We start from the raw sequence: 288,358 nt of genomic DNA on the forward strand, positions 1-288,358 counted from the left end.
CCTACGTACTGAAGTTGTGAAGTATAAAATCAAGGTTAAAAGTTAAGGATGGATGTAAAAAAAAGCACTTCTGTGAATGAGAGTTTGTCATTTCTTTGTGATCTTAATGAAGTTTCATGAAAAATGGGAAGAAGAGAGAAGGGCATGGCAATGAGAATCAATGTTTCTCTTTCAGCAGTTGCAAGTTCAGAATTGTGCTTACCTGCAGTCACCTCTAAAACCTAAAACACGAAGAAAGAAACACTGTTGGATTAAAGAGAGGAGTCATGAGTGGTGGGAACGCGTTGTGAAATACAACTTCACAGAACAGGACTGGCTGGAAAATTTTAGGATGAGTTATGGAACATTTCAATATATATGTCAACATCTTCAACCATACCTTAAACCCAGAGAATTTTGTGTAAGGCAACCCATTTCTGTTGAAAAGAAAGTTGCCATTGCCTTATACAAACTAGCATCATGTGCAGAATATTGCGTGGTTGCAAATCAGTTTGGGACACATAAGTCAGTTGTACACAAATATGTGTATGATGTATGTGAAGCATTATTCTTAGAATTTAAAGACGACTACCTATCTTTACCAGCAGTAGAAGCCCAGGAAATAACTTTCGGTTTTGAAAGTATGTGTGGTATTCCAAATGTAATTGGTGCACATTCCAATTTTACCCCCAACAGAAAGTTATCGTGATTTTATTAATCGCAAGGGCTGGCCATTTTATAATATGATGGCAGTTGTTGATCATTTATACAGGTAAATATATTTACTGGCTTAGTATATTTTTATTAAGCAAACTGTAGGCCTTAAATGCCTTTATGTGCATGTTTCACTCCCAAAACAATCCTGCATTTTAATGTTTAAAAATGTTAAATAATTTCATATATTTTTATTTATGCACTGGCCTAACAGCACCTTCTCTTTAACTTTACAGGTTGAGGCATGCTACCTGCCAACATGCAGGAAGTACTCATGATGCATCTGTATTGAAAGATTCCAATTTATACAAGCATGCAGATACACTTTCATCTCAAAGTAGTATTACGATTGAGGGAACATACATACCCTGTATACTATTAGATGACCCAGCATATCCATTGTTGCCTTGGTTAATGAAAGGATACAGAAGCAATGCAACCCCAGAAGAAGAATCCTACAATGTATCTTTAAGTCATGGTAGAGTCGTCGTCGAAAATGCATTTGGCGGACTGAGAGCACGGTTCAGGTGCTTGTGGAAGTGAGTTGACGTGAATTATAAATTTGTTCCTAATGTTGTTATGGCATGCTTAATATTGTATAATACAGTATAATAGAAACTAGAAAAGACAGTTTTATTCATAAATGGCTTGAAACTGTAGAACAAGCAGAATTGGAGTTTCCTCAACCCCGTTGCATAGTTGCCAGGGACTATGACGATTTGAATGTATCATGAAGTAGAGATGCTCTCAAAAATTATATGTCAATGTATCCACAGAGAAGAAACAGATTATTGTAATTTTTTTGCATTAAACAACCTGTTTTATTTGTAATGTATAGTCAAATTATTATAATAAGGTTCATACAATCTTCGACACTGTACAGAAAAGCCTTTTAATTGTATTTTATCTATACCTGAAAATACATTTCAGTGTTATTTCTCTCCATTGTTAGACACCATGTCAATGATTGGCTCAAACAGCTGTCAATTATTAGTACCATTGTTTGAAATCATGACATGGAGCCTGAATTTAATTTCTCAGTCAGTCTAATGAGTGAGAGCATGCATGCCAGTAACAGCAGTAGCCAAACAATTCAATGTTTCATGAACAACACTTCTCTATACAACATCTGGTAAGAACCTAGAAGCATGCAGAATCAGACCAATCACCATTCTAACTGCTGAAGAAGTAGTAGTTATGGTGAATGGTTATTGTCAACTGCCAGATTACAGTATCTGGTCACTTCCAGGGCAGTATCGAACATCTGATTAAAGAACTGAAGAGACCTAACCCTTTTACTAATGGCAGGCCAGGCAGAAAGTGGTATTCTTCCTTTCTCAAAACACAGCCTGAACTAAGAGAACACAAAATCTCACTGCTTCAAAGGGAAATGTCACATGTAAAGCTTTATTCAACTGAGAATAATCTCCCTCACATCACAGATGATCAGACATGTATATTTAATTCCAATGAGAGTGCTTTTATATTTTTTTCTACAACCCAAAGGAGACAGAGTTATCACTGTATTAGTTCTCACATTTTGTTTCACTGTTCATCTACACGTTGGTCTGCTCCTCATGATTTGTTTAAAATTGCTACAGTTGCGCTATAACTAACATTTAATTATATCAGAACATCTGCTGATCTTATTTTCATGCTTTTTTGTTTATTTATTTGGTTGTAAATTAACCATTATTCTTATATATTTATCATTAATTTTACTAACATTCAGAATGACCAACGAGCCCCCGTGGCTCAGACGGCAGTGCATCAGCCCCTCACCACTGGATACCGTGGTTCAAATCCCGGTCACTCCATGTGAGATTTCTGCTGTACAAAGTGGGGGCGGGACAGGTTTTTCTCCGGGTATTCCGGTTTTCCCTGTCATCTTTCATTCCAGCAACACTCTCCATTATCATTTCATAGCATTTATCCCTCATTAATAAATCACCTTGGGAGTGGCGACTCCATTGTAATAACAGCCTATATATGTTTCATTCATTATATCCCTGACCTGGTCAATGACTGGAAAACAGGTTGTAGGTTTTCATTTTCCGAATGACTAACAGTTATGAACCATGTTATTCTTCTTATATTTAACATATATTATACTAGTGTCAATTAGTGGTGCAGCAGTAGCTAAATGGTTAGCGTGCTGGCCTTTGGTCACCCTGTCCAGTTATTATGACTTTGAATATATCCAACCAACATACTACAGATTCATTTCAGACAGACATTTGTAAATGTCTTCACTGTGATACCACAGATTGATGATGCCTTTAACTAAACAGATTTAATCTCTTCATGAGTTCTCAAATGCTCTCATTTGAACTGAGGCCCTATGATTTTCCAGACCAGTCCAGAAATTTTACTTTCTTGTCAGAGATGAATTTTGTTACTAACTTTACTTTGTTACATTATTAATTTGAATAGAGAGAATGGTTCTATTTTGACATCAAAGCAGTATCATAAACTCTACGTTGTCTCTTACTTGAAAAGTATATTTCAATTATTTGAATGTTGGTAACACTTTCATTACATGAGACGGTCTTGTTGCTTCAGTATTGGAATTTTGACAGTTTATCAACCCAGTGCAGTAATAATACAGAGGTCAAGTCATAAATCATGGGAACTATTTTAATTCTCGCGAACAGGAGACAACACGGAAAATCTAAGATATGAATTTGGAATGTACAGTATGCACTTGCGTATGATGCCACTAGATGGTGTATGTAAACAACAGTGTGGGTCGAAGCATGCCCCCAAGTTCAGTGTGTGAGTGAGAGCATCACAAATGGAAGTCAACAAGCAGGAGCAACGATCGTATATTAAAACATCAGTTCTCCGCGGCAGATATGCACGCCAATGCCATGCAGAGCTGCGGGAAGCATTAGGTGTGTGACTGTGATCTAATCCCCAAAGTCAAGAAGCCATTACGTGAACAACGGTTTGCTAACAAAGAGGACATCATTTCGGAGAGAGGTGTCGCACGTTAGTAATACACATGCAGTGAATGGTATTCAGAGCCTTCCCCACCGCTGGCAACTCACAGTGGAAGCCTTGGGTGATTATTTTGAAGGTCTATAACCAGTGGAGACCTGTCCTTTGTACGTAGTCTTGTGTACTTGCTGTCTATACCATAATAAAACAATGTTTACCAATGACCTGTGTTCTGTCACCTTCCTACGAGAATCTCCTGACGTCAGAGTTTGTCTTCAGACACTATGGATAAGTACATGCCCTATGTTTCCAAATGCATATCTTAGATTTTCCATGTTGTCTCCTGTTCACGAGAAAAAAAATAGTTGTCATGACTTATGACTCGACCTTCGTAGTTTGAGATTTTGATTCAATAGCATACAATAAAACTTTCACCTAAGGAACAATATTACATATGTATTTAAATTAAATATACGTATGGCGTGATTATACAATTAAAAATCATTTAGCATTTCACTACACGCTAAGAAACTAACAGACACTGAAGAGACTGCCAGACTGATGAATACGCGCAGCAAGTGGGTGAATCATACCTCAGTGTCCATGATCTTGGCAAAAATAATATACCCTGCTACCCTTCTTCACAGCACATGGTATACGCTGCTGCGCGAGTCTCCGCTACTTGCTGTAGTGCTATGCAGATCAGTTAGCTGCCACGAACTATATTTTGTGGATATTCTTGCTAATAATTTTGTTAATAACTAAAGAAATTAAACAAAAGAATTGTTGTTTTTAAAAATAATTCCTAGTTCCAGCTGGCTAAAATGGAATAAAAATGTAAGGTTTCTCCACAAATTGTGTGTGTGTGGGGGGGGGAGACTGTCCCCCCCCCCGGCCCTCCCTAATCACCGCTACTGCGTGTATGAGTGTATTCTAAATGATCATCGATGAGTCATTACTTCTATGAAAAATAGATTGGTCATATCATATTATTATTTTTCTTTTTTTTTTTTGCTAGTTGCTTCACGTCGCACCGACACAAATAGGTGGGACAGGAAAAGCCTAGGAATGGGAAGGAAGCGGCCGTGGCCTTCATTAAGGTACACCGAGCTTGATAGCTGCAGTCGCTTAAGTGCGGCCAGTGTCCAGTAATCGAGAGATAGTGGGTTCGAGCCATAGTTTTGCTCCTTAGAAATCGGAAGTTTCCCAGTGGCTCCTAAACGGAACCAGATTATGGCCTAATCCTAAGAAGTATGTGCGAAAATTGTTTAGATTTGGAAGTAATAAGAGGAGATAAAGCTGGACAGAGAGCTCTAATCCCTCGAATTGACTTAACAACATCCGATAAAACACTTCCATTTTCTTTCAGTTCGCTTGGCATTTTGTATCACGATCTATTAACCCCAAGGGACGTGAAGGTCTCTATTTACCTGAACCAGTACCAGCGGTCATACCAGTATTATTTGTCCGCTACTTGGATACAGCAACGGCTGACATATAGTACGTTTACATGCAGGATTCAGATCGATCTGAGTACAGTTCCCGTATTGAAAACGCCATGTAACCGGGGACTCAGTTCGGACAAGACCGACTCCAGTCCTCAGACCGTAATATAAAAAAACATGGCGGCCGAAGTAGCCGGGTTGCTGGTATTGGCTAACACGAAAATATCACGTGAATTTTATATAAACGGCGGTAATTTAACATGATAAATGTAACATCAGAGGGAAAACCACTTTTACACATATGAAAAAGCTTCGCCAACAAGTACGCATCACATGTAATCAACTAGAAGCACATAAATTCTACTAGAAAATATATGTGTCCCTGCGGCAGTGAATTACGATGACTTAACGTTACGTCGTATCGACCCACCGGTGACCCGATGCTGCCTTTAGTTATTATCGGTTCGGGTCACCGGTGACCTGACGAATTTGACTTTGTTTACTCCCTAGTATGAAATCCTAAACAATGCATGTACACTTGTGTGCGTTATTGCTGAGGAGACATTCCAGCGTATTTACCTGTGCGACAGTGTTCCGATTCAACAATTGCGTGAAACAGAAATGACCCCGGAAATAATTGTTAAATTCTCGTTCATTGATCTGTTTTTATGGGAATATGAGATGCCTATGTTAATTGTTTTCATATTATGCTTAGTAAAAAAGTAATATCACAAAAGAGAAAAGATATAAATTCAGAAAAATATTTACTAGACACGAAAACAATCCCAGCTATTTACAGTAAAAACGGAACAAAAATATAACACCATTTGCCAATACTTTTCAGAAAAGTCATCAAGTAAAATTAAGTACTGATTTCCAGACGAGATATAACACAAAGACTGTCACCGTTGCGTTTTACACGTTCATTGGCACTGTTTCACGTGAGTTTTGTTGAAGCACTCTATACACATTTTTGGTGCTCCTGGACAATCTGCACAGAATGTCACCACCTTCTTTGTTTTGTTGTCGGCTGTTTTCTTACCATGTTGAGCAAATATCTTCTTGTAGCACACTGTGCAATGTTGCCGCATTTTTCTGGCTGGTCCTTCCAGTTTACCCAGTGTGTGCGCCATGTTCCTTGTTAGAGGTGTACAAGATGTAGCAGTGCTGTACTGACATAGAGAGAAGGCAAGAGATTCCTTAAAATGACACAGGAGTTCAATGGCAACTTTCCTCCAATGGGGTGTAATATGACGACATTTGATCACCAGGATCAACACCCTTTTTGATCTTGTTGTAGTGCAACACAGATTTCGATTTCACAATTGGATCTCCTTTCCTGTTCCTTTTTCCGGTATCTTCCAGAATATCACCATGATCTGGTACAGTAGATATTATCAAAACTCTCCTCTTGTCCATCCAGTTAATTATCTTGACCCCCCTTTTTATTTTCTGCTCCACAAATTTCCCCTCTTTGAAGACGCTTATTAACCACATCTTTGGGGAGACCGTTCTTCTTAGATCGAATTGTCACACAGAGAAGTGTTGGCTTGTCCAATAGATTCTGTGCCAATTGAACACTTGTATAAAAATTGTCGGCGAACAAGATGCGACATTTTCCCAATAATGGCTCACACATGTTCATGACGACCGCTTCAGCGTGACCTGTCCCTTGCAGCTCATCGTCTTTCCCTTGATAAACTCTTATTTCAAAATGCAAATGTATACCCATCTTCCGTGCACACTTTGTATAGTTTAATTCTATACTTATGTGATTTGTTCGGAATATATTGCCTGAACAGCAATCTTCCCCTCCACGGCACCATAGACTCGTCTATTACAACATTTTTCCCAGGGGTTAGGGCATTCTGAAAATTTTCCTGAAGCTGGTCTACTAGAGGTTTCACTTTATACACTCTTTCATTTCTCTCCCTAGGGGCTTCATTATCACACAAATACCAACAGGAGAGCAAATCTAAGAAGCGATCACGAGTCATAGTGGCTTTTATTACCTTATTCTCATATAAAGAGATTTTCGACCAATAAAGTGCCACTTCAGGGACATAATTTAACCCCGTAACAAGTAATATCCCTAAAAACGTGGCCATTTCTTCCTCAGTGGTATCAATCCATTTGGATAAACGCCTCCCTATCTTTGGTGTACACGTTTCTTACTTTTGTGCAGCAAGTCTGTTTGTTTCAGTTACCATAGTCTGCATAATTTCCTGTGTTACAAACATGTTATAAATATCAGAAGGGCTATCAAAATTAGTAACAATGTTCACTTGTGTGTCATCACAGAAAACGGGTATGCCAATGTCATGTCCTCCTACTGGACCCCACCTTGGCACACGTCATAACTTACATCGCCATTACCAAAAATCTGACTTGGAGAGTTAGCACTTAGCGTTTCGTCCCCATAAATAGCTGACCCACATGCTTCAGTGTCACTGTCTGTGTCAGAAGACGAGTCACTATCTTGGAGGTTGTACGTAGGGTCATCATCAGATACAGGAGAGAAATCACTGTCATCACTTTGTTCCAAATAATGAACAATTCGTCCGGGATCCAGTGCTGTCCTAACCCTCTTTCTTTTCCGTGCCACAGGTGTGTCAAAATGTGAAGGCTCCATGCCTAAAAAAGGACGTGAAATTGCTTGTAAATATTATCTACGGAAGATAATAAATATGTCAATAACTACTCCAATAACTTCTATTTGCTTACCTAAGAATAATGTAGAAAGCAGATATCAGAAGGGTGGTACTCCTTAAACAACAATCTACCATCTGCGGGCAGCAACACTCTAGGCTTCATTCACCGTAACCGCGCTAAGCGATTCCCGCGTAAAAATATAGGTCAGACAACAATCGGGACTCAGGGTGACCCGAAGCTTACTTACTTCGCAATTTTGGGAAGTTCGCACCGACGGATAAGAGTAACATGCTTCGGGGCACATGGTGGCCTGAACCGCACGGAACGTGTTAATTAAGGCCACGGTCGCTTTTTTCCCACTTCTAGCCATTTCCTATCCCGTCGTCGCCGTAAGACATACCTGTGTTGGTGCGACGTAAAGAAGATAAAGAAGAAAAAGAAAGTACAAGGAATGTAGTATATAAGAAAATTCTTTAGTAACATTTACCCCATTGACCGTCATGTCTTGACGTATTTTAGCTAATTATTATTATTAGCGGTATTACATTAAAATGTAGAATATTACAGAATTACCAGCGGTCATACCAGTATTATTTATCCGCTGCTTGGATACAGCAACGGCTGACATATAGTACGTTTATATGCAGGATTCAGATCGATCTAAGTACAGTTCCCGTATTGAAAACGTCGTGTAAACGGGTACTCATTTCGGACAAGACCGACTCCAATCCTCAGACCGTAATATAAAAAACATGGCGGCCGAAGTAGCCGGATTGCTGGTATTGGCTAACATGAAAATATCACGTGCATATTATATAAACGGCCGTAATTTAACATGATAAATGTAACATCATAGGGAAAATCACTTTTACACGTATGAAAACGCTTCGCCAACAAGCACGCATCACATATAATCAACTAGAATCGCATATATTCTACTAGAAAAAAGCCCAACATGGTGAATATTTAGAAATTTCAATTCATCAAATAACTTTTTCTCTTAGATTTCACATCATTTTGATGTGATTTCACATCATTTTGAATGTTTCAAAATAAATTAAGGTGCGGAATTCCTCGATTTATTCGCTGTCATGAGAACTGTGAAACATAACTTGTTACCTTAGTTTTGAAGTAGTGGACAATTTCTTAAATTCAGCGCCCAATGAATGGGAAGTACACCAGAAATAATAATGTTATTGGCTTTACGTCCAACTAACTACATTTTTTACGGTTTTCGGAGACGTCGAAGTGCCGAAATTTAGTCCTGCAGTAGTTCTTTTACGTGCCGGTAAATCTACCAACACAAGGCTGACATATTTGACCACCTTCAAGTACCACCGGACTGAACCAGGATTGAATCTGCCAACTTGGGGGCAGAAGGCCAGCGCCTTAACCGCCTGAGTCACTCAGCCCAAGTACACCCGAAATGATTATGTTAACCCAATGAACGGCCCCGGTAATGCTAACATAATGTTGACATATGGCATAGCAGCACTTCACACAATGATAGTAACCTTAGCAATGAAACCTTCAGACACTGAAGATATGTTTTTACCCATTAAAGAACATGAATGCGAAAACTCTATTGCCTAAACATTGATATTTAACCACATGGACGAGCTTCAGTTCGGCTCTGTCTGCTTTTAAACAGATAACCACTGCATGAATCTGAAGGTGTTGGTAGTAAAAAACCCTACCTTACAAACCCAGCTAATCCCTCAAGTCACTATATCTTCTGTGTAACAGTATACATACATATTGCTCCATCTGTCACACTTATAAGTTTGAAGCACATAGACACTGACGAAATAACACTATATCAGGTATATTCTATCTAACTTAATATTTTTCGAGGAACACGAATAGTTTGGAAGTAAAGAAATGGCTTCCCTAACCTCAGACTTATTCTCAAAATGATGTATGCACGCTACAGTTTTCTCATGGACTTCAAAATAATCACGATGTATACTCCTAATCCATTTCTCTCTTAATGTTCTATTCCGTAGAAAACTTAAGAATAGCTGCATGAGAAGCATTGCCATAGTTAGACTAAAATCTGGTCCACCTAGTGCACTCATGTTCTTTAATGGGTAGAAACACGATCAAAACAAGCACATTCTCACATTACTGTGTATAATTACAGATCCTATGTGTCCACTGACTCACATAGATACACTCGCACACTTATAATCTACAAAGAAACTAACATTTATCGTCAACTTTAATAAAATTAAACCGACTACATACGATAAACAGGGTGGCCTTGGGAGCGGTGTTAAGGGAACAGGGAGCTGTAAATCAAGTAGGGATGACATAAAACTGTTAGTGCTCAACTGTAGAAGTATTGTAAAGAAAGGAATAGAGTTAAGTAATTTAATAGATATGTACTTACCAGATAGTGTAATAGGAGTTGAATCATGGCTGAGAAATGATATAATGGATGCAGAAATTTTCTCACGGAACTGGAGGGTGTATCGTAGAGATAGGATAGGAACGGTAGGAGGGGGAGTATTCATTCTCGTGGAAGAAGAATTTGTAAGCTACGAAAAAGTTAAAGATGACAAACACGAAATTCTAGGGGTAAGGCTCATCTCTAAATATAATAGGCAACTTGGTGTCTTTGGAGTGTACAGACCAGGAAAGGGTAGCACAGATGCTGATTCAGAATTATTTGATAAGATAATCAGCTACAGTATGTGGTAAACGATAAGGAAAGGAACGCGATTGTAGCGGGTGATCTCAATTTACCAAATGTCAATTGGGAAGGTAATGCGAATGACAGGAAGCATGACCAACAAATTGCAAATAAGTTAATATGGGAAGGGCACCTGATTCAGAAAGTGATGGAACCAACTAGAGGGAAGAATATTCTGGATGTGGTGCTGGTAAAACCAGATGAGTTCTATAGAGAAACCGAAGTAATAGATGGTATTAGTGATCACGAAGCTGTTTTTGTGGTAATTAAAAATAAATGTGAAAGAAAGGAAGATATTAAAATTAGGATTGTTAGGCAGTACCATATGGCTGATAAAACAGGCATGAGGGTGTTTTTAATAAGTAACTATGATCGGTGGAAAACGGTAAATAAAAATCTAAACAGACTCTGGGATGGGTTTAAAGCAATTGTTGAGGAGTGTGAAAATAGGTTTGTACCTGTAAAGGTGGTAACGAATGGTAAAGATCCACTGTATTATAACAGGGAAGTAAAGAGACTAAGAAGGAAGTGAAGGTTGGAATGAAATAGAGTGGAAGTAAAAATAAATTGAAGAAACTTACTAGGAAATTGAATCTAGCAAAGAAGGCAGCTAAGGATAACATGATGGCAAGCATAATTGGTGTCCATACAGTGGCGTATCCTGGAATCTCCACTGAGGCATGCAACTAGTAACCATGCAGTTAACACAATGTATTAAGTAAATTTCAATTCTACTCACCCTAATTACATGTAAGTGAACTCGAGCCAAACAGTTTTACTGTAAGTTCCTGGATTGAACGTGCGTACACAATTCTTGTTTTCTATTTTTAAATTTACGAGAGTCCGCCTCTGTGGTGTAGTGGTTAGTGTGATTAGCTGCCACCTCCGGAGGTCCGGGTTCGATTCCCGGCTCTGCCACGAAATTCGAAAAGTGGTACGAGGGCTGGAACGGGGTTCACTCAGCCTCGGGAGGTCAACTGAGTAGAGGTGGGTTCGATTCCCACCTCAGCCATTCTGGAAGTGGTTTTCCGTGGTTTCCCACTTCTCCAGGCAAATGCCGGGATGGTACCTAACTTCAGGCCACGGCCGCTTCCTTCCCTCTTCCTTGTCTATCCCTTCCAATATTCCCATCCCCCGCAAGGCCCCTGTTCAGCATAGCAGGTGAGGCCGCCTGGGCGAGGTACTGGTCACGCTCCCCAGTTTTGTCCCCGACGCAGAGTCTGAAGCTCCAGGACACTGCCCTTGAGGCGGTACAGGTGGGATCCCTCGCTGAGTCCGAACAGCCGAGGGAAAAGCCAACCCTGGAGGGTAAGCAGATTAAGAAGAAGGAGAAGAAGAAGGAGAAGAAGAATATGTTTTGCTACGGGCTTTACATCGCACCGACACAGATAGGTCTTATGGCGACTATGGGATAGGAAAGGCCTAGGAGTTGGAAGGAAGCGGCCGTGGCCTTAATTAAGGTATAGCCCCAGCATTTGCCTGGTGTGAAAATGGGAAACCACGGAAAACCATCTTCAGGGCTGCCGATAGTGGGATTCAAACCTACTATCTCCCGCATGCAAGCTAACAGCCGCGCGCCTCTACACGCACGGCCAACTCGCCCGGTAAAGAAGAAATATACGAGGGAAGGTAGAGGTCTCCCGGCTTGAACTATTTGAATCTTTTCATCAAACGAACGGCCAGTAAACTGATTTACAATTATATCCGTTTTAGACTCATCCATCGTTAATACCACAATAAGCGCAAAATATACAAAAAGACCGAAAACGACGAATAGCACAGGAACAGCACACACAGAATGAACTCACTAATCAGCAAAACACACAATGAATTAACTCACTAGTTAGCCACAACTGAAGCACTGGAGGAAAGTCACCTCAGTGGCATTGGTCAGTTTCTTCACGTTGGGTTCTCGCTGGGGGATAATCTGTGGGTCCCGTTCGCTGTAAACATGTCGACTTTCTCCAAGTTGCTAACAGATGGCAGAGGGTAGCACGGGTATGGGGTGACAAATTCTGACCAAGTTTCAATTGCAGCGACGTCGTTCGCAGGATTTCAGAACTACGTCTGCCACCGAATGCAATTTTAAGATTGAATGCCTTGCATCGTTAACTCCGCCATGCTGTCTCTTTCTTCCTAGAGAGGAGTAGACGGCGAGACTACACCAGCACCACACGTAGTCAAGCAACGGAACTAGTACAGTTGCGTGGACCTTTTGAACTTGTGAGAGATGAAATCGTTAAAAATCGTACATCAGACAGTTCTTTGTGTTATCATAACGCATGCAGTGAATGCCTTGCATTCAAGGAGAATACGCCCCTGTGCCCATACTAATTTTAGTGGAAAATGGAAGAGTTCGTATAGGCACTTTAAGACAGAAACAGGTTCCAAGAAGGCATTCCAGGAATCATTAATGAACAAGGGGAGTGTGTATGCGAGGATCTTCAAAAGGCAGAAGTATTCAGTCAGCAGTATGTAAAGATTGTTTGTTACGAGGATAATGTCCAGATAGAGGAGGTGACTAATACCAAAGAAGTATTAAAATTTACCTATGACAACAATGACATTTACAGTAAAATGTAAAAGTTGAAAACTAGAAAAGCAGATGGAATTGATAACGTTTTGCGGGATATACTAAAGACAATGGGTTGGGATATAGTACCATGTCAGGAGAACATATTTGATTATTGTTTGGTTGAAGGAGCTATACCAAATGAATGGAGAGTTGCTATAGTAGCCCCTGTGTATAATGGAAAGGGGGCTAGACATGAAGCTGAAAATAACAGACCAGTCAATGAGACATGCATTGCATGTAAGCTTTGGGAAAGCATTCTTTCTGATTATATTAGACATGTTTGCGAAACTAATAACTGGTTTAATAGAAGGTAATTTGGTTTTAGGAAAAGTTATTCCGCTGAAGCTCAACTTGTAGGATTCCAGCAGGATATAGCAGATATCCTGGATTCAGGATGTCAATTGGACTGTATCGCGATTGACCTATCTAAGGCTTTTGATAGGGTAGAGCATGACTTCATGACGGACTACTGGCAAAAATGAGTGCAATTGGACTAGACAAAAGAGTGACTGAATGGGTGGCTATGTTTCTAGAAAATAGAACTCAGAGAATTAGAGGAGGCGAAGCTTTATCTGTCCGTGTAATAATTAAGAGGGGAATTCCTCAAGGTAGTATTATTGGACCTTTATGTTTTCTTATATACATCAATGATGTGTGTAAAGAAGTGGAATTAGAGATAAGGCTTTTTGCAGTTGATGTTATTCTCTACAGAGTAATTAATACCGGTAAGTTACCGTACAAGATTGTGAACAACTGCAAAATGACCTCGATAATGTTGTGAGATGGACAGTACGCAATGATAATAAACGTGGTTAAAAGTTGGGTTGTGAGTTTCACAAATAGGGAAAGTCCTCTCAGTTTTAATTACTGCGTTAATGGGGTGAAACTTCCCTTTGGGGATCACTGTAAATACCTAGGTCTTAATATAGGGAAAGATCTTCATTGGGGTGATCACATATATATGATTGTGAATAAAGGGTACACATCTCTGCACATTGTTATGAGGGTGTTTAGGGGTTGTAGAAAGAATGTTAAGGACAGGGCATATAAGTCGCTGGTAAGACCCCAACTAGAGTAGTCTATGGTTCCAGTGTATGGGACCCTCGCCAGGATTACTTGATTCAAGGACTGGAAGAAATGCAAAGAAAAGCAGGTCGATTTGTTCTGGGTGATTTCCGACAAAAGAGTAGCGTTACAAAAATGTTGCAAAGTTTGGGCTGCGAAGACTTAAGAGAAAGGAGACGATCTTCTCGACTAAGTGGTATGTTCCAAGCTGTCAGTGGAGAGATGGCGTGGAATGACATCATTAGACGAATAAGTTTGAGCGGTGTCTTTAAAAGTAGGAAAGATCACAATATGAAGATAAAGTTGGAATTCAAGAGGACAAATTGGGGCAAATATTCGTTTATAGGAATTATAGTATCTATCAGAGCCCATAGACTGTAACGCAAATGTACAATCCTATGAAATTCAAGATATGCTTTCTCAGAATTAATTTTTAGTTATTGTTTTCTCTTTGAAAACAGATACGAAAGTTCGATTTTGGTGTTGTCCTCATGGATGTGTTTAAAATATTTTAAAAACATCAGATATTGTACAAGTTATAATTTGACTATATTCCCAGACGTCTGTCAGCTTCTGAACTGTGTATAAAATGGGGAGAAGAAGCAGGCATAGCAAACATAAAAACTTCGCTCAAAGGAGGAGAGAGAAGGAGGTTAGGTGATTATATTACTTTGCACCGGCTGCGTTAAATTATATCGTTTATATGGTATTATTTATAAAAAATGAGAATCATTGAATTTTTTCAAATAGATGTAATTTGAAGAGCGGGACTGTAATTATTACCGGTACTTTGGAAAGTTGGGAAGATATGCCTAGAGGTTAGGTTGTGTCATGGTACGATCTGTCAAATAAAGGGTGCATATTTACCTATTTTTACTATGAGTAAATGTTCAGTATATAGAATGAAGGTAGTCGGATGTCTGATATTGATGTTTAATAGTAGTCAACCATACTTATGGACTTGTATGTCACGAGGAAGTACATTAGGTTATTAGTATGCCTTGTTTATATTTCATACGTTGTAGGTAAGGTTCTTGTTTATTTGTGCGTGAGCTCCGGGATTATAAATGTGGCGACTAGAACAGAATGGAGGCTTCAGAGATTAAATTTGAATCCTCTCTCTTCCTTAAACGTCTCGGTTTCAAAACAGCTATGTTTGGGGTAGTAGGTTTCTTCAATGTTAAGACCCTTAATACAATAAGTTAATTATGAAACTGACATGTTTTGGTCTACTAGGTATGTAGTGATGTCATTCTCAAAATAATTTTTAAAAAACACTTTGAGAGAAACTAATTATTAGACACCTTGTATCAAGCCTTACATTGGATGGATCATGTCAGATTTGTGAAATTAAGAGTCCCAGTTCATCCTAGTATCCAGGATTTCAACCAGTTTTTCACATTACGCCGTGTTTGGAAGGAGGTTGGTACCCTCCAAGTTAACCCCGTTAAATTGAGACATTTATTTTCGTCAGTGGCCATTAGGGTTATACAAAAGTTTCTAGAAATAAATCACTCGTTATTACAGAATTGAATTAGTGAGTTTATTTTACATTTTGCACCACATTGTATGGTGCCCGTCACATTTCCTGTCACAGAGCTTACAAATGTACTGCATGTCTGGCTGATTCTTGTTCTGGCATACTTTATGATGAAAACAGTGCACCGAAAATTTAGTGTCTATGTGACATAGTTCGTACAATGGCCTAGTCCAATCGCATCTGTAGCGTAGAAATCATTCCGTATTTCTTCCCTCTTCTTTTCCAGATCAGGGATTAGCTGTTGGAAAGCAGGTGTAAACTGCAGAAGTTGCTTCAACCTCAATTCTTCCATAAAGTAGGGCTCTCTTGCTAGCAGATATATTAGACTGGACAGTGTGTATTTTGAGAGGTGTAAGACCCTCCTGAGGAAAGTAGATTTAGTTCTCTTCAGTTCAACAAAGTGCTGGACTTTGAGATGAGGTCACGTGCTTTCCAAACTGTAATGACTGGAACAATATTCAGATGAAAAAATTTTACGGTTGACTCTAAAGATAAACTGGATATTTTTCGTATATCGCACATGGCGTTCACTGTCTCTTATAGGCCCTATATAGTGAAGACGTTACCTGATATATTTGTAGAGTTATGCCCAGATAAGTTAGGCTACTTGAAGTTTGTCACTGATGTAAGAGGTCTATATCTGCAATGTATGATTCCATGTTCCTCTGCTCTTCTGAATGTCATTGTTACTATTTTCTCTTCATTTAGGCGTAACTCATTATCTGCCCAGTTACTAGTTTGTCAAATGCTAGCTGAAGATCTTCCTCTTTGGTTGAGGCCAAAACCATGTCGGCTGGATATATTATCAGTTTGTCGTCCGTAGCTATTGTCTTTACAGTGTCCACTGTTATGATATTAAATAGAACTGAGTGGATCACACTGAAGTACTCCATTGGTTTTGTCCATAGGACTGGACCTGGCGTTGTCACCGATTTCCTCATTGTTGGAGGCGAGAATGTTAATGACGAGTCTAACCAGGTGATTTTCTTTGCCTATAAAAGTTGCTCTATTTTCCTTACTAGCATGTGTTTTTTGACAGTATCGAATGCCTATATACAGTCTGTCCCACTCCCAGCGGAGCCGGGAGACAACATGCATGTTCCGAGCGGTATATTCATAACCTCCCGCGTATTCTGTTACAGATATTATTACATTTATTGGTTATTTGTGCATTCACTATCCTTTATCATGCATCCAGTAGCCTTTATCATGACTACTAACCTTTTTTATATGCGGTGTTGAAATTGGTGTCCTTAAACCTTGAGACATTCCTGGCATCTTCTAATGAAAATACTATTCATACACATGTGTTCGTGTTGCATAATTATCCTAATTACTGTTGTTATATTGTTTTTAAGTTCAACTATGGTGTGAGGATTATTTCTGTAAACTTCATTTTTTAGATCGTATGAATGATGTGTTAATGTCGTCTATTTTTCTTCCGATAGAACCCTTCGTTTCGGTTTAGGAATTACAGCATAATGTGATCCCATTGTTCTTAATTTATTCACGAGACATTTAACCGTTTCTTGACCTGGAACTGGAACCCCGGGAAATCTCTCCTGAAATTGCCTACACACTTCTCTACATGACTTGGTTGTTACATGTGTGTCATACACAAAAACTCTTTGTTCAAGCGTGAATTTCTTTGGCATTTCAACAGTGGAATAATGTAATTAATCTAATTAATTCTACTATATTTCAGCCACATGTGCTCTTGCAAGAAATGTATCACTTCACGGCATGACACACAAACTCGAGTAAATGACCGTCTCGTCGCTATGCAGTGAGTCAGCATGAGGTAATGAATACACCCCTCGGAGCATGCATGTGCATGTCGACTGCCGCCTCCCGCTGGGAGTGGGACACACTGTAGTATGCAATTTCCCATTAGGTGATCTCAGGGCTTCTATCTCACTTTGAAGATATTGAATGGCTTGTATTTTATATCTGCTTCTTCTGAATCCAGATTGCTCTTCTGGTAGTTCCTCTTCGATTGCGTTTATTAACTGTTTACAAACTAGTTGTCCAGCTCCAGGGCTAAATGGTTAGCGTGCTGGCCTTTGGTCACAGGGGTCCTGGGTTCGATTCCCGGCAGGATCGGGAATTTTAACCATCATTGGTTAATTTCCCTGGCAGGGGGACTGGGTGTATGTGTTGTCTTTTTATCATCATTTCATCCTCATCACGACGCGCAGGTCGCCTACGGGAGTCATATCAAAAGACCTGGGATCTCCCGGCACTAAAAGCCATACGCCATTTCATTTACAAACCAGTTTAATCAGGATTTTAGAAAGAGTTACATTTGAGTGCAACTCTTTTATACACGTTTGGATTATTAGAATCTTCTTTCCCTTTGTATAGAATTTTTACCTTTGTCCTTCTCCATTTCTCTGGGATGGTACATTGCCTGTGGCACTCATCGAGGAGTTGGACTATTCGTTCTTTTAGCATGGGAGTAGCCCGTTTAAGATGTTCATTATACATAAGGTCAGACCTACAAGCCTTGTCTTTGGAGTTACCTATGGCCATTAACACCTCTTTCTTCTGATCGAATTTTGTTGCTGCTCTGTCTAGGTCATCTGTGGATTGTATTTTCATTATTGCATGATTTTCGTTTTGTCCCACTGATGCTGCATTTATTTTCCTCGAAACTTAGATGTGTTTGGTGTCCTTAAAGCAATAATCATCAGCCATATTATGTTCTAGTTGGTATTGTGAAGCATCGAGCATTGTTTTTGTGTAGAAAAGACAACATTAAGTGAAACTATTGTTTGAAGCATTACATCAAGTTTCTTCGAGTTGGAGGGATCATATCAGGTTTATGAAATTAGCAGGATGTCACTTCTTTCTAGGATACAGGATTTTCAACGAGTTTTTCACATTAAACATAACTTAAAAGCTTTTCAGTCTGTCAAATATAATATAGAAGACTCTAATATACCTGAAAAAAATACATACTACTGTATTAAACATAGAATGACATTTTTCATCTTAAAACAACATCCTCAGATAGGTGCTACATTACAACAAATCTAATCAGTTAATTTGAGGGTAATTGCTTTCATACACTGGTCCAGAACTCAGAATTTAAATGTACCTATTGTTTCACTCGAAGCAGACTACACATGCAATGATATATGTCTGCATAACTGGTACAAGTTGATTTCGCTAGTATATTCCATTAATACACTTGTGGATAAATAATCTTTAGCATACAGTCATGATTGAATGAGAAGGGGCACTTATCTAGTGTCAAAAATTTCATTTTTAGGTTCCGTATTGAATCAAGATTTAACTTACATTCAAAATTGTTAGGTATGGGGGATCCATCTATTCAATACAAGAAATAATGATAATTACAAAGTCATCACATATTCATTTTCATTTGGGACCAGTTTCGGCATCATCAGCCTAGGAATTAAGACAAAGTCATTGGACATAGAGTACATTACATTTCTTGAAATTATTAACAATATTTTTTTTAAATGTACATGCTTAAACTGAATTACTTTACATATGTACAAGGGTTTTTATCATTAAAACTGAATATAGAAAGGTGTACACCAAAATGTTTGTACAGTTAAAATTACAAAAGTGGAATGAGCTTTCTTCACATTGTAAGTAGCTACGACTCATATTGTTCTTATGATGGCAAACCCTATTGCCGAAACCGGTCCCAAATAAAAATTAATGTGTGATGACTTTGTAATTATCACTATTTCTTGTATTGAATTAGGTGGTTCCCCATACCTAACAATTTTGAATGTAAAGGGGCACTTGCCACATCAGTGGGGTGGCAGCCTGAATATCCGATCATATCTTTGGAGTGACACCTGTCACTACCTGTTTATGCAGAAAAGTTTAATCTCAAACACAATTTACAGACTCGCTTTCACCTCATGGTAACTTGCAATATATTGTTTCGACTTGTGTTGTCCTTTGTAGTAATTTTTGTTCAGTGAGGGTTGTCAAACTCTCTTTGTACTGTATTGAACTAATCATTTAATAAAGGAATTACGTTTCTCAGTGTAAAGGTAGGTGATGAACCCTTGTCAAGTTGCAGTACTCTGAAAGCAGCAATGTTTGAACATTGTGCTGAGGAACAGAGTTCCAAACCTTCCGTGCATTGTGATCCATTCTGTGATAAAATAAAAATGTTTAAGGGTACTCAATAAAAATTTGTTGGATTTCCTTCTGCAGTAATTCTATATCTAACTTTTTATTTATTTTAACAAATAGTATCGTTGAAGTTTTGTAGTGGCCATGAATACTGACAGCACACTCTGACAACTCTATGTCAGCTAACAGCCAATAGGAAACAAGCGAACAGCTTATTGTATTTACTTCCACCAAAACTTTCTATATTGGACTATAGTGTATAAGAGTATGAGACAGGAGAAATGCCAACCATTTCGAAAAGATTGTTGTTATCCTTATACCTAAGAAAGCACGTGTTGACAGGTGTAAAAACTACTGCACCATTAGTTTATTCTCATGCATGAAAATTTTAACACAAGTTATTTAGCCTACAGAAGAATGGATAGACAAAGTAAAGGCAAGCTGGGTGAAGATTTTGAGTATCTCAGATGGTAGAATGCAGTTTGGTCTGGTGGTCTTTGAAGACACTTGAATATGTCAGCCTTGTGTCGGTAGATTTACTGGCATATACAAGAAGAACTGTGGGACAAAATTTCGGTACTTTGACATCTTAAAAAGACGTAAAAGTAGTTACTGAAATGTAAAACCAATAACACTATAAACGTAGAGATATGCAAAGCAATGTTGACTATAAACCTGATTGTAGGATCGAATTGAGAAGGGCAAGTCCCTCTATATGGCATTTGTATATTTGGAAAAGACCTGTGTTAACTGATAACATTGATTGGTTCAAGCTATTTGACATTCTGAAGGTGATGGGAATCATATTACCAAGAAAAAGATTATGTATAGTCTGTACAAAAATCAAACAGCAGTGATAAGAATCAAAGGAATGAACAAGAAGCAACCATCCAGAAAGGAGTGAGACAGGATTATAGGACCTCTTTATTGTTTGTCCTCTTTATTGTTTGTATACCTAATGGTATAGTTGCTGAGTTGCTGATAAGCATGCGCAAATCAGTCTCTTCAGACAAGTGTTTGTGTGTATGGCCATTAAGTCTGCCGACAACAAGTCGGCAGGTAAATCTCCAACTTTCTGGCGTTGCTTGAGTTCAGACGGAGATTTTGCGATGATAGCCCTCTCTGAAAACGGTGGCAGAAAATGAAGAGAGAGCATATGAATATGAAACTGCAAGCAGTCGTATTCAGGCATTTTGTAGACCGTTTGCTTGCATGCTGTCATTGGTCTAGGGATTGAATTTGATTGCTTATTTTCACCTATTCAGACCAAATTTTGGTTGTGGAAGTGACTTGTTCTATTGGTTTGAGGAATTATTCTCATGAATTTCTTCTGCAGTTCATTGCATGGTTCATGTTGTCCATGTACCTTTGGGAAATTAAACTAAAAACTGAAAGCTTGGTGACAGAGAATTTCAGATCCTCGTAATTTCAACCGGTAGTGAGAAACGTTACAGTGTAATAGGAAGATGATCCTGGGGTTTGTCATTACCATTTTCCTTCTTGATATTTGGTTTTATCCTCCAAAGGAGCTTGCCATATGTTTCCTTATGAGTCCTTAAAAGTCAAATGTAACAAATATACAATGTTTGTTACAAACATAAAAGGTGAGTGTGTATCCAGCTTCTCGGCAAATCATTTTGAGTGTGTGTGTGCTTGGGCAGCCAGGTTCTTCCGACTTGCCTTGTGGAGATAAATCCATACAGGCAAACCTCCCAGAAGTCTGCATGTGTATGGGATCCTTAACAGGCAGTGAAGAAAATCAAAGAGACATTTGAAAAAGGTGTCACTGTTCAAGGAGAGGAAATCAAAACTCCAGATTCACTAATATTATTTTATCTTGAGTGTACAGATGATCTGATGAAACTGCTATATGGTATGAACAAAATCCTGGGGGAGGAATATAATATGAAAATAAATATAAAACAAAAAGTTATGGGGACTGGGTGAGTTGGCCGTGTGGTTATAGGCGCGCGGCTGTGAGCTTGCATCCGAGAGATAGTGGGTTCGAATCGCACTGTCGGCAGCCCTGAAGATGGTTTTCCGTCGTTTCCCATTTTCACACCAAGCAAATGCTGGGGCTGTACCTTAATTAAGGCCATGGCCACTTCCTTCCGACTCCTAGGCCTTTCCTATCCCATCGTCGCCATAAGATCTATCTGTGTCAGTGCGACATAAAGCCACTAGCAAAAAAAGTTATGGGGATGAATTCGAAGTCAAGTGTTACAGGAAATATCAGGTTAGGGAATGAAGTGTTCAAGGAAGCAGATGAATGTCATTACTTCAACGGAAATAAAGAGGATATCAAAGGTTAACAAACCCAAACAAAGAAGGTGCTCCTTAAGAAAAAGGAAATTTTTCATTTCAAACATAGATACACGTATTAGAAAGATGTTTCTGAAGACTTTAGTGAGGAATGTGACATTTTATGGAAGTGAAACGTGGAAAGTAACTGCTACAGAAGGAAAGACAATAGAAGCTTTTGAAATGTCATCTTATAGAAATATAGTCTATCATTACTCATTAGTCATTGTGTTGTGGAGGTACGTTTTAACATGTTTCTATGTACTCATGCTTCTTTTGCATGAAATAGTGGTTGCTGGAATTGAAAGTACCAAGGAAAGTAGTTTTATGCATTCGGGGAGCAAAGTTTTTAATCCAATATGAACAATGTATTTGATTAGGTCCGTAGGCGATAGATGTTTATCCTCACTACTATAAACGAATAAAAGTTCTCCTGTCAGTTTTTCATGATTGAAGAATGGATACACTTGAAGACAATTTTTGAGAATACATATTGGGAAATTATTTGGCTTACTGTAATACAAAAATTTGTCCTTATTCAACCAGTTCCGTAAAATCTAGCTTCTGAAAGTCCCGGAATCTGGTTCCCATGTTTACTACTACAGTGTCAACTATTTTGAACACAAGCCTTGTTAATTTCTGTGTTCTGGCTTCATTTAGAGGAATTTTAGTTTCACCTGCAGAATTTAGGAGAGAGAGAGCTCTCTCTGAGAAGGCAAGAAATACTTCTTTAAGGCATCTTAATTTTTCAAGAGCCCTGCTACAGTTTTTAATTTTGAATGTGCAGCATCTTATATCTATGGTTTTGCTTTGCATGTCAAACAGTACACTCGTGTGCAAAGAATCAAAATGTAAAGCTGCAGCAGAAAAATAAATGCCAGGTCATTTAATATATTGCAGAGTCAGATTGCTTTATGTAAGGAATTATTATCCCACTCATCACTCTCTATAATATCATGAAAAGCAGCTTTTAATTCCACATAGTGAAGGATAATTGTTGCAACAGCGCATGAATGAAAGTTTCACCTTGTTTTACATGCGCTTGGCAATTCGGAACCCCCTGCTCTAAGAAGACCACTTCTTTTACTAGAACAGCTGAAGAAAATATGAAATTCTGCGAGGTTTGTTACAAAAATCTTAACGTGCCTAATTGTTTTACAAGCATAGAGCAGAACCAAATTTAATTGATGCGCATAATAATAGATGAAAGCAGACCCGGCCAACAGCTGGAAACTGCAGATGATGATGATGATGATGATGAACAATAGATGAAGAGGGTATGAGGATATTCTTGTTTTAAAATTCGGTGAACATCAGCATTTTTACCTGCCATTGCACTGCAGCTATCGTAAGCTTGTAATTTCTCTTTCGAGATCTTGCATGTTTTGAGGACGTCAAGCAAAATAGTGGCTATACCTTCAGCGCTTCGGTCTTTTGAAACATCATAAAATCCGACAAATCTCTCTTAATTTTCTCCCGATTCGTTATTGGTATAACGGAAAATAACGCTCATTTGAATTGTGGTTTGAGACATCTGTGGTTTCATCTACCTGTATGGAAATAAACGGACTGTTTTCAAGTTCACTAAAAATCTATTCTTCTGCAGTCGCTTAAGTGCGGCCAGTATCCAGTAATCGGGAGATAGTGGGTTCGAGCCCCACTGTCGGCGGCCCTGAAGATGGTTTTCCGTGGTTTCCCATTTTCACACCAGGCAAATGCCGGGGCTGTACCTTAATTAAGACCACGGCCGCTTCCTTCCAATTCCTAGGCCTTTCCTATCCCATCGTCGCCGTAAGACATATCTGTGTCGGTGCGACGTAAAGCAAATAGAAAAAAAAATCTATTCTTATACTACTTCTGTAATGCATTCGAGTAGTTTGTGTTGTGTGTCAGAAGAAGTGCCTTTATATACCCCATCAGCTAATAAATGATCTGTCTTACACAGTTCTCTGCCAAGAAATCCAATAATTTTAAATAACTGCCTTTGTGAGCTCGGAGAGCTAACTCTTGCTGCACCAGGGAACAAAGAGTTCAAATTGGAGTTCAGATCGGCCTTTTGATTATATTCTTATTTTGCTTGACTTTTCCATTGTGTTTCAAAGCTGCCAAGCGCATCACCTCAGAAAGAGCATAGTTAATTCTAGCTGTACCTAGTTGATTATATTTAACTGCTGCTGTGATGTGCACAATAGAATATTAATGTTATTTTGCCTTTGAAAAAAATTTATGACTTTCTTCACCAGCCCCTCTTCTGCTTCATTCTAAATTGTCTTTATCAAAGAGCACATAATAAAAACAAATTAGTCTATTTTGGGTGGCACTGCAACTCAACCATGGTTTCGATTCGTACCATTGTCTCTGAAAAGCCTTACAAATTTCCCATTAGTTTTCTGAATGGATAAGCTTGTCATGGGCTTTCGTTCTTTTACTTGGAGTTTTTCCTCCAAAGAAAGTTGAGAAATTTGTTTTGGAGAACTTGCTGCTTGCCTTAAACAACACTGCTGTAACACCCCCCCCCCCACACACACACACACACAGAGTAAGACCCAAATGAAAACACACTTCACTGCACTTATAATTTATAATTCCACCCTGACAGTACACACTTTCATAACTTTCATACTGTAGTCAATCCTATTATAAGCAACACATATGCTAAAATTTGCCAGCATGTCAAAAGAGCACAAGTAAAAAATTCTCATTCTACAAATGAAATTATGTATTTCAGAGCAACATACCATGAGACATCTTCAATAAATTCATTTTTTGCAGGTGTCCGAGTCGTGTTCAGATTTTTGTCACATGTTCCATAATTTTACATGTCATAAAACAATGCTATCTTGTATTAAACATCGTTTAGTATAGTATAATGGTTCATTATACTATACTGTTTTAGTTCTTCCAAACACTCCTAGATTATAGCACTTACTAAAAACCGGCTCAGTGGACAATCAGCGTTACGGGTTTCTCCCACTACGATGACCAGCAGCTTCTTGGGCAAGCCTAAACGCGCATGTTGATGAGATACAACCCCTCTTCACCCTGCCTGTCAAGTAGTTGCTACTGCTTGTGCACGAAGCGGGCTGAGTTCAAATATATAGTATTTGAAATATCAATAGAAGTACACTAGTAAGAGTGGAAGAAAACTAATTTGGGGATTTAAGGGTAGGCTCAACCTTAGAGCCTTAAGAGATGCCTCACCACTGGTTGACAGGGTCATTATACAGTAGTGAAATTGTGATACATCCAAGAACAGGATTTTCAACAAGAATGCTGCATTATTTTCCAGATTTTCTAACAGGCAATGACCGAAATTCATTCGAGATTTGAAATCTTGCCCATGGAGATCCTTGTTTAGTTGTAGATGGTAGGAGTAATATGCGCATGCAAAATTTGTAGTATGGATGCCTGGCTGATGTTCAGCTGTTGTGCAATCACCTGTGTATTTGTGTGTTATTGCAAATTGCATCCAGAACAGTCTTATTCTCACCAGATGTTAGTCTTTTCTCAGACAGGTGGTATTGCTTGAAGTATCCTTGTTGTTTGTAAACTTCTTTCAACACTGCAGAAAGTTTTTGCAGTTGGACGTCACCTACCTTTCCTGATACAAACGTAGTGCCTGCAGTGAATTCTCTCAAGCTTCGCAATAGGTAAGGAGCATGTCAACGTACTCATCTGTGGAAGACATGTAATAAATTTCATCGTGGTTCCGTACTGACATTTCACAATATAATAAAATAGAAGTCAATACAATTTTATTTTATTTATAATTTGATCAGGAATGTTTTGCCCTCTGGCTATGTTTAGCTGCAGTAGGAAGACCTATAAAATCACTGAATTTCCTAGATTTAACTGTCATTAGGACTAACGAGAAACTTACCTATAACATCTACAGAAAACCCACATGCACAAGTATTCCCGTAAGACAGGATTCTTTTCACCCTGAAGCACAAACAGAAGAAACAAAACGTCCCTTTTTAAAATAATATTTAATTTTTTTTAGAGTATTGTAAAGGTGGATTTACCCAATTAATTATGAAATTTATTTCTTGTGGTACACAGTGAGTGTAATTAGCCTGTGATGAGTACCTCTATGCGGGTAACACCATGAGTATAAGTGGGCCGTAATTAGTACCACTATACGAGGAACACCATGGGTCTACGTTGCTTGCGAGTAGTACCCTTATGTGAGGAACTTCATGGGTCTGTGTTGCTTGTGAGTAGTACCCTTATGTGAGGAATACCATGGGTCTGTGTTGCCTATGAATAGTGCTGTTACGTGCAACATACCAGGGTGACATTACCTGTGATTAGTAGCATCATGCAAGGAACACTATGATTCTTTGTTACCTGTGGTTAGTACTACTATAGGAAAAACACATGGTTCATATTTAGCAGTAATTAGTACTATTATGAAGGGCCAGTGACCTGGATTTTGGACCCCTTTGGACAACAAGCATCATTCCAGAAAATAAGGCATTGTGAATCGGATCCACTGATTGTTTTGGATCCCTGGTCATTTTTCATCAACATTTGTCATTGGATATATTTTGAAGTTTTAATTATACTGTAGTTTTGTTTTGTTGCAGCTTGTATCATCAGGGGCCCATGACCTAGCTGTTTGTCCCCTTTAAACAGTAAACATCATCATCATCGTTATATGTTAGTTGGTGATGTGGAGATAAACCTGGGACCTGCTGCAGATAGTGGGTTCTCAGTTTACCATCAGAATATCTGCTTTCTTAGAAACAAAATTGAGTGTGAGCTCTACCTACAAGAACTATCATCCTTCGATATTGTCACCTTTTCTGAAAGTTGGTTAACTGACTTTGTTTCATACATGGAAATCCCTCTTTCCAAAGAGTTTTCCATTTTCATAACGGACCGTGGATCTCGGGGGGCTAGTGGGGGTTCTCCTGCCGTTAATTTCAAATGGCATGCAACCTTTACGCGCTGATTTAAGTAGTGACTGTGAAGCCGTTTGGGTAGAAGTGAAATTTCACCATATCAAGTACCTATTTGCTTGTTTTTACAGACTACCACAATCAACCCTCAATTATTCTGAAAAGTTTCTCTTTTGTGTAATGGAAGCCATTAATCTGAATCCTAATGTCATATCGGGTGACTTTAACCTCTCTATAGCTTGGAATTCCCCTGTGCAAGTTGTCGCTTCTAATGGCCTCAACGAGTGGTATCTCGATCATTGTATTAAGGGTCTAGACCTCCAACAGTACATCCTTGAGAACACCTGGGGATAGTCTTCTTGACTACCTGCTCTGCTCTGTTGAGCCGTCAGCTATTTCTGTGGGGCAAAGTATTTTTAAATTGAACCACAACTCTGTAGAGGCAACTTTTTCTATTGTCCCTCCCCGTCCCCCAGAATGTCATCATCCCTTTAGCAGGAACTATGTACCCATGTGGCGAAAGGTTGGTTGGTCAGCTTTTAATCACACCCTCTCTCTTCTTCCCTGGCACTTGGTTCAAGTGGGTGAAGTCCAAGAAGCATTGGACCTATTTTACGACTGGACTCTTGCTGTGATCCGTGACCTTGTTCTCACTTGTAAAACATCTGCCAGATGACCCCCATGGAAGAAAAAGTGACACCAATATTGCAGAAATGAATAAAAGGAAAGACTGGAAAAGGTCACCTTCTGAAGTCGGCTATGAAACCTTTTCTGATCTTCGGAAACACCACAAACCACTTCTAAAACGGGATTTACAGGACTGCATATACTTTGCCTGCCTGGAAGTCACAAGTAATAGCAAGAGATTCTGGTCTCTGATAAACAGGAAAAATACAAAGCATGTGCCAGATACAGTGACTTGGGGTGATCATTTAGTCAGTAATTTTTTTTAATTTCGTGTGGCTATTTCTAGCCGAGTGCAGCCCTTGTAAGGCAAACCCTCCGATGAGGGTGGGTGGCATCTGCCATGTGTAGGTAACTGCGTGTCATTGTGGTGGAGGATAGTGTTATGTGTGGTGTGTGAGTTGCAGGGATGTTGGGGACAGCACAAACACCCAGCCCCTGGGCCACTGGAATTAACCAATGAAGGTTAAAATCCCCGACCCGGCCGGGAATCGAACCCGGGACCCTCTGAACCGAAGGCCAGTACGCTGACCATTCAGCCAACGAGTCGGACATTTAGTCAGTGGTAGTATTAGACTGCAAATTGTATGGTTCATGGTGTTTGTTACTGTAGTCACGTCCCAGTTCATGCACCATGGGCAACGGCTGAGTGACCTAGAAAGTGGTTCTGAGAGTCAGGATACCAGTTGCTACAGAATGGGAGGCATCTTGGACATATTCTGAGTCATGGCCCTCCTTGTTTTCAGCAGGCGGTTCGGACTATACAATCCACCGTGTCCCTAACCCTTAAGAGGAGAGATCCTCACTTGGACTATGTGTAAGTAGGGTAGCATCCTGCTTCACCAATAGCATCCTGCTTCACGAATTTACTGAGCTCAGAACATTTTAAGCAAGCCTCAGACCTATGGGAGTAACAGAGTCCCACTCCCATTTTACAGGTGAGGGACTCCTTGGAAACAACTTGGAAAACAAAATGGAATTCGATGGCAAGCTTTCAGTATTAATGGGGCTTATGGAAGAAAGAAAGAAGAACTGGCTGAATCAGCAAAGAGGGTGCATCTGGATGTGCTAGGAGTAAGTGACATTCGGGTAAGGGAGATAAGGAGGAAGAGATAGATTATAAAGTGTACTTGACGGGTGTTGAAAAGGGAAGAGCAGAGTGTGGGATAGGGCTTTTCATCAGGAATATTATTGCACGCAACATAGTTTCTGTTAGGCACGTGAATGAGCATTGATGTGGGTAGATTTGGCAGTTGGAGGAATTAGGACAAGAATTGTCTCAGTGTATTCACCTTGTGAGGGTGCAGATGAGGATGAAGATGACAAGTTTTATCAAGCATTGAGTGACATCGTAGTCAAGGTCAACAGCAAGGATAGGATAGTGCTAATGGGCGATTTCTATGTGAGAGTGGGAATAAAACTGAAGGATACGAAAGGGTGATTGGTAAATGTGGGGAAGATATGGAAGCTAATAGGAATGGGAAATGTTTGCTGGACTTCTGTACTAGTTTGGGTTTAGCAATTACGAATACCTTCTTCAAGCTTAAGGCTATTCACTGCTACACATGGGAGGCTAGGGAAACCAGATCTATAATAGACTATATCTTAACCAACTTCGAATTCAGGAAATCTGTTAGGAATGTATGGGTTTTTCAGGTATTTTTCGATGATACAGACTGTCTAATCTGTAGTGAACTAAGTAACTCTAGGTCTAGGATCAAGAAAGTGAAATCAGTCTTCAAACGAATAAGGGTAGAAAATCTCCAGGACGAGGAAATTAGAAGTATATGGATATGATTAATGAGAGTTCCGAACAGTGGACAGTAAGCGGGTTTAGAAAGAGAATGGGCGACATATAGGGATGCTCCATTCAGCTGTCGGCTATTTCTGTGGGGCGAAGTACTTTTAAATCAAACTAAAAATCTGTAGAGGAAACTTTCTGTATCGTCCCTCCCTCCCCCCCCCCCCCCCCCAGAATGTCATCAATCCTTCGGCAGGAACTGTGTACCGGTACCCATGTGGCGAAAGTTTGGTTGGCCAACTTTTAATCACACCCTCTCTCTTCTTCCCTGGTACTTGATGCAAGTGGGTGAAGTCCAAGAAGCAATGGACCTGTTTTATGACTGGATTTGTGCTGTGATACGTGACCTTGTTCCCAATCATAAAACATCTGCCAGATGCCCTCCATGGAAGAAAAGCGACACCAAAATTGCAGAAATGAATAAAACGGAAGGCTGGAAAAGGCCGCCTTCTGAAGTCTTCTATAACGCCTTTTCTGACCTTCAAAAACACCACAGAAAGCGTCTAAAACATCTGCCAGATACCCTCCATGGAAGAAAAGTGACTCCAAAATTGCAAAAATGAATAAAACAAAAGACTTTAAAAGGTCGCCTTCTGGCTGAACATAATGTAGTAGAAATAGCAAGGGAATACCTAGGAACAGCTGTGTAAAGATGGGAAAAAGCGAACTTCGTGGTGGAATGATGAAGTGAAAGCAGCTTGTAAACATAAAGAAGGCATATCAGAAATGGCTCCAAACAAGGTCTGATGCAGATAGAGAATTGTATGTAGATGAAATAAACAGAGTAAAGCAGATAGTTTTTGAATCCAAAAAGAAGTTGTGGGAAGATTTTGGTAATATCCTGGAAAAGCTAGGTCAAGCAGCAGGGAATCCTTTCTGGACATTAATGAAGAATCTTAGGAAGGGAGGGAAAAAGGAAATGAACAGTGTTTTGGGTAATTCTGGTGAACTCATAATAGATCCCAGGGAATCACTGGACAGATGGAGGAAATATTTTGAAAATATTCTCAACGTAGAAGGAAATCTTCCTGGTGGTGTCGTGAACAACCAAGCTCATGGGGAAGAGGGAAATGATGTTGGTGAAATTACGCTTCAGGAAGTTGAAAAGGTGGTAAATAAACTCCACTGTCATAAAGCAGCAGGAATAGATGAAATTAGATATGGTCCGCTGGTACAAAGAGTTCCGGAGGGCAAATTTTGGGGTTGAAGACGATCCTCGTTCTGGACGACCGTCTGAATCAGTGACTGAGGACAACATTGAAGCTGTAAGGAAAATGTTGCAGCAAGAGAGACGGTTGACATATCAGCAGGTAGAAGATACCCTCAACATCCCTGTACCAGCTATTCATTCAATTCTACATGACCATCTCCATGTTAGAAAGGTTTGTTCCCTTTGGGTGTCCCATTCACTTTCAGAGGAACAAAGGGCACATTGAGTAAAATGGTGCCGAAAAATGCTAAAACTGTTTGAAAATGGGACTTCGCGTAACATCAATAGCGTCGTTACAGGTGACGAAACTTGGCTTTATTATTACGATGTCCCAACAAAATCCCAGGACAAGGTGTGGCTGTTTGAAGATGAGGGTACTCCTGTGACTGTGCGAACGTCAAGTTCAGTGAAGAAAAGGATGATTGCAGTACTCTTCACTATGATATACACGTTGATTCCCATAGAGAATCAGAAATTTTTGTTCCGAATGAGTAAATTTATATTGGTACTCTTCACTAAACAGGACATCCTGACTCAGATTGTGCTAGAAACACAAAGGACAGTTACTGCGAAGTGGTACAGTGAGACTTGTCTGCCTCAGGTCATCCAGGTTCACAAGCAGCTCCGTCCTAGGTCACGGCTCTACACTTGGCTCTTGCATCAAAACAACGCTCCAGCACAGCGTGCTAATGTAACAATGGATTTTCTTGCCAGATCAAGGTTGACTGTGCTTGATCACCCTCATACAGTCCTGATCTTTCCTCATGTGACTTCACACTCTTCCCAGAAGTGAAGATGAAGCTGAAAGGGCAGTGTTTTGCATCCAACGAGGAGCTTCTGGCACCATGGGATCAAGAGAGTGAAAATATAACCGAAGAAAAGTGGCAGAGTTGGTTCAGTGACTAGTTTTGACATATGGAGAAGTTTATTGAGTGTGGTGGAAATTATTTTGAAAAAGTCTAAAGCGTTCACTCACATTGCAAAACTTTCCTAGTGCCCTTTGTATTTATCCCATTGGGATCCTTTTCTCCTTTTGTGGTTGTCCTGTATTCCTGTTCTTTTACTACCTGTTCTTTATCTATGTTTCTTCCCTTTTCTTGTACTTAATCTGGCTTTCTTCTTACCCTACACTTATCCCACATCAAGGCTGAGGATTTGACAAGATGGCCGCTCAATGAGTGTTGATGTCTGTCCTCCCGATGAAGCTGGGAAGCAGAAATGAGCTCGTCGGTTGCTGAGAAGAGATGGATGTAGAAGAACTGTGTCGATGAGGTCAGAGCCGATCTATTTGAAGACGTTAGTGTATGAAGATGTAGAGATTGTCCTTGCCCTTTGTTGTTTCCATGTTTGTCCTCGTCTCCTATTTCTGTTGCTCCCTCTTCCCGCGCTGACCTGCCATTGTGTGTGTCCTATCATGTGTTCCTTTCTTGTTCCCCTCCTCTCTCTCTGACTTAATGAGTAATTGAATTATATAGCTGCTGTAGTGGGGAAATGGTTCTGTGCTCAGCCAGCATATGTAATAAGAGGGCGTGGCATGTAACAGCGAGGAAGTTGGCCTCGTACAGGCTGTATGAGTAACAGTTGACCATAGGTTGTGTAAGACACGAGACCTCGGTCATATGACTGCGGCCAGATTGTCAGCACCATACGTATGGACCACTCCATCTCTGAAGTCATGCAAGCTTTACAAAGACCACTGTATCAAGAGAGAACCATGAGTATGTGGATTCAGGCAAAACCACCGCCACCAGGGTCAGATGTGGTGTGTTATGCGTTGATGACAGGGGTCGCTGTCGGTTAGCTCAGATCGTAACAGCAGGTAGACAGGCCACAGTCCAGCATATCACTCATAAGTACCTGTAATTCCTGGGTAGAACTCTAGGCTGGGCACCCATTGCTGTAGAATAATCATGTGTGAGCAACCATGCCATCCAGAACCATCTCCTTGTCATGGGCTACAGAAGCAAGTGTCCCACGAGGGTATCACTACTCAATACCAGTCACAAGGCACGATGGCTAACGTGGGCAAAGGAACACCATCTTTGGACGCCCGAAGCATGATAAAAAGTCGCTTGGGCCACCACCAGCTGCCTCGAGGTAGCAGTTGGTACATTTTTTTTTTTTTTGCTAGGGGCTTTACGTCGCACCGACACAGATAGGTCTTATGGCGATGATGGGATAGGAAAGGCCTAGGAGTTGGAAGGAAGCGGCCGTGGCCTTAATTAAGGTACAGCCCCAGCACTTGCCTGGTGTGAAAATGGGAAACCACGGAAAACCATTTTCAGGGCTGCCGATAGTGGGATTCGAACCTACTATCTCCCGGATGCAAGCTCACAGCCGCGCGCCTCTACGCGCACGGCCAACTCGCCCGGTTTGGTACATGTTAATGGCCAGGTTTAAGTGCATCGTCAACCACATGAGGCAGTGAATCCCTCTTGCTGACAGTTCAGGCTGGTGATGGTGGTATCCTCATATGGGTACTGTTCACATGGGACGAAATGGACTTTTGGTACTTATGACAATGTCCTTCACTGGCAAACATTACAGGAACTTGCTGGCAGATTATGTTCACCTCTTTGTTCACCTTCAGCACCTTGCAGGGAACTTGTACCTGCAGCAAGTCCATTGTACCTGACTGGTTCGATGAGCACTCTATGGATGTGAAGATTCTTGCCTGGCCTCTGAGGATCCCCAGTCTAAATCCCATTGAGCACTTCTGGGATGCTCACAGAGGGATGTGCATGTCCTGGACCCTGCTCCGACCAACTTACGTGGATTATGGGAGGCTTTGCAGTGATCATGGATCAGTGTGGCTCCCCAATGCTCCCAGTGTTTTGTGGAGTCCGTGCTTTACAACATTGCCACCGTCATCAAGCTGAAAGGGGTTGCTACATGCTACTAGCCGGGTATCTCTAATTCAATTGTATTTTATGGCAGTTAATGTGTGGAAGAAAGAGTAATGCCAAAATTAGCTGTCAGAAGGTTTGCAGTTGTGGTAACTATATTCTAACACTGGTGTTGGTTTTGGGTAGTTTGTTTCACTGAATTTTATGTACTTATTATCTTTATTTTCTCTCCAGAACAAATGGGATACACCTGGAACGAGAAGAGCTTACAGTGACATTGTTCGGGAAAATGCTGACTTTGAAACTTATTATAAGGTAAGATACTGTGGTATATTTTGAGACCTAAAATTGGAGTGTTGTTTGATTATTTTTCTTTTCTAACTGTAGTTTTGTACAAAAGTGGTAGCCCTGATACTCTACATCTTACTGTGTTATTATTGGAGTTCCGTTTAAAGTGCTATGGCATGTACAGAGGAGTATGACGACTCGCTGTTTACTATCCTCCTCATTTGCACGTTCTTCTTACATAAATTTAAAAGAGGTTTTGGAAAAAAATTGCTTCTCACTGGTAGATTCTGTTTTCTATGAATACAATCTTCCAAATTCAGTTAATTAGTTTAGTGGAAGCTTTTTATTGGCTAGGACACAAGGGATGTTATGTAGATATAATTTTATTTCATTGGTATTACACTAGTGTGATGTCATTCATATAGATTATTTACATAACTGTATGAAAGAAGTCAGGGCAAATAATGAATGAATACCTGTAGTCCACTGATAAATCTTTTCAAGCATTTGATGCATCGTGATTTATATTCAACTAGCTGATGTACCCGTGCTTCGCTACGGGATTCTCAGAAAGACTTTCTTTGTGGTTTTCCTAACTGAAGTCAACTTAGGCCATTACAAAAATGTCAGTAGGAATGTAGCAATCAAAAGCAGTGTGATCATAAAGTACTCGATCAAATGAAAAACCGCACATTTTCTCACTTGTAACAAACAGTATTACGGTGCCGATGTAACAGTCCAAAGTTCCAGTGCTGGAATGCCCAGGCCGCAGACAGCCGTGATCACTCCTGTGCCATTATTCCGTTAAATATGCACGCTGATCATTCTAATCAATGCCTCAAAGTAGGGATTGAATAGCTCGAATGCTGTGATGAACCAGTTTGTTACGCACCATTAGTATCAGAAAATTTATGAACCAGAGGAATGGCATGCTAAAGAGGAAAGTTATCTAGCTCCCCAGCTACTTCCTGCCTATATTCAGGCAGGCTGTTAAACTCGGTTACGACAGGGCGAGTTGGTCATGCGGTAAGGGGGGCGCAGCTGTGAGCTTGCATCCGGGGGGTAGTGGGTTCGAACCCCACTGTCGAAAGCCGTGAAGATGGTTTTCCATGGTTTCCCATTTTCACACCAGGCAAATGTTGGGGCTGTACTGTAATTAAGGCCAAGGCCACTTTCTTCCCACTCCTAGCCCTTTCCTATCCCATCGTCGCCATAAGACCTATCTGTGTCGGTGCGACGTAAAGCAAATTCAATAAAAACCTCGGTATACAGCAGTAATCCCCATCTCTCCCACCTGGGTGACTGCCTAAATGCAGATCAGTATTGATTGATTGAAAGAGTGGCAACAGAAGGCACAATGCACATCACAACAAACAATGGTCAATGTAATGTTATTGTTGATCAATGTTATGAGTTTTCTATATTGTAGGCTTTCACATGTAGTTTTCTTTCGACTCTTGTGATATAAGGGCGTCTTACAAAATTATTTATAGCGTAGACTCTAGTTCCTTATTTCCCGACTTTACATTCCGATTTTCATTAAATCCTGTTTACCAATTTTCTCATGACTCAGCGCTGATATGGACTTAGCAACACAAATCCAAATTCACATATGTCTGTTATCATAACCGGTACGGTAAAAATGTATAAGACATAAATGATTGGAAATTCAATGCTGTATAACTTTAGTTATGTAGTATTTGTCGATAGAACCACTAATATTACATATTTGAGAATTAAATTTTAGGCCTTCCCCTAAATTACTATTTCACTCGGCGTAAATAAGATTTTTTACGGTCTAGATTGTAGCGACTTATTCCCCGACTTTGCATACCGATTTTCATTAAGATAGCACCACTAATAACATAAATATTTGAGAATAAAATTGTAGGTCTTCCCCTAAACTACAATTTCTCTCAGCGTGAATAAGATTATTTATGGCCTAGATTGTAGCGACTTATTGCCCGACTTTGCATACCGATTTTCATTAAGATAGGACCACTAATAACATAAATATTTGAGAAATAAATTTTAGGCCTTCTCCTAAACTACCATATCTCTCAGCATGAATAAGATTATTTATGGTCTAGATTGTAGCAACTTATTCCCGGACTTTACATATCTATTTCCATTAAATTTTCTTCAGCCATTTTCTCGTGCGTGTACATATAGACAGACAGACAGTAATTACGGAAAATTAAAAAGTGCATTTTCTTATTACTATGGACACGACCGATAAAGAAATACCATCCTTTTTTAAATTCTGGGCAATGTACAGACAAAACTGTTATTTTATATATATAGATATAAAGCAAACAAAGTTAGAAGTTGTCAAGATACAGGGTAACCACAATAATGATAGCTACTTATTATGGGAAAGAGTTGTGTTGAGGTGCATTACATACATTTTAAAACAGATAAGAGGTAGAGAACAAATATGAAGTAAAAATACATCCAGGAAGAAGGAATTCATGAAATTAGCAAAAGACTGAGGGTGGTGTTGGATCTTTTGTGTTCTTCTAATTTATTTGAAATTAGTTTAAAATAGTCTACCATATAAATAGCACAATTCAAAACAAAGTAATGTTCAAATATATTGCATCTACCAAAAGTACTGTACGTATTTTCTTCTTCTTCTTCTTCGTTTTGCTTCATGACTGAGGCGTCGTGACTATCATAATATTCAGCCATCTAGCCGATGAACCATACTCCGCCATTCTTCCCTATCTAAAGCTTTCAATGTGGTTACTCTGAGAAAACTCTGTAGGGGGCTGTTCACCATGTCAATCCATTGTGTTGGTACTCGTCCTCGTCTAGTTCCCTGGACTTTGCCCTCAAGAATCAACCTTTGAAGACTATCATCTCGGTGCATTATATGTCCAAAGTAGCGTACGATCCGCTGGGAGACCTTACATGATAGACAAACTTTTATATGAAGTTGGGTCAGGATTGATGTGTTCGTGCGATGAGCTGTCCAAAGAATCCTCAACATTTTCCTCCAGCACCACATTTCAAAGCTTTCTATCTGTTCACGATCACGTTTGAGGATGGTCCAAGTCTCTGCGCCATACATGAAGAATGAGAAGACTAGAGATTCAACGAGCTTCTTTTTTGTATTGATGGTGATGTTATTATCTTTCCAGATCTTCCGCAGACGGATCATTGCTACCTTTGCTGTTTCAATTCTTCGCTTTATTTCATCTTTGGAACCACCAGCATTGGATAGTAAGGAACCTAGATATACACACTGATGTACAACTTCACAACCTCCAATCTGTTGGATATGTGGACTATTGTTGTTCTTACGATCAATGATTATGACTTTGGTTTTCTGTCGATTTAGGCGTAATCCAATTTCTAGGCCTGCTTCCTCCACTCTCTTGATCAGCTCTGTCAACTCCTCTTCAGATGATGCTATCAAGGTGGTGTCATCAGCAAATCTCAAGTTGTTAATCTTGTATCCCCCAATGGAAAATCCTTTGTCCCAGTCATCTAATGCAGTTCTCATTGCATATTCACCATAGAGATTGAGAAGTAACGGTGACAGGATACATCCCTGACAGACTCCAGCCCTTGTACAAAACTGCTGTGACTGTTTTGAGTCTTCACAGTGTCTGTATTTTCCTTATACAAAGACTTGAGGAGATCAATCAAATAGAGTGGCAAACGCGTCATCCAAGATTTTCCAAACATGGTTCCATTTGACGGTATTGGTGGCCTTTTGGTAGTCAATAAAGCACAGGTATACTGGAACATTGAATTCTCTAGCCTTTACTATGATTTGTCTTAGGCTTAAGATCTGTTCACGAGTGCCTTTTCCTTTCTTGAATCCAGTCTGGACTTCAGGAATTTGACACTCTAGGAATGCCCGGAGTCTCTTATGCAGGATATGAAGCATAACTTTACTGGCATGTGAAATCAAAGCAATTAAGCGTTAATTTCCATATTTTTTCTCGATCCTTTCTTGTGGATTGGGACAAAGATTGACTGTACCCATTCCTCGGGCCAGCTCCTAGAATTCCAGATTGCTTGGCAGATTTTCAACAGCATTTCAATTCCAGCATCGGCTGTAGCCTTCAAGACTTATGCACTTATTTCATCAGGTCCACACGCTTTTCCAGTTTTCAGCATTTTCGAAGCCATTTCTACTTCATCTCAGAGGATGTTAGGTTCAGGATCTGACTGTTTGTCTATCTTCACTTGGTCTTGTGCATTGTATTATTCATTGTACAGATCCTGGCAGTACAATCTCCATGTTTCTAGAACATTCTCTATATCCACATCATCATCCTGTGGGTTCTGTATAATCCAGGAATATGACTTGAAATCTCGAGTGATTATTCTAATTTTGTCAAAAAGCTCCTTGCTGTGGTTTTGATTTGCATGATCTTCAGTCTCAGAACAAATGTTACTATTCTTATCTCTTCTGCAAGATCAAGATTAAACATTTGCTCTCTTTTTTTTTCTTTAGTGTTAGTGCCAGATTTTTTAAGGCACCCTTCTTCCTTCTATAACCTGAAGGGTCAAGTCAAGTTGCCTTCTAGTATTTGGTACTCTAGATTTTCAAAGAGGACTCTATCCAGTTTTTAGTCACATTCCACAGCCCTTCTGCAGTTGTTACTGGATCCTGTAATATGGAGGCTCTTCGTGCCAATGATTCCTTAATGACAACATATTAACTACTTGTATCCTGTGTGATCTTTTAACTGGTGTTTAAAGTTTAATTCTTATTTCTGTTCTAAGAAGCTGATGATCATTGCCACATACTGCATCAGGACAGGTTTTGGTGTCCATTACAGAAGACCTCCATCTTGAACTGATCAGGATGTAATCAATCTGATTTTTATATTGACCATCAGGCGAAGTCCATGTGTACATATGCCAGATGTGATGCTTAAAGAATGTGTTAGTTATTGTGAACCTGTTTTGAATTGCAAACTCAAGAAGCCTGTTTCCCCGTTCATTTCTTTCATCAATTCCATATCTTCCTACCGATGTTCTGACATGCTCATCATGTTGTGTTGAACCAATTTTGGCTCCCCTCATACCAGCTCCCATCACGCACGGCCTTCATAGTTCGCCTCCAGTTAGCCACAAACATCCATACCACGCCGAGCTAGTCATTCTTGGGTAGGCGAGAACGTAAGTAATCAGATGTGCCGCATTTTATTTTCATTCATTCTTCTTTTGTATTACAAGATACTTTAAAAACTTGCCTACTTTTAACGTTAATAATAGCCATCATTCTCGTTCTAGGGCCCTCCACTGCACATTCTACATACGATATTACGATCAGATATTCCGCCTAATTTTTTAACAAGAATTGTCAATATCATCACGCCAATAAGACGATCTCAATATCTTTTTACTGGAACCCTCACTCATGTTTATCACATGTTTATCGATCGTCTTTCTTCTACTGAAACATTGTGCTTCTTATCAAGTTTTTACCGACACATCGGAATACTGTATGTCAACACAGCACCATCAAGTCAAGAAGAACTTTAATGCCAATTTTATGGAATCATCTCATGTGTACAATTTTTTAATTTCACTTTTAACAGTATTCAAGTGTTATGCTCAGAACATTCCAGCACATTCTTCACTATTTTAACTGATGCATTCGGCAGTCCGAATTATTTTAATGTGTTGTTTTTTGTCCTTGTCCTTTATGCTTGATCTTAAAACTTTTCGGCTGATGTCTACAAGATAGATGAAACATATTCCGTTATATTTTTTAAAATGTTATTTAAATAATTAAATAATAAAATTTTTAGTATTGTAAAGGTGGAGCATTTGACCATACCTTTAAAGTATACGTACGACAATACAGGCTTTATAATGAAATTCATTTTATGCAACTATATGGCTTACCCAAGATTCACAAGGACATTGTACCTCTATGGCCCATCATGAGTATTATTGGATTATTGACCTGCAATATTGCTAGTCATCTGGCCACCTCAGTACAACCTTACATCGGTGGTACACAATCGTTTGTCAGAGACTCAAGCCACTTCATAAAAAAAAAAAAAAAAAAACTGAAGAACATCCAGTTAGAAGCCGAAGATCTACTTGTCAGCTTTGATGTGGTCTTACTCTTTACTAAAGTACCTGTAAAGGAGGCCAACTTGTTCAACTATTGCCTCACCACAAGCTATTTCCTGTGGAATGACAATTTCTACGAACAAATCGGCGGTATCGCCATGGACAGTCCTCTGAGCCCGGTGATCGCAAATTTCTTTATGGAAAAGTTTCGAACAAACAGTACTCGAGACCACACCACTTAAACCTAGGGTGTGGCTTCGCTACATAGATGACACTTTTGTAGTCTACAATACAATAACTTCCTCTCCAGTGTCGTCCACTACATTCTGGAGCTCTTCGTAGAGCCTATCTTTCTTTTCTTTCCTTACATTGTCATTCACTCTGTACACCACAATAAAGGAAGTCAACTCTGCCCCAGAATCTAAACACATGCTGACAGCGAGGATCCTACCTGTGTGAAATTTCCATTCCTGAATCTGTTCCTGAAATTCTTATGGGCCATCAATGCTACTCCTGATTTGGCACTTAGTCTGTTGCAAACTCCACTGTAAATGAATACATTATAATTCACCATTCTTTTTTTGTCTTTGTCAGTGCCAGTACTACAAGTCTTGCTCTCTCAAATTCTACAACTAGTTCATTCTCCTTCCCAGCTATTCCTCGTACATTCCATGTTCCCAATCTCATTACCCTTTTTCCTCGCCAGGTTGTCATCGGGTATAGCAGGCCGGTGTATATCTCCCCAGCATGTCAAGGTACCAGACCCTGGAGGAGGTACGTAGATAACACCTTTGTTTCTGGATCCACGGACGGGAACAACTACAGCTGTTTTTACAGCATCTGAATAGTATTAACGCCAATATTCAGTTCACTGTGATGCCAGAAAACTAAGGAAAAGACCCTTTCCTCGATGTTCTGGTAATGAAGATGGCCGATTAAACTTGGGACACAGTGTATTGCAAGCCAACCCTACACAGACCGTTATCTTCAGACGATGTCCAACCACCCCCCACAATAAAAATACGGGGTGATTAATATGCCGGCTGACCGTGCAAGTAGAATTTGTCAATTGTCAACCTTAGCACTTAAACGAGGAGCTCAGCCACCTCAATATGGCCCTACTTACTAACAGGTACAGCCGTAAAGATATACAGTAAGCGCTCCATCCCAGATGTCCAACAACCAGGGAGAAAGAAGAGGAGCGGCTGGCACCTAAAACCTTTCTGCCTTATATTGGGAAGACAACTGACAGAATAGGGAGGCCACTGGACTTCCATGGGATAAAAACCATATATAGGCCATGAAGAAAATCCAGGAACTACTTAGGACTGCTAAAGACAAGCACCATCCTCTCTCCACAGCAGGTGTCTACAAGATCCCGTGCCGCTGGGGCCAGGTATACATAGGAACTACAAAATGCAGCATCGCAACATGACTGAAGGAGCACAACAGACATAGCCGGCTGGGACAAGCAGAAAGTACTGTCAACTACTGTATCTTATCGCATTCTGCTACAAAGGTAAGCCTTTGAATTCCTGGAGCTCACCAACAGCTTCAACTGTAAGGAAGAATCTGAATGGGTAAACAAAGCCTGGTTTCCAGTCGTAAAAGCCTTAAATATTGGAGGACACGATGGCTGTGGCAGACCAGAAAAAGCAACGGGTGATCAGTTCCCTGTCTCCACCAAGGCAGGTCGACGTACATTGCGCTCCTTAATGCTTCAATCATTGGCCAACAGCCAATCAACGACCGCCTCTTAAGCCTGATGGGCCAGTAGTAAGCCTGGCGGGCCAGTAGGGGAGCAGTGCACTTTACATGTTACAAATGGATTGATTGGACACAACTTTATAATCTACATGCGCCATACTACAGTTTCATTACGACTTTTCAACGAGAGAGGTTTTATGTTGTCTTGAGTGGCTATTGGATTCTATTAACCATTTACTCTACATTTAAAATCAGGTTGCTTCCAGCCGAATTTCACGAACCTTGATACGGCAACTTTAGCCATAGACTTTCTTATTATTTATTTAGTTAAGGCCTAGTTTGTTCAGTTTTATAAGATCATTTTAAGATTGCTGATGTAATTATCGTACCAACTCCCATTTCTTCGCAAACATTTTAAATGATATTTACCAACTCCCATTTCTTCGCAAACATTTTAAATGATATTTACCAACTCCCATTTCTTCGCAAACATTTTAAATGATATTTTAATTGTCAATTGTCATTTAAGAACTCATGATAGCACATATTGCATAATATTCATTCTAATTTTTATTCTCATTTTATATTTTTTTCTTATCGACAACAGGATCCTGATTTTTATCTTTAGCATGAATGTAAAAAGGCTGATAATGCCCTTTTAAAGGGCGAAACATGTCCCTTTAGACCTTAGTTTAATAGGATGTAAGTCCTAACTTTGCAAATATCATTTGTATTGAATAGGTTGACTAATCAAATTTTAATAATCTTAAATTGCAGTGCACTTTAGCCTGCACTGTATGATGAGGTGGAATTGCAATACCACTCCATTCGACTGTGAGTTTCGCAGGTATTGAAGTCAGATATAACCTCTGATAATGCCCATCGCAGTCTTCGGTGAAATGTCTGGACCATCATACGCTCCTGGACCATGGCCTATAAGGCCGGAAAATACTGACATGACTCAGATAGTCGCTTGTTAATAACAAACCAGTCCTGCCAACTTTATTTACACAAATTTCTTCGCACACATGATTCATGATTACTTCATTAAGTAGCAAAAATATGACCACTGATACAATGTGCAGCATTTAAGTGACTTTTGCTGCACTCTGTATATGCATGTAAATATGGTGTTGTTATACTCTACAAAGATTTGCTATTTTATTAGTTTCCACTTTAAGAAAAAAAGATTTAGTTTAAGTTACATGGTACAAGTTGTCATATTGGGATTTACTATATATATGTTATTGAAAACTTTCAGTTACAAAAAATTGTTCCGGAGGATGAATGGGATGTCTTTATGACATCACTGAGGGAACCCCTTCCCACTGTGTTCCGAATAACTGCTTCTAAATCAGAATCAAGAGCCTTACTTCGAATAATACAGAGTGAATTCTTTAAAGGCTTCCTTAAGCCAGTGGAGCATTCTAATGAGAGGGATACTGCAGAGGATGATGTTGAGAAAGAAACTAATGGAACAGTGGAACCTTTGTGCTTGTCATGGTAAGTAAAAAACCATTGTATTTTCTAGTTATGAATAATTTCTGGTGTTGGTTTGACTAGGATTTAAGTACTAGTCCATGCTTATTGATATCTTGGATTTATATCTCAGTGAAATTGGAGAAACTAAATGAGTTGGCTACACAGTATGTGTCATGTAGGTGTTAGCTTGCTCCACTCTTGGCAGTCGTGAAGATGGCTGTCTGTGATTTCCCACTTTCACTCCAGGCAAACGCCAGGGCTGAACCTTAATTGGCAACAATCACTCTTAGGCCTTTTGCATTCCACCATTACTGAAAACCTTTATGTATTAATGTTTTGTTACACTTTAATAATAAGTAATGTGTTCATACTAGCCTTTTTATTGGCTACAAGACAAATTTTGTATAAAATCCTGTTTTTAGTGCATCTGAATCTCCTTTAAATTTATTTTTGGTTGAAATATATTTTTTCTGTGAATACTACTTTATAAGAATACCAACTAAATAAAAAGTTATTACACTACTTCAAAATAAAGGCTGTTGATTTTTATGACTTTTGCTCATCTGTTTGCCAGCATCAAAATTTGTTCCCTATTGTTGGCTTTGGATGTGTAAACCTGTGCACAGTGTAGCAATTATATTCCATCGTATTCATGGTTATTCTGATGATTTCATCCTACTTGATGTACTAGAGCATTGTCCTGCTGCAGAAAAGCACACTTTCTGTTGGTTAAAACTGGATAAACCGAGCTCGATAGCTGCAGTCGCTTAAGTGCGGCCAGTATCCAGTATTCGGGAGATAGTAGGTTCGAACCCCACTATCGGCAGCCCTGAAAATGGTTTTCCGTGGTTTCCCATTTTCACACCAGGCAAATGCTGGGGCTGTACCTTAATTAAGGCCACGGCCGCTTCCTTCCCACTCCTAGCCCTTTCCTGTCTCATCGTCGCCGTAAGACCTATCTGTGTCGGTGCGACGTAAAGCAACTAGCAAAAAAAAATCTGGATAATGTCTTGTGATTTTATAAACCAGATCCGTGTGTTCACAATGGAACTCTCAAAGAAACTGTCTGAAATCAGGAAGCAAGTTTCCGTATAAGACCCTCCTCTTCTAATGTAGGATTTAAAAATATTCCTTTGTACAGAATTCTAGATATTGAGCACAAGGAGAGCCATGATAGCCAGGAGGAGTTATAATGGCCACTACACTTAGTGTAAGATAGTCAAATAATTAATTGTACAGTACTGTAGTTCCCCTTTTATTTCATCCATAACATCACTATGTAGGTCTACAGTTTGTTGATAGATTTCACATATTTGGGTCACTCATATTTGGGCTCAGAATTTGAATGATAAATCTCACTTCAAAAGTAGTGGGATTCTCTATTTCCTTGTTCACTTTAAACTCTCACTGTGATGTAGCCAGGCATTATATCTCTATAGTACTTGAACAGACATAAGTCAACACATGAGTGCAAATGATCAATGCAAGTCTGCTCATTTGTGCAAGTGTTATTTGTGAATGAGTACTACTTTCTACTTCTTGTAGAGTAGGGAACACTATGTTGGTACACCTTATTATGACAAGCGAATTGACCACCTCATTGGGCACAGGGTATGAATTCAGACATCAGCACAAGCATGAAAATTCTTCATTGCAGACCTAAAGGATACACTCCGAAAAAATATGAAATATACTTTCTCTCAAAGCACCAACACACTCAATGAATTCACAATTCAGTTCATATACACACTATAACCACTTCACATAGGACTGCATTCTAAGTAAACTTTCATAATGCCCATATGCCCTATTATGTTCCTTGCAACACCTTTCACTTTTATTGTTGGCTGTAATAAGAAACATTATATGCTTTTTGGAGTGGTGACCCCATCATAACAATAGCCTAAAAATGAGTGATGGTATACTATCAGCACCCCGACCTGGCAGGAGCTGGACAAGAGGAAATGAAAATGATGAATACGAAACAATATAACAGTGTTGGTAATTCTTTTCACCGGTTTGTTGTTCATTATGGACTTCTTCGCATAGCGCATATCTTGCTCAGGTGCAGGGTCCGCTTGTTGGCTTACCTTCCTGCATTTCACTCAATTCAAGGAATTATTGGGGCTGACACTCATCGCACACTTCTTCAAAGAGCCGGTCTAGCCACTGCCTTTTAGACTGATGGATTTCCTTCTTCATCCAGTTTTTAATGCTTTTTTTTAAAATTTTATTATTATTATTTTATTTTATTTTATAATTTTTTTTGTAGTTCAAGTTATTTTGTTCATTGGGGATGTCTTGGGCAGTTCATGCCATGTTATCTGCAAATACTAAGCAGTCTTTTTCTATGCCTTTTAGTTTTGGTCCTAGTCTATGTGTTGTTGAACCTGTCTTTCTCCATTCTCTTAAAAAAATTTCAAGTGCACAGTTGAAGAGCAAAGGGGATAGGCCATCCCCTTGATGTACTCCTGTGTTTATTTGAAATTCTGAGCTCAGTTCTCCTGTAAATTTTACCTTGGACTTGGTCCCTCTGAGTGATTCTTTGATGATGTTTGTTGTCTTCTATTCTAGTCCAAATTTTCCTAGTACTTCAAAAAGGGATTCTTGATCTATACTGTCATATGCCTTTTTGAAGTCTACAGATGTGAAAATAAAACTTTTGTTTGATATATTGCAAAAATATTTCATAGAGCTTTTCAGATTAATAATTTGTTCTACACACGATTAGCCTTTTTCCATTAAACAGGGTCAAATGCACATGTGGACACAGTTTGTACTTGCGACCCCACAGGTGTGGGAAGAAGAAGAAGAACAAGATGATTCAGTGATCCCTGTGAACTGATTATAACAACTTGGGTCTTTCTGGGATTGAAAAGGAAAGGGTTATCACTGACATACAGTTTTGATACCAACATGGAGTAAAGTTAGATATCATCTGCAGAAAGGTGTTATCTGGTGGTTGCAGAGGAGTTGATAGAGGACAAGCAAAAGAAGCCTGACAGAACCCTGTGGAGTTCCTGGTTTCCTGAGTTGCAACCGAGTAGTAGTATCCTGTGCTATAACATGTTGCATCCAATCTGTAATACAGTGAACAATTTTTTAGCCTTATTACCGAAAAAGGATTCAACTTTTTTTTACAATGTGTGGTTATATATTGTGTCAAAACACTGTTGAAGTCAAGGAGTGAATATTGTCTCTTGTCTTTCCTCCATTGCTTGTCCGTATGTCCTAAGTTACTTTGAGTAATGTTGTTGCTGTGCTATGGCACTTCTTGAAACCAGATTATTGAGGGGTCCCAAAGAGATTGAGCATGTAGGTATTTCAGTACTTGAGCATGTACCACCAATTTAATGCTTTGGTAAGAACAGGGAGAATGGAAATGGGATGGTAATCAGATGGAAGTTTCGAACCTGGGTTTTTAGGAAGGGGAATTACATTAGCATACTTCTAAATTGTTGGTAATGTGCCGATCTTGAGACAATAATTACAAATATGAGTGAGAATGGGGAGAATAGTGTGAATAATATCATGCATGAAGATTATAGGAATATCATCAACACCATTTACCATTAGCTTTGGATTTTATAGAATATAAGATGTTCTCAACTTCTTTACTGTTGATGGTATATAAGGCAAAGCAGGGGCAATGTTGTGAGATAAGTGATAGGTTATTATCTACTTAAGCAAATTAGACTAAACCCTCTCTTCTGTGAAATAAGCATATAAATTGTTGGGTAGAATGTCTGGTACCTAAAGTTGTTCCCTTGTTTTGGCTATGCCCATGGCTTGGAGATGCTTCCAGGCAGTAGCCCTGTTTTGAGTCACTTGCTGATTCATGAACATATTTAAGTTTAAGATCATGTGCAATTTGTTCTGTTTTATTTCTAATAATTCTACAATTTTCATAGGTACTTAGGTCGTGATTCAATTTATAGTATTGGAAAAGACTATCATGTTGGGAGATCATATTTTTAACTTCAGAGGTTAGCCATAGATTAGGTTTGCGGGATATTCTCATCTGTCCTTTTGGTGCACGTTGTATAGGCTATGTATTGACTTAAATTTATTTTTGCATCGATGTCTTTCAGATTTAAAATATAATTCCATGGAAGATTGTAGGCATTTTATCTTAATTCATCTATCATATTCCTGCACATTACATCAGGGTTTATATTTTGGAATGTGAAGTGAGTAAGCAAGAAACATAAAATCGTGGGTGGATACAGCTGGTACTGAAATTTATCCGTGAATTGCCATTTTCTGAGGGTTGTTAGTCACTTTGAGATCTATTAAGGTGTAGGAAATGTTGTTGGCAGGATGTACATGGTTAGTAGGGTAAGAGGGTAGTCAAGTCACATGAGATAAAAGTCTTCTAGTTTGTTAATGTTGTTTATCTTTGAAAGTAGATTTAGTGTTGAAGTTCCCTAATATAATAATATATTGATAGGCTGGAGCCTCCATGGCTCAGATGGCAGTGTGTCAGCCTCTCACCGCTGGATACCGTGGTTCAAATCCCGGTGACTCCATGTGAAATTTGTGCTGGACAAAGCGGACGCGGGACAGGTTTTTCTCCGGGTACTCCTGTTTTCCCTGTCATCTTTCATTCCAGCAACACTCTCCATTATCATTTCATAGCATTTATCACTCATTAATAAATCATCTTGGGAGTGGCGACCCCATTGTAATAACAGCCTATATATGTTTCATTCATTACATCCCTGACCTGGTCAATGACTGGAAAACAGGTTGTAGGTTTTCATTTTTTCATTGATAGGCTGATAGCAAGTTAAGAAGATATGTTTCAAACTCAATCAAATAAGATACTTTAGGTGGTCGGTAAACCACTTCATTAAGTATTGTGGGACCTATTACTCATGTACAGTGTGCGCCATCTTGGGTAGGTGTGGAAATTTTTTGTTGCATATTGTTTCGAAATACTCCCTCCAGTTTTGAAGAATGTTTTGCAATTCGCATAGAATTTGGTGGCTGGCATCTTTTATGTTTGTAACCCATTTCATATCCTGGGTAGAAGGGTATCGAGCATTTGTTAGCTTATAGATTTGATTGGCTCCCTCAGGTGTGTTGAGCATAGTGTTGGATCATTTTACCACTGTCGCTATCCTGATTGCTAGCAAATTCAGCCTGTGGTTTTATTGTGTGTCGAAAGCCGTTTGTGAAGCACACCACTTCTAAAATGCTGCTTTCTTCAACTTCGTGAACTCTTGAATTTTCTTACTCCACCACCATATGTACTTGTCAGTGAATGGGCATCCAGGTTTAGTCCCACCAGAGTCTTTTTTTGGCTACATCATGAATCGACATACCGTACTGTATTTACTCGCATAATTTCGTCCCTTTTTTTTTTTTTTTTCTGGTAAACTTTAGAGGGTAAAACTCAAAGGGGGGAAATATTACCGATGATTACGATGACTACAAAAAAGTCGAACGTAAAATTAAGATATACAACTTCAAAAACTTCATTTATTTGTCAAATTAATATTTAAAAGCAAATAACTAAAATAACACAAAATTTGAACACTTGTGAGACTTTTCTTCAAACACCGTGCCATGTTCAAGTTCAAAAGCAACAGTGATACAAGTGAACTTGATCTTGGGGTCAACCGTAGTAACACAAACATTACATAATAAATATCAGGCATAAAAAGTGTGCAAATCAAAATTAGCTTATTAAGTGTATAAATAAAACCAACATATCTGTCCTTTACTCTCTACAGCTTTCTTTGGAAGCCTTACTGATAGACATATAATCTCAGTGGAGTTGTTCCTATCTATTGTGTCGTCCCTCATGACGTCATCCTCCGAGCCATCCATTGCATTAAAAGCTCTTCATGGCAATATCTTCTGTGATCAGATTCCAAGCTCAAAGAATCCAAGAACACAGTTGTTTGATGCCAGATCTCCTAATGCTGCCTCTTTTTGTCAGTTCGAAGAAAGCAGATGCCATCCATTCCCCATAAAACTGGCGGAGGTGATCTTTGAATGGTTTATTCACAGAGACGTTTAGCGGCTGAAAAATTGATGTATTATGGTATTATGACAGCAACAGTGTTGAGATAGGACATCTAGGGTGTTGATCCCACACAACTTTCAGCCAGTCTTTCTTTCATTACATCAGCTGACATCCATCCTTGTTCCTGCCAGCTGGATGATTGCACTTTGGCAGAGTTTTTATTTTGAAAACGACAAAGGATGGTAACTTTGTACCATCTGCCATAACTGCCAGCGTGGTGGTACAGCATAATTTCTCTGTGATTGTTGTTTTAATTAATGTGCTGGACATGCCCTTCATATGCTCTGTCATACTTTGATCAAAATAAACAGGAGTTTGGTCCGGGTTTCCAATTTGAGAAACGAGAAAATCATTTTCTCGTCTAAGTTTGATGACGAACTTATGAAATTTGATTACTTTGTCTGTGTAATCACGTGGTAGACTCTGAGCAAGTGTGGTTCTTCTTCGCAGACCAAGTCCATGGTTCCAAGAAAATGAACAGCCCATCCCATGCTCGCCTTAAATTACGCACTTGTAATGCCACATTTTTTGCTACGTCCTTCGCTTTCATCTGCATCATTTCATATGATACATCAATGCTGTCGTTTCTCAGTTGCACAACATAGTCAAGCATTTCTTTCGTGATGTCAGGAAATTTTTTGCACATGGGCCATGAAATGATCGGCATGAGGATGTAGCTGTCTGTAATTCTTCTTTCTGAGCCTGCCAATAGTGAATTAATTTTGGTTCTACACCAAACTCTCTTCTGATTCCATTATTTTCTGCAAAATAAACAACTGCAAGTTTAAATTGTGCTGTATAACTACTATTCTTTTTTTTTTTTTTTTTTGCTTTACGTCGCACCGACACAGATAAGTCTTAATGGTGACGATGGGATAGGAATGGGAAGGAAGCGGCCGTGGCCTTAATTACGGTACAGCCCTAGCATTTGCCTGGTGTGAAAATGAGAAACCACGGAAAACCATCTTCAGGGCTGCCGACAGTGGGGTTTGAACCCACTATCTCACGGATGCAAGCTCACAGCTGCACGCTCCTCATCTGTAGACACCTGATTTTTGATAAATGTTAGTCTTGTTAATTAAGCTGGTATTATATAAGATGTCCATATATCTATTGTTAGTTCGATAAGCGATTTTGGTGTTGTGTTTCTTCGGAATATTTGTAACTACATAAATATCTTCGTTGAATGTGAAGGTTGAATAACAATCAGGTTTAATTTTCTCTCTAGTTAGAGTTGAATTTAGGCAAAATTTTAGTTTGTTGATAATGCGCTCTCTAAATGCATTGTCATAACCGTTATATTTGGCTATGAAGCGGATTGTATTCAATTCTTTATTTAGATTTACTATATTAATCAGGAAAGGAAGGCATCCGTGGGATGTTCTAGTAAGAAAGAAACCGGACGGCTCCTTAGGACATACCATCTATCGTAAGCCTACCCACACAAATCGCTAACTTCGTGCAGATTCTCACCACCATCCAGCACAAAAACAAGGCATTCTCATGACACTCGCCAAGAGGGCGAGACGAATTTGTGAGCCATCACATATCCAGATGGAGATGGATACGCTCAAAGTCGCGTTCAAGGGTAATGGTTACAGCGATTTGCAGATTCATAAAGCCCTACATCCCAGAGAAACGACCAAGCAAAGCTCACAGAAAGAAGAAGTGAAGGGAACTGCCTACTTGCCTTACATTCACACCACCACAGATCGAATTGCCAAGGTTCTCCGCAAACACAATATAAAAACCATGTTCAACACTGCCACTAAAATTGCTCACAGTCTGAGTAAAACCAAGGACAAATTGTCCTCACTTTTACATCCTGGGGTATACGAAATTCCCTGTAAGTGCTGTAAAGTATACATCGGCCAAACATGCCGGTCCATTGGTACCCAAATCAAAGAACATGAACGCAATATTCGTCTCAACCAACCTGACAAATCGGCAGTAGATGAGCACGCTCTATCGTCGGGTCATGATGTCATGTTCCCAGATGGTAGAGCTCTTTCCCACACTAGACACCAGAGGTCCAGGATTATACGGAAATCTGTGGAAATACGTAGAAATCCTAACAATTTCAACAGAGACACTGGCTATCAATTAAGTAATACCTGGTTGCCAGCCATTAAGAATTTACGTAGGTAGTTCCCTTTCCTGTCCCTTCACTATTGTTATTTCGTCTCGGTGTTTTCCAAATTCGTACGTTCCTCGTCGCCAGATGTTTCATTCCACACTTATGTCTATGTCTTACACCAGCCATATGTTATGCAAACACAATATGTGAACCGCTGAGTCTGATTGTGATGGTTCAGTCAGCTTCCGCTTTGAACGCTAGTGTTGTGCCACGTCCTGGGGGCCATCTGGTGGCAAATGAACGTACCATTTCCACTTCTATTATAACGTTCCGAAATTCAAAGTGTCATTGTTTAAGAAGCCTTTCTCGTGGACAGTCGAGATTTCTTCTGAGGACGCAGAGCACAGTTTTCTGCGAAACATTAAGAATTTCACCTTATTTTCTTGACACGGCATAAGCCCAAAAGCCTATACACTATCATAATGCATTATTGTTCCTGACATAATGATTTATTCACCAACAAAATTCTAAGGCTTGGTAATATGTAAAGCTCAAAGGGAAGCATTTATTCAGCTCTAAGGAGAGTAAAGGGATTATCTTTTTTTTTTCTTTTTTCTTTTTGCAATATCCGAGAGATAAATGGTTTACTCAAAAATCTGGTCGTTCAATCTATGTGGATTGAAAATGTAAAAGTGATGGTAGACATATCTTCAGTGCAAAGCTTGTTCAGCAGGAGTCAAGGGGATAACCACTGCAGGTGTGCTTGTGGTGAGATTGAAACATTGGCACTTGTCCTTGGCCACTGCCCGTTTGACTCATTACTCAGAAGTGTGCACCATCATACAATACAAGGCTATGCTGCCAACACTTTGCATTATGAAGGCCTAGCTTCTTGATGAAGTACAAAAAGAGCAAGTATTCTAGTTATTGCATTCATTTTTGATCAAACATTATGGCCAGAATGAAGTGAATTGAACTCCAAGAAAAAGTTGGCTTATTCACCTGTGTATTTATTACATTAAGGAAAAATAACAAGTGAAATCCATCACCATCTGTGGTAAATTGTTAGGTGTGAGAGGAACTTGACCAACATTGATTGATATCTGGAGAAAGTTTTAAAAAGTAAAACTGAAACAATTGCTGAGATGGTTGTAAGATGATCGGTCTTCCGCTTGAGAAACTATGTTGATGCAGAGTAATACATGGGAAGCCTGTTGCATAAAGAATTATAAATGTCATATTTTGTACCTATCTTTTCTTTCTTTCTTTTCTTCTTGGGTAATTTTAAAAAATTGAACCTGGCTCAATGTAAGTGTCAAGGTATAAGATTCAGAAACATTCACTTTTTATGAAAGCACCAAACTAATATTATTATAATGCAGGCTTCAGTACAGTTAGTTTTACCAATGGATAGTCAAAGATATCCCAACCCGTTGTGACACTGAGGTAAATCTCTAAACTTTAAATTTGTGTCGAATCAGTAAAATAACACAATATCATAAGATAACATTAAGAGTCTGCTGAATTAGTTTTTCCTCAGGGGATAGCAGGAAGAACAATTTTGGGAATTCATTTCTTATTTTATGCTCTGTGAACCCCTTTTTGTTTTCAATTTCAATATCAATAAGGTACCCTGATGGTCTTGCATGGCATCTGAAGTTGACTCGTAAGGACATCCGTCGTTCAGAAGCATATGTCCGACTTCACAATTTCCTCATTTCGGAGACTGGTTGTGGCAACATCAGCAGACAGGAAGCAGTTAGTATGATACCTCCATTGATATTGGATGTTAAACCACACCATAAGGTATGTTAATTTGTTTTATGTTTATAGCTACTATTAATCTTAACTATTGTATTTCCCTGAATACAAATGACCCCAGTTAGAAGAATGAATGAAATGGAAAAGCTTTGTAATACAGTAAAACCTGGTTAATTCAAAACAATATCCAATTTGAAGTACTTTTGAAGTTCCCAGGATGCAAAATATCTTTTTACCTGTAATTTGAATTGCTTAATTTAAAATATGGGTAAACATTCTTTAAATTTGAAATTTTTGATAAATTTAACTATTTTCTCACATAATTACCATCATAGTCATTAACCATCTCCAATTGCCCAGGTGTGATGTATCTATCTTTGTCTATCCATGAACCACTTTTCTCTCATAACCTTCTCCCAATCTCATTGAAATGTTTGATTGTCAGTGCCACAAGTGAGGATTTCTTTTATTTCAGTCAACACTGTACTGTAATTGGCTGCTTCAGTCCATATTGTGTTTTTGCTGACTGAAGACTGTTTCCAAAAAGCGAGTAAAAATAACATGCGAGTTAAGTTCGAGTATGCTTATTCTGTATGGCATGTTACAGAAATAATTAAGGTAGTGACAAGCAAGTGCACACTGATTTGTCATTCTGTTCAAACTTTGAAAGGATATAATCTTTGAGGGAAGATTCTGCAAAAGATTTAAGCACTGTGCCAGCTTATTTTTTTCTTTTTATTCTGTAACTTTGTATTAAAAATGGCCAAAGAACCGTATTCTTGTAAGACCCTCGGTGAAAAGCTAAAAATTACGGGACAAAAGAGCAAAACAGAAATCGTGAAAGACTTTGGCATTCCACTCTCCACACTTTTGATTTATTTAAAAATCGTGAGGGTATTGAAGCACAAGCTATACAAGGACAGAATACAGATGAACAAAATGAGGTATCAAGGTGCCAAGCATTCAGATTTGAAGGATGAACTGTTGAAGTGATTTAGACATGTCCAAAATAACATTCCACATAATGGCTAAGTTTTAAAAGCTAAAGCGAATTACAGTAGTTGGCATTGAGGAAAGTGTTAAATTTCCCGTGTTCAAATGGAGGGCTCTAGAGATTTAAAGTATGGCATAATATAATATGTCAAGCTATGTGTGGACGAATAGGATCTGTTAATATATAGCAGATGTTGAGCGATGGCGAGAAAATGAAGCACATATTGTAAACTAGTAAGCAGCAGAGAAGTTCTTCAACGTGGACAAAACTGCATTATTTTTCAATGCAGAACCTAGAAGGACTTTCGCTTTCAGAGGAGACAAGTGTACGGTGAGAATGCATATAAGGGTAGGGTTACTGTCTTGCAGTGCTGTAATTCCAATGGAAGTGAAAAATTAACTTCACTTGTGATCAGGCAGTTTGAAGATCCACGGTGTTTCAAAAACATAAAGCATTTTCCGTGCATTAACAGGGCATCTAAAAATGCCTGAAGGCAGATTATTTGAAGACTGGCTGATTTGTTTGGAAAGGGAAAATGGCCTGCCAAAACAGAAAGATTCTTCTATTATAGTGTGCTGCACATAAACACAATCTGACTGTAAACAATGTGTATGTTGTGTGTCTGTCTGCAAATGCGACCCAACTTTCTCCAGGCATCATTTCTGATTTTAAACGTGCGTACAGGAAACGTCTGGTGCGGTTCCTTCTGCAAACAATCTCGAAAAATATTCCATCAACGGAAATAAGAAAATTGATATATTATGGACGCTATTTTGCAGAATTGCTGTTGTATGGGATGCTATTTCTTCTTCAGTCATTAGGAACTGTTTTGTAAAATATGGACTTAGCCCTGGAAACGTACAAGATGTGTGTGTGTAACAAACGTCAATGTTGATGATGACAGTGATGAGCAAGTGAATGAAACATCGGAGGCTGAACTGGGCTTACAAAAATATATCAAAGTGGCCAAGTTCAAATCGACGTCTGAGCATAGAGATGATATAGATGTTGATTCCCATAGGGAACCTTATATATTTGTCCTGAATGAGTAAATTTATAATATAAATGATGGAAACCAGGAATGAGTTAGCTGGAAAATTTATAATGTTCAGTAACGGACCAACTATATTGGTGCAGTGTTCGTAGGATCCGACCAATCTGAAGATCATCTGATAACAGAAGTTACTGCTGCAGAAAATGAACATCAGGAAGACAGAATGAAAAACACCGGGCGAGTTGGCCGTGCGCGTAGAGGCGCGCGGCTGTGAGCTTGCATCCGGGAGATAGTAGGTTCGAATCCCACTATCGGCAGCCCTGAAAATGGTTTTCCGTGGTTTCCCATTTTCACACCAGGCAAATGCTGGGGCTGTACCTTAATTAAGGCCACGGCCGCTTCCTTCCAACTCCTAGGCCTTTCCTATCCCATCGTCGCCATAAGACCTATCTGTGTCGGTGCGACGTAAAGCCCCTAGCAAAAAAAAAAACAAGAATGAAAAACAGACCAACTTTGCCCCAAAAGAAAGAGGCTCTTTCCGCCTTATCTGTGCTGGACTCTGTTGTTAGAGCTAGTGACACAGATGATGTAGTAATTTAATTCACTAAATTATCTTTGCATGAATTTTAACCATCTAACACAACTGTTGTAAATGCGCTCAAGATGGGAACCACAGAAATCTTCACGATGTTCTGATTTTATTCTCCCGTACAAGTTTACAGATTTTGCCTCAGTTGTTGCCACTTTCGACCCTTTCATTACGCTGAGTCACATGTCGGTCACGTACAGTAATGTCAACTTAACAAAAGCTTTTTAATGCATTTATTTCTTACCAATCACATTGTGAAAACTTGTTTGTTTATACTGCGCCATGCAGCTCGTTTATTTCTTGTTTTTAATAGTGCCCTGTTGTTTGTTACAAGGTTAAAATAATTTTGTTACATTATTATGGGATTGGTGAGTGAATATTCGACTTTGGGATTAACAGTTCATTCAAAATCACAGGATTCAAAGTCCATTTTTTAGTCCCAAGTACTTTGAATTAACAAGGTTTTACTGTATTTCTTTGGAAATTGCTATTTTAAGAATCATATTTGGTAGCAGTGGAAACAATTTGCATCCATTAGCAAGCATATTACTATTATTCATGCCTTTCTCATCTCTTGTATTGGACTTTTTTTGTATGTATTTGAGATTTGCCCCTTTTTCACTAAGCTTTTTGTATTCTGTTGTCAGAATTGTGGTAAATAAATAATAGTAATACCAACTTGTTTTGACACCTTTCTTCTCAACTGTGTGCTGTTTACAGTCTTCTTGACAGAATTGCAAAAACTTTTCTTTGTCCACATTATGTTGTCTGAACTGACCAGACATCCAACTTCGATGAACAGTCATGCTTTTGCTGTCCCAGTAAAACTCTGATTGTTCAGTTGTTCTCCTTTGGGAATAGGAAAGCTTATACAACCTGTTCTAGAGAAATGTAACTTATCACTTCATTTTTAACTATTGTTAAGATATTTTATTTTAAAAGAATGTTATTCTCATATCAGAAACTAAAGTACAAATACAGTTAGAACAGTTCTGAAAAACATTTTACCGGTAGCATTTTTGACCACAATCTGGCCACATCCTCGTGTTCTTTGAAACTTGATGTAGGTCGTCTTCTGTTCATGAAGTTAGACACATCATGTTAAGAAGCAAGCCATACTTTACACTGCCGAATCAGTTAAATGTAACTTAAAAGCTTTTCGGTCTGTCAAACACATAAGTTCATTATAAATATTACACTATAACATCCCAGCAAAAACAACACACTATTAAACAAGAAATGTAGTGTGTATTTGTATTCCTTGTTTAATAGTATGGTTTTTTTACTAGTATGTTATCATGTAGTGTTTATATTGTTCTTGTGTGTTCGACAGAATGAAAAGCTTTTAAGTTACATTGAAGTTAGACACAGTCAATGCTGAAGCGTGTGCCTGGCAGTCTGCTCTTCTCCGCTGTCGCATTTGATGTTATCATCTTTAATGTATCCCCATCTTGCCTAGTTCATCTTGGACCTGCCCACTCCTGACCTCTGCCTGTTCAAAGACTTCCATGTCAACCATCCCTTGTCATGTCCAAGTGGTTAACTTTCAGCTACTTACTGTTGCCATTACTCTAAATAAATAGTAATAATGGACAGGAAATATGTGTACGCGCTCTCTCTCTCTCTCTCTCTCTCTCTCTCTCTCTCGTGTGGTTTATACAAAATCAGGTCTGTGTAATTCTGTTTTATGCGTAAATTTCTGTAGGTCCTGGCAAAATATAACTTAAAAACATGTTCATTAACCTCATTTGTACATTGCACATTTATATGTAATTCTGTATGATATGTATTAATATTCATTAAATACAATTTATTTGTGTGTAACAAAGTTAAAATAATGTTGTCAATGTATGTGATACATTAGAATCTGATTTGTGATGGGACTTGGCCCCAGATGTCGGAGGGATGCAGTGCGATTGTGTAACGAAGGCCGTGGGAAGTCACCACGCATCTTATAACTAAAAGAGAAAGATTATGAGCCTGGGACCTGTTCATAAAATACAGTTGATTTGCACATAAACAGTGTTCAAATAATGCCGTAAATCTATGAATTTTATAATGTTCCCGAAATATGATTGAGTTAGAAAAGCAATCATTAAAGTTGGCATTGTAGACCTTACTTGCAGATATCAGAGGGCTGTGGTGTGTTGGTATGGTGAAGGACATGGTAGTTGACCACACAGCATAAATCTAAAGTAGAAACATTACGAGACACGTGTTTGGAACATAGGACACACTTCTATTTTAACTGTAAGCTAGTTATTTAAACGAGACATTAAAATGATGCCAGCAGCTGACATTTATTGTATTGAGTAATAAAAACTGCAGTTTTATCAGTAGAAGTTGTATGTTATTGTCAGTCAGCCATAGAGAACAGAAAGAGAAAAAGTTACACGCTGGACGAGAAAGTAAAATTTATAAAAGAAGTGGACCATAATCCACATCAAACTGAAATGGCTGGAGATGTAGGAATTGCTTATACAGTACCACACTTTGCACAGTTATTAATTAAAAAAACCCACTATTTTAGACAGTTTTTTTAAAAATTGGGTACTAGATCAACAATGTTGATTAATAATGTTGCAAACCTGATAAATTAAAAGAATCATCTGTACAAATTGTTTTGCTAATTTATATCTCTTCAATAACCTGTCTTTAATCTTATTCCTGAAATTAAGAGTAAATGACCTAACAAAATTATTAAATTAATATTCATTCCATTCCATAATAAATCAATAACTAAATTATGCCTCACTTCACAAAAATAATCTTCAATTTACATAACTGAAAAAAATAACAGCAAAGGCAAAGAAAACACTTTCAACGCTGCAGTGATCGGATCCTCCATGGTAAACATGAGGTCGGATCAAAAACCCACACTCAATGATATCACATCAAAATAACATGATGAAAATACTCTAAACTACTCATCCATTTGTACTCTCTCTCTCTCTCTCGCTCTTGCATGCGCGCGCGCGCGCGCACACACACACACACACACACACACAAAAGGGACACAAATTTTATTAATAATATTTTATTCGACTTCTACACCTTGTTTAGTCATTATTTGACACTGGACAGCTAACATAAATTTATCAATCAGGTGACCTTCCATTAAACATCATTTTCCACCATCTGTCTGATAATAAGTGAGCAGACATGTAATTCATCACTTTAATAAAGCTATCTGTGATTCAGCACTGGCATGCTCTGAAAATACATGTAATTCAGAAGATTGTGCTAAAACAATAATTCCCCATATGGCCAGGGTTAACATACTTGGTGAATCTAACACATGGTCGTTGAGCGTCTCTTTAAATTTATCATCATCAATCTTTGCTACTGAGCTCGATAGCTGCAGTCGCTTAAGTGCGGCCAGTATCCAGTATTCGGGATATAGTGGGTTCGAATCCCATTGTCGGCAGCCCTGAAGATGGTTTTCCGTGGTTTCCCATTTTCACACCAGGCAAATGCTAGGGCTGTACCTTAATGAAGGCCACGGCCGCTTCCTCCCCATTCCTAGGCCTTCCCTATCCCATCGTCGCCATAAGACCTATCTGTGTTGGTGCGACGTAAAGCAAATAGCAATCTTTGCTAAACTGCAACACGTGCTCTACATTATAACAGCAAATCCACTACAAATGCTTCACAATAAATCCGTGACTTACAAGTCTACCATTTCGCTGGCAGATATAACAACAGCTGATCACGACTTTGCTTCTATCAACTTGAATAAGTTCTGTCTGTAGTTTAACACTCAAGACCTTTAACAATTCATCTTTAACCCACTGTGACTTTTTATTGTTGGTCAGTGGAGATGAGCCAGTCTTGGTGGGTATGTTTTTTCGAATGTGAATTTTGTTTTTGGAGTCTAAACTTAGAGTACGTTGTCAGGATTTGACAGTTGTCCTTGTCGTCGTAAACAACTTTACTATCAGTGCCTTTGAAGTGCAAGCTTGGTGTTGTGTGTTTCATTTGGTTGTGTTTAAAGATTTCTCTAGTGTTGTTTTCCTTGAAATTTTAGTCAGTCTGTACTAGCTTTTTTTTTTGTCAAAGGCTCATTTCACTGTGCAGATGGTATTGGCTTCATGCTTTCTCATCTGCTAGAATTCCTTTCACCTTGGCTCTTCTGTGTGTTCTATCTCTGCTAGGTAAGCTGTCTTTGTTTTAATGCTTCATCACATTTGTGGGTCTACTAGGCATGCTTCTGTAATTTTGTTCAGGAGACTGTCTCCTTAGTCATTTCAACTATGGCCTTTTTCAGTTGTTCCCAGTTCTTTGGATCTGGAGGATCCAGCTTCTGAATGAATTCTCGGTTGGTCTAGTGTTTCCATATTGAACCTATTAATCCTCTTTGGTTGTCACTTTGTGGTGTTTCTTGAAAGGGCTTTATCTATGTTCTTAAAAGCAAAGGTTAGCATTTCTCTTTCATATTCTGGATCTTCTGTTGCACAATGTTATCAGTCTGGAACTCATACCACTCACCATTGGGAACGTGCCATATCCGTGTTTTATGTTTCTTCGGCAGATGTCTGAAAACGGTCAATTTCAGAACCAGGTTGAATAGCTTACAGAATCTACAAGGCTTTCTCTGTTGCGATTGGTATTCCGGTGGGCTGGGTAGTTTATGACAATACTCCACAAGGGTCGTACTATATTGTTTTACACTTTATTTTTTGTATGTCCGGGTATGGTTCACATTTCACTTTTTAAGGTGGTGACATGTAAGTAGCGTATTGTTCCACCGTTTGGTAGCAGCACATGCACAGGGGCCAACAAATGCACTCGTCACAGCCATTTCATAACAACACTGTCAGTGTAAGAGCAGAAAACATGGAAAGAAACCATTAGGGATTGCGCTGTACCACTTGGTTCCTATGGAAAGAAGGCATGACCACTGCAGAAATTCATCAGTGTTTGGTGGCAGCCTGTGGAGAACATGCGCCATCACGGAAAACAGTTTATAACTGGGCGGAAGGTTGGAAAACAGGGCGCACATCGATGGACAAGGGAACCAGTTCTGGAAGGAATGTGACAGTGTCAACACCAGCCAACATTGTCCGGGTCAAACAGGCCATCCAAGGAAACAAGTGCATCACATTTACGGAAATTGAGGCAGCAACGGAAATTAGCCGAAACACCCTGCAGCGGATCATGCACGGCCACTTACAGTTGGGGAAGGTGTCATCCACATGGGTGTCTAGACTCTTGTCTGCAGACAAAAAGCAGAGGTGTGTGGATGTGTTCAGAGAACTTTTGCAACACCTTGATCAAGATCCAGCTGACTTCATTTTCCCGAACAGGTGCATGAACATGAAACCTCTGCGAGGTCACCATTTTGCGGATTTTTCAGAACTGGACACTGCTGTCAAGGCATGGGTACGCAGCACTCCGAAAGAATGGTTTCAGGATGGTCTGGATAGACTGACACATCGATGGCAAAAGGGCCAACAGTTACAAGGAGATTATGTTGAGAAGGTGGACGTAACAACTGATGTGTAATGTACTTCATTTGGATAGAAAAAATAAAATGTAAAACAATATGGTATGCCCTTCGTAAAATTTTCCTTCTTTGCCAAGCTGTGCATTGAAGTCGCCAAGCAGGACGATGGTATGTTTTTTGGAAATTTTAGAGAGGATGTCTTTGAGCTCGTTCCAACAATTATCTGTTCCTTTTGGGTCATTCTTGTTTGCCTTGTTAATTGGTGCATGCACATTCACGGTCACAATGGTGTAGATTTTATTTGTACTTTGGAAAGAAAGTGTTGAGACTCGGCTGTTACAGTAAGTGAAGTTTGTGACTGAATCTAGAATCTTCCTGCTGACAGTAAAGCATATACTGAAGTGCCAGATTTTTCAGTACACATGTGCCCATTTTACTCTTGAAGAGCCTGCAACCTTTTGACTGAAAATCATGTTCATCAATAAATTTTGCGTCTTCAATTTTTATGATTATGATGCTGCGATGGGGTGACAGTGAGATGCTTCAGTTTACCAATATTATTATGCTAATAATTTATTTTTGTATGAAACACATGATTAAATACATCAAATACAAGCTTTTATTCTTTATCTCATTATCCTATGGTGACATTTATTGTACAAAAACATTAGGAACTGAGTAAGGTTTTACATTCAGACATAGCGAAGTAGTCCCACACGAGAACCATACCTGCACAACTGATGGCATTTGAGCTTGCCATAACTGGTTTAGTGGGTGGAAATTGTTGAAGATGGTGGTGGTGGTGGTGGTAATAATGGCATATGATAGTTTGTTCCTAAGTTCTCTTGTTATACTTCTGTTAAATCTATGCTGTCCTTCATTTGCAAGTATGAAGCAGGTTTTATGATTTGCAGGTATTGGATATGTGTGCTGCACCTGGTTCAAAAACAGCCCAGTTAATTGAAATGCTTCATGCAGAAGATGGCAAACTACCAAGTAAGACACATGTTAAACCTACATGGATATTCTTTAACAATTGTTCCTTTTGGGCAGTAAAAAGGTTATTGTTTCTTAACCCATCTAATGTAATTTTGTATTTCAGGTGGTTTGGTGATCGCAAATGATATTGATAACAACCGTTGCTACATGCTGGTTCATCAAGCAAAACGTTTAAACTCTCCTTGCATTGTTATTACAAATCATGATTCAGCTGTGTTACCAAACTTTACTGTAACAAATGAAGGTACGTTTTTCAGTATTTAGATTTATCAAAAGTTGGATGATACAGTTCTATGATTTGCTGTTTTCTTGATAGTATTTCTTAATATTTAATTCATTTTTTATTATAGAAGGTAAGAAGGAAACAATGAAGTTTGATCGTGTTTTGTGTGATGTACCATGTTCTGGAGATGGAACACTTCGTAAAAATGCTGATATCTGGTTGAAGTGGAACACTGCTAATGGAAACAATCTTCATAGGTAAGTAGGTGTTGAATTTCATGGTATTATCTATTGGCACAGTCATCAATTTCTAGAATTTTACCAAAATTTCTGGCCATTTTAAATTTGTAATAGAGTATGATTGAATTCCTCTTCATTAAAGGCATGTATACTCACTGCACAAAATTTGGCTACTAGCTAAAATCGAAGAATCCACCACATTTGGGACCTACCAATAAGGGTATACCTCCACAGTACTGACCATGAAATGGAAGCTTACATAGAATCTGTCTTGTAGACATCACTGAGATCCAGTTTCTGGATAGACCCCTAACAAATTAACAACAAATAGTGCAGCAAGTTTTTTCTAGGAGGTAAAGGAGCAGCTATCTTTCCGATAAGCTCATTATTAAACGTCAAGAATTTCATTGTTTATTCCATATTGAATCGAGATTCACAATGTAAAGAATTGAGGTATGAGGGTCGAACTTTTCAATACAAATTATGTAGGAGTTTCTAAATCACCACATTATTATTTATCACATAGGACCGGTTTTGGCATAATGAATGCAGGTTTTGCTGCAATGACTGCAGCACCACATGTATCGGACAAACTGGCCGGTCGATCAAAATCACTTACATGGAACATGTGAACACAATTAGATATAAAAGATTCTCTGCAGTAGGCCAACATGTACACGACTACAAACATACTGTAATTCAATGGTATTGATCAAGACATTGATATCATTGAAATACTAAACAAGGACCCTTTACTAGACATTACCGAAAATTGCTATATTCAGCTCGATCAATATTTTAATCCAAATCTTAATCTCAACGATGTATCCAAAAAACCAAAAATCCTGTTTGACATGCTTATTACAGTATTAAACAATATTAAATTACCTAGAAACCGATCAATTTTTCAGATAGGACCTAACACGCTTGCATGTCATCCCTACCACCCTGCGCCCACTTGATCGCATGCCCTCCCTTACCCCATTTCCCCCACTTCCAACCTAATACACCCCACCCCTTCCCTCCCTCTCTGTCATATTGCTGCGCGTATGACTAGCCGGTTAGTTCCTCATCAACTCTACAACTAACAACCTGTCACCTGAGATGAGTCTTCCACTTAAAGCTTTCTTGCCCCATTTCTTTATTTCCAACTCTAACTCGAGCATATTTTATCTTATAGGTAGTGTCTTGGATCGAGAACTAATAGAGTATTAGCATCAAACTGTTGCTATGAGATCCACTTTCCCAGCCTCATTACTACACTACATTAATGAAGTTTGAACTCAGTGCCACACATAATTGACGCAAGTTAATCTCCACTGAGGAACAACATTAAAAAAAGAACTCTCTCTTACTTTTATGCATAATATTACAAGTGGATTATGGCTACAACTTCCATGTGCTATATATAATTCACGCAAGTTGATCTCTAATGACGAACAACATTTATAAATGGAACTCCCTGTACTTAAATACATAATATTACAAGTGAATCATGGCCACGACATGCCACATCTGACCAACAAATTGTCACCATATTGTCTAAGACAATCAACATTGGATTAAAAAAAAAAAAAGTTAATTTCTTTTAATATATGACTTTCAAGTTTCAAACTTGTAAAACTAGTTGTTATATGATCTTCAAATTTTATACTTATAAAAAACAGTGATTGTTTATAATATGGATATCCACTCCAAGCTACTTAGTATATTTTATTATAGGGTCTATCATGATTATGTTTCTACTATATATGTCATAAGTTCCCTATTTGGCTGATGATGCCATTCATTATGCCAAAACCGGTCCCATGTAATAAATGATAATGTGGTGATTTAAAAACTCGTACATAATTTTGTATTGAAAAGGTGAAGCCTTATACTTCAATTCTTTGCATTGTGAAGCCCATTATTAACATATTGCTTAGTGGAGGTAATGCGACCTGCTGTGACAGTAGGATGTAGTAGGTTGGTTTGTGGAGGTACCATATTGTATATGGGCGGTAGAGTATAAATGGCAGTGGTTCTAATTCACTCAATGCTTGCTACCTTTTTCTTTTTAAGCACAGTTGCTGTTTGGTACACACTAATAATATCAACAGGAAACTGTTATCATAATTACCTCTTCTCTCTTTGTTTCTCTGTATAGCACTACGTACGAAATATTTAGTCTGTTAATAGCTAGGTAAGAATGCAAACATAGAGAAAAGGGGCATTATTTCTTTTTATTTTTGTAATCCAAACTTGCACTTAACTAGACAAATTATTTTATGGTTTAATGCACAAAGCATGTTAGTTTCTTGTTAAATTAAGCATAACATGAATGCCCTCACCTTTGATTTCTATAATGTAAGCAGGTAACGAGGATTAGTTAAAATTTAATAGAAATATGTCAACTTATCGACTGGCTGACCAGTGGATTAACAGCTCAGCCTGTAAAACTGATAGACAGTGAAGATATTATAGTTGTATGTTGAGATGTGAATCTCATTCTCTACTGTATTTGTGTGTTCAGTGTTATGTTTGGCATTACTGGCCATGCACGATGCCGTGGATAAGTTGGCTGACTGACCCATAATGCAATAAGAATTTTTCACCATAGTGATGTAATGACTGCTGATGGTATTTGTACAGCATCCAGAACATATATTTCCACATGGAATCCAAACCACACTGCGAGCTCGTCTAGTAACTCGTAGAGGCCTTCGGCTTCGATTACCGCTTGAAGTCTGCGAGAAACAGAAGCCATGAGATAAGCAATACATTCCTAGCTGTCGTCAACCTCCTCTCAAACATCAAGGGCAGGATTCCAAAGGTCATCTTGAGATCTTGGGGTGGGGTTAGGCCAGTTCTTCACCATGGCGTGCTTTGTCTCAGCCCACACATATTTAATGGGGTTGAGATCTGCAAGGAAGCCAGTCTGTAAGATTGATTTTGTCCTATTTGGCGAACCATCTCTGGGCCACATTTCTCTTCCAAATGCAATTCGATGAAGCTGAAAAATATATAATGATAGTTGCACTGTTTCACTCATTGCACAAAATTTGGCCATCACAGAAGATGGTTATTCAAGATCAGTACAGCAGTAGCTAAAAACAGTTCACCATGAAATGGACAAGCTTTAATTTCCTTTTTTTTTTAAAAAAGGGAAACCGGTCTGGCTTGGGATTGAACACAGATGTGCAGAACAGCAAGCAAGATTCTTATATTTATGAAACCATACGTGACACTAAGGGATTGTAGGTCGCTGGGGTATAGTGTATTTCGTTACTCGAACAAACTAATCCAGATATTCATGAATGTTTACAAAAGTGTATTGATGTAATATCGAGCCTGCCACAAATATAATTCACCGAGCTCGATAGCTGCAGTCGCTTAAGTGCGGCCATTATCCAGTATTCAGGAGATAGTGGATTCGAATCCCACTGTCGGCAGCCCTGAAGATGGTTTTCCATTTTCACACCAGGCAAATGCTGGGGCTGTACCTCAATTAAGGCCACGGCTGCTTCCTTCCCACTCCTAGCCTGTTCCTGTCGCATCGTCGCCATAAGACCTATCTGTGTCGGTGCACGTAAAGCAGCTTCTAAAAAAAGAAAATAGAAAGAAAGAAACAGATATAATTCAAACATAATGCCTTGCCAACCAACTACCAACAGTCCTTCCACGAGTGAGTTATAGAACTTTTAGATGGTGAGATGGCATCCAGAGCAGATGAGCACTATGAGGTTCTTGTCAGGACAGCTAAAAGGTGGATTTAGTTGTATTGCGAAACAGGAAAGTCCAATAGATGTCTCAGTAGTGGATTGTGGTGTGTTTCAACATCACCCCAGGATAATGAACTTGTGAATGCATCACATTAGAATCCGTTTCTGAATGTGGTGCAATTAAAGCACAATACTGGTTTTCATGGATCCATGGGGATACTTCTTGGTGACAGCTCTGTTCCGGTGCTGGTTTTTAGAGTAGAAGCACGGACATTAAGCCGGAACTGTCTGGTACGAGTGTATAGAACATCGGGTGCTTGATACGAGCCCCAGTACATCAAGGTGTCTTCCCGTAGTGCCCATAGTTTTTGCGTGTCTTGTACAGTATGGGGGTGAATGTCCTCCCATGGACCTGGAATGCTTCATAGGATAAAAGGTCAGCCAGATGCAGCCCAATACATTCATATTATGAGTGATATTATTGTTCCATCAGTTTGGCAACTGCATACTGAGGTAGTAATTCACTTTCAACCACACCAATCTCCCATTCACCCATCAAGGATGGTCCAGAGGTCGTTCACCAAACAGGACAAAATTAATCTCATAAACTAGCCTCCTTGTGTCCTGGATCTCAGCCCATTTAAAAATGTGGGCTCAGACAAAGCGTGTCATGAGGGAGAACTGGCCTGACCCCACCGCAATATCCCAAGATGATCTTTGGAATCCTGTCCTTGGTGCTTGGGAGGGAGTTGCCAAGGGCAAGCAGTATATTGCTCATCTTATGGCTTCAATGCCTCACAGATTTAAGGTGGTAATCGAATCCGAAGGCCTTTATATGTGTTACTGGAGAGGCTCGCGGTGTGGTTTGGATTCTACGTAAATATATGTATTCCGGCTACTGTAAAAATATTGTCAGCAGACATTAACTCACTACACTTAGATATTCTTATACCACTAGGGGCTAGTTAGCCACTTTTCCTATGACGTTATGCAATGGCTAGTAATGCCAAACAACATTGACCACACGGAAAAGGTAGAGAATGGGATTCAAACCTCAATGTAGAACTACAGTAGCAAGCAAGGTTTATAGAACTGCCGTGTCAAGAGCAAGGTGTAAATTCTGCTTTGTGGAGGCATCCATCCTATCATATAAATATGTTATCTGTCCTTTAGCCTTGCAAGGTTGATAACTGTAAGTGGTATGAGATTCGAGGTTAAAACTGTGAAGGTAGAGTGACTTGACTACACTGCAGACACAGTTAAGCAAGAAATAGGGCTAGAGGATTGAGATGACAATAATAAGCATAATGGTGTATGGCCTCTGTAGAGGCCTGATCCAAGTCTTTGAGTTGATCCCTTATAGGTGATCTGCGTGTCTATGAGGATGGAACTCTACCTAAGATGAATTCTATGCTTACAACATCCCAAACACCCTACTCCTGAGCCAGAGGATTTAACCCACCTGGGAATTGAACCTGGAACCCATTGGACCAAAAGCCAGTATGCTGACCATTTAGCCATGGATCCAGACTACATCTGAGATCATTTCTGGGTATTATCAATATACAGTAGAACTGGAAAACTGCAACTCTCCAGTAATGGTTGTAGCAGTAGTTTGTTAGAAATTCAGGACTAGCTGAGTCAGTATTTTCTTGAACATATTTGTAACCTTTCTTGGAAAAAAATTAATTTAAAAAATCCTCTTAGTTGTATCTTACACGACCGTAGATTTTCCGGTGAACTTGCGGATGTTTCCTGGCTGTAATTTCTGCTGTTACTCCACATTCACAGTACTTGACACAACTCTTGTGTTCAACTTTAATTGGAATAAATCTGAGTTCCTCATCCCCATGATGAGTTTATCACTTGTGGGATGCATACGCCGCAGGGGATACAGAAACACTGGTAGCAAGAACTGTATTGAAACTTGAAGATTGTGTACACATTACTTACAGTTATATAGATTGAGCTTGTTGCTCTGCATGACCCTGTCCACTCGCCCTCATGGCTCCTCAAGCCCTCTACCATAGTACCAACACAATGACACAAACAAATCAAGCTACTGCCAACTGCAGCACAAACAAAACTCACATACTTACATAAATGTTCATGAGTTCAAACAATGAGGTCAGCCTCTGTTTTTCATAGTGTAAATACCACCACAACTCTTAACACAGTAGGCCACTATCACAAGAAAAAGATTGGTATTAGCACGATCTGTTTGTTGCTGAAACCAGGATCAAAACCTTTAGAGTTTAAATAACAATAGACTAAGAGAATACAACTTATTTGGTGGTCGGTATGTGTTGTTATTATTTTGCTGCCAGATGCCTAAAAAGCATTGAAAACGGGAACATCTCTCCTGTCTAGTGTAGTGGTTGTGCCTATGTGAGTGGAGAGCTTGTGGACAATCCATGGTTGTCAAAGGCTAGAGATGTTTTATTTTGTAACTTTCTAATTTCTTTTCACCCGAAAACATCATGTTTACACACCACCGATGGGTAGCAGGAACATGCAGATTGCCTAATATGAAGGATACTTGTGCTTTCTTATTGTCTGTTGACCTTATTTCTTTTTTCTCAATGTGTTATGATTTTGCCATGCAGATGGTCAAAATCCCCAAGGGATTTATGAATTACTCTCTAAATCTTACGATAAAAAATTTACAGTGTCCAGATACGGATATTGCAGCGTGGTTTAGAGATGCTTGCTGTAGGAGGACGCCTAGTGTATTCCACCTGTTCACTCAACCCTGTTGAAAATGAAGCTGTCATCCACAGAATGTTGTTAACTGCTGAAGGTAAGTAATACCCACATGGACTTATTAACCAGTTCTTGAATCTTGTTATATACTTCTTTTGGACCATTCATCTTTCATCAATTTTGAGGTATAGTTTATGTGTTATCAGAAAGTGCGTGAGAGAGAGTGAGAATCTGTTGTTAAAAATTATTAAATAACTGAAGAGTTTTCAATCACTTCCACGAAGGCCGAACATTCTGTTCGCTACTGACTAGAAGGTATATGATCCCTTCAATACATACTGTATTACCCTGGATGATATTTCATTCTGCATGCTTTGTACTGTATTTTATGGTAAATATACCAGGAAACTAGGATCTCATTTCTGTTAAGGATGAAGGAAAGGCAGTTTGGGCTATTGAACATTGGCTTTGAGTTTAATTTGGCAGGTTTTATTGCGGCTCAGTTCGGAGGTATTTGAGGGTGCTCAAATACAACAAACTCACGTTGGTAGTTTTACCGGTACATTAAGGAACTACCGAGCGAGTTAGCCATGTGATTAGGGTCGTATAGCTCTGAGCTTGCTTTTGGGAGATGGTGGGTTTGAACCCCACCGTTGGCAGCCCTGAAGATGGTTTTCCGTGGTTTCCCATTTTCATATAAGTTCATTAAGGCGGTACCATAATTAAGTCCACAGTCATTGCCTTCCCAGTCCTAGCCCTTTCCCATCCTTGCATTATAGAAAACTTTTGATGTGTTTGTGTGATATTAAAAAACTACTAACAAACATAAAGGAACCCCTAACCAACTCAAAGGACTTTTTGTATATAATGCTGCAAAGGTAATGATTTTATCCATGTGTTAGGTGATAATCATTATCAAATTTGGTTATGAAATACCACAGAGTACAACTCTGCATCACATGATGGCAAGTTTCAGCTGGAAAGTTGGTTGTTAATGAAGTAGTAGCATTAATAATAATCACATGGCATCTGCTACTGTGTGCAGGTATTGTAATTTGATGCCATCTGCCTGCCTGCTAATCAATTTTGATGTTCAATTTTGCACTAGGCCTACTAGATGGCAGAGTAAATTGAATGTCTCTTGGGCATCTATGGCTGAGTTTTAATGGATTTTGTTGGGCGAACACCAGATTTGTCACCAGAGATCTTTTACATGCCGACATAGTACAACATGGAGTGTTGAATGGACCTTTGTCCACCCTTCAAAAATTTTACTACCTCTGCCGGGTTTCAACCCATGATCGTGGGATCCAGAGGCTGCCACTCCTACCACTGAGCCACATAGGGAGCATGAAAGAAATGAACTAGAACGTAAAAATGTGACCCTTGTAGATGTATATGTAGATGGAGATGGTTGTATGCAATTGAAGTGGTGCCTAGCACCAGTTGTCCAAAGTGGTCTTCAAATTTGGACACGGTGTCATCCTAGGTCTGGTTACAATTGATTTGTTCTTTCTGTTCTCACTGTCCCGAGTTATAAAAAAAATAATGCACTAATATAATCTTTATCTAAATTCTGTATAAATATTTCATCTATATAGTATATATAAAACAACAGTTTTGTCTGTACATTGTCCAAAGTGTAAAAAGAATGGTATTTCTTTATTGGTCGTGTCCACATTATCAAGGAAATGCACTTTTTAACTTTCCGGCATCCCTGTCTGTCTGTTGGTATATATGTGCATCACGAGAAAATGGCTGAAGGGAATTTAATGAAAATTGGTATGAAAAAGTCAGGGAATGAGGCACTACAGTCTAGGCTATAAATAATTTTATTCACGCTGAGTGAAATGATAGTTTAGGGGAAGGTCTAAAACTTAATTTCTCTAAGGCCCAGTTTCTTCAACGAATGTTAAGTGTTAACAGTGCTGTTAAGGAGACTTAACACAAAATTTAACAAGATGGCTGTCTCATCAAGAATTGTTAACTCTGACAGATTGTGTTAAATTAAAATTCCAGTAGCCCTGTGTAAAACCTCTTAACAGCTGTTAACATTTTAAACTGGTAGCATGTAGAAGACGTAAGTTTGAAACTTTACTGTTGCATGAAGACTATAAACTAAAGAAGGCAAAGGACGATCCGTACTAAGAAAAACTAACTTTTTAGAGTTGTCAGAAGAAAGTTTTCTACAAAGATACCTAATTATCAAAGCCATAATGAACAAGGTACTAAAAGAAATTGAAAATAGGTTAGTTTCCCTTATCAGTGTCTCCAGTGCAGCAGTTGCAAGTCTTAGATGTGATCATCAGCCGAACTAAAACCGTTGGTTTAGTGATGAGTCGAAATCCTGAAGCAGTCCAGCTGCAAATGTAAAATGAAGCAGCAGACATTATCAATAACTTCATATACTTAGGGACCTTCACTTCTTCTTGACAATACCATAAACCAAGAAATAGGCAATAGAATACAAGCTGCATCAAAATTCAACTACTCTGTTCATCAGTTACTTTGGGATGACTCATTTCCCCAAACTTGCAAGCTCACACTGTACAAAACATATTTTGTACCAATTTTGACATACGGACTGGAAGCAGAAACATTGACTAGTTCTGCATAAAGTCGCCTACAGGTCACTGAAATGAAGTTCCTTCAGTCATGTCTCCAAAAGAGAAGGAGAGACAAAGTAAGGAATGAAGGTATTCGGCAAAAACTTTGATTGGACAGGAGCTTGTTGGAAACCTTAGAATTAAGTAGATGACGATGGTATGGACATATGAGAAGGATGACTCCAATTAGGACCCCAAGAGCATACTATGAAAAGAATGTTGTTGGTAAGAGGCCCAGAGGGAGGCCTCATAATAGTTGGGAAAAGCAAATTTTCAAAGAGCTTGCAAAACGTGATGTATAAATTGGCAGCAAAATGTAAAACATCAGCTGTGGATGGACAGGACGAACTGGAAGAGGCTCCTAAATACCCGCACCCGGCTTGCTGGAGCGGAACATCGATCATCGATGATGATGATGATGATGATGATCAGATATGCTTCAGACTCTATTCATGTAGACTACTATGTTCATGAGTGCAAGTGTGTAGAATTCTGCAAAGAATTCCTGCTGCCATTGCAGCATTAACAAGGCATTACATTTCCCCATAGTAAAAGAATGTACAAAAATCATTCAAGGCATATCAATTATCGGCTATCACATATTCCCGGTGACATAGGATCCTTATATTGCATTCATATAAGAATATGTTTAATGTTAATGTTAATTCTTTCATTTTTCCAACACACTGGTATACTTTCAAATTAAACTCTATAACAACATTTGTCCCGCATTCATCATAACGCTTTTGTTGCCTCTTACTGTACATGTTTATGTTTTATTGGTCTCTGCTAACCATAACATATAATATTGTCAACTATGTGTGACAAAATATTCCTACATACCACTAGGAGTGCTTTATGTAACGAAACAAAAGACGCTCGCTGCCAAACGCGTTCAGAAATCTCATGGAAACCTGTTCATTTGTCTTTAACAATTGTTTTGTAACAAATTTTGGAAATGTGTTTGTAAAACAGGGCACTTTTAACCAAAGTGTTAAATTAATAACAGTTTGCTAGTTAACATTCATCAAGTAAAATTTAACAGAGTTGGAGAAACCGGGCCTATTATCTGTATTATTAGTGGTCCTATCAATAAATACTGCCTAAGTTATATGGAATTAAATTTCCAATCATTTATGTCTTATACATTTTTATCGTACTGGCTATTATAACAGATGTTCATGAATTTAAATTTTTGTTTAGGGGAAGGTCTAAAATTGAATTCTCTAATATCTATATCATTTGTGGTCCTATCAATAAATACTGCATAATAATACTTATATAGAATTAAATTTCCGATCATTTACATCATACATTTTTACCATACGGGCTATTATAACAGATATTTATGAATTTTGTTTTTGTTGCGAGGTCCATATCAATGCTGAAGCACGAGAAAATAGACTAACAGAATTTAATGAAAATCAGTATATAATGTTAGGGAATAATGCACTATAGCGTAGGCTATAAATAATTCGTTTTCATGCTGGGTGAAATGATAGTTTAGGGGAAAGTGCCTAAAATTTAATTTTTTAATACCTATGTTATTGGTCCTATCGAAAAGTACTACGTAAGTTATAGAGAATACAATTTCCAATAATTAAGTCATATACAGTTTCACCATACCATCTGTGATATTAGAACTGATGAATTTAGACTTTTGTTGCTTAGTCCATTTCAATGCTGAGCATTGCTAATATGCAAATATTGTTCAGTCATGTTTGTTAACTGGGGATAGTTTTTGTCATGATTGTCTTAAGGTGTAAAGCAGCGTGGTCATCAGTCTCTATCAACAAAGAAAATTGTAAAGATGATAATTTAAAAAAAAAGGAACGATCGCTTGAAGAATAAGATAAAAGGGAGTCAATTAAAGAAGGAAGTACTCCATTTACATTAGGTGCCCTAATATCAGAGTCAGAAGGAAACTAAATGCCTACAATATCGAAAGATAAAATTGATTAGCAATAACATTACAGTGATCATTGTTGTGTTGTGATTTGTCTCTTCTGCTGCCACTCTTCTTCAATAGATGGGAATACTGCTGCATCCCAAGTAAAACAGTATGCCTGAATATTGGCAAAAAGTAGCTGGGGAGTCATATAACTTTGCACATGTTATATGATTGTCCCATCAACAACGGGTACTACAGCTACTTATAAATAATATCAGATACAGCTTTAGAATTTCTTCTTCTTCTTCTCCTCCTCCTCCTCCTCCTCTTCGTTTCCTCATTCATGAAGACCGTGATCTTACCGGGTGATCTGGCCGTGCAGTTAGGGGCGCGTAGCTGTGAGCTTGAATCTAGGAGTTAGTGGGTTCGAACCCCACTGTTGGCAGCCTTGAAGATGGTTCTTATAGTTTCCCATTTTCACACCAAGAAAATGCTGGGGCTTTACCTGAATTAAGGCCACGGCCGCTTCCTTCCCACTCCTAGGCCTTTCCTCTCCCATCGTCACCATAAGACCTATCTGTGTCAGTGCGACGTAAAGCCAGTTGTAAAAATAAAAAATACAGTAAAAAGATCATGATCTTTGAGGATATTTCTTATTATCTGTTTCCGTCCTTTGCAGTCTTCTACCAGACGGGTTGCTTGTATTAGGAATGTCTAGGTGGCACATTTTATGCTATCTGCCCAGTGTAATGGATTTCATCCAGGCACTTTCTGTAAAATTATGTGCTTTTCAATGCGTCCCTTCTCTGCATCGCATGATGTGACCCAAGAATTGGAGAATTCTTTGCTGTTGCACGGATGATGACCTGATATTGATGCTCAGCTCCTTCAGGATGGACTTAGTGGTACGAAATGCTGTTCAAGGAATGCAATCTCCAGCACCACATTTCAGATGAGTTGATCCTCTTTGTATCTAGAGCTCGCAAGGTCCATGTTTCAGCACCATAGAGGAAAACAGAGAAAACCAGAGTTTGAACTAATCTTATCTTCAGCTTGATTGAAATGGTGCATTCCCTCCAATATATGAGATAACTGAGTCATGATGTCCTTGGCAATCCTCCTCCTAATCTCTACTTCACAGTTTTTCTTTCCCCTCTTCCTCTCCATTTTGTTTCACTAAGACCAAAGATGGCTGTGGCTCTTTTTCTCATGAACTCTATCAGCTCTTCGATCTTGTCTGTCAGGGTGTGGATGTTGACTGTCCCGATCTGGATATATTGTGATACTGTCTTGGATAAGAAGTACAAAATGAAAATAAATAAGTCCAAAACAAAAGTAATCGAGTGCAGTCGAACAAAGTTGGAAGATGCAGGTATATTACATTAGGAAACAAAGTCTTAAAGGAAGTAGGTGAATATTGTTACTTGGGTAGTAAAATAACTAACGATGGCAAAAGTAAGGAGGACATAAAATGCAGACCAACATAAGCAAGGAAGGCCTTTCGTAAGGAAAAGATTTGCTCGCTTCGAACATTGATATAGGAATTAGATATTTTTGAAGACTTTTGTTTGGAGCGTGGAATTGTATGGAAGTGAAACATGTGCGATACCTAGCTCAGAAAGAATAGAAGCTTTTGAAATGTGGTGTTACAGGAGAATGCTGAAGGTGAGGTGGATAGATCGAATCACAAATGAAGAGAGAGTGAATTGAGTTGATGAGAGGAGATTGATTTGGCTAAATTTGATGAGAAGAAAAGACAGAATGATAGGGCACATCTTAAGACATCCAGGTCTTGTTCAATTGGTTTTTAAGGGAAGTGTAGGTGGTAAAAATCGTACAGGTAGACAAAGTTATGAGTATGACCAGCAGATTAGAGCATATGTAGGATGTAATAGTTTAGAAGAAATGAAAAGGTTAGCACAGGATAGAGTGGCATAAAGAGCTGCATCAAACCAGTCAATGGACTGATGACCCAACAACAACGGTCACCCACTTCTTACAGCTCTCCCAGTACCTGAAGAACTGTGAATTACCTGCAGGGAGCACCCTAATATTTTCCGAGGCTGCACCACATTTGCTCTCATTTTAGGCTTTTATTACTGTTACATGAATTTCTGTAGTCCAGAGGAGGAAAGAAATGTGAGGGGTAAATAGCTGGACAAAGCATGATCCAAAGATAAAAATTGGACAACTATATTTAATGAAATTCTTTCCTTCTTTTCGGAAGGAAAATTATTATGAGAACAAAACAACAATGATAAAGAATGATGGAGAATTAACAAAAGGTAATAAAAGATACTGGGCAAGTTGGCCGTGCGGTTAGGGGCGTGCAGCTGTGAGCTTGCATCTGAGAGATAGTGAGTTTGAATCCCACTCTTGGCAGCCCTTAAGATGGTTTTCTGTGGTTTCCTATTTTCACACCAGGCAAATGCTGGGGCTGTACCTTAATTAAGGCCACGGCCGCTTCCTTCCCGCTCCTAGCCCTTTTCTATCCCATTGTCGCCATAAAATCTATCTGTATCGGTGCGACGTAAAGCCAGTAGCAAAAAAATAAACTATTATTCCAAATGTTAGCAAATAAACAAGCAGGAGAGAAAGGACCTCACTTTTTGCACTTAGGGTTGAAACTATATCAATAGGTCTTATAAATTCACAAAATATTTGGCATTAGTAGGTTAGGCACTACCCTTTACAAATGAAATTCTCCAGCAGAGGGAATAAAGAACCTTACTTAGATCAAGAAAGAAGAAGCTGAAGCTTAACAAAATTACCAAGAGAGGAACAGAACCTTCAAATTCAGAGTTACGTATAAGATGGGTCTTGAACCCTGAACAGCAATTCACAATTTACAAGTGGCACAGTGGCCTAATGGGCCTGGAATTCACCTTAGGATAATGAATTTACATTAATGACTTCATGTCAAGACCATCCCTTTCATAGCAGAACATTCAACCTAGTTTCTCTGTTTATCTATTACTGTACTTGGACTTACAAGTGACTGTACCAACATGACTGCACAGATTTCATCCATTTTCAGTATGGGAGCAGTCTATGGCAAGACCTTTCACTTGTTCAAATTATAAGGCTTAACTCTTATCCAATTCTAAGAAGGTGGAATTTGAGTATTTCGAGAGTGCTTCACGTGACTAACACGTGACACACTACTATATCAGATGCACAGTGCAATGGGTAAGCGCTCTGCTTCACAAGCTTATGATTCACAAATCAAATCTCGCTTCTGCCGTACTTTTGGGGTTTGTTTTAATGTTCAATTCGTATGTTGTTTGTATTACAAGGATGTTACACTTATGCACAGTAATATGTATTTAACAATATTGTTTGATTAACGTGCATGTTCTCATCATCTTCTCTGTGGGAAATCAAATATCATGTACAGTATTGAAAATACTAGGAGTATCTTATTGTTAAACATTGATTGGTTCAAGAACTGTGTAGATACTGTTATAACTGATAATAAGTTTGGTATCACATTGAAACCCATCATTTTAGCTATATTTATATTTGGGTAACAGATTGTGACCAAAGCATTCAAAAATCTTTTTCAGACATTTTCATTGATATGTTTGTTGTCTTTCACCTCAAGTGTGGTATCAAATATTGTAAGAGGTGTGTTGGAACTACAGATTGCTATGTGAACCACGGTGGTACAGATCATAAAAGCAAGAGAAGCAGTAATTTGTGTGTGAATATCGTGGGTCTGTGAGAAACAACAAGAAACAAAAGCACGATGGAGACAAGATTCGATTATGAAGCAGAGAGCTTGCTTATGGTGCTGCTCGTTCAGTATAGGCATATGTCGGTTGCTGGTCTTGTGAAGCACTCTCGAAATATTCAAATTCCTTTTTCTCGGAATTGGATTGGAGTTTCGCCTTGCTATTTGAACTGGTGGAAGTTCTCGCTATGGCCTGTATGTAAACTGAAATTGGATCAAATTGGTGAGGACACGTTGACAAGGTCTCCTTGTTAGTTCTTTCCTTGGTTCTTCTTTGTTGCCAGTTTATCTGGAGTGTTTGCTAGTTTAAAAATATTCATGGATTGATAGTGAGCTCCGAATTTAATTTCTATTTTAGGTGCAGTACAGTTAGTAGATGCCTCTTCAATGCTCCCAGGATTGAAGTGTGTTCCTGGTCTGTCACACTGGACACCTGCTTCACGTGACCTTAAGGGTTACAACAGCTTTGAAGAGGTACCAGCTCAATGGCAGACTCAGTTACGACCATTGATGTTCCCTCCAAAATCAGAGGATGTGGACAAATTTGGTCTACATAAATGGTAAGTAAAGTTTGTAAATTATTGTCATCTTCTCTTTTCTTGCATTACAAATGACAATATTGATGTTTACTTTTTTCTGTTATTTATTAATAGTTCTTAATGTTGCAAGACTGGTTGAAAGTAGACTCTTTATTCAGTACAGTGGAACCTCGATTGTCAGTTTTTGGAGGGACCACGAAAAAAACGTACAACACGGGAAAGCAGAAAATCCGGGAATGAATGAAAAGCATCAACAATTTGACTAAACATCACAAAAATTAAATATGTATAATTATAAACTTACAAACACTCCTAAACCAAACCAAACTACAGCCCCATTGGGCCTTGGTCTGCCAAGTGACTGCCGCTCAGCCCGAAGGTCTGCAGTTTACGAGGTGACGCATGGTCAGTGTGACAAATCCTCCTCTCAGTCGTAATTCTTGGCTCTCTAGATCGCAGTCGCCATCTCACCATTAAATAGCTCTTCATTAAAGGTAATCATGTAGGCTGAATGGACCTCAAACCAGCCCTTATATCCAGGTAAAAATGCCTGACATTGCCGGGAATTGAACCCGGACCCTCCGGGTGAAAGGCAGGCAAGTTAGACCGTGGGACCGGCTTCAAACATTAATTACTGGAACGAGAGTTAAAAATCTTGATACTTTATATTCAGTTTTATTGGGGAAACTTCTTCAGTTTTCCGTGAGAACGCCTTTCAGTTCAGCAACTTTCATCAGCCAAACTCTTTGAAAAATTTAATAACTCCAAGCCAAACAACAATCGACCACAAGTAGTTTTTAATTCTCTAATCTCTCAGTCCGGTGGTATTTGAAGGTGCTCAAATACCCCAGCCTCGTGTCGGTAGATTTACTGGCACGTAAAAGAACTCCTGCGGGACTAAATTCCGGCAACTCGGCGTCTCCGAAAACCGTAAAAGAGTAGTTAGTGGGACGTAAAACAAATAGCATTATTATTATTAATTCTCTAATCTAATAAAATAAACACATTAGATACAAAAGCACCCAACAAGATGGCAAAATCCCTTCTTTGCTTAATCTTCCATTGTAATTTGGTCACCGGCGTACTGTTCGTAGTCAGTTTCTGGAAATCTTGTGCCACTTAAATTCGGCATACATTGACATTTACAGGTTAAGTTGAACTCAACAATATGGTTTTGAATGTAAGTATCGATTCTCTAAAGTTCGCAAATGCATTACTAGTGTATTAAATTCTGCCTGTCACTAATCACAGTCAAATTGGAAAGAGAAAAAATATCAACACTTAAGAAATTACGGTTATTCGTGATCTTGAGCTCAGCTGGTAAGCGCGTTCTGTGCATAAGTTAGTATGAGTGGGAATGCAAACTTTTAGAACAAAAAACGATTGCAGTTTTTAAGACATTTTAACACACAAACATGAAATTTCTAGTCTTATTAGGATCAAAACAGTAATAGGTAATCCCAAGACCTCCTATGGCTTTACGTATGGTATGTAAGGTGCAACATCTGTTCTGGTCTCGATAACTTAATCGTATACGAGAATATTAAAATACTAGATTTGTGTTAACAAGGAGCATTTACGATTCCTGCCTGAAAGCCCAGATACTATACAGTGCCCTGAGGGAAGTGCCGAAAACCTGTTCGATGATACAGTCGAAAAAAGTAAAAAATATTAACATCTAACCCTGGACATATTGTGGACGTTTTACAAGTACGAACATTTAACAAAACTTGTTCAGTCTTCATGTCAAAATGCGCTCTGTCTCCTTCCAATTGTCATGGCCACTCTGCTTTATTATTTCCGACATTTCTCTAAACAGTTCAGTATTGCCCGAATACATTGCTGAGATGGTCCCTTATGCAAGTTCACCGCCGATTGTTTTTCCAGTACATTACTTGCTCTAATTATCGAAATGACGGGGCATTAACGCCAAGATCTGTTGTAGGTATGCTGTGGAAGTCCTTTCGTGAGATACAGTTTCTTGGAAAAGGCTTGATCGAGGATTTAGCATTGATGGGACTGAAATTTCTGGACGGTTGATCCGGGAAAGGAATTGATGGTGCAGGATTTTCACAATGTGATTTAATTAGGATGCTCCTGGGACCACGTAATTTGAACTAATAATCCGGGAAAACATAGATTCCAGTAACGGATAATCGAGGTTTCACTGCGTGCATAACATATTTTATTAGGTGATATTGTTCTACTACTATGACTATAAATATTATGATTGTTGTGATATTGACACCTTTTTGTACTTTCTTTGAAGCAAGTTGTACTCATAGTTCTTATATTTTAAGTTTATTATTTACTGCAAGTAAGGCAAACGGTTCATAGAGGGAATCTACCGTTGGCCAGTTGATTATTAATATTATTATTACTTTATTATTATGATTATTATTATTATTATTATTATTATTATTATTATTATTATTATTATTATTATTATTATTATTATTATTATTATTATTATTATTATTATTATTATTATTATTATTGACATCACTATTATTATTTTATATGTGGGTAGGGGGTATTTTATATTTAGTTATTTATTTATTTATTCAAATAATTATTTATATGACGTGATAGTGTAGAGTGGCTTAGGAATTGAGTATTTTTTAGAAGGGAAGCATGGACGTGCCATGGGGAAAAAAGGATGGCTGCCGTGGTGACCTATATTTGAAGGCACGTTTCCGGAGCATCTGATGGACTCCATGGTGCGCCCAAAGGAGTGCAGGATGGCATGTGGTTTTCTCTCCCTAGTCATGTATAAAGACGGAGTGGGGGTGGGCCCATTCCAAATGAAGAAGGGGGTGGGAGGGGCCCACGCAGATTAGAGTTAAGAAGATAAGATGGGAATAGAGGAATAGGAGAAGGGAGCGGCGCCAGCGAAGTGGATGGGCCGCATTGGATTGGTGAGAGGGAATCACATTGTCACCTGTGAGGATTATGGGGGTCCATAGTTAGACCCCAGGGAGAGGGCCGGCCATATCATCGACGGGAGGGTGGCCTTTCTCTCACCAAGGGTGATGACATGGCCGGACAGTAGTAGTAGTAGCTAGTTAATATTATGCTTTATTGTGAACATGTATTGGGGCTAATCGCCTGTGTTGTTCATTAATAAACCAATACTCATAGTTCTTAAAAAAACATCATAATCAACATTGAAATTAAGCAGCTTCATAGCCTCTTGACAACTGATACAGTAGCCTATATGACTGTATGGAATGCATGTGAAGTTGTATTTAGAGTGGTGGCCCCGATCATTAAGGCATCAAGTTTTTGTCATCTGACCATGTTTGACTTGTTCAACTCCTGTTAATGTAAGAAGTTGTCATCATCTTGGTCAGCAGTGTAGGAGAGTTGGTTGTTTACAATTTGTAATCACTAGGTTGCATGCCAAAAGTCTGATTCAGTTCTGAGCTCTCCTCAGTGCTCATATGGAGTATGACAATGTGTATGATCATTCGTCCCTCAAATGGGGTTGTTAACCTTTGAGCTGCCCCTTCATGCTATTCAACCAGGTTTCACCCTAATCGTCGTCATCACCACAGTACATATCAACACATAGTATGCAGTCATCACACTGGACACAGAAACTCATACACTTGTGTTGTGTACTGATCTTTGTCTCTGAGGCAAGGAGTAATTATCTCCATGACCAAATATGGCGTACACAAATAAAAGTCATCGTCATGGCTAGTGAACTCAAATTCAAGTGTCTAGGCTGTAAAAAAATCATGCATATTGATTTTTCACATGCATGTCAAGTCTGGCTACTCTCTCAAGATCATCATTTTCATTTCCCCTTGTCCAGTTTCTTCCAGGTCAGGGTGTTGATGGCACTTTGCCTCTCCTTCCGCCATTTCTCTTCAGTAATTGTATTTTAGTCCAGTCTTCTTTTTCTTATACTGTTCTTGACAGAGTCCCTCCATCTTGCTCTGGGCCTCCCTCGTGCCCTTTTTCCTTCTATCTTAACCTCCAGCACTTGTTTCGGCATCCTTCCGTCCTCCATCCTCATAACATGTCCAAACAATCTCAATTTATTCTTCTCCATCCTATCACTCAGTTTTTCTATCCCTATCTCTTTTCTGACCTCAACATTTCTTATTCTTCTCTCCTTGTCTTCCGTACCATACTCCTCGAGAAATTCATCTCACTGGCCAGAATGTTACTGTCATTTCTTACTGTCAAAGTCCAAGTCTCTGATGCATACGTTAATACATGGGTATAGTACATCTTTTACATTATCTCTTTACATTTCATAGAAACAACTCTGTTCCTTACCAGGTTTCTTACATTCTGGTAGAACGTATTTCCCGCTTGTACCCTTCTGCTGATCTCCTTGCATTTTGTCATTATTTCACTTCCCAAATACATTGAAGTATTCAACAACCTCAAGGTTTTGTCCCCTGATACTAATGATTCCTTCTTTTTCTCCTCCAATTTGGTTTCTAAACTAATGTGTTCTCTCCACTTGAGTCTGGACACAGCTGGAGCAATTCTTATACAGTCGAACCTCCCTTCTGCGGACACCGTCGGTTCCGAGGAAAAATGTCCGTTACGAGAGGTGTCCGCTAAAACAAGTTTGTAAAAATAATTGAACATTTTAACGGCAAAGAATATCCACCTTAAATATAAGCACACATATCTTTATTTTTATTATTCTAAATCATTTCTGTGTTAGTATTTCATAGAGAGTTATTATAACTGATTTTACATCATTTACAAACATTACGGTTTTGTGAAGTAATCCCCTGTTACTCATGTTTAACAGACAACTGAAATGCTACGGTATTTCTGTCTCACTAATTAGGGCCTGTACTGTCTTTTCCTTCTCAAGTTGACTACCTGAGCTCGCCCTTATCAGCGACAATCCGAGTTATGAATAGAATGATGCAAGAAGGAAAGTAAATCCCGAGGTAACTTGTGAGTCAACAGTCTCTGGCAGCATTTTTGGGCAATTAGAATTCTCGGAATAGGCCTATACACCACTAGGTAGAACTGCATTCCGATGTACTTTCTCCCCTTGCACTCGAAATAGTACAAACATTCAAAAGGGATTTCCTTATGTCTGAAGAATGGTTTTAAAAGAAAGGATGACATGTGGTCCAGCGTAATAAATTGTCCTGCAACGTGTAAAGTGTCCGCTTAAGTCAAGTGGACGGGACGAATGGCGATGTCCGTTGTCCGGAGTTCGAGGTGTCCACATAAATAAGGCCAATTTAACACTTGTCTTATGTAAAATAAAATCGGTTCCGAGGAAAATTGTCCGTATAGGGAGGTGTCCGCTGAATAAGGGTATCCGTTAGGGCAGGTTCGACTGTACATTGCTTGAAATAATAACATTAAGTTATTTATTAGACCACCTAATCAATACAAAATCGTCTTGGATGATTTACATAAATTTGTTAGCTAACAAATTTATGTAAATCATCCAAGACGATTTTGTATTGATTAGGTGGTCTAATAAATAACTTAATGTTATTATTTCAATCTACATCATCAATACGGACCAAAAATGATATTTATTACATGTAATGTACATTGCTTTCCGTAGTCCCCTTGATTGTCTTCCACATTCTATTCTTTCCAGGGTTTCCCACACCTTTTCTCTATTAACACTATTGTATGCCTTTTCTAGATCAAGGAATACCATCACCAGATCTTTTCCATCAGTAATCGCATAGTAAATATAGGGTATATCATTGACCTGCCCTGGTGAAATCCATACTGCTCTTCTTCTAAGTTTCTTTCCGCCCTTCCTCTTGTCCTCCTTTCTGTTATTCTCGCCAATATTTTGGCTACTTATGACAACAGTGTAATTCATTGGTAATTTCAATACCTTCCTGTCACCTTTCTTAAATACTGGTATTATTACACCTTTACACCAATCATCAGGTACTTGCACTTCAATATGGACCAAAAATGAAATTTATAGCTTATACAGTAGAAGTTCGCTATAGCGAGTATGGTATATAAAGAGAACCCCATTATAATGACAGTTTTAGCCCGCCCCTTCAAAATTCCTATATTAAACTGTGTATTATCCTTTGGTTACAGTCAGAGCCCTATCACTGACACATCCGTTATTACGAGCGATTAAGCGTGCACGAAATAGTCCGTTACCGATATTTATGCACCCAGTCATAATGCTGCATGTGATCGATCATCTTCGGTATCGTTTCCTCGCTACGTCCACTAGCAAGCTCTCTCGACGACATTCGAAAGCAATGTCAGAGTCAATTAGTAATTCCCGTCGACTGCAGTTCCGTAAAGTAGAATGAAAAAGAAAGAGAAGATGTTTTCGTTATAAATGCGCAAATAGCGTGTTCGATAACAGTTGTTCACTCGTTAAAGATAAAAGCTGAATAAACGATCGCTTAATTTTAATGCTAAATGCTGCAGTTAAGTAAGAATGGGATACACTTCAAGATATGGTAGAGTGCGTCATTGATTACGGAGGTTAGTTTATGTTTTCTCGTGTCCGTTAAATTACGGAAAGGCTATTATCGTGTAAATTTATAGCAAGAAGGTTATAATTTCTCTACTGGCGCTTGAAGTAAGTTTTCATCATATGTATAGTACAGTTAAGTTAGGATAGGTGACGCTGTTTGAATAAGGAAACTGAAACATTTGCCACAAAATGTGATCAATCATCTTCAGTACGGTATAGTTTTCTTGCTATGTGCATTTGCGAGCTTTCTCGTCAACATTCGAAGGCGATGTTGGAGTTGATTAGTAATACCCGTCGACTGCTGTTCTCTAAACAAAATTCGAAATGGAAGAGGATAACACATTTTCGTAATAAATGCGCAAATAACGTGGTCGATAGCATTTGTTATCTCGTTAAAAATAAAGGCTGAAGTAAACGATCTCTTCACTTAATGTTATATACTGAAATTAAGTAAGAATGTCATACACCTGAAGATATGGCAGAGTACATCACTGATTTCAGAGGATAGTTTACATTTTCTTGCGTCTAGTTAAATGTCGGAAAGGCTAGTCTCGTAAATTTTTAGCGAGAAGGTTATCATTTTCTCTACATGTGTTTGAAATATGTTTTCATGACACATATACGGTTACGTTATGTGACGCCATTTTAAGAAGAAACCTGAAATGTTTGCCACAGAAGTCTCTGGAGTGATACCGTATTTCTGCGAATCCAAGGCGATGTTTTTTCTCAGAATCTCATGTGAAAAATCAAGGGTCATTTTGCATTCGCAGCCTGACAGTAATGAACACCACTGGCAAATACTGCAATAACCATGCTGTTTCTCAAAACTCGTTGACAATAAACGACGCCTCTTTGTCATACATCGCTAGTCGCGGCGACCGGTTGTACAGTGTCTATGTGTAACGTCACTGGATCTTGGGAAATAGTGAAGAGAGAATGTCATTCCATTATCCTCTATTAAAAAATGTTTCTCAGACCTGCAGAATGGAATTAAAACATGCCAGCCTTCGAATTCTTAGAAAGGCCAAGGCTACTCAGTACCAGAGTTATAACGTGTCTACTGTACCTGACGCTTAGTAAAAGTAACTTTTATAGACAGCGGGAATATTTTTGTGATGGATTGTCATATTGTAAAGATACGTGGAACAGGTATTGCCGGCAAATTTTCAACGGATTCTCATTGATATTATGATGCCAGTTTTAAGTTAATGGCTGTTAAACACTCGGAAATGAATAATAATTGTGCAGCCAGAAGAAAATACGGCATAGGCCTAACTAAAGCCAGTATAAGGCATTATCGTGAAGATAAAGGTAGCTTAAAAATTGTACTGTACAAAAAAATGTTTTGCTGCCATTCTGTGGATTTGAAAAACTTTTTTTTTTAGAGGTTAGTAGAATGTAATTCTGTATTCACTATTTTCCTAGTACCAGTTACACAGAGGCACTGTACAACCTGCTGCCTGGGCTAGCGATGTATACTAAAGATACTAAAGACGTGGGCGTCGTGCAGCTGTAAGAAAATACAGCATAATGAAAGCCAATGTTCAGCGTTGGCGTAAAGACAAAGATATCATACTGCGCCGTTCCCGCGTCCAGGTAAGGACGCACAAGATCCAGACTAGCTCAAATTAAATAATAATTGTCACTATTTGTCATTTACGGGCTATGAGTTCCTATTGAGAAGAAAGAACACCGAATTATGTTCGAGGAAATATCTAACTCACGTAGAAGGACGTCTCCTACTCGCATATTAGCTAGAATTCCCTATGGTTTACCAGATCGCCAAAAAAAAAAAATAAGTACTTACAACTAAGTACCGGTAACTACTCTAAAAAGCCATTAAAAGAAAGGTGGATATTTTAACATATTAAATTTATTATAAACTCAGTTCATTCCACAGAAAGAATATTATAATTTCTCCTTTTGGAATAAAAGTAATGAGTGTTGGGCTATGCCTTTACCTAAATTTCATTTCTGGTAACATTGAGTTAAGGTTCTTGAAAGAAACGAAATGTCCAGTTAGGATGCTTGAAAAATAAATAATCACGATCTTAGAAGATCTCATTCGAAGAACTACTTGTCTGGAAAATATCTATTTGAGAAGGAAAGAAACTAAATTAAATGATGGTATCGGATAAAGAAATATTGGGTAATGACAATATTAAGCAATTAACATATCAGATAATTAAAATACTAAATGATTAAAATATTGGATAAGTAAAATATTAGATGCATCTAATGAAGAAAAATAAAGTTTACATCACAACATAATATGTACAGTGTCGTAGATTGAGGGTCGTTCTAGAAAATGTAGACGCTGGTTCATATTTGGCAGTAACCCTCTTAAAAAAATTGGAATCACATCTTTCCTACATGAAATCTCACAAAATTAAATTCAAATGTTCTGTTTTCTCTCGTCTTATTTACGTTAATTTACGGAATTGCAATAACTTCTCTTGATTCTAATTCTTTGTGTCTAAATACACAATCAAATTAACCTGGGAAAATATCTGCATAGTATTTATAATATTTGACTGATGTTGTATTTCAAATAATGTTCATGTTTCTTGACGCATCCTGTTGCATAAACATCGATAAGTCCCCTTTAAATTAATGTATACTCCCAAAAAGAGTGATCAAACATCACATTTAGAATATTAGGTAAATTACTCTTTTAACTCGAGATTATTCATAAATTAAAAGTGCATATCCATGCTATTACACTGTATTACCAAGTGTATGTAATCATAATTCCATTAAAATATACGATAATCATGTGGTCTACCTTGTGCGAAGACTCTATCTCAAATTGATAACTCTTATTTGTGCAGTTCAGTCACCAGTGATACTAGGTAATGCCTTAGAATTAACTTCCAAGTCTGCCTAACACATGAAAAAAATCTTATAATTAGAAGATATACACGGGTGTTAGCTAATTTAAATTCATCCTCTTTTTGAATCATTTGGTGATTTTTAATATAAATGTCAACATACAGGCAGCATTGTGATCGCATTCTATCCTACTCTTGGCTTACTCATGAATAAATAATTGAATGAAGACAAAATAAATTCACTAATCACTTCAAAAATACGTAACTTGGAACATTGTCCACAACAACACAACCATGACTACATTCGCGAAGAACAACTACCACCAATATTAATTACCATATTTCATATCATTACTCACATTAAACAATCATCATTTCACATTTCAAGTAAATATCACATTTCACTTCACTGTATATGCCTTATCATATTCTAACTCGACGTATTTCTTATCTTTTTCATGGTTCGTGAACTTATCTACTCTGTCATAGCTTTAATCCTTTCATAATTCCAAAAGATATTACCACATTCTTATATATAGTAAGCACTTCATACATACAATCTCCTTCCTACAATTATTCAGTCACATAAGTTCTCACATATGCCTAACTTCTATTTCAACGTCGTATGAAACTCACCAATACATTAAAAATTAGCCTCCTTTCACATTATATTGACAGCATTACGAACGAAGGCTTTATTATCACTGGATGACTGTTCCCTACATATGGATTTGACGTTTAAGGTTTGAAGAATACCTAACATCCTTTAACCTAACTTTGGTAACCAACTACTCGTATTTAATTATCGCACTTGCATTAACTAGAATAGCATTTTAATAAAAAGAAAAATGAATAATTTCTTACTTGTACATTGAACTCTTTGTTCAGCAACTCCTGTAGTCAACTCATGTCCGGGCGATTGGACATGTGGACATAGCTCCTTTCATTTCCCTTAGGTGTTTGGGAACATTCGGGACCGTCTCATCTGGTTACTGGTCATCATGGGCTGACGTCATCCTACGGTGCGTTCATCTGGGCAGTCTCGCCTTCCTTCTTAGAGCAACATGGTAATGGCTTGAGCAATTGGAACAGAATAATACATCATTTCAGTCAATGTCGTCATCTTATAGCTATGTTCTGTTACTATTTGCCTATGATGAATAAACGTCGTTCTTGGAAGAGTTGATGTCAGAAATATTTAACAGTCTGGGATAAGTGAAGGTAATTATTCCACTCAAAATGTGAAAATTGTGTTTTATATATTTTCTTTCTCAATTTTCTTGCCGAAGGTATAATCCTTTAGCCGCTTTAAATTGGGAGTATCGGCTAATACGTCGTCTAAGGAATGTAGTGTGACGTATCACCGTGGAATCTTCTATATTTTTAAAAGTAATTTAATTTCGCGGAGTGAAATAATTTATCCCACTAATACTGTACAGTAGAGTATAGCCATAAATAGTCTTCCGCCTGTCTTCAGAATGGAATTCCGATGGGCTGATATCCTCCTTCTGGTAACCGACTATATCGTTCTTCTCATAAGCAAGTTGAGTGAATGAGTGAAATTTTCTTTTCTAATTTTTCTTTCTTAATAATAGCTCGTAACAATCTTCTTACTTCGTTCTTTTTTCACTGCCTTTTATGTTTTGTTCTTTCGCCGAGCGCTTGACGAAAATATTACTATCTCAGCTTATAATAGTGTCTGACGTTTAAATATCGTCGTTTTGACAATTTAGACTCCATTTTTGTTCCAGTTGTATCTTTGGGTAACAGTGAAATGGCACAATACCGTACTGTACAAAAAAATGCATTCAGTGGCCGGCAACAAGGCCGTTTTAAGGAAGTCAAAGATGAAATTGTGAGGTATGTACACAAGAAGCGCAAGGATGGAGTGGTATTACCACTGCACACAAAATCCATGTTTGCTAAGGCGCGCCATGCAGACACCTGACTGTACAACATGTCACACAATACTTAGTGTTATGAAACCTCACTTCTTGTACCGAAATCATTGTCAAAGAAAGAATATACGTTCAGTATCTCTGTTCCTATCAACAAAGACTTTAGTTTGTAAGTAACATGTAGTAGTTCGATTAATGAACGGCAGAGATGAGAAAATTACACAAGAATGAAGCACCGTGTGAAAATGTTAATTTACATAATCACACCAATACAGAACTGTGTTAATTACATAGCCTGTCATCAATGTGTTAAAAATGCTGTTGTTTTCAAGTAGAAAAGGCAACTGCTCAAGTGGTTCCTTCAATACATTTTTTATGTAAGAATGGCATTCAGTTTTTGGGACTAATTTCAGTCTCTAGAGACAAACCTCAGCCAAAAGTGATAAATAGACAAGTCATAAAACCATTGCTAAAATGGGTGTATACACACTGAATTTAACAATATTAAAGTGCATCATCAAACATATAAAGAATATTGTTTGTATAGAAACATTAAAGAAAAACACTCCTGTACTTGTAGTGTAAATTCACATAATATATGTCTTAATGAACGTTCATGTTGGTCAATAGAGCGACAAGATCATCAGTCAGTAAGTCACTACTGATCTGCATTCAGGGCAGTCGCCCAGGTGGTAGATTCCCTATCTGTTGTTTTCCTAGCCTTTTCTTAAATGATTGCAAACTAATTGGAAATTTATTGGACATCTACCTCGGTGAGTTATTCCAATCCCTAACTCCCATTCCTATAAACAAATATTTGCCCCAATTTGTCCTCTTGCATTCCAACTTTAACTTTTAAAGACACCACTCAAACTTATTCGTCTACTAATGTCATTCCACTGACAGCTAGGAACATACCACTTACAAGTAATTATTCTCATTTTGTTCCGTATTCAAGATGACATATGTCACAAATATTACAACAATATTTATTGAATATTGAATAGGTGATTCAAATATTACAACAATATTTATTGAATATTGAATAGGTGGTTCAATAAATATTGTTGTAATATTTGTGATATACATACCACTTAGTCGAGCAGCTCGCCTCCTTTCTCCCAAGTCTTCCCAGCCCAGACTTTGCAACATTTTCTCTTTTGTCCAATGATCCTCCCTATCAAATGCCTTAGACAGGTCAATCACGATAAAGTCCATTTGACCTCCTGAATCCAAGATATCTCCTATTAATCTTGCTGGACTCCTACAAGTTGAGCTTCAATGGAATAACCTTTCCTAAACCCGAACTGCCTTCTATCGAACCAGTTAATAATTTTGCGAACATGTCTAATATAATCAGAAGAAAAGAAAGCTTTCCCAAAGCTTACATGCAATGTACATCAAACTGACTGGCCTGTAATTTTCAGCTTTCTGTCTCTATCACCCTTTCCTTTATACACAGGGGCTACTGTAACAACTCTTCATTCATTTGGTATAGGTACTTCATGCAAACAAAAATCAAATAAGTACTTCAGATATGGTACTATATCCCAACCCATTGTCCTTAGTATATCCCCAGAAATCTTATCAATTCCAGCTGCTTTTCTATTTTTCAACATCTGTAAATGTCGTTATCATAGGTACATTTTATTACTTCTTTACCTAATCTTAGCGAATGTTGAAGTTATACCTCTTAAAGTTTTCATTGAACAAATAACAATATTGGAGTGTATTATCAGAGATTAACTTATATAAGAATATTGAGATGAAACCTATTTAAAAATTGACATTCATAGATATAAGGTACAGGTTCACATAACAAACGTTGAATCTTTAAACATATTCATGTTATTCAAACAGAGTAAAACGTTTGTCTCACTTATATCAAAATATTAAAAGTTGTGCTTCTTGGCACTTTCAAGTATAGGATTAAGATAATGGCACATGGATGGTTCATCTTGAAACATTGAAATATGAGTTACATTAAAATAAATAGAATAGAACCCTGTAGCAGTCCAATGGGAACATTCTTGCGGAGATACTGTGTCAAGTGATGTTTTGCCTTCAAAACAGATCGTGGTTTTAGGTTATGTCTGAAAAATGAGAGCATAGAATTACAAAGATGAAAAGAGAAAAAAGGAAATAAAGTGAAAGAATGTTTGAGACTCACCCGTGATTGTGGAGCTTCACATATGTAGTTGGTGAATTAATGCAGTTCTTACATAATAAATGTATTGAATAGATGGAACCATTTCGGCAGTTGCCTTTTCTACTTGTAATTGCTTTTCAATACGGATCAGCATATTCATTCATATGATGCTATTGGTTTTATGTTGCATCAAATCAGACAGCTCTTGTGGGGAGAGTGATACAAAGCAGGGCTAGGACTTGGATGGAAGCAACTGTGACCTAAATTAAGGTTCAGCTCCAGCATTTGCTGGATGTAAAATGGGAAACCATCTTCAGTGCTGCCAGTAGTGGGGGTTCGAGCTTGCCATTTCCTGAATGCAAGCTAACAGTTGCATGGTTGAAACCACATTACATTGCTGAAGACATTCTGTGTTAGCATGACATTAAACAGCTAGCAAAAGAATCTTCCATAGAAATTTTGGTATATGTATGCTCTGTCAAACCACACAGGTACACAATATTCAGGTGCTTAGGACATTAAGACTAGTGATGCAAAGTGCAGAATATGCATATCTACTCCTAGTTATTAAATAAAGTCTGACATTGATCATTGGTGTGTATTTAGACATGGTTTGAAGGTGAGTATGTGATTGAGTGTAACATGTGGTTGTCATTTGAAGTGATTGTCATGAATAACAGTGGTCCTTCAAGGAACACTTTATTTTAGTACTCGGGGAAAATACTTGGTGGTATCTTTAGCAGGTTGTTGGATGGCAGCAACTTAAGCTTGCTTTAAAAGAACTTTTGAGATATACATTTTCAAGATTGTTGAGGATCGTACTTCCAGGACCAGTGTGTTTGAGGAACTCAGGGTTGATTCTTTCAAAACCAGCAAGCTTTCCTTTCATGAGATTTCCATTTCTCCCATAGAATAACTATAAGCTTATATTCAGGAAATAGCGTGAACTCCAATGTTGAGAGCCATGAAAATGTTTTTCTGTGTTTTTCATTTTTTCATACCAAGCAAATGCTGTAATAAAAACCTTTCTAGTCCTAGCTCCTTTCTGTCCTAGCATTATTGGAAACTTGCCTGTGTTAGTGTAATATTAAACAGCCACCAAGAAAATCTTTCACAAAAATTATCCTGGAGTATATGGTTTAAGTATTCTTTTCTCCTTGCGTAGAGCTCCTTTTCCTTTCTTTCCATTCATTCACCACTGATCTGTATTCAGGGCTGTAACCCACGTGGCATATTTCCTATCAATTGTTTACCTTGTCTTTTCTTAAATGATTCCAAAGAAGTTTGAAATTTATAGAACACCTCCCTTGGTAAGTACAATACTTATTTCCTCTTCCAATAAAGAAATATTTGCCCTGATTTGTCCTGTACTGGGCGAGTTGGCCGTGCGGTCAGAGGCGTGCGGCTGTTAGCTTGCATCTGGGAGATAGTGGGTTCGAATCCCACTGTTGGCAGTCCTGAAGATGGTTTTCCGTGGTTTCCCATTTTCACATCTGGCAAATGCTGGGGCTGTACCTTAATTAAGGCCACGGCCGCTTCCTTCCAACTCCTAGGCCTTTCCTATCCCATTGTCGCCATAAGACCTATCTGTGTCGGTGCGACGTAAAGCCACTAGCAAAAAAAAAAAAAAAAATTGTCCTATTGAATTACAACTTTATTTCCATATTATAAACTTTCCTAATTTTAAACACTATTCTATCTTGCTCTTCTGTCATCATTTTATTTCTCAAATGTGTTCTTTTATTACCCTGGCTTTTGAAAATATTTTCCATGCCTAGGGCACGTTGTTTAGCTTCATGCAGTGGTCTAAGTGATATCAATTTCCAGTTCCTTTAAAGAGTTTTAGGCTTAATGGTTCAAGTAGGTGAAGTAGACAATTTCCACAGTATCTTAGCATCTTCTTTTCCTCTTGTTATTGGCTTGTTAAGAAGTTGTTTTGCTATCTCTTAATTGTATTACAAGACTTTGTTGCACCCAAAAATATGATGATGTAATGTGCCACTTAGTAGCTGAAATAGTAGTGTTAGCAAAATAGAATAATTTGTGCTTGGACGGCAGAAATGAACTGCACTGTATGATTATAAGTTCCTGAACATGATACTGTACATTAGGTGTAATATTTCAAAATAACTTCTTAACGGGCTGATGGCAAGAGGAAAAGAAGGTGCTAAGATACTATATTCCAATCCCTTATTCCTTTTCCTATAAATGAATATTTCCTCCAATTTGCTCATATTATGATCTTCCCCTACGTTTAAAAACTCTGTTCTGTCACATTCATCTACTGTAATCATTTTGTTTCTCAGATGTATTATTTTACTTCCTTGGCTTTTGGAAACACTTTGTATGTGCAGGGCACATTGTTCGGCTTCGTGCAGTGCTCCAACTGTCGGGAAGTGGTATCATTTGCCAGTTCCCTTAAAGAATCCTAGGCCAAGTGTCTCAAGTAGGTGAAGTAGACATTCTCCATAGTATCTTAAGCATCTTTTTTCCTCTTGTCATCAACTCATTAAGAAGTTGTTTTTCAATGTCTTTAATGTAAAGTACAGTGTACTTGTGATAATTTACAGTAATTAATGCACAAATTTCTGCACATTATGTGCAGTTTTCTACTGTGCCTAGTGAAAATGAAACCATTGGTTAAAATATTGAAATGTATTTTATAAGCAAGCAGAATAGTACATTATGCAACAACCCTATAATGACAATAATTAAGACACAAGTATGTTATAAAATGAGCAAAGCGAGTCTTATAATTTCCATACGAATGTCTTAATTACCATTATAGGCATGTTGCATACGACTGTCTATGCTCGACGATAATTATAACTCTATTTTTCAAATACAGTAGAACCTCGATTATACGTTCCCGGAAACTACTTTTTCCCGTACAATCCATTCAAATTACATGGTCCTGCTAGCATCCTAATTAAATCACGCTGTAAAAATCCCACATTATCCGTTCCTCTAAGAAACTATTTCCCATATCAACTGTTCAGAAATTTCAGTCCCATCAACGCTAAATCCTCGATCACAAGTTTTTCAAGAAACTGTATCTCACGAAAGGACGGCTACGGCATACTTGCGGATCTTCGTGTTAACATCCAGTCAATGCGGTAATTTGAGGAAGAGGAAAAGCGATCGGCGGTGAACTTGCATAAGGGACCATCTTAGCATCGCATTCGGGTGGTATTGTTTAGAGAATCGAAATAACAAAGCAGAGAGTGTCCACAACAATTGGAAGGAGACAGAACTAATTTCAACAACTCTACTTGAAGACGGAACGAGTTTCGTCAAATATTCGTACGTGCAAAGCGTCTACATTATGTCCAGGGTTAGTTGCTTACTTTTATTTTTTCTGAGTGTATCGCCTAACAGGTTTTCGGCACTTCCCTCAGGGCACTGTATAGCCACTGAGCTTTCAGGCAGGAATCTAATATTATCGTATACGATTGCGTTATCGAGACCAGAACAGATGTTGCACCTTACATACATAAAGCCATGGGAGGTTTTGGGATTGCCTATTACTGTTTTGGTTCTAATATAAGACTGGGAATTTCATGTTTTTGTGTTAAATGTTATAAAAAACCGCAGTCATTTTATTTGCGCACATTACATTAAAAAAGTTTGTAGCATTTCGCACTCGAACCGACTTGTACAGCGAACGCACTTTTCAGGTGAGTTCAAGGTCATGAATAACCATAATTTCTGAAGCTCTGGTGATATTTTTTTCTCTTTCCAATTTGATAGTGATTAGTGACGGGCAGAATTGAATATAATGCATTCGAGAACTTTCGAGAATCGATATTTACATTCAAAACCATATTCTCGAGTTCAACAACCTTCAAAAGTCGATATAGGCCTAATTTACGCGGTACCATACACGATTTCCATCAACTGACTATGAACTGTATACCGGTGACGAAATTAAAATGGAAGATTAAAAAAGGGGATTTTGCCATCATGTTGGGCGCTTTTGTATCTAATGTGCTTTATTTTATTAGATTAGAGAATTAAAAACTAGCCTACTTATGGTCGATTGTTGTTTGGCCTGGCGTTACCGGTATTAGTTTTTTCGATGTTTGGCTGATCAAAGTTGCTGAACTAAAAGAAGTTTTCACGGCAAAACTGAATGTAATGTTTCGAGTTTTTTAAGTCGCGTACTTGTAATTAATGTTTGAAGCCGGCCCCGCGATCTAACTTGTCTGCTACTCACCCGGAAAGCATGGGTTCGATTCTCGGCCAGGTCACGCATTTTTACCTGCATATGAGGGCTGATTCCAGGTTCACTCATTCTACGATTACCTTTAATTGAGGAACTATCGAATGGTGAGATGGGGACCTCTGTCTAGAGAGCCAAGAATAACGGCCGAGATGATTCATCACACTGACCATGTGTAACCTCGTAATCTGCAGGCTTTCTGGTTGAGCAGCGGTCGCTTGGTAGGCGGAAGGTCCATTGGGACTGTAATTTGGTTTGGTTTAGGAGTGTTTATAAGATTGTATTAATACATATTTCATTTTTGTGACATTTAGCCAAATTGTTGATGGTTCATTCGTTCCTGGATTTTCCGTTTTCCCGTGTTGTACGTTTTTATTTCACGGCCCCTCCAAAAACGGAGAATCGAGGTTCCACAGTATTTGCACTCTAACAGTTCTATTCTTGGTGATGATAAATGCATTGCAGCTCTTAAATAATTATTGTGACCATTATTTTTGATCTGAACTTCAAGGAACTTGTTATTATGATTGGCAAAATTGGTATAATGCACATCGTTTTGATGTTTATCACATCTTCCTGTTTCTGCCATAGTAGTTACGTAGGTGGTTTGAAAAGTTCACTGTATGTACTAGAATTAAGTATCTTACCTCGGTGGAACTGCTTTTATTTTTCAACATAGTCTCCCTGTAGATGGGTCCAGCAATGTTCCAATGCCTTGATCCCATCTCGAAAATAAGATTCCTTCAGGCCTGCAAAATACTTCTCCAATTCGGCTGTCAGTTCTTCCCTTGTAGATAATCTCCGTCCACCGAGGAAAATGTTCAGCTTGGGGAATAGATGAAAGTCTGATGGTGCCAAATCAGGTGAATAAGGTGGATGTACCCCAGTTCATGAAGTTTTGCCATGGCAATAACACTTGTGTGCGGTGGAGCGTTGTCCTGATGAAAGATGACCTTTTCCTTGCCAAACCAGGCCTTGTTTCGCGTATCTTTTCCTGTAGTTGGTTCTAGGAGGTTTGCATAGTATTGCCCTGTAATTGTTTGGCCAGGAGAAAGATAATCTATAAGCAGAATGCCTTTTGCATCCCAGAAAACTGAGGCCATGACCTTTCCAGCTGAACGCACTGCCTTTGCTTTCTTTGGTGGTGGTGAATCAGCATGTTTCCACTGCTTTGACTGCTGTTTTGTCTCTAGGGTATAGTAGTGGACCCAAGTTTCATCTGTAGTCACAAACCGGCGCAAAAAGTCTTGTTGGTTGCACTGAAAACGGGCCAGACTTTGTTCGGACATTTCCAATCTGGTGCGTTTATTGTACAATGTCAAGAGCTGCGGCACCCATCTTGTGGATAATTTTTTTCATACCCAATTCTTCGGTTAAAATATAATATACCCGTTCAGAAGACATCCCAACAGCTTCAGCAATCTCCTGTACTTTCAGCCGACGATCCTCCATGACCATTTTATGCACTTTTGCGATAAATTCTGGGGTCGTAACACTTTTTGGCCGTCCACTACGCGGATCATCATCCAAGCTCTCCCGACCAACTTTAAACTCGCTGGTCCACTTGGCAACAGTTGAAAATGAAGGAGCAGAGTCCCCCAGTGTGTTCTGAAAGTCGGCATGAATTTCCTTTGCTTTTATACCTTTCTTTACAAAGTATTTAATCACTGCTCGAATTTCAGTTTTTTTCCATTGTCACAAATCACTACGCGGGAACAACAAAGAGTCGTCACTACCACACTCCTGCAGCTAGAGCACTGACGCGCCACGTGTTCACTCACAAAGGATGTGTGATTATTGCGCGGGAACCTCGTTGCTCTAGCACTGACTTCTAGCGGTGATTCCGAGAACTTTTCAAACCGTCCTCGTATGCCATTATTGCCTTGACCATCTACTTTTTATAGTCATTGTCAAGCTTCCTCTCTTTTTCCATGGTTCACATGTTGTGCAGTTCTCCTTGCTGGGGTTATTTTAGTTTTTTATGTACAGTATAATCTTCAAATGGTTGGGGAAACATTATCCTTCAATTTCTTTATTCTCAGCCCAGGGCGAAAATCAGATGGAAGAAAATACCACCCACATAAAAAAGTAGTTCTTGACTCAAAATTGGGTACAAATGCATCTCTAGAAATATCACTGAGCTCTGAATGGCATGGAACTTCATGAAATGAAATCCCCTTTACTTTCCCGCTTTTACTCCGGTAGTATGGCACACATATCGCAGCTAACCATCCACCCGTGGCAGTTAAACATTATTACTTCTCCTGGATTTATACATACGAGGGCTATTTTTTTTTCAAGTTCCGATTGCTCACGAAATGAAACAGCAGTACAAATTTGACACTTTTCTATTAGTAACACTTACTTATACATCACAGCTATTTTTCAACATAGTCGCCTCGCAGATTGAGACATTTGTCGTAGCGTGGTACCAACTTGTCAATGCCCTCTTGATAGAACGTCGCCGCCTGTGCCTGTAACCATCTTTGTACGCCGGTCTGCAGCACCTCGTCGGTGTCAAAACGCTGTCCTCCTAGCCAGCATTTCATGTGAGCAAAGAGGTGAAAATCTGATGGAGCCAGGTCCGGACTGTATGCTGGGTGATCGAAAACGTCCCACTGGAAACGCTGCAGGAGGTTCGTGGTGGCAGCTGCAGTGTGCGGCCGAGCATTGTCATGGAGGAGGACAATGCCTGATGACAACATCTCTCTCCGCTTATTCTGAATTGGAAGATAGGAAAAACTAGAAAGGTTCCACCTTTTCAATACAAAAATGTTATAGGTTTATTTATAACATGTATTTGCACTTGGGACTAGTTTCGACGCTGTGTTGGCGTCATCATCAGCCAAAAAATGGGAAAATAGGCCAGTGTGTAGGCATTCATATTACACAAGGTGTTACATTAAACAATACAAATCTTGCAAGGAGATAAAAACATGGATGAATATAGAAACAAATGAATCGTTGAGAAAGCAAAAGTTATACATGTTAAAAAATAACCTTAACCACACATCTTGCAGTGCGAAAATATTCTTCTTGAATGATTCCTGAGTATAAAACACACGCGCACATATTTCTGAAGAGCCAGCAGGCAGGACAAAGTAAAGTGAAACCTTAAGGGATCTTCTGAGAAGAGTTCATCATTTTTCTATGTTCCGATTAAATAATGAGGTCTCCCTTGAGTTCCTGATAAACATACACAACAGGAAATTCTCCTTCACTCTCAACAATAGCTATAAAGACCAACGGTAAATTTCATTTTTCAAAGACGTGAAAGCATGATCTTGAACGTGATGTAACTCCTTTCATTTAACCCATTTTTTACACAAGGTGTTACATTAAATAATATATCTCACGAGGAGATAAAAACAGGGACGAATGTAGAAACACATGCACCGTTGAGAGAGCAAAAGTTGTACATATTAAAAATAAGCTTAAGCACATAACTTGCAGTGCGAAAATATTTGAATTTGAAAGATTCTTGAATAAAAGACGCACGCGCACACACTTCTAAAGAGCCAGCAGGCAGGAAAAAGTAAGGTGAAACCTTAAGAGTTCTTCTGAGAAGAGTTCATCATACTTCATCATACTCTTCTCAGAAGAACTCTTAAGGTTCATCATACTTCATCATACTCTTCTCAGAAGAACTCTTAAGGTTTCACCTTACTTTTTCCTGCCTGCTGGCTCTTTAGAAGTGTGTGCGCGTGCGTCTTTTATTCAAGAATCTTTCAAATTCAAATATTTTCGCACTGCAAGTTATGTGCTTAAGCTTATTTTTAATATGTACAACTTTTGCTCTCTCAACGGTGCATGTGTTTCTACATTCGTCCCTGTTTTTATCTCCTCGTGAGATATATTATTTAATGTAACACCTTGTGTAAAAAATGGGTTAAATGAAAGGAGTTACATCACGTTCAAGATCATGCTTTCGCGTCTTTGAAAAATGAAATTTACCGTTGGTCTTTATAGCTATTGTTGAGAGTGAAGGAGAATTTCCTGTTGTGTATGTTTATCAGGAACTCAAGGGAGACCTCATTATTTAATCGGAACATAGAAAAATGATGAACTCTTCTCAGAAGATCCCTTAAGGTTTCACTTTACTTTGTCCTGCCTGCTGGCTCTTCAGAAATATGTGCGCGTGTGTTTTATACTCAGGAATCATTCAAGAAGAATATTTTCGCACTGCAAGATGTGTGGTTAAGGTTATTTTTAACATGTATAACTTTTGCTTTCTCAACGATTCATTTGTTTCTATATTCATCCATGTTTTTATCTCCTTGCAAGATTTGTATTGTTTAATGTAACACCTTGTGTAATATGAATGCCTACACACTGGCCTATTTTCCCAATTTTTGGCTGATGATGACGCCAACACAGCGTCGAAACTAGTCCCAAGTGCAAATACATGTTATAAATAAACCTATAACATTTTTGTATTGAAAAGGTGGAACCTTTCTAGTTTTTCCTATCTTCCATTCTCAGTTCAATACGGACCAAAAATGAAACTCTTATGTTTAAATATTCTGAATTGCCCGTTGCAGACGTTGAATAGTCGCACAGTATGCGGCTGCAGTGATGGTGGAACCACGTTCCATGAATTCCACCAACAGAACTCCTTTCCGGTCGCAGAACACAGTAGCCATACACTTTCTGTTGGAGAATGTTCGCTTGAATTTCTTTGGCTTACTCGGGGAGTGCGAATACATCCACTGTTTGGATTGCTCTTTTGTTTCTTCCGTTTCAAAATGAACCCATGTCTCGTCCCCTGTGACAATTTTGTTCAAAAAATTCGGTCCTTCATCATGGTAGCGCTGGAGAAACGCTAAAGCGGTGCCCATTCGCTGTGTTTTGGGACGGTCAGACAACATCTTCGGAACCCATCTCGCACAAAGTTTGCGGTACTGAAGTGTCTCACTCACAATTGTGTACAGAGCTGACCTGGAAATTTCAGGAAACGAAGCACTCAACACAGAAATTGTGAACCGACGATTTTCTCGAATTGCCTGAACCACACGCTGAACAAGATCACCGGTTGACACACGCTTCCTTCCCTGGCCGCCTGCATCATGGACGTCTGTACGCCCTGCTGTAAAGTTCGTGCACCATTGTCGTACTTTGCTGTTGCTCATGCACGTTTCACCATACACACGACTTATTCGGTGATGAATTTCGGCTGCATTGCACCTCTCAGCCTGAAGAAATCGAATTACACCGCGCACTTCACACTTGGCAGGCGAAGCGATCGTTGTAGCCATGTTTACGAGCACGCTGCACGTTCACTACTGACTGGACTGAGGTGAGGCGCATAACGGTCATTTCAGAGATGTTGCGCAACACATCTGCGCAGCGGTTCATCATATATTCGCGGGCGTTTGAATGTCACGACCGATCGGACCTTGAAAAAAAATAGCCCTTGTACATACATACATACATACATACATACATACATACATACATACATACATACATACATACATACATACATACATACATACGTGTACACAGTTCATTCATTTGAACTTTGGAAACCTGTGCGGTTGATATTCATACGTATGTTCTTTAAGCATGATACTTAGCTGTAGCTAATGAATAACTCATTCACAATCACAAACGCTTCATAAAACACTAAAATATGTGTAATAATAAGGGAATTGCTTGCGTAGTGGAACAAAGAAGGCTTTCAAGAGGGACATCCTACTAGCGCTTCTGTAAGAAAAAACTTAAACTGCGAGCTGTTTGATGGTTAGCATGGAAGCGGAGGCAAATATCAACGCGTTACAAGCATAGCAGGCGGCTATGTACAGATACTAAAAATATGACATAAACGCAGATAATACATCTTTTGAAGAAATGAATGTACTATGAAATAACAAAAGCGTTTTCAATAAGTGGAGAGTATTGCTTATTGATTTTTCTACTGTTGAAACATACTGATCTTCATTATCCATTAACATACGGTACGTTATTTTTATCCACAAAATGCCAAATTTCAATTGATTATTCCAAAAACTGTATATTTTTAGAACTTCCAGTGAAATTTAATAGGAAGAATAATTTTGATATAGAGTTATTAAGAAAATATGTAAAATTCAGACCTAGTTGTCAGCTTAACCCTCATTCTGTTTTAAATAGGCTGTTATTGATATGATACTATTGTTACAGCTTGCGCATCTTGCCTCATCACCAGGACACTGGTGGTTTCTTTGTGGCTTTATTGGAAAAAGTTAAACCTCTTCCTTGGGAAGCAGCAGCTAAGTCTTCCTCACAATCTTCTTCAGATGTGCTTCAGGAAGCTGGAGAGACGTCTGAAGAAAAAAAGTTAGAAGAGGATAAGCCATTGAGAGAGCCGCAAAGGAAGAAAAGACGGATACATGGCTACAAAGAAGATCCATTTGTGTTCTTTACCGAAGATGAGCCTCTGTGGCCAGTAATAAAGTAAGATAAAAATTTCACATAATTGCTGTGATCTTAACCTACAATCAAAATTAATTCATTAGTGTTTTTTGTAAGTCCTCTTTCATACATCATCCCCAGTCTAGAAAGCCTAGCGTAATGGCCGAGAGGATTCCTTGCACTGACTACACATCACCTCATAATATGTAAGCCTTCTTGCTGAGCAGCAGTTGCTTTGTAGGCCAAGGCCCATCAGGGCTGTTGTACCGTAGGGTTTGATTTTCACTCATTATCTGATCAGAAGTATCTGGGCACTCCTCCATGTTGGTAAACTGAAACCTTGATGTCATTTCACGAGTGCTTACTAGTACTTGAGATGGCAGAGTCCTGTATGTTTTTTCATTAGTGAGAACAAAACGTGGCTTAACTACTGGCTTCTCACTCAAGGCTGAGGTTTGAGTCCCAGTCGATCCTGGGTCGTGATTTTCATCTCAAAAATCGTGTGGTGTCAGGAAAGGCATCTGACTTTAAATCCTCAGCCAAAACCAAACTGAGCCTGGGTGGCTCCAGTGACCCTAGAAATAGTTGGGATAAGCTGAAGAAAGTATACATACATATAAAATTTTCAATTTAATGTCCAAATTCTTATTATAAACCACTTCATCAGGTGTTGCTTGCTTGCTTTCTTTCATGCTTGCTCAGTCCTAGGCCAACTCCTTCACTCTGCTCCATTCTCCTCTCGTTTGCACTTCACATCTTCGTCAAATGCTCCCCTCTGCCTCCTCTATGATCTTACCCCAGGGGGATGTCTTCCTACATCGCGTTTACTTGTTTCTCTCCCTGGCCGCCTTCTGCGTGACGTCATGTGATATGAAGACAGCTCTCGCCTGTCTCGCTGACGAAACATGTGTTTCTAATGCTGATCTTTTCAGTTAGTTCTGCTTTGTGCTTTGGTCTGGTGTGAACCTTTGCAGTGTAATGATGAGTGGAAACGTTAAAAATCGTAGTTATTGTGCTGAGGCGCAGTGTCATAATTATGGATTTAAATGTACCGGTGTTATGTATCACAGGTTTCCAAAAAATGACGAGTTGAAGCGTTTGTGGACTTTTCGCTATAAGCAAACTGATAAGTTAAATCCGGACAATTCTCGCGTATGTTCTGTTCATTTCCTTCCAACAGATTATGAGCGAGATATGAAAAATTAGCTTTTAGGTTTGCTTGTCAAGAAAATACTACACCCAGATGCTGAACAATCTCAGTTTATTCCCAACTGGCATGGAGGGCCTAGTACAACTGAAACTACGTCATAGGTATGTATCTTTACTTCCATATCTGTCCTCTAATGTAATGGTATAAGCTGCTTTGAAAACTTTGGCCTAATGGTGTCCGAAACACTGTTCTAAAGCGTGTATGTATTGGCATTCCACAGGTCTCCACTGAACGAGATATACGGCACGAAGGTCGAAATATCAGGAAACGGGCGATGTGTACTCTGACTACATTATCCCCTAAGAAGAGGAAACTCGACCAGTCAACTATTACAGACACAATTGAAGATAATAAGGACAAGGAAATAGAAAAACTTCAAAGACAAGTCGAAGCATTAAAAAGGAAGCATGCTGCTACATTGGTGATGCTGAAAGCTACAAAAGACACGCTTAAAAAATGTAGAGGTCTAAGGTATGTCATATCAGTGAAAAGACGACCGTCACCACCCTGAGTAACACAACATGTTATCAGAAAAGAGGTAGAGAAAATATGGCAATAAGAAGGCTAAGCTTTGGGCAGGCTCATCAACTAATTAAGTCTCCTGATTTTGAAGTTAAAAACTTGAACTGAGAATTACAATAAGGTAAATTTAAGTGTTCCACCTTTTCAATACAATACAATTATGTTGTGCAATGTATCACAACATGTTTAATATGGTACTGGTTTTGACACTATGTTTGTGTCATCATCAGCTGTTCATTAAAAGGAGCAAAAGAACAAAATATACAAGACAATATTCACACACATGACACACAAATAACAAGTGTAGCACTTAAAAGTAAGATATTCCTTCACGCAAAATCCACATTAAAGTTTAAAAACATGATTCTTCTTGTTATAACGTATTTAAGACATGATAGTCTTGATTAATCTTTATGCGAGTCCAGCCCCGCGGTGTAGGGGGCAACGTGTCCGCCTGTCACCCGGCAGCCCCGGGTTCGATCCGTGTAATGATTAATATCCCTGGCCTGGGGACTGGGTGTTTGTGATGTCCTTAATATTCCTTTCCTCACACACAACATTCCACACTACCGCCATTCCAGTTACACACAGGTTCATACAATATGGTGCCAGTAGGGGCAAAAAATCCACATGGGTTGACGCCCCAAACAAATAGCATTTAAGAAAGGAAAAAAAATATATATATGTGAGGAGGAAAGCCAAGCTTTAATGCTGAGTATTAATTGGGTATGTGTCTAAAATCTTGAAACCGAGCTCGATAGCTGCAGTCGCTTAAGTGCGGCCAGTATCCAGTATTAGGGAGATAGTAGGTTCGAACCCCACTGTCGGCAGCCCTGAAAATGGTTTTCCGTGGTTTCCCATTTTCACACCAGGCAAATGCTGGGGCTGTACCTTAATTAAGGCCACGGCCGCTTCCTTCCCACTCTAGCCCTTTCCTGACCCATCGTCGCCATAAGACCTATCTGTGTCGGTGTGACGTAAAGCAACTAGCAAAAAAAATATTTAAAAAATCTTGAATATACACATTAAAATCTTGAAGTTGTTGTCTTGTTGTGACAGAGTAAAATGGATCTCTAAATAGAGAAACAACTTTTAAACACAATTGCTGTATAACAGTGGCTTTAAAGTTTTAAGTGTTGCAGTATGTCAAGCAGTGGAATTCTATAAAGGTGAAGGCCCTTTGTTGGACGAGTTGTTGTTTGGAAGTTATTGGTTGACGAGTCATGGTGTAGCAAGGTTATACTTGTGACCACGTGGGCGACATGCTTTTAAGCAGTCAACTGTTTTATTTTTGTTTCATTGTAGTCATCTCAATGTGCAGTGATTTGCAGTTGTCCTTAAAGGGCGGTTTGTGATGTGAATGTTTTGTTTTTGACAACAGTGATTAAGGTTATGTGTGTAATTTGTAAATACGTGTAAGTAAAATAATTGTACCAACTGACAGCATCTCGTGTGCGTCTTTGTGGATACGTTAGTTATATGCGAATATAAGATACCTAATAACCAAGTGTTGAAACTACCTCTAAATCAAGTCTGAATAAAAGTAAGAACGAGAGGGAAGTTTGACAAAGAATAATGAATATTAATCCTGTATATTAAAGTCTAAACCACCTATATATGTCTTGTATGGTGTCCCAAGAAAACAAGATACATCTATACATCACTAGTTTGACCAGTACTGTTATGTGGTTGTGAGACATGAAATGCTTGAAGAGTGAATATGTGCATTTGAAAGGAAGAGATATGGTCTGACCTACAGCACAGAGACTAGAAGATGGAGAAAATAGGCACAAGGAAGGACTGTACCAGCAGTTTAAGAAAACCAATATTGGGAGGATGTTTACAAATGTCAGTGGTTAGAACATGTTTTTAAATCAGAGGGCACTGTCCTCAACTGAACGTTTACTCATCAGCCAACTGGAGGACGTCCAAGAAGTTCCCCAAGAATGAGGTGGAAAGCTAGAGTACTGTTAACATCAAAAGAAGTGAAAGGATGCGCCAGACAGCAGTAAATAGCTGTACAAATAAAAAGTATTCATATGATCCTCCTTATCAATACAAAACAACCATCTATATTAGATGGGACGATAGATATTGTTTTTTATTGAAAAGGAGGATCATATAAATACTTTTTAATTGTAAAGTGATAACCGTCAATACGGAATGAGATTTATAACATGCAACATGCAACAAGAAGTAAATACACCAACATCTGTGACAAATATTTGTAAAGTGAACTAGTGTAGATGATTTGTCATGATTAAACTTGAATTTTGCTAGTTATTGTACATTTTTTCTTCTGCCATGGATCTAATCGGCCCGTTTAAGTGCAATAAATGATGATGATGATGATGATGGTGATGATATGATCAGCAGTTGGAATGCTAATCTAAAAAACTTTAATTCCATCTTTGTAATGTTAATACAGTTAAACTGAACATGCAGTCGCTTAAGTGCGGCCAGTATCCGGTATTTGGGAGATAGTGGGTTTAAACCCCACTGTCAGCAGCCCTGAAGATGGTTTTCCGTGGTTTCCAGTTTTTGCACCAGGCAAATTCTGGGGCTGTACCTTAATTAAGGCCACGGCCGCTTCCTTCCCACTCCTAGCCCTTTCCTGTCGTGTCCCATTGTCACCATAAGACCAATCTGTATTGGTGCGACTTAAAGTACCATGTAAAAACAAAATTGAACATACATATATGCATATTAGAAATATAATGGCTTAGTTCTAATTAATCACCTAAATGATAAAATTAATTTCAAGTCACTTGTAGGAACAAGAAAAGGAACACAATATAGGACAAACATAATGGCTGGTCAGGCTTCTAGAACAGAAAGAGGAGACAAGGACGTACGTGAAAACACAACAGGCAAGGACAATCTCAAATTTCATACACTGCTATCTTTGAATGGATAGGTTCTCTCCTCATTAATCACAGTTCTTCTTTAACCACCTCTTCTCAGCCCTGATAACCTTGTTTCTGCTTCCCAGCTTCATTAGGAGGGCATGTATAATACTCATTAATGAGTCATCTTGACAGATCTTCAGTTTTGATGCAGGGATAAGAAAAAAGCCAGATTAATACAGGAGGGAAGAAGCATAAAATACACTTAGTAAAGTGGTAAAAGATAAAGAACAAGACAAACACAAAAGAAGAAAAGGATCCCAACCGAATAATAAAAGTATTGGAGAGAAACAAGAAAGTTAAATCAAGTCGCATATATATATATATAGAGAGAGAGAGAGAGAGAGAGAGAGAGAGTAGTCCTACAATTTAAAAACCTTGGAGAAATCATTGTGCACAACTTAAGCGAGAAATCAACATGGAGAAATAGAACCAACAAAATAAAAAAAGCACAATTTCTAACCTGGTCAACTTATAACAAAAATGCCTGTCAACAGACACTAAGATTCAACATTACAAAACTGTAACTTTGCAAAAAGCCACTTACACTTGTGAAACCTTGTTCCAAATTAAAAATGAAAGAATAACTGATCAGAAAATGAAAGAACTGATCAGCTCCTCAAAACTGAAGAAGAATTATCAGAACTTATATAAATAAAAAGTACAAGGTTGAAGGAGTCTGGAGAATCCTTCCCAATGAAACTATCTATCGAACAATTGCCCCAGTTACCAGCACGATGAAGAAAAGATTCTCTTATTTCTTTCATATCTTATGATTACCAGAAAACAGGATTTTACGACAACTAGTGATGAGAAATCTGGGAAGGAAGACAGGAGGGCATTGGATCAAAGAAATTCAAGAGGATCTCAGAACAGTTGGACTCGAAATTACAGATGCAGAGAACAATAATAAAATTACCACTCTTCCTAAGAATCACAAATTTTCAACTGAAATGATGCACAGAAGGCCTGTAGAGATTTCAGACAAATTAAGAACACTGTGATCAGAACGAATGAAGAAGTACTGGGCAGGTAAGAAGAATCAAACAGTAAAACCTTCAAAGAAAAAGTGTACATGGAAGACTCAAGTGGTCCAATGTGGCCAATAAAGTTAATAATATTAATAATAATGGAGAGAGAGAGAAAGAAAGAGAGAGCGAGAGAGGAATAAGAAAAGGAACACAAAATAGGATAAATATACAGTAATCTCAGGTAAGTTTGATAAGAGGGAACAACAGAAAGAGGAGACAAGGACAAAATTCATTTAATTTTCAGCATGATTATGCTTTACTAAATGTTTTATAATACTGAATTTCTCTAATTTAGGTAGAATTTTCTCCTAATCAATTAAGAGGTTTACATTAATTGAAAATGTTACTCTAAATAATTTAGTTGAAGAGTTCAGGTTGTTTACATCATTGCTGAAGGTGAAATGAAATTGTTTCCTTTGACTATCTTTACGTATTATGAGCTGATAACTACTTGATACTTGAGAAGCGCTGTACGCAAGTAGCAGATACTAAATAGCTGTTGGATTGTTATACTGCTTATGTTGGGTGCTTTTTATTGTTTCATTCTCTAGCACTAACCAGTAAATTTAATACTACTGTTGCAGAGAATTTTATGGAATCGAGAATCAGCTGGAGCCAACATGTCTACTTACAAGGTGTAAGGAAGGCAAGAAGAAGAATATTTACTTCACTTCACCTATAGTGAGAGATATAGTCATCAACAATGCTGATAAAATCAAGGTGAGGATGAATCTGCTGCTATGATTATGTACAATGGTTGGGTTATAAGTCATGACAATTGTTTTTCCCTGCACAATTGCAGGATATACTAGACAAATGGAAATATACAGATGGTAGTGGGGAGCGTAAGGTGCTGTGGAATGAATAATGCCGAGTGGGTTTACCAGTTGTAGTGTATGAAACAAGGAAAATGTCAGAAATGAAATCCTTATGCTGTATAATATTTATTCTCAGAGAATAGAGTAACCTCTATGATAAACTCTTAGAGTAGTCTCGTAGATTATCCACAATGTGTTGCCAACGATGCGGGAGACGTGGATACAGTCGCCTCACCGTGTGTAAATTTTGCAATCTGATGTTTCGCAGCATTGGCAGTGTCCTCTCCAAACCATCTCTCACATAATAGTTCCTTCACTTTGGGAATGAGGTCAAAATTGCATGAAGACAGGTCCAGTAAGTTTGGTGGGTGTTCCAGTACTTCCTCCCCTCAGCACTGGAGTTACCTCCGTACAGCCCCTGCTGCAAGCAGCCTGGCATTGTCATGGAGAAGGATGATATTGTTTTGGTTTGTAACTTGAGTAGTGTCCATCATCTGTCCACTTTCATGCACTGGGTAATTACTCCATGTGACACATAGGTCTGGACACTTAACAGGTCTTCCAAGCTGTTGCACATCACTTCTTGTCTCACGTCCATGCTGAAATGCTATGGCCCATTTTGCAGCGGTTCGGTTCGGTACAAAAGGGCATTATTTCTCACAGCTTCTGTAAGCTCACTATGATATTACTTGGCATTGGGACCCTGGTGAAGGATCAGATTGGTGTACTATGACTGCAGTCCCATTGCCCTGTGCTGGAGTTCCCTCTGAATAGCCTCTGCTGCATGCGGTCTGGCATTGTCATGGAGAAGGATGCTGAAGTAGTAACCATCAAGTAGCGTCCATCATGAGTGTGTGGTAGGACCATGCAAAGTGAAGAAAAAAAATAGTTGTCATTACTTATGCCCCAACTCTCATATTTATGTATTACCAAGCTCGATAGCTGCAGTCGCCTAAGTACGGCTAGTATCCAGTATTCGGGAGACAGTAGGTTCGAACCCCACTGTCGGCAGTCCTGAAGATGGTTTTCCATGGTTTCCCATTTTCACACCAGGCAAATGCTGGGGCTGTACCTTAATTAAGGCCACGGCCGCTTCCTTCCCACTCCTAGCCCTTTCCTATCCCATCGTCGCCATAAGACCTATCTGTGTCAGTGCGACGTAAAGCAACTAGTAAAAAAAAAAAAATTGTATATTCTCTTAAGTTGAATCCTTATGTACCCTAGGGCTTGGACTTTGTAATATGTGTGGCTATCTCAAGGTCCCAGGTAATCTGACATTGGTTCTGCTTACTGATGCTGTAGCATAACCCAGTAGCATTAAAAAGATTGTGGTAGATTGTGAAGCTGCAATACCATATTTACACGAATAATCCCCACCGCTGAATAATTCACGCACTAATTTTAGGAAGGATCATTTAGAAAAAATGAAATGAACTAAAATTCCTTCCATTGAAAGAGTAACGTAGGCATAAACAAACATTTCATATCACTACTCGAGTTCCACGTGGTCTTTCCCAAATATGAACATGGCGAATATAGCTATTTTGCCTGAACATATTTGAGATGATAAAAATGCATTACCACTGCTATAAAATATATTTGCCATGAATAGGCTCGATTCGCTGTTGATCGGAAGGTTCCTTGCATGACTAGAATCCTCCAAAATTACTTACAAATTCGTCACATTCCACATCTAAAACACTTCTCACATGCGGTTCCTTTTTACTGGGATAGTAACACAACCCATGGTGGATAATTCTTTTCGTGCAATGTAAACACTTGAAACACACACACCTGCGAACTTGTTTGTTAATTTTGCAATACAGTAAAACCCTGTTAATTTGAAGTCGTAGGGACGTAAAAATGCGACTTCGAATTACGTCATTTCGTATTAACTGCCAACTTGTATTTCAGATTTGCCAACCCTTCCTGCGTCACAAAATATTCTAAGACCCATTACTGCATGCAGTTAACATTAATTCACAGTTTAAACCTTTCAAATGCCATGGAAAACTATTTCCAAAATGTATCCAACAAGGCGCATTTACAGTAGTCAAATAATGCACTTGAATAACTCACTGGCAAACATAACCTCACGCAACAAAAGAAAAAAAGAAAAGATGTGATTCAAAGACGAGGAGAAATCTATGCTGGCTCCCATGTGCAAGTGCTTTATTTACTGGATTACTGTACTGTATGAATTTTAGATGCTTTGTACTTGCACGGAAAGTATCCGATGCCCTTAAAACACCGTGGCTTATCGAACATTTCTATGACGAAGCGAGGAAGTAGGAAGTCTCTTGCTTTCGTCTGCATTGCAACACAGGACAGTGACTCTATCCTTGTACCAGTTTGTACGATTTCCCACCATGGCACTTTTCGTAATTCAGAAGTACCAACCCTTGACGTGTCACAAAGTATTATAAGACCCATTAATGCATGCAATTACCTTGATTCACAGTTTAAGCCTTTCAAATGCCATAGAAAAGAAACTATTTCTGAAATGTATCCAACAGGGTGCATTTACATTTACATAAATCACTGGCAAACATAAACTCGTGCAACGAAAGAAAAGAAAAGAAGATTCAAAGACGAGGAAAAATTATGCTGGCTACCCTGTGCAAGTGCCTTATATTTTGGATTACTGTATTGTCTGCATTTTTAGATGCCTTGTACTTGCACGGAAACACCATGGCTTATCGAACTTTTCTATGACGAGGAAATGAAGTTTTTCGCTTCCATCTGCACTGCAACACGGTACAGTGATTCCATCTCCTTTAAAACCATAAGTCTGTTTGATCTTGGGGGAAAAAAAAAAAAGAAGATGCAATTTCATCGGCATTGACAATTTTATTTGGTGCCTACCTATGAATTGATTATAATAATGAGCCCCGCTTTTTCATCAACTGTCAGCATCGTTAGTGTTCACGGATTCTGCTTCTCTGCACAACTGTCCGTCTGCTGCGCGATATTGTGATGTTCCTTAAAATGCTGAATACAAACGAATTACGATTTCACTCAAACTTAGCAACTATGAAACACACTGTAGACACACCGAAGCAAGTGAAAGTGCGGAAAGCTACCCGTGCACGTTCCGGAGGACGCATTCTATCGTGATGCCGAGAAAATTTGAATTTAAATTACTCTGTAAAATACTATTTCTTAAAAATTTAAAGGCAGTTTTGAATTAAAAGTCTGAATTGTTTTCCATTTAAATATGACATATGGGGACAGTTTTCTTACATCTGCAGTTTTTCTTTCACAAAGCATAACTGTACACCCAACATCGAAAACGACGTGATCCAGGAGTGTGTAGACAGCCTTGACACAAATAAAACCCGCACCCCAATTTCGTGCCTCAAATTTTTTTTTGAAAAATATGTGGGGATACGGTATGTTTTATCCATTTTACCATGATAGATATGTGGTTCCTGATTTTTCTATGTATAATTTTTTTAAATCTTGTACAGGGCAATTCAAAATGATGGGCCTGATTTCATAAATTAATTCTATGAAATCTAATGAACATATCATACTGTGAGATATGTGCAAAGAAAGGCAAACTCTCAAAGTTTAGTTGAGTTTAGATTTCATCCCACGTGATTTCATTTTCAGCCGTTACGAGCGTGCAGGAAGCAAGTAAAGAAAATGGCTGCGGCTGGAGAGCAGAATGATATAGATGTTCATTCCCATAGGGAATCTGAAATATTTGTCCTGAATGAGTAAATTTATAATACCAATATAAATGGTCCGTTATTGGACCATTTATATTGGTATTATTGGAGAGCAGAAGTCGTTCTGTGCGCTTGATTACCATGTAAACAAGTCTGTGATTAGTGTTCAGCGGCATTTCCGTACCAGGTATGGAAGAGACCCACCTACTGGAAAAGCCATTCATGTGTGGTATGCAAAATTCAGAGACACGGGCTGCATTTGTAAGCGAAAGTTGACTGGCTGTCCTTTGACTGGGGAGGAGACAGTGGAACGTGTTCGCGCCAGTTTCGTACGCCTTCGCTATGGTATCATTTTTTCACTACGAGCACTTGCGAGCTCTCTCGTCGACATTCAAAGGTGATGTCGAGGTCGATTAGTAATGCCCATCGACTGCTGTTCTCTAAAAGAAAATTCAAAATGAAACACGATAACACGTTTTCGTAATAAATGCATAAATAACATGGCCGATAGCAGCTGTTTACTCGTTAGAAATAAAGGCTGAAGTAAACGACCACTTAATTTTTAACATTATATACTGAAATTATAAGAATGTGATACACCTCAAGATATGGCAGAGTACATCACTGATTCGGAGAATAGTTTATATTTTCTCGCGTCTAGTTAAATTTTGGAAAAGCTGTTCCCGTGTAATTTTGTAGCAAGGAGATTATCATTTCTCTAAGCGCGCTTGAAATACGTTTTCATGATACATATACGGTTCGGTTAAGCCACGTGTTTGAGGAAGAAAACTGGAACGTTTGCCACAGAGGCCTGTGGATTGATACTATAATTTTTTCAGAATGAAATTAAACATACACTTTCATGCAGTGTCGTATTTCGAAAAATAATGAACGAGCAAGCTGTAATGTGGATATCATACGCAAAAACGCACGGTTTGAACAAACTGATTATTTCATACCGATTCTATGTGTATGGATGGTTTTCCCGATGTTTACGGAAAAGCGGATATAACGACAGTCCATTATAGCGAATACATTTTTCCGCTGTTGTGAATTCTCGCTATGAAAGACTTCTTCCGTATTTATGAAATTTTTAAAAAAGGAAGCCTTAATTACAAGTAAAAATTTTAAAATGTAGATAAGTTTTTATTTACTGAAGTACAAATGCTTTTGCTCACTTCACCATGCTACTAATGACGACCATGCAACATTCAGTTGTTACCTGTTGCTCTTTACAATGAGAAGTTGGAGACAAACTGTTACATGGGAAGCAATGCATACAGCAGGGAATAAGCAGACAGTGAATGAATGTAGCTGGTGGTGGTATACATAAATAAGAATAGGAACACAATAGGATAAATAAGACAATGACAGGTCAGTGTGAGAATAGGAAGCAGTGGAAAGAAGGGACAAATATGAAAATACAGACAGGACAAGGACAGTTTCCACATCCTTATACATTGCTCTCTTCACATTGAAGAGTACTCTCCTCGTAAGTTGCAATTCTTCTATATCCATTTCTTCTCATCCCCCAATGAGCTTGCTTCTGCCTTCATCAGGAAAGCAAGCTTCAACGCCCATTGAGTGGCCATCTTAACAGATCCTCTGGCCTGATGTGGGAAGTGTAGGATAAGAAAGTCAGGTAAATGCAGGAAGGGAGAAGATAAAAAAATGAGATGATGAATGCTGGTGGTAGATGACTAGTAAGACGGTACAAACACATAAGGAGTAAAGGAGCTCAGTGGGTTATGCATTGGTTGTGGAACCTTTATTATTATCCATTAACAAACTAATTAATGCTATTTTCTAAGATTTTTTCATGAATTTCATTTTCTGTACTAGATTAGTTTGCTAGAATTTCTCTTATAGTATATTCTCCACGTCAAGACAGTCTGGAAAACATTTTCATGTATATCTGCCATAATATTACTAGTTTGTAGGAATAACATTCATGTTAGTGGCGTAGGGATGTGGTGACTCCATCGACCAGTGGGCAACCACTGCAATCAGCCTCCCGAGTATTGGCGGGTAATCTTAAGTGACATGAGGAAATGCGTGTCAGGCACCGACCATCTAGTGCATAACAAAGTATCGATGCGAAGATCCATGGTAGGTTTAGCAAGCCAGTGGTAGCGTCTTTGAATTGCTTTCAACAATCAAACGAGCCTCGGATGGAGATAAAAAATAATACCAAAATTGACAAAGTCTTCGAGCAGATCTGGCAGGTATGACGGCCAACATGGCTCCAATAAAGGCAGATATGTCCGAAGAACAATGTAAGAATTGGAACTATGAATATATTGTCCCTGACTGGAAAAAACTGAAGAACTTATCGATATGATGAAGAGGAAAAATCTATCCATATTGGGAATGAGTGAAACAAAATGAAGAAAGGAAAGGTAGCAAGATTCTCAGAGATGGCTACAAATTAGTATGGAGTGGACGAGAGGAAGAGGCCAGAAATTGTGTTGCTTTCCTGATAACAAAAGACATGGCCGCCATTACTGAAGTATCCTGTAAAAATGATAGGACCATTAAATTATCTATGCAGTTGGAGTCCACAAATTACACGGTAGTGCAGGTATATGCACCACAGGTTGGATGTAGTGTTCAAGAGAAGGAACAATTCTGTCAAGATCTAGAAGATATAATTGATGAAGAAAATGTCATCAATCGTTGGGGACTTAATGCACAAGTTGGGACAGACAGACTTGGTTATGAGGAAATCATTGGAACACATGCGTTTGGGAACAGAAATGCAGAAGGCAAACAACTGCTTGATTTGTGCAGAAGAAATGGATTGATCATCAAAAATACCTTCTTCCAAAAACAAGACAGCCACAAAATAACAAGATACAGCTGGGATGGTAAACATAAGTCTCTCATCGACTATACTGACAGAGGATGAGGGGAATATGTAACTGATGTCAAAGTTATCCCCAGTGAGAGTATGGACAGTGATGATAGATTATTGATTGCAGACCTAAATCTTGTGGCTAACACAACCCCAAAGAAAAAGAAAACATAAAGTGAAGACTTGGAAATTAAAAGAAGCCAAGCTGAAGGAAGAATATAAAATAAGGGTACAGAGACACTTACCAAAAGGGGCAATGAATACAGTAGAAGAAGAATGGAAAATTTTTGAAGATACTTTGGTGGGTGAAGCTGAAGACCTATGTGGAGTAACAGGATCGACCATGAAAGAAAAAGAGACACCTTTGTGGAATGACAGTCAGATTAGCTATAAAAGCGAGAAATTGGGCAAAAAAAGATGCTAGACAAAGAAAAGCAAAGAGATGCACAATATCCAGGGGGTCAAGAAATGACTAAACTACTGGAACTCTACAGGACAAAAAATCCTACAGCTAAGAGAATAGTAAGAGAAGAGAAAGAGGAAAAATGGAATGAGTTTGTGGAAAAGTTGAAAGAGGACAGGAGAGGAAACAAGAAATTTCTTTTCAGAGTAATTAAAAACAAGCGAAATAACCTAGAAGACATCAAGGTAATAGAACAGGACAATGAATCAGTAGTTCAAGAGGAAAATTGAATCAGGAGAGAATTCAAGGTCTTCTTTGACAAGCTCCTAAATGGAGAGGCATCAAATGTAATTCAAAACAGAGAAGAGTCTGGAAAAATTGAAGGAATCAGTAAAGATATGGAGCCACCAATCACATGGCTGGAGATAGAGAAGAACCTTAAAAGTATGAAGAAAGGGAAAGCTGCCGGAATAGATGAGTTAAGTGTGGACATGTTGAGAGCAGGAGAAACCTCAGCAATCCAATGGCCATATAGACTCCTAAATGTAGTATGGCAGCAAAATACCATCCCAGAAGACTGGAGGAAGGTATAATTGTACCTATATTCAAGAAAGGCAGCAGATGGAAATGTACCAACTACCATGGCATCACTCTACTCTCTTATGGACTAAAAATTCTGGAAAAAATTATAGAGGATAGATTGAGATAAATTGTAGAACCCCTTTTAGAAGATCAACAAATCTTATATTTGCTGTCAGGATGCTATTGGAAAAACATTGGGAAAAAGAGAAGCCTTTATATCTACAGTTCCTTGACATCGAAAAGGCCTATGACAGCATACCAAGGGAGCTAATTTGGGAGTGCCTGAGAAAGCTCAAAGTTCGAGACAGTCTAATTTCAAAAGTTAAGGTGCTTTACGAGAAAACCAGAAGCTGTGTACAAGTCGGTTCTGGACTGTCAGAGTGGTTTGAGACAAAAAGGGGAGTACAACAAAGTAGTATTATTTATCATTGTAATGGATACCATTATAAGGCGCTAAAAGAAAAGGGGCAGTAAGACTTAAAAGCATTTGCATTTGCAGATGATGTAGTAATTTGGGGTAACTTAGAGAAAGATGTGGAAGAGAGACTGCAGGGGTGGAGTCAGGAGTTTGAGAGATATGGATTAAACATCAACAAGGCTAAAACGGTAGTGTTGAAGGTACAGAAGGGTGGTAACCAGCCAGAAATCATGCTAACTGGCACTAAGCTGGACAGTGTCACAGAATTTAAGTACTTGGGTAGTATAATGTCCAAGGATAACGTTGCTAAATATGTAAACAGTCAAATCAGCAAAGCAATACATTTTTACCTCCAAGTAAGACAGCTGCTATGGAATAAACAAGTACCACTCAAAACCAAGATGGCACTGTATAAATCATACTACACCCCTGACCTCACATACAGCTTGGAAAAAGCCAGAGAAGATGTAGAACTAGAAGACTCCTTACTCCAGAAGATCCAAAAGGCAAGACTGAAGTGGTTTGATCATGTAAAAAGAATGAGTGCCTATAGGTCTGCAAGAAAGGAGTGTGAAAGAGAACTAAGGGGAAAGAGACCAGTGGGCAGACCTAGAGAAAAATGGACAGACTTAGTGAAGAAGGATGTAGAGGAGAGAGGTCCGGATTGGGAGCGGATTGTGAACGAAGAATGGTTCATGGACAAAATGAAAGGGGCTCGTATACCACACCTGGGAAACTGGAGTTGGTCAACGATGATGATGATACACATTCATGATAATAGTGTGTTTTATTCCTTTTTGTTTACCCTGTTTGAGTTGGAATGTTTGTGTCATATAAGTATTCCAAGTATTAAAACCCAAGAATAGGGAACATGCATGATCCGGGGTTTTAATTAAAAATATGCTAATCTGATTCAAAATTTCATGCAGAATTCAAAAATGTGATCAGAATGTACAAATAATAACTCCAAACATGATTAAAATCTACGAAAATGTCACGTCACGCAAGTACGCGATCTCATTGGTCTGACGTCATCGTACAGGTTGACTGAATTAGCAGACGAAATAACACATAGTGTGCTGTGAGAAGCAGGATACACTTCGCGTATTTCTACTTTATGTTAGTGTCTGGTATGGTTAAATTCGAGGTCTATACATTGGATAATAATCTGAGTGGTATATTTTAGACTTAAAATGAATCCTGCGCAGACAGTGAGGCAGAAAACTTATAAATGGTGTAGAGTTCCGATGTGCAATAGCACATCGCATACCATACCAAACAAATTGTTCATAAATGTTCCAAAGACGCTAAAACTAGGCAGAAATGGATTTTGGCGAGCCGGAGAAATGCTGGTGATATATCGGAAAAGTCTACAGTTTATTTTTTTTGAAGATTTTAACGTAAGATGAATTTGTTTGAATTTTCAAATCACTTTTCCATGTCAGCTGTTCTAGTGGTAAAACTTTAAATTTTAATGCATTATGCTTTATTTAAATGCTTCAATTACATCTTGGAATATGAAAGTAATAAACAGTGCATTAAATAATGCTGATTATTAAAGTATTCTCCAAACCTAACCTATGTTTTGGGTGATCCATGTCAAGATAATAAATCAAAGGGGTTATGAACCATTTTGACAGCTCTAATTCTACCAATATATCTTGGCATGGGACAGTTATGTATGTCTTTATTGAAGAGCTTAATTGGTAAAGAAATTTAGGCTATATCTAAATACTCTATAATGTAACAAAGAATAGGCGTGTACATCATGAAAGGAAACAACGTGAATTTAACAAACGTATAACTCTACACAAAACCAATGCTTGTCTGTTGGGGGTCTTATAAGTTAACAATGCTCAATTATAATAATTATCATAATATTAATGAAATAAATAACATAATTGCACACAGGTGAAAATAGTGATGTAGGTGTTTAAAATATTATCCTACTTAGCCAAAGTTTTAGGTTATACAAGCCAAGTCAATAAACCGAAGGGTAAAAATACCGCGCGAGTTGGCCGTGGGGTTAGGAGCGCGCAGCTGTGAGCTCGCATCCGGGAGATAGTGGGTTTTGAACCCCACTGCCGGCAGCCCTGAAGATGGTTTTGCGTGGTTTCCCATTTTCACACCAGGCAAATGCTGAGGCTGTACCTAAGGCCACGGCCGCTTTGTTCCCATTCCTAGGCCTTTCCTGTCCCATCGTCGCCATAAGACCTATATGTGACGGTGTGACGTAAAGAAAAAAAAAAAAAAAAGTAAAAGTCACAGCACCCAATGACATTCCTGTATTGAGCGACTAAAATGTCACCAGGACACTTTGCTTTCCTGATATGCTCAGCTTGTTAAAAGCCAAATGTAATTAATGTTATTGTCTTCACGCCTCGCTAACTACTTCTACGATTTTTGGGAGACGCCGATGTGCAGGAATTTAGTCCTGCAGGAGTTCTTTTACGTGCCAGTAAATCTACCGATACGAGGCTGACGTATTTGAGCACCTTCAACTACCACCGGACTGAACCAGGATCGAACCTGCCAAGTTGGGGTCAGAAGGCCAGCACCTCAACCGTCTGAACCACTCAGCCCGACTTGTGAAAACTAGATGAAGTCATATTTATCTTTATCATGTTTAATTTTTTCCCTCCACAAAGATATTTAATTCTCTTTCATGGGCCCCGGAAATGGGTAGGCCAGTTGTCCCAACCATAAATATATATTTTTTTTTTTGGGGGGGGAATGATAGATTATAGCCCTATAGTACTATGATCTTTCTTTCTTTCCTTCTTTCTTTCTTTCTTAATCAGTTTATCCTTCAGGGTTGGTTTTCTCTCGGACTCAGCGAGGGATTTCACCTCTACCACTTCAAGGACAGTGTTCTGGAACGTGAGACTTTGAGTATGGTGATGAAACTGATGAGGAGGGCCATTACCTCGCCCAGGCGGCCTCACCTGTTATGCTCAACAGGGGCCTTGTTGGAGGATGGGAGGATCGGAAGGGATAGACAAGGAAGAGGGAAGGAAACGGCCGTGGCCTTAGGTGCCTGGAGGAGAAGTAGGAAAATACGAAAAACCACTTCGAGGATGGCTGAGGTGGGATTCGAAACCGTTCTACTCAGTTGACCTCCCGAGGCTGAATAGACCCCGTTCCAGCCCTCGTACTATTTGTTTTCAACTTTCGTGGCAGAGCCGGGAATCGAAACCGGGCCTCCGGGAGTGACACACATTAACCACTACACCACAGAAGCGGACTAGTACTATAATGCTACCTATATGTTTATGTTAGTGCTGAAATCCGATTTCTTACTTTACTAATGCTGAAAGCCCGAAAATGTAATGTTATTCTTTAATAGGGGAATCAGTCTAGAAGGAAATGTTGAAAGTGATGTGATATCTATCCAGGTTCGTTGTTATCCTAATACTATGGGTTACAGTACATTGCACGTATATAAAAGACGCCACTTACAAACTTGCTTGTTATCCGCGAATTTCTGCGGCCACAAAAGTCACATTTTTCAAGAATGATGAGATCTACACATGGTAGATTGTCTGACTGTGCTGTTTTGAACGTTTCTTCTGTCATTTCGAAGTTATTCGCGATCATGAATAATAAACAATCGGCTTTTAGCAACGGCTGATGCACAACGGCTGGTAGAGCTCCATGCGGTACTGGATCGTGTCGTCACAGCGCGCCGCTTACGTCAGAGGCCGTTTCACTCGCCTTGCGGAAAGGCACTATTAAATATTTTTTTAATGGTAGAAAACAAGGCAACATACCACAATGTAATACGTTTACGTACTATTTCATTGGTGTGCTTTTCAAAAAAAATATTTTTGAAAATGATGCATGTTCCCAATTGACTTGTCTTCACACAGATTTCAGCCACCTTGTGTGTGTAGAATTTTTCCTGCATTTTCATGTACATTTAGATAGTTATTTGTTAGTTGCTCCAGAATTTACATCCTCTATAGTTCAGTAACTTGGACACAAATTACAGAAAGGAACATATCGACAGAGAAACTATCCAAACTTGTGTTCTTCCTTACAGAAAAGCACTGGGTATTAGATCAGATGATTATTGAGTAGAAGAAGGTCATCGTTGGAAGTGTGCCCAATATTGCGACTGGAGTTACAATATTGAAAACTTGGAAACCTAAGAAATTGCATAATCTCTTACTCTGTCTGTTATAGTTGTATTATTGAGTTGAGAAATCCTGGATTTTTTACATATAAAATTATGCATCGTATGGGTTTACTTATTTAAAAATTAGATGCTAGTGTTGTTGATGATACTGATGTTTTCTGGTTCTTTTGTTTAAGCTCATCAACACAGGCGTGAAGACCTTCGTTCGCTGTGATAACAGAACAATGAAGTGTCCTTTTAGACTTGCTCAGGAGGTAAGCCATATCTTTAGAAATTAGTAAGTTCTCAATGGTAATATAATAAAATAGTGCTAGTTTTGCTCAGAATAGCATCAATGCTGGAACAAACTTAAGGTGTTTTTACTCAGAATAAATTGCATATATTCAAGTCCTGAAAATGATTTCTTTACAGTAGAACCTCATTTCTCCGATTTTGGAGGGACCCCGGGGAAAGAACATACAAGAAAGGAAAATGGAAAATTGGGGAAAGAAAGAGTTTGGTTAAACATCACAATAATGAAATATGTATAATTAAATTCTTACAAACACTTCTAAATCAAACTAAACCAAACTACTGCCCTAATGGGCCTTGGCCTACCAAGTGACCACTGCTCGCCTGAAGGTCTGCAGATTACGAGGTGACTCACAGTCAGTGTGACGAATTCTCTCGGCCGTTATTCCTGGTTCTCTAGATCTGGGTCGCCATCTTATTGTTGTACAGCTCCTCAGTTAATTGTAATCACATCAGACTGAGTGCCAGCCCTCATATCCAGGTAAAAATGCCTGACCTGGCCGGGAATCGAACCTGGGGTCTCTGGGTGAGAGGCCGGCAAGCTAGACTGCAGGGCCAGGTTCAGACATTAATTACCGTACATGAGCTTAAAATCTCTATACTTTACATTCAGTTTTACCAGGGAAACTTTGTCTATTTCCCGTGAAAACTTCTTTCAGGTTAGCAACTTTGACCGGCCAAGCGTATCGAAAAATATCTAATAAATAACGCCAAGCCAAACAACCATCGATGAGAGTAGTTTTTAATTCTGTAATCTAATTAACCCATTCACATACCATTTAACTGAACTTATTTATGCCTTGGTGTACCATTTATTTTCATTACTTTACATGATATCATCACCGATACTGAAAAAGCATGCTTTACAGCAACTTAATGAGAGGAAATATCCAAAATACTGTCAGATATACTTTGTGAAGTCTTTATGTGTATGGTAGATCATAAAACAGTCATATACGTGCAACGCCACCTTGCACCGGTGCCCTTCAAATGAAGATTCCTTCCTCAGACCCCACGTCACAGACTTTGCATCTCCGTGATGGGATAACCTTCGTTGTTGGGGGTATTTTGGTTGGAAAGTGTCCCCAGTGCCTGCCCTGAAGTCTCAGTGGTGTATCCCTAGGGCTTGGGCGTCCTCGTTTTGGATAGTTAGGCAAGGTCACACTTGACAACAGTGTTCTGCCAAATTGATTCGGAAACTGGTAAAGCCTACTCGCTTCTTGTCAGGGTTGAGGAGGCGATGAATGATGCTGGATTTCAGAAGTGTTATGTCTAGCATGTAGAAGTATATTTTTTTGTATCCTTTTACATACTTCCACATCAAGGGGAATGATGCGAGTCTCTGGTCATGGGAATCAACACCACCCATTCCACAGTTGTAGTCAACAACAAGATTGGGTCTGAACTTCTTTTCTCCACTTCAGGGTAATCTGGCCTTCATTTCATCCACAGATACAGGAAACCATTGTTCCTTTTCATATGACATAACCCTATTTATATCCTTGGCAGCTGATACAAGACATTTACTTGCATAAGCATTTGTCTCATTGATTAGATGTTCCCAAAAGTCTGCTGTTAGAAATTCGTTCACAACTTGCAGTTCATTGCATTGTCCTAGGTATCTTTGAACAACACTATTTATTTCACCAGTTGTGATGCATGAATGATACTCTGAAGTATTACTTTCATGCTCTCAGTTCAATTCCCTATCCTGTAAAATATGATTAGAAGCCATTGGTGTGGCATCAGTTGTAGGCCTAAAATTCAATGACATACTTGATGGCAAAACAGCACTTTGTTCACCCCTACCTGTGCTCACGTCACTATCACACAAACTACTTTCACTACTTTCATCTCTACTAAATTCTTCGTCACTTATTTCTATATCATTGTCACTCTCTTCTAAAAGTTCCCTTATAATCGCTTTGTCACTCAACTTGGAGGCAGCCATTATTTTGCGTACGATGAGGTTGCTAAGATACAGGTTATTCTTTCTACAGAATAACTGCACAGAAGTGTTTATCGAATACATCAATGGAATAAAACAGTGCTGCCATCTGTCGGGAGGTTACCTTACTAATATCAAATCCTTTCACAAAGGAAACCGGCTTGAAGCTGGTCCAGAAATAAACACTACGTGCAGACGGAGAGATCCATCTTTGTACCGGAGTACAGTCGAGAGCCAGTAAGGAGAGATCCGTCAAAGTACGTCAAGTGGTTAAATGAAGCACATCCAATACAAAAGTGCCCAACATGATGGCAAAATCCCTTCTTTTTTATATTTTCCATTGTCACTTGGTCACGGGTATACTTCACCATCACTGTCATTTCACTTCATCAAGATTTTTAATTTGTGTTATGTAATAATTGTTCTGCTACTGAAGATGGCCTTGAGAATAGGCTGAAACATGTATAGACTTCGTTCCATTTAACAGATGAGTTGATTTATATTGATAAGGAGGATTTTATAAATACTTTTATTTGTAAAGTGACAACCGTCAATACGGAATGAGATTTATAACTTGCAATACTTCACCATTGTCAACATTTGTAAACTACCCAGCACGTCTTGGCCAAATGCTATCCTACCAACTATTGAACATCTTGCAGTCTGTGTGGGTGGTATTAACAGCCACCATGAGTAATAGAAATACTCAAAAAAACGACAAATGTGAGGTTTAACTCTCAGAACGGGCTGAATTCAACATCATCTAGTTTTTAATGCCAATGATCATGGCTCTTTCTGATCAGCTGCATGGGATAGAGGTACCAATCTTGATTTGTGTTTTACCAGCTGTAATGAAAATGGCTATCCTCTGCACATCACACGTAAAGTGTTCGGGAACCTCCCTCACAGCCAGCATCGATCAGTAATAGTAGAAATTGGCATCTCAATCCCAATTGTAAGATCTACACCACATGGCCGGTGGAATTTTCAGAAAGCTGATTGGATTACGTTCTCTGTGGAGCTGGATCCAGCCGAAGCACCAAAACCATGTTTTTTATTTTAGGAGCAGTAACGTCAGCAGCCAAGAAAAGCATGCCGAGAGGAAAGAATACATCCCTGGTTGGAGCGCAGAGAGTGAGGCACTTTACAATGACTTCCAACAAAGTGGAAACTTACATGTTGCTGACAAACTCCTATCAAGTTCGGATGCTAACTGAAGGCAAAGATGAGCTGAAATTGTAGGAAATATTGAACATGTTTTCCACAACATCCTCTGGTGCTGCAGATCCATGATGCCCAAATGAATCAAAGTTTGTCCGTACATACCAGCTCCAATGGGGTGTTATAATTGCCAGAAATTGGGCCACTCCTCATTGTGTCATCAAGGTTCATCAACCTGTGGGATGTGTGGAAAAAACAAGCTGTTTGTGTCGAGTGTCCACCACTGCCTGTGTGTGTCAACTGTACAAGTGAGCATGTTCCAATACATTCAGGAAGGAGAAAAAGATCTAGGAGATCAAAACATAGGATAAACTCTCTTATCCAGATGCCCAAAGATACTTTAAATCCATGGCTGCTCCAAAGTCCTCAGTCTTGTTCACTGGAACAGTTGTGAAAGTGCAAACCTCACCAGAGAGGTGAAAGGCTCTGCCGAGGCACATTCAGCTGGGAACTACCCTTCCCCCCAGGAGGTTGGAAGTCAGTAATACACCGACAGTTCCCTGAGTCTTCCTTAGTGGAGATACAGTTATGAATCCTTCCATCGTTGCAGATCACATCACATCACATTTTGCAGATAAGTCGAGGTCTAGAGGATATAACCCTGCTTTTCTGCCAATAAAGCGTGAGGCAGAGGCTCACCTCTTTTTTTACATCTTAGTGTTTTGTGTTCCTATAAGATGCCTTTTACAGGGTGCAAATTATGAAACGCACTCTTGCTATGCAGAGACACAACTCCTGGACCGGATAAAATCCATAATCAAATGCTTAAAGTTTTTAAATGAACAATGTCTTAACTAAATTTTTATTTTCAAGTGCTAAAACTTTAGTTGTAAACCTCTATGTCAGCATGTGTTTTCTGACCCGGAGCTCCACTTGCGAAGTAGTCTCCTCCAGTTGTAGGCATCTACAGGTTTCTGGGACTCTGTTTTGATAAGAGACTTACATGGCAGCCTCACAAGGTTGCCTGCATGAAAAGACTTATCATACTTCAGTTTCTCAGCAACACTTTGTGGGAGCTGACTATGCAGTGTTGCTACATTTTTACACGGCTACAGTTCTTGCCCATATCAACTATCGTAGTGCAGCATATGGTTCAGCAACAAGAACTGCACTGAACCTTTTAGATAGTATACAACATAGTGGAATTAGGCTGGCTTTCCTTACAAGCCCGATTCTAAGCATTGAAATTTTGCATTCTGAGTTGGTTTTGGCTGTCGGCGGTTATCTTGAGGGAGCCCCAAACAAGATACCTCCTTAGCTGTTTCCGTGACCGGATATACACCTAGATCTACTCTGTGGACCTAAGGTGCCTCTGTTCATCAGAGGTATTTCCATGGCTTCATTCTCAGATATTCAGACACGCGACTTATCTTCATGGATGATTCTGAGCTGGGAGGGGATGTTTGATGCTCATTCATTTCCGATGATGGCAGCACCAAGATCTTTCTTCCTAGTGCCTCTTGCCTGTATATACTACAGAGCTCTTTGCCAGTTTCGAAGCTCTGCAGTTTACGCTGAGACATGAACAAGACCACTTTCTCTTGTATACCAACTCGTTAAGTTCTCTGCAGTCTATTGATTCATGTTTTCCACGACATCCGCTGGTGCTGCAGATCCTTGATGTTTTAGCCAAGTGTGTGATGCTGGCACCGAATCACCTTCATGTGGCTTCCCAGCCCTGTGGAGGTTGCAGGCAACTAACTTACATTTCAAGCTGTAAAGGAAACTGCACTTTAACCACTTAGAACTGTGAATATAGCGGACTAGGGATACTTGTCTTCTGCACCGAACCAACTTGATGGCCTGGGAATCAGAGTGGCTAACTATCCAAACTTCCGATGGGCTGAGAGCAGTTAAGAAGACTACTGTCGTGTGGCAGTCTTCTTTCCAGCCTTCGTGGAGATAAGTGATAGTTTTGTGTAGGCTTCCGAAAATGGGACATTTACCATATTTACTCGCGTATTAGACCCCATTTTCCCCCCACTTTTACAGCCAAAAAAGTAAGGGGGATCCAATGTGCGATAGGCTCAAATTTTGTGCAGTGAACACATGACTTCTAGACTGTAAAGAGCTATAAATTATACATGTAAACATTCTACACTATTCTTTAACAAACCTGTGAATGTATTTGAGTTATACTGGCTATTTTCATTGGAAGTCAGTACTTCTAAATGTAAAGAGACAATAAATGGTGAACACGACTTTTAGGGCTACATATAAAGTAAATATTGTCAGTTTTAGTTACTCATATCACGTCACTCGTTTCATCCCAGTAATTCCTCTGATTAGGTTGATGTCAGGAAGGGCATACAGTCGTAAAAACTTGCTACGCAGATTCATCTCACTTCATACTCGACCCCGTGGAGAAAACGGATAAGGGTATCTTATCATATTATGCAATATTGATACAAAGGAACTTAATGGCCAGTCATTTGTCTCTGTCAGTTGAGCAGTAGGCCTACCACACAATACACTTGAGTAAACCTAATCACTGCTTTCATTTGAATTATCGTCTTGTGCCACCAACTTCCATGCTACCGGCATGTCGTCATTCCAAATGACGTCATGTTCACTGTCATCTCGTCAGCCACGCATCGAGAGCATTCGAGGTCCCGTCTTTTTTGAAACTTTTAAATTATGGTTTCGTTACAGACTATAGAGTCCAAACAGTAAGAGTCTATTCCCAAATTATTTCTGGAAATCTGGAGATGCATTTTATCATCATAATGTTTAATTTCGTATGATCGTTGTCTCCATTTTTTTATTAACGCATAGTATGTTTTGTTTTGTGTCTCTGAAAATCATTAAGTGGGGATGTAAAATCATTATTATTATTTGTGAGGTACGTTGGCGAGTAAAACAATCATTATGAATTTATGATGTTTTTATCATGTTTTAAATCTACTTTCCTCCAAAAATCCTGTATTGGCCTGAGTTACGAGATATTAAACGATCACTTTTTTTAATGATCTCGCCTGCTATATTAATAGCAACAACCGTGAATATTTCTCAACTAAAGTAATCTCGTTTCCTCATCCCGAGGTGGTGCAGCTCTTGTTAGACAGGCCCCCAGTGGAAGGGAGTTGCATGTACCATATTTAACGCATATCAACCTTCCTGCCATTCGTAAATCTCTGGTTATATGGTGCCAGGAATCAAACTCAGGCTCCCGAGAACGACAGCTAATTGTGCTAACCATTACGCTGGCGGACATTCTTAACTACAAAACACAGACGTATATACATGACTGATGCGTGCTTGCAATGCATGAGTCGGACATGAAACTATTCACCTATTTGTGGGACGTCATCAGAGCTGCAGTAGGCCTGTGCTACGGAGGTGGACATTTATTAACTATGAAACACAGATGTACCGCATGCCGTCAACGCGGGTTTTGATTGTGTGGGTCGTATGAGCGAAACTATTCACAAATTTGTGTGATGTCATCAGAGCTGCAGTAAGGCTTGTAGCCGCTTCGAAGTGGAATCGTTGTCCTTCTCTGATGAATTACGTTGGGGGATTCTTGTATGCGAGATTTATTTTTTTCATTTTCTTCATCTCGAAAAGCCGGGGGCGGTCTAATACACGGGTAAATATAGTATTCCAAAGAACACTGTGGAAGCTCTCATATAGATTTTATGTCTTCCCTTTTGTGCACCTTTTTAGCAGTGCATATGATGCAAGTCTCTGATATGTTGGGATTATTTTTAAATCATCATCATCAGACAGTCTACAGCTCATTTTGCTGTGTCTTTCCACTTTTTCTCCCTTAGCCAACTTTCTGTTATAAAAACGTCATGAAGTCGCACCTCGTGGGCAGCTTCCATGCTGAGGTTTACTGTCGGCGGACTTGTAGTACCTAAGTGAAGCATATATTTCCTTTTTCATGCTAGGAACATATGGCAGATTGTTCTGGATGGCAGAATACCACATCTGCTACTCAATTCTTAGATTATGTTTGAAGTCTACATAAGAGAGACGTAAGAAAGGTATGATTTCTTAGCAGAGGGTGTGAGTACGGGACAATTAAATGCCAGTATAACGCCATTTAAAGGAGGTGCTGTGTACTTTAAAAATGGTGGATTTTAGAAAAGTAAAAGCATTTTTTGATAGAGCATACATCAGAACAGCAAGGAATTACTTTGAAAGAGAAGTGAAAAGGTAGAGGCCAGTAGGGAGACCAAGGAATAGATGGATAGACATAGTGAAATTGGAGGTCAGCAAGAGGAATGCTAAGTGGGAGGACATAGAGGAACAGAAATTATACTTCGACAGGAAGAGGTGGCGAGCAGTTGTACACCACACCCGGGAAACTGGACCTGGAAAATGATGATGATGATGATGAAATCTCCCTTTTCTCCTCTCCTTAATCAAATGCAAACGAGTGAATGTATTTCCCTTGTGGCCACTGATGGTGACTTTGGTGTTTCAGCTGAGTCCACTCTTCCTTATGACAGGTTCTCTCTTCCATCTTTCCTATCCAACTTTGCCAGATCAACTCCACTTTTCTTGAAACTTCCGTCTTTTTGACTTAGGAGCCCACATCATTTTTGCCTTTCTTTTCTCAGAGCTGACACCTTGCTAATTGTACCATATAACTCATATGTCAGTCATTCTGTGAGAAGTGTATTATTATATCCATGCTCCTGACAGCATTATATTAATTGCAAAAATATGTTATATTGTATAGTAGATCTAATTTTCAATTACTCTGCAGGGATTACAGAGCATTTTTCCATTCCTTGGTCCAAAGAGAAAGGTGATTGTCTCAACCAAGGACCTTATTACTCTGCTAATGTGTGAAGACCCGAAGAAACCTCCTGAGCTTGACACACTTGAGGAGGATACACAGAAACAGTTTAAGAGTATAGGTAAGTTTTGTTTGATTGAACACGATCGAGAACATGGTAGTCATGAAATTAATAGCGAGCAGACCATTTTTGGACATATTTAAATTCAGGTAAAATTGTATTTTTTTTTCAATTTATATTTGGGATTTACCCATCCACCTGCCTTGGAATTTGTTGGCAGTATTATTCCTTGGATTTGGAGCTGCCAAACTCTGCACAGACATTTCTGGTAGTTTTGAGATTACCTTTGTTGAACCGTCTTTTTCAAAGGTATAAACTCCTTGAGCAGGACAATATGCCGGAAAATGTAGCAATTCTGTACCATCCAATTTCTGGATTTTATTTTTTATTTTTTAATCTTTATGGATATGCTAGAATTGCAGTATAGGGCGATTTTTCTTGATGAAAGCCTAGGGGGTAATTTGTTAAAACTTGGTAAACCTGATCCAGTTGTGTTCGGTAGAACCCATTGTTGCTATGTGATCAGTTTGGACTACTTTGAAGATAACAACCTTTAAAATTCCACCAAATGCACACCACTTTTACCCCAAAACAAGCTTGACAAACTACTAATTAGGTATCCAAACACTACTTTCTCCTGTTGTTGTGCATTTCCAAGCAAGAAACAAGTAACACAAAAAGTGCAATGCTTAATTATATGATTAAGCCACAGTATTTGATCCAAATTATTATCTTCAGATTCAAAGTTTGCTACAAAATACTAAATTTTAGACTTTAAAATGCTATAAACTCATATACCATGAAGAATTGCAGAGCTAAATGTTGAGTGGCATCCTTTGAAGTCTTAGTTTCACATTATTATAATTGTACTAGCAGTTTCCCGCGGGCCCTGCCCGCAATATAAACGTTGCTTATTAGTGTCCCCATGGATGTACATGCGAAGTTTCAAGGAAATGAAATAATACACATGAACTGTTGTGGTAATGTAGTATGATAATTATTTTATTGACAAACATATGAAAATACATCACAAATAGAAATTGAATTCACCGAGCTCGATAGCTGCAGTTGTTTAAGTGCAGCCAGTATCCAGTAATCGGGAGATAGTGGGTTCGAGCCCCACTGTCGGCAGCCCTGAAGATGGTTTTCCGTGGTTTCCCATTTTCGCACCAGGCAAATGCCAGGGGCTGTACCTTAATTAAGGCCACGGCTGCTTCCTTCCACTTCCTAGGCCCTTCCTATCCCATCGTCGCCATAAGACCTATCTGTGTCGGTGCGACGTAAAACAAATAGCAAAAAAAAAAATACAACAAAGAATTCCATTTATTTTTCTGCATTTTGGTAACATTTGGAACTTACTTCAAATTATTGATATTGATTCATTGCTTTATACATCTTTTGTAAGTGTAAAAGCATAGATTTAATGTGAAAGTTTCGGAGCAGACTTTCCAATCGCTACAATGCACTGCTGTAGTAAAGATATTATCAAGAGAAAATAATTGTAGGATTGCTTTGAAAGTTACTTACGTATGTTCAGAATGCAATTTTGAAGGTAATCTTGTTGCGGTTGGTTGATTTATTCATTTACAAATGACATAAATTACAAAAATATGGTGCGCATTACTGCACTTTTCTTCCATTCCAAGTAGTTATGAATAAATGCTATACTCCCTGCACCAACAAACAGTTTAACCCAATACTTCTGTAATCTCTATGAGGTTTGATCATGCTGCCTGAGTGGCAAAGATGATAGACAAAGTGTGAATAAAATATGCCCAATAAACAATTTAGCCCAGTGCTTCTGTGATCTTTATGAAGTTTGGTCATGCTGGCTGAGTGTCAAAGATGATATGTATGAAGATGTGAATAAAGTACACCCTGCTCTAACAAACACTTTAGCACTTAGTCAAGAAAATATGTCTGAAAGCAGTCACTCAATAATCATTCCAGACAATAAATTTGCTATGTTTATCATAGAGCAAAATCTGCCACCTGTAAGCAATCATTTGATACTCATTTATGGAAATGAGATCAGTTTTCCAGAGAATAAATCACTAGATTGTATCAAAGATATTCCTTGCTATCTTCGGTTTCATGCTGTTTGTTTTTCCAGTCTCTCTGTTAAGTGTTTTGGTATCAGAAATGACCTCAGTGCATAAAACCTTCCACCCATATATCACAGATTATGACCAGTTTCATGAAATCTTTGACCCGTCCAAGTCATTAATGGGATTGAGGTTGATTTTCCAGAGAGTAAATTGGTAGATTTTATCATAGAGCAAAATGCAGGAAAGTACCAATGAAGAGTTTAGTCCTGTACCTCCGTACGAGGTTTGACCATATTTCTTGCTAGTATACATTTCATGCTTTTCATGTGTCCAGTCTATTATCCGTTGTTATTCTAAATTCCATGCTTTTCATGTGTCCAGTCTATTCCTTAAGAGTTTTGTGTTAATAATAAAAAGGCATCAACACACAAAACCTTCTACCCATATATGTTACATATTATGGTCAATTTTATTTTCACCAATAATTTGACTTTAAAATCATATTGTCTTCCTGCCATTTACATGTTACAATATCTTTAACAAGAAATGATCATAGGAACATATAAATATATGAAACAACATGTTACAATATCTTTAACAAGAAATGATCAGGGGAACTTATAAATATATGAAACAACTTTGTATAAGTATAGATTGGAAAATGAGGATATAAAGACTGTAAATTCCAGTTTATATTTATTAGGTAAGAGAAAATGAAATGGCGCATGGCTTTTCATGCCAGGAGCGTCTGAGGACAAGTTTGGCTCGCCAGATGCAGTTCTTCTGATTTGACACCCGTAGGCGACCTGCATGTTGTGATGAGGATGAAATGATGATTAAGACAATTCATACACCCAGCCCCCATGCCAGTGGAATTAACCAATTATGGTTAAAATTCTCAACCCTGCCGGGAATGGAACCCAGGACCCCAGTGACCAAAGGCCAGCACGCTAACCATTTAGCCATGGAGCCGGACATTTATTGGATGAATACAAACTACTCACTTGAAAGGGTACTACGTAGAAAAATTCTTATCATAAGTCATGTATAGAAAGATTGGAACATGAAAAGCAATTCATAACAGTATGATAGGTCATTGTGGTATGACGGAGCAATAGAAAGAGGAGGCAAGGCCAAACATGGAAACACAAAAGAAAAAGGATGATCTACATCTTCACACACTGTCTCCTCAAATAGATAGGCTCTTTCCTTGTCAATCCTAGTTCTTCTACTTCCATTTCTTCTCAGCCTCTGATTCATTACTGCTTCCCCATTTTATCCGAATGGGCATCAGCACTCATTGAAGGATCATCTTGACAGGTCTTCAGTCTTCAAATGGGAAGTATATAATAAGAAAACTGGATAAATATAAGAAAAGTTAAGAGATAGTAAAAGACTAGGAACACAAGACAAACACGAGCAGAATCATCACAACAGGCCAATAGAACTAATAGAAAGGGAAAAATAACAAGTAAAATATGTTTGTCATATATGATTATTATTATTATTATTATTATTATTATTATTATTATTATTGTTATGGGGTTACCCGTGGATCAGCAGAAGTGAAAGAAGGTGCCGGGGTGAATGGATCTAACTACTATGTCAAGAAAGAATTTAAAATAAAATAGAAGGTTATATTTTCAAAAAACAACAAAACAAATTCTCACTTAGTGAGATAACAATGACATAGTAATTTAGAAACAAGACTTAGAAAAATCCAAGATTTCAATACTTTAACACACTTGGACTACAAGCCCCTAGTTTTACAATTTTTGAGCTTCCAGCTCAAACTTTACAGAAGGGCATAAATTTACAAAAGGGCAGAAATCCCCAAAATACCAGGAGCACTTGCTCCCAACACACAATATCAAGCCTCCCAGTGGCACTTTTACAACACTAGAAAAGAGCAGACGTGCTCTCAGTTTTTGAAAGCCTATGCAAGGCGATATCAGAAAATTACAATCACTTGCCATCAAGGCACAACTTACAAATTTGAAAAGGGTATCTAGTACCCAACCTATTGGGCCGTTGCGGAAAGAAACAGGTTAAGTACACTGACTGACAGAGCAAATGCAACACCAAGAAGGAGTGGTCAGAACTTTATGCCAATTGCAGGGTAGACTGACGTCACTGAGGTATGCTCATGATGTGAAATGCGCCGCTGTGCTGCGCACGTAGCGAACGATAAATGGGACGCGGCGTTGGCGAATGGCCCACTTCGTACCGTGATTTCTCAGCCGACAGTCATTGTAGAACGTGTTGTCGTGTGCCACAGGACACGTGTATAGCTAAGAATGCCAGGCCGCCGTCAACGGAGGCATTTCCAGCAGACAGACGACTTTACGAGGGGTATGGTGATCAGGCTGAGAAGGGCAGGTTGGTCGCTTCGTCAAATCGCAGCCGATACCCATAGGGATGTGTCCACGGTGCAGCGCCTGTGGCGAAGATGGTTGGCGCAGGGACATGTGGCACGTGCGAGGGGTCCAGGCGCAGCCCGAGTGACGTCAGCATGCGAGGATCGGCGCATCTGCCGCCAAGCGGTGGCAGCCCCGCACGCCACGTCAACCGCCATTCTTCAGCATGTGCAAGACACCCTGGCTGTTCCAATATCGACCAGAACAGTTTCCCGTCGATTGGTTGAAGGAGGCCTGCACTCCCAGCCCGGCGTCCGCTCAGAAGACTACCATTGACTCCACAGCATAGACGTGCACGCCTGGCATGGTGCCGGGCTAGAGCGACTTGGATGAGGGAATGGCGGAACGTCGTGTTCTCCGATGAGTCACGCTTCTGTTCTGTCAGTGATAGTCACCGCAGACGAGTGTGGCGTCGGCGTGGAGAAAGGTCAAATCCGGCAGTAACTGTGGAGCGCCCTACCGCTAGACAACGCGGCATCATGGTTTGGGGCGCTATTGTGTATGATTCCACGTCACCTCTAGTGCGTATTCAAGGCACGTTAAATGCCCACCGCTACGTGCAGCATGTGCTGCGGCCGGTGGCACTCCCGTACCTTCAGAGGCTGCCCAATGCTCTGTTTCAGCAGGATAATGCCCGCCCACACACTGCTCGCATCTCCCAACAGTTTCTACGAGGTGTACAGATGCTTCCGTGGCCAGCGTACTCTCCGGATCTCTCACCAATCGAACACATGTGGGATCTCATTGGATGCCGTTTGCAAACTCTGCCCCAGCCTCGTACAGACGACCAACTGTGGCAAATGGTTGACAGAGAATGGAGAACCATCCCTCAGGACACCAACCGCACTCTTATTGACTCTGTACCTTGACGTGTTTCTGCGTGCATCGCCGCTCGCGGTGGTCCTACATCCTACTGAGTCGATGCCGTGCGCATTGTGTAACCTGCATATCGGTTTGAAATAAACATCAATTATTCTTCCGTGCCGACTCTGTTTTTTCCCCAACTTTCATCCCTTTCGAACCACTCCTCCTTGGTGTTGCATTGTCACTGTCAGTCAGTGTAAATGGCCCAAAACACAAATTGAATGGAGGCAAGTACTTGCACTCCTAAAAATGCATTCTAGAAACCTAAGGGGCACTAGGCCGATGAAACAGGGGCTATTCCCAAACTATGGAGTTAAGAAAGAAACTTAAGACATTACGATTTACAGTTAAAGATATTGTGAAGATTTTACATAAGCCGGCAGAAGTTACATTTTCAGAAAAGTAAGTTACATAGTTAAAGGCGCGCGGCTGTGAGCTTGCATCCAGGAGATAGTAGGTTTGAATCCCACTATCGGCAGCCCTGAAGATGGTTTTCCGTGGTTTCCCATTTTCACACCAGGCAAATGCTGGGGCTGTACCTTAATTAAGGCCACGGCCGCTTCCTTCTAACTATTAGCCTTTTCCTGTCCCATCGTCGCCATAAGACCTATCTGTGTTGGTGCGACGTAAAGCCCCTAGCAAAAAAGAAAAAAAAGAGAAGAAGTATAGTTAAAGTTTCGGACATCCCCCTCGGGTTCAACCGCAGAGCTAGCAAGAAATAAAGATGTTAATAGGCCATTACCTTGCTGATGAACTGCTGCCTGATGAAAGAGGCGCATCCCGCCTCCTGCTTCACACACGCGCTTAAATGTTGATTAAATGGCCAAGAGACGTGAAAATCCGCAGTTTATAAACCGTCGGGGAAAGTTCGAGACCTTTCATGAATAAACCAGCCACACCCTCTCACTTTTATTGGTTGACATCAAAAGTGACACTCAGAATCGAGGAAGAAGCCTGTGATAGGCTGAAAATTAATTACAGAAATTCATGATTAGCTAAATTCAAAATTGGCGGAAAGAAAAGATCAATATTGCCAACCCAAAAATGAATGAACATAATTTGGTAAATAACTTATGAATACAAAACTTCTTCAAAAAGGGTTCTTCTACTTCGCACCAGGGTGCATGATCATAGTTTATTAGCAGTGACATCTGTTGAAAAAGGTCCAAACCTCTTGATGACTGGTAAACAAAACACAAAGAATTTCATATAGTACATGAAACTTCACAATAAGAAAATTACGTCCAATTACTGTAGTGACATCTTCTGAGTAAAGGTTGAAGTAGAACTAGTTTCAAGTTCACGATTTCTCCAGTAGAGGAGTTCTTTTAGGCGCAAGATTTAAATGTGCGGCGTAGAGGTGTACCTTCTGGTACAGACCTCCCCCCCTCCAAATGTCCTTCCAAGGAGTGACACAGAAGAATTTTGAAAAAAATATTTCATTTTGAAGAAAAAAAATTTCTAAGTTTTTTGTTGTGTAGAAAATTGTTAAACTTTAGCTTTAGAGTGTCTTTGTAGTCATAGAAGGTTAAGTATAAGTGAATATTTTTGATGGCAAGTCCTGCCGCCGCTGCCGATGTCCAGTTGAGGTCGCCTGGACCCCTCAAGTACCCTCAGATACACCTCTTCCGCTACTATGAGAGGTGTAGTCGTGGTGAAGGACGCCGCTGATCAGAAGTGTATGTACAGTCCCCAGATGAGTTGGCGGTAGGGGCGCCGCACGTCAGCCTTTGCCAGAAGGCGTACAGGTAGACATCACGGCAGTGAAGTTGGCTCGTACCCCACCTCAGTGGTGGTACGGCGACGAACGGCTGCGGGGACACTGAAACAGTAAGATCTCGGCGCAGAAAAGTGTTGTTGGTGACTTGAGAATAGAGGGTACGATCTTTATTAGTGGTGCTGAGGGGCTTGCGGCGTGGAAGGCTTTTGCCAATAGTGTGGATTTGCAGGAGACGGGGGCTTGGTAATGGCCACAAAGGAATTGACAGCAGGGAAACCCAAGGGAAAGATCGTACATGTCAAAATCTATATATATAACAAAATCAACTAGTTTGGGGCAGGCCACCCAAAAAAAAATATAACCTTCCAACTGCTGGTAAATGTTGATGGCTAAGTTAACAATGACGTTACACAGGTTTTATTTGCGAGATGTGGACTCTAAAGATCCTCTCTGTGGCTGGATTGCTTATTGATAAGGTAACCGGTGTCAAAAAATCCAATATGATGCACGGCCCATGAAATCTGGGGGCAAGCTTGCCTGCGGGAACAAAGTTTTTTACCGTGACTTAATCTCCTACTTTTAAATTAGTGGGCCTCCGTCCACGATCATATCTTTCCCTAACCTTTTCATGAGAAACTTTAAGATTGGCCTTAGCCTTCTTCCATAGAACTCTAATATTATCGGGATCTATTGTCTCTGGTAGAATATCATTAAGTGACCAAAGGTTAGAGAGCGGCGTGATAGGCACAAATTTAAACATTAGAGAAGCAGGAGTGAAGCAGAGAACTTATGAGACTCGTGAACTGCCAAATTCAAAGCAAAGGCCAACCAATGCAGGGACGTATCCCACCTGGCATGATCTTCATGATGGAATGCGATGAGCGCCGATCTCAGATTACGATTAACCCGCTAAGCCAGAGATGGTTGAGGATAATATGCCGAAGTAGTTACATGAGAGATGGACAGATCAAAACAGAATTTACAGAAGAGATGGGAGGTAAATGCCTTAGCATTATCAGAAACTATATATTGACACGGACCAAAGGAAGCAAATATTGTATTTAAACAAGAAATGGTGGACTGAGCGGTAGCCAGCTTAGTCGGAAATAACCAGGAAAATCTTATGAAACCATCTACACACACAAGAATGAATTTGTTGGCATTCCCCTTTGATTGGGGGAAGGGTCCTACGTAGTCGATATAGAGGTGTTCCATGGGGCGCGACGCTTGATGAGAAGATAATAGACCTAGCTTAGTGGACTAGATGGGCTTACTAAGCCAACAAGATTTACAAGCTTTTACTAATTCACGAATTTCACCGTACATACCTTTCCAAATACACATCTCTCGGATCTTTTCTCGAGTTTTAAAGATGCCTAAATGCCCCCCTAATGAGGTCTCGTGGCAGTACTTCAAGATCATAGGTTCAAGAACAGCTGGAACCACAACTTTCATCTTTTGATCATGCCTTGATGGGCAACATAAAACCCCATTCCTCAACACATAAAGGACAACATGTTCCCCAGAAGAAAGGGTTTCCATAATAGGGGCCAGCACAGGATCTTCAAGTTGATATTTTTCAATATCCCTAAACAACATGGGGGCATCAGTTAGAATGGCATTTACACCAGAAGGTATGGGCGCGGGAAGAGACGAAATATCGTCCAATTCGGAGGTCTCCACATCATTAGCAAACATGTGGCTTAGTCCATCCGCCACAACGTTTTCAGATCCTCTTATATGCCTAACCTCAAACTGGAAAGCAGAAATCCTGATTGCCCAACGGGCTATGCGACCCGTACGATGCGGCCTAGCTAAGACCCAACTTAGGGCTTGGTTATCTGTTTCCGAGTCAAACTTGACGTGTTACAGATAGAGGCAGAACTTTTCGAATGCAAATAAGACTGCCAAACCCTCAAGTTCATAGATTGAATACTTGGCTTCTTGAGCCGAGAGTGTCCTAAACGCAGAGGCGATGCGTCGCCTTCCGAATTCAGTTTCTTGAAGAAGCACAGCAGCCACCGCTGACGACGAGGCGTCGGTCTGAATGATGAATTTTTCGAGAAATCAGGCATAGCAAGTACGGGGGCGTGACAAAGAGCTAATTTCAGGTCTTCGAAAGCGGCTTGTTGAGAAGGTCCCCACTCAAATTTGACGCCTTTCCTACGAAGTAAGTTCAAGGGCGCCGCTCTGTTAGCGAAGTTAGGAATAAATTTCCTGAAGAAATTCACCATGCCTATGAATCTGGCAATACCTTTGATGTCCTTAGGAGGTTTGAAATCACGGATGGCCTGTGTTCTAGAATGGTCAATGAAAACACCATCGGACGACACAATATGCCCTAGAAATGACATGGAAGGCTTAGCAAAGGCTACCTTAGATAACTTCACAGTTTACCCTGCCTTACGAAGGCGATTAAGGACCTCTTTCAGATGATCTAGATGTTCTTCAAAGGTCTCTGAAAATACGACGACGTCATCCAAATAATGGTATAAGTATTCTAATTTGATGTCGGAGAAGACCCTATCTAACAGTCTAGTTAGCACAGCTGCTCCATCAACACAAGAAAGGAAGACCCGCTTCACAGACACCGCCAGCAACCAAAACGAAGGTTGAAAGTGAAGGCTCCCTATGAACTGAGGAAGGATGGAAGGCCTCATTATCCCCCAAAAAACAGACAAAGATTATGCATCAAAGTGCCACCTTCACGTTTGCTCAAGGAAAACCAGGTATGTCTGCCGTTGCTGCCAAGAAGCCTTTTGTCCAGTGTGTTTTGAGGAATTCCATAGCAGGAAACAATAACAACAACAACAACAGAAACTCCTTAATGAAAAATTTAGTTTGGTAAAACATGCGTGTAAAACTGACATCCAGCGCACAGTATCTCCCGAGAAAATTATTCCTTAGTTCAATTGTGTTGTGATGTGTTTGGACTCCCTTCATGCATGTAAGCCTCATATGATGTCTGTGTTATTTTCAAAGAAAATGAACTAGTATTTCTTATTTCATAATGTGATTGCATTTTGTAGCCTTCCAATGGATAAAATATCAAGACAATATTTTTTTTTTTTCACTTCAAACTGAAAATGCGTGCACGAGACGGTTAAAAATTATTTGCTGTGTCATGCATCATGGTTGACCTTGTGAGGCTAGTTAAACTTGACCCTGTGTATTATGGCTCACGTGTGGATGTCATGGACAGCTGTTCATTATTTGACCTAGAATAATTGGCCTTTCTGGTTTAAGAAACATGCTTAGTATATGTAATGTAAAATTCCTTTTATATGTTGTTAATATTTTCTTATTATCAAGATATCCTACTCTTTATGATGGTCAAAGAAGGAAAGTTATAGAAAAAATACAATTGGTCCACCTTAATCAGATGTCTTAGAAAGTTAATAAAATTCTCTAAAACATAACACTAAAAATGATTCCTTATGAAAAGTTAATCTTGAAAAATCTAATCTTATCATCAAAAAACAAAAACAAAAAAAACACCACTCATTCTTGAAGTCTTGATGTATGAAAAAGAAGTCTGACAGCAGTTGGTAAGATACATCAATTGTAGTTAAAAAGAATTTCGCCGGTCAAGTTGTGTTTCTCTTTGAACTCGACATTTGGCTTAGTTGATAATACTCTATTTAGGTTAATCACATTTGATTCGCTACTTTATTATTTTCAAAACTTCAAACAAGTCATTACCTTATATTTGTTGTAATAGTTGTCCTGAACTGCTTATTAGTGCATTCAGACATGTTGCATGGTACCCTATTTAGTGTAGCAAGAATGGATTTCTTATTACCTACAGCCTGTGCCTTTTCTTCTCCACCCTTGCATAATAGCAGATATATTTGATGGAAAACGACGGACCCCATATTCAACTAATAATCGTTGCAATTTAATATTTGTTCATTGTATATTATTATCTCAGTTTTGTAAACCCATAAAGCATATCTGATGTAGGCTTGTGGTTTGTGCTGTATTTTCAGATCAGGGTAGCTGTGTGCTAATGTACAATGAAGTTGGACCTGGTGGTGATGCTCCTGCTTTGAATCTTCAAATGGTTGGCTGGAATGGAACAAGATCTGTGAGAGCATATGTTCCAGTAAATGACTGTGTTCATTATCTCAGGTTACTTGGTGCTGATGTTTCAAAATTTGGTAAGCTCCATTGATGTACTACCATTTCCTTTATTGTAGGACAATGGCTGAATGGTTAGCATCTTGACCTTCGGTCCTTAGGGCCCCAGGTTTGATTCTGGCTGGGTCACAGAATTTTAATTGTAAGGCTTGGGGACTTCGTATTTGTGCTGTACCCAACATTCCAGAAAATCGTGTACAGCACACACAATACTATCCTTCACGACATTAACCTGCAGTTTTCTATGACAGATGCCATCCACCCTCACCAGATGGTCTGCCTTACCGCGGTTACACCAGGCTAGCAGTAGCCATATAAACTGGAAACGTGTAGAAGGGAGTGTGTTGGGTCTTCATTCTTTTGTAAAATGAGTGGAAATAAGTGCGGTTTGACAAAAAGTGTCTGAGAAATGGTGTATAGTGTAGAATTTGTTCTAGATGGTATCATTTGGAATGCATTTTAGTAGATAGCGATAGTGTAAATAGTAACACATGGATTTGTAAACATTAGCTAGCCATACACGGAAAGGAACTGTGACAAGCGAGGCCTCTTGTAATGCGTACCGAAAGGGTACGACTACTCGTTAGTGATCAAGACCAGTTTGAGGCGTTATTTGCTACAGGCGAGACCTGTTGTTGGCACCTCAGTGGAAAGACTTCGCCTCACAGATCAAGCCTCTTGTAAGGAAAGCATCAAGTGGACACAGGCACTGCTGGAGAAATTTATTGAAATGTCAGAACTGCAATGCCTGTTGTAAATTTTAAATCTTCGAAAGACCGCTCAGTAGCTAAAATTCTCAGTGTCGTAGTCGAGCATTCCTCAGGTGGTCTGCTTTGTCGCATTACAGTGTCCTCTTTCTTCAGCTTAGAAGCTACAATACCTACAATAAATACACTACGTTGTTAAAATTAATATCACTCCCCAGAGGAGACAACAAAAGCAAGCCCCTAAAACTAAAAGAAAAATAGATCCTACCCAGCTAATCAACTATTAAAGTTACCAAAAAACAACTGAAAAAATAAAAATCACAGATAAGGCCTAAACTTGAAGACTCAGTACACAACTTAAATAAATTGCAGAAGACCTGGTTCCAATTAAACCACATATAAAATACCAATGGTGGAACAGTGAATGTGATGAAACAGTGGAGAAAAGACATCAGGCATGGCTATTACATCAGTCCCAAAAATCAGAAATATCCTATCAAAATCTAGTAAAACAGAGAAAAGAAACTACCCAAGTCTTGAGAAGAACAAAAAGACAGCATCATAAGGACACACTGCAATTAATTGAAGAATTCAGTAAAACCCAATCAAGGGACTACTACAAAACCTTCAGAAAACAGCTCTGAAAAATGTGAATCCCTTACCCTACTGATGAAGGATGAAAATGGTAAGCTGGCTCATAACAATAAAGACAATGCAGAAATTCTGGCTAAATATTTCAACAAGCTTCTAAATTGTGAGGAACCTACAGAACTCCTTCATTTGGCCACCAACACCACCAAAAAACATCAATCCCCGCACAATAAAGGAAGTAAGTCTACCAAACACTGAATAAATTTAAAAACTGCAAAGCGCCAGGAGAAGATCAAACCTTTACGGAAATCTGGAAATATGCAGGAAGATCAGCAAAAGTTGCCCTCCATCAGCAACTTGTCTCTATCTGGATTAAAGAACAACTACCAGAACACTGGACAACAGCCCTCATTCACCCACTGCACAAAAAAGGAGACAAAACCGACCATAATAACTACAGGGGAATATCGCTCCTAGACATAACATACAAAATCTTTTCAATAATCATCTTTAATAGGATAAGTTTACAACTTCAGAAAGAACCAAGAGAATATCCAAGAGGTTTCAGACCCTTGAGGAACTGTCCTGATCAGATCATGGGTCTTGAATTGATAAAGGATTATAACAGAAGAAGAAACAGAGATATGGTGATAACATTTGTAGATTTCAAGAAAGCTTACGATTGCATCCATAGAGAATCTCTGTTTAAAATTTTAAGACACCTTGAACTACACCCCAAATTAAGAAACATGATAAAATTGACTCTCACTAACACCAAATCAAAAGTGAAGTTAAGGGGTGAAATATCAGAGTCATTTAAAATTAAAACTGGATTATGGCAGGGAGATGGACTCTCACCTTTATTATTTAATTGTGTTCTAGAAGTGGTAATGAGGGAATGGTATAGAAAATGTCCCCCAAAAATAAAGGTTGGCTGAAAAATCGAAACAAATTGCCTGGGTTTCGCCAACGATTTAGCATTACTAGCAGTTGACATAAAAGCAAAAACCCAGATATCATAACTTAAAAACATTGCAAATAAATTTTGGGCTCAAAATATCATTTTAAAAAACAAATTATGCCCCAAAAACCAACACAACTAAAAGAAGCTACCATAAATGGTAATAAAATCAAAATAGTAACTCAATTTACCGTATTTCACGGCATAATCGTCGCCACCGCGTAATCGTCGCATCCTTTATTTTCAATACAAAAATCGGACTTTAAACCTTTAATTACATAATCGTCGCACGTCCAAATTTTGTTCACTAATCTGGTTAAAAGGTAAATGGAACTGCAACGTAAGTTGCACATGAATGCGCAATTTAAATACGTGTATGGTTTATGGGCAATTTGGCAACACAGTCACGTTTGCGACATGTTGCACAACGTATAAATAAATAATACCGGTATATGTACGACGCATGGCTTACCGGTAGACTATCGGCAGTTTGACAACGTGGTTGCGAGACAGTGTACTATTTATTCACCACCTACATATTATGCTTACCGGTAGGCTATCGGCAGTTTGACAACGTGGTCGCGAGACAGTGTACTATTTATTCACCACCTACATATTATGAGTTCCCATTTGAAATACGTAAGGCTGTAAGTTATCGCTTATCGGCAACGTCGCCAGGAAATACCGGCTAGGTAGGTTGAATGGACCTCGAACCAGCCATCAGATACAGGTAAAATTCCCTGACCCGGCCGTGAATTGAACCCGAGGCCTCCGTGTAAGAGGCCAGCACGCTACCCCTACACCATGGGGCCGGCTCCTGTGTTATTGCGCACGAAGTGAAATCCAAGACGATAACGCAGATTTCCACGGAATTATTCAGCCAAATTATTTACGATGTCTCAGTTGTCATCGCTAGACTCTTATCTTACTACTACGTCATAAGTGTCCGGGCATGGGATGAAAACTTTTATCCAAGCAGTCAAGATAATTATTATCCAATGGTATTAAAGTTTTATTTTATAAACTCGACAGTAATGTAATGTAAAATCATCAATAACTGGGAAGAAATATTAACCTAATTACCGTATGTTTAAAAGAAATTGAAAAAAATGAATGTTTGTTACTGACGTCTCGGAATACAGTCAACTATACAGTAGATCTACACCGCGCTAGCTAGAGCTCCGGTTTGCGAGCTTTGCGCAAGCGCAGTAGTGTGTCGCAACCAACGAGCTAAACTGATAAATTGTTGCATGCTTCCTTGCTGCCTAACAGTATTGGCTGCTCTGGAATGGACAGATCACAGATACATTTATTTGTTTCAGATTTACGTGATTACTGTAGACATGTGTGCGTGAGATTTTAAGTTTTTAATTTGTGTTTTTGGTGTTTGCAGAAATAATTTGTTTTAATAGTGAACAATTACGGAAAGTCATTTATATCGCAAAACATTAACGTGTGAAGCATTTATAAGCGATTATGGGTAAATATAGAAACTATTCTGCGGGCTTCAAGTTAAGCGTAATTGCCTTCGCTGAACAGCACGGGAACAGAGCTGCAGAAAGAAAATTTTCTGTGAGTGAAAAGTTGGTGCGTGACTGGCGGAAAGTAAAAAACAAGCTAAAAAGCACAAACCCTTCTAGACGCGCGTTTAGAGGTCCTAAAACAGGGAAGTTTCCTATAATTGACGAAGAAGTGTTTAGGTACGACAGTGAAATACGTAACAATGGCTGCAGTGTATCATATGAAATGTTACAAATTAAGGGACAGGAGGTAGCGCGCAAACACAACATACCGGTAACTCAGTTTAAGGCAACTCGTGGGTGGATTAAGGGGTTCATGCGACGACACAATCTGTCAGTGCGAAGGAGAACAACACTAAGCCAAAAGTTGCCTGCTGATTACACGGACAGGATTATAAATTTTCACCGATTTGTCATACGTTTCCGCAAGGAAACTTCGTACTTGCTTTCTCAAATCGGTAATGCCGATCAGACTCCAATCTTTTTTGATATGCCTCGCAACAGCACTATTGCGCTAAAAGGATCACGGAGTGTATTAATGAAAACCAGCGGTAGTGAGAAGTTGCGATGCACGGCAATGCTAGCCATTACAGCTGACGGGAGAAAGTTGCCGCCTTACATCATTTTCAAGAGGAAAACGATGCCTAAGAATATACAGTTTCCCCGTGGAATTCATGTACGAGTGCAACCAAAGGGTTGGATGGACGCAGAACTCATGCTGGACTGGAGACCTGGTGCACTACTAAAACAACCAGCTCTGCTTGTTTTAGATAGTTTCCGAGGTCACCTCGTGAACGAAGTGAAGCAAATTCTCACTACAAATAAGACACGACAGATAGTCATTCCTGGTGGCCTAACATCTGCTTTGCAGCCACTAGACGTATGTGTTAATAAACCCTTTAAAGACCACTTACGTCGATTTTACAACGAGTGGATGATGAGCGGCGATCAGCAATTGACGCCCGCCGAAAATATCAGGCGTCCACCCTTTGACTTGTTATGCTCGTGGGTGAAGAAGAGTTGGGATCTTATACCACCTGAACTAGTCTCCAAGAGCTTCAAAAGGACTGGGATTTCGAATGCACTAGACGGTTCCGAAGATGACGCAGTGTGGCAGGGAGATGAAGAATCTGATAATGGTATTAACAGAGGCGAGGACGGCGCATCAGATAGCGAAACCTGCGATAGCGACACCGAAGATTTGGAATAAATTGCGTACCGGTAAGTCCGCATTTCACAACAAAGCGATAATGTTTTGCAAGAGTAATATTTTAACTTTAATACTCAAATTAATGACAAATTAACTTAATACGTTCATTTTTATTTTCAGTTTGGAAAAACGTTCGCCGAATTGTTGCGAAAAATTATGAATTTTGTTTTAGACTATTTTAATTATTTTGATGTATAAACGCGAGTATTACGTGCATCTTAAATTTGTATCAAATACAATCTATATATATAAAATAACTTGTCCTGACTGACTGACTGACTGACTGATTCATCATCGCCGAGCCAAAACTACTGGACATAAAGAAATGAAATTTTGGGGATATATTTATATTAAGATGTAGGTGCTCGCTAAGAGAGGATTTTTGGATATTCCATGGCTAAGGGGGTGAAAAGGGGTGTGAAATTTTAAAATGAGTGTATCTATATCTCAAAACTTTAAAAGTTTACAGATGTAAACATTGGTATTTAGAATCTTCTTTAAAAATAAGGAAACACGTATTTTTTTGTTTTCAGAAAATCCCAATAGGAGGGATGAAAAAGGGTGAAAATGGGGGAAAATGGGTTGAATGCCTTTAATCAGGATACCGGTACTCATATCTCAGAAACTGAAGATATTACAGACCTGAAAATTGGTACTTTTGATCTCTTAAAAATAAAGAAACACGTATTTTTTTGTTTTTGGAAAATCCAATTAATGGGAGGGTGGAAAGGGGGTGAACTTTTAAAATGAGTGAATCTATATCTCCAAACTTTTAAAGTTTGCAAATGTAAAAATTGGTATGTAGAATATTCATTAAAAATAAAGAAACACGTATTTTTTTGTTTTCGGAAAATCGCAATAGGAGTGAAAAGGGGTGAAAAAGGGGTTGAATGCCTTTAATGAGGCTACTTATATCTCAGAAACTGAAGATATTATAGACCTGAAAATTGGAGTTTGGGATCTCCTTTAAAAAAGAAACACGTATTTTTTGTTTCTGGAAAACCCAATAAAAGGGGGGGGGGGGTGAAAAGGGGATAATATTTTAAAATGAGTGTATCTATATCTCAAAACTTTTAAAGGTTATAGATGTAAAAATTGGTATTTAGAATCTCCATTAAAAATAAAGAAACACGTATATTTTGTTTTCTGAAAATCCTAATAGGAAGGGTGGAAAAGGTTGAAAAAGGGGTCGAATGCATTTCATGAGTCTTCTTATATTTCAGAACCTGAAGATATTACAGACCTGAAAATTGGTGTTTGGGATCTCCTTTAAAAATAAAGAAACGCGTATTTTTTGTTTGTGGAAAATACAATTAATGGGGGGGGGGGGTGAAAAGGGGGTGAATTTTTAAAATGAGTGTATCTATATCTCAAAACTTTTTAAGTTTTTTAGATGTAAAAATTGGTATTTAGAATCTCCTTTAAAAATAAAGAAACACGTATTCTTTTGTTTTCGGAAAATCCCAATAATAAGGGTGTAAAAGGGTAAATAATGGGTTGAATGCCTTTCATGAGGCTACTTATATTTCAGAACCTGAAGATATTACAGACCTGAAAATTGGTATTTTGGATCTACTTTAAAAGTAAAGAAACACGTATTTTTTTGTTTTTGGAAAATCCAAATATTGGGGGGTGAAAGGGGGGGGGTGAATTTTTTAAAATGAGTGTGTGTACATCTTAAAACTTTAAAATTTACAGATGTAAAAATTGGTAGTTAGAATCTCCTCTAAAAATAAAGGAACACGTATTTTTTTGTTTCCAGTAAATCCTAATAGGAGGGGTGTAAAAGGGTGAAAAATGGGTTGAATGCCTTTAATGAGAATACATATATCTCAGAAACAAAAGATATTACATAACTGATAATTCGCATATGAGATCTCCTTTAAAAATAAACACGTATTTTTTAGTTTTTGGAAAAGCCAATTAATGGCGGTTAAACAGGAGTGACAAATTGGGGTGAATTTTTTGAAAGACTATATCTACAGAATATCTTGGAAACGTAAAATGTTACAGACGTAAAAAGTGGGTGTAAATCTCCTGTAAATGTAAAGAAATATAGGTGATTTGTTTTTGGAAACTCCACTTGAGGGGAACTCAAAAGGGGTGAAATTTTAAAATGAGAATTTTTACAGTATATCTAAAAAAACTTAACATGCTACAGAAGTGAAAAATGGTATTTTTTATCTCTATTAAACATAAAGAAAAGTGTGTTTTTAGTTTTCGGAAATACCACTTGGGTGGAGGGGGGTAAGAGTGACTGAAAATGGTGATGAATTATTTTAATTAGGCTACTGATATCTCAAAAATGAAGATGTTACAGACGTGAAATTTGATATTTGCAATCTGCTTTAAAAGTAAAGAAACACGTATTCTCGGAAAATCCAATGAAGGGGTGGGGGGGTGAAAGAATTGAAAAATTAATTGACTTAATTGTATGAGAATACATACATCTAATAAAAACTAAAGTTGTTACAGACGTGAAAATTCGTATTTGGATCTCCTTTAAAAACAAAGAAAAACGCGTTTTGATGGGAAACCATCTTGGAGGGCGGGAGTGGAAAGGAGTTGAATTCCTTTCATGAGGACACATAAATAAAAAACTGAAGAAGTTAGAGTCGTGATAATTGGTATTTAGAAGATCCTTTACTATTAATGAAACAAGTATTTTTTGCGGGAAAATTATTTTTATGGGGATACTTATATCTCAAAACTGACGGTAACAGACGTGAACATTGGTGTTTGGAATCTCCCTTAAACATAAAGAAACAAGCATTCTTTTAATTTTATTTTGGTGGGGGTGGCGGTAAATAAACTTAACGGCGGTGGGGTGTAGAAGGAGGTGAGACCAATTGATTTTACTGTTATTAATGTACTTATAAGGATCCACCATTGCTCAGGCGGCAGCGCGCCGGCCTCTAACAGCTGGGTTCCGTGGTTCAAATCCCGGTCACTCCATGTGGCATTCGTGCTGGACAAAACGGATGCGGGACAGGTTTTCCTCCGGATACTCCGGTTTTCCCTATCATCAGCCATTACAGCAACACATAATAGTAATAACAATAATAATAATATTCCGGACCGTCGTCAAATGTGCGGACCGCGCTGGAAACGGCTCCTGGACGGGTAATGACTAAGAATGCAGTCCGGCCGCGGGTTCAGTGCCGCCAAGGCACCCAATATGACAGCACGCCGGATCTCCTGAAGGATTTTATCCATATTAAAAAATATTATAGGAAAAGATGGCAAAGATTTACGGGCCCAACTGACCGGGAGGAATACCTGAGCCTAGCCCGGGAAGTACGAAAACGATTGCTGGAAAGGAAGATTTAAAAATGGGAGGAAACGTGCCGTAAAATAATAGAAAACCAGTCAGATCGGGAATTTTGGTGGATTCTTGCAGAAAACGAGTCAGATCGCGAATTTCGGCAGATTATATATCTAAAACAATAAGCATTCAATTATAAATTTCAGTATAATACCGTAGCAAAGCACGGGTATCTTGCTAGTTTAGTTATAAATACATTTTTTGAGTAATACAAATACTGGTATTAAATATTCATCATATAATGGTCGCACCCTACAATTTTTTTCGAAAATTTTGGTATAAAAAGTGCGACGATTATGCCGTGAAATACGGTAAATATCTTGGAAAAGTAATAACACATAACCTAAATGAAGAAATCTCAGTCCAAATAAGAACAAATAGATTAGCTAAAGCACAAAAATTAAGATGGGATATCTACAAAAAGAAATGTCTATCAATAAATGCAAAAAATACCCACTACAACACATTTATAAAACCGGAAGCTACGTACAGTATTACCCCGCATTTACGTTCCCGGCTTTTACATTTTCCCGTCTTTGTTGGTTTCTTGTTGGTCCCCTGAGATTTCCTATCCTCACATCATCATCATCATTTTACATTTCCAGTTTCCCGGGTACTGCTGGCAAGCCTCTTCCATTCTGTCTTATTGAGATAAATTCTCTTGTTAATGACGTCCTCCAGTGTCCTTCCCCGATCTGCAGTGTCCATCTTTACGATGTCCATCCAGTGGGTTCTTGGTCTTCGCACCATCCATTTCCCTGCCACATGTCGCTCCAAGTTAACAGATGTTGTCCTTGTTGGCTCCATCCTCATTACATGCCCAAACCACCTCAGTCTTGACATGCTGATCCGATCTAACAATGATGTAACTATCTCAGCTTTCTTCCTAACCACATCATTCCTCAACTTGTCCAGTTTGATTTTTTTGAATTGTGGACCTAAGGAACTTCATCTCGGATGCCTGCAACTTTGATGAGTCTTTCTTAGTGAGGGTGCAGGTTTCAATACCATAGGTTAAGATTGGTTTGAAGTACTGATTGAACATCACCAGCTTAGATTGTTCGTACTTGCTGGTAAAAGTGAGAGCTCTTCTACACTCTCTTTGCCACCTCCTTTGTGGCTTGTGTGTCTCGAGGTATGTAAAGCTTTCCACACTTTCTAGTGGATGGTTTCCCACCATGATGTTTGCTGGTCGTCCCTCTCTGTTTATCGCCATCACTACTGTTTTGAGTTTGCTTATCTTGAGATTGAACTCCTGGAACTTAACCTTGCATTCATTGAGTCTCAACTGTACTTGTTCCTCAGTTTCTCCCCAGATCATAACATCATCAGCAAAGGCCATTGCCTTTAGTTCACCAGAGGTTTTCTTGATGTTGTTCATTGTCATCCATGATGGTGATAAATAACAATGGGGATAGTGCACATCCTTGCTGGACTCCACTTTCGGTCTTGAACCAGGATGAATCTCTGTCACCCAATCGCACACAGCTATCGCACACAACTTGTACAGTTCTCATACAGCATCTGAACTTTCCTCACCAGTTCCTCTGGCACATTCTTTTTTTTTTTTTTTAGGCATTCCCATATCTTCTCTCTTGCAATGCTGTCATATGCCTTCTCAATGTCGAGGAAAACCATAAACAGATCTTTTCCCTTTTCGCAATATTTTTCCATTAACATACGAACACTGACGATAATGTCTGTTGTGGACCTGTTAGGCCGTACTGTTCCTCTTCAAACTGTGGCTCTAAGATGACTCGCAATCTGCTCTCTAAGATTTTCTCTAGAATCTTAAGCCCATGAAAAAGGAGTGTTATTCCCTGGTTGTTGGAGCATTTTTGGCAATTTCCTTTCATAAACAGGGGAATAATGACACCCTTGCTTCAATCAGTAGGTATCTTGCCATCTTTCCAAACTCCATTGAACACTGTGTAGCCATTGTAAACCCTGGACTCCTACTGCTTTAATCGTCATCAGGCTTTAATAAGGCATATGGTACTGTGCCTTCCTGTATGCTGTCATTCCTTTATTTGAGAATCTCAGTTCTACACTTCAGAGTGCTTCCCCTCACATTCATAAACTACTAGAACTAATGACGAACCTGTTAAAGAAGCTGCTTTCCAGATTCGTTAAACCAAAAGTGATCAAAAGTTCTCTTTTTATTAAAAGTTCCATACCATTCTATTGAGAATCAGAGAGACAATGATGAGCTAGTCGTTGACATTAAGACAATAAACTTGGTGAAGAAACTCAATGATAGAGATAAACAAACATTCTTTTCATCTACCAGGGGTTACTTCTGTACAGCATGTGATTTTATTATTAACAAGTTCACTCTCAATGATGAGGTACTGAAACATGTTAAGGTTTCAAAAATTGAGAATGCCCATTTTTCTTCTGTACATTTCTTTATAGAAAGATTTCCACCATTGCTGCCGAAGTAGGACAGTGAATCAGCTGAGCATCCAATGAATGTGCTTCAGAACCAATTTGTAGCTCTTCAGATTGATGACTGTGCTACTGTTGAGAGTGAGAATCTGACAGATAACACCAAATGGGCTCGCTTGATGAACATTCATGGAGCTGATGGTGTTCCTAAGTATGATAGGATATCCAGGTTAATGCTTTCTGTTCTGTGTCTACCGCACAGCAATGCTGAGTGTGAATGTGTGTTCAGTTTGGTGAAAAAGAACCGAAATCAGTTTAAATCCTCAATGTCAAATGAAATTCTGTAATCTGTTTCTGTTTTGAAAACCGGAAGTACTGGTCCATTTTACATGTAGTTTTCCTCCAGAATTTCTGAAGAAAGCAACTCATCTCCATCTGTCCTCTCCAACCTGTGATGGATAATAGCCTCCATACTGTGAATTTGACAGAATTTTGTAAATAAGTGTACATGTTTAGTTTATTTTTGACGGTGACATTCATATTGTAACCTGCAAGTTTAAAGTGCAGAAAAACACTGTTACTGTGTGAATTGTTCCCATTGTTAAGTGAAAACAGATGAACACTCATCAAGATGTAACTTTGTGTAAGTATTTAATTTCAGGGGTGAACATAACATGTATTTGAATTGTGTTAGTATTGCTTGTAATCTCCCCCCTTGCCGTTCTTTTTCACTATATCTCAAAACTTGTGAAGCATGTGCATGTTAAAATTTTTCCGCTTTAGGATCTTCCGGATTTCTCTTTTAGAAAGTTGGCAGGTGTACTGATGAAATGGAAGACCCAGGTTTGAGGTCAGAATTTGACAGAGCTTTGAGAGACCTAAATAGGAACAAAGCACCTAGAATTGATATTCCCTCTGAATTACTGACTGCTTTAGGAGAAACCAGCATGGCAAGGTTATTTCAGTTAGTGTGCAAGATTATGAGACAGGAGAAGTGCAATCTGCTTTTTGGGCAGAATGTTGTTATACTTATTCCCAAGAAAGCCGGTGCCAACAAGTGTGAAAACTACCACATCATTAGTTTAGTATCTCACACCTGCGAAATTCTAACACATAATTATTTACAGAAGAATGGAAAGACTAGTTGAAATTGAGTTGGGAGAAGATCAGTTTGGCTTCAGAAGAAATGCAGGAACACGTGAAGCAATCCTGACTTTACGTCTGATCTTAGAGGATCAAATTACGAAGGACAAGCCCATGTACATGGCGTTCGTAGATCTGGAAAAGGCATTTGATAATGTTGATTGGCCTAAGCTATTTGAGATTTTGAAGGTGAATATTGAATTTTCACGACCGCATTGTAATCAAAACCGACTTTCAACCTATTCGGTTGTGTTACGTACATTTAGTACGTGTTGAAGAGATGTTAAGTACAGAACAAAAATGGCCAACCGGACACCAGTGAGATCCAAGTTAATTCTAGACAGTTGAAAATGGCCTAATGTGGCCGAAACATGTCCTGTTATTTTAATAAGATGTTTTTACAACTATGAATTGTAAATAAACTTATAGGTATTGACTAGGTGGAACCAGTATACTAGTTTTTCAATTTATTTTAAGATAATTGTCAATACGGACCCAAAAGGAAATTTATTTCATGTCATGTTCCAATGCTTTGTTGCAGAATTCTACATTTTATACAAAATTCAAGGTAAAATACTATACACATTGTGCATAAATTTAATAAGTTTGCATTGCATTACCCAAAAAACACTATGGGGAGGTCGCCATACATGGTTTCTTATCTGAAGTCCGAGTTGGGGAGTCTTCATTACAATGGCAGGCCCCACTTCATACTGCCAGTCACAATTGATATAGGGAGTTTTCATTACAAAAGCAGGTCCCCTTTCCTACTTCCATTCACATTTGAGTTGGGGACTTTTCATTATAATGACTGTCCCCCTTGTCTGCTGCCAGTCATAGTTGAGTTGAGGTGTGTACTTTATAATAGCAGGCCCCCTTGCCTATTGTCTGTCACACTCGACTTTGGAAGTTCTCATTATAATTGAAGTGTCCCTTTGCCTACTGCCATTCACAATTTATTGAGTTGCTTAGTTATCATTATAAATGCAGACCCCCTTGCCTACTGCCATTCAAATTATGTTGTTCAGGATTTTTGTTGAAGTCACGATCCACGGGGAGTTTTTATTAACCCCTCAGTGTGGCAGCCATTTAGAGAGCTTCCTACTCCGCGGCCATTCATGAAATTTGGAATTCCTTATAATAAATTTCTTATGGTGGGAATATTATGAACGTACTAAAGAGCAACATAAATGTGCTCTCCAGGTTTCTGTAACATGTATTTGATAGGGCATGGGCTGGGACTTTAGAATAATGACATAATAACCAAGGAAGCGTGGCACAGAGGGACGTCTTAACCAGTTTCGAATGTATACCCTTTAGTCGTTCTCTTTCTTTCGACTAAACCATGTAGTAACTGTTCCTTGAGATCAATGCTCCCCATGTTAGGATTGTAATCTATCGTGTACAAAGACTTTACTGTTCCTTTTCCTTTCGTGGTAACACTTTTTGTTTCTGCATTGTGCTATGTAGACATGAACGTAACATTTTTTGTCACACCATTTTAACACAGTGACTGGACCAGAATGTCTAGCTATTATTTCCCCTTTCTTAAGTTTTTTCTTTTACTTCATAAGAATGTTTTTTTTTTTTTTGTTCAGTTTCAGTGTCCCAACACAATCTATCAAATTATGATATTTTAGAAGCCTCGCTAACTCTGGACTGTTGTAGTAATTGTCCATCCATAAAGTGTGTCTACGGCCTAACAAAGGTTCTGACAATTTTAAGACAATTGCTGCAGTTTTTGGAGTTTCTGGAGAGATAAGAGTTGATTCAATGACAGTTCCTTTCCCTGTGTATTCAAGAAAACATCACAAATAACCAGTACTTGACTCTCACAGTTCGAATGTTTTTATACCAAACTTTGAGGCCTTTAGTGGCAAGTCAGGCTTTCATCATTAGCAATATTTTGCTGTGATATGTAAAGGGACTGAAATTTGATATTCAGATTACACAGAACAGGATATATTTTGAACAGTTTTGAAGGCCTTTGGTATATTGGCAATCTGGTATTGTCTATAAAATGCAAAAACCTGGAAATCATTTCAAACCTGTCCCTACTAATGACATCTGAAAACCCAGGTGTTGATATAACTCTGCTCTTCGAAAAATACAACCGGGCTGTTGGCTTTTGTACAATGTCCATCAGCAGAAATAAATCTAACACAGTATAAATTTAATTTATTGTGACAGGTGTTCAGAATCGAATGGGTGACCAAAACTAAAACAGATCTACCCGAGCATTTTTCTATTGCTCTGCATACTTATTCAGATGTGCCAAGTCTCCCGATTTGAGCAGGAGACTCCTGATTTTTCATCGATCTCCTGATCGCCGGGACCGATCTCCCGATTTTCAGAGCAGTATCAGTAATTTTCGTATTATTTTAAACTCCCTGGATTTCCTCGTTCTATTGATATATGGCTGAGTATGGTTGGTCGATAGTAGTTCTAATAATGATACCAGATGGCAGTACGGGGCACGATGGTCAGTCATGTGCTCCTCTTTGGTCTATAATACAGTCATTCTCTATGCAAGTGAGTCAAGCAAGTAACATTCTCTTTGGAGTAACCTAACCTCAGAAGTAGCACACCATAGTCGTTCTACCCGGGCCAAGACCTGCAGAAGTGCTCGTGTTGTGTCTTAATATTTGTTTTGGCCAAAATGTCAAAAAAGAAATATGATGCGGTGTTTAAAAGTGCGTATAGGGAAGAGTTTCCGTGTTTGAGTGAATCCAGAATGGGACCAACGTTCACATTCTGTACTATATGCAAGTGTGATTTTTCAGTTGCACTTGGCAGGAAGTGCGATATGCTCAAGCATATGCAAACGAAAAACATAAGGAGTGTGTCTAGTGTGTAGAAAGAAACCAGAAACTGAACTTTTCATGTAAAAACCAAGATGTAAATCCTGTGACGAATGCCAAGGCGTTATTTACGTCATTTATAGTAGAACATAACCTGCCTATAAATTGTTTCGCAAAATGTTTCCTGATTCGGAAATCACTAAACGATATCGATGTGCTAGAATGGAAACAGCGGCTATCATTACAGAAATGTGCATGGAAGAAAGGGCGAAAATTGTATCACATTTGCAGGTGAATGCATTTTCTGTTGCTACTGATGGTAGCAATAAAAGCGACTTGAAAATATATCCCATTGTTATAACATTTTTTAGGCCTGAACTCAATGAAATTCAGAGTTGTCTACTGTCTGTGACTAATTTAGAAGGGAATGCTACTGGAGCTAACATTGCCAATTTTTTGCTCTCAACTTTTCGGGAATTCTGCATTCCATTAAAAAACTGCCTAGCTCTTGATGCTGATAATGCTCGAGTAATGGTAGGATTAAAGAGTGGTGTGACAGGATGTTTGAAGCGGGAAAATAGTAACTTAATCATCGTAGGCTGCTCTTGTCACCTAATTAATCTTGCTGCGGAGAAGGGTGTGGCGTGCTTGCCCATAAATGTAGATGAAAATATAATTGATATATTTTATTATCTGGAAAGGAGTGCGAAGAGGAAAGAAAAGTTCAGAGAATTTCAGACTTCACACAACACAGAGATCAGGAAAATTCTGAGGTATGTGCCTACTCGATGGTTATCGCTAAGGAGGTGTTTAGATAGGATTTTGCTGCAGTGGCCCTTTGATTACTTTATTCAGGAGTGAAATTGTGAGTAAGGATTCTCAGATGGGAACTTTGAAGACTTACAAAATTCCTAAGCACAGTTTAAGTGCAGATGTGTTTTGTTTGTCTGAAAAAGTGAAGGATTGTCATAACATTTCACCTCACTCCTAAGTTAAAAGGAAAACCCAGTCATCAGTTTCACTTAAAAAAATGAAACTACTGATGACACTAAGAGCCATGCATTGTCACGTGAAGAACGACTGTTCGTATTCCCTTCATCAAATTTACATAAATCTTTTTGCCTTTCTCTCTCAAGTTTTATGGATATCTTAGAGAATCCAAATGTAACTCTTCAGTCAAGTATGCCGCACATCCACTTATTGAGGTCAGTTTTGGAGCAAGTATTGAAGAATGCGATGGCAAGGTTTATGAAACCACACGTTATTAAAAGCTCCTTCTCTCTCCTTGATGTAGATTATCATACTCCAGCAAATCAAAAGGATGATTGTGATCTGATGATAGGGAACTCTGCATTTGTTTTAGTGAACACCTTGAAGTCTGTTAGAAAGTGTTTCTCTTCATCGTGTGACTACATGGTACACTAATTTCCATTCAAAGATGAAGTTTTAATTAATGCAGAAGTTGCAAATATTTCTGCTATAAGTAAAGCATCATTTTCTAGCCTTAGATTTTTCATTAACAAGTATCCGAACATTTTGACTAGTGAAACGGAACCTTTGGATAAAGAAATTGATATTCTGCACTCCCAGTTCTGTAACTTTCAGCTCGAAGAAACAGATCTGGCAAAAGGAAGAATTAATGTTCAGTGGGCATTGGTAGGTCAGATGAAATCAGCTGATGGTGTACTTAAATATGACAGACTCTCTAAGGTGATGCTTGCTATTTTATCAATTCCACATAGCAATGCAGAATGTGAAAGGATTTTTAGCAGAGTCACAAAGACAAAAACACAGTTCAGATCCTTGCTGTCTGAACAAACTTTGGAGAAACTTTTAACCTTGAAATCAGTTCAGCAAAATTTAGTTCCGTGTTTCTGAAGAGGGCTAAGTCAGCTACTAGTGTATTGAACAACAAAGTCATAATGTGATCACCATGTAGAAGGATGAGAAGTCACATGTTCCTACAGTTCAGGTATGTCCAGTATTTAGTATTCACACATAAATGATGAAAAATATATATATGTAGGCCAAATAGAATTGTTAATGTATTGAATTATAATGAATTAATACATGTTCTGCCATCAGTGTCATAATACATCGCGATTCACTGCTGAATTTCTCCTGATTTTTTAGTTTTGAAAGTTGGCATGTCTGCCTATTCATTTCTTCCACAATTAAGTCCCCATTTTCACACCAGGCAAATGCTGGGGCTGTACCTTAATTAAGGCCACGGTCGCTTCCTTCCCATTCCTAGGCCTTTCCTATCCCATCGTCGCCATAAGACATGTGTCGGTGCGACGTAACGCAAAATAGCAAACAAACAAAAAAACAATTAAGTCGACTACACTACAACCAGAAATCTTCAAAACATTAAACTATTTTGGTGATATTTTCTGCACCATCTCTTGGTCTGAATTCACTGTTGAAAATTTTCCCTTGACTTCTATAAATATCCATTGTCTACAACATGGAATTTCCAAGTACTTGTTCCTGCTCATTGGCACTCTCATCATTTATCACTGCATCTGCTACAGCTGCATAATCGATTTCATTATCACTACTGCTAACACTATCATTACTACTTCAACTTAACTTTCATCTAAATTATACAATATTTCAAGCATGCTACTGTCAGTCAAACCACGGCTGGAGCTTAGCTTGCCATTGTGCGTGGCGCGTCACTCTGACTGATGCAGTTGCAGGGAGACCAAAAGCAGCAGTACAAAACTGAATTAGGTGAATAACATTTATGACAAAACAAACCAACTCGATACATATTTCAGATAAAAGGTCGAGACATCGTCTTTCAAACGAGATATATACCATGCACAACTGGTTCTTGTATCGTATGACAGAAAGCAGCACTAACTGATACCTACACAGATCGCTGGTGGAGAGTTACGAGAATATTTCAAGCCAAGAAAAAAGATCACAAACTTCTCAGATCATGATTTCTTTATTTTATTCTGTGGGAATGAAACAAACAGACTTTTAAAAATGGAAAGATTATTCTTCAGACTTACTTGAACATTCTTTTATTCTTGCACAAACAACTATATTTTAATGAAATGCAATTCTTATTTTACAACAGTGATAAACCCCAATATTTCTTGATGAAATCAAAACCATTTTGCATTTCAATAACTCCAAAATTCTTCGCGCTACAACCGGAAATGTGAAGCTATGTATGGGTCTATACCAACTATAGAGTTCGGCAGCTACGGAAGAAAAGCTGCGTCTATACCATGTATAGAGTGAAGAGTCCAGCAGACTGAGTAAGGAATTCGAAGAAAATAGCAGCCACAAGAAAGCAACAGATTTACTACAATCACTTGATCTTGATAGAAAAGAGGAGTGGGTAAAAACTGTAAAAGACATGAATTTCACCCATTCTAGCCGAAAAGCATGGTCACTTATTCGGAAATTAGATTCCACATCCATACCACCAAAGCAACATTCCCCAATCAAGGTAGAAGCAATAGCAAATCACCTCGTTTCTACCTCTAAAACAACAAGGAATAAACTGACCACAAAAGGGGTTAAAACTGAGCTTGAACAAGCAAGAAACCCAACCACATGCTACCTATTCACAACCTTCCACATCCCAAGAGGACCGAGCTCGATAACTGCAGTTGCTTAAGTGCGACCAGTATCCAGTATTCGGAAGATAGTGGGTTCGAACCCCACTGACGGCAGCCCTGAAGATGGTTTCCCATTTTCACACTAGGCAAATGCTGGGGCTGTACCTTTATTAAGGCCATGACCGCTTCCTTCCCATTCCTAGCCATTTCCTGTCCCATCGTCACCATACAACCTATCTGTGTCGGTGCGACATGAAGCAACTTGCTTGAACATCCCCCAAGGGGTCGATGAGGGATTAAGATCACTCCAAAACGGCAAAGCTGCAGGACTAGATGGAATCTACCCAGAACTACTAAAAAGCTGTGGTCCAGCTACAAGAAGATGGCTCTCTGCATTCTTCAGCTCCATACTTCAGTCAGGAAGACTTCCCCCAATTTTCAAGAAGTCAAAAATTATTGCCCTTCTGAAACCAGGAAAGGATCCAACTCTCCCACAAAGCTATCGACCTATAGCTCTACTCTGCGTCACCTACAAGTTATTAGAAAGACTGATACTGAACCAAATAGCACCGACCATCGAAGCATTCCTTCCAGTTGAGCAAGCAGGATTTCGACATGCCAATGACTGCATTGAGCAAGTACTGTCCTTGACCACACATCTGGAGGTTGGTTTCGAGAAGAAATTGAAAAGCGTCTATGTCTTCTTAAATCTTACAGCTGCATATGACACAGTCAGGAGGAAAGGTCTTATGATTAAACTGATTAAAGCTGTTCCTTGCATAAAAATTACTACACTAATTGACAGAATGTTAAGCAACCAACTATTTCAAGTTCACTCAGAACACAACAGAAGCAAATTCCACAAAGTCAACAATGGTCTGCCTCAAGGGTCAGTTCTATCTCCTACTCTCTTCAACTTATACATCCACGACCTACCTGAAACAGTGTCCCGGAAGTTCATATATGCAGACGATATTTGCCCTACATTTCAATGACCCAACTTCGCAGAAGCTGAAATATTTCTTAATCGAGACCTGGAACTGTTGGATGACTACTTTCAAAGATGGTATCTTCATTCCAAGCCACAGAAAACAGTGACATCTACATTCCATCTGAACAACGCAGAAGCGAACTGCCATCCAAGGGTATTCTTCAAGGGTCATGAACTAAAATATTGTGCCAATCCCAGTTACTTAGGAGTAACAATGGATAGATCTCTTACATACAAAAATTATCTGCAGAAAACCGCCAACAAACTAAAAAGTCATAATAACATTCTCCAACAACTGGCTGGAACTTCTTGGGGAGAGGATGGAAACACATTACGAACAACATCTTTGGCCTTGGTCTATTCTGCTCTGGTGTCTGGTTTAACAGTGCTCACACACAGCTAGTAGACTTACAACTTTTCCAAACCATGCGGATCATAACTGGTACACTTCGTGCTACACCGATCCAGTGGTTATCGGTACTCAGCAATATAGTACCTCCAGATATCAGGAGACAGAAGGCTTTTTCAGCTATGGACCAGAATGCTGAAGAATGAACATCTACCTGTTCATGAGGATATGACAGAAATGCACGCGCCGTAAGTCTCGCCAGTCTGCTTGGAAGACTGCCGTGAAGATAACATCCAGCGACTTCAACTCCACCTCTAAATGGTCGTGGTCTTTATCCCCACCTCAGGCAATAGTGGATATTAAAAATACATCCACAAAACTGGCAGGCTTCGATCTGCCACGCTGCACCTGGAGTAGACTAAATCCCATGAGAAGTGGAGTAGGTAGAACAACATCTGCTTTACACACTTGGGGCTGGTTAGTTTCTCCATACTGTGGCTGTGGGGAGGTTCGCCAAACAATGAAACATTTAGTGCAGGAATGTCCACTCCGTGCTTTCACTGAAGTGGATGCAGTGAAGTGGGTGGCTGGTTTGGACATTCACATTTAGTGATGTATATCACTCGCACTCAATGTATATGTATGAACTGTCAGAGTTGATAGGTGGATAGTGATGTAAATATATTGTGCTTTCTTCTTGTTCTTTCAAACTTTGTAAATTGCTTTGACTGTATAGATATGATAATTTGTATTTACTTTCTACTTATCTTTCACTGATAGTGTAAATAGTTTATAGGTTGTCATTATTCATCATACGCCAAATAAATAAAAATAGAGGTCGGCACTGAAGGGTGACATACCGATTAAGGGGACTGCAGTAGTGATGTGTAGTTTTCTTTCCATGATTCGGTCTGAGTAAAAATCTGAAGCAGAAACTGTTTTCCTAAGAGAGACTTTAGAATTTGGATCATGCTGGGGAATGCTAATAGAGTATCCATCTTCTCCACAGCAGAACATAAGATTGTGCTGAGGAGCATCATAAGCATAAGCACAGTGAGAGTTTAATTGATCTGCACCAACTTCGTGTCTGCTCTGAAGACCAAAGTCCTGCTTTTCAAACTGCTCCACCATCACCAAAGCCACCTCACTTGTCGTAGGTGTGTCATATTGACCCCTATATTCAGCTGGGGGTTGTTGGTCCACATGAACCACAATTTTAAACTCTTGACCTTCTAGGCCATTCTCCAATGCCGTTTTAAATCTCGTATATAAGGATTGTGGTTATGCATAAGTTGTTGAAGTTGTAAAACTAACCAAGGCTTCACAACAGGGAATTTCTAACTCCTTTTCATGATTGCCAACAAAATATATTTGTAAAAGTGAGTGTTTTTCTTTTGATGAAGGAAACAAATTTCATACTTTATGGTAAACTTGGTCTTAAACTTTAAATGTTGGTATAAAATTTCTCTCATGTAGCTCCAAAGGACGTCATTTGAAAACATCCGTTAACACGTTGAGTGCTAGACCGAATTTAATAGGATTGCCGTCTAGTGCCGTGAGCTAATAACATCGAGTTACTCCCTGGTGCCAAAATGTTCACAGGCTTAACCAAGCAAATGATCGCTGAAATTAGGATGTATTTATGATATATTACGTTAACTTATTATGTATATTAGGTAAAATAATGAGACCCCATATGGGGTCGTATTGGTCATTACGAATTGTACACGTACACGCGCCCCCATATGGGGTCGTACTTTTACAGTAGTTACGGTCCCGACGTTCGGTCATACTTACATTTTCCTTTGCAGAGACGCGTTATATGCTGTTGATTTTGATAGATATGTTAGCTTATTCATACTGGAGCCGTAAAAATGTACGATCCCCGATTTCAGGTCAGGAAATATTTGTAAATGACGATCTTCCGATTTTAGGTTAGGAAATTTTCGTATAAAATGTAGTTACATAATGTAGTGAAAATCATGTGAATTTCGTAAATTAGGATGTAACAGAACAATATTGTAATTAGTAGTTACAGGAATATTGAATAAGTACCGTATATAATTTTGTTTGTATAACTTTTAATTTGAGTAAGAGAACCTAGCAGCGATGATTGTGCAACATGAGAAACCAGTGAATATATCGTTGAATACCGTCATAATTGTTGCAACAGCTAGCTTGGAAACCCGGAGTACAGTGAAATTGTGTATGCTGAAGACAGTAATTCATCAATGTGGATGAACATGCGAGATCCCTGTTTGCTCTGTATTGGCTTCAAAATCACTGTAACTATATACTTCGTCTATACCATCATTGTTCGACTTGTTCGATATATCGTCCAGACTATCTGCACTAAGTCTTTTACTGCTCGATTTACTCGTAACGACTTCAAAAAAGAAAAGGAAACTCAGAGCACTGCACACTTACATAAAAAATTCGTGCGCGGGATAGACAATCACTTTGTCACCCTACAAAGCACTCTTTTTGTATCCATATGGGGTCGCGCCAAAACAGGAATTGAGGAATGGAAGGTGGACTACGCATGTACATAAATAGACGACCAGCAGATGGCAGGAAGAGACTTTATACATCTTCGAAACACATACTTACTGCGTACCCAAATGGGTTCGCACCGTCCTAGATTTAGAGCGAACGTACGACCCCATATGGGGACGTGAAGTTCAAAAACTTGACTACTCTCACGTACCCATATGGGGTCACATGGCACTCAACGTGTTATGCTACCCATTGTTCCTCAAAAAATTCTCAGACTCAGAATGATCATTAGTAAAGAGGTTGTGTAGAGGATGAAGAGGCTCTTCAATAGGAGGGAGATGTACCTTTCCATTCCTACAACACGGACTGGGGCTTTATTCGTTCCTTTTTTTGTTTTTACTGTAATCTGTATTGCCGTCGTACTTTAATCCCAATAAAAAATTTGTTTTCCATGAGTTCAATTGCTTATTTTCATTGTATTACCGAACATCTTTTCGATTGGCTTCAAGAATTTTCTCTGTGTATTTCTTTAACAGCTTCCCTATTAACGTGAGGTGTGTTTTTTTTTTTCAGTAAATTCTTTTACAGGCTCCTGGTGATATTTTATCATAATACTATCAGTGAATCTAGCACGCTGCTAGTTTCCTCTTTGGTTTTCGTTGGATGATGGAACTTTTGAACCTTTTTTTTCGAGTTGGAGGGGAAATTTAGATCACCGTTAGGTACAACAGAAAAGTACTTCTTAGGAAGAGGATGATAATCAGTGAAAGGAAATTAATTGTTGATTTTCTCATTGGCAGAGCACCGGTCAGAAAACCTCGCAGGGCTGATTATATTAAGTGATGTAAGGACGGCTAGCAATAGTGGGTGGTGATGAGGAGGGACATATTGAGGTATGAGTGGTTCAGAATATGATGACAACATCGGACTAGAACATTTAAAACATAATATAGTCCTTCCCTCAACAGGCTCTTCAGGCTGTATTATCACATACCCTTCCCAATACACCACCAGATGGTAGGAGTATATTTCAGTATAGTATGGTAAGAAAATATATATATATATATATATATACACACACTGTATATTGCATTAAATTTTATTGCATGAGAGAACTGACACTGAGCACCATGAGGACTAATTACATTAAGTGATGTAAGAACAGGGCTGGTGATACCAGGTAGCTGTTGATGAGAAGGGGCGTATTGAGGTATGAGTGGTTCAAAATGTGATGACATCATTCCTGCAGGACTAAAATCCAGCATCTCGGCGTCTCCAAAAAAAACAATAAAATGTCATATTCTTCCCTCAACAGGCTCTTCAGGCTGTATTATCACGTTCTCTTCCCGATACACCACCAGATGGTAAGAATATATTTCACCATCAGCCACAGTTTCACATTTCATTAAATGAGAGAACTGAGAGAGCACAGTGAACTTCTCTCGCAAAATAATTTGTTCTTCCCGAGCGGAAGTTGTAATGTTCTCCTCTTTGGTGAGTCTGTCAGAATGTTCTCTCCTGCATTTAGACTGAAGAGCGGTGACAGTGTGATGCCAATATCTCAAACGGTTGTTTTTAGGGCCTTAAAATGTGGTTTTTGATTCCATAGGGACTTACCGAGATTTGTTCCTTGCAATGGAGGATTTAAAATGAACTTTGTCTTGTCCTTGTGTGACAAATTTGATTTTTGACTATACTGTATTAACCTATGCGATTGGACAAAGGGCCTAAATCTAGGACAGGAGCTGAATTTTGAAAAATCCTTTCTTAGTGCACCTCTAAGGCAGAAGATGAACATATGTTCCTAATTTCAACTTTCTAGGTCTTTTGGATCTGGAAATCTCATGATCAGTGAGTGGTATTTGGCTTTTTTTTTTTTTTTTTTTTTTTTTTTTTTTTTTTTTTTTGCTAGGGGCTTTACGTCGCACCGACACAGATAGGTCTTATGGCGACAATGGGAGAGGAAAGGCCTAGGAGTTGGAAGGAAGCGGCCGTGGCCTTAATTAAGGTACAGCCCCAGCATTTGCCTGGTGTGAAAATGGGAAACCACGGAAAACCATCTTCAGGGCTGCCGATAGTGGGATTCGAACCTACTATCTCCCGGATGCAAGCTCACAGCCGCGCACCTCTACGCGCACGGCCAACTCGCCCGGTTATATTTGGCTTTTATACATATAAATTATTACTATTTCTTTATAGTAAATGTGTTTCTGAAATTGATTCATTGCTGTAATGAGTAACAGTTAACACCATTAAGGTGGGAAATTTGCTGAGATGGTACAAAAATATTGCTTATCATTATGCAGAAGTTCAGCTGTAAGAAGGTTCATTCTCAGTTCTGTCAAGACAAATGAATATGTGGAAATAAGTAGTGTACCCAACTATGTTTGACGCATGGGATCATAACGGTCTCAAGGATATTAACCAAATATTTCATGTCAATTTTTTAATAGAAACAGCCACTTATACATGCAGCCATATTTCAAAATTGTCAATGTTTTCTGGAGAAGAAGAGAATAATATTTTTGTGTTGTTATTTCTTTCTCATGTTTCTCATTTGTTTACAATTTTTTGTGACACAAAATTTCTGTATCTGTAGCCATGAGGAAAATGGGCAAAGTACTCTGTGTTTCTTTGAGAAGTTCAAATTGCTGTTCATATACTTTATCTTGTGAAAGGTTTGTTATTGAACTTCGTGTGTGTTGCCACATGCTGGAGTAGTTTAGTTCTGAGCTGAGACAACACTGCACGCCAGTTATCCAGCATCTACTCTTTGCTTTGAGTGAATTATTTTTATGAAAGAACTGTGTTAACTTGTTCATGGAATATATGCTGCTGTTTTAATAATTTGCCATTATAAATATACAGTTCCCATATCCTGGGTACAGAAAGAGATCAACTACAATATTACCCATGTTATAAAAATAGAAACACCTGGATAGAGTGAAGACTTTCATAATTAAGAAAAGGAGAATGTTGCTGAAACTGAATGATGCAGGTCTTAGGTACATCGCACAGCATGAGAAGTCTTGAGTGCTAGTCATAGTTCATGTAATCTTAGATTGGTGTGGAGAATCTGCTCCGAAAAACAAAATTAATGAGTGCATGGTATAAGTTGTTCACAGGCTTGTCACCCATGAGCTTGGATGAATGAACATTGATATTGCTGCCGTAAGTGAAAACAGACTGTCCAGCGAAGGTAAACTTACAGAGTTCAGCTCAGGTTACACAAGCTTCTGGAAGGAAAAAAGATGAGGGAGAACACCACATTCGTGGTGTTGGATTTGCTGTGAAGACCATATTGGTGAATGATTATCAGCTAACTCCAGCCGCTGTCAGCAAAAGAATTATGACTCTCTGAATCCCACTCTCTGGAGCTAAATCTACGACTCTCATATTTGCATACTGTATGCTCCCACCTTGGATGCTAATGTAGAAGCTATAATTTCTATAACCTGCTGAGCATTACCATCACCAAAGTACCACCAAGAAACAAGCTCTTACTATTTGGCAATTTCAACACCAGAGTTGGTAAAGATCACCAGTTATGGGGCAATGTGATGGGAAAACATGGACTTGGCAAGTGTAATGCCAGTGGTCTACTGTTACTCCGTTTATGTGCTGAACGTGAACTTCTTATTACTAATACTCAGTTCCGTCTGCCTAATCGCTACAAGACCACTTGGATGCATCCTCGCTCAAAGCACTGGCAAATCCTTGACTACATAATCACCAGGCAATGTGATAAAAAAAGATGTCTTTATTACAAGGACCACAAGAAACGTCATTGACTGGTGGACAGATCATAGGCTCTCTTTTTTTTTTTTTTTTTTTTGGCTGAGAATCTCAGTCTGTCTCAAACCAAAAAGATCCATCCACAACCTGCCCAGAAAGAAATTTGATACTTCTAAACTTCAAATTGAATCCATTGCTGCAGATTACAGAAATGCAATCTCAAACCAACTAGCTAGTCATACAGTCAGCATAGTACAAATCAGGAGTGGGCTACACTTCAGAAGGTCATCACTCAATCAGCTGAGGAAACAGTTGGTTTTGTGAGGAAAAACAGACAAGACTGGTTTGTTGAAAATAATGAAGAAATTAAATGACTGATCAATGCCAAACGGGAAGCCCATCTATCTTATCTTCAAGATCCTTCTTCCAATGTGAAGAAATCACATTTCTTGGAATTTAAAGGAAAATGTCAGGCACAAATATTAAGGAAATCAAGAATAACTGGTGGCAACAAAAAGCTGAAGAATTGCAAAGACTATGTGATGCCTGTGACCTGCAAAACTTCTGTGCTGGCATAAAGGAGATATATGGTCCAATTCAATCTTCATCGGGGTCATTGAAGACTGCTGACAACTCCCATCATTTTAACTGATAATGGAGAGATTTTAGAGCATTGGAAGGAACATTTCTCTGTGCTTCTAAATCGTGCCTCCAATGTCGCTGAGGACTTTCTTCGTAATGTCCCTCAGCAGCCCCAACCACTATGGATGACAGTTCCACCCACATACAGAGACTTAATCAAAGCACTCAATCAACAAGAAAAGCTCCTGGTCCTGATAACATCCCTCTGGAATTGATACAAAATGGAGGTATACCCTTTCCGCACTCATACTCTTGATTTGGGAAACTCGAGAAGTATCTGACGACTATCACTATCTTTAAGAAAGGCGATCGTAGTGAATGTGGGAACTTCCGTGGTATATTGCTTTTGTCAATTGCAGGTAAAATTCTAGCAATAATTCTATTAAACTGGCTCAAAGTTATCACAGAGAATTTTGCCTGAGTCTCAGTGTGGTTTCCAAACCTCAGGAGGCACAACAGATTTAATCTTCTGTGCTAGACAACTCTAGGAAAAATGCAGAGAGCAACAGCAGCCTCTGTATTTAGTTTTCTATGATGTGGAAAAAGTCTTTGATTCAGTACCAAGGTCTTCTATGTGGAAAGTATTGAGACATTTTGGATGTCCTGAACATTATGTGGAATTGGTTCAAGATCTTCATTGTGGCATTTCTGGACAGGTTCTTCATGGTAACTCAGTATCAGATACTTTCCCAATCACTCATAGATTGAAACAAGGTTGTGTGCTTGTTCCTACACTCTTTGCACTGTACATGGCTGCCATGCTGCATGAATCATCTGCAAACAACTTAGGCATGGAGATTAAATTTTGTTTTGATGGAGGCCTTTTTAATCTGACAAGACTTCGCCCACAAAGAGGTACTCTGGTTACCCGGGTGACAGAACTCAGTATGCCGATGACACTGCATCTCCTGCTCTAACACCTGCAGAACTACAACAGTCAGTCAACTGCTTTAAAACTGCATGTGATCGCTTTGGTCGTGCCATTAATGCAAAAAAAAAAAACAAAAAAAACGAAGGTACTTGCACAACCTGCCCAAGGATTAACTCTTCCTGAGTTCAGTATCTCCATCTTAGACACAACACTTGAGCAGGTTGATCACTTTTCATATCGTGGAAGCATCTTGTCTAAATGGTGTACCTGCGAACAAGATGTTGATAAAAGAATTGGGGCTGCTCATACTACAGTATGGCTGTGAAACTTGGATACTCTATCGGCGTGATATCAAAAAACTTGAGCGCTTCTACCAACAAAAAATGAGATACATCTTGAATATCGAGTGGGAGTACTATGTGACCAACACTGCAGTTCTCGACAAAGCGCAGCTAAATAACATTGAGGCAACAATCATCACTCATCAATTGAGATGGTTAGGCCATGTTCACCACATGAGTGATACCAGGCCTCCACACCAGATTCTGTATGGTGAACCTTGCTCCAGCAGTAGACCCTCTTAAGCATTTTAAGGACCAGCTGAAACACATCATCATGAAGACAACTGGTATAAATATACAAACATGGGAAGAATGTGTTGTGGACCGTTCACTGTGGCGGAACACTACATCCACCGCTGTCATCTTGTTTGAAAGAGAACACTGTAGACATCAAGAAGCCAAGCGACAAGCAAAAAAACTCCGTCAATTACAACCCCGCCCTCCTGCATCCATTCAGTGTGATTTGTGTGGGTGTATGTTTGTGCCAGGATTGGTCTGTTTAGTCATCACAAACACATCCATAAACTGAGTTGAACTGCTCACTTTAAGCAGGAAGAGGTTATATACACTCAGATCAAGTTACAGCCGATGACGGCTCACAGGCACATTTTCCTCGGAAACAATTGAGCCTATAGATTTGTTTGTGGTATCCACAGAGTTTGTATTTACATGGAAGGTGAATTATGTTTTGATAATAATTAGAATTAAGTCTTGAAGATGTAATGCGAAGAACATACCCTGATTCTATTTTTTTTTTAAATCTTGAGTGACTGTACTTCCTCTGATAATTTACTGTCATCTTCTTTGATTACCTTATCCATTCTGCATGTTGACTGTCATCATAGCCATCTTTGTTTTCTTGAGTATAGTCTTAAAACGTTGAGCAGATCTCAGATCATACCATTCCCTCCAGTTCACTACCAGGAAATTTTTGTCTTGAGTTTTCTTCTACTGTCCAGTTTCCCTTATGTTATGGCTTATAGAAGTGAATATTTTTGCTCATTCCTTATAATGTGCCCAAGATTTTCAAACTGTTTCTTTTTTAACATGTACAGTAGAGTCTCGACTATCCGACCTAAACAGGACCTGGAGTACGTCGGATCACTGAAAATGTCGGATAATAAAGAACAACTTTGAAAATGAGCTGAAACAAACAGGAAGGCTGTACTCTAGTACTAAAACAATGACATGTTTTACGGTACTCTATTTAATGCATTATCATATCAATTGTACATTGCATGCAGTATTGAATGAAAGCATTCCAAATGTCTTACGAAAAGAAACTTGTCAACAATGTCTGCTTGCCTGCTGATCCACGTTTTCTTGCTGCGAGATCCCGCCATCGACGAAAAATCAGCACCTCTGTTGCGCTTGCTTCCGGCTGTTGCTCAACGTAGGTTAATGCCGTTTCCAATGCACTTAATCCTTCGCTGTGAGTCATCGTTTTCTCCTCTTGTTCTGCAATGCCTCGTTCTTCTTCATCATCATCCTCATTTCCATTCACATTCACAAAATCAATAATATCAGGGTCAGTAAGTTCAAACGCCTGATCTTGTGCACACCACTTACTCGCATCTTCAGTCGTAGCATCCTCACAGCCAGGAATGCAATTCAGTAGGGGCACAATATTTTCCATGTCTACTTGTACCACCTCTCGATGTTCAACCTCACTCAACAATATGTTCCAAGACTTTGCTAATGTCGTTGTTTCAACTTCTTCCCAAGACTGCGCTATCCAATATGCCACGTCTTTCATGATGATTTGTTTTAACTTTTCTATCATGTCGTTGCCATTGTCCATTTCCTCTATCAGGGATGAAAGGAGTTTCGCCGATATTTCCTCTTGAATGTTTCCAGCACACCTTGGTCCATTGGCTGGCATAATGACGTCACGTTAGGAGGGAGGAACATGACTTTGATGTCACCACTTGTAAGTTGCTCTTCATTTGGGTGTGATGGAGCGTTGTCTAGTAGAAGAAGTGCTTTTCTAGGGAGATTATTCGAAGCTAGAAATTTTTCTACATCTGGAACAAACTGTGTAAAAAACCAGTCTTTAAAGATGTCAGCAGACATCCAGGCAGCTTTCTGATTCGTGTAATGGACTGGAAGAGCATTAACAGAAATGTTTTTAAAAGCCCTAGGCTTCTTTGCTTTACCGATCATAAGCAATTTTGCTTTTAAGTTCCCAGTAACATTACTAAAGGCAAGAACAGTAACTCTTCCCTTACTACGCTTGTAGCCAGGTGCAGGCGTCTCGGGTTGGGTTGCGAGAGTTTTTGGTGGCAGCATCTTGAAATTTAGCCCAGTCTCATCACAATTAAAAATCTGATCACCGGTTAATCCTTCAGCAAGAATTATTTCTTGAAATTCCTTTTTAAATTTCACAACGTCATCGGATTTAGCTGACAGTTTTTCTCCACAGATATTAAGCTGCCTAATGCCAGACCGTTTTTTCCACCGATCAAGCCACCCCGCACTGGCAGTAAAATTAGGGTCCCCTTCATTAAACTCCTTCTGGAAATACACCGCCTTTTCTTGCAGAATGGGGCCAGATATTGGCAAGTCCTTTTCCCGGTGTTGAGTGAACCAAAGAAATAGCACTTCACTTAGTTTTTCATACTCACATTTTTTCATTGTTTTTCTAATTTTCAGTGCATTACTTGTTGCTCTGGTACAGCACCACTTTTCAATTTCTTCCCTCTTTTTTGCCAGTCTCCCACTGTAACACGTCCAACACCATAATCTGAAGCCACTTTTTGAAGAGTTTCCCCTTTGTCCAGTCTCTTTAATGCACTCAACTTGTCTTCCATAGAAACAATCACTTTCTTCCGTTTACCCGCCATACTCACAAAGGATATGAAAACTATAATATCCACACCCAACCAATACTATAATGAACAATGACTGAAGATTCACTGCACCTGTCCTTGAGAGAAAAACCGGTCCTATCAACAGCGGTCAGGCCAGTGCTTGTCCCACGGTCGCACCCTCCAGACCGGGTGTCCCTGAATTTAGTCTCCACCAAAAGTTCAAATTAAGTCTACCAGTGTCGGATAACACGGAATGTCGGATAAGCGAAGGTCGGATGAGCGGGACTCTACTGTATTATGAATTGAGATGGACAGTTTATTCTACAAAGAATCTCCTCATTTGTGATTTGATCAATCCACAAAATTTGCCTGTTCACCCAAATTTCAGAAGGTTAGCTCTTGTTCTATGTAGCTGCAGGAAGGGTTCATGGTCTAATAGAAAACTGTGGAAATACCATAGCATAGACTGCTATCCACACGTGCCGTGATGGTTGTGGTTTATTACAGAAGTCTTCTGCAGCAGTACTACAGTTTAGCAGAGTACAAAAATGTTCTTTCCAACCCTGCAGATGTTGTGGTTATCAGTAAGGACAACAGCATTGTTAGCCATTTTCAGAGTTCCAGACTACCATATACAGCCAAAACTGGTTAGGACATTTTTGTGGGGACCAAAAAAAAAAAAGTCATAGAAACGAGTGTTTACAATTTTAATTAATGAAATAAATAAAAAGTAATACATTTTAAGAACACTAACACAGTAAAACATCAAGGGAAAACGTTCTTAGAAATGCAAACTATACACGTTGCTTACAATATTATCTTTAAAGTTGTGATAGGAATGTCCAACATCTGGGTAATTTGCACACATTTCATGTGCGAGTTAGCATCCACTGTCTCAATAAACTTCAGTTTTTCATCGTTTGTAAACTGTCTAGCTTTCTTCTTCTGCATAACTGAATGTCTTGCAAACTACTGTGTGTAAATACAGTAGGCCTAATTTATGTACGTTATTACACAATTCACTTACAAACATAAAATTAAGCACCAGCATGTCAGACGAGCTACTGTTGCATGATCCAAACAACCATATTAAAGATTGACTTGGAACTGATGCTCCCTTCAGCTGTATGCCGACACGCAACCACACTCCGGGGCCATAAAATTAAGTTCTCTACCAAGTCCTTACCCAGGCCAGTTTCGGGCTTGTTCTGTAGGGATCCCGTCAGGGGCTAATGTTGAGAGTTTTAGTTGTCTGGCCCGTCAGGCATGCAACATCGCCGGGAACGCTAATTTAAATTTCTTATAGCGGGAGTTATGAACATACTAATGAGTGTCGTAAATATGCTCTGGAGGTTTCTTTTGCATGTATTTAATTAGGCATGGCCTGGGACTTGGGAATAGAGATGTAATAACCAGGGAAACATGCTAGAGAGGGACATCTTATCCAGTTTCGACTGTAGTTCTTGTGAAGCTGCTTAAGTCTTTTGAAGTTCGTGAGATTCTTGGTGCCACTAGGTGTTATTAATAAATGCTGTAGTCACTGACTTCTCAGCAGTCCAGTTGCAGTTTTAATCCCTGCCAATACATGTGATATTTTTGAAGTAAAGAGCTAAATTCCTTTGGTTTGGATTCCACATAAAACTGGGGGTCCCACGGCTATGATCGTGATATCAGATCATGTAATACTATAAGCTTGTTTACTTTCTCTTTCCAAGATCTTTCTATTACTCTGTGTTATTTCTGTATAGTACTAAAAGAGGTAAGATATTACTTTCATACCAATATATCGACTATAATGTATATGTTTGTTTTATACTTCTTTTAATAGAAGTCAACAAATTCAAGGACCGGCCCCAGACTGAAGATACGTCGTTGAAGGTGGCTGACTCAGATAGTTGTTCTGAAATGAACGACAGCAGCCGTGCTGAAGAAGAAGTTGAAGAAAAGAAAGGAGGAGATGGAGAAACATGATCAGGGCTGTTATGGAGGGAATGTCACAAGCAGCTGGTTAGGGAGAGAATTTGTTTTAATTCTTGGACAAGTCGCTGTGATGCTAGGAATGAAATCAATGATCGATCTTTTGTTACTTGGTTACATTTGTTTTGAGTATTAAAGCAACTTTATGAGATTACTTCCTCGACTTCTTATTAAGAAAACCCATATCCCTCCTATAAATTAAATGGAAATTGTTTCAAACTTTTGAAATTTTTCTTTGTGCACACAAAGACTGTTGTGATTTATTGTTTACTGTCAGTTTAGTAAAATTGGACTATAGTTGTGCTAGCATAAATTACAATATGACATAAATGTCACCACATATTTCTTGTGAGAGAGTAGTGTACTCATAGCCTAGGGACCTGCCATCCCTCTCATAGAAGTATTTTTACTTTTATAACCAAAAATCATATATCTTGAAACATTTTCCATACCACTTGTATCAAGAACCACTGCCATTGGCTGAAATTTATGAAACATGGTGTCACTCCCAGAATTCAAGTCTACAGCAAGTTTCAAATTAAAAGTGATATATGCTGAAAAACATGGGGAATGGACCTGCAGGTCATGAGTTTTCTGTAGGCCTATCTGAATTCATTGTACTGTTCTGGTGGAGAGAGAAACTCTTTCACAACGTCAAATATCTGAAAAGCATTTTGAGGTTCCAAAAAGTGGAGTCTATAGGAATAGGAAGTAGTGAATTATTTGAGTATGCCGAGTTACATAACAGTGGTGTTGGCGAGCCACATGAAATGTCACAATTTAAAGTTAGCAGAGTTGGATCAGTTGCTTTATTTAAAGGAAAGGGTTACTGCGAAGGTAATGGGCATTAGTATGTCAATGAATGACGAAGAAATTTGATAACAGTATTGTAGAATTTGTTAAGTTTGTAACTGGATTGAAACAAGGTCAATCTCCTTTGTTTTTTGATATGCAGTTGGTCATCATAATATTATTAGGAAAGGAGATAAAAATGTATTGATAAGCACATCAAATTATCTAAAATTATGAATTATAGTAATGCCATACCTGCCAAGTACAGTTTTCCAATCTTTCCATAAAATATATGGATCTTGAGTGTGTTTTACGGTTGTATGGATTTTGAATATCCGTTTATCCACTGAGATGTTCCTAAACAAGTAGCAGGCTGTGATTCTGAAGAAAAGAAATCAGTGAAAAATAGCAGGCATGAATTTAATATAGCAACTTTAGTAACTGTGTTGTGCTTCATAGCAGCTGAAAGGCTTTGTTTGTGGTAGGAGGGGGAGTATTCATTCTGGTGAAAGAAGAATTGAAAGCTACCAAAAAGTTAAAGATGACAAACATGAAATTCTAGGTGTAAGGCTCATCTCTAAAGGTAGTAGGCAACGTGATGTCTTTGGAATGTACAGACCAGGAAAGGGTAGCACTGATGCTGATTCAGAATTATTTGATAAGATATTCAGGTATGTGGGAAACGATAATGGGCCAATTCACTGTTAGCAGTGAACATCGTGGAACGAAAATGGACGCTATGCCGCAGGAATATTAATAACAAGATGCAAATCTAACCATAAATGTCGAGGAGATTGTAGTTTCATCAGGGTAAGACGAGAAATAACATCTACAAGGTGGTGAAAAAGAATGAAAGATACAAGTTTGTTACAAATTTATTATTACAAAAATCATTCCAGAAGGAACCACCTTGAGCAGATCGCTACAACGTATTAACACGTAAAGGAGACGACGTTCATATAAGAAGGCTTAAATTGAAGAAGAACAAGAAATAACATCAAGAAAGTTGAGCGAGACCATGGAAATACTGCATACTTGTGTATTAATAAACCAGCTACGTCATGAGATACCAAGCGAAAGAAACACATAGCATCATAAGTTACAAGAAGATAAGAAATACTATGGAGGTTAGAAACAAACTATAGAAAATTAAATCAGATTATAATTGAAATATTTATAGCCATATTAGTAATCTGCAAGGCATAATCAAAATTTAACTGAAAGAAGCATTATTCTCAATATATTTATAAATCATAGAAGGCTTTGAATGCTAAGATTGACAAAACTGACCATGTTAATCTGTATTTCTCTCCTAACTGCGCAAGAAATGGTCAGTATCATGCACTAAGAAGACCAAGGCAGGCTGTCTGGAGATGATAACCTGAAGCCGGCAAAGCTATCCCTAAATGACGGAGAAGGAGGAGAGACCTACCCATATGTTTCCCAGAAACCAGCACGATGTAACAGTTGTATTTGACAAGATGTCCTAAGCATTTCGACATGCCAGTGAGGGAAAACAGGAAAGAAAAGATAAGTTTATTAACATAACGTTACCGTAAGTAATTTAAATAACATGTTTTTGAGAAGTGCCATTTTCTAATTGTATGTAAACTATATATGCAGTGCTGTCATAGATTTATATTCAAGAAAAGTGGGTGGAAAAGCATTGATTTAACAACATAGGAGGATAATAGGTAGTCATCTAACCAAAATGACAAATCCTTTGGGTTAGGATGTATTTAATCAGTGATAACCAGGTTATACGTTCGTAATGCTGTCTATATTGAGTACAGAGTTTAACTTACTTTGGCTGTTAATATGATACTACATTGTGGTTAGTGTTATAATTATATTAGGGTGTTATACTACGAAATGGAGACATTGCAATGCCATATACAGGTTATATTGAGACCATAAGAAGACATATGAAGAATATGAGAGGAATCTGAAGAAAATTGAGAAGGAAATGGAATATATAAGTGGATGAATAATAATTATGAAGTCATATGCATCAAGTTAAGATAGATTATTGTGGTTATTGAAATGAAGGATGAGATATGATATAAGAAATGTGAAGCAGATGATATATATAATGGTCGAGTAATAATAAGAAGAATGATGGTGGTGATTATTTTTTCGTCAAGATGAAAGAGATGGATATATTTTATTGATCATATTAAGTTAGTTGACACGATTTAAGGTTAAGAGGAAATGTATTTGATTCCATAATGTATATTAATCCTTCAGCATTCCACAACTAGCACTAAATACGATCCATGTAACTTGCATATGTCGGTTAGATACCTGTAGATCATCAAAAAACCAATCCATATAGGGAAGTGAAAGTGAAATTAGCCCATATTATCCTGAATTCTTAACCACAAATGTGTTTATTCAAATAAATAGAGTTAGGAGGCTTGTTTGCTCATATTAAATGGTATCACTGAAAGGGTTCTCCGTAATTGGATAATAATGACATTGGTTATTAAAGTCTTCTTAGATGACAGACCACAGAATTTCCAGAAATAACATTAAATAAGATATCAGGAGAAACTGGTGACATGATGACAGATCACATATGGTAAATATAATTGGCACTTAAATTAATTTTGGGAATTTATATTTTATTTTTGATGAATGACGTAAATAATGATCAGTAATGGTAAATTTTGATTATTTGGGAGTGAAGTAATATTTCAATGACTTATCTTTATCTTTTCTTCTTTGTGTATATGAATGTAAAGGACATACAACTTGAAATACTCGACAAAAATGAATGAGAAAACGAATGCTTTCCTTATTCGAAAGGTTAATAAACGTGATATAATTGTAATTATGAAATGTTGATGGATATATGCAGGCAAAGCATTGAAAACTTGTGAATAGATCTGCAATATATTATACAAAAATTAGGGGAAGAATTTAAGTAATTATGTTGTAAATAAGCAAAGAAAGAGTAACACAAACGTGATTTTAATTTAATGTTTTATCATAAATAATGAGGATCTCTGATCATTTTCTATATTCAACAGAAAAAAATGTATATAGTAAGGACTTATATTTTCTTTGATACCAAAGGCCTTTAAATATTCCATATAGATATCAATTAGATTAGATAGGTGGAGAGATAGCCAGATTATGTATAGGATATTCAAATTTTGCTTTATTTTCAAAATCTTTTAATCTAAAGAGATGTTACATGAATTTATTTAATCTTTTTAATGGTATCCTATGTTAGATAAGTACTTATAAGTAGGGCTCCGATGTTTAAGACCTAAAAATAGCCCAAATAAGCAAGCAAATATGACCTCAAAAATGAGAAAATATGACCTCAAAAGTGACAAAATATGACCAGAAAATGATTAATCAAAATATGGACATTTTAAAATAAATTATAAATCGGAACGGTAATTCCTCTGATACATATTTCTTAACTAAATTCTTTATTCTTACTTTAATATTAGTTTTCTGAATATACATGTGCAGCAATTATTCACAGTCTATTATCCTTGATTCACTTATCAAACTTTCGTGAACTAAGTTTGCTAAGTTTATCAGATCACACAACATTGTAAAAGTCCATGTTTGCACCCTGCATTGGTGGTTTGAAATACAAGAAAACTAGAAATCAATCTATTTAGAAAATATATTTTGGAACGTTTAAGCCCAGATTTCATTAACATTATTCAAATGCGTTAAAGTTTAAACTGAGCACCAAGAAACGAATTAAATAGATGTCTTTCAGTACATTATGGTAGGGCGTCAGAGCCTATAGCGCAAACTCACATACCTTTAATTCATTCTTCTCTGCGGGTGGAATTAAAGTGTATGACAAGATTCGTCTTCAAAGCATCAGGCGCGAAAGACCTCCGATTATCACTTAACACATTCTTGTAAGAGGAGAAGCTCCTTTCTACATCACAAGACGTTATTGGTGCATATTTAAATAATGTTAAATCACTGCTGTCGAGTATGCACTCATCTTGAAGTGTACTGGTGCCTTCTCCTCTAAGAACATCATTTATCTTGCACACACGGTGAAAACCATCATTTCGATTAAGCACATTTTGAAGTTTCCGTTTTACACTGTCACCAACTATTCCATGTGATTGTTGTAATGAAAGTTCAACACTTCTCACAATGTCAATACTTGCATGAATTTCTAAGCCAGCAGATTCTAAACGAGTAATTGCACTCGATATAATTCCAAAGTTCAACTTAATATATGCCAAACTATCTGACAAACTGTTGGAAAACAATTCCTGGGCAATCTTGATACAAGAGGCATGATCTTTGTTGAAGCCGTTAACAATGTTTTTGATAGTGGAGTGGTTTATGCAATAATACGCGGCAGCATCGAGCCATGTCCCCCACCTAGTAAGAACTGGCTGTGGAGGGAGTGGCGTTGAAGGAGCTAACTTCTTGAAAGTTGCAACCCGCAGTGGTGCTTTCAAAAAAAAATTTGACGTTAGATATTAATTTGTCAACTTCTGTAAAATGTCCACGAATTTCTTCTGCCACCCTATGCAGAGCATGCGCAAGGCAAGTGACGTGAATCATTCTTGGATAAAACAGCTTGAGGCCTTCAGCAGCTTTCACCATGTACGGAGCAGCATCGGTAACAAAGAGAAGAACTTTTTCCCGCTTAATTTCATCCTTCCACAAAATTTTTTGTGCATTATCAAAAAGAATTGTAATCGTTGAATGATTTGCTCTCTCTAAAACTTCTGAGGTTAGTAGAAAAATATCCCTAGGGCGATCAGCACGGAGTGTTCCAATAATTATATTCCCTATATATCTACCTGTGAGGAAAGCAACGGGAAACTACCTCACTCCTCATTTTCCTAGTATGTCTCTTCAGTGATGTCTAGGCCATCTATGACAGCTGATGACAGAGCTGTTGAGAATCCCACCAGCGGCATCGCTGACAGACTGAACATACATACATATATCTACCTGCAGTGTCCGTCGTCTCATCAATAGATATCCAAATCTTATTGTCTGCTACACTGTGTCGTATTCGATTTAGAGTATCTTCATAGCAACGCAATAAATAGTTTTGTCGCAGTGTTGATTCTGTAGGAACAGATTTTTTAGTGTATTTCTCCAGAAAATTCTTGAAATGGGTATTGTTCACCTTGTTTAGAGGAATGTTTGCAGACACCATCATCTCACAATGTTCCTTTGAAAAATCCGAACATCTGTCCATCGCTGAAGATGTAACAGCCTTATCGAATATCAATTGCTGCCTCTTTTTATCGACATGTTGTCGTTTGACATTGTTGCTATGTTTTGCCGTGTTACAATGTTGTTGCACATTAAAACGTTTTTCAGCCACGACTTTCACTTCACACAACTTGCAAAATAGAACTAAACCGTCTGTACAGAAATATTCTTCTCCAAACTCCTTAACAAAGCTTCGTAACTTAACACTAGTAGAAGACTTTTCCGAAGGCATACTGGAATGTGTGCTGGGATATGATTTACTGTAAACTAACACTTGTGTAAGTGATAGGAGGTTGAGGTTCGAATATCTGAACAAAGACAAGTGAGCGATTACCAGAAGTAATTAGCTCACTGCTGGAACAGGATTTTCCGGATTATTTCTGTCTCTACCTGGGAGACCGGGTTGCCGAGTACAGCGGGTTGGTTATACTACTATTCGACTTGTATCAACAGCGTGATACCGAGAAGCAGTTTTGTAAACACTAGTTCGCATTCGGTAAGTTGAAGATGATTACAAACACCTACAGCTGTCGTCAAACCGCCGAAATATGACGTTTCTACTAAAATAGCTCAAAATATGACCTTATGGCAAAAAATAGCCAAAATATGCATTTATATGACAAATTAAAATGTTTTGTAAACACTAGTTTGCATTCGGTAAGTTGAAGATGATTACAAACACCTACAGCTGTCGTCAAACCGCCGAAATATGACGTTTCTACTAAAATAGCTCAAAATATGACCTTATGGCAAAAAATAGCCAAAATATGCATTTATATGACAAATTAAAATCACTTAATTGTGACGATAATCACCTAATTTGCACCGAAATCCAATCAGACAAGAAAATAGAGACATAGAAAAAAATATGATTAAAATTTATGAAAGGACATGAATTAACTCGCGAGATGGAGATGTCCAATAAGCTGATATGGTATAAATTTATCCATTTGTCTCATCCGATGACTCTACTTCTGAAACCTATGACCCCAAATCGATATTGAATTGATGAATGGTAATAAAATTGAACTAGTCTGGATTTTTTTGTGACTCTACCTGGACGCGGGAACGGCGCAAAAAGGAAAGGAACGTGATTGTAGCGGGTGATCTCAATTTACCAAATGTCAATTGGGAAGGTAATGCGAACAACAGGAAGCATGACCAACAAATGGCAAGTAAGTTAATATGGGAAGGACATCCTGATTCAGAAAGTGATGGAACCAACTAGAGGGAATAATACTCTGGATGTGGTGCTGGTAAAACCAGATGAGCTCTATAGTGAAATCGAAGTAATAGACGGTATTAGTGATCACGAAGCTGTTTTTATGGTAGTTAAAAATAAATGTGAAAGAAAGTAAGGTATTAAAATTAGGACTATTTGGCAGTACCATATCGCCGATAAAACAGGCATGCGGGAGTTTTTAAAAAGTAACTATGATCAGCAGAAAACGGTAAATAAAATGTAAACAGACTCTGGGATGGGTTTAAAGCAATTGTTGAGGAATGTGAAAATAGGGTTGTACCTTGAGAGGTAGTAAGGAATGGTAAAGATCCACTATATTATAACAGAGAAGTAAGGAGACTAAGAAGGAAACAATTTCCACAGTCTGTCACACTCGTCGACTTTACTTTGGTCGTAGATTGTATCTTCCCTCTCCCTCGACATCGCTGGATGTGCTCTCCTCCTCTTGACCAGATCGTACCATGGCAGAGTTTCCTTGCCGCCAGCCTCTCCCTCGATGATAGTCGATGCATTCTCCTCATGACCAGACAGAGCTGTGTCATCAGTAGCCTCTCCTCGAGGTGGACCTGTAGTAGTACCAGGTTTAGTCTGTATGCGCAGCGGTTGGGTGACTCGCTGCAACTCCGATGCATGGACCTTGACAGGAGGGTTGGTCTTTGGTAGGTAGACCCCATGGCCCAGCTGCTTATCCACCTCGATGGGACCAACCCACTTAGGTGCGAGACCTGCGTGAAACCCTATAATCTTATCACTGACTGGGCAGTTACGTCACAGTACTTGTTGGCCTGGTAGGAAGATCTGGGTTTCTTCCTGGGTAACGGATCTCTTCTCGGCCAAAGCTTGCATCTCCTTGATGTCCTGCTGCTGCTGCTGCTGCTGCAGCTGCCACTGTACTAGAGAAAGAGCTGCATCATCTTGACCAATAATGGATGGTGGACGAATCTCCCAATCCCCGGTGTCATATAATTGTCAACCAAGGAACAGCTCCGCTGGGGAATAAATAGCCAGTGACATGGTTGATGCGTTGTCGCATGGCAATAGAGTGGCTGTGGTATCTGACAGTCCCACAGTCGATGTTCTTAGTCTGTTAGGTGGACCTGTAGCATACTTTTCAGCTCCTGGTTCCGTTGTTCCGTTGGATTGGCCGTTGGGTTGTAGATAGGGGTGGTCCATTCTGTCATCATTTGCTGCCACTTCCTTGACGTGAACTGACTCCCGTTGTCTGACAGAATGCACTGTGCGTAACCTTAGCGGCTGAATACCTCATCTTGTAGAAGGCTGGTGATGCGTCCTATCGTGGCTCCTGGTATTGGAAAGGCCTCAATGCATCTTGTGAAGAGGTCGGTAATTACTAGGAGTCCTGTTTTACCCTGTAGTGTTCTACGGTAAGGACCCATCAAGTCCAGGGCTGTGACCTCCCAAGGGCATTGCGACCATCTTATCGCTAACTGGAATCTGCCTCCTTGTTCTGTTGAACAATATTCTATTCTCCCCTCCACAACCATAAAACCTAATTAATTATAGATTTTCCTTCCTTTCAGAGCTTGCACACATTGGACAACATAACATTAAAACTTCTACCACAGTTTGACAGCCCCTTTCGACTAGTAAATCAACATCTGAACATTCGAACAACAGTGAAGCACACCATCAACATAGAATATTGTTCAACAGAAGAAGATGATCTAATGACACTTCAACAGTTCTGATTAAGTTGTTATTTAATTGTTCAACATAGGTCCTCAAGTAGAATTACGACATGAAAGCAAGTCCTTCTGTGCTAGGCACACTATCACCACAGAATATTGCTCAGCAGAAGAGGATGGTCTAATGACATTTCAGCAGCCCCATTAAGTTGTTTTCTAATAATCTGTTCAACATAGGTGCTCAAGTAGAACTACAACATAAATATAATGTCTTTCTGAGCTAGTTACAAACTAAAAACTTAGAAATTATTTGATATCTTTTGAATAGGACTATATCAAGTACACATGCCAAGATTCAATATTATGTAAAAATGGCACAGTGTTATACCAAGTGTAATACTAAGTTTGTATATAATCAATTTTATCTTTGTTCTCTACTCACTTTCATCATTTTATAAACAATATTTTAAATTTTCATTCATATTCAACATTGACAATGGCTCAAGCCCATCAATATTGTTAATTCCACTTGTATTTAAATCAAGTTACTCATATAATGACTGCTTTTTTAAGTAAAGTTTTTTTACTGTATTCAATTCTTTAGTAGATTTAAGATCAGATTTTAATCAGGTACCTGATATGGTTTGAGGCAATGCTACGGCTGAAGATGCCCCATAGGAAAGGGCGAAACATGTACCAATTCTTATTTTAATGAGGATTTAACTCTAATTTAAATATTGAGTTGTATTGAATAGGTGGAAGAGAAATAAATTTCTTATATTTGTCATAAGATGACTTTCAATACGGATTCGCAATGATTTTCACTACTTGTAATAATAAGTGGTATGTTCCGAGCTGTCAGTGGAGAGATGGCGTGGAATGACATCAGTAGACTAATAAGTTTGAGTGGTGTCTTTAAAAGTAGGAAAATGAAATGGCGTATGGCTTTTAGTGCCGGGAGTGTCCGAGGACATGTTCAGCTCACCAGGTGCAGGTCTTTTGATTTGACTCCCGTAGGCGACCTGCGTGTCATACTAGAATAATAACACCTCAATTGTCAAAATTCAAGGAAGTTTACTATTATATTAGTTACTATTTACTGTCAAAATTTTGTCACAATAGTCCAATTACATATGCAAATACATTACTCTTTCATAAATCTAGCAAACATGTTTCTCAGCATGCAAACACATGATTCTGAGACTGTTGTTGTTGTTATTATTATCATTCTTTGTAACAAGAGGAATTTTCATTGCTAATAATCCTTCAATCACGGAACATAAATAACACAAATACAAGAAACAAGGTAACAATCCTAGCCAGGGTAAAATGCTGAATTATATGGTATCTCCACTGTTGAGCTGGTGTAGTCAGGATGTGGGTGGGTGACCGCTCGTGTGTCTTACGTGACCACCCTGACCCCATAATGTGACTCGGCCTCTGTTTATGCTGTCTTGACTTCAGGGCTTGCAGCAGTACTTGCGGACCCTGCCAACCCTTGGGTTGATAGGACTTGCCAACATGAGATAAGTAAGAGAGGTACCTGTTATCGAATATTACAATGTGCTGCAGTGTACCACTTATAACACCAAACGGTCTGGTGTCTCTGAGACTTACTCCCTGGTCATCAGTTCCCCCAGCAGCAGGTTTGAGCTCTAGTTAACCCAGGGAAGTGTTGAAAACTACTGCCAAGGTCTAGGCTCAAGCATGCATGATGGGAGGCCAGCCATAACATCATTCTACTACTGTGTGTTTATCTTTGGTTTAGGAGTCCTCTGGTAGGGGAGGGGGTAATGCCTGTAGGCAGATGTTCTTTTGGGATACTCCCATTTTCTCCTATGTATTTGTCATCCTTCTCATCCCTGCTCCATCCTTATATAACTCATAATTACCATTGTCACTGTTCTAGCAATAATCCAGATCCTTGACTGAATGATCAATGCACTATCCTTTGGTTCGGAGGGTCCTGGATTCAGTTCTCGGCTGGGCTGGGGAATTTAACTTGCTATGCTTTACTCCTCTGGCTTGGGGACTGGGTTTTTGTGTTCATCTTAATACACTTATCTTCATCTATACACAGTACTCCACACTTTCAACCACCACAGAAATATGTGGTAGTGAATACATCCCTCCACATAGGATGGGCATCAGGCCATGAAACTGGGTCAAATACCATCAATTGCTGACCCCAACAAATTGTGAAAAAGGCTAGGAAGAAGGAGCATTCCATAGCTAGCTCTTTTCGGTGCTAACGCATACGCTAACGCTGCTCAACTAAGTGGTATGTTCTGAGCTGTCAGTGGAGAGATGGCGTGGAATGACTTTAGTAGACGAATAAGTTTGAGTGTTGTCTTTAAAAGTAGGAACGATCACAATATGAAGATAAAGTTGGAATTCAAGAGGACATATTGGGGCAAATATTCGTTTATAGGAAGGGGAGTTAGGGATTGGAATAACTTACCAAGGGAGATGTTCAATAAATTTCCAATTTCTTTGAAATCATTAAAGGAAAGGCTAGGAAATCAACAGATAGGGAATCTGCCACCTCAGCAACTGCCCTAAATGCAGATCAGTACTGATTTATTGAATTCTGTACCAATGGATGTAAACTCCATCCTTGTAAAGTACGATTCTGAGGCTGTTATTCTTCTTCTTCATAAACAGGGGAAATCTTATTGCAAATAAAATGTGCTGCACAAACTGACGTATGATGTAGCTGATACCAAATTCAATTTGTGCAGCAACATTCTCAGTGTGTTCAACTTTCCTTCCAATACTCACCGTGCCTCAACTTGGTTGAGATGACTGTATGCATTTTATCAGGCTTTGCTTATTTCCTATCACATTTGCTCTTCAGGATAAGAAATGTTCGTTACATGAAATAAATTTCATATTTAAGGTCCATATTGACAAAAAAATTCTTGAAATAAATAATATATTGTGGGGAGTGCACCTTTTTGGTATTGAAAAGGTGGACTCGCCTCAATATTTTATTTATTTCAACAACTATTGTTCTGGTACATCCTCAATATGAGTAACATACCAAACCTTCCTGTACATTACAGTTCAAGATCAACCGTTCCACTGCACTTCGCAGTGGTGATATTGGCCCATGTTCGAATTAAACACTGGCATCATTATTTACGCTGATGTAGTTCAAGAAATAAAATATGTCCCCACTTGTAATAATGTGTAATCATTGTGCAATGTTATTTTCTAGGGCAACACAAAATGTAAATAAACACACTACTGCTGCCTTTTGTACGGGCCAGAGCTATGTCTGATGTCCTTGCACTGCACTCTATGCTCTCATGTTTACATTTCACTGACTGACAGTGACAGTGCAACACCAAGGAGGAGTGGTTCGAAAGGGATGAAAGTTGGGGAAAAAACAGAGACGGCACGGACGAATAATTGATGTTTATTTCAAACCGATATGCAGGTTACACAATGCGCACGGCATCGACTCAGTAGGATGTAGGACCACCGCGAGCGGCGATGCACACAGAAACACGTCGAGGTACAGAGTCAATAAGAGTGCGGATGGTGTCCTGAGGGATGGTTCTCCATTCTCTGTCAACCATTTGCCACAGTTGGTCGTCCGTACGAGGCTGGGGCAGAGTTTGCAAACGGCGTCCAATGAGATCCCACACGTGTTCAATTGGTGAGAGATCCGGAGAGTACGCTGGCCACGGAAGCATCTGTACACCTCGTAGAGCCTGTTGGGAGATGCGAGCAGTGTGTGGACGGGCATTATCCTGCTGAAACAGAGCATTGGGCAGCCCCTGAAGGTACGGGAGTGCTACCGGCCGCAGCACATGCTGCACGTAGCGGTGGGCATTTAACGTGCCTTGAATACGCACTAGAGGTGACGTGGAATCATACGCAATAGCGCCCCAAACCATGATGCCGCGTTGTCTAGCGGTAGGGCGCTCCACAGTTACTGCCGGATTTGACCTTTCTCCACGCCGACGCCACACTCGTCTGCGGTGACTATCACTGACAGAACAGAAGCGTGACTCATCGGAGAACACGACGTTCCGCCATTCCCTCATCCAAGTCGCTCTAGCCCGGCACCATGCCAGGCGTGCACATCTATGCTGTGGAGTCAATGGTAGTCTTCTGAGCGGACGCCGGGAGTGCAGGCCTCCTTCAACCAATCGACGGGAAATTGTTCTGGTCGATATTGGAACAGCCAGGGTGTCTTGCACATGCTGAAGAATGGCGGTTGACGTGGCGTGCGGGGCTGCCACCGCTTGGCGGCGGATGCGCCGATCCTCGCGTGCTGACGTCACTCGGGCTGCGCCTGGACCCCTCGCACGTGCCACATGTCCCTGCGCCAACCATCTTCGCCACAGGCGCTGCACCGTGGACACATCCCTATGGGTATCGGCTGCGATTTGACGAAGCGACCAACTTGCCCTTCTCAGCCCGATCACCATACCCCTCGTAAAGTCGTCTGTCTGCTGGAAATGCCTCCGTTGACGGCGGCCTGGCATTCTTAGCTATACACGTGTCCTGTGGCACACGACAACACGTTCTACAATGACTGTCGGCTGAGAAATCACGGTACGAAGTGGGCCATTCGCCAACGCCGCGTCCCATTTATCGTTCGCTACGTGCGCAGCACAGCGGCGCATTTAACATCATGAGCATACCTCAGTGACGTCAGTCTACCCTGCAATTGGCATAAAGTTCTGACCACTCCTTCTTGGTGTTGCATTTGCTCTGTCAGTCAGTGTATAACTGGCAAGTGGAGCCACTGCTTGATCAAGCAAATGCCAGGTTATGTCCATGCCATGTGCTGGCCACAAGCGTTGCCTACTCCTCACTTTCACCACAGTTTCAATGGGCTATATCTTTGAAACTAGAGCTTATAGGATTTTGAAGAAAAGTGTGTTAGGGGGGTTCGAATCCCACTGTCGGCAGCCCTGAAGATGGTTTTCCGTGGTTTCCCATTTTCACACCAGGCAAATGCTGGGGCTGTACCTTAATTAAGGCCACGGCCGCTTCCTTCCAACTCCTAGGCCATTCCTTTCCCATCATCGCCATAAGACCTATCTGTGTCGGTGCGACGTAAAGCCCCTAGCAAAAAAAAAAAAAAAAAAGTGTGTTACATTCTTTTCCAGAGAAGTTTCATGCCCATTCAGTGTGCTCTACTCCTTACTGGATACTATGTATCTATGTATGTATGTATGACTTAAACCCAAATTACTAATAATATTACCAAGCAAGTTGGCCATGTGGTTAAGGTGGTGTAGCTGTGAGCTTGCGTTTGGAAGATGATGGATTTGAATCCCACCACTGGCTCTTGATGTAGTAGAGTGGTTAGCTCTTTGTCCCCAGGAATTAATCTGGTACTCATTTTTGGTGTAGAGTGAGTGAACCTCAGGATTGCTGGAAGTGGAAAACTCGTTTCTTAAATTTTCGACTTCCTGATGGGGAATCAAACCCACATCCTTCCCAGTGAATCAAGCAGGCCTTTACCGCCTTGGCCAGGCAGCCCCTCATTTTAATACATTAGGATACAAATATTGAAGAATTACCTTTAAATGTTGTGATTATGCCCATTTTTTCTGAAATGATGGAAATAAAGTTTCTGTTGAAAGAAAAAGAAATACGAAAATATTTCAAAAACTGGGATCTCTTTCTTCAGTCCCGACCTCCTGTTGGCGGTGTGGTGGTCGTTGAGATATCATTGATCATTTTTCTTCCCTGGACTTTTCCAAGTATATAATTTACATATGGTGATTAAACATGGTGTTCATTATGGAGTAATTGTTGTCAGAGGAGAATTTAATTAGGTTATTGCCCCTTTCATTTCTTTCTCCAATTCCATATTTACCAATCACTTCTTTCAAGTCTTCATTTTGAAATGTATGTCCAACTTTTACACTGAAGTCACAACATGTAAGGGTTATTTCTTTACTTAAAGTATTTCCTATGGTGGCTTCCAATTTACAGAAGAATTCAATTTTTCATTTTCATCTGCATTGGAGGTTAGCTCAAATACTTGTATTATATTCAACTTGTAAGGTTTGCCTTCTAGTTTTATGGGAATTATGTGGTAGTTAATGGTCTGGAAGTCTATAGCCATGCCGATAGTTTTATTGCTACTCCAATTGCTGTTTACTGCTTCCAGTAAAATATATCGTCGTTTAGCCTAGAAAAACTGCTATGTGATAATAATTCAGCTTAGAACTCTGACCAGAAAGGTTCTGTCATCTAAGGTTCAGTATTACACCAACTATGTCAATGAATGTTCATTCCAAGTGATACGTGTGCTGCAGGTCAGTATTTCCCCTCTCAACTTTGTCACATAATGATATTTCGAGGCAACGACAATATGTAATTACCATTGTGGGTCTTGAAATGTCCTTATCATAAAAATTGTGTTTCTGGAAGTCCTGCTATTTCTATGTTGTACCTTGTTAATTCCATTTCTATTATAGCCATTTTATATTAAAATTTACAATTAATTTATTGAAATCCACCTGTTCAATACTTATGTAAAGTATTTTAATATATTGAATTTCAGTATGGTTTAATAATGAAATTAATCACATGCAATATAGCCAGTTTTCTGTTGTTAATGAACTAGCATAAAATTTTCAAATAAATGTTTGATGTGGCTCACTCTTTTGTCTACTTTTAACCTCACACTATTTCATGTAGAACTTCTGGTTTGTGTTTGCATACCTTGTACATTCCATGTAGCCAAAGTCAACATATTCCTCAGCTGTAGAATCTTGGTGCTTGAACCACTAGCTTTGTTTCCATCTACAGCCTGATTAACCACTGTCATGTGGCTGGTACCCAATTTCATACTCCTTGACCCGGAATCAGGGTAGCACTGGTTGACACCCGGATTTCATAACGACATCTGAGGCTCAGTACTTGATGACTTCACTCATGACTCTCATGAGATTGATACGGCAGTGGATTTCCAGTATCATAGCTGAATTAACCATTGCGTGTTTGCTGCCCATGACTGTTTTCAAGCCTGCCATAGCTGCTGCATGCCTATTGGTAGCCATTTCACTGGAAATCAGACGCTATCTGAAGGAATCCAGTGGCATTTCCTCCACTGAGGAACCTTCACCCTCCTAAAGGAACCCGTTTGCCTTGAGCCGCTCACTCCCTTATGGTGTCAGATTTTTTTCCGCTGTCCAACTCTTGGCATTGAGACACTGGCTGTATGGTCTACTCCATTCCTGTAGGAGGATATTCTGGCCATATGATTAAAGAACCAGGATAGTACATTACAAAAGAAGAAAGTGTTTAATGTTTAAATGGAAATGTTGCATTAAAATATCTGAACATTGGCCGAGTCCACAAATGGTCCTTTTCATTAATCATCTATTTGATCCAGTCACCACTTTACTTATCCAAATACCTATACAAGCTTCTCACATCATTTAATTTTGTTTCACTGATGTCTGGAAAAGAAACAGTCTCCGGTTGTAAACATTGTAACTGTTGTACATTCATTCCTCTTCATAAACGTAAATGGAATGTACATGGGTAATAGTTGTTTGAGCTAAGAGTGCGTCCATCTGGTTTAAACTTCAATATCACGCATTGCATCAAACTGAATTTGTCCTGTGGAGAAGATGGAGTTTTCAGAAAAAAAATTGGTGAAAGCTGCTTCTCAATCTGTTCATCTACAGTAAGATACAAAAACTGAAAACTAAAAAAGCAGCTGGAATTGATAAGATTTCTGAGGATATACTAAAGGCAATGAGTTGGGATATAGTGCCATATCTGAAATACTTATTTGATTATTGTTTGGTTGAAGGAGCTATACCAGATGAATGAAGAGTTGCTATAGTAGCCCCTGTGTATAAAGGAAAGGGTGATAGACATAAAGCTGAAAATTACAGGCCAGTCAGTTTGACATACATTGTATGTAAGCTTTGGGAAAGCATTCTTTCTGATTATATTAGACATGTTTGCAAAATTGTTGCTGCTTGTTGTTTTAAGGGGCCTAACATCGAAGGCCATCGGCCCATTTGCAAAATTAATAACTGGTTTGACAGAAGGCAGTTGAGAGTTTATGTTTACAAGCTGCTCTCACTTCATCATTCCACCAAGATTTCCCAGGCATTCCTTTGATGTTTCTACTACAGCATCCCTGTATGCCACCCATTCTCTTTCTATATCCTGAACCTGCTTACTGTCCACTGTTCGAAAATTCTCACTGATCATATCCATGTACTTCTGTCTAATTTTCTCGTCCTGGAGATTTTCTACCCTTATTCGTTTGCAGACAGATTTCACTTTCTCTATCCTAGGCCTAGAGATACTTAGTTCACTACAGATCAGAGAGTGGTCTGTATCATCAAAAAATCCCTGAAAATCCTGTACATTCCTAACAGATTCCTGAATTCGAAGTTGGTTAAGATATCATCTATTATGGATCTGGTACCGTTACCCTCCCATGTTTAGCGGTGAATAGCCTTTGTAACTGAAAAAACCCATACCAGCACAGAAGTCCAGCAAATGCTTCCCATTTCTATTAGCTTCCATATCTTCCCCACATTTACCAATCACCCTTTCGTATCCTCCAATTCTATTTCCAACTCTCGCATTGAAATCGCCCATTAGCACTATCCTATCCTTGCTATTGACCCTGACTACGATGTCACTCAATGCTTCGTAAAAACTTGTCAACTTCATCCTCATCTGTAGCCTCACGTGGTGAATACACTGAGACAATTCTCGTCCTATTTCCTACAACTGCCAAAGCTCTTTAGGATTTCAGTTTCCTCACTCCCTCAAGATAGCATAAAAGGGATCAACATCAGGCATTTGAAGACTACCAGGAGAAGAGGGCCGTCTACAAACCATGTGTACCATACCTCTTTGATCACTATCATGTTCCACTGAAAAACTGGTGTGTTATAGGATATTACGACATTAATTTTATAATTATTATTGTGGTGTGTTATGTGACAACTGTTTGGCAGTAAGGATGCTGTGCCGCTGTTGACCTGGAAACATATGAAAAGCTTCTGATTTTCTTTAACTTGTCTAAATATAATTGGCTTAAAACATTATTAAGGATTCAATTAAAATTCTCCATGACCATTTGTACTTCATGTGATAGGGCGTCACTCCTATTACTAAAATATACATACTGATACTAAACAATGCAAGTAATTGTGTTCTTGTTTAAGGACCCCTGTGGTCACTTACTATTTGTAAACTGATATTTCTCTTGGAGAATAAATTTTAAAAAACACTCAATGTTTAATACTCCCTTATCAGTGGCTCTCAATAATTCTATAAAAATTAATACTACTTTCATAAGCAATAATGCTTTATACTTGCATAATATCAGGCCCGACGGCAATATTCATGTTCGCTCTGTTCATTCAACAAAATATGGTGTCAACAGTATTTTATCCGACTATCAGTAATTACAAAGCTCTCCCGTCATTGATAAAGAATTGTTTCTATGAAAATCCTCAAGTGTAATGTAAATCAGAATTTATGGACTCAGTATTTAAATAACACTATATGATTATTTTTGTAAATTTCTTTAATTGTACCAGTAATTACACTACTTTCCTTGCATTCATACAGAATTCTGTTTCTGTGAAAATATTCCAATGTATTGAAGTCAGAACGGTCGATACGGCAACACTGGCAGGTTTTGACCACATGCTCCCAACGTTGTTCAGTTTAGCATTGTGTGTGTGTGCTGTGTAAGACCTGTTTGACACAGTGCGTGTTTAGTGCGTTTGTTCTGAACTGCGAACAGGTGCATGAACAACCAAAAGATCAATGTACAGTTTTGTTTACAGCTTGGCAAGACGCTGAAAGAAACGCATGCAATGCTGGTACTGCACCTGTCCAGGGCTCCAGTGCATAACAATTTACATTAATCGGCTTGTGAAGTGGCTGTAAGGATTTATTTGACGAGACCCTCGGACGGACCCTGGAATCGAAGCCCATCACCCCTACTTGAGTTTTTCCTCGGCTTGCTCAGAGCTTGGGTACGTGGTCTGTCCGGAAAGGGGCTTAAACTATTTAATTCTAAGTAGAGGGAAAGAGTCTCGGACATCAAAGGAATACGAACACATTACTAATGAGAAGGAACGCCGTCATTTTGCAGAAACACCGTTAATTAATTAAGGAAAACACTTGAAATTTCATTACATACAGATATGCCGAGATATTTATTAATACACTACACTAATTCATAATCAGGTCTGAGCTTGAATGTCCTTTTCTGTCTTTTTCTCAGACTGGCATTTGTCATTTCATAACCTTCAAATCATTAAACACACTGAAAAGGGCGTCCCCTTTGAATTACCTAATACACGAAGATCTTATTACATTAAGCATTTTACACATATGTTATTTACAAGGGCATATCTTCTTTACGACATGAGTTGTATCACTCAAGTTAATCATATCATGTTAATTGAGGGTCGCTAAAATTATCGAGTACACCTTGAAACACATGATAGCTATGTCACATTCTCTATGCTAATAACCTCGTCTGATTTAGCGCACGGAGCATTAACTCCTCATAACACCTGCTTCATAGGGATTTACCTAGGCGTCAATATAACACGTGACATTTCATTTCAACGGTGTTGCTAAAAATAACAGGCATATCAACCGACAACCAATAGATTGCATTACTTGACATATATTACACTTACTGGAAGAAATAACATAACACCTTGCATTTGCTTCTCCATGCCAAAGAAGAGAAGAAAAGAAAAAAAACACAAAACACAGGATCTTGGTACAGCTCAGCTTAGTTACCACATGTGGGCAACAGTCTCCATCGAACCCTGCAGCCTCGAGCTCAGGACTTCCGTATGTGGAGTGTAAAAAAAAAAAATTAATAAAAAAAAAAAAAAAAAAAACCTGAAAATCCTATCACGGTTTTTATTTTAATAATAATAACAAAGGTGGAAGGAGTTCATTCATTTGTCAGACCTGAGATATATGTGACGATGTCAATTTCTTGATTTATGCATGTCTTCGTTCTACTACGGAAAGAAAGAACGAACTAAATGCATCCCCTTACAGAGTGGCCAGCAAACTTCGTTCGCTCCCCACAGGGCCATAAAACTGTCAGACGTGTCGGCCCGACCGTTCCCTTTTGTTTCTTTTCCCTTCCCTGCAAAGCAAGGCCTTTCACGTTACTTGCTATTTTAAATACTGATATTATCGTAAAATAACTGTCTCTCTCTCTTTCTGCAATTCATTAGCGCTATCAGCGTAACATCATACATATGGCCTCAATCATCGTATTCACGAGACGGCATTATCCATCGTCCCAAATATCTATTCTGCAGGGGAATCCACATATTTAAACACCACTAAACTGTTATACTTACGAGCTTACAAATCAAGTACCATCCTTTCAATCCTCATATTCCGAAAACTATGCACATTTAAATAAAAGACTCTAGCCTTCAGGACAAAAAAGATTTTTAAAAAATTTGTGGTTAATCGCGGTCTATGTAGTTCAAGTACACCCCACAATTGGTTCATAGCCGTCTTGTAGTATGCAGCCTTAAATCTATACAGGAGGAAATTCTATCATCAGGTGACGTATCATCCTAAATAACTAATCGGGAATTTTGTGATGATTCGTAGCATTTAAAATCAGCTTTGGACGATCGGATCATATTATGAAACCTTATTCCCCTTTATTTACATCACGTCACCTGTAAATTATACTAGGGCCTTATTAATTACCATGCATTATATCCCCTAATTAATGAAATGAGTGGCTCCAACCACGAAGAAATTCTCACAGGAAAATCTTATCAACTATAATCCCTGAAACCTGCGTTATACTCAAATGATATTCAAAGTATTCAAAGTATCAACACTTCTGCAATCAGCTCTCCTCAAGGAGTACATCCATCAGCTTAGGCGGTCATCGGGGCGTTGATATCTGCAGGGTTGTCCACAGTCCTCACGTGCCGGTTCGTTCGTATGCCGATTGGATCCTCAGATGTCGTCGGAAAGTCCAGAGTATACCTGATGTGTTGAAGTGACTATACAGCGGACCGCTCACCAGCCCTGAAGTTCTCGGAGGTCAAATATGCAATGAGGAAGGATTAATGTGTTATAAATGCACTAATTTCATCATGCATTATAATTCTGTCACGGCTAAAGGTACTCATATATTCAAGTATCCTAGCCCTAGATTGTTAATCTGTCCTGCAGCTCAAAACGCTAAAGGTACTCATATATTCAAGTATCCTAGCCCTAGATTGTTAATCTGTCCTGCAGCTCGAAACCGTTGCCTTCCCTTGCACACACTAGTTCTCCATAAATATTGTAGTTGAATCCAGGAGCACCACACACTAGACGGGCGCACTCACAGGGTTCGAACATACGTGTTAATATATTTTTTTATCGGTCATCAATCGACCCACTCCGCTTCAATAATCTTTAATACAATGTGCAACTCACTGCGTTAGAGCGAATACGGCGGACACTGCCCGGTCTACAAAAAAAATGATGGCTGAATGCCAGTCACTGATGTCGTCGGTTCGGACCTCACTGCGACACTGTGATCGAACTATATCTTTAACACCCCGCGCCTCTCTGATACATAATCCGAATAAAAAAATTCACATCCAGATCATTGCAGATTGCATTAGAAACATAATAAATATCTGACTTGCAACGCACTGTCACTCACTATATGTTGTCATTTATTGTTACATATCACTGTTCGATGAAGAATTTCCACAATGTAAAACACTGAGTATTCATACTAACTGTTCACTCACGAATAGGCCTGTTGATCAGACCGAATGCACAAATATACTGGAATACACTGGTCTCTTGCCTCTCGCCTATATGGTGGAAAGAATTATTTCTGGAGGGGGAATCAGTCCACGCCCTCTTGTCAAACATCGATCCGCTAGCAGATACATTTACATGTTGAATTTAGTATCGAATTAAAGCCTGTACATTCCACTTTCCGTTGATCAATTTTCATTGCGAATACTTCACGGGCTCGCCTGAAATTATCAAAGCGTCAGTACCAATTTAAAGTAGGTGGAGCTTGACCCCCGGGGATTTTTCAGTCTTCCTGGTCCCGTCATGCCAGGCATCTGGTTTTTCTCATCTCAGGCGATCAGCTATGTGTGTACTTCCTCTTATTCTTATTATGTAAAATGGTTCTCCACATGATAAATCCACATAAAATCCCCTCATTTATTGAAGCTGTAACTCGAAATTATCTATCAAGCATTTCCGAGTTATTAATGTTGATAGCCTCGAAACAGTTGAAAGCTATACATTGGTGCCACCAGATATCTAGGGGAATACATGGGGTGATATCGTCTTGAATGTTGGGACAACTTCTTTGAGGCTGTTTCGTGACCTCACCTCTCAGTCATCTGACATCTCGCTTGCCCCACCTCTCTCGCTCAGAGAGAGAAAGAATTCCACTTACGGGCGCCTGTACTCCCTGTTTTCACAATTGCGCGCAACGAGAGGAGGGGCGCGCGACTCTACGGGCGGGCGGCTCGAGTCCCGGAACCGTCAAGAATATCCTCGTTTGGCGGCTATTTAACGTAGAACCGCGCGGAAACCGGCATATTCTCTCTACAAGATGTCTCCATATACGTATGACGAGGTCATGAACGGTTACAGTACGTGTTTATGAAGATCAACCACTGTCCTTGAAGTGTGTGTACGAGTGGTTCGTCCGTTTTCGAGGAGGCCAGAAAAGTGTTTCTGACAAGCCCCGTAGCGTAAGACCGGTGACCACTGTCAGTGAAGAGAACATTGAGAAGGTGAGGACATTAATCATGAATGATCAGCGATTAACTGCGCGCATGATAGCGGATGAACTACAGATTAACCGTGAATCCGTGCGACAAATCATTACCCAGAAGTTAGGGAAGAGGAAAACGTGTTCTTGTCTTGTGCCACATCACTTGACTGATGATCAGAAGCAGGCACGTTTAGAGGCTTCACAGGATTTTGTTGAAACGGCGGATGCGACATCAAATTTCTTGATCTGTATCGTCACTGAGGATGAAACCTGGTGTCTCAGGTACGACCCTGAAACAAAACGGCAAAGCATGGAATGGCGTTCTCCGGGATCCCCTCGTCGGAAAAAGGTCAGAGCCGAAAAACCACACATCAAAACGATGCTCACCACCTTTTTCGATAGTCAAGGCATTATCCACAAGGAATTTCTATCTGAAGGAATGACCTTGAATGATGCACGGTACATTGAAGTTTTTACCCACTTCATGAAACATCTACGAAGGGTATGACCCCAGTACGCACAACAAGGTTCATGGTTTTTTGTCTGTGCCCTGTAGCTTAGATCCTTCCAACAGAACAAAGATGGCCTAGGCCACCATAGCTCAATTGGTAGAGCAACTGACACAAAATCGGGAGGTTGTGGGTTCGGATCCCACTGGTATCTGGTTGGCCATTTTTGTTCTGTGCTTTACATCTCTTCAACACGTACTAAATTTACGTAATACAACCTAATAGGTTGAAAGTCGCTTTCGATTACAATGTGGTCGTGAAAATTCAATGTACGTAATACAACCTAATAGGTTGAAAGTCGCTTTCGATTACAGTGTGGTCGTGAAAATTCAATATTCATTGAACAACACCATACTTTGTACATTGCGGGAGGAGCCAGCGGGAAACTGCTAGTTTATTAAAAATGAATTTGAATGAATAAATGTAACAACTGGTGCTACATGTTCTAGCATGTATCATTCGAGGATTGTTACCTAGTTGTACCTCCTCTTTAAAAAAATCAACCAGGTACCATTCTCCAGGCATGGTACCCAAACCCTCCCACTGAAATACCACAGGATACAAACTGACTCATCATTCCAAGTCACTCCAGTTATCCACTGTCAACACTCTTTGCACACCCTGTAGGTGATGCTAAGTATTAATAGAAGCAAAGCAAGTAAGTTTGCAGTTTTTTGTGACTATATAGTAATCATAGCCATAAGACCTCAGTTTTATTAAGAGTCCAAAGCACAAGGACATGTCTACTGATTTCCAAAATTCTATGTGCAGTAGCTGGGATATGAATCCCAGCCACTTTGGTTAGAAGTCAATGACAGTGCCACTCAGATATGTTTCCCTTCACATGAGAAATATTTAAATTATAGCTAGCTGTTTAATCACAGAATCCCATTCCTCTTAACTGTCAACATCAGTGGCGGTGGGCTCTTAGGAGCACATGAGCACGTGAACACCCAGTTTAATACAACTTTACGCATTCATGGATAATTTAAAACTTTCCTTTCTTTCGACCTGATTTCAACAATCGATTGAAAGCATTCGACTTATATCGAAGCTCCGTTACACCGACAGGGGTTCGTTTTGACTGACAGTGCAGCGAGCACACTGGGTAATGCGCTATTGTTCTGAAGACTATACACATGCACAAAGCAGATGACGTCATGGTTTATGCACTGATATTCCCATTAGCGAGGAGCACGATAAGGTAGGTGTTTTGCCGTCTTGAGCAATCCTCAAACCAGTGGCAGTATTACAGATGACCACAAGGGTCCGCCACCTCCCCTATTACGGTTAGCCACAGCCTCGCAGGAGATACTATTGCATTACATCACCGGCAGATTTCACTAGTAATTCTGAATAGGCATTTTCTAGCTCATTGTGAACAGGTGTTCGCAATCGCAGGAAGAAGTTTGCTTTACCTTGTGATTGGAAAATCTTTTCAATTGAAATGTATTTGAGTGTTGTGTTTTGCTTCTCTGTTTGTATGGTTTGTAACCATGGTATTCTTTGTGTAAGAGGAAATGAATTCTGTTCAGGTAATTTTAACCAGCGAAATATTAACCGCCCGCCTCTGTGGTGTAGGCCCTAGTGGTTAGTGTAATTAGCTGCCACCCCCGAAGGCCCGGTTCGATTCCCGGCTCTGCCATGAAATTTGAAGAGTAGTACGAGGGCTGGAACGGGGTCCACTCAGCCTCGGGAGGTCAACTGAGTAGAGGTGTGTTCGATTCCCACCTCAGCCATCCTCGAAGTGGTTTTCTGTGGTTTTCCACTTCTCCTCCAGGCAAATGCCGGGATGGTACCTAACTTAACGCTACATCCGCTTCCTTCAGTCTTCCTTGTCTATCCCTTCCAATCTTCCCATCCCCCACCAAGGCCCCTGTTCAGCATAGCAGGTGAGGCCGCCTGGGCAAGGTACTGGTCATCCTCCCCAGTTGTATCCCCGACCTAATGTCTCATGCTCCAGGACACTGCCCTTGAGGTGGTAGAGGTGGGATCCCTCACAGAGTCTAAGGGAAAAACCAACCCTGGAGGGTAAGCAGATTAAGAAAGAAATATTAACCTATCAGGGTAGGTTAGAAATTAAAAGGCTTGGACCGACACTAGAGATGGCCGATAAATCACAGCCTGCTACTTTGTCACCGATATTTTCCTGTCACCGATATATCAGATACGCTGTGACGGAAGTATCTGTGACAAAATATCGTTTACGAAATATCGCTTACGTCATCTACTTGAATCACGTTCACAGGTCCAGCACAGGTCTATGATATCTGCTGTAGCTATTGGAAGCCAGCACTACCTAGGTTATAACCACCAACTACTTGAGTAAAGCGAACTTCTGTTTCGGGGGCTTACCCGAGAGATAGCGCGATTGTATTTTTTAAACACAGATAACAAGGCGGCGTTTTTAAATGAGAATAGGGGTATGTACGTTTGATTTCTTCTACCTAAGCAACTTAATTACTGAAACCTATGGTTCATGAATCTATTAAATAACTTTTCATTAATGATCAATTTATTTCACACTGAGTTTTAAAAAAATCGTGACATCAGGGAAAATCCCCCGGTTGCCTCACAGATCAAGGGAGTCACCATTTCCATTCCTGTTTTTATGTGGTTCGTCTCTCAGTAAATCAGTGCTGCTTTACTCACAAGTGCGTCGTGTAGTGAATAATTTCAATTAATATTTTATAATACATACATATAATAACACGTAGATAGATATAGATAGATAGATAGGTTAATAGATAGGAGTTTTTTCACGGCTATTGACAATGAATATGCCAAGTGTGATATCTGCAGCCAGAAACTGTCTTACCGAACACCTGTTACTAATTTAACAAAACACATACAAAGAAAACATCCAACTATATCCTATCCGTATAGAACAACAGAAGTCAACAGGTCCAGTACCAGTACTGTACAACAGGATGAGGTAATTATATTATATGCATTATGTTACATTAAATTAGGCTAATTACATACCAATAATTCCATGACATGGGTACCGTAATCTATTTTTCATTATTTTTATTCAGCCACTGTCACTGAGCCCAGCAGTCGCTACTCACACTTCATCAACCAACACAGCTTCAAGAGTACCTACTCCGTCAACCAGCACAGCTTCGACGGAAGTGCAAGAAGTCTGTCAGGTTCAGCCGAGGTTATGTCAAAGTTCAATTGCAACATACATACCAAGAAAAGTAACCTCTCTAAAAAAAAAAAAGGAACTGGATGAACTACTTGCTCAAATGATAATATATGACCTTCAGCCTTTTCAAATAGTTGAAAACAAGGGTTTTAAGGCATTTGTCGCAGCACTTAATCCAGGATATGTACTACCAAATCGACGGACAATTTCAAAAACTTTGATACCTGCGTTACATGAACAGTGTCTGAATAAGGTAAAAACTATGATGGAAGCTGTGAAGAAGGTGTGCATTACGACTGATTGTTGGACTTCCATAAACAATGAAAGTTTTTTGGCCATTACCTGTCATTTCTTGACTGATAATTTTGAGCTGAAATCTGTCCTGTTAGAATGTTGTGTTTTAGAAGGAAGCCATACAAGTGAGAATTTATCACAAGAATTACAAAGGATTATGAAGGAATACAAATTGGAAAATAAAATCGTGCTTGCAGTGTCGGACAATGCAGCCAACATCAAAAGAGCTATTACAGACCTTCTTCACTGGAAGCATTTCGGCTGTTTTGCTCACCAGCTGAATATTATAGTGACAAAGGCTATCCACCTAATCGATGGACTCCTGAACAAAATAAAAATAGTAGTGAAATTTTTTAAAAGGAGTTCTCAAACAAATGAAAAACTACTGAATTTCCAGAGAAACAGTGGAGTCACTCAAGTAAAAAAGTTAATTCTTGATATACCAACAAGATGGAACTCCACACTCTACATGTTAGAACGGTTTTGTGAGTTAGAAGATGCCATCAAAAGCACCACAGCACTCATTGACAAAGATCTACCTGTTCTGAACACCCAAGAGTGGAAAGTTATCCATGAAATGTGTAAAATATTAAAGCCCCTTGAAATTGTGACAAAAGCAGCTAGTGGTGAAAAATACATATCTGGATCACTTGTCATAGTTTTGGCTAATGGACTACAGTCAGTTTATGAAAAATTGAGTAGTGAAAGTTTTACTGACTTGTCACAAAATATCATACAAACATTAAGCTCTGGGCTCCAGGAGAGATTTGGCCATATTGAAGAGAGCAACACTCTTGGTTTATGTACCTTTCTTGATCCAAGATTTAAAAACTTTGCTTTCCAAAATCCCCAAGCACTGGAAAACTGTAAAAGGAAGCTACAAAATTTGATAGCTTCGAGAATTAGGTCCCTGGAAGGTGATAAACCCCAAAGTCTCACTGTTGAGAACAGAGATGAATTTTCACCATGGTCACTAATAGACAAATGTCTTTCACAAGCACTTCCACAAGGTACGCCTACATCCAGGTCAATTATTGAAGTCCAGAGATACTTAGAATGTGATATTCTAAGTAGATCTGAAGATGCATTACAATGGTGGTATGAACACAAAGTTCAGTTTCCCTTCTTGAGTGAAATAGCTCAAGAAATTTTGTGTGTTTCATCTACTTCAGTACCCTGTGAACGAGTCTTCTCCAAGGGGAGCTTAATCTTCAATGACAGGAGAACGAGACTGCATGGAAAAAAAAAAGGCACAACAAATCTTGTTCCTCAATTCCAACCTTGGAGTGTAGAAAAGGATTCTTTCATTGTTTTGAGTAAGTCGAGATACTGCAAATTTCACGCCTAGCAACATCCTTCATTTGTAGTTCTATTTTCTAAGGTGTATATCTCAATGTATTTTATACTTGCTACTAAGTGTGTGATAATCAATGTTTATATTCTGATCGTATTTGTTTCAAATTTATTCTATTATTCTATAAAATCATGTTTGCTTGTATATTCATTCCCCTATGCTTCAGTTATTATTGTTAAGAAAAAGACATTTGCACAATGTACATAAGCTTGTAAATGATGTTTTCACTAGTCTCTGGTACAGGACTTGGTTATGGACACTTGTCTTTTCTCGTACATCATGATGACCACAAAGTTTGTTGCCCAGCTCATCTGGGTTGTGGTCTTGTTGCAGCAGCACCTTTGCTGTTGTGTTACTCGTTTTGTGAAGCTAGGTATTGTTTTGCAAGTTTAGTAAAACAACTATTTCAGTGACTGCTTGCTTTTGTCATCTTGAAGAAAGTGTTGTGAAGAAGAGTAATGAAATATGCTAATGTTCTTCCTATGTTTTGTGCACATTTGTAAATATGGACATGTACTATATGCGTTACCCTTGATATGTTTTCTTTTTTTATTGCTTGCTTGTTGTTTTAAGGGGCCTAACATCAAAGGTATCGGCCCCTTTTTTTAAAATTATGATCACAACCTCTCATAGTATGTGTGTTATTTTTCTCAAAGAACTACTTAAGTGATTTTGATTGTTATTTGTTTCTTGTACTTCAAATTCAGTTCATAAAGATTATGTAATGCTATTTTCTCATTTTACAAGGGTAAAGTAGCAACTTCCAAGTGCAACTTTAATTTTATGCATTTATGCACCATGTCATCTTTTTTGTTAGTTGCTACATTATAAAGCACATTTATTTCCATTCAAAAAAAACCCTATTTTGCAAAACTAAATGCATGAAAGAGCAAAATTGGCTGACAAAATTTCTTCCAGGTTGTAAGGGGAAGTCTAATTACCAATACTTGCTAAAATTGTAGTGTTATTACTTAATAGGTACTGGTACATTTCAATTTATATTGGGGCAGGGCTGCTTTTAGAGTGATGAGCAGTCATAATATTCACTACTATTACCTTCTGTGATAAAGTGGGCCCTATATTGGAAATGTGCAGTTAACAAGCAAAGAGAGAATACCTGTAAATGATGTTGGCTTATAGAAACATAAAGAGAGAAACTGGTTTGTGGCAGGACTTAAATTATGATGCAGAACAGCCAGTGTGTCAAATTGTAAGCTGATGATGAATGTTTGTTACAGTACCGTACTTTGAAACTGTGATATGGTAAGCCTTAAGAAGTCTGCAAAAGTTTATACTGTGACACAGTATTGAATGATAAAATATAAATATGGGAGTAATCTTTGTATTAAATTATCAGTTTCTTATTCGTTGTTAGCGAAGAAACTATGAATATAATATGCCTCAATTGTTCAGTTCCATTTTCTTCAATCTTTATTGCACTTAGGTATTGTAGGTGTATAACATAAATGAGGTTAACCCTTAACTATGGACGTGCGGTTAACATGACCGCGGTGGAAAAGTAAACACGTGCCACACCTCGCTTATCGCCCTGCCAGTATATTTGCTTGCAGTACCTTTCTATTTTAAGATGACCTCTCCACTGTACTTATCTTATCTGTCATAAATAACCGTGCAGCTGCGATAAGAAGCTGATGAGTTTCGTAGCGGCCTGGGTGACCGCACGTCCATGGTTTGAAGCAGTCTTCAGTTGATAGTGCTCTGTGTAGCAATGAGTCAGCGTGCAGTACTTCGGCGAGTGTCCGAACATGTGATGCAAATTACGAAGGAACAATTATCGAGTGGTTTGAAGAAGACATGAGTGATGTGGACGATGGTGATAGTGAAATAGAGAGTGATCACAATACCGATACTGAGACTGAAGGAGAGGGAGAAGAAGATGAAAGTTCCGCGCTACTGCCTGATGATTCACGTTCTAAGTGTTTTTATGGTAGAAATAAGTACAAATGGTCATCTGCGGAACCTCCACAGAATGTGCGTCCACCTCGTCACAATATCGTGATTCACCTTCTCGGTTTGCGCCCTTCAACTCGAGTTGGAAACAGTGTGGATCCTGTTACTGCATGGACACTAATATTTAGCGAAGAAATGGTGAACTTACTAGTGCGATGGACAAATGTGAAACTCAGTGCAATGAGAAGTAATTACCGAAAGTCTACCCGACCAGAATTACAAAATGTTGACGCAGTTGAAATGAAAGCTTTTCTAGGCCTTCTTATTTATTCGGCGGTTTTCAAATCTAACAAAGAGGACATCGCTTCAGCCTTCGCAGCTGACGGTACGGGCCGTGAAATATTTCGTGTTGTGATGTCAGATACAAGGTTTTCCATTCTCCTGTGCAGCCTGCGTTTTGACAATCCTGAAGACAGAACGCAGCGGAGAGAGACAGATCCTATTGCACCCATATCTGAGCTTCTGAATATGTTAATTCAGAACTCTCAAAGGTGTTACTCCATTGGCACAAATGCAACAGTAGATGAGATGCTAATTGGTTTCAGAGGTCGGTGTAAGTTCAGAATGTATATTCCGAACAAGCCTGAGAAATATGGAGTGAAATTGATGCGCCTAACCGATTCGAAAAATAGTTATTTGTACAATGCATATATTTATGCAGGGAAGGACACTGATGGAATAGGTCTTTCAAGGGAAGACAGAAAATTTTCAAAGCCAACTCAGGCAGTTCTTCGTTTATCGGAACCAATACAGGGTACAAATAGAAATATAACAACTGACAATTGGTTCACCTCAATGGAGCTTGTTCAGGAGCTGAGGAAAAGGGGACTCACTTATGTTGGGACAGTAAGAAAGAACAAGAAGGAAATTCCAACTAACTTCTTGCCTTCCAAGCAGAGAAAGGTCGGTTCCTCTGTGTATGGCTTCACGAAAGACATAACTCTTCTCTCACACGTTCCGAAAAGAAACAAAGCTGTTTTGTTAGCATCCTCTATGCACCATGGGAAAGCAACTGATGCAGACACGGGGAAGGAAGAGATGATTCAGTTTTATAATTCTACGAAGTCTGGAGTAGATACTTTGGATCAGATGTCAGCCAACTACTGCACAGGTAGAAGAACAAGAAGGTGGCCGATGGCAGTCTTCTTCCGTATCGTCGATATTGCAGCTGTGAATGCGAATATCTTGCATCAGTCCTATCGCGAGAGCCCCCAAATGACCAGGCAACATTTTCTGAAAGAACTTGCTGCTCAACTCACTAGGCCACACATGATAAGAATATTATCAAATCCCAGGATCCCAAGAGATATTCGAGGCGCTATCTCTAGAATTTTGAGCATCCCTGCGGAGCGTATAAATATTTCCGAGGAGAAGCTTGAAAAACGGATAACTTGTCGTCTGTGCCCACCAGCAAAGAAGAGAAAAACATATTACAAGTGCTACAGATGTGAAAAACCAGTATGCTTGGAGTGTACAAGGAAGATCTGCTTCGAATGTGTTGAGTGAGAGTAACATTGAGGGCCAAGTTCAGTGCTTGCAATTTCCACCCCAACAAGAGATCAGTCTAATGTGTCGTTAATTTTCAGTGCAGTGGTTATCAAACTTCTTTAATACCCAAGTTAGGGTCAATTTTTGTTGATAGTGTAAAGGATATGTGTGTGTTTAAATGGAACAGTGTATTCTGAATAACGAAAATTGCTGCGACTGCAATCTGAAGGTATGAGGGTTATACAAATTAACAAATGGAAAATATTTTTGTGGTTTTGGGTTCAATAAAGTGTAATTATTCAAATAAAAGCAGCTAGCAATTTATCTCATTAACCGTCCCTTCCGTAATCAAATTAATTTTCATGCGGTCTCAGTGACCTCACGTCCATGTTGATGTCACTGAAAATGTACGTCAATAGTTAAGGGTTAAGATTGTTTCTGTAACGAACCTCAAGGTTGAATATAAGCCCCTGCTGTATGTAATACTTGTGTGACGTTACATGGTATAATTAACACTCGTCATAAAATTTAGTCATTTTATTCTTAAACCTACATTTAAGTACAGTACTGTAAGCAACTGGTATCCCCGGAGACACTACACGGGTAATTACATTCCATTTGTTATTGCACATCATGTTAACAACCTCTTCCCTATGCTTTATTAAAACATTAAATTTATAAAGGTGAATATTATTTCCCCCACTTATAATGTCCCGAATCGTCCGAAAAAATACTGCTCGACCTAGTCATCATATCACCTATAGTATTTCCATACTGGCCGCCCGCACCGAAGAGTGACAGTGCCGATAATCATATGCTCGTGCTACCTGTGACAGAATCACCGATATTTTTGTGTCACAGATACGCCTGTCACCGATATTTTGAAATACCGGTTAAGCTCACCTCTAACCGACACATATTCAGCTTTAGAAATTATTGCGCCCCCAGATTCGCTCATCCGGGGGTTCCAAAAATTGTTTATATTGAACCATTCGTGTTCATAGGATGATAGGAAGTAACTACTCACGACAACTTCAAGATTTAAATTGAAAACGGAATGCTTACTACGTACGAGTACTTTCAGAAAATTAAACATAATAAGCTTTCACGAGAAACATCTTGTAATTAGACGTATACCGCGGCAATGAAAATATTGATTTTCACGAAACACATTTAATGATTTTGACAGGAATGAGTAAATGATCCTGCACTGAAAAATATAATTTGCAATATACACAGATCCATTCGCACTGTTCAATTTCAGTAATCGACTTCGAAGTGTAAGTTTCTCCTGTTACATTATTTTCTTTGAGAATTTGTCACAGGTATGGTAAATATGGCAGTGTTGAGATACGGCTTAACGTTGGAGAAAGTTCTGCTTCTATAAAATGACCATTTTTTTTAACACAGAGAATTTTAACCAAATACATCTTCAACAGGGAGGAACGCGCCTGGCATATGATTGTGCTGGTATCTAGCGGTGAATAATCGAATTGGCTGCAACGGTGTCACTGCCGTCTCGATCCTCTTATACTGCCTGCTCTATGCCACAAGTTTACACAGGAAGGCGCGACTACCATTATTTCTCCAAGTCGCCGTAAGAGTGCAACAGTAGACGCACAATCTTCGCTGTCAGTGTGCATGTAGCACTGTGTTATTGGTGCATGAATGTGTGGGAAAACCTGAGTTATTTCGTACAATGAGTAAACGTGTCTGTTAACTTCCGTTCGTACAAGAGATATTTTGTATAGGACTGTGAAATGAATTAATCATGTTATGCTTATCGATATTTCAAAAGTGACTTTAAGGCGTTGGTACTTGTTTCTTTCAGTTTGTGCAAGGTACATTTTTCGTAGAACTGAAACTTCAGATTCTTTCCCCGAAATATTCAACAGTTGTGAACCATTTTGCCAACCTCGGCAATCATTTAGGAAAAGGAAAACAACAAATAGGGAATCTGCCACCCGGGCGACTGCCCTAAATGCAGATCAGTATTTATTGATTGAAGGTGGTTTGCAGCCAGAAAAGATACAACTCCATGAAATACCGCCTAGAAAGGAATTAAGGGAAAAGCGGCTGTCGGCTTTATCTAGGCAAAGCCATAATAAAGGAAGTAATTGGATATCCTCAGTTTACCTTCGCATCTGTACCTTTACACCTTATTTCAGCAGGTGATGGAGCCTTCACGGCTCAGGCGGCAGCGCGCCGGCCTCTTACCGCCGGGTTCTATGGTTCAAATCCCGGTCACTCCATGTGAGATTTTTGCTGGACAAAGCGAAAGCGGGACAGGTTTTTGTCCGGATACTCCGGTTTTCCCCGTCATATTTCATTCCAGCAACACTCTCAAATATAATTTAATTTCATCTGTCATTCATTAATCATTGCCCCGAAGGAGTGCGACAGGCTTCGGCAGCCGGCACAATTCCTATCCTCGCTGCTAGATGGGGGCTTCATTCATTCCATTCCTGACCCGTTCGAATGACTGGAAACAGGCTGCGGATTTTTCAGAAGGTGATTAAAGCCGTGGAGTATAGTGGATTCCTTGTGATAAGAATTGTGACGGACAATCACAAAACAAATGTCTTCATGTTTAGACATTTTGGACAACCTCAGATATCCAGACGATAATATTCCAATCAAACTAGAAACAGGAAATCAAATCCTAATTTGCGGGTACTAGGTTCGTGTGTTTGAAGAGAGGATGGAGTGTGACATTTGTGTCAGCAACATCTCACTGCCTAGAGTTTCGACACCGCTAAATGGAACTGATTATGCATCAGGACAGAGGAGGAGTTCGATACCCATAACCTTCTTTTGTTGCTCTGATGAAGCATCTGCAGGAGTTCGTTTCAGCTGCTTTGCCCTATTATCGAAGCCCTTCAAACGTACGTGCGTAATACGAGGACTTGCGACGTCTTCCCTTTCAGAATACCGGGTGAGTTGGCCGTGCGGTTAGGAACGCACAGCTGTGAGCTTACTTCCTTGAGATAGTGGGTTCGAACCCCACTGTCGGCAGCCCTGAAGATTGGTTTTCCGTGGTTTCCCATTTTCACACCAGGCAAATGCTATGGCTCTGCCTTAATTAAGGCCACGGCCGCTTCCTTCCCATTCCTAGGCCTGTCCTATCCCATCATCGCCATAAGACCTATCTGTGTCGGTGCGACTCAAAACAAATAGAAAAGCCTTTCAGAATATGTTTTGTTACAGTGTGAAGGCAAAGAACATCAGCAAACTGCTAGTGATAGTGTCCTAACCAAGTTCGTAAGACCTCCATTACGGTATTTGATATTGCGTTGGCAAGAACACAAAAAGTACTGTATCACTCCAAGCCTTCGTCCAGGAAAATCATTAAATTGTGCATGAAGAGGCCAAATAATGAGACTTCATAAAGGTAATATTGCCGATATTTAATATTACAGACGTAATTTACGAGCTTTAGTGAACATATGACCATACTGCATAGTGTTCTGTAGGTTGTCGTCATAAGAATAAGTTTAGAACATTGTGCGTCTATGTCTGCCATCTAGCGGAGAAATTTTGTCGCAGCGTAGTCGCAAAAAGGCTCGCATAGAGCAGGCAGTATAGGAGGATCGAGACGGCGGTGAACGGTGTGCAGTAGAGATGGGCACTATCGACTAGTCGGGCGATAGTCCCTTCGAACTATCGACTAAATAGTCGAATGTTTTCAGTCGAACAAAAGTATTCATTATTATCATTTAGACTTTCACGGCCCGTGTAACTATTCATGAGTTCTATTTTTGGGCTTATGCCGTGTAAATAATTATAAACACACTCAACGTTTCAAAAGGAACCTTGCCTTTCTTCATCAGCAGACAAAAGAGAAGAGAAACGACGTATTGATGGTTGCTAGGAGAAAGCAACAAGGAAGCTACAAATGGTGCCCAAAGATGTAAAGGGGACGCCATTTTAGCCCAATGCTAGAGACAATGAATAGTGGCAGCAAAGCATTACTCTCTAATGGTTCTGATTATAGGTAGCCATGATTCACTGAGGTTGTAACCTGTATCGCGGTTGAAATTATCTGGATGTTTACGTATTTCAACCGCCTCCCTGATAATTCTTGGGCGATATTGCTTTATACGGGCAAGAACATCCACTTCTTGGAACAAGACATCATGACCAGGTGTTAGGGCATGGTCCGCAACAGCTGATTTATCAGGTTGGTTGAGTCTGATACATCTGGTATGTTCTTTGATGCGAGTACACACCGTTCTCGAAGTCTGCCCAATATAAACCTTTCCACAAGTACAGGGAACTCTGTAGATACCAGGTTGTTGTAATTTAGGCAAACTATCCTTAGTTGGTCGCAGGAGTTGCCTAATCTTAACTGATGTTCCAAAAACAGTTCGTACATGGTACCTACGTAAGATTTTAGCAATACGATCCGTCGTGTTATGTATGTAAGGTAGGTAAGCAGTTCCTTTTACATCTTTTTTCTTAACCGACGTCCGATTATGTGCCGATTTCAGAGCCCTTGAGATCAAAGCTCTGCTGTAACCGTTGCTCTTAAAGGTGGTTCTCAAGGTGTTAATTTCCTCTTGTAGATCTGACGCTTCACAAATCCTCCTGGCCCTGGTAGTCAGAGTTGTAAGGATACCATGTTTCTGGGCAGGGTGATGGTGAGATTCTGCGTGGAGGTATCTATTGGTGTGTGTGGGCTTACGATACACGCTGTGTCCTAGAGATCCATCCTCTTTCTTGGTGACGAGAACATCCAAAAAAGGTATCTTGCCGTCAGATTCCATTTCCAAGGTGAATCAAATGGAAGGGTGCTGGCGATTAAGGTGATCCAGAAAGTGACCAAGATTGTCTTCACCTTCCGTCCATACGACGAACGTATCATCCATAAATCGCCACCAGATCTTCGGTTTGCAAGGTGCCGACGACAAAGCTTTCTCTTCGAAGTTTTCCATGAAGAAATTGGCCACAACAGGAGAGAGAGGACTTCCCATGGCCACACCATCTGTCTGTTCATAATATTTCCCATTCCATAGAAAGTAGGAGGAGGTCATGCAGTGATAGAAAAGCCTTGCGATCTCTTCAGTAAAAATATCATTAATGAGAGACATAACACCATCAACAGGTACTCTCGTAAACAGAGACACCACGTCGAGACTCACCAAGATATTGCCTGGCTGAAATGATATAGTTTTTAACTTCTCAATGAAGTGTGTGGAATCCTTAATATATGAAGGGGTGTTACCCAGGTGTGGTTGAAGAAGACTACCTAGATATTTCGAAAGGGCATATGTCGGGGAACCAATCGTACTGACAATAGGCCTAAGAGGAACACCCTCCTTATGTATTTTGGGAAGGCCATACAGTCTCGGAGGAATAGCATCCCCTGGAAGGAGACTCTTTGCTGTATCTTCTGGAATAGAAGATTGCTTGACCAATTTGACGGTCATATTTGAGTAGCGAGTTGTGGGATCACGACTGTTAATCCTGTATATAGGATCAGCTAACAAGGACGAGATCTTGTTGTCATATTCATCTTTATCCATCAACACCGTCGCGTTACCCTTGTCAGCGGGGAGAACGATTACATCAGAATTGTCCCTTAGATCTTTTAGCGCCCGGATTTCACCTTGTTTTAAGTTGGACTTTGGTGGATTAGCGGTCTTGAGAACTTTGGAACATTCTTGTCTAACTTCCTCAGCCTCTTCAGGTGTGAGGTTATGTACCGAGGATTCTATAGATGTAATAAGTTCCTCAATTGGAATTCTTCTAGGCGCTACAGCAAAGTTGAGACCTTTAGCGAGAACTGCCTCTTGGGTTTCATTCAAAGGCATACTGGATAAATTTACGACAACTTTGTTGGAATCGTGTCTAATGGTATGTGGTTTCTGCTTCTGACATAACCTTTCATATTTGGAAATATGTCTGCCCCTAACCTGATCAAATATGTTCTTGGCTTGCACTGCAGTAATACGGTCAAACACCTTCCATAGTTCCTCATCTACGAAGTTTGAGAGGCGTAGATGCAGCTGTAGTAACTCCCTCGAGACTGAATCCAACTGCTTACGAGTCTGCTGTATCCTCTCTATCAGTAGCGCCTTGCTAGTACGACGATAGATTCTCATAGCTTTTGGTGTTCTGAAAGTATGCTTCAACATAACAAAATTTGGTAGTATATCATGGTCCCGGCATCTTAGGAGAAAAGTAAGAGAGGAAATAAGACACACCTTCTTGCGTCGTAATCTACTAAATTTAGACATCGATCGAAAAATATCCTCCCCATAGAGGTTTCTAATATTATCATTTAGACTTTCACGGCCCGTGTAACTATTCATGAGTTCTATTTTTGGGCTTATGCCGTGTAAATAATTATAAACACACTCAACGTTTCAAAAGGAACCTTGCCTTTCTTCATCAGGAGACAAAAGAGAAGAGAAACGACGTATTGATGGTTGCTAGGAGAAAGCAACAAGGAAGCTACAAATGGTGCCCAAAGATGTAAAGGGGACGCCATTTTAGCCCAATGCTAGAGACAATGAATAGTGGCAGCAAAGCATTACTCTCTAATGGTTCTGATTATAGGTAGCCATGATTCACTGAGGTTGTAACCTGTATCGCGGTTGAAATTATCTGGATGTTTACGTATTTCAACCGCCTCCCTGATAATTCTTGGGCGATATTGCTTTATACGGGCAAGAACATCCACTTCTTGGAACAAGACATCATGACCAGGTGTTAGGGCATGGTCAGCAACAGCTGATTTATCAGGTTGGTTGAGTCTGATACATCTGGTATGTTCTTTGATGCGAGTACACACCGTTCTCGAAGTCTGCCCAATATAAACCTTTCCACAAGTACAGGGAACTCTGTAGATACCAGGTTGTTGTAATTTAGGCAAACTATCCTTAGTTGGTCGCAGGAGTTGCCTAATCTTAACTGATGTTCCAAAAACAGTTCGTACATGGTACCTAACGTAAGATTTTAGCAATACGATCCGTCGTGTTATGTATGTAAGGTAGGTAAGCAGTTCCTTTTACATCTTTTTTCTTAACCGACGTCCGATTATGTGCCGATTTCAGAGCCCTTGAGATCAAAGCTCTGCTGTAACCGTTGCTCTTAAAGGTGGTTCTCAAGGTGGTTCTTGCCCGTATAAAGCAATATCGCCCAAGAATTATCACCCTTCCATTTGTTTCACCTTGGAAATGGAATCTGACGGCAAGATACCTTTTTTGGATGTTCTCGTCACCAAGAAAGAGGATGGATCTCTAGGACACAGCGTGTATCGTAAGCCCACACACACCAATAGATACCTCCACGCAGATTCTCACCATCACCCTGCCCAGAAACATGGTATCCTTACAACTCTGACTACCAGGGCCAGGAGGATTTGTGAAGCGTCAGATCTACAAGAGGAAATTAACACCTTGAGAACCACCTTTAAGAGCAACGGTTACAGCAGAGCTTTGATCTCAAGGGCTCTGAAATCGGCACATAATCGGACGTCGGTTAAGAAAAAAGATGTAAAAGGAACTGCTTACCTACCTTACATACATAACACGACGGATCGTATTGCTAAAATCTTACGTAGGTACCATGTACGAACTGTTTTTGGAACATCAGTTAAGATTAGGCAACTCCTGCGACCAACTAAGGATAGTTTGCCTAAATTACAACAACCTGGTATCTACAGAGTTCCCTGTACTTGTGGAAAGGTTTATATTGGGCAGACTTCGAGAACGGTGTGTACTCGCATCAAAGAACATACCAGATGTATCAGACTCAACCAACCTGATAAATCAGCTGTTGCTGACCATGCCCTAACACCTGGTCATGATGTCTTGTTCCAAGAAGTGGATGTTCTTGCCCGTATAAAGCAATATCGCCCAAGAATTATCAGGGAGGCGGTTGAAATACGTAAACATCCAGATAATTTCAACCGCGATACAGGTTACAACCTCAGTGAATCATGGCTACCTATAATCAGAACCATTAGAGAGTAATGCTTTGCTGCCACTATTCATTGTCTCTAGCATTGGGCTAAAATGGCGTCCCCTTTACATCTTTGGGCACCATTTGTAGCTTCCTTGTTGCTTTCTCCTAGCAACCATCAATACGTCGTTTCTCTTCTCTTTTGTCTCCTGATGAAGAAAGGCAAGGTTCCTTTTGAAACGTTGAGTGTGTTTATAATTATTTACACGGCATAAGCCCAAAAATAGAACTCATGAAAAGTATTCATTACTTCCTGTCGAGAAGACTGAACAGTCGAATGAAAGTATTCATATAACGCAAGTAGTCAGTCCATGAAAAACATTCGAATGTTTCCAGTCGAAAATCTCCATATCAATAGTGTAGAGCCGTACTTTTACGCATTCGACTCATTTTAACGTAATTTACCATTTAGACACCCATTAAAATCCGATTTACGCACTCGTTCGTACACGGGGCTAATAGATAGATGCCCTTAATACGAACCAACATCATACGAATGGCCTTTCTTGGTGCTAAATGGACAGTGAAACGTAGAGAGACGACAATGAGGCTCTATTCCCGAACAATGCTAACAATAATAATATGCACAACGCGTTGCTGTGGTACACAATCAAGACATACTGTATATGAGAACAGCCAAACACAATACTACCGTATTTTCTAGATTATTATTATAGCCTAGTTATTCAAATTATTATTATTATTATTATTATTATTATTATTATTATTATTATTATTATTATTATTATTATTATTATGCCGTATGTATGAATAGTGCTTAACGTGATTAACATAAACAAATATGCAACGAAATAAGGAGCATATAAACGACAAGAGAAAATCGCCATATATAGTAGGTACGGTACGTACATATGAAGTTAATTATATATTACATATCCGAAGTGATCATAAACCGATAGTTCCATTCGCTTCCATGTTGCTGTGACTTGAGTGCGACTGAATTCAGTCGACTTGTTTTGTGCTGACTGGACAGCGAAACGTGGAGAGATCCGTGGCGGGAATGCGACTGAATTCAGTCGACTTGTTTTGTGCTGACTGGACAGTGAAACGTGGAGAGATCCGTCACGGGAATGCGACTGAATTCAGTCGACTTCAAAATCAAATCAAAATCAAAATCTCTTTATTTGCAAATGAGGTGCCTACCTCGGTGGCAAATGGTACACTAAAATACATTATCGTCAAGCACTAAATATTAAATTAACAAGAGAACAAAATTTTCCTATAATACAATATTATACAATTTACGCTAACAATTTTTTCTATTAAACACACAGCTCATCCTTAGTAAATTTATATTGTTTACAAAATTCTACTAATAATATCTCCTGTACTACTTACAAATATAGTCAACTGATATACTTTATGTGGAATTACTTCAAATGATACTGTACAACTGGTATAAGATTAAAATTTACATTGCATTTATTTACTTTTTTCTGTTTTCCTTTACCCATTTTGGAACCTAAGTAGCATAACGACCTGCTGCGTCTTAACCAGAGCCCCTTTTGCCACCACTTTTCAGAGTTCCTGAAGGGCCTTCACAGCTACCGTAGCGGTCCCAGGGAAGTCCCCTACTTTGGCTGTCCAAACTCCTTAGACTAGGGGATGGAATTAATTTATTCACACACATTTTTTTATTTACATTAACCTGCACTGGTCGAATGCCCTCTAACATTTCATTTATTTTCTCTGTTGCTGTTTATTCTCTTCTTGAATATCTGTACAGATTTTTGAAAAGGATCAAACACTACCCCTGGTAAACTGTTCCACTCCTTTACACCCTTCCCAATGAATGAAAATTTACCCCAATCGCTTCTACTAAAATTTCTTCTAATTTTTCATTTGTGGTCAGTCCTGCCGATATAATTATTTTCCAACTGAAGCCTCTCACGGATATCTCCCCATGCTGCTTCTCCTGTATAGGCTCTATATAACCCTATAAGTCTAGTCTTCTCCCTTCTCTTACTTAAAGTTTCCCACCCTAGTTCCTTTAACATTTCTGATACACTACTCTTCCTCCTGAAATCCCCTGTTACAAACCTTGCTGCTTTCCTCTGCACACTGTCTATTTCTTTTATTAGGTATTCTTGGTGAGGATCCCAAACACTGTTTGCATATTCCAATAATGGACGAACCATACTTAGGTAACTTTTCTCTCTTAATTCTTTGTTGCATCCTTTAAGTAGCCTCATTATGACATGTAATGATCTGTATGCTTTCCCAACAATGTCATCAACATGACCCTTCCAGTGCAAATTACTTTCAAATTTTACACCTAAGTATTTGCACTTGCCATCTTTTGGGATAACTACCCCATCCAAAGTATATTCAAATTCAGTTTTAAAACTCCTGTTTGTAAATGTTGTAACAGTTGATTTGCCTCCATTAACCTTCATATTATTCTCTTCAACCCATTGTTGGATACTCTCAAGGTCCCTTTGTAATTCTGAACAATCCTCAATGGTATTTATTTCCCTATAAACAATTATGCCATCTGCATACAACCTTATTTTTGATGTTATATTATTCCCTAAATCATTTACGTAGTATATTAAGAAAAGTAACGGACCGATTATACTACCCTGTGCAATTCCCTTCCAAACTTTCTCTTCCTGAGATACATTATTTCCTACTTTGACTTTCTGAACCCTTGAATTTAGAAATGTTTTCACCCAACGTGTAACCCTTACGTCCAGTCCTATTCCCTCCAATTTCTTTAATAATATTCCATGTTCCACTCTATCAAAGGCTTTGGAAAGATCTATGGCTATGCAATCTAACTGGCCTCCTGAATCCAATTGATCTGTTATGTTCTGCTGAAATCCCACCAGTTGTGCCTCACAAGAAAATTTCTTTCTATACTGAGAGTCAACTCAAGACCTTAGCGGTCCCTTTGATGTTAGTCAGACTTCTGGTCGGTGAAAAGGCTTCCGCAGCGCCAAATAGTTCCCTAGGTTTGTTACTTGTTCCTGAAGTCAGGAGCTTCCTTCAGTTTGGTTAGATATTCTGGTGAACTGACTTGATGAATTAAAATTTTTGCCCTGTATAAATATGAAAAATATATCACAGGTTGTATGTTATTCGGGTTCGTTACCAACTCTTATATTTCATACGTAGATGGCTATGAATAGTTATTGTTCTCAGTGGTGTATGTAGCAAAATAATAATAATTTAATATGATATTGATATCTTATTGCACTGTGTACTTAGTTTGTTCGAGTTCATTCCACTGTTGATAAGTTCGCATAATATGTGGGACGTTGAAGATGGATCCAAGAAAACTGTTGCCAGTACTGGCTGCAACAGCGTGTTCAGTATTCACAATGGCTGCCAGCTGTGAGCAAGATGTGTGTGATGCTGAGACGCTTGAGTCCCCTGTGAAATACTTTAAAGCTAACAAAAGTGGAGAAAAATAAAGTAGAAAATATAAACTAAATTGTTTTAAACGTTTACAGTAGCCTACGAGATTAGAATCCACTGTGGACTGTGGAAGACGTGAAAAAGACCGCGCAGCTGACCGGCGTTTCTGTGTACAGTGTTTACAGTGAAAGATCGATGTGTCAGCTCAGCACTCGCCGTAAATAAAACAGGAAGGGCCTTAACACGGTATGGGCATAGGATCCTTGGCGTATTCGATAATAATAATAATAATAATAATAATAATAATAATAATAATAATAATCTAAACACTTTTCTAATATCTTAGGATTATCGACTACACAAAGAGCGCATTTAGGTATTCGTTTAGATTCCGGATCTCATAGGAAGCTTTTGAATCATATTCCTGAAAATAATTCGTTGGTGAACAACTTGTATGGCCAAACCGAATTGGCTAAGAGCGACAGTGATGAGAAAATCACTGTCAAGAATTTTGAGAATAATAATAATATATTTGTTATCGGAAATATTTAAAACCTGAACGGTCGTGCTACTTTTGCCTAAGTTATGCACATCCATTAACGAATTATCCGACAAATCCAGGCGTGTAAAGGAGAAGTTATACAACGCAGGCCAGTTTTTTAATTGGTTCGATGATAAATCTAATATTTTTAGGCTTTCCAATTGGCGGAAAGTATTTTCGTCGATATGAGTAAATGCGTTTCCGGAAAGATATAATTCTTCTAGCATTGGAAACCCGAATAAATCATCTTCATTTATTGCAGTTAATCTACACTTATCTAGGTTGAGTATTCGTAGTTTCGAAAGCGGAGGTAAGTTTCCTGAAATATATTCAATATTATTATTATTATTATTATTATTATTATTATTATTATTATTATTATTATTATTATTATTATTATTATTATTATTATGTGTACTTTACTTTATATTCGTAACCGCCCTCTACCTGCAGAAATGGTGTCATGAGAGGATCATGAGTTCGTCTTTACCTTCCGAATGACGAAACTACAATATTTACAACATTCCTGGAAGCATTGTATTTTGCAATCCCACTCACGGGTGAGTTTTTCAGCATTTTTAACTTGAGAAACTGCCAGTGACAGTCGTTGCACGAGAGCGGAATCGTATACGTATGTTGTAAGTCTCCATGTGCCTCACACAAATCGCATTATAAAATAAAAATAAATCTTGCTTCTCTTGCCTCGGAATTCGTCAGTAATCTGTTGGTTTTTTTTTTTTTTTTTTTGCTAGGGGCTTTACGTCGCACCGACACAGATGGGTCTTATGGCGACGATGGGATAGGAAAGGCCTAGGAGTTGGAAGGAAGCGGCCGTGGCCTTAATTAAGGTACAGCCCCAGCATTTGCCTGTTGTGAAAATGGGAAACCACGGAAAACCATCTTCAGGGCTGCCGATAGTGGGATTCGAACCTACTATCTCCCGGATGCAAGCTCACAGCCGCGCGCCTCTACGCGCACGGCCAACTCGCCCGATCAGTAATCTGTAGGTTTTTTTTTTTTTTTTGCTAGTTGTTTTTTTTACGTCGCACCGACACAGATGGGTCTTACGGCGACGATGGGACAGGAAAGGCCTAGGAGTGGGAAGGAAGCGGCCGTGGCCTTAATTAAGGTACAGCCCCAGCATTTGCCTGGTGTGAAAATGGGAAACCACGGAAAACCATTTTCAGGGCTGCCGACAGTGGGGTTCGAACCTACTATCTCCCGAATACTGGATACTGGCCGCACTTAAGCGACTGCAGCTATCGAGCTCGGTCTGTAGGTTTTACATGGTCAATAAAGGAATAAATAGGTATGGTACGTAATCAAAGTACAGCTACGTGAAAGGAAGTGATTTCGTTTGATGCTTCACTATTTCAGAATGAAGTACTGTACTTGTCAGATGGACGCACGGCGTTAATGATAAGCTGGTTGTGGCGGTGATGGAGAACGTGACGAGAAGGGAAGGGGGAACAGGGGACGTGATCACGTGCGGAAGGATACTTTTCCTAAGCTCTTCACTTGAATTTCAGTATAAATCCATACTGGCTCCTCATGAACCAATTTTTATCATCACATATCCCTCTGATGTACACTGACTGACAGTGACAATGCAACACCAAGGAGTGGTTCGAAAGTGATGAAAGTTGGGGAAAAAACAGAGACGGCACGGACGAATAATTGATGTTTATTTCAAACCGATATGCAGGTTACACAATGCGCACGGCATCGACTCAGTAGGATGTAGGACCACCGCGAGCGGCGATGCACGCAGAAACACGTCGAGGTACAGAGTCAATAAGAGTGCGGATGGTGTCCTGAGGAATGGTTCTCCATTCTCTGTCAACCATTTGCCACAGTTGGTCGTCCGTACGAGGCTGGGGCAGAGTTTGCAAACGGCGTCCAATGAGATCCCACACGTGTTCAATTGGTGAGAGATCCGGAGAGTACGCTGGCCACGGAAGCATCTGTACACCTCGTAGAGCCTGTTGGGAGATGCGAGCAGTGTGTGGGCGGGCATTATCCTGCTGAAACAGAGCATTGGGCAGCCCCTGAAGGTACGGGTACGGGAGTGCCACCGGCCGCAGCACATGCTGCACGTAGCGGTGGGCATTTAACGTGCCTTGAATACGCACTAGAGGTGACGTGGAATCATACGCAATAGCGCCCCAAACCATGATGCCGCGTTGTCTAGCGGTAGGGCGCTCCACAGTTACTGCCGGATTTGACCTTTCTCCACGCCGACGCCACACTCGTCTGCGGTGACTATCACTGACAGAACAGAAGCGTGACTCATCGGAGAACACGACGTTCCGCCATTCCCTCATCCAAGTCGCTCTAGCCCGGCACCATGCCAGGCGTGCACGTCTATGCTGTGGAGTCAATGGTAGTCTTCTGAGCGGACGCCGGGAGTGCAGGCCTCCTTCAACCAATCGACGGGAAATTGTTCTGGTCGATATTGGAACAGCCAGGGTGTCTTGCACATGCTGAAGAATGGCGGTTGACGTGGCGTGCGGGGCTGCCACCGCTTGGCGGCGGATGCGCCGATCTTCGCGTGCTGACGTCACTCGGGTTGCGCCTGGACCCCTCGCACGTGCCACATGTCCCTGCGCCAACCATCTTCGCCACAGGCGCTGCACCGTGGACACATCCCTATGGGTATCGGCTGCGATTTGACGAAGCGACCAACCTGCCCTTCTCAGCCCGATCACCATACCCCTCGTAAAGTCGTCTGTCTGCTGGAAATGCCTCCGTTGACGGCGGCCTGGTATTCTTAGCTATACACGTGTCCTGTGGCACACGACAACACGTTCTACAATGACTGTCGGCTGAGAAATCACGGTACGAAGTGGGCCATTCGCCAACGCCGTGTCCCATTTATCGTTCGCTATGTGCGCAGCACAGCGGCGCATTTCACATCATGAGCATACCTCAGTGACGTCAGTCTACCTTGCAATTGGCATAAAGTTCTGACCACTCCTTCTTGGTGTTGCATTTGCTCTGTCAGTCAGTGTACTTTGATATTAAACTCTCCAGTATTGGTCTGTAGTTTTCTGGTTTCCTTTTATCACCCTTTCCTTTATAAACTGGTATTATTATAGATTCCTTCCATTCCTTTGGTATTACACTATTATTTATGACATAGTCAAAGAGAAATTTTAAATAAGGCACTATGTACCACCCCATTGTCTTTAACACCTCCCCAGTAATTTGATCACTTCCTGCTGCTTTTCCTTGCTGAAGCAGTTGGATTTCTCTGAAAATATCTTCATTTGTGAATGAAAAGCTTCTTGTTTCCCTCAGTGTCTCTCCTTCTGTATCTTCTGTTTCGGTTTCCAACTCCTGACAATCATCTACTGAATATCTGAATTCCTTACTAAAGAGGTTTGCTTCCTCAGTATCTGTTAAATAGTGTTCACCTGCTTCTCCCACCATTGTAGGAATTTGGATTCCTTTTCCTTTTTGATTCCTGATATATGAATACAGCTTTTTCCATTTCCCTTTGTGGTCATTACGCTCTTGAAGAATGCCATTCATATAATTCTCTTTTGCTTCCTTTTTCACTCTATTCAGTTCCCTCATTAGCTGTTTTCTAGTTTCTCTACTCTCCCTACCTTCTTTGATTTTCCTGTTTACTATTCTACATTTTCTTTTTAATTTTCTTATTTCCTTTGTATAATAAACAGGGTCTGAGGTCATTTTACCCTTCTTAACAGGTACAAATCTCTTCTCTCCTTCCCAAATGATTCCTTTGAATTTAGCCCAAAGTGTATCCACATTACTCCCTTCACTTATCCAACAACTGAATTGTGATTTAAGGTAAGTCCCAAATTCATCAACTTTAGTTTTTCTGTACAATTTCTTGTCTTGTGTGACCCTCTTATTAAGCCTTTTTGGTATCAGTCCTACATCCATTATTACAGCCTTATGGTCACCTATTCCTTCAATTACCTCAGTTTTATCAACAATTTCCCATGGTTTAATCAAGAATACATCTAGTAAGTTATTGAGACGAGTTGGTTCGTGTACTACTTGTGTAAATCCTCCCTCCCAGATTAACTTATTTGCCAGTTTCTGTTCATGGGCTTCACTTGTAGCTCCATTCCATTCAACTTCAGGCAAGTTTAGATCTCCCCCAATTATTACCACATCATTATTATTGTTTTTATGAGTATAATCTATTATTTTCTCAAATATTTCCACGTCCCTTTCCTCTCTTTCTGGCCTGTATGTTCCTATAATTCCCACCTCCATTATATTATCACAAATTAATTTTATCCCTAATATTTCATCCCTTTCATCGGTAAACCATTCATGTGAACAATAAGTTTCCTTCACCAGAATAAACACCCCCCTCCCTTTTTATCTCCTCGGTCTCTACGATAGACTGTGTACCCTTCTGGAAATACTTCTCTGTTACCCACCCCTTCTCTCAACCACGATTCCACTCCTATCACCACATCAGTCTCATAAGATTCCATCAATGTACCGAATTTTAATTGTTTGTTTACTAAACTCTGACAGTTTACCAAGAGCAATCTCAGACCCCCTTCCTCCCTAAAACTTGACTGTTGCAATTGGTTAACTTGAAATTCGTTACTTTCCTGAGTTTCATTTTCTAGTTGGCTGAGCCAGCTTGAAGTACGGCTGGCTCTTTCTACTAGTTTTCCTGGTCAGTATTATAACTCAAGGGAGTTACCTCTTTTACAGTACATATCTTAAGATTAATAACATTTAGAACAATATTTGCTATCTTTTGTTTACTTGAATTGTTTAGATGAAGGCCATGCTTTGTGTAACAGTGTCTCTCGAAACTGCTGCTATCAATTACCTGTGTATTACGAAAATGTTTACAAATTTTAACCATATCTGTATTAACTTCACTTCAATGTTCACACACGAGTCTCTAATCAAATCATGCCTGTGGGGCACGTTCACTACAAAGATGTTAGTGTGAGTCAGCTTACCTAGTGTACATTTAAGTTCAGAAATGACATTCTTAGCGTCGTTGTGAGCTACGTCGTTCATCCCGCCGATGATCACTACTGCATCACGACTTCCGAGATTTCTTGCCGCCTGCTCCGTGTTTTCCAATACCTTCGTCATTGGGGCCCCAGGATAGATGACAGCCAATGCTGCAATATCTTTATTGTTCATTTTCTCCGCAATTCCCCTCGCCTGGCTATCACCAAATATGAGAATGTTCGACACTTTCGCCGGTGCACTGTGTGAGATTTTAGGCCTAACTTTGCCGCTTCTCGTAACGGGTCTTGCGCTATACGTCTGACTGCTTCCCGTGCGGATACCTTGCGTATCGCTTACTTCCCTCAGGGCTGAAAATCTATTTTTAGTGTCAATTACAAAGTTGTCCTTATTTAACTGTACTCTTTTCCTCCTAGAATCTGAAGCAACTTGACACCACGCGCTAGAATTCACGGAGCCACCCGTGTTCTGAGTGTTTACTGGTACTGGTACTTTCGATTCCAGTAAACGTACCTTCTCCTTTAAAATCTCATTTTCCGCTTTTAATGCTTGTAAATCCTGTTGCAATAAAGAGAGAATTACAAGTACATTATCATTACCTCCATCCTCCAAGGAATGAGACGCCAGCGATTCGTTGACCGTTGTAGACCTAGGTTTGTTACCGCTATTCAAATTGCTCTCGCCACAGCTAACACAGGTCCAAGTATCTTCATTTTTAGCAAAACCAGCACTACATATACACTCAAAATGGTACCAAATTAAACACTTTTCACACTGGATACCATTCTTCACTCGCTTCTTGTTTACACCACACTTATTCCCGATTATTTCGCAAAAGAACGGGGAGCTATCTTCACTTACATCTTTCGCTGACGCCATCTTCACATTAGTCGTCTTGTTTTGTGCTGACTGGACAGTGAAACGTGGAAAGATGCGTGGCGGGAATGCGACTGAATTCAGTCGACTTGTTTTTTAAAGCAGTCGACTATTACGATTGTTTAAACTATCGACTAGTTCGATAGTCGATAGTGCCCATCTCTATGCCCAAATAATGGGTGAAACATGTACCTGATAAGTCTACATAAATTCATGTAGATTCAAACCACATTAAACGTGGAAAGTATTGAATAGGTGGTTTAATTAAATTATCCTTGAGATATTATGACTAACGTCATCTGCAGTACGGAACAATAATGAGAGTTGTTACTTGTAATTGTAAATTAATTACATTATTCGAACATGCCTCAATGCTACTTACTTTGTATTACCCAAACATATTTACAATTCCACAGAAAAAGAAAATATGCTTTAATTATACCCGCAAATGTAACACTAGTGATTATAACAATACGGCAGTGGCAATACGTAATTCTTGCAAGTCACGAAATAAACCATGACTGTATAGTGCCAACATGACAGATTAACAGTAACTGTAAGACACTGTATTGGCAAGTAGGGTCCCTAAACTGTATGGTTAGTGACACTGAATCGAACCCAACAGTTAGAAATTTATTTTAAATCACTACCTTTGGTATTAACAGGGGGGGAAAGAATAAGGTTGTACCCTTAGTGTATATGCTCATGTACCAGGGAGTAAATCTGTGGTCAATTACTTGAAGTATTTGGTCAAAAGAATATGTTTCAGAATCATCATCATAAGTTGTGTGACTCATTGCTGAGCGTCGTGACCCCACTTGACTTCACACAATATTCTGGATTAAGCGGCGCCAACTTTGACGATGTTCAGCTTCTCTTAAAGCCTGCTGAAGAGTCAGACTGGTGGTACGCAGAACTTGATCAACCCACCTACTCGATGTCCTTCCTCGTGGTCTTCTGCCAAAAACTTTGCCTTCCATGATACATTTCTCCAGATTTTCACTATTACGTCTTACAATATGTCCGAAGAAGTGGACGATTCTCTTTATGACGCGAGAGGAGAGACGTTCGAGATATTCATTTCTTGAATAATAGATGCATTAGTTCTTTTTTCCGTCCAAGGTACATGGAGCATCCTTCTCCAACACCACATCTGAAAAGCGTCGATACGGTACTTATCTCTTGCCTTTGAGGGTCCAGGTCTCGGAACCATAAAGGAAGACAGAGTACTCCAGAGAATCAACTAGTCTAATCTTTGTACTGTTTTCACAATATTATATCAATGTTCCTTTATTTGTTACAAAACAAAATATCTCGGTAACATTTCCATTAATTTATGTTGAACTGCCTCAGCTCTCAGAGGATGTATTTTAATGGAAATTGTTTGCAAGTAACACAAGGAACAAGGTGAACCATTCTTGAGTCACATTATTACAGTAGATAAGACAGTCAACAAATACATGTAGTTTCATATCCTGATATGGTGTTGATGATGAGGTGTGATGAAATTGTATGGCAGGTTTGTATGGCTGGATTTCCTTCCTGATGCCATCCTCAGTTGAGGAGCTAATGAAGATGAAATGAACGATGGTGAATGAAATCAGATATAGCAGTTGAGGCTTTCACGGCCGGTGCTACAAATCATGTCTGTGTTTCTGGGCTTGTAGGCCATAGTGCAGGAACACGTGATAGTCCCGACGTTTCACCGAAGACTGCGTTCAGCATTGTCAAGGGTCTTTATCCTTATGGTTACTCTGTAATGAATGACATCCTTTGTAAATTGTAGACACCAAAAGGTGGATTGTATTGAACAGGTGGGGAAGAAATAACTTCTGATTATAATTGCTGTGGATTGTCAAGGGTTCCGACTGACTTCGATAGCAGCGAAGCTCTCAGTGGAATGAAGTGGTGTTGTAATCCACCTCATTATGGTATGCTGCTTGCCTATTGGTCTGCCATGCTCGTGAGGAGGTCGCTGATTGGCTGTTCTTCGGCCAATGGTTGAAGTATTAATGAGCCCAATGTACATCAACCTGCCTTGGTGGAGACAGGCAACTGATCACTCATTGCTTTTTCTGTTCTGCCTCGGCCATCATGTCCTTCAGGATTTAAGGCTTTGAGGACTGAAAACCAGGCTTTGTTTACCCATTCAGATTCCTTCTTATGGTTGAAGCTGTTGGTGTGCTTCAGGATTTCAATAACCGGGTTACAGAGGGAATCCATTGAAATCCTGAAGCACACTAACAGCTTCAATCGTAAGGAGGAATCTGAACGGGTAAACAAAGCCTGGTTTCCAGTCTTCAAAGCCTTAAATCCTGAAGGCAGAACAGAATAACCAACTGGTAATCAGTTGCCTGTCTCTGCCAAGACAATCAGCGACCGCTCCTCCTCCCCCTAGCATGGCGGACCACTTTATAATGAGGTGGAATTAAAACACCACTTCATTCCACTGTGAGCTTCGCTGCTATCGAAGTCATTCAGAACCCTTGACAATGCCAAATGCAGTCTTCAGTGAAACTTCAGGACCATTACATGCTCCTGGACTACAGCCTACAAGCCTGGAAAACACAGACATGAATGAAATTGATCAACAAATACAGTACATCTACTGCAAACACTTAAACTATATTGTTTGATCCTGAACAAAGAGCTTAATAGTGATGAGCTGCTTTATGACAGTACATAACTGTACTCTTTTGCCACACATCAGGAACTTATCAAGTTATTTGGCTGGGAACACATCGATCCTTATCAAGTTATTTGGCTGGGAACACATCGATCCTCTCTACTTACAAGGGATTTTCGTAGGTTCCAGCATCCTAGATGTCATATTTCTGTGACCTAAGAAGTCATGAACGTACAGTTTTCAGGTGGCAACATTGTATGCAGTGGGAGCACAAACCTTGTGTCCTAATAAGCCAAATATAAGAGCAGATTAATATTTTCAGAATCCAAAGGACATAAATTTGAAAACATTTCCTTAATAACCAACTGGAACTTACATTCTGAATACTTCTTGTATAAGACTTACCAAATATTAGGGATGGAGTTCAAAGGTTCAGAATAGGCTGCAGTTGATAGCGGCATTTCATTTTGATGTAATATTCAATTTTTTATACATTGTATTCCATGCAACATTGTGTATCATGACAATTACTTCACAGATTATAAATTATGAAAAAGTTCTAGAAAAGTAACATCCGAAAGGAAGACAAAAAGTGGTTTCTTATGGCAGGATATTAAATGGAAAATTTTCCATTTCTTAGCTCTAGTTTATTCCTGGATAGGGAGTGGTAGAAAATTCAGCAACAGTTTAGGAATACCATTTATTTTGAAAGGAGCTCAGTATTTATATCAGGTCTATTTTGTTTTAATGTACAAGTTTCGTACTAAACCCTGCCCTAAGGGACGCAATCATTCAGTAATTTATTGTGGTTTATGTGTGGGGGTTTTAGGGGCCTGAGTAGTTTGGTCTTTGTCGGACGGTGATTTGGAACCTGTAAAAGAAATAAATCAAGTTAGTTGAACCCTGATCAAAGAATGAGATATGAAACTCATGCAGGAACACTTAAAGCACTAATGAAGTACTAAGCACATAGAATATAATAAATTGACAAAAACTTGCAAGAAAACACTGATGTAAGTTTTTCGAAAAAGCCTATGGTATCTGTTCAGAAATTAATAGTTTTAGTCTATAGACTAACCCTGCTGAGAAATTGCCCCATTTTCTATTGACTAGAACCATTTTCTATTGACTAGAACCATTTTCTATTGACTAGAAAATTTGGAAGGAGAGAATTAAATAGCTCATGCAATGAAGAGATCTACTGATTGCCTTGATGTTGTGCTGTCACCTTAATAGCTAATACTTTTTAATGTTTACGTCTTGGTTTATAGTATTTGCTCACAATGGCTAGTATAACATGTCCTAGTAACTACAGGACCATCATGTAGCATGTTCATGGACCTTAGTGATCTCTTTAAGCAAGCTCTCCCTCCCTGTGAAGACAGTGTGTGACCACTGAGATACAGAATATTCCCTAAGTGAACATGCAACCAAATACAGTAGAGACAATACGCGACACTCAGCGAGATATCAAGGGACAGCTATTAGAGCTCTCCCTAGCGGTAGACCTGAAAACTACTGATTCTGTCATAAGAGCACATGTATTTGTGTGTGAAGTTTTTGATGTTATTTATGCGTTTTCAGTGAGTTGACATAATTAAATAGTAGCGTGTGTCATTCCTTGATATCTCCTCTCAACATGAGGAGAAAGGTATGTGCTGTGTTTGGCTGCAGCAACTATGAAGTAGAGAAGAATGCGCGGTCTTTCCTTCGCCTCCCTCGTGACAAGAAAATGTAAGTAATATTGTGTTTGCATATATATTCTTCCAGTGACATAGGGATTTTTATTGTGCTTCATAATTTTCTGACCTGCTCGACCCATATTTTAACTATAATACGCATATTTTATTGTATAGTGCAGCAGTTAACCTTCAATACCGATGTGTTGTTGTAGGTGTGATGTGTGGGTTTTGAAATGTCACAGAAGTGATTTGGATAAGGTGTACAAGAAAGAACGGATGTTACGCTTATATAAGAATTATAAGATCTGTTCAGATCATTTCCAGGCCAGCGACTTTAGAAATAGTCGACTATACAGCCAAGGGTATGTTACACTTTTACTCTAATTATACTTAAATATTACTCAAACCATCACTATCGACAACATTTTCATACTTTTCTTTCTTTTATCCCTCTCCTCAGATTAAAGCCGGGATTTTATAGATTTTCGTTCTGTTAGTAGGCTTTATGTTAAGAGGAAAATTGTCCAGCTTTTAAATGTTAATTCATTGCATCATGTGTGTAAGGAATGTGCCGATATTTTTATTGACAAGTGTCTTAATGTGATGATACAATGTTTTTTAAATGAGAAAAAAGACAAATCTAACTGTAAAAGTTCAGAGAGGAATGCTAAAGCAAAAAATAGTAATGCATAAATGAAAGATCAAGCCATTTCACAGCAGTCCATTTCACATCTTGTTTATATGTCTAATTTCAGTCTTTAAATAATAACCTTTTAAATAATTCTTCATTCATTTATCCAGAATTGCTTTAGCAACTTCGAAGTTAATATCTCAATAATACTTTCTTTCTAGACGTGTTTTATGTATCCATTTTCGTATATGCATTTCCATTGATATTTGAATTTAGCGCGACTTTTCAGGTCAAGTCACTAGGAGCGCCACCGTTGAATTGTCTCCCATTTTAACAAGGCTAAATCCGTAAGTGTCACGTATTGTCTCTACTGTATTTGATACAACACATAAACAGTAAAATTTACCATAAAATAGATGCTGGATGTGGCAGCTTTGTTCTCCTTAACAAAATGTATGGTACCGTACTTAAACTCACACACCACACACAACACTATCCTCCACCACAATAACACGCAGTTACCTACACATGGCAGATGCCGCCCACCCTCATTGGAGGGTCTGCCTTACAAGGGCTGCACTCGGCTAGTAATAGCCACACGAAATTATAATTATATATACCGTACTTAAATATATTGTTGGAAACATGTTTAAGCTTTTCTAAAGAAATTCTTCAAACCTTATGCCAGATATTATATTTTAATCCTTCAGATGTGTTGAGAGTATGTCTAATCATCGTAAGTTTTGTTCAGGAGAACAAGGGCACCATTTTCAGTGTCCTCTGCAATTCGAGATTTATCATTTAATTGTAGAAGTACCAATTTATGGTTGAAATCAAGTAAAAGATGGTCCCTAGAAAGGAAATATGGCAGCCCTGAGTAAAACCTTTCATCGCTGCCAATTTGAATAGTTACTTATGAAAATCACTAAACATTGTAAGTAGTAATAATAGAGATTGACTTAAGTGAGTACATTATTCATGAAACTAAAGACATAATCCTACACCAACCAGATTATTAAGTATATTTTTCATACATGCCACTATTCTTCTTTCTTGATATTATCCTCATAGCCTTAACAGTACATTTTAAATAAAAATAAATAAAATATTAATAACACTAAAATGTAACAACAGTGGATTTCATGCAATATGACAATATGAGCATTGGCAATAGTTCAACTCCTTGCAAATTAATACAAAAAAATGCTGCCAACATGTGAATTGAAATCAAATGCAAAAATGTTGTATTGGTAAACAAAGTTTCTTTATTGCATGAGTGACAACTGGGTAGTAACCCAACAGTTAGAAAATAACTATAAATTACTAGTTTCATTAGTAATTGGGGAAAGAGGTTTAAAATTTCTTCCTTAGGGACGAACATCAGGTGACAATGACTATAGGAACAGCTTGGACGCTGTTGCCTGCTCACTGTATTGATGTGGAGGGAGAGCTTGCTAGGAAGGTTCTTATGGTCAGCACTTTGTCAAATAAAAACTCTGTGTACCATGCAGTTTCCAGCACAGATTGTTTATTTTGTCATTAATGGTATTAAAGATTATTATTGTTATTGCTACTTCATATAATGGACTTGCAATACTGTGGTCAGTGGCTCCATATAACCAGTCTGCCAAAAATACTGTTACTAACTAACGACTAAGTTCTGCCATTTTTCCCCTGGCATCATTTGCTAACACATTTTGTAATCAATCTGTTTTAACTGCCGAAGTGAATCTGTTGTATCTAGTATGTGGTAATCATAAAATGGGTGCAATTATGAAAACTGTTGCAGTAATAGTGCTGCACAAGATAAGAAGACAGCCTTCAGATATCTTTGATATCCTTAAGAAGCTTGGTATCAGTAGAATGTTTGTCTGTCGAACAATCAAATACTTCAGTGAGTCCAGATATGTGACTCGCTGCTCTCATTTGGGCCATCCAAGATCTGCTAGGAAACCAATGCTGCTAAGTAGAGAATTCGTCAGAATCCTGTGCTAAAATAAAATAAATACAATGGTTCAAGCTAACAAAAGATTGTTCCTTATTTGACATTCTATATAAGCTCCATCCTATGTCAAATACCAGCAGCGGCAAGAGGAGTTCCCACAAACCTAAATAGCACATCGGTCAACAATCAATAATCCTTTTAATATAGTAAGACTGCAACAAGACAGCCCTATCTTTACTCAAGCAACAATGTAGTGTGTAATAAGAAGCATAACAAGAGGAAGAGGATTTTGATTGTTGCATAACAAAAGTACATTTTTTTATAATAACTGATTGTGCATTTAACACTTAAATATTTAACAAGTGGTTCACTACTTCATTGACAGAACCACTTCAAACTGCCATGCCGTTCTAAAAATTGTTTTATTGTATTTTCTCATTTCCACATCACTCATTTATGTAACATTGTTTTAGCATTTTTAGAATGTGTTGTGTCAATTCAACTATTAACCAGCTAAAGATGGTTCAAAAGAAGTGAAACATGTATTGATGAAACTTGTGAAATAAATGTCTTTCCAGTTTGGTCAACGGCATTAGGATGCAGAAGGCAACGGGAAACCACTGCATTAAAGATCCGGAGAGATATTCCAATAAATTCACATGGTATGGCTGCAATGTCAAGATCAGAGCTGGCCGTGTGGATCGTCTACCTCAGTTTGGAGACGATGTCTTAAGAAGAAGAATGTAAAGTTATTTTTAAAGTGTACTGAAAGATGGAACAGAATCATTTTTGTCTTAGGAATATTTGTATGTCCATACAAAACCATCATGAAGTTTATTGTGTTTGAGTAGTAGGTGTAATGTCAAAATATAAACTAGCCTAATATCAGATGAAACAACCAAATCAACAAGGCAACACAATTTTACCTTCAAGTAAGACAGCTGCTGCAGGGTAAGCAAGTATGAAGTACTGCTAAAAACCACGATGACACTGTATTAATCCTATTATATCCCCATCCACATGGGATGGAAACTAGGATCCAAAAGACATAATTATGAATGAAAAAATCCAAGAAGAGGTGGGAATAGGAGAAACTGAACCACAAAGGATCCAGAAAACAAGTCTGAAGTGGGTTGGCCATGTAAAAAGGATGAATGCCAACAGGACTGCAAGAAGGGAATATGAAAGAGAAGCAAAGGGGGAAAGACCAGTGTGTTTTATCAGAGAACTCAAAAAAAAAAAAAGTGTGATCAGATGTGTTTTGTTTGTTATTTAAAAGGGCCTAACAGTTAGGTCATTGGGCCTGTGTGATCAGAATTTACCAATGAAAATTTATGTTCATATTAAGATAGTGTATATATTATTTTGAGGGGCTGCCTGGCTGAGGCGGTAAAGGCGTGCTCAGTTCGCCCAGAAGGACGTGGGTTTGAATCCCTGTCAGGAAACTGTAAAATTTAAGAAATGAGATTTCCACTTCCGGAGGTGCACATGGCCCTGAGGTTTACTCAGCCTATACCAAAAATGAGTACCAGGTTAATTCCTGGGGGCAAAGGCAGCCGGGCGTACAGCTAACCATTCTACCCCATCAAGTGCCGAGGTTAAGGTTAGTGGAAGCCTTTACCTTCCACCACTCCAAGGGCCTTCATGGCCTGTACGGAGATGACTTTGCTATAAATTATTTTGGTGAGTTCAGTCGATCGATGTTTATATTAAATGTCTGAGTGCTTCCAGGTAATAAACTACTGATTCTTCAGCTATTCCTGTGAAACAGAGTTGTTTGGCAACTGTTACAGATGATGTAGATAATGAATCAAGTTCAAGTGATACATTTTGCAGAGACTTGTATTTAGCATTATTAAGTTCTGACATTCTTTTGTGGAAATTGAATAATGTGCAGCTCCAGTTAAATTGTGTGTCAAATTTCTAAAAAACTTTCTTGTGAGGAAACAGATATTAAAGTGGAATTCACTGAAAAAGAACTGTTGTACTTTTCAAATGCGTCTGTGATATCATGCGATGTTGAAAGAACATTTTCACCATACAAATCATTCTTCACTGACAGATGCAGGAACTTCATACCAGAACATCTCAGGATGACCTTCCTTATATACTATCATGGCCTTGAATAAGGTAGAGTTCTACAAAACAAATAATTCTTAAAATTTTTCATGTATTCAAGTTTTGCTTATTTTGGCACTTTTGTTTTTCAGTTTTCTTGTTTATTTTTTGTTTGTTTGTTTTACTGTTTTATCATGCTTATAAATCCAGGATCTAGTGATGGTAAACATTTGCTCATTTCCAAACGAGATTAATTTCTGGATTTGTATTTGTAGGGCTATTATTTCTTGTTTGAAGCATACTATCTCATTGCTAAATATTGGGACCTTTTCTTTGAATATCTGGTATTTTTAGAAACTTTGGGGGAATATTAGGCATTATCATTACTATAAGTGACTTTTGCAATTAATTCTATAATTTTGTATAGTTTCTGTCCATCCTGTGTTTCCTCCTGCTGTGCTCTGAATTGAAACATCAGGTAATATCGAATAAGACTCTGCAGCATTTGTTATATGTGGGTCAGATAACATGTCTTTATGTGAAAGTGCTCCATGCGTTGCCTGAGTACTTTTTTTTTTTTAATATTTACTTATAGGATTTATATTAATTGTTAATATTATGTGTGAAGATTTATTTTAGATTTCTTTATTATTTCCCCATGGGGTTTGGTTTGGTTTGGTTTGGTTTGGTTTGGTTTGATATTGCTCCTTAACTGTGTGCAACCCGCTAAGTACAGAATGTATTGCAGGCTAGGGCAAGCCTTTGCCAGCATTGTGTACAGAGAATGGTTTTTATTGTACCAGATTTTGTTTCAGGTTTTTAAAGGTTTCTTTTGATGGTCTCCACAGTTATTCTGAGTAAGTAAAGGCTTCTGATACATGGAATATACCAATAAAATTATCATACTGGAGTAATTTGATTCTTGCATTACTCAAATTTGACTGCACTTAGAGACCTATCAATGCCCAATGATTTACCGGCAGACAATTATGGAGAGAATAAAACAACAATGAAGCAAATCGGTCCAAGAGAACAGCCAGATGGACTGGACAAAGTTGTTTGTAGTAAACTTTTTAAATATATATATACTGTAGATTATATACATTCTAAAAATATGTTCATAAATATGACATAGCAAGCTGAGCATGCACACAGAAGCTTAAGGACATCATTAGGAATGACTATATCTTGACCAATCTAATCAAGCAGCAATGCCATTCACATCGTGCAGTTTTATTAAAAAATACATTATCATGCTTCCACTCAGATGACAAGGAATTTATGATAGGTACAGAGAAGACCAGCAAGTGTTACTGATGAACATCATTAGTTTGTCATTATGTAAAAGAGATATTAAAATGTAGAAAGTGTTCACAGAAATTTCACTTTGTAATAAGTCAGTAGAATGTGTACAGAGAATGATTTTTATTGTACCAGATTTTGTTTCATGTTTCTTAAAGTTTCTATTGATGGTCCCCACAGTTATTCCGAGTCAATATAGGATTTCAATACAAGGAACATACCAATAAAATTATCATACTTTCTACATGATCCACGGGGCTATGATCATGATAACAACAGTCTTACAAAACCACAAGCTTTCTTGCTTGCTTCTTTGTAAATGATTTATTTAATGTAACAGATATCACAATAGTCAGTGGCAGCTTATTCAAGAAATCAGATGTGAGGTGCACTATTCTTCAAATAGCCAACTCAAGTAATAAAAAGCAAGTAAGCAAGTATGCAGAAGATACTGTAATATAAATATAATACTCACTCACTTTGGGAGTAGCTCTTTCCAACTGTTTTATTTCCATTCTTTCCTCCAAAGTTCCAACAGAAAAAGTCTTTAATAGACTTTCATCTGTGTTCACCATGTTATAACAAGCACACCATAAGAAAAGTTAAAAGACGCACCTCACAACTCAATCTCCTCCTGGAAAACGACGAGCATCTCAGCTCTTACAGCGGCAAATTACTGCCATAACAGCATAGTGTTCTCGTATATGTGTACAAGTATTTTCCCCATGCTACTTCCACCAGCCTGTATCATTTCAGCTTTTATGCAGCATATGTAAGCCTACCAAACTCATTTAAAGAGAATACTTCAAATATTTGCCCTGTTTCATTTATAAACCCACATTTCAAAAGAAAAGTTGTTATTGAGTTAAATAAAAACAATCAATGAACTACAACTTGTTAGCCCACAAGGAGCGACCACCACTATGTATAATATTGTTACAAGTATTCAAATTAACTCCTGACATGTTCCTGACCACATTGGATGCTATAAGTATTCAAATACGTATGCAACTCCTTAGGAAATGTCTTATAATAAGTGTCTCAGTATAATCCTGAAGAAAGTGGTCAACTGTGTCAAGAGAGCTGAGGACTCACAACATTTAAGTAGATCTACTCTTGTAATCTAGTAGCTCAGGCTGTAGGGCACTAGTTTTCTGAGACCAAGTTGGTGAGTTCGATACTAGCTCATTCTGGTGGTATCTGAAGTTTCTTAAATATTCCGTCCTTGTGTTGGTGGATTTACCAGCACATAACAGAACTCCTTCCAAAGAAAATTCTGGCACCTTGGCATCTTCAAAGACCATAAAAGTAGATAGCAATATGTAAAACTAGTAACATTATTATTTTTCTAATCTAACATTCAAGATGTGTGTGACTCAAGAAGTCCTGCTCATTGACAGTGATGTAAAAACTGCTGTCAAATCTGCTGTAGACCATTCGAATGTTATTTACAAGTTTACAAGTTCCTTATATGTCATGACTCATACTGACATAGGATTACATCAGAGAGAATACTTCTACGTTGCAGGATGCTATATACTCCTTTCCCCCTATGTGTGGGGGCTGCAGAATAACACCCACAGTATTCCCTGCCTGTCATAAGAGGCAACTTAAAGGGAACAAATGGACTCTTAAATTGGAAGCGTGGGTTGGCGACCACAGGGACCTTAGCTGAGTTGATGGTTATGAATTTCATGTTTTTGGTCCGTATTGAACAATATATAAGTAATAATAATAATAACTTAAATGTTTCCACCTTTTCAATACAATATATTCACAAATTTACAAAATTATACGGTACTAGTTTCGACCCATCTAGGGGTCATCATCAGCCGTATTGAAGCAAAGATCATTTGTGGCGAAATATTGTCTTAGGATTTCGCCACAAATGATCTTTGCTTCAATACGGCTGATGATGACCCCTAGATGGGTCGAAACTAGTACCGTATAATTTTGTAAATTTGTGAATATATTGTATTGAAAAGGTGGAAACATTTAAGTTATTATTATTATTACCTTAGCTGAGCCCTGGCATTGCTTCCACTTTTGTGTGCTAGGCTCATCATCATGTATCCTATCTGATCTCTCTTGGTCAACTCTTGTTCTTTACTGACCCCGATGGTATTAGGTTTGCAAATCCTAGAGCGTCTTTAATTTTCATGCCCTTCATGGTCTTCATTACCAATACCTTCATTTTTCAAAGTGTCAAGCCCCATCCATTTCTTCCCTCTGATTAGTGTTAATAGCCAATGGTTGCCTAGTTGTACTTCCTATTAAAATGATAACCACCACCACTACCACTATACACTCCTTCACTATGTTGAAAACTTTTTGTAATGTTCTCTATATAAATGTACAGGGTGAGTCGGCTACAATTTTCACCTCAAATAACTCATAAACCATTAAAGATATTGAAAATCTGTTTTTACTTTCAGTAGCCTAATGTTACCAAGGGGCTCATAATTGAACATACAGTAGTTTTCCAGGCTATCAATATTTGGGGAGATAACGGTACCTAATTGTTTTTCTAAATACTTTTCTGTATACTTTTTACACCTAGCATTAGAAACTGCAAATTCAGAGGTGTTATTTTCTTCAAAATATGACAAGTATCTCTTGATAAATATATTCCTGATCACCTCATATGCCACTAAGACATGGATCATTAAAACAGATGATAAGAAGAAGATATAAGCATTTAAAATGTGGGTCTACCATTGAGTTCTACGAATATCTTTGATGGAACATCATACCAATAATTTGGTTCTCGAGGAGCTAGGGTGAAGGAAGTCAATCACATCTTCCTAAAATACTTTGGTCACATTTCAAAAAAAGTTGATGCCATGGAGTAGCTGGTAGCAGAAGGAAAGACGGCAGGAAAAAGACCCCACGGGTGAACACATACAAGATAGATTGATTAGAAGAAGATGTTTGTTGGGAAATCTATGTACGAGTCTCTACAGCTGGCTCAGGATTGGAGAGCGTGGTGAGACATCGTCAATCACTGATGTTATGTTACCACACTCCGTTTAAAGGGTTTAAAGGACAGAGCTAGCTCAAGAAAATGGAATGTCTTCAACTTGTTTCATTTGCCAGCCATGCTCTGCGAATGAATCACTAAACAAGTGGTCAAGGCACATGCTAAATTCGCTTCATGAGCAGCTGACATACCAAGCAAGTTCCTTTATCTTCTTCTGAACGCTAGATATTCGGTGTACTGTGCCCATAAATACACTATTATAACACTATGTTTTGAAACTTTTAATATCACCATGGGCAACAGGTAAAGAAAAAACAGATATGTGATGGCTTTTAATTTTTTCTTTTTTTACAAGTTGCTTTACTTCGCTCCGACACAGACAGGTCTTACATAAAATCAGCTTCATGGTCCGTATCGCACTTCAATAGATTCACAATTAAGTATTTATTTATTTTCCACCTAGTCGATACAATGATTGCTTAAGGCAATTTTTAATGGTCAAAAGTGGTACATGTTTCGTATATTATCAACATCTTCAGCCACATAACACTGTTTAGATGAAAAATATATAAAATTGACAAAGTAATGCTTTAGAGGAAGTGTCCTTAAAATTAACATAAGATTGACAAGACTAAAACAAACAAATAACTCAAGAGAAAATATATAAATTATTTCTACAATAGAAAGCAGTCGTCAAGGAAACACTTGTTTTAGTCTTGTCAATCTTATGTTAATTTTAAGGACACTTCCTCTAAAGCATTACTTTGTCAATTTTATATATTTTTCATCTAAACAGTGTTATGTGGCTGAAGATGTTGATAATATACGAAACATGTACCACTTTTGACCATTAAAAATTGCCTTAAGCAATCATTGTATCGACTAGGTGGAAAATAAATAAATACTTAATTGTGAACAGACAGGTCTTACGGCAATGATGGGACGGGAAAGGGCCAGGAGTGGGAAGGAAGTGGCTGTGGCCTTAAGGTACAGCCCTAGCATTTGCCTGGTCTGAAAATGGGAAACCATGGAAAACAATCTTCAGGGCTACTGACAGTGGGGTTCGAACCCCCTATTTCCTGAATACTGGATGCTGGCTGCACTTAAGTGCCTGCAGCTATAGAGCTTGGTACAGCTTTTAATGGTCAACATTCAAATATAACTTACAAGCTTTTCAGTCTCTCAAACATGAATAGAACACTTAAAACACTATAGAATACCTGTAAAAAAAGAGCAATTATAAGAAGTAATTAACTTAGTCAACACTGAAAAAGAATGGCTTCATTCTTAACAAACACATGCATACACACACACACATCATCTCAATAGTGCATTCCATTTTTTGAGTAGTGATTGTCAGATTATGGAAATAATTGCACATCTGAGTTTGCAATGTTAATACCGTACATTATCTCTAATGATAGGTGTAGAAAATGGTGTACATATTTCCATTTAGAAAAAATATTTGGTACCCCTGTCTCACCAGATATCAATATCCTTGAAAAGTTCTACAAGGCAGATTATGAGCCCCTTGGAAACATTATTGAAAATGAAAACAGATTTTTAGTATCTTTAACAATTAACAAGTTATTTTAGCTGACTCACCCTGTATATGCCTGACTCATTGGCTGAATGGTCAGTGTACTGGCCTTCGGTTCAGAGGGTCCCGGGTTCGATTCCCGGCCGGGACGGAGATTTTAACCTTCATTGATTAATTCCAATGGCCCGGGGGCTGGATGTTTGTGCTGTCCCCAACATCCCTGCAACTCACACACCACTCATAACACTATCCTCCAACACAATAACACGCAGTTACCTACACAGGGGCTGGATGTTTGTGCTGTCCCCAACATCCCTGCAACTCACACACCACTCATAACACTATCCTCCAACACAATAACACGCAGTTACCTACACAGGGGCTGGATGTTTGTGCTGTCCCCAACATCCCTGCAACTCACACACCACTCATAACACTATCCTCCAACACAATAACACGCAGTTACCTACACAGGGGCTGGATGTTTGTGCTGTCCCCAACATCCCTGCAACTCACACACCACTCATAACACTATCCTCCAACACAATAACACGCAGTTACCTACACAGGGGCTGGATGTTTGTGCTGTCCCCAACATCCCTGCAACTCACACACCACACATAACACTATCCTCCAACGCAATAACATGCAGTTACCTACACATGGCAGATGCCGCCCACCCTCATCGGAGGTCTACCTTACAGGGGCTGCACTCGGCTAGAAAATAGCCACACAAAATTATTATTATTACCCTGTATATTCATTTCAACTGCAGCTATAAACAAAAATATTGACATCTTAAGGACAGCTGTTGTATTTTGCATTATTAGGCTGGATTTTGATGAGTTTAGTTATTTCATCAACTCTAAAGTAAGTCTTGTTTAGACAGTCTACCAGTCAGATAGAATGGCTCTCCTCTTATATTTCTCTTTTATTTTTTACTAGCCATATACCCTTGACAGGTTGTGGTGGCATGTCGTATGTGGCTGCAGAGTTTTTGCCATGCTCTCCTATCCTGTGCTAGATGTGTCACTTGATGTAGAGACCAACTTCATCATCTGGTCAATCCACCTTGTTGGAGGTCTTCCTTTGGGGCCTTGGGTTGCCTCCACAATCAGTTTCTCCATAGCTTGAGTCTTCCTGGATATGTGACAGAAGTCATTCTGGCAATGATTTGGTGAGGCACACCGGTGTTACACCTGGCATCATGATGTGGGGAGCCATTGGGAATGACTTCAGGTCACCTCTGGGAACTGTTGACAGCACAACAGCATATCATGGACATCCTGCCCCCTTATGTATTACCTCTCTTGACACGGTACCCGATACCATCTTCCATCATGACAACATTCGTCCACACACGACATGTGTCTCTATGAACTGCCTCCATGATGTTGAGGTATTCCTTTGACCCCACGATCCTCCAATCTGTCTCTGATAGAATGTGAGGGATCAGTTCAGATGTCAAATCTGTACCAGTGCCTTATCCAGGATGTTGAAGGCCACACCTGTGGGCTGATTTGCCTTAGGAAAGGATATAACACCTGTATGACACCCTTCTTATAGAATCACTGCATGCATTCAGGCCCAAGGGGATGCAGCATCCTACTGACAAGGGACGAGCAATGTGCTTGTACTGCCATCTTCACTGTACGTTTCCCTTGATATTGAAATCACTAAAATAAAATCACATAACCTCTCAGTGTGTAAAGTTTCATTTCCTCCTCTCCTTCTAGATACTTAACTCTTTTTGTCAGTCAGTGTATTTGCAAAGTTTAAAATGAATTATATCTGCCTGGTGGCCATGATCGTTAAAGCATCAAGTCTATATGGTCTGACACCGTGGTTAGCCATTTTGAGTCTCGTTGGTCGATGAAAAAACTTTCACCATCAGAATGTTGGCTGGCAGGGTAGGAGAGGTGGTGGTATACGATTTCTAATCATTAGACTGTGTACCAAAAGCCTGGATTCAATTCCAAACCTTTCTGTAGTGTTCATATGGAGTAAGGGCGTACGACACTGTTAATAGTGATTCGTTCATTGGATGGGAATGTAAAGTTTTGAGCAGACCCCTTGGTATTATTCGACAGGAGTAGGCTACGTGCCAACTAGGGTTTTACCCTCTCCCTACCTCACTATCATCAATCCACATGCAGACACATACGTCGCCCATGGGCGTCAAACAGAAATATTAGCACCAGGCGAGTCGAACAAGTTCTCGGACACTCCTGACACTAAAAACCATACGATAAGCAAGTAAAATTAATTATGACTATTTTTCATGTCATTTTTATTGATTAGTATGGTATTTTGGTAAGAACAAATGTCAATGTTCGAGTGACCAATGTCCTTTTTGTATGGTAAGCACTGTACTTCATAAATCCTAATGTATATGGTATCAGTCACAACCCTCTCTGGCAGGTGCATCATAGTGAAAACATGGGTTTTCTGCCTGCCCTACAGCAAGTACATACAGTAGCAGCATGTCCTGTGTTTGTCTGTCTATGAAGTACTGTATATTATGCCTAAGCTTTAACAAAGTCTTGATTTGCACACAGATGTCAAACTACACAATTGTGGGTTTTTCTTTCTTTTTTGTAATAGTAACAGCTATTTCTCTTTAGCTTCAACTTAGTTATCTATTCTTGTCATGTTCTTCAGTATGCCTAAACTAATTTGGGTTAAAATAAATTTATACCCAGAAAGAGAAACATTTAATAATAATAATAATAATAATAATAATAATAATAATAATAATAATAATAATAATAATAATAATAATAATAATAATAATAATAATAATAATAATAATAATAATAATAATAATAATAATAATAATAATAATAATAATAATAACAATAATAACAACAACAACAATAATAATAATAACAACAACAACAACATTGTTTTGGAATGATACAGGGGATGTCTAAATGAGTATTACTGAATTATTTTTTTTTGCTAGGGGCTTTACGTCGCACCGACACAGATAGGTCTTATGGCGACGATGGGATAGGAAAGGCCTAGGAGTTGGAAGGAAGCGGCCGTGGCCTTAATTAAGGTACAGCCCCAGCATTTGCCTGGTGTGAAAATGGGAAACCACGGAAAACCATCTTCAGGGCTGCCGATAGTGGGATTCGAACCTACTATCTCCCGGATGCAAGCTCACAGCCGCACGCCTCTACGCGCACGGCCAACTCGCCCGGTATATTACTGAATTAATAAAATATATAATTTAATGGAGTTTGAATTGTTGTGCTTTACTGATAGGCTATGTGATTTAATTGAATAGATTGCGGAGCAGGGAATGTTTTAGGAATGTGTGATTATTGACATTATTCTGGTTGGCTTTTCTCACATTGCATTATTTCTGTTACCTCCTTTACATTTAATGATTTTCTATTATTTTCAATCGGATCTGTGCTGATGTCTATGAAGTAGTGAACATTATCATATATGTATTCAAAGAAGGCTGAGTGTTTGGTGTGTCAAATTGCATCTTTGGGTACTTTGTATCTGGTATGGAAATAACATTTTGTTTGACCAATATATGTGGCATTAAATTTAGTTCTTGACGTTTGAGTTCACATATTCCTGATTTGGAACAACGGTCATTTTTGCTGTAGGATAGACCACCCATTCTTCAGGAATGGTTTTTAATTGTTTTCACTATGATGCATCTCTGTGAAATTATTGCTATTGATACTATCACATATGAAGGACATTAATCAATTGAATACTTATATTTGTTCTTACATAAACAATAAGAATGTCATGAAAAGGTCATATTTAATTTTGAACTTTACAAACATTATAGGATATTTGTATTTATGTCCCACATGTTCCTGATATTTTGCAGAATTTTTCTACCTCAGGTTTCACAGAGATGCATTTAGGATTCAAGCTAATTCACGCTGGTTTAAAAATTGGCAAGATTGTTTCTCTAATTTTATTTGACTGCAGAGCAGTTTTCACTGTCTTACCTGGCTAGCTTTAGAAATTTAAGAATCTTTCAACTAACTTTGTGATTAATTATTTATTAATCTCCCTCAAATTTCAGGTGACTATAAAGATCCAGAATACTACAACAAATTCATAAATTAATAGCCTACTGCAGTTATAACTAAAAGAATAAAATATACATACCAAGAAAGGAAAGGAAATTTGTGATTTGCAATGCAATGAGTGTGTTAACATAAGGTTAAATGTAAGTACTTTTTCAGTATCCTCATGGATCCCTTCAGTACTGTGAAAGAAATGGCATGGATGAAAGAGAAAGCATACACCACCGACAAACCATACACCACTGATATTAAACTAAGATTTGCAGAATTCAAGACAATCGTGAAAATTGTCTGAGTGATTCTGTTATTTATATGCCTCAAGCAGGTGGATCAGCTGATGATATTTCTCGTAGAAACTGGGCTAGATTTACTGTCCTGTTATAGCATGCAAATTATGATACCAATTCATATCCAAAGTTATAAATTCATAATGGCTTACAATTTAAACTTCAAAATGTTAAATGAAATTCCAATCAAAAGGGTTCATATTACTACCTACCATAAATCAATTTATGTACATAAGGGCCATTTTGTTTGGAACATCTACCTACATAGCAAGATGTGCTCTCTCCAGCTTTCAAGAAAACAGCAAGCAGTTGACATAATTTAGTTAGCAAGCATTCCTATGAGTTTCATAGTCCTTAAATGATAAGCAGGTTTCCCACATTCTTTCGTGGTTACTACATGCTACAAACCTCTTTCACCTTCGTTCTGAATGCTGAATAGGTCATCGGACTACAGTAAGTTAGTATCCATGCTTCTTTAACATCATAGAAATTATTCTCATTTTGTCTTGCTGAAATACAAATTTAAATCTAATTTAAGTACACTGTTAAACTGTGAAGGGATAGCCTTTGCAGACACACATATATACTGATACCCACATTTCTGAATTGGATATTGTGGATTCACTAAAATGTCATCTAAATATCAAGACAATAAAAGTTGTAATCTAAATATCCTCCACACCAGTACACTGCCACCATCATCGTCTGCAGTATGGCATTTCTTTTTCTTCTTCTAGTGCCATCTCCTCTCAGAAATGATTCTCGCTTTAGATGTTGCAGCACGAAATAGCTCAACAGTGGAACAGTGAAACAAGTTTTCAGATTTTCAACCCAAGAATTGTGTCTTTTTCCCCGTCTCCTTTTGTCCTGTATCAATAAATCACCAGTGATTTGCATTTAAGGCAGTTGCCCTGGAGGCAGATTCCCGATCTGTTGTTTACCTAGTCTTTTTCTTAAATAATTGTAAGGAATTTGGAAATGTATTGAATTTTATATTGTTTATTGTATCATCCCTCGAATGACCAACTGCAATAGATGATAGTTCTCTCCTTGCATCACATGACTGAAAATACTGCAGCTTTCTGGTATTGACAGTATTTAATATTTCCTTTCTCTTTCCCATTCGCCTGATTACCTCATCATTTGTGACCTTAGGAGGAGGGTAAGGAGAAGGTGGTAAATGATGAGAACTACTTCAAGACACATCTTTTCCAAGACCCAAGTATCAAATGGCTGTTTAATCAGCATCTTTCAGATATGGAAGCATCAGTAACAGAATGTGAAGATACAGAAACTGTTGTGTGTGTCCTCTGCACTCAAGCGCCGCGCCTACAAGCTCCGCAACCCGCCGCATCACCGATGTTTCCAGAGCCTACGAGAGGACTGCACTACGCCTGGCATGCTCGTCGGTGACGTCAGCCAAGCGTTATATAAAGAGCGACATTCCTCACCTTACGGAGGACTACCCCAGTGTCCAACAGCCAGCCCACACCGCAAGTCAAACACGGAGGCATTCCTCTTAAAAACGTGTCTTGAACAGGTGGACAGATTGCTGGTTGTGAGGTCTCACCTCCGGACATTGCCTCAGCTTCCCTGATTCCCGTAGCTACGTCGAGCCCCGAGTCAAGCATTCTGCTACACTCTCAAGTCCTCACCAGTGCTCCAGCGACTATCTTAGCATTCTGCGAATTAAGATATTGATGCAAGTTCCTTGCAAGTCTAAGTCCAATACTAGCATTATACTAACGCTACTCTCTCTACAAGTTACACTTGTTAGCCCACAGCAGATAGTTTTCGACTATCTAAGGACATTTCCCAGTGAAATAGACTATCTCCTCAAGATAGGTGTGAATGTGTACATAGGACTCTTTCTTTGTAAATATATATTTGTGCCACAGACTTTCAATCTAGCATTTAATAACAGCATTAACTGCATGCAATCAATCAAGCTTCAAGACAAGTTTCATTTTTATTTCTTGTAAATACTGTATAAAACTCTTGAAGAAATAAACTTTATGTTGTGTTACTGTATACCAAGTTCCTTGTATACAACAGAAACAGAGTAGGCAAACGTACAAGCCATGTTAAAGCAAGCTGCCTTCAAGACTGTAGGAACAAAATGAAAATGGATAAATAGAAAGAGACTGAGATAGTGGAATGAGAACATCAAGAAAATCACTACTGACAAGAGGGAAGCCTACCAGAAATACCTATCAACAAATAAAGAAGAAGATAAACTGGCTTACCACCATAAAAGGGCAATAGCTGAATGGGAAGTCAAAAACTGCAGAGAAACTCATGTAAAGATTTTGCATATCAATTAGAAACAGATGTGTTCAGACCACAACCACAGACATATAATTCTCAAGCATTTGAATATTGAAATTAGAGAAACACAAGACGACACCTTTATAGAAAGCTAGCCAGACCTGTTTGGAAGTGAAGCATGGACCATCAGGAAAGAAGATGAATGCCGAATTACAGCTGCTGAGTTGAGATTCATGAGACATACAGCAAGATACATGCGATGGGACCACAAGAGAAACTAGGAGACGATGAAAGAAATGAAGCTAGAACCCATGTTAAAATTCTTAGGGAAATACCGAAAGAACTGGAAGGAGCATATCAACAGAACGGGAAGGTAAAGCATCCCAAAACAGATCTTACGATACCAGTCCAGAAGAAGTTGTTCTATTGGACGCCCAGCTAAGAGATGGATCGAGACCGTAACAAACACCTGTCTGGATGATGATGATGATGATGATACCTTGTAGGCAAGCAGCAATAGGTACTAACATAGTTGGGGATGTGAGGGATTTGGTTATGACAGTGCAGGAGAAGTTTAAGAGAGCATAGGTTGTTATCAGTGGGATACTGTGCAAAAGGGATACTGACTGGAGGGTGATAGCAGATTTAAATGAGACTATGTAGTGGGTATGTGGGAAACTGAGAGAGAAATTTGTAGATCCTAAGGGGTGGTTAGGAGATAGGGATCTACGGTCAGATGGGCTTTACTTGAACCGCAATTGTACATATAAGTTAGGGGGTTTGTTTAGAAGGGTAATAGAGGGGTACTTTCAGGGAAACAGGGTAGACTAAGGAGGAGTGATGAGAGTATAGGGAGCTGGAATTCAAGTAAAGATAGAAAAAAATTGTTAGTGTTAAACTGTAGAAGTAGTGTAAAGAAAGGAATTGAGTTAATTAATTTAATGGAAAGGCAAAATATGAATCTTACAGGATATGATAAAAATGATTAGCGAGTTGAATACTTACAGTTTAGACAGTTTCAGTTTTTATTCTACTCCAAACATGAATTTTTCATCTTATTGCCATATTAGGTTACGTATTTATTCAATTGTAGCGAAAAGGAACTTATTTTAAAGTTATGGGTGTTACTTATGATTGTTTGCCGGTCTTCCAGCTGGCCACCCCTCCTCTGCTCAATTGGCCAGTCAGAGTGCGGAGCTGTTGGACCACGGACCAGCCATGGCCACTTTTGGGCTGAGATCCAGTCTGCATCTACTGACAAGATTGAATTATACACGCCTACAAGGACATGTACCGGTAACTGTTCTTCATTGATGAATTTCAGCATTGATTTAGTGCTTTTTGACAACTTTGTAGCATGTAGTACTTTTTATTTTGTTATATCTGGACCAGTTTTGACATTTGTATCTTCACTGCATGAAGTTCTTTCCAGTCATCATCAAACAGTTCTTCTATATATTTGTTCTATCTCTCAAGTTTTCTTAAATGCGAGGAATGATGTTGCCATTTTCATTAAGCAATAAACTTTCTTTCCTCATCTTATTGATTCTACTTAGTTCTTTGACTTTCCTTGGGATACTGAAATCGTCATTTTTTGAGATCAATTTCTGTGCATCTTTTTGTGAACGATTTTTCTTTTGCCAACAGAATTTTCCTTTTTGTGTTGGTGTGTGTGCTCTTATATAGATATTCAAATCATAACCTTTCTTTGGATTCTCTTTATATGGGATTCTACAGTTAACTGATAGTTTTGACCTTGTGTTATTTCACAGTTTAATATTGCAACTGTCACAAGCAGTTGTGACATATATTTAATCTTTCAACTTTTTTTGAGAGTTCCTTTCTCGTTAAACAATAGGAATAGAAAAAGCAAGTGAGAGCACTTCCACTTGCTTCCCATTACAGCAGTGGAGAAACTAGTGGCTACAATGTGGAGAGTTGAGTGTTGCCACTGCAGCGCAACGATCACTTTGGACGCTTAGGCAGCATTGTTTATACCGGATGCGCGCGTTTTTACTAGGTGTCACAGGAGTGAATTGTTAGTATATTAACTATACTTGGGAATATAGTGAGTGTAAAAATGCCATTGTGCTTTGTGCTGGAATAGCGATCTGATTACAAGTCAGATAAAGGTAAATATTTCTTCTCACCACCTGAAAATGAGAAGCATTTCTTTAAGTGGACTAGAGCAATCCCAAGAAAAGACATGCTGCTTGCACATGTCTAGGATTTGCGAGTGTTACTTTTTGGAAGACTCGTTTATTGTTAATAGGGAAAAGTTGAGAATAAGGTGGAGCGTAAAGCCAGGAGCTGTCCCACACATTTTTCCAAACTTGCTGTCCTATTTAAGCAAGTCCCTGAAAATTAGAAAACCCCCATTGGAATGAGAGTTATTCGAAGAATATGTTCGCAATGACAATATTAACAGCAATAGTTTAGAATTGAATGAACTCATTTTGCCCTCCACATCTAAAATACTTAATAGTGACAATAATGTAGAAATAAAAGAACCTGATCTCAGTTTACTCTGTACATCTAAAGTACCTGATACTGACATTTATGCATCTAAAATTATTCTAAATTTGATAAGACAAGTTCAAAAACTTGTATGAATTTAATTAGAACCAAAAAGAAATTAGTTGCATGCTGAGCTAAACTGAAGCAGATTGAAAATAAGGTTAATGTGTCAAGTGAAGTTGAAGATACTCTTAAGTTCCTTAGAAAGAAATAAAAAATGATTGTGGATAAAATGCTCAAGAAATGTATCACCAGCCCCAAAGTTATGCACTCTTATACAAAAATTTCACACAAGCCTAAATTATAGAAAAATAGTAATTACAGATTGGGAAAATGAAATAACTCTTATTTACAGGAGGCAAAATCACAAAAAAAAAAAAAAAAAAAAAAAAAGTTTTACTTAGCAGGCTACATGATAGGAAAAAGTGACAAATATGTTGACTGCTTAGATTGTGCTCACACCCTTCATAGTGAACAGCCTCCTGAGCCAGCACTAACAACATTTATCTGGGCTAAATGACTCAGACGGTTAAGGCACCCTTTGCTCTCTGAGCCTAAGTTGGCAGGTTCAATCCTAGCTCAGCCTGGTCTCAAGTAAATCAGCCCCATGTTGGTAGATTTACCAACACATAAAAGAACTTCTGCATGACAAAATTTTGGCAGCTCGGCGTCTCCAAAAACCATAAAAAGTAGTTAATTGAAAGTAAAAACAATTACATGATATGACAACATTTACCCTCATTAAAGATTATGGCATGGAGAAAGACATCTGATACCTCATATATCCTTCAACACGTGTGTTTAGGTTGCTATTTAGAAGATATCATCTCGGAAAAATTGCGATCAGAGCAAAATTTGTGGGGGTGAATATATTTTTTTTGCATGTTTGGACAGCATAGACTCTATTATTGTTGGACCCACAGACTTTGGATGCAGCAGTGATCACAGATATGACCTTGTGGGAAAATTAGTGTTTCATTACATTACGTGCCATTTCGTCTGTTATGGAGCAAATAAGGAAAGAGTTGCCATTCTCCAAATCAGTGAAATCGTCCTGGAAGTTTTCCAAGGTTTCGGACAACTAACACCTTCACGGGTGAATTAGAACATTTTGAATATGTCTTAGATAATGTGAAATGCATAATAGTGGAAACTATTTCTTAATACTTGGTAAGTCATTTCAGAATTACTGATGTTAAAATCTTTTCAGAGGATAGCGTTAAACCATTAAATTAGTGTGTCAACCAGCTTCCTCTATTCAAATATTCATGGAATATACACACAGGGCACATGCAAGGAAATAATTCAAAGGTCATTCTGTCAAATGAAAGTCTTGCAGCTTTCCTTTCGTGTATGATTTATGTATTGCCGCACTTGCTTGGTGTATTAATGTGAGCTGTGCAATGCATCCATAGCTACGCTAGTGTAGTCTGCCACCACCACCAACTATTAAGAATGAGAGAAAGCACTCGCTTCCTCTTTTTATATGCTATGGTTAAACTAATGTGGTAATATAATTCTTTTCTTGTTTAACCTTTTCACTTGGAAAGTGTTTATTTCTTGGTTTACATTTCAAGTTAAATTGTTTGACCTAATCATAAGGTTTTGTTTTTTGATTCTTACTGTAAATTCAAATAAAGTTAATATTTTCCTTGTTGATAACTTAGAGAATTTAATTTTCCACTGTTAATCTTTTGCTTACAAAATTGTTGAGAATTTTAGATTCATTGTTATTGTTACTTTTCATACTTATATTAAAATTTCTATTTTGTTATAGCATTCTGGTTGTTCTCTCTATCTTTCTTTAATTTGTTTATCCTCACTTGATTATTCCATCTTTTTTCCTAATGTTGCTATGCCAGTGTTACACAAATCATCATTATCACTGTCCTGTAACCCTTCCAGCTTGCTGGGTAGGCTGGTGTTGAATAAGCTCTTGTTGATAGCATTTTCCATCCAAATCCATCTCTCTCTTTCTCTCCATAATCAATTGTTAGTCCCCTATTCTATTCACTAATTCTGCCTTCAATTGGACTTGCCAACATTCCCACAAACTGTTTTTTCCATGTACATGCGTGGTGTTTGAATGCCTGGTATTCTCTTTTCATGCCCTAAGCTTTCAAGTCTTGAATATTTCCACTAACTCTGTGATAAAATGAACAAGGAGAAATCATAGATAATTAATTTTTAACTAAGTTATAAATAGGAAAATAGAAACATGAATAGAGTAAACAATATTATAAACAAGTCAGCATTGGAAGAGGGAGCAATAGAAAAGGAGATGGGGATAAACATGAAAACAGCAAAAGAACAAGGGCGGTCTCCATGTCTTCATACTCCGTCGTTCCTGAATAAGCTCTCTTTCAGTGAGACCGTCACATCCAGTGACAATCTAAGTTCTCAGTCATCATGTCATCTCACATGTTTTCTGCAGCACACTGCATTTAACTTTTATTTTGTTTATTTGAGACTATATGCTCACTAATACTACACCTACAGTACTTGTCCTTCATCAACAAGTGGAAAATTTGGTGTTGCAGTTGCCCATTTAAGACTGATCTTCAAATTAAGTTAGAATATAAACAATAACTCAAGATTCACTTTAAGGTTTAATGACTCATATTTTCTAACATATCCTGCAGCCAATCAGTGTGTCTCCCATGATTAATGTACTATGTACAGTTGTAGAAAAATGAGTTCTAACCGGGAAATAAAACATTTCCAGACCCATGTCCATAGAACATATTTTCTTCTTTTACGAGGTTTGTCCGGAAAATACGTATAATCCGTCGGGGTGACGTATCATGTATCGTGGAGGTGCCGCCAGGTGGCACTGCTGTTGTCGCCAATCTTCTCAACGCTCAGTTCGAGTCGGAGAGCTCTGCGTGTCAGTAGCAGTGTGCGGCTGCTTGTTGAAAGTTACCCGTTTTCACCTGCCTTCGATATGGAGCTCTCTCTGATTGAGGAACAGCGCATCAACATCAAGTCTCAGAGCTCGTGTGGCCCGAGTTCGACCGGATTTGGCACAAAGGGGCAGGTGGATCCTTCATCACGACAATGCGCCCGCTCACACTTCGCTCATTGTGCGTGAGTTTTTGGCCCGAAGCTCAATCACCGTGACAGACCACCCGCCTTATTCACCCGATTTAGCCCCTTGTGACTTCTTCCTGTTCCCGAAATGCAAAATGGTGCTTCGGGGGCGGCACTTGGGTGATGTGGAAGCCATCAAGGGAGAAACGACACGGCAACTGAACAGCATCACAACTGAAGACTTTCAACAATGTTATCAACAGTGGAAACGGCATTGACAGAAGTGCATCTTGTCTCAGGGAGAGTACTTTGAAGGAGACCATATTGTAATACCTGAATAATTGTCAAATAAAGTTATTATTCAACTTTTATACGTATTTTCCGGACAAACCTTGTATGACTGTGTGAAGAACGTGTCCTGAAAGTTTGGCTGTACCTTACTGTTACATCCTGTATAAAAATGCATTTCTTTTGCTTCAGTTTAGCTTGTCTTCTACTTTCATTTAGTATAAGAGGACTTCTTGGTCGGATAACGCTCGCAGACGGTGCGACATGATGTCTGAGCAACTCTTCAGGCTGTCGTATCAAAAGACAACTTCGCCATATTGCTTGTCAACATCTGCAATGGATAAGGACCAAGAAGAAGAAGAAGAAGAAGAAGAAGAAGAAGAAGAAGAAGAAGAAGAAGAAGAAGAAGAAGAAGAAGAAGAAGAAGAAGAAGAAGAAGAAGAAGAAGAATTTCATTCACTCAAACTTTCTCTTTTCCTTTAGTGAATTCTCCAAGCACTGTGGATAGTTAAGAACCAAAGGATGATAATCATGTTCAAAATACTGGATCCTAAAATTCTTGACATCAATAATTATTATTTCCTAAAGCAGTGTACATTCTCTGTTTACTTGATATCATGTACAGTTTCTGAAAATGACCTCCATTTCCAACCTGTCACAATTTCCTAATGAAGTGGTCGCATATAAATCACATGTTCCCTGTCTTTGGTGATTTATATTTGTACTGCTGTTTGTTCTACTTCGATCGCATAGTTACATAGTATTCACTATATATGACATAAGAAAGCACTGTATATTGCATGTAATTCCTGCTTTATTGTTAAGGTAGGGACTTCTTTAAGTTTTAAGGTAAATTTTAATGTAAAATTTATTCATAATGGATACGAAACTTCTCAACATATAAGACCATTATGTAATTGCCTGGTATACTTACTCACTTAGCTTCAAATCCTATCACACTGAAAGTTCACTGGCTGAACTATGAAAGTAGCATTGGTAATGTTTATATCAATGGCAGATATCTACAGTACTTAATTTACTACATGCTGGGAAAATTCAAGTTATATAGAAAGTTAAAACTTATTTTATTTCAGTTTTGAACTAGCATGCTTCATGCACTATTTACTTCATCAGTCTTCAATCAACTTTGCAGATTGTTTGTACCATTATTCCAAACATATCATACTTTTCAGACAAGTACAATTTCAAGGCATCAAGATGTTTTATCATCTGTAGGGTGCAGTGCAACTTTACTTATAATTGCAGAATACATCATAATTTGCTATTTTAAGGCATAATTTATGGTAGTAGCTACCCGCACCGGCTTCGCATAGGAGCAGTTATGAATTGAAGGCGATAGGCTACTGAGGACTTAACCATAAAGGTGTCCATGAGGAAAACATTCTCCACCAAGATCAACCCTAGCCACGCTAAATGTCTGACCCTGTGCTTTATTTATTGTCATGCCAAAGCAAACGGTAAGCATACAGATTCTCGGTATTAAGACTTTTTCTCCTGTGCCACAGCCTGTAGAAATAGTAGCTTCAATCAAACAGCTTTTCAAAGTTTTTTTCACTACCAATCATGTCTTGTTATATAACTTTCATGGGTGTAGATCAAATATTTTGAATGTGATATACTATGACCTATATTCGCTTTTTATTTCAGTGTGATGGTTTATCACAGATTTTACAAAAATAATGAAAAATCACTAGAAAACTATTATCATATTGTAGCATGTGCAATAAAATGTTCACAGATCAAATTTAAAAGAGCCGGGCTGAATGGCTCAGACGGTTAAGGCGCTGGCTTTCTAACCCCAACTTGGCAGGTTCGATCCTGGCTCAGTCTGGTGGTATTTGAAGGTGCTCAAATATGACAGCCTCGTGTCGGTAGATTTACTGGCACGTAAAAGAACTCCTGCGGGACTAAATTCCAGCACCTCGGTGTTTCTGAAGACCGTAAAAGTAGTTAGTGGGGCGTAAAACAAATAACATTATTATTATTATTATTATGTGCGTATGGACCCAATGGATCACGCAAAGCTCTAACGATTCTGTTTTCTGAGTTGCCAAACAGCTCTCATCCTTTCTCCGTGGATTCTTTTTCGTTCTTCTGTCCACTTTGTTCCAGTCTTCTTTTTCACTTCGTTCTCTGGTTGCACTTTCCATCCATTAATTTTTTCCTATAAAGGTTTCTGTCCGCGGTGTCATTTGGGTTTATCTGGGCTTTTTCCAGATCCTTCTTCACTTCTAGTACCCATGGAATATTTTTTAGCTGTTCTATGTAAGTGAGAATCTTGTGTGTCAGTCTACTTGCCGGCAATCTGTGGACGTGCCCATAGAATTTCAGACGTCTTTTGCGGATGTCTGCTGCAATGTTGGAATGCTCTTCTGTCTCTTTGTGTGACCTCAGTCTATATCCATCTTCTGTTTTTCGGGGGCCGAGAATTTTCCTCAGGATTCTTCTTTCTTCTTTTAAAATGTTTTCTAGGTCACCTTTCCCGTTTAGTGTAAGGGTCTCGCTGGCATATAAGACTTCGGGCTTTATTACTGTATTATAGTGTCTGATCTTTGCCTGGCGGGACAAGCACTTTTTATTGTATATGTTGTGAACCCTACCGTAGGATTTCCGAAATTTTTGTAATATATAAGTAATAATAATAACGTAAATGTTTCCAACTTTTCAATACAATATATTCACAAAATTACAAAATTATACGGTAATAGTTTCGACCCATCTAGGGGTCATCATCAGCCGTATTGGAGCAAAGATCATTTGTGGCGAAATCAAAAAAAAAAAAAAAAAAATGTCTTAGGATTTCGCCACAAATGATCTTTGCTCCAATACAGCTGATGATGACCCCTAGATGGGTCGAAACTAGTACCGTATAATTTTGTAATTTTGTGAATATATTGTATTGAAAAGTTGGAAACATTTACGTTATTATTATTATTACTTATATATTATTCTCAGTTCAATACGGACCAAAAACATGAAATTCATAACCATCAATGAAATTTTTGTAGGCGAATTTTCTGGGCAGCCTTCTCGCCTCCCGTTGGTTCAAGTATTTCTCCCAAGTACTTGAAGTGTGGTACTCGGTTGATTTGCCCATGTGTCGTGTTCAAATTTTGGATGTCAAATTTTGAGCAGAAGAACTTGGTCTTTTCAAAGGAAATTTGTAGGCCAACCTTTCCAGCACATTCGCTAAGGGTTTCAATTTGTTTAACGGCTGTGAATACATCATCTGTAAGTATGGCCAGGTCATCTGCAAAAGCGAGGCATGATATCTCAATACCGTCTTTGGGTCGTCCTAGTCGTATGGGGCGCCAGTATCCCATGTCTTTCAATACCTTTTCCCACTCGCGGATGACTTTGTCTAGGACGAGGTTGAAAAGAAGCGGAGATAAGCCGTCACCTTGTCAGACGCCAGTTTTAATCGGGAATGGTTCTGAGATCTCCCCCATGAATTTAACTTTGGAGATAGTGTCAGTGAGTGTTGCCTTGATGAGGTTGAGGGTCTTGGAATCAAGCCCCAGTTCCTCAAGAACAACGAAGAGGGACTGTCGATCAACCGAGTCGTACGCTTTCCTGAAGTCAACAAAAATGCAGATGACCAGTTTGTTCCTCAATGCTTTGTATTTAAGTGTTGTCTTCAAGTTGAATATTTGTTCTGCACACGAGCGACCAGGGCGGAAGCCTGCTTGATATTCGGCAATACTTTGTTCAAGTTGTTCTTGCGTTCTCTTCAAAAGGCAAGCTGAAAGAATTTTGTAAGTCACTTGGAGAAGAGAAATGCCCCTGTAATTATTTACGTCAGTCTTATCTCCCTTTTTGTGTAATGGGTGGATGAGGGCGCACTTCCAGTCCTGAGGTAATTCTTCCAATTGCCAGATATCTGTAATGATTTGAGTGAGCTCCTTGAGGGAGTTAGGTCCAAGATTTTTCAGAAGTTCCACAATGATGCCATCTTCTCCGGAGGTCCTATTGTTTTTAAGTTTGAAGATGTGGCCGCGGATTTCTTCCTCTGTCGGTGGTGGAGATTCTGGGAAAGTGTGCCTTGGGGGTTCTTGAGGGAATCTTGTGAGGGGCTCTGGACAGTTGAGGAGATCAGTGAAGTAAAGTGCTAATTCTTGACAATTATCCTGATTACTGAGTGCAAGTTTTCCATCTGATCTTTTGAAAGCCAGGTTTTGAGGAGCGTACCCACGGACTTGTCCTCCGAATTCCCTGTAGAAATCTCGTGCATTGTAGTTATGAAAGTCGTCTTCAATCGAGTCCAGTTGTTGCTTCAGGTGTTTTCTCTTGACCTGCCTGATGATTTTGGCTACTCGTTTTCTAGTTTCATTGAAATATGTTTGGTTTTCTGGTGATTTCTTGCTGTTGTATTTCTGGAATGCTTCTTTTCGTTCCTTCAAGGCACGTTCACATTCAGAATTCCACCAAGGGTGTTTAGTATTCTTTTTCAGGGGAATTTGCTCTCGAGCTTTCTGGATGATTTTGTTGCGGAATTTCTCCCAGGTGCCTGCATGTTCCCTTTTCCACACTTCTTGCAGATTAGTATTTACAATCTGTGTCGTATCAAACTTCGGTATTTGTGACCTCTTATGATGAATTTTCTTCGGGGTGAATTTTACCTTTATTCTCACTAGGTAGTGATCGGAATCGACGTTTGCTCCTCGGCGTACCTGTACATCGTGTACCTCTCTCTGCATGGGATGAGAGATGGCAATGTGATCGATTTGAAATTCACCGATCCCTGGAACGGGAGACCTCCAGGTCTTCTGTTTCCGTGGAGATTTTCTCAGAGAAGTTGACATGATTTTAAGATTGTTTTGTTGACACAGTTCAACGAGTCTCAACCCGTTTTTGTTAGTGAATTTGTGAGCAGGGAATTTGCCAACAGTTTTCTGGTGTTCTTTTTCTTTATTATTATTATTATTATTATTATTTATTATAAATTCAAAAGAGCCTAGATGCATGAAAATAACAGCAAAAAACTAAACACATCCTCGTCTCCCCCAATTTCACCTTGACTGTGGAGCCTGTGCAAGGAAATGTTCACAGACAGAATTTTAATAAAAGTCGAGGTGCATCAAATTACCAGAAAACTCCAAACAGACTGTGGAACAAAATGTTCACACACGGAATACAGAAAAGTTGAGGTGAATCAAATGAATAGCAAAATTTGTAACACATCCATTCTCCTCTGAAGGTTTGATTTGACCGTTAGCTGCCGGCTGAAGCCCCTGATAGCTTGGGTGAGAGACTAGTGCACTGGTTTACAATCCACTCTCTGCTCTGAAGCTGGTCATTTACATTTCCATATTTCAGAATGGAGGTGGTGCGATTCATCATGTAATTGACGTGTTAATCCAAGTTATTTCAGGTGAATAAACAATTTATTCTGATGAGGATTAAGTGATAAATTTAAGAAAGTTGTTTCGAAATTCGACGGTATTTTACTGAAAACTGTAACATAAAACTGTAACAGTTATAATGGGCTATGTATTAAGGATAGATATATGCTATCATGGACTTTTTTGTAATGCTTAATGTACCGGTTGGTACACCTATACGCCGCATATTTGAATGTTCTGCCTTAAACTACTTCTACCGGAAAAACTCTGAACTTTAACAACTGAATTAATTCAACAGTTCCTCAGAAGATGCCACTGTGTGTATTTCGATTTTTTTTATTTTTTTTTGGTTGACCAAGAAGTGTGGACCTTCTCTGACAGATGTCTCTACAAAAAACTATGATCATGCACCCTGGTGCGAAGGGAAGGAACTTTTTGAAGAAATTTTGTATTCGAAAGTTTGGCTTTACTAAATTTTGTTCTTTCATTTTTTGGGTTGGCAATATTAATCTTTCTTTCCACCAGTTTTGAACTCAGCCAATCACAAATTTCTTTAATTAATTTTTGACCAATAGTGTCTTTCTTCTTCTTCTTCGATGTTGATGTATAACTTATAGCTACCCAATAAAGTTGAGTGGGTGTGTCTTAATTATTCATGAAAGGTCTCGAAGCTTCCATGAGGGTTTAAAAACTGCTGATTTTCTCGGCTCATCGCCACTTCAGCAACATCTAGCTTAGTGTATGGAAGTATAGCAGGGGGCGGGTTGCGCCTCTTCCTTCGAGCAGCAGCTCTTCAGCAAAGGTAATGAATGGCCTTTTAACATCTTTATTTCTTTTTTGCTCAGCAGTTTAACCCCCGGGGAAGGTTCGAAACCTTTTCAAAGTATCCTACCTGTTTAAAAATGTAATTAGTGCCAGCCTATGTAAACATTTTCTTGTTACTTTAACTGTAAATCGGGGATAGAGAGTGCTTTACCCTCTCGAGCTCCCCTTCAATTTGGATTTGAGGTGACTACGTTTTCATAACCGATTTACTTCTCTTCATTAATGTGTTAAATTTTTTTTTTTTTTATACGAGTCACCTCCCTAGTGTGGGAATAGCCCCTGTGTAATCGGCCTAGTGCCCCTTAGGTTTTAACAAGTTGCATGTACAAGTGCAAGCAACGCCTCCATTCAGCTTTGTATTTTGGGCCATTAACTTAACCCGTTTGTTTTCCATCCTGCGAAAGCCCAGTAGATTGGGTACGAGATACCCCTGTTCCATTATAAGTTGTGCTTTGATGGCAGTTAAGTGTAATAGTCTGTATTGCCTTTAATAGGCTTGAAAGATTGAGAGCGGGTCAGCTCTTTATGGTGTTGTGGTAAAAGTGCCTCAGAGAGGCTTGAGATGTGAAGGTGGGAGCACTTGCTCCCATGTTATGAGGGGTTTTCTGCCCTTTGGTAATTTGTGGTTGTGAGCTGAGGGCTCAGGAATTATAACTTGGGGCTCGAAGCCCAGAATTTGTAAAGACTGCTTAACTTGTACTTTCGTTTGTAAAGTTATAATTGTACCTGATTTTTCATTGTTATTTCACCTAGTGAAAATTTGTTAAATCTTGTTGTCTATTGAAAATATAACCTTTATTTAAATTTTAATTAATCTTTCGGCCTTGTAGTTAGACCCATTCCAGCCCGCACCTTCTTTCACCTCTGCTGATCCACCAAAACACGGTAACACTTAATATGCTAAATAATTCTTCTCCTTATAGTATAGAGTGATCCTTAATGGTTTAGCCAGCATAAGCTAACAAGATGCACAGATGACAGGAGGTTTTTTTTTTTTTACTTGCTTCACTTAAATTGTTACGTTTCATATTTCAGAATGGAGACTGTGCGGAAAAATGAAAAACAATGATATCTCCTAATGTATAAATTAAAAATGCATACTGTAAATTATATTTTAATCTACATTAGTTACTTGAGGTGAATAAACAATTTATTTTGATGAGGATTAAGTGATTAATTCAAAAAGTTGTTTCTAAATTTGAAATTTTTTCTGCCAACTATAAAATAAAAACCCTTATAGTAGGCTATGTTTTTAAGATTAGATATATGCTGTCACAGATGTTTCTGTAGAATTTTATGCTGAACAGTTCTTACCCTCATAGTATAGATACACAGTATCTTTAACGGTTTAGCTAGCATAAGCTAAAAAGGCACACAGTTGTTTTTCCTTCGACTTTCTTCACTGAAATCGTTACTGTTTGGTTTCCTTTGGTCATAGATCAATGTTTCTACACATAAGTCTTTTTCGAGAAATGCTTTATAGAATGGCGAAAACTACATCAAAATCCATCCGATGGTTCTCAAGATTAGCCGTCACATACAGGCAGGCGGACAGGATCAAGGACTTTATTTTATACTACGTACAGATTCAAGATAACTAACATTTCACAGCAAAATTATACCTGTTATTCTGAGTCTAAATAGCAGTCCTCCTTTGGGCCAGGTTGTAAAATAATTTAGTTTTTTAGAATTGGCATTATGTCGCACCAACACAGATAGATCTGATGGCAACAATGGAATAGGAAAGGGCTAGAAGTGGGAAGGAAGCAGCCATGGCTTTAATTAAGGTACAGCCCCTGACTCAGTTGCTGATCCTATAAATATAACTACATCTTGTAGGGATGTAGGGGTATCCTGTTACATGGATGTTCTAGCAAAGTTATTAAAACAGTAATACAGTATTATCATAAAGGAAAATTGCTGGTACAGTTGTGCAGTAGTGAAGTGCCTGTGGTTTTGCTATACAATATTTAAATTCCAGTTCTTAACAAATATAGTGTCAAAGGTGATTTTTGAATATGCATGCCTGGTATTTTATTTTTTAAAGCAATAATTGTTTTAACTGTTATTTTAGCTCATTAATGTGATTATTAAAAGTACATATTTTCACTTTTCTTAATATTACTCAGACATTTTTTAATTATCATTATAAACTTTCCTCAGCTTAACCAAGGTATTTCTGGGGTTGCTAGAGCCACCTTTTGTGCTTAGGAAAAAGATTCACTGGTCATTACACAACTTACATTTATTTATTTATTTAACCTTCCCACAGCACACTTATTTTAATGCAACATGGACTACACACTTCGGCCTTGTGGATTCCATTTACTGTATTAATCAAGACTATCTGACGGCTCACTCCCTGTTATTGGCGTCTATGACACTCCACTGTGCAGTGCAAGGGTTAATGAAACATGGTACCTAGAGGAACAAATGTATTTACACTGAGGTTCTGGAATTATGATCTGAAGAACGAGCCATTTCTGAAGTCTGTAAATTGTAGTGAACTCCCGCAATTCTGTGTTTCTTACAAATTTTTTTTAACAGTGCTATGCCCATCTGTGGAGCCTGATAGATCTTATTTAGTTGATGTTGATTTTTTCTTCTCCCAAAATATCTTCATCTGGGCACTGAACATTTTCCTCCATTCTTCAGTCCATGATTTATTATTATTATTCGCCTTCATTGTCGTGTATGTGAAAACACTAAGGAGCCGTCTGATGGTGAGATGGTGGCCCCTGTCTGGAAAGCCAAGAGTATGACTGAGAAGATGCAGCTGCTGACTATGTGTTACCTCATGCTCTGCAGGCCTGTGGGCTGGACAGCAGTCATTTGGAAGGTCAAGGTCGATCAAGGCTGTAGTTCCACGGGCCTTTTTGTTTTTGTTTGGTATTATTGGAGTTAACACTCTTTGCCATGGAATAATCTCTCATAATCTCTCACACTGGAAATATGTACCAATTCACCTATAGAAATGATCCTTTGCACAAATAAAAGACATGTAGCATAGTACTATTAGAATTTGGATTTTTATAGGTCCCAGAACAGGATCAGTATTTCTTAACCTTACTACTGCTATGAGTCAAAGGATTATTCAATTTTGTATGCCAAAATCCCTCTTGATATGGATGATATGTCATAAAAAGGATACAAATTAAAATGTGAACATAACTTCTGTAAACTCATACGTAGGTTTTTTATTAAAATGAGTAGTTGGTAGAAAGAAATGTAATGTCAAAGTTTTAGCAAAGCATTGTAAAGGAGTGCATGCGTGTTGCAGTGTGTAGGTGGTGTGTGTTGCTGGCTCCTCTCACCTTCGGTTACCCCATTAGAGACACCTACGGTGCTTGATGTGTTTCTTGCGAGGATGGTTAGGACAAGGCAAGCCCATCAGATGCTGTCTCCAGCCTTCTTCCCATGGTGGAATGTTACTGTGGCAATAAGGACACCGATTGGCTGTTGTTGGAGGCTCAGCAGCTGCAAAGAGTAACATTAAACAACAATGGGTGCTAGAAAATAGTCATTGTTGTAGTTTCATACATCAGTGAAAGCCATAATTTAAACTATAATTCTATTTTCAAAAAAAAAAAAAAAATTATGTGGGACTGGTGTCATAGTTGTAACAACAACTGAAATCACCTGGAACAAAAGGCTTATCGTTATGAAAACAATGACCATGTTGCTAATATTAGTGTTAGGAAATGGGCATTATTAAATGAAAACCACTATAGAGTAATTGGGTGATAGGACCTTCGAACAATGAACTGAATGTTGAATGTTTTCAGTTGAAAGTATTCTTTGCATATCACAAGTAGTCAGTCATTCCATGACAAAACATTTGAATGTTTCTAGTCAAAAATCTCTGTAACGAATGTTGACAGTGGTACTTATATGAATTACTTATTTTTTTTAAAATGTAATTGAACAATAATTAGAAATTCCTAGTATAGACATTCATTAGGTCAAAAATGTTAGAGTAACTTAAAAATTCATTCAATGGGACCCACCTATGTAGTAGAAAAGACTGAATAGTCAAATGTTTTCAGTCAGTGGTATTCATTACATAATGCAATTCAGTAGTTCCATGACAAAACATTCAAATATTTCTAGTTGAATCTCTCAATAATAAAAGTGGAGAGTGCTACTTTACAAATTATGTTTTTAAAACGTAACTGATCAAAAACTAGAAATCAGTAGGTAGTAGAGACACTCATTAGAACAAAAATTTTTTTTATATTGTTGAAAACCTACAACCTGTTTTCCAGTCAAAGACCGGGCGAGGATAGGAATTGTGCCGGCTACCGAGGCCTGTCGCACTCCTCTACGGCAATGATTAATGACTGACAGATGAAATGAAATGATAGTGGAGAGTGTTGCTGGAATGAAAGATGACAGGGAAAACTAGAGTACCCAGAGAAAATCCTGCCCCACCTCCATTTTGTCCAGCACAAATCTCACATGGAGTGATCGGAACTTGAACCATGGTATCCAGCGGTGAGAGGCCAGCGCACTGCCGCATGAGCCACAGAGGCTCTTTATATTGATCTATTTACAAATGAATTTAAAGGAACACCTTTGTAGCTGAGATCCAGTCCACTCCACATTAGGAATGGGAGGGTACACCACCCAGAGATCCAAAGTTTGTGTCCTGTTACTAACAATGGCTACCTGAATATAGTTTCTCCATCAAAGACCCTACAGTTACAAAGGTTATCAGATGATTTATGCACTCATCCATACACAGGGCTAATAAACAGAGATGCTCCTAATATGAACCAGCATCATATGAATGGCCTACATATTTGATGCTAACTGGACAGTGAAACGTGGAGAGATGAGAATAAGGCTCTATCTCCAAACAATGCTAACAATAATAAGTAAAACTTCTGTACATGTCTTACCAGGATATATGAGAACAATCAAACACAATATTATTTTGCAGATGATTGTTGTAGTTATGCCTTATTTATGAATAACATAATAATATAAACAAATACACAGCAAATCCAAAGAACACAGCTTGCTGATGATGATGCTTGTTGTTTAAAGGGGCCTAACATCTAAGGTCATCGACCCACTGTAAAGAACACAGAAAAATGCTGAAAACTCTTAATTGTTATCAGAGATACGTGAAGTGATCATAAACCGATAGTTTCATTCGCTTTTGTGTCGCAGTGACGGGAGTGTGGCTGAATTCAGTTGACTTGTTTCGTAAAGCCGTTAACTTCAATTCAATAACTTCAATCAATACTGATCTGCATTTAGGGCAGTCGCCCAGGTGGCAGATTCCCTATCTGTTGCTTTCCTAGCCTTTTCCAAAATTATTTCAAAGAAATTGGAAATTTATTGAACATCTTCCTTGGTAAGTTATTCCAATCCCTAACTCCCCTTCCTATAAATGAATATTTGCCCCAGTTTGTCCTCTTGAATTCCAACTTTATCTTCATATTGTGATCTTTCCTACTTTTATAAACGCCATTCAAACTTATTCGTCTACTAATGTCATTCCACGCCATCTCTCCGCTAACAGCTCGGAACATACCACTTACAAGTAACTATTCTCATTGCTCGGAAGTAAGTCTGTTCAATATAAACGGCTTTGTTTTTATTCCACGTGCTACGGCGGCTGCTGGCGTACCCAGGCCTCCCTTGCTGGAAGTATACGACTCGCCGTCTCAAGATTGAATATACCTCAGGTTGAAAACTGGTTGACTGCCGTTCGTCAGTTTCATTTTCCTTCACTGCCGACTGCAAACCTCCCATGCATTCTTGTAGCACCAGCTTCGATTCCAGCCTCCAGTAAATTATCTCGGTTTTCTTCTCGGTCTACTTTAAGTTTGTTGTTGACATTCCTACTGTTAGCTGGTGATGTGGAGATAAACCCGGGACCCGCGGCGGATAGTGCGATCTCAGTTTACCATAAGAATACCATACCACTTAGTCGAGCAGCTCTTCTTCTTTCTCTCAATTCTTCCCAACCCAAACATTGCAACATTTTTGTAACGCTACTCTTTTGTCGGAAATCACTCAGAACAAATCGAGCTGCTTTTCTTTGGATTTTTTCCAGTTCTTGAATCAGGTAATCCTGGTGAGGGTCCCATACACTGGAAACATACTCTAGTTGGGGTCTTACCAGAGACTTATATGCCGTCTCCTTTACATCCTTACTACAACCCCTAAACACCCTCGTAACCATGTGCAGAGATCGGTACCCTTTATTTACAATCCCATTTATGTGATTACCCCAGTGAAGATCTTTCCTTATATTAACACCTAGATACTTACAATGATCCCCAAAAGGAACTTTCAGCCCATCAACGCAGTAATTAAAACTGAGAGGACTTTTCCTATTTGTGAAACTCACAACCTGACTTTTAACCCCGTTTATCAACATACCATTGCCTGCTGTTCATCTCACAACATTTTCGAGGTCACGTTGCAGTTGCTCACAATCTTGTAACTTATTTATCACTCTATAGAGAATAACATCATCCGCAAAAAGCCTTACCTCCGATTCCACTCCTTTACTCATATCATTTATATATATAAGAAAACATAAAGGTCCGATAACACTGCCCTGAGGAACTCCCCTCTCAACTATTACAGGGTCAGACAAAGCTTCACCTACTCTAACTCTCTGAGATCTATTTTCTAGAAATATAGCAACCCATTCAGTCACTCTTTTGTCTAGTCCAATTGCACTCATTTTTGCCAGTAGTCTCCCATGATCCACCCTATCAAATGTTTTAGACAGGTCAATCACGATACAGTCCATTTGACCACCAGAATCCAAGATATCTGCTATATCTTGCTGGAATCCTACAAGTTGAGCTTCAGTGGAATAATCTTTCCTAAAACCGAATTGCCTTCTATCGAACCAGTTATTAATTTCACAAACATGTCTAATATAATCAGAAAAAATGCCTTCCCAAAGCTTACATACAATGCATGTCAAACTTACTGGCCTGTAATTTTCAGCTTTATGTCTATCACCCTTTCCTTTATACACAGGGGCTACTATAGCAACTCTCCATTCATCTGGTATAGCTCCTCCGACCAAACAATAATCAAATAAGTACTTCAGATATGGTACTATATCCCAACCCATTGTCTTTAGTATATCCCCAGAAATCTGATCAATTCCAGCCGCTTTTCTAGTTTTCAACTTTTGTATCTTATTGTAAATGTCATTGTTATCATATGTAAATTTTATTACTTCTTTGGCCTTAGTCTCCTCCTCTATCTCGACATTATCCTTGTAACCAACAATCTTTACATACTGCTGACTGAATAATTCTGCCTTTTGAAGATCCTCACACACACAGTCTCCTTGTTCATTAATTATTCCTGGAATGTCCTTCTTGGAACCTGTTTCTGCCTTAAAATACCTATACATACCCTTCCATTTTTCACTAAAATTCGTATGACTGCCAATTATGCTTGCCATCATGTTATCCTTAGCTGCCTTCTTTGCTAGATTCAATTTTCTAGTAAGTTCTTTCAATTTCTCCTTACTTCGACAGCCATTTCTAACTCTATTTCTTTCCAGTCTGCACCTCCTTCTTAGTCTCTTTATTTCTCTATTATAATAAGGTGGGTCTTTACCATTCCTTACCACCCTTAAAGGTACAAACCTGTTTTCGCATTCCTCAACAATTTCTGTAAACCCATCCCAGAGTGTGTTTACATTTTTATTTACCGTTTTCCACCGATCATAGTTACTTTTTAGAAACTGCCTCATGCCTGCTTTATCAGCCATATGGTACTGCCTAACAGTCCTACTTTTAAGACCTTCCTTTCTATCACATTTATTTTTAACTACCACAAAAACAGCTTCATGATCACTAATACCATCTATTACTTCAGTTTCCCTATAGAGCTCATCTGGTTTTATCAGCACCACATCCAGGATATTTTTCCCTCTGGTTGGTTCCATCACTTTCTGAATCAGGTACCCTTCCCATATTAACTTATTTGCCATTTGTTGGTCATGCTTCCTGTCGTTCGCATTTCCTTCCCAATTGACATCTGGCAAATTCAGATCTCCCGCTACAATCACATTTCTTTCCATGTCGTTTCCCACATAGCTGACTATCCTATCAAATAATTCTGAATCCGCGTCAGTGCTACCCTTTCCTGATCTGTACACTCCAAATATATCAAGTTGCCTATTATCTTTAGAAATGAGCCTTACACCTAGAATTTCATGTGTCTCATCTTTAACTTTTTCGTAGCTTACAAATTCTTCTTTCATCAGAATGAACACTCCCCCTCCCACCATTCCTATCCTATCTCTACGATACACACTCCAGTGAATGCATACAATTTCCAGAATATTCGTTTAATGTCAACCTAGTCAATACTTACAATACCACATTTTGTGGTTTAATAATTATTAAAAATAGACAGATCGTGAATATGTTTCGCCCTTCCTAATGGGCATCATCAGCACAATGGATAACCTTAAAACAAATAATTACAATTAAGACTGTTTACAACTATTAGTCATATAAAATTGTAATGAGATGTTGATATTAAAAGTTATTTTCGATATCTTGATAAAAAAAGTTTGATTACAAAACAAGTTAAAACAATTGTAGTACAATTTTACAATATTGTCTAAAAAATATTTGTTAATATTGGTGAGAAGTTTGTCAATCGGCATTCGTCTGGAACTGAAATGGATCCTTTTCTTTTAACTTTTGGTGAAAGTCAATATTATAATCGTGTTCACCAGCAAGTAGAATTTTCAGGATAGAATGCGCAAAAGAATATAGTGATGTTCATCCAGATGATCCAGCCAGTGATTCCATGTGTTGTGAAATGCTCGGAAGTAAGTCTGTTCAATATAAACGGCTTTGTTTTTATTCCACGTGCTACGGCGGCTGCTGGCGTACCCAGGCCTCCCTTGCCGGAAGTATACGACTCGCCGTCTCAAGATTGAATATACCTCAGGTTGGAAACTGGTTGACTGCCGTTCGTCAGTTTCATTTTCCTTCACTGCCGACTGCAAACCTCCCATGCATTCTTGTAGCACCAGCTTCGATTCCAGCCTCCAGTAAATTATCTCGGTTTTCTTCTCGGTCTACTTTAAGTTTGTTGTTGACATTCCTACTGTTAGCTGGTGATGTGGAGATAAACCCGGGACCCGCGGCGGATAGTGCGATCTCAGTTTACCATCAGAATATCTGCTCTCTTAAAAACAAAATTACTGACTGTGAGCTCTACCTACAAGAACTATCTTCTTTCGATATTGTCGCCTTCTCTGAAAGTTGGTTAACTGACTTTGTTTCAGACACGGAAATCCCTCTTTCCAAAGAGTTTTCCATTTTCAGAACGGACCATGGATCTCGGGGCGGGGGAGTTCTCCTGGCCGTTAAATCCAAATGGCATGCTAACCAACGTACTGATTTAAGTAGTGACTTCGAAGCCATTTGGGTAGAAGTGAAATTTCAGCATTCCAAATATCTATTTGCTTGTTTTTACAGGCCACCTCGATCAACCCTCAATTATTCTGAAAATTTTCTCTCTTCTGTAATGAAAGCCATTAATCTGAATCCTAATGTAATTATATTAGGCGACTTTAACCTCTCTATTTCTTGGAATTCCCCTGCTCATGATGTCCCTTCTAATAGCCTTGACAAGTGGTATCTCGACCATTATATTACGGGCCTAGGCCTCCAACAGTACGTCCTGGAGAACACCTGCGGGGATAGTCTTCTTGACTACCTGCTCTGCTCCGTTGAGCCTTCCGTTATTTCTGTGGGACGAAATATTTTTAAATCGAACCACAAGTCTGTAGAGGCAACATTCTCTGTTGCCCCTCCCCGCCCCCCGAAATGTCATCGACCCTTTACCAGGAACTATGTACCCTTGTGGCGAAAGGTTGAGTGGCAGGCTGTCAATCACACCCTCTCTCTTCTACCCTGGCACTTGCTGCAAGTGGGTGAAGTGCAAGAAGCACTAGATCTGTTCTATGACTGGACTCGTGCTGTGATCCATGACCTTGTTCCCACTCGTAAAACATCCGCCAGATGCCCACCTTGGAAGAAAAGTGACACCAAAATTGCAGAAATTAATAAAACGAAGGCCTGGAAAGACTGGAAAAGGTCACCTTCTGAAGCCAGCTATAAAACTTTTTCTGACCTTCGCAAACACCATAAACAGCTTCTAAAACAGGATTACCAGGACTACATAAACTCTGCCTGCCTAGAAGTGAGAAGTAATAGTAAAAGATTCTGGTCTCTGATAAACAGTAGGAAAAATACAAAGCGTGTGCCAGACACAGTGACTTGGGGTGATAATTTAGCCAGTGGTAGTAATAGACCGGAAATTTTCAACGATTACTTTGCGTCTAATTTTGTTGCACCTGTTCAGTTCCCAGATTTTCCGTCTATTGATTCTGTTCCTTCTCATAGTCTCAGTAATCTTTCCACCTCTGAGTCAGAAGTCTATTCGTTACTTTCCTCCCTCCCAGAAAATAAACCTACTGGTCCGGATGGTCTCAGTCCTGTCTTCCTTAAGAATACCGCTACGACTCTTGCCCATCCTATTGCTGTTATATTTAACCGTTGCTTCTTAGCCGGCTACTTTCCTGACGACTGGAAAATCGCTAACATCACTCTGGTTTTTAAAAGTGGAAAGAAGTCTGATGTCAGAAACTATCGTCCGATTTCTATATTACCCACTCTGTCACTCATCTGTGAAAAGATTATCCACCAGCGCCTTCTTTCTTTCACACTTCCTTATATATCGTCCCAACAGCATGGTTTTCTTCCTGGTAGCTCCTGCCTAACTAATCTGGCTGTTCTTCTCCATCGTGCAACATCTGCTCTTAACGCCGGTTCTCAACTGGACGTGTGCTACATTGATATTGCTAAGGCTTTTGATACCGTAGACCACGCACTTCTTTCCTATAAACTCTCAGAACGTTTTAATATCCATGGTCGCTTGCTAACTCTCCTGCAGAGCTTCCTCAATACCAGAACTCAGCATGTGGTTCTTGATGGGTTCAGTTCGACTCTTGTTATGGTACATTCTGGCGTCCCGTAGGGCAGTGTCCTAGGTCCGCTTCTTTTTGTCTTATTTATTGACGATCTCATTAATTCTATATCCTCCGTTTCTTGTGAAATTCTACTATTTGCAGATGATTGTAAAATATTCAAAAAAATCGATTCTTTATCAGACGTAAACTCCTTACAGAGTGGGCTTAATTCACTCTCTGAATGGTGCTCCACATGGCGTCTTAAGCCTAATCCTGCCAAGTGTTCCTCTATTTCGATCACGCTTCGTAAATCCCCTATTCTCAGTAAATACTCCCTCCTCAGTAACCCGTTCCCAACTCTAACAGAACAAAATGACTTAGGAGTGATGTTTGACAGTAAATTGTTATTTGTCCCCCACATACAAAAGATAACCGCACGAGCAATGTCACTTCTTGGTTTGTTGTATAGATTTTCTGACATCACCGATATCCACGCCCTCCGAGCCTACTATGTATCTTGCATCCTACCGATTATTCAATTCGCGTCTCCCATTTGGTCTACCTCTTCACCCACTAATCTGAATCATATTGACCGCGTGCAGTCATTCTTCTGTGCCATTGTTAGAGCCAGAGTATCTGATTGTCGAAACTTGAGCAGTAATCAGATACTAGACAAGTTAAACCTTCACCCGTTATCTAGTCGCAGGAAAGTAGCCGACCTTAGATTCCTATATAACGCTGTTAACGGTTTATTTCGTTCTCCTGAACCTGCATCCTTCTTTTCCATACATGTTCCAACTCGCAAAACCAGGATTAATACGCCCCTTCATATTCCGTATTGCCGCCTCTCTCTCGTTCAAAGAAGTTTATTTATCCGCATACCAACCCTCCTTAACTCTTTATCTTCTGACAGGAACTTGGACGTTTTTTCTTCGTATGCCTCCTTTAATCGATTCTTCCTTAACTTAACCTAGTTCATTTTCTTCATATTCCTTTTTTCTCTTCTCATTGCTGTCCTCTCTTTTGTACATAATATAATATTTATTTTTTACTGTACTATACCATTACTTAAGTGTTATATCTGTATTTATCTTACTGTGCCTAGCTATAAGTTCTTCTCTTCGTTTTACGTTCAACAATTTTTCTCGTTGTTTCTTTAGCCTTTATTTTTTGTTTTTGTATGTTGTGTCTCTAATTATGTTAGTTTATAATTTTTTCCTCTATATTTATCGTTAGATGTTTTTTCGTCATTATTCTTCCACTTTTCTTTATGCTTGCCTTGTGCTACTCTATTGTAAATATGTATTTCATTGCAGAACTCTGTAATTCGGCTTCTCACTGTTTTGGTTTCGCAAATAAATAAATAAATAAATAAATAAATAAATAAATAAATAAATAAATAAGAAAAAAAACATATGTCCTATGGTAGAAAATTAGGTCAGGAATGATCATTTGGTGCTTCTTCTTCAATTGGTTAAAATCCATTCAGGTAAGAGTACGTTAAAATAGAATATACGTTGAAAATTTTATCCGATGTACTGGTTGAAATATCTATCACTTTGACAGTAGTCTTCCATTTGTTGTTAGACTAACAGAACAAGATAGGCACTCTCCGGCATTCGATTTATCAACATTCTAACCACAGAGATTTACACAAGAAATGGAAGACTACGTCAAAGTGATAGATATTTCAACCAGTACATCGAATAAAATTTTCAACGTATATTCTATTTTAACGTACTCTTACCTGAATGGATTTTAACCAATTTAACTCGAGAGGAAGCACCAAATGATCATTCCTGACCTAATTTTCTACCATAGGACATATGTTTTTTATATATTCTATTCTGCAAATTCTACTTGCTGGTGAACACGATTATAATATTGACTTTCACCAAAAGTTAAAAGAAAAGGATCCATTTCAGTTCCAGACGAATGCCGATTGACAAACTTCTCACCAATATTAACAAATATTTTTTAGACAATATTGTAAAATTGTACTACAATTGTTTTAACTTGTTTTGTAATATTGACATCAAACTTTTTTTATCAAGATATCGAAAATAACTTTTAATATCACAACATCTCATTCCAATTTTATATGACTAATAGTTGTAAACAGTCTTAATTGTAATTATTTGTTTTAAGGTTATCCATTGTGCTGATGATGCCCATTAGGAAGGGCGAAACATGTTCACGATCTGCCTATTTTTAATAATTATTTAACCACAAAATGTGGTATTGTAAGTATTGACTAGGTTGACATTAAACGAATATTCTGGAAATTGTATGCATTCACTGTCATCAATACGGACCAAAAAATGAGGCTAATGACTTGTAACACACTCCAGTGCCGTGAGAAAATTTCTGCATTCATTATATCATTTCTCAGCCATGATTCAACTCCTATTACAATATCTGGTAAATATATATCTATTAAATTACTTAATTCTATTCCTTTCTTTACAATACTTCTACAGTTCAACACTAGAAATTTTATGTCATCCCTACTTTATTTCCAGTTCCCTGTTCCCTTATCACTGCTCCTGTTATGATAATAGAAACTACCGACTAAATAGTTATTAGTCGATAGTTCACATCTCTATGCTGCATATTCGTGTGGTGAAATGTGCCATGACTCTTGCTTGTTAGCCAATAGGTACATCAGGCTTCGTTTTTTTTCTGTGATTTTCTTTTCTCTTTCTTTCTTTCTTTCTTTCTTTCTTTCTTTCTTTCTTTCTTTCTCTCTTTCTTTCTCAAGTTCATCATCATCATCATCTTGAATAGTTTTCAGCTTTCAGCCGGGTCTGTTATTGATTCTGGAGCAAAGTCTTTTGACCGCATACCCTTACTGGTGCCAACCCTCCAAAGGATCAAAAAGGCTGCTCCTAACCTGGAGAACAGACACCCTTACTGTATAGCTGCCCTTAACTTGAGGATGCAGATGCTACTTAATGGGTTTTACAGGCATTATCTCTTCTGATGGACCACCATCCTCCCAAGAAGACCGCTCCACCCAACGTTGTTGGCCCTCCCAGGATTCAGGCTTTTTCCTCAAAGATATAAGCTTCATTGTTGTTTCCGTATTGAACTGAGATCACAGGAATGAGTTATTTATAAGGTTCAACCTATTCAGTACTAATTACGTGTTGTATAGATGTCATTTACAACATTTATTTAACATGGGACTGGTTTCGACATTTAAATGTCATCATCAGCCATAAACAAATCACAAACAAATGAGCAAGGACATAATAATTAAAATTGGTGTCGTGACACATTGAAATATGTACATTCCAAGATTAAGAGAAAATTTTGAAATGTTATCAAATCACAAAAGTCTTTATACGCCCATTCATACCGTATGTTAATACTGGTGTAGTGACACATTGAGATATGTACAATATTTTCTTATTAATCAAAGATTAATGTAAGGTTTCAACATATTATCAGAGTATAAAAGTTTTTACCTGCCTATTTATACCATGTGTCAAACAAACCGCCAAACAAATGAGCAATGGCGTAATAATTAAAATTGGCATAGTGACATATCGAAGCATGTACGTAGTTTTTCACCATTCAAAGATCAAAAGAAGGTTTTTTTGATGTTATCAAAGCATAAAATTCTTTATACGCCCATTCACAGAGGAGTGCGACAGGCTTCGGCAGCCAGCACAATTCCTAACCTCGCCTCAAGAAAGGGGCTTCATCCATTCTATCCCTGACCTGGTCAATGACTGGAAAACAGGTTGTAGGTTTTCGTTTTCATATTAACTTTATTGACCACATTGGACCACTTGAGTCTTCCATGTACACTTTTTATTTGAAGGTTGTACTGTTTCATTCTTCTTATCTGCCCAGTAATTCTTCATTCGTTCTGACCACAGTGTTCTTAATTCATCTGAAATCTCACAGGCCTTCTGTCGAGTTGAAAATTTGTGATTCTTAAGAAGGGTGGTAATTTTATTCTTGTTCTTTGCATCTGTAATTTTGAGTCCAACTGTTTTGAGATCCTCTTGAATTTCTTTGATCCAATGCCCTCCTGTCTTCTTTCCCAGATTTCTCATAACTAGTTGTCATATAATCCTGTTTTCTGGTAATCAAAATTTTATTAGCACTTCTAATCCACTGTAGATAAAGTAAGAGAAATTGAATATACACTCTTTCTCTAGACTGGACCATGTAATAGTGTTATGTATGTTGTGTAGATATCCTGACACAAAAACTTAGCATACCTGTACAGAAGAATCAGTGTCAAACTTTGTACACTTAGTTCTGTGCTGTGGTCTTTTGTAATAAAGTGAAAGGTGTATCTTGTAAAGGCTGCCCCAGACTGTAAATTCTTAGCATAGGGCTTTTAGTGTTGGGAGTGTCTGAGGACATGTTCAAATCGCCTGGTGCAGGTCTTTATATTTGATGTCCATGTGCGACCTGTGCATTTGGGTGTGTGATGATGAGGTAGGGAGAGGGTTAAACCCAGTCTCAGCACATAGCCCACTTCTATAATACCCATATAATGGTCCGTTATTGGACATTATAAATTTTCCAGCTAACTCATTCTTGGTTGCCTGCGTTTCGCCCTCGTGTGCTAAGTTAGGCTCGTCAGTTGGGACTTAGCACACCACCCAAGACGCAAGGCTGTGCATACCGTGGAGGCCACTGCATAGGCTGTAGGCTATTTGAAGCCGCCAGCAGTGCCAATGCAATATGAGAGCTATGTCTCATTTCCAAAAATAGATGCCTGCCTGGCCATCAAATGATGTAGATGTTGATTCCCAAAGGGAACGTAAAATATTTGTCCTGAATGAGTAAATTTATAATACCAATATAATGGTCCATTATTGGACATTATAAATTTTCCAGCTAACTCATTCTTGCCTGCGTTTCGCCCTGAATGAGTTAGCTGGAAAATTTATAATGTCCAATAACGGACCATTATATTGGTATTATAAATTTACTCATTCAGGACAAATATTTTAGGTTCCCTTTGGGAATCAACATCTACATCATAGCCCACTTCTGTCGAATAACACCAAAGGGTCTGCTCAAGGCTTAGCTTCGCCATCCGATGAATGAATCACTATCAACAACATTGTATTCCCTCATCCATATGAACACTGATGCAAAGTTTTAAATTGAATCTAGGCTTTTGGCTCACAATCTAGCGACTACAAATTGTATACCTCCACCTCTCCTATCCTGCCGGCCAACATTCTGATGGGGAATTTCTTTTCCACCAACAGGACTCAAATCAGCTAACCATGGTATTTAACTATAAAAACTTGATGCCTTAATGATCATGGCCACAGGGTGGGCTTTGTGCTACATGTAAACAACTTTGTCAAGTCTTTAACAAAGTTTTACTATAAGCTGTTTATAGGATTTTATGAAACATTTTTTCTTAAGTTTCACATATATTATGAGTAAACATCCTCCCCCTTTTATTTTCGAGCATAATGAAAGCACTAACAGAAATTGGTTTCAATCCATGCTTATCCAACTTACTTACGGGTACATTCGCGTGAAGTAATGTGCTCATCGTAGAAGTCGATCATGATGGCCTCTGTGCATCGATCGCACTTCTTGTACAGATGTCTTGTTTCACACTCCTCTGAAACAGAATGGCTGATGCAGTATGTGCTTCCATGCAACAAAATTCATCCTGCACATTGTAAATATATGTGATAATTAATCAACAACTTTTATATCTTTAACAGACTATCCATTTTTGGTTAGAATGGGAATTCATTACCAATTTGTGGAGAATTATAAAGCTTGATTAGAAACAAAATTGCTATATGTCTCTTAACTGTCCCTGAATGAATTATATATATATCAGTTCAGTGGAGAACTAAACACAACATTTATTTGACTTGAATATTTTCTAAATGACACATCTTTACAAAACAGTCACTCTTAATGAGTGAAAATTTACTTTAAAATCTTTTGTTATATTTACATTTCTTCAGTGCCCAAATTAATAATATCAAGCTTTATTTAAAAATATCTAACTGAAATGATAGGCACCCAAGCACTAATTGCTTACTATAGTGTACAATACCGAAGGTTCATAACCAATAATGAAATTCAGCGCTGCAAGCAGAAGTAGCATTATTACTAATCATCAGAAAATGCATTGAGCTGACCCATAGTGAACACTGAAAAGACTGCAGTACATTCTTGAAACTTGGTAATAGGTTCTCTTGTATTACACTGAATCCTAATAGAATCTGTAACCTCCTAATAAGTACGGTTACAAGTAATAGTTTACAATAATAATAATATTTGCTACCACTGTGCAAACACATCGTTACACAGGAACACATTTTGATGCAAGGAGGAATGATAATAAATTGCACGAAATTAAAATCATAACAAACAGGTTAACAAACATGACGGCTAAGAAAGGATAGTGTGGAAGGTGGCTGGGAACCATATCCAGGCGGTGGAAGGTATTGGCATCGCTGAAGAAGCAAAGTCAGTGATGATTTCAAATTAATATACAGTTTACTTAGAATTAAGTTGAAATGAAAGCTCAATGATCCACAAAATTACACCTTTTAAAATCGGAAATAAATCAAACAATAATTACAATGATTACCCAGAAGGTTCAAATTCAGTGATTCTACTTCATACAACTTTAGGTCGGAACATTTCACACATGGCATAACGTTTAAATTACATAGAACTGTCAGAAGGAATAAAATTTAGGTAACATAATACCGTTAGAAGGCTATTCATAGAAAATAAGGAAAATACAACATTTAAGATAATTATCCTAGTGCAGCGCATCTTTAGTAGGCAGCCTCCTCAAAAACACTTCGGAGGAAGGTGCCTGTACTAAAAGTGAATACATCTAGGATGACGCAGAACTGAGAGACAGCCCCAAGGGGAAATTAATAGTTTATAATTACACCGAAAGGCATTGAACACACAATTTACGAAAACAACAAAATGGGAACTGTCTTTTTACAAATGTGACGTGGCTTACCGAAAAGGCTGAAGCTGAAGGAAACACAGGTAAGCTCCGGCAAGAGAAATGAAAAGAAACACTACATTTGAAAATAAATACCTGAATGAAAAAACAAGTAAGTGCTTACCTGGTGGAGGGGCCAAGAAGACCCGTCACCTTGTAGAAGGCAACCTTTCCCTTCACTGGTCAAACAGAAAAGACGCCTTGGAAGAGCAAGGCTCTAGCAAAACGCTTCTCTCCAGAAATTAGGAAACCTTACAACAACCAATGAGCGTCCGATCTTTTTCTTTAACCTACCAATCACATTTACGTTTATTTTCTCCAATTAGGGCCCAGAAATTAGTGCTGACAAAGAACATTGTGAAGCATCGAGAAGTTACGAAATTGATGCAATATGGTAAAACCGGAAATATCCCATGCCGATCTGGCGCGTGTGCTACAGGGTGTTTCCTAATACATCTTACTTTAATCTTACCCACGACAAAGAAACAATCTTGAAGCCATAATAAATACACTACATACCTAATTAATACATAAACATATACTATTCCTCGCCGTCTTCCAAGTCCAAGTAATCACTACACCATCCTAAACAGTGTTCGTTCAGTTTCTCTGGAACTGGTGTTACTCTCACAGATTCTTGAATGGAGTCATTTAGAATTCAATTAAGCCTGGTCACTCCATGGGCCCTCTTATCATCCTCATCTCAACTGGATCAAGTTTCTGGTAATCCTATTTCTTTGTAACTCAGCTTTCTGAGCCATACAGAATGGCCGAAAGGATGACTGTTTTATTAATTTTACTCTTGAGTTGCAGTGGGCACTTCTTTTTACATAAAATTCATGTAGCTGTATGCTACTTTGCCTGGCCATTGTTTATCCAATTGGTAATGTCTCCATTGATGTTCGCATTATGTCTTAGTGATCCTTCTCAGTACTCCTAGGTACCTCATCATCATCCTCACCATTATAGAACCCCTCCAGTGTGCCGGGTAGGATGGTGTTGAACGAGTCTTCGCCATTGTTGTCTGTCCAGGAATGCCTTCTCTCTCACCACTAACTCCCTATTCCCTTCTCTTCTCTCCACATCCTCTCTCAACTGGTGTAGCCATTTGTTCCTAGGTCTTCCCACTGCCCTTCTTCCTTCAACCCTTCCTTTTAGGCATGCACATGGTGTTCTTGTGCCAGGCATTCACTTTACATGTCCATACCATGATATAGATGTTGATTCCCATAGGGAACCTGAAATATTTGTCCCAAATGAGTAAATTTATATTGGTATTACAAATTCCCTATGGGAATCAACATCTATATCATCTAATGGCCAGGCAGGCATCAATTTTTGGTAATGAGATAAAGCCCCTCATAGTGCATTGGCACTGCCGGTGGCTCCAAGTAGCCTAAGCAGTGGCCTCCATGTTATGCACTAGCCATGTGTCATTCAATCAATCAATCAATACTGATCTGCATTTAGGGCAGTCGCCCAGGTGGCAGATTCCCTATCTGTTGCTTTCCTAGCCCTTTCCGAAATGATTTCAAAGAAATTGGAAATTTATTGAACATCTCTCTTGGTAAGTTATTCCAATCCCTAACTCCCCTTCCTATAAATGAATATTTGCCCCAGTTTGTCCTCTTGAATTCCAACTTTATCTTCACATTGTGATCTTTCCTACTTTTATAAATGCCATTCAAACCTATTCGTCTACTAATGTCATTCCACGCCATCTCTCCGCTGACAGCTCGGAACATACCACTTAGTCGAGCAGCTCTTCTTCTTTCTCTCAATTCTTCCCAACCCAAACATTGCAACATTTTTGTAACGCTACTCTTTTGTCGGAAATCACCCAGAACAAATCGAGCTGCTTTTCTTTGGATTTTTCCAGTTCTTGAATCAGGTAATCCTGGTGAGGGTCCCATACACTGGAACCATACTCTAGTTGGGGTCTTACCAGAGACTTATATGCACTCTCCTTTACATCCTTACTACAACCCCTGAACACCCTCATAACCATGTGCAGAGATCGGTACCCTTTATTTACAATCCCATTTATGTGATTACCCCAGTGAAGATCTTTCCTTATATTAACACCTAGATACTTACAATGATCCCCAAAAGGAACTTTCATCCCATCAATGTAGTAATTAAAACTGAGAGGACTTTTCCTATTTGTGAAACTCACAACCTGACTTTTAGCCCCGTTTATCAACATACCATTGTCTGCTGTCCATCTCACAACATTTTCGAGGTCACGTTGCAGTTGCTCACAATCTTGTAACTTATTTATCACTCTATAGAGAATAACATCATCCACAAAAAGCCTTACCTCCGATTCCACTCCTTTACTCATATCATTTATATATATAAGAAAACATAAAGGTCCGATAACACTGCCCTGAGGAACTCCCCTCTCAACTATTACAGGGTCAGACAAAGCTTCACCTACTCTAACTCTCTGAGATCTATTTTCTAGAAATATAGCAACCCATTCAGTCACTCTTTTGTCTAGTCCAATTGCACTCATTTTTGCCAGTAGTCTCCCATGATCCACCCTATCAAATGCTTTAGACATGTCAATCGCGATACAGTCCATTTGACCACCAGAATCCAAGATATCTGCTATATCTTGCTGGAATCCTACAAGTTGAGCTTCAGTGGAATAACCTTTCCTAAAACCGAATTGCCTTCTATCGAACCAGTTATTAATTTCACAAACATGTCTAATATAATCAGAAAGAATGCCTTCCCAAAGCTTATATACAATGCATGTCAAACTTACTGGCCTGTAATTTTCAGCTTTATGTCTATCACCCTTTCCTTTATACACAGGGGCTACTATAGCAACTCTCCATTCATCTGGTATAGCTCCTTCGACCAAACAATAATCAAATAAGTACTTCAGATATGGTACTATATTCCAACTCATTGTCTTTAGTATATCCCCAGAAATCTGATCAATTCCAGCCGCTTTTCTAGTTTTCAACTTTTGTATCTTATTGTAAATGTCATTGTTATCATATGCAAATTTTATTATTTCTTTGGCCTTAGTCTCTTCCTCTATCTCGACATTATCCTTGTTACCAACAATCTTTAGATACTGCTGACTGAATACTTCCGCCTTTTGAAGATCCTCACATACACACTCCCCTTGTTCATTAATTATTCCTGGAATGTCCTTCTTGGAACCTGTTTCTGCCTTAAAATACCTATACACACTTGGGTGAAACGCTGGCAACCAGGAATGAGTTAGCTGGAAAATTTATAATGTCCAATAACGGACCATTTATATTGTCCATACCATGCTAGTCTCGAAGTCCTTAACTCCTCTTCTATCAGCTGGGCTGAGTGGCTTAGACAGTTGGGACACTGGCCTTCTGATCCCAACTTGGCAGTACTGATCCTGGCTCAGTCCCATGGTATTTGAAGGTGCTGAAATATGTCAGCCTCGTGTCGGTAGATTTACTGGCATGTAAAAGAACTCCTACGGGACTCAATTCCAGCACCTCGGCATCTCAGAAAACCCGTAAAAGTAGTTAGTGGGATGTAAAGCCATAAAATTATTTATTATCCTATTCTATTGAGTCCACTTCCAGTTCCATTCTGATGGCATCATTCCTTTATATAGTCCTTGCGTGTATTTTTGAGGGTAGTTCGTGGAAACTTCATTTCACATGCTTGCAATTTACTGACTTCTCTCTCTTTCAGTATACATGTTTCTAGACTTTATGTGAGAATGGGCACAAAGTCTTACGAGGTTGTAGAAGTTGGAACTGCTAGCCACTCTGTTATCTGAAGTATCCCTGCTGGAAATCATACTCCCAAGGTATTTGAACACCTGTACACATTGAATGTTTTCACCTTCAAGCTTTATGTGGCAGCCAGTATCTTCCCTACTCATTTTCAGTGGAACAGTTTTTGTTGTGCTAACTTTCATCTGATACTGTTTGAACTTTGCTACCCATTCATCCAGCCTAGTTTGTACTTCTACATCTGTCTTCCCGCAAATGGTTACATCATCAGCAAACATCAATGTGTCTGGTCCTCTATTTCATCCTCTTTTCAGATTTTTAAGAAAACTCTCCATGACAGTAATGAATAGCAATGGTGAGAGTGCACTCCCTTGTTTTTCCTTGTTTTTTTTTTTTTTTGCTAGTTGCTTTACGTCGCACCGACGTCTTACGGCGACGATGGAATAGGAAAGGCCTAGGAAATGGAAGGAAGCGGCCATGGCCTTAATTAAGGTACAGCTCCGGCATTTGCCTGGTGTGAAAATGGGAAACCACGGAAAACCATCTTCACTCCCTTGTTGGACACCCTGTGTGGTATTAAACCATTCTGAAGAACCATCACCAGCACACACACACACACACACACACACACACACACACACACACACGCACGCACGCACGCACGCACGCACGCACACAGAGAGAGAGAGAGTTGTGGTACAGCATCTGGATCTTGCCTATGAGGTATTCAGGCACTTCCAGCTCTCTGAGGCACTTCCATATGACTGGTCTAGACACCCAATCGTATGCCTTTTCTGGATCTAAGAATACTACAGTTACGTCTGTCCCTCTCTCCCAGTACTGTGCCATTAACATCCTTAGAATGAAGATCAGGTCTGTTGTTCTTCTGTTGGTTCTAAATCCATGCTGTTCTTCTTCTAGGACAGGTTCTATCACTGCTCGCAGTCTGGTTTCAATAATTGTTTCCATTATTTTCAGACCAAGGGAGAGAAGAGTGATACCCATATAGTTGGCACACTTCCTCCTGCAATATTTTTTTAAATAAAGGGATAATAATACCTTTTGCCATGTTTTCCAGTACCCAATTTTCACACCATGTTGCTCTCAAAGTTCTGTATAGCCACTGCACTCCAGGTATTCATGCTGGTTTGATCATGTCGGCAGTAACTTCATTAATACCAACTGACGTTTTTAAAAAATAATAATAATAAATGCTATTTGTTCGGGGCGTTGACCTGGAAAGATCTTTTGCCCCTACTTGCACCATATGTGAGGAACCTGCGTGTATTTTGTAAATGGCGGAAGTGTAAAGTGTTGAATGTGAGGAAAGGAATGTTAAGGATGACACAAACACCCAGTCACCAGCCCAGGGATATTAATGATTTACAATTAAAAACCCCTGATCCGGCCAGGAATCAAACCCGGGGCTGCCAAGTGACAGGTGGATGCATTGCCCCCTACACTGCAAGGCCAGACACCAGCTGACCTACTACTTTTCATCTTTTTTAGAGCAATTTTCACCTTAGACCATGTAATTGGAACATCATCTGTCCTCAACCTGTCTTCGAACTTTTCAGTAGTTTCTCCCTTGTTCAGCAATGCATTGAAATAGATCTTCATTTCATTTCTAATTTCTTCTTGCTCCTGACTACATTTCCATTTACTGTTTCTTGTGTTGTGTTCTCTTTGTCACATCTCTTGCTTTTAATCAGGCTGTACAGCATCTTCATATTCCCTTTACTATCTTCCTCTAGTTTTGGGGTAAATTCACCCCAGTACTTTTACTTCTTTTCTCTCACAATCCTTTTCACTTCTAATTTCCTATTTCGGTATTCTTGGTCTAGCTTTTGTATTTTTTCATCTCTGAGTTGACTATTGTCACTATTTATGGCTCTTTCAACATCCCTCACTTACTTGGCCTTATTTAGTTTTTCTATCACCTCTTTCGCTCAGTCACTCCACAAGGATGTCCTTTTATTAATTACTTTCCTGTTTGTTCTTCTGCACTACTGAGGGAACTAGTTTTAAAATTATTCCATTCCACCTCACTACAGCTGAACTCTGACATTGGAAACTTGCTTTTGATCATTTCTTGGAACTTAGATTCTTATATGAAGGTATCTGTGTCAATATCTTTTCATTTCCAATTTTTAATCCTTCATGAATAGATATCTTCATGGAAAATTTGCAATACAAGTATTCTGTCTGTTCTGCTTAAGACGCCTTGGCATCTCCGACAACCATAAAAGTAGATGGCAAGTTAAGCCAATAACATTATTATTATTATGTTCTGCTTAAGTCCATTATTTTTTCTAACACTTCCTGCCACATGTTTCAAGTTTTCCTTGTAGTGGCTCCTCTTTGCAGATGACAAAGTGTTTGTAAGTGAAAGTGTATTGCAATATGAGGACACAGTGAAACAAAAAATAAAAGAATACAAAGTTACAAAGTGATGAATCCCTGGAAGTTACTGAAGTGGACACAGTGACTGAAAGTATTCATTCATTCATTTCACATGTCTAGGATATCAATTTTACATAGTTAAATAGAGAAATCTGGAAGTTTATAAACTACATTACTAGATGGAATGTGAGTATCAAAATTCAGCAGTCTTGACGGCCTTATCATTAAGAGAAATTAAAGTAGATCATTCATGCTGCAACTTTCAGGCAGATTTCTGCAGATTAACAGATGTTGTGGATCCCGTAAATCACCACACTCGCAATACTCGTCTTCAATGACGTATTTCCATTTCTTCAGGTTCACCTTGCATCTCGACACTCCAGTTCTCAGCCTATTTAACGTCTTCCATATAGCATATGGCAAATGATAGCCTGCCGCAGGTATCTTCTTAACATTCTCCCAGTGCTCTTCAGGTAACAAATCTCGCCACAGTTGGAGCTGACGTTTACTAGGTGATGATGTAATTGCCACTGTAGACTGCAAGAAGCTCTTTCTTGATCTTAGCCTTGGAAGCTGTTGTTTGTGTCTGTACAGGGGATGTCTCAGATCAGACTCCTGCTTCTTCTTCTCCATTTCCGCAGCTGTTCTTCTCCAAATATCTGGTTGTGCTATTCCCGTGACTTGATACATTTTATGGATAGGAGCTCGCCTCAGACATCCTATCACAATGTGTTCAGTCTCATTCAGAACTACATCAACCTGTCTAACATGTGCAGAGTACCGCCTAACTGGTGCCGAGTATTCTGCTGCTGAAAAACACAATTGCAAGGCAGATGTACGGAGTACATTTGCCTCTGCACCTCACGTGGTGCCAGTTAGTTTACGAATGATGTTATTTCTAGCAGATACTTCCAGCTTCATCTCTGAGTTTTGAATGTGAGGGAGCGATTCAACTTTACTCTTAGATATTTTGAAGCGTCACAGTAAGGCAGTTGTTGTCCCCACCATGTTATGTTTAACTTCCTTTCAAAGCCTTCCAACTGTTCTGTTTCATGTCACCGAGCTCGATAGCTGCAGTCGCTTAAGTGCGGCCAGTATCCAATAATCGGGAGATAGTGGGTTCGAGCCCCACTGTCGGCAGCCCTGAAGATGGTTTTCCATGGTTTCCCATTTTCACACTAGGCAAATGCCGGGGCTGTACCTTAATTAAGGCCACGGCCGCTTCCTTCCACTTTCTAGACCTATCCTATCCCATCGTCGCCATAAGACCTATCTGTGTCGGTGCGACGTTAAGCAAAATAGCTGTTTCATGTCTGACTGTGACATCAGATTGCACCATTTATCTCTTCTGGAAGCTGACAGAGTATGCAAAAGATATTTTCCTGTCTCAATTATTTCTTCATTGAATGATTTTCTTCAAACAGTTTTTTGTATCTCTCTAGGACAGATTTGGATTTTTTATCAAGCCCAGGGATGTAGGGAGATGACTTTCACAATTTCAATAAAATTATCATAACCCTCTGGAGATGGGTACATTTTTAGAACTTCTTTATCAATTTCTTGTGTGAACTTTTCACATTCAGCTCGTTTGAAATTAAATTGTCTTTTAAACTGAACAGTGTCTGGTTTCACGACTGTTTCAACAGTACAGATAATGGGCCGGTGCTGTGTATGCAGTATTGGCTCTCCAATATCCTTCTTTGTCTGCTTTGCAAGATGTTTCACTAATAAAGATGTTATCTGGGTTATATCCAACATGCCATCTTCTACTGTTGAAAGATGATAGCAACTTTGGGTCATGAATGAGTACTAAGCCTGTCCGTTCAATCCAGTCTTCAAGGTCCTCTCCATTTTTATCTCTTTTCCTATAACCCCAAGATGTGCTATGGCAGTTGACTGAAGGTTGAACTAGTGAAAAAAAAAAAAGAAGCCTATCAAGAGCTCAGTGATAAGTTTTCATTCTTGACAAAGCTGACAGTTATATATGGTAACAAGATAGCAATAAACCTTCAAAATTATTAACCACAAGACTTGAGTGATTCAATTGTTGAAGACTGCATTCACTTTCATGATTTGTTGATGAGTCTCCCTGAGCTACCCACAATAATTTAGAAATATGTGCTCTAAAGATGAATAAGAACTGCAAGGGGTACAGTATATTCCTACTTCAGAATCCCATCAGGATATTCTTAATTCCTGCCACTAACTGCACCAAAGAACGATCCTTCTCAGTGCTCCGAAAAGTGAAATATTGCCCTCATTCATTGATGTCCATTGACTGTCCAAATGCCATGGCTGTAATCTTCATAGAATCTGAGCTAGTAAGAGGTATGAAGTATGATGACATAATAAACAAGATTTATTTTTGTTTGTTAAGAAGGAAACCATACTTTCCATTGTTGACTTAGTCAAATAGGACATAAAAACTTTCCAGTCTGTCAAACACACAAAATTTCAATAAAAATTATAGTATGTATTTTTTACAGGTATGTTTATAGTGTTGTAATTTTTATTGAAATTTTGTGTGTTTGACAGACTGGAAAGTTTTATGTCCTATTTAATAAACAAGATCTCAGCAGGGCAAATTCAGCGAGAGGTGCTGTGATACAGTCATAATCATTTAACAGGTATGTTAAATTAATTTATAAAATTTAAAAAAGAACATTTTAATAGCTTTGGTTTTTGTAAAGATTTAGGATTATTCTGAAATAGTTTTAATTCATGCTTATGAATGATAGTCACATAAGGAATGGGTGTGATAAAATAATGATGGTGGCAGAATGTTGAAATACTGCACTCACTGAAGTTCAACATCTTTCTGTTTTGTGAGGAGTATTTTGTGAGGTGGGTGAGTTTGAGATAATATTTGCTTAAGAGACTATGGATTTCCTTTTTACAGGTAGAAAATAACTTACCTAACAGGTGTTGCGAGAACAAGGCTATTTCCACCACCTGCTTGCAGTGTGAACATCTCGTCAGCATGGGACAAGAGCGCCAGTAATGGACATTGAGTCCTTCTTCAGTGAAGGACTCTGCTCGGACCAGGCAGAAGATACACATCCTACACAAAGATTAAAAATCTGTGGTACTAAGGTAGAACCAGATATGTCCAAAAACCTGATTTTTCAGGAGTCGCATTTTAAAGTTTGCCAGATTACCCAAAATCAGTTTTAATTCCGATTAGCTCGTAATTGATGTGGTAAGGTCATCAAAGGGTTTTCAACCATTCTGTGTGGGCATTGTTGTAAAAATTTCAAAGAGACATATCATGCTTTGCCTTAGTAGATTCAATACAAATTGTTTATTTTGCTAGCGACATATATATTGTTATCTATATAGGGTTTTGCCAACTTAAATCTAGTTACTCTATGTAAATATTGGTATTAAATACAAAAAAATCACATTTTTGGACATATCTGATTCTGCTTTAGTACCACAGAAATAACAGAAGCCATACTCAAATGACTTACTGGTATGTAAAATAAAAGAATGATAATAATCTGAAAAGACATTGGAGTTCACTGTATTTACTTCATATATAGGACTGACAACCATTGTCCTATTTTTAATGCTAAATACTGTAGTTTTACATGAGCAGAGACCATTAAGCACTTTATTAACATCCACAATTTTTGAAAACATATTACAAGCAGTTAATATATAATCAAAGATAAGGTTTTTTTTAAAGTTTGACTATGGATCTCTTTCCTAGATACCATCCTTGTAATTGTGGGCTTTAGTGTACACAATTTTATGTTAGACCCTGTGGATATCACAGATATACCTGAAGGTCCATTTGTATTTATAATTGAGTGTCTTGGCATTATGATGTTGGGTCCTAAGACAGTGATGCTATTGCATGAACTAACAGAATTTTGTTATTTCACCACTGGCTACAAATGCACTTGAGGGAATGGCAGAGACCGAGTGAGTGGCTATGCATTTTGGGTCACACAGCTGTCAGCTTTCATTTAGGAGCGTGAGTTCAAATCAAACTGTCGGCAGCCCTGAAGATGGTTTTCCATGTTTTCCCATCTTCACACCAAGCAAATTAAGGCCATGGTCGCTTCTTTTCCCATACCTACCTACCCCACTACTGCCATAAAACTTGCCTGTGACAGTACAATGCTAAACAAGTAGTAGTAGTAGTAGTAGTAGTAGTAGTAGTAGTAGTAGTAGTAGTAGTAGTAGTAGTAGTAGTAGTAGTAGCCGGAGGAGTGGGAGGGGAAACATATTTTTAAAACCTGAGCTCAGCAAGTATAAACAATGCAACATTTAACAAAGCAACTTCAATAATTTTTGAGCAGATTCACTGCCTTTCTTATCAGATAGCTCATCAACTGACTTCATAAGGCTAAGTGAACTCCTTTCTGACTTCCATTTTTGCACAAGCCAAAAATAAAACTGACGCTGAGGCAATGAAAATAATCTAGTTGGCAGTCAAAAGTGATACAGATAGTTGTTTAAGGTATATATCACAACATTTTGTAATGCATTGGCCATCTGCAAGATTGAGTGAAGTGATGATGGAGCTGTTGTTATTCTTGTGTCTCATCTAGCAGGTGCCAGAGTGCCATACATGTAGTTATAAAATGCTGCCAAAAATTAGCTGTTGTTGGGAAGGGTACTTCACGACTCTTTTTGATGCACATCTCTTGTATGACCGACTAGTGACACTGTGTTGACAGATAGGTTTGAGCATCAGGTAAAATCACAGCAAACAACATAGTATCCCAGTGCACACAACAGGAGACTCTTGGAAAACAATTTGCCCACAAAAGGCTTCCATAAGAAGACACCAGTTAAAGTGTCACCTGCTGTGCTTTGAGACAAGTATTTATGTATTAAGTATAACTATGTATTTTCAGTTAGCCTGTTATTCCTTGAAACATATTTTAGTAGTACAGAGCCTATGTTTTTGTTGATGTTTAGCCGAAAAACAGAAATGCATTTGTGGTTTGTATTAGTTATTTCATTTGTACTGGTCAGGACCCCTATTTTTGTGAAAATAGAAAACATTTTCTCTGAAAATTAAGAACATACAACATTATCTGATGAACTGGATATAAATAAACTTCCCCCTACTACTGAATAATTAAAAAAAAAAAAAAGGAAAACATACAAAATTATTACAAATCTGGGTCTGCTTTTTGGATAAGTTGAAATTCTTTTTCTCCGCTTGACTGCAGCCAAGGACCCAGGTTCATCTATGTCAATTCGATCACTATCAGATCCATCAGATCAAAATCAAAATCTCTTTATTTGCAAATGAGGTGCCTACCTCGGTGGCAAATGGTACACTAAAATACATTATTGTCAAGCACTAAATATTAAATTAACAAGAGAACAAAATTTTCCTATAATACAATATTATACAATTTACGCTAACAATTTTTTCTATTAAACACACAGCTCATCCTTAGTAAATTTATATTGTTTACAAAATTCTTCTAATAATATCTCCTGTACTACTTACAAATATAGTCAACTGATATACTTTATGTGGAATTACTTCAAATGATACTGTACAACTGGTATAAGATTAAATTTTACATTGCATTTATTTACTTTTTTCTGTTTTCCTTTACCCATTCTGGAACCTAAGTAGCATAACGACCTGCTGCGTCTTAACCAGAGCCCCTTTTGCCACCACTTTTCAGAGTTCCTGAAGGGCCTTCACAGCTACCGTAGCGGTCCCAGGGCCCTCGAAGTCCCCACTGTACTTCACCCCTACAGGCAGTCCCCTACTTTGGCTGTCCAAACTCCTTAGACTTAGATGTTGCTCTATGAATGTCACTCAAGTCCAAAACACATGGAAATATAAGAGGCGATCAAAAGGTTTCTGTTTGACAGCTGTACAGTCCTGAATTGGGATAAGAACCAGGCAAAATCACTAAGAGCATTGAGGCAGTCATCCCACTGACACACCAGGATGAAGATCCCCATGTAGTAAAACACTGTGTCCTACTGCATGCCTGCTGCACATCCTCGTCCGACTGGAAGTGTCAACCCTTCAAGGCCTTTTTGAGGAGACCGAAGGCGTAATAATTGCATGGGGGAGAGATCAGGACTATAGGGTGGGTGCTTGAGTGTCTCCTACTTGAGTTGGTGTACCTTCTGGAAGTTCTGGCCTCCCAGACTGACTGGCGTCTTGTGTCAAAACGCGACCCATATGTAAGTGCACCATTCCACAACGGTGGTTTTCAATAGACATGCTACCCCATACACAGTCTTCATTCTCCAATGAATGTCCACCAGTGTTTGTCCTTTGGCAGCAGAAATTAATTTAATTATGTTCAAAAGATGTTTAGTTTTTTGCCATACCTGGCAACTTTGGTTTATTTAGCGATTAATTGGTTTGTTTGTTAGAGAAAGGAAGAGAAAAAAGGCAGTAAAAAGTTACTAATCTGGCATTTTTTTTTTCGGGCTTTGTATAAACTGAATGTTCACATTCATATGATTTCTCGAAAGTGTTCTCAGTCAACAGTTTGAAATCTACTTCATGTGAGTCATCTGCATTGAGATCCTCAATGACATCTTCAGAGATATTCGCATATGAATTGTTCCACTTGAGGCATATGATGGAACATCTTGACCTACTTTTCTTTAAACTTATCCTGAAAAACAGACTCAGATTTGTAATAATCTTACAATTATTTCTTTTTTCAAAAACTTTTAATTAGTATGAGAAAGTTTATTTTTTCTAATCCATCACGTGATGTTCCAAATTTTATGGAAAATTTTCGGTTTCCACGAAAATAAGGGTCCTGACAAATGAAAGAAATAATATGGACAACAAATGCATATCTGTTCTTTTTTACTCCTTTTTGACTAAACGTCAAGAAAAACCTAAGCCCTGCACTATTAAATTATGTTTCAACTGCCTTGTAACATAATTGCATGTATGTATTATTTTCTTGGTGTTTATTGTCAATGACACACTTTCAACCATTTAAAAACCATTTTAAAAATTTAAAGTACTCCTCTTTCTTTGCCTTTTTATGTCTTTCTTAGGAAGAGGTAGGAGGTTGGGAACTTACAGATGCTAAAAAAGAAGAATGAGGGGAGTGGGGGGAGAGTTTTTTGAATTAAAAGTTGGAAAGTGGAGACAGCACAGCGAACGTGAACGACATGAGGGGTTATTAGCACATGCAACCTGCAACGCTGAGGCCCATATACCGAGGGAAGCATGGACCCGCAGTTTGTCCAACATCAAAATGTCATAAGACCTTTTTTTGTTGTAAATGTTGTCTACTTTCCATATTTCTAGGTATTATTTCCCAAAAATACACTCAAAAAGCTTTTTAAAAATCCACACTTTTGGAGATTTTTTCAAAATTTTGGGTGGTTGCTGGAGGAATTTTAGTGGAAAGTTAAAAATATAAAGTAAGCCAATTTCCAGAACTACTATGAATTTTTCCAAATCCCCAATTGCCTGGACTAATAAGGATTTTTTTGGATGATAATATTATACTGGACAGAGTAGTAAATAAGTTACGGGATTATGAGTGACTGCAAAAAGAGACCTTGACAATGTTCTAGAGGGACAGCAGACAGGATGAAAAATCAGGATATAAGTTTCAGCAAGAAGAAAAGTCCTCTCAGTTTTAATTACTGTGTTGATGGGGTGAAAAGTACCTCATGGGAATCACTGGAGATATCAAGGGATTAATATAAGGAAAGATCTTCATGAGGTTGTAAAGGAAGGTTGCAGATCTCTTCAGAAAAAAAGAAAAGAAAAAAAGAGGGTATTTAGGGGTTGTTGTAAGGATGTAAAGGTAATGTAAGATAAGATCCCAATTCAAGTATGATTCTAGTGTATGGGACCCATATCAAGATTACTTCGTAAAAGAACTGGAAAAGATCTAAAGTAAAGCAGCACGATTTGTTCTGGATGATTTCTGAAAAGAAAGTAGGGTTATGAAATAATTGCAAACTTTAGGATAGGAAGACTTGGGAGTAAGGAGACGAGCTATTCGACAAAGTGGTATGTTCCAAGCTGTCGGTGGAGTGATGGCATAGTATACTGAAACCAATCTGATCTTCATTCATTTCATTTTCCTTCTCCAGATCCTTCTGGACTGCTACTCCAACCATATAATCATTCTATGTATTCTTCCCTAACATTTTCAGGTTCACTTACTATCTGTCTATCTTTCAGTCTCAGTCATTCTGCTTCCTTTCCTTCTTTCCTTGAATGTCAGCTCCACAGCTTCCTTGCACATCAGATCAAATTTACCTTCTCTTTCCAGCCGTTATATTTTGCTACAGGTTACTCTGATCCACATTTTTTCTTTGGTACATTCAGTCTAACTTCTTAGTTCATTATTTAGTTTTCTATACATTTTTCTTCCTTCCTTCCTTCCTTCCTTCCTTCCTTCCATTTTTTGCTTTCTTCCATTCTGTCCAGCAGTTCTTCCGTTGCCCAATCCTTTTTTATTTTACTTCTGCATTTCATTCCCAGAACTTATTTTGCTGCCTCTCTAAGTTCGTTTCTGAACCCCTCCTATTTTTCATTACCACAGTCTACCATATTCTCAGTTTGCAAACTTTCAACAAACCTCTTCTCCAACTCTTTGACTTTGTCATCTTCTTTCAAGCTTCCTAGATATATCACTTCTTCCCCCTTGCTTACTTTTTAAAATTTAATACACAGCCCTGCAAACAACTATGTCGTGATCTGAACAGATGTCCTCTCCTGGATAACTTTTAGCACTTTTTAAACCATTCTTGTATCTTTGTTGAATCAGGATATAGTCTTTTTGGTATCATTCATTATTAATTCTAGATTCCCAAGTATATATCTGCCTTTTATTGTTTTCAAACAATGTATTGCCTAATGCAATGCTGTTCCATTTACAGAAGTCAGTTAACATCTGACCTCTGTCATTTCTAACTCCGAGTTTATATTTCCCAGCTATTTTGTCATCCTGTCCTTCTCTGACAATAGTGTTCCAGTCACCTATTATCACCACACGTGCAATCTTCTTTTCTTTTCCACTAATCTCTTCTATTTGCTCATAGCATTCCTCTAACTCCTCTTCTGGGTGTTGGCTGGTTGGCATGCACACTTGAATTATTGCCAGATCTTTGTTATCACCTTTCAGTCTTAGCATCATTATTCCTTCATTTACGTTGTCAACTTTCATCACTTGAGGCTTTAACTCCTTTGTAATTAGTATCCCTACTTCCATGTTTTCTGCTACACTTTCCACCTGAGTAATATAATGTATATCTTTCATTATCCAGCTCTTCACTCTCACTCCCACTTTAACTTCACTCATTCCTGATATGTCAAGTTTGTTGTTTACCATTTCTTGTTTAGCATTTTAAAATTCTTCTTGCTGTAATAGAGTTAATACATTCCTTTTACCTAGTCTCAAAATCTGTTTTCTTTTTCTAAGGCTTTTATTTGTTCTTCCTTCATCCATACAGATATATTTCCTTCCTGAAGATCCAATTGAGGAGAAGCTTTACCTCTGGAATCTTTTATATAGGGGTCCATTGCCATGAACCTCCAGGGATAATTTCAGTTGTAGTTTCCCATTGCCTTCCACTGACCTCCAAAACCTGTCTACTCATTGACCCAGTTTCCTGCTGGGGTTGAGTACCCAACCTTCCACTGAGTTGCTCGGTTTATCAGGGGTACTACTTGTAAGTAGGAATTTGGAGAATGGAGGTGTGCAAAAACAAAGAGTTGCTGAGTTCTTATGTTTGCAT

General features: G+C 38.9%; 2 protein-coding genes across 2 annotated transcripts in view; one reads left to right on the forward strand and one right to left on the reverse strand.

Annotated features, from left to right (window-relative positions):
• The first annotated feature begins 14,501 nt into the window (after nt 1–14,501).
• Nsun2 (tRNA (cytosine(34)-C(5))-methyltransferase Nsun2) lies at nt 14,502–172,089 on the forward strand. Its single transcript, XM_067150154.2, has 15 exons — nt 14,502–14,717; nt 33,708–33,788; nt 42,778–43,019; nt 52,738–52,915; nt 61,808–61,889; nt 61,996–62,136; nt 62,243–62,372; nt 68,725–68,855; nt 77,347–77,548; nt 101,250–101,522; nt 107,734–107,869; nt 120,213–120,290; nt 128,214–128,367; nt 139,346–139,516; nt 171,787–172,089. The coding sequence occupies exons 1-15, from the start codon at nt 14,655–14,657 to the stop codon at nt 171,927–171,929; spliced, it is 2,205 nt and encodes a 734-aa protein (XP_067006255.2). The 5' UTR covers nt 14,502–14,654; the 3' UTR covers nt 171,930–172,089.
• Nucleotides 172,090–224,291: 52,202 nt separating this feature from the next.
• Nucleotides 224,292–288,358, reverse strand: part of LOC136875653 (centrosomal protein of 104 kDa) — a 321,673-nt gene continuing 257,606 nt past the window's right edge. The window contains exons 15-18 of the mRNA XM_067149196.2: nt 281,554–281,699; nt 271,026–271,127; nt 257,875–258,009; nt 224,292–224,623 (exon numbers count right to left, since the gene is read on the reverse strand). Coding sequence (XP_067005297.2) covers nt 224,553–224,623; nt 257,875–258,009; nt 271,026–271,127; nt 281,554–281,699 — 454 coding nt within the window. The 3' untranslated portion in view covers nt 224,292–224,552. The remainder of the gene's footprint in view (nt 224,624–257,874; nt 258,010–271,025; nt 271,128–281,553; nt 281,700–288,358) is intronic.

This window comes from Anabrus simplex, chromosome 6 (assembly GCF_040414725.1).
Source record: "Anabrus simplex isolate iqAnaSimp1 chromosome 6, ASM4041472v1, whole genome shotgun sequence".
In the NCBI taxonomy this organism is placed as follows: domain Eukaryota; kingdom Metazoa; phylum Arthropoda; class Insecta; order Orthoptera; family Tettigoniidae; genus Anabrus; species Anabrus simplex.

Excerpts from the sequence above, each read along its gene's own strand:
- Nsun2 (XM_067150154.2), top strand. The coding sequence starts at position 14,655 with ATGGGGAGAAGAAGCAGGCATAGCAAACATAAAAACTTCGCTCAAAGG. Across the intron at positions 61,890-61,995 it reads AGAAGATGGCAAACTACCAA|GTGGTTTGGTGATCGCAAAT; the intron begins GTAAGACACATG and ends TTTGTATTTCAG. Across the intron at positions 107,870-120,212 it reads ACAATGCTGATAAAATCAAG|CTCATCAACACAGGCGTGAA; the intron begins GTGAGGATGAAT and ends CTTTTGTTTAAG.